General features: G+C 42.3%; 2 protein-coding genes across 6 annotated transcripts; one reads left to right on the top strand and one right to left on the bottom strand.

Annotated features, from left to right (window-relative positions):
• Positions 1 to 68400: 68400 nt before the first annotated feature.
• Positions 68401 to 183207, bottom strand: Tbc1d19 (TBC1 domain family member 19). Of its 5 annotated transcripts, none has more exons than XM_057772206.1 (22): positions 183009 to 183207; positions 161851 to 161923; positions 160850 to 160895; positions 159271 to 159315; positions 157338 to 157413; positions 146917 to 146991; positions 145081 to 145144; positions 143526 to 143572; positions 143252 to 143362; positions 139501 to 139573; positions 137192 to 137230; positions 135951 to 136063; positions 126578 to 126652; positions 121943 to 122005; positions 111047 to 111131; positions 108046 to 108090; positions 95727 to 95759; positions 84857 to 84966; positions 82687 to 82778; positions 75875 to 75990; positions 71339 to 71409; positions 68405 to 68679 (listed from the first exon to the last, which is right to left on the bottom strand). In XM_057772206.1, exons 1-22 carry the CDS (start codon positions 183105 to 183107, stop codon positions 68662 to 68664), a joined length of 1569 nt encoding a protein of 522 aa, XP_057628189.1. In that variant the 5' UTR covers positions 183108 to 183207; the 3' UTR covers positions 68405 to 68661. The 5 variants fall into 5 exon arrangements, with proteins under 5 accessions (XP_057628190.1, XP_057628189.1, XP_057628187.1 ...); XM_057772204.1 differs by having other exon boundaries at positions 68406 to 69555; XM_057772207.1 differs by lacking the exon at positions 126578 to 126652 and having other exon boundaries at positions 68401 to 69555.
• A 74026-nt stretch (positions 183208 to 257233) lies between these two features.
• On the top strand, positions 257234 to 267035 carry Cckar (cholecystokinin A receptor). The gene is made up of 5 exons (XM_057772513.1): positions 257234 to 257384; positions 258065 to 258316; positions 261920 to 262181; positions 264522 to 264649; positions 265519 to 267035. The coding sequence occupies exons 1-5, from the start codon at positions 257273 to 257275 to the stop codon at positions 266049 to 266051; spliced, it is 1287 nt and encodes a 428-aa protein (XP_057628496.1). The 5' UTR covers positions 257234 to 257272; the 3' UTR covers positions 266052 to 267035.
• Positions 267036 to 288358: the final 21323 nt, after the last annotated feature.

Here is a 288358-nt window from a genome sequence, read left to right as displayed (position 1 = left end):
ATTGTTTTAAAGGATTCAGTCACAGAGTTTTATTACTCTTGAGCAGTGGTGGACCCTTAGAAAGTAGAGGCTATTGGGAAATCCTAGATCATTAGGAGTGTACCTTAAAGGGAGAGTGTAGAACCCCAGACATTTTCTCTTTTGCCTCTTAGCTACAAGATAAAAAGATTTGGCCCTACTATCGCTCTTGTGATAGTATCATGCCTGACCACATACACAGAGCAATGAGCTATCCCATGATGGACTTGAATCTTCAAAACTCTGAATTTTTATATATATATATATGTATACCTTTTTTATTTCAAAGCTTGTCTTTATAAGCATGTGCTGTAGAAACAGAGAGCTAATACAGATTCTCAAATTCACATATTTGACAACTGTGTTCCCATTATTCTTCCCAGAGCTGCCTTCTCTCTAGAGTTTGTGTATCAGTCAACAATTAGGTCACCCTTCCTCACATTTCCACAGCTGAGCACTTAACAAGATCTGCAGGCTCTACCTTCAAAACAGAAAAGGAACCTGGCTTTTTCTTGCCAATTTACCGATACAAGCACCCATTGTCTTCTGATAGGTTTATCTAAATTTCCTCTGAATACGTTCTCATGTTTTGCCCATGTTCTCCAGAGTCAACTCTTGACATATCTGCTTTGTCCCCTCCAACTAAGTAGGGTGACATGTTGCTACAATCTCAATGCTAAAGAGGCTGAGACAGAGGATTTACAACTCTGAGGTTCATCTGCCTAGAAAATTTCAGGCCAACTAGGGCAATGCAGTGAGACCCTAGCTAAAACAGGACAACACAAAGCAAAACAAAAACATCTCCACCCCTACAACTGAAATAAAATGTTTCACAGGATCCTCTATGATCCAGCCCTACCTGTCATTCTGATCTCATTTCCTGCCGCTTTCCTGCTCATTCAGTTGCTGGAGTCAGTCAGTCTCCTCAGTGCTTCTGGAACAATCTGGACATCACTTTGCCTCATTTTTAAATGTTGTTCCCATAGGAGTAGAAATGGGAGCTTTGAGCAGGTCAGCATACTGAGAGAGGACATATAAAGGAAAGAATAAAAGATAGAAAGGAACCAATCTTAGGAGCAAGCAGAGAAAAAGTACAGTGAAGAAACCTGAAGATCAGAAAACAAGAATGGAAAAAGGAAGCAGGAGAGAGTTAGCAATCAAAAAGTTAAATGAAAACAAACGAAAAGAAAAAGCACAGGCGGTAGGCATGTGTCCGTGGGTTGTACATCCACAGACTCAACCAAACACAAACCACAAGATATAGAAGCAAACACTGAATATGGTCTGAACGTGTACAGACTTCTTTTTCTTTAATGACTCCCTAAACAATATCGTATAGTAGCTAGTTACACGGTATTCAGTATTTGCAAGTACCCAGAGGTGATGTAAAGCATATGGTGTGCATAAGCAAAGTTCAAATACTACACCATGTTATATTAGCAACTTCAGCATCCTTGAATTTTCAGTATCCAAAGGAGTCCAAGAATCAATTTCCTGTAGATACCGAGAACAACCATACTTTGAAACAGACTGGATTTAGGATATATGATGTGAGATTACCTTTAGAAGGAATGGAATACTGATGCATGCTATATCATGGATGAACTTGACATTATGATAAAGGAGATAACCCCAATACAGAAGGACAAATACTGTATTATTCCACCTGAGCAAGTTATCTACAATAGTCAAATCTGTACAGGAAGAAGGTAGATCACTGACTTTCAGCGTCCAGGAGAGGGAGGAATGGGGTGTTCTTGGTAAGTAGGCGGGACTTCAATGTCAGATGATGAACATGTTCTGTAGTGGTGACGGTTGTACAGCACTGTGAATATACCTATACCAGTGTGCTTAATTAGAGACTTCAACATAGTGAAAATGTCAGTGTTACATGGTATAGGTTTTATTATGTCAGAACAGGAAAAGATCCTGACAACTAATAAGATCTTGAAAGTGACCCAGAAATTCGACTTTTAGAAATTACTCTTGTGAAAAATGAACCAGAATTTAAGCAAAGATTTTTTATCAAAAATATGATAGGTAATTGCTGAATAACTCCTGCAAACAAAATAAATGAACAAAAGATTGTGGAACACTCCCACTAACCTGGCAGCCACAGGACGGCAGGGACCTTGTCCCTTCTTGCTCTGCATTCTATCTCTGCCTCCTCCCTCTGATTGGAACCCAGAAAACGCTCAATAGATATTGTTGAACTAATTAACGCGGTGAAACGACAGGTACGAGGGTTCTGTAAAGGACTAACGACATAGGAAAATGGCTTGATAACAGCGAAAAATGCAGGCTAAAACTTGCATGTCGTTTCACTTCAACTGTGTAAAACAAGGGTTCGCATTAAGCAAATTAATGAATTCTCTTATTGTTCAAGCCAATCTTGAGCTGTGGCTTATTACATCTGAAAGCTCCCTAGCTAATCCTCCCACCCACACAAGAACTTCGCTCATAAAGGGCTCTTCATGCTTTCCCAAAGCTTACTAAAGAGAAAAGCCGAAAGCGTAAAACAAACAAATGAACGAACGAGTGGGGATCGTTAATAAAAATTACTTGACAGCAAAGGAGGGAAGTAAGACAATTATTTAATCGTGGCACAAAACAATGATAACACCAGAAAGTACAGCCGCATGAAGCAGTGTGGTGTAGGATCTGCCAGCTTTACAGAGAGCAACCTTTGAAGCTATTCTTATAATGATAGATATTTGCAGTAATGATTCTGCATCACCAATAGAAAGTTCAACTTGTGCGATGTATTTTGTTTAAGAAGATGGTGCCTTATGTAACATAGTTCACAAGGCTTTTCAGTAAAATGTTAAAATATTTAACATTAAACAAGGCAAGCTTAAGTTCTGGTAACTTCACTCAACTAGAGCTCCTCTTTCTCCACTGCTGCTAAAAGCAAATGAAAAAAAAAAGAGAGACTATTTTGTTGGTTAGTCTAAAAGTCTTGAATTTATGTTGGAAATTGGGTTTTCTACGCTTTGGGATGTATGGTGGATGTCCTGGGATGCATGGTGGATGATGTCCCTGGGATGCATGGTGGATGTCCCTGGGATGCATGGTGGATGATGTCCCTGGGATGCATGGTGGATGATGTCCCTGGGATGCATGGTGGATGATGTCCCTGGGATGCATGGTGGATGTCCCTGGGGATGCATGGTGGATGTCCCTGGGATGCATGGTGGATGATGTCCCTGGGATGCATGGTGGATGTCCTTGGGATGCATGGTGGATGATGTCCCTGGGATGCATGGTGGATGATGTCCCTGGGATACATGGTGGATGATGTCCCTGGGATGCATGGTGGATGATGTCCCTGGGATGCATGGTGGATGTCCCTGGGATGCATGGTGGATGATGTCTCTGGGATGCATGATGGATGATGTCCCTGGGATACATGGTGGATGTCCCTGGGATGCATGGTGGATGTCCCTGGGATGCATGGTGGATGATGTCCCTGGGATGCATGGTGGATGATGTCCCTGGGATGCATGGTGGATGATGTCCCTGGGATGCATGGTGGATGTCCCTGGGGTACATGGTGGTTGCCCTGGGGTGCATGGTGGATGTCCTGAGATGGAGCAGAGTGCTTACTTAAAATGCAGCTCCCTCCTCTCTTCCTTCAAAATTTTGATGGATCTGAGATGGAGCTCACCTACTGTTGTTGTCAACAGATGCCCAAGAGCCTGAAAAGTAGTGGTCTAGATGTTCTTGATGTTCTTAAAGTAGTTGGGGATCCTATCCATTCTGACTCTATCAAGATTTTGTAAGCCTGTATTCAACTTTAAATTCTGTTCTAATATTAATAAAGTCCAAAACAAAGTTGGAATTAACACTTCTACCTCAGGTCTCTATTTAATATTAGTTAAAAATAATAGAGTATATACTGTTAGTGGTAGCGTGTGACAGCATGATACCCCATGAGTGCTGGGAGCTTTGACACCACTTCCCCTTTTCTTTGGCTCTTTGAGAGACTGAATCCCTGCATGTGGTACCTAAATGTAGGGCAGTTTGTTTGTAAGATACTTAGAAGATTATTAAGCAAATATAGAATGCACATTGGGAACATTTTGTTGTCCTGACCAAATACCCAACAAGAAGCAACTTAGGGACAGGGGCTTATTTTATTTTGAGGTTAAAGTCTATCATGGTGGGGACGGCATGGCAAGCAGGAGCAGCTTGTGCTGGCAGAAGGGACATAGGCTACCTGTTCCCATGTCAGCAGAATAAAACACAAGAAGGGAATGCTGGTGCCTATAGCAAGCCCACCCAGTCTACGACCCTAGCCCATATAGCCATAGGTTTCAGTATGCCTCTCCTCCTTCGTAATTCCTCTCTGGAAAAGCCCACACAAACATATCCAAAAATATGGCTGATTAATACTCTAGGTATTCCTTAATCAGTCAGACTGCCTGTTGAAATTAAGCATTACAGAGGGATCTTAACCGTATGTGTGACATGAGAAAGCTTAGGAAGTAGGTCTGAGTGGACCTTTAAGAAACAGCCGTGAAACTTTAGCAAATGCCATGTTAACATAGCCCATTAAAATTTTTAACTAGCCGGGTGGTGGTGGTGCACGCCTTTAATCCCAGCACTCGGGAGGCAGAGGCAGGCGGATCTCCGTGAGTTCGAGGCCAGCCTGGTCTACAAGAGCTAGTTCCAGGACAGGAACCAAAAGCTATGGAGAAACCCTGTCTCGAAAAATCCAAAATAAATAAATAAATTAATTAATTAATTAATAAAATTTTTAACTATAGGAATGATTTCACCACTCATCAATTTCCACTCTACCATGCTTTTATAACTCAAAGTCCCCCTGCCTTGTGACCTGCTTCTGTTTTCTTGTTAAACTTCCTGACATCTGTGCTGAGAACGAACCGTGAGCCCCCTAGAAACTCCTAGAAATATACTACATATGGTGCCTCAAATATCTATTCATTCTTCAAAACCCAGTGCATACACAGCCTCTTCCCAGAAGCCTTTTCACGGTTGCCCAGGCAGAATTAGTCATCCTTTGTTCTGTGATTTACAGCTTGCTATTACCACAGCTATCACGCTCATTTGTTTGTCTACTTCTCCAGGCAGACTGTAAATGAGTCAAAGGCAAGACCCGTATCTGGGTGGCAAGAGACTCATTTTGAACTTGGGACTATGAGAGAGAGCAGAAGTGTTAGGATATGGGACATGATTCCATTTGGATATGGGGCATGATTCCATTCATTCATTCATTCAACAACATAGCAGCCAGTCTATCATAAGAGAATATTTAGAAGATATTTAATTAGAGAAAGAGGAAAAAACAAGGCAAGAAGTCAGTATGGGGATCAGATCAAATGAACAGGCTTTATCAAGATTACCTACAATCCTCCCTCTGGGTAGCCTTGCAAAGCACACCCTCTGACATGGGTCTAGTAGGGAAGACCTGGGTCCAGTCTATAGATAGAGGAGAAACTTCAGCCAACGGAGACCTAGGAAGAGTCACTACACAATGGGCAGGGCCTGGTGAACAATGAAACCGAAGTCCCTTGAAAGCAGGGGCGAGCACCATTCAAGCTGGTAAAGGACTAGAATACTAAGCATTGAGTATCTCCATTCTTCCGTGGTCTGACTTTCAACACATTAAGGTGTTTCTTCAGTCTGCTATTTAATGTTTTAAGTAGGAAGTGTATTATTGGCATTAATTTTATTATTGGCATTAAATGTCATTTTTGTATTGTGCAGTAGCACTGTCAAATATAAATACCAGGACAGTTGATTTCCTGTGTAGAACTACCAGAATCACACAACTCATCCTTCATGGCCTAAGCCAGAGGGTGCCTCAGTCTGATCAAAACTTATTAACACACAGTAGACTGGGAGAAATCAGGAAAGGGTCATCAAGCATGGGCTGACTTGAAGGATCTCAGGATGCTTTCAGGGCTCAAGGACCAATTGGGGACTCAGAAGGTCTATGTGAACTCAGGCTTAATAGATTATGCACACTGTCCCTCCTACAAACCATGTACCACCACCTCTCAACAAGGGGCAAAAACGGCCCCTTCTATGAGTCAGTCTAACTGATGACAGATGGTTAGGTGTCCCTAAAAGGTGTTGGAACATCTGCATCAGAATATTCTGCCATTTAGATTCGGATTGTTGCAATGAGGGTCCTGCCAGATGCCCCCAATAAATTATGTAACTCCACCTAAGGTGGTAATGACCACTGGTGCCATACCTTTCCCCAAAGTATCATTGAGTCCAGGTACAATCCTCTTGTCCCTGAACTTCGATCCCTACCAGGGTGGAGGGAAATAGCACAGTCTGGGTGATGGGCAGAAGCAGGGGGCAGGCAGGAGCCAAGATAGAAAGGGAGGAGGAACAGGTGGCCAGAAGCCTTCCTAGGGAGGAGACGGCTCGCACTCTCAGCCGAAATGCCAGGCTCCGGCACATGCGCTGCTGTCCCATGGAACCTCTCTCGAGGTTGAGACAGTATTATAAGAATTTCAGGACAGCAGCTGCAGAGCATTAAGCCGGGCACAGAGCCTTCTCTGTGTGGGGCCCTGGACAACTGCATTGGTTGGTGGAAAGCCCAGAAAGCTTGCCCTGTTCTTTGCCATGGCCCAAGAGGATTTGAAAATAGAAGAGGGCCAAGGAGAAACGCTGGGGAGCCACAGTCTGGGGGTGAAGGGTGCCATAAAAGACTGAAATGAGTAGGCCAATGGGAGAGAGAACCAGCCCGGAAACCGCAAGAATGCAGGAGCCATCAACATCAGAGGTCTCTCGTCAGAGTCTAGAGATATGTGTATTGTCCCATGAGCACTTTTAAAAATGTCGAGCTCATGTTTAGAAACTGGAAACATTCCCATAAGAAGCAGCTTCTTACAACAACAACAAAAATAAATCAAAAGACATAACAATGTCCACATTGCCCCATGACCAACATGAAACGGCAGCTGCTTCTGTGCAAGGGACAGACACATGCCCACTCCAGCATCGGACTGCTTATGAATCACGAGTGTCTGCCCAGACAGGTTCACTGGATGCAGCTCCATTATGATGGTTACAGTTATCTAGCACGTTCGTTTGGAACTTGGGCCTGTATCCTTGTCCAATGCTACAGAAAGTTCACCTAAGAGGGGACCTAAAAATAGGTCCGGGGATTGGGCATGTTGGGAAACAGCAGCAGTCTTCATGAGAACAGTCTCAATGGGATGTGGGGATGGGAGCCAGATGGTGGTGGGTTGAGAAGTGAATGGGAGGTGATGAAGTTGAAGCAGAAAGGGTACAGACTAATTTTTCAAGGTTTTTTTTTTTTGTCATAAAAGAGAGTGAAGGCAAAGTAGATTGAACCCACCCAGCTCTCCCTGTTCCTCCCTCATGCTCCTTCCCACACACCCTCTCTGACTAAATAAAGAAGGGAAACGACATGAAGTGAAGCAAGATCTCTGTTTGAAATTTGACACTTCAGAAAAATACCAATTCCGGACCAGAAGTGGAAATTAACTAGGATTTTAACTGGTCCCCGTGAAGTGTCAAATCTCTCGAATATTCAGGTCCCTTACATAAAGCTCTGCAGTATTCCCACAGAAGGTACTCTCAGCTTCTCAAGTTCTTTACATTATCTTTAACTTACTCTCACTACCCAATGAAATGCGAATATTATGCAAATTAATTGTTATTCCATATTGCTTCTGGACTGTGAACCAAAGTCTATACGTGTTTTGTTTTTTCCCCAAGCATTTTTGAGCCTCAGTTGAATCTGTGGCTGTAATGATAATAAAGAGACAGAAGGTTGACTGTATTTGTTGCTGCTGTTGTTAGTGGTTAGAAAAATAAAGTTAGGTTGAGACTAATTCAGAGGTTTTCATTTTATCCTTTGACAATGGAATTTTCGTATGGGAAGTTTTAGGACAAGCCTGCTTATACTGCAGAAACAAAACAGAGTTTCACGATCTGGGAGGTACTCTAAAATCTCAGCAAGCAATGTGACAGTTCAAGTTTATTTTCTGAAATAAAACTACTCGAATCCTAAGACGCTGTGTCCAACAGGCAACATCCCCCCATTTCGATTGTTGAATAAACTAATCTTTAAATAAACGCTGGCATCTGTTTCCACCTACTGCATCAATGTTTGCATGTTTTACAGGCTTGTTTGTTCATAAGAATGAAATTGGAATGTCTGATAACTTATTATGAACATGTTTAGATTTGGATTTATCAGTCTCTGTCTTTTATGAGTTTGTCTTGATTAAGCAGATGCTAGACCTGAAGTGGACCTCAGCAGAAGTGTGTGAGCTCTTCGTGCCTCTTTTTGGAAGCTATAGGGAATGCTCTGATTTGTGGCAGGATCCTGAGAGATGATTTAGGTCAGAGTAGACTTGACTCTGCTTCAGCAAGTCTGCCAAAGAGGAAGCCCTGTCCAACAGAAGGCCGCGGTCTGCAGCATTCGCTGTGGTCTTTGAGATACTCAGTGCCCAGTACTTATTGGTGATCTTGTCAGTGTGAGTCTGCAGCTTCATGTGGATGTAAAACACACAGCACAAAGTTTTACCTATGAGGAAAAACAGAGTGGGACTCTAGCACTGTTTTGCTCTGGGGTTTGTTCTGTTAGGAAGTCAGGCAGCCTTCCCTTAGGAAATGCTAGAATTCCTTCTGAACTTTAAGCTAGCATCTAGCACTGAGGACACCAGTCTTTGATCTTAATCCCCATCTCAGCACACCCGATAAACTGAAATTAGTCACATGGGCTCTGTGTCGACTGACGTTCAAGCTTAGAAGTTACAAAGCCAGCTTCATCTAAACAAGACCAGCAACTGGCCTGGACTAGACATAAATCAGGTGGTGTTGTGTAATGTGGAAGGGTAGTGGGCAAGGGAAAGAATCCTACAGGGAGAGGAGAGAGGCCATTCTCATTGCTCTCCTTCCTCCTTGGCTGCTTTTCAGCCCTAAGAAATGTGGACGCTGTCTCCACTAAATCACTGGGATAACTACTGGCAACCCTACTAGTCTTTTTCCTCCAACATCAATCTTCCTAACATCCCGTGGGACACGGCAATGTTGGCCATTGTTTTTCATGATCTCTCCCCTTCCTTAAACAGCACAGTGCTGTGTTGGCCCTTATGCCAATGGTCTTTCTGCTAACCAGCCTTTCTAACGGACCCTTTTCTTGCCTCCAACACTTCTTTTCTCCCCTTGTGCCCCCCCTCCGTGTCATGTATCCTTTTAGGTCTGACTTTTCCATTATCACCCTTGATGATCTCATCTACTTGTACATCTTGGCTCCTCTCTGCATATGGTTATCAGATTGTGGTATGTAGAGTTAACCTCTTTGCCAACTAGTGGAAAGAGCTGAGAAATTGGAATTCAAATCAAATGAGATCACACAAGTGGAGACTCAAAGTGCTGACTACAAATGCCTTGTTCTGCCTTCCACAGCTCCCCAGTCATTTCCACTCGGTCCTGCTGACGTCACTGAATGACCCCACCTTCCGGTTAAATGGGAGAGATTGTGGTGTCCTCTTGGACTTTTCCTCCTACTCATTACAACCGACACAGCGACATAGCATCTGAATACCACTTTTCTGACAGCCTTTTGTATCCCTTTTTTCCCCTTTCCTGGCAGTTAGCCACAATCAGAAATGACGTTGCATGCCCACTTCCAATCTTAATGCTTAATTCAAGACCTGGGTGAATCTCCAGCGTTAGTCAAAACCAGCACCGACTTTACTGCCACGAGTTTGACTCTTTCTACAGCACAGACTTTTTTTTTTTTCTTCTGTAGCTTTTTGTTACACTTCTCTTCAGTTACCATTCTCTGGCCAAACTGGAAGATTTTCCACTCCCCACACCCCTTTCCAAACTCTTATACCTGTGGAGATTTGTTCCTGGTGGTCTAATCCATAGATGCCTTTCCCTCTCTGCCTTTACCCCGCCTCAGCCTCTGATGGGTATATCAGTCTGGATCTAGGCAGGAGCATAGAAACTACTGTAAGAATTTCAAACTAAATAAATTTTAAATAGATAGGCAATTGGGTCCTAGAATGGCTGAATGAAGGAACTGCAAGGGCTGAGGAATAAAAAAAGAAGAGAGAGAGAGGCTGTGCCTAAGCATTCATAGGAGGGAGGCCCTAAATTTACACCTGCTGCTTGTCAGTTCTAGATGTAACAGAGAGATGCTGTCTGGAGTGGCCCTTCCTTGGCGGCCACAGTCCAGAGGCCGCATCCCTGAGCCTCTCCAGCATCCGCCAGCACTCTGCTTCAAAGCCGGAGTTCTTTCTGGACACAGCTGACAAGGAAGTAGAGAAAGCACAGTTTTCAGAAACCCAGCCCTACCTCTACCTAGCAGACGGATAGGTGGGGTGCAAAGCAATCAGAGACTCAATGGAGGAAGGCCAATACAAATACCACAGGCTTCCTAAAGTGTCTCCTGATGCCTCGCCTCTTCCTGCTCTCTCCAACACTGCCAGCTAAAGGAAGTCCCCTCCCTCTCCCTCCTCTCTCCTGAATTCTGAACCTAGGCATCTTTGACAGAATTTTATATTTTTTATATTTGTTGAGAAACTGCTCCACTTCAGGTATTGTCATCTGGGCTGAAAACGTAACTGTGGGGCAAGCTTGCTTGGCTTCCATTCCTCTGAAGTTCCGTGGATATGGAGGTGTGGCTGGAGAAGGCACAGTTTAACGTGTGATCACAAGGTAGTGTTTGCTAAACACTCAAATAGAGGAGGTGAAAGCCTCTGACCACACACTGGGAAGGTCGGGAAGAACTTCCAGAGACGGCCAAAATCAAAGCCAAATAGATAGAGACCGGGGAAAATACTTTTGATAGAAAGAAAGTTATATGCAAAGGTCACATGACAGAAAGAGAGTCCTCCTCTATTCAGGAAGCAGTATGTATACAGTATGGGAAAAAGAGAAATAGGTAGATGGGAACAAGAAGGCTTGAGAAAACAGCAGCTACCATAGTATACAAGGTCTGGCTTGCAAGCCAATAAAGGCATTTGGGGAAAAAATGGAAAGCTCTTATTTGTAAGGAGGAATGTAATATAATCTGATATTTAAGTTTAGGATGTCTGTGTTGACCCTGAGGATGAGAACACACTGAAGGGAGAGAGGAAACCAATTAGGAGGCTTTCAGGGAAAACAAGAATAGTGGCTGAGAAGAGGTTATAGCATTGGGAATAAATGAGTAGCCATCAAGAGGTGTTTAGAAAACAGAGTTGAGATGAGTATGTAGGAGGTAGGGGGTCAAGGACAGGTCCTCCATGAGCCTTGCCTTAAAATTTTTCTTGGACAGAAATAGCACCCCCTAAGATGGAAAAATACAAGATAATGATATTTGGAGAGTGTTTTTCTGCTTTGACAAATAACCACAAACTTTGGAATTCATAATCATACAAATTTACTACTATTATAGGTCTTGATGTCAGAAGTCTGTGTCTCACTCAATTGAACTATAATACCATGAGGGTTGTACTTCATCTGGAGCCTCTAGCACAGAGGCCATTTCTTTGTCTTCTCCAGCTTTTACAGGCTACCTGAATGCTTTTGCTCCTGGTCCCCCTCCTCTACCTTCAAAGCCACCTTTCAATCCTTCTTTCTGCTTCTGCGTTGTCTCTTGTAAGGCCTCCGTGATTGTACTGGGTCCACCCAAATAACCCAGGAGTGTCTTCTCATTTCCAGATCCTTGGCTCACATCTGCAAAGTCCCTTTTGACAGCCACAAGAAAGTAGTCACAGGTCTCTGGGGCCTCTAGTTCTGCCCACCACAGAGAACAAAGGCACACATATGAGTTCAGTTTTGCAGGTGTAGAGTTGATAACTATGGAACATCCAAGAGATGAGAGTCAACTAAAATAAGGGTATGAAGCTTAGTGTCTAGAGGGGCCTGGGAAAGTGCCTGCCTGGCTGCCAACAGACAACAGAATGATTGACAGCATTTAGTATAGAAATAACACACCTACATAACTCCCATTATCTATGGCACTTTAAAATAACTCTGCCAGCTGCACCATCTGCTTTAAGATGCTGTAGAGACACTTGATCTCTAAAAGCTCTTCTTGGAGGTTAGAGTTTTACTTCTTTGGCTACTTTGTATGATTATGGCTATTGAGCATTCATTCTGGAAAAGGAAAAACTAGAAGAATAGCAGTTGCTAGGGCTGTGAGTGGTCAGAGCAGCCAACTGAAAAGGGGCATGAGGGAAATAGGATTTATAACCTTGTTGAAACTTGTATGACTATCCGCTGAAAAGGGTGATTTCTGTCTGTATACTATCTTGATGAACCTGACTCTTGGGAAATAATAAAGGAGGGGGGAAAAGTACCAAATTCCTTTCCTGCTGACTCGTGCCACGATTGCAGCCCAGATCCTTTGACTTTGGCCCCATATAATCGGATCACTCAGGTTCATGTGAATATATCTGGTTCCCGGAAAGATAACGTCTCCTCTTGCCTTGCTTACATTTGTTTGCTTTTCCGGGGGTGACTCTTAGCATTTGCTAATTCTTAGGAGTTCGTGTCAATCCAAAAGATCATTTGATTTTTAATTAACTTTTCTTTGGTTTTGGCTTGTCTGGTACCAGTCCTTTTTCTTTTCCCCATTTCCCCTTGAAAGAAGAGAAGAGAAGAGAAGAGAAGAGAAGAGAAGAGAAGAGAAGAGAAGAGAAGAGAAGAGAAGAGAGGAGAGGAGAGGAGGGGAGGGGAGGGGAGGGGAGGGGAGGGGAGGGGAGGGGAGGGGAGAGGAGGGGAGGGGAGGGAGTAAAGAGAAATACACCCCTCACTTCTGCTTATTGTGTCAATATGAATGATCTCACCAGACAGCATGCAAAGGTAAATATTAAACAATAAGGTAAGATATCTACTTATTTCAGTGTGGAGGGGGTTGATGAAGAACAGAGTCTCCACTGGTTGGCCTTAAGGAGGAAAGAAATGAACTTCATTTCATCATTCTCTCTCTCTCTCTCTCTCTCTCTCTCTCTCTCTCGTTGGACAAGCACCAGCTTGAGCCTGGCAGGCAGCCTTTGCAGTGCCAGAGCCTATGATTCTGAAAATATCAGGTTTCTAGAAAAGGCAGAACCCTATCTGTGTAGGATCAGGGAGGGGTTTCCCACATGGAGCGAGGCCTTAGGGTGAGAAGATTGTCTTACCACGGACACTTGCCAACAGAAAGATAAGTCACAGCTTAAAGAACCCAGGGTTTTATTTGCCTTGTGCCTTGAGAGGATCTAGTCTGTGGAGTTCTTGATTTTTACTGTTAAATGTTAATATTATTCTGACCATGTCCAGGAAGTAGAAATCTTTGTGGAAATTTGCCTCCAACCACCATCAACAATACAGATCGGGCACTTTGTGTTTCTGAAGTTGCTAGAAGTCAGTACGTGTTATAGATGTGGCAGATATGTGAGCCTTATTGTTCTCATTCAGTCGCTCCTTTAAACTTTAAAAGCAGAGTTTAGCAACTAATGCAAGGGCAAAATTGGTTCTTCCACATCTGCTCTTGTAAATAAAGTTTTATTGTAAAGCTTTCAGGTCTACATACTATCTAAAACTGTTGTTTCACTGCAAGGACAGACCTGTTTAGTTTCAAAGTGTACTTTTCACTTTGCAAAGCTGAGACTCTTTATCATCTAACTCTTATCCCAGAAAGGACAATACCTCCTGCTCTAAGTGATCACCACTTCCAGAATCGGTTTCAGATGGTCCACCAGGCCTCCACTCTGATATCCTTATTTTTGAAAATAAGAATGAAAAAATAGCATCTGAGATGTGGTAGTCTCTCATTGGAATTATTTTTGTTCTCAAAAGAATCTTAGGTAAATTTCCCATTGCCATTTTTGTGACATATGGCATTTTTGTCTCTGTGTCTTAGTAACAGGTCATTAAAATAACTACAAAATAAGCTATACTTAAATTATGATGGGTTGTATTCCCTTTGGTACCTGCATAGATAAAATAATCTCTTCTTCAGGACTAAAAATGGGCATTTGAACGTGTCACATTCACAGAGGTGTAGGCTAACCTGTTTGTGCAGGTAAATTACTCTTTTTCTGGAAGAAGAGTCTCCATGGACTAAACTCTGAGTGCAGCTGGAAATGCAGTCTCCATGGACTAAACCCTGAGTGCAGCTGGAAATGCAGCTTAGTTGCAGAACACTTTTCCAGCATGCACAAAGCCCTGAGTTCCATCCCAGCACCGCAAGCGCCATGAACAAGTACAAACAAGTCAGTTTGAGGAGGAAATCATTTAAATTTAAATCAGAGTATCTCCAGCATTCATGCAAAAGTACTTCGTAAGTGATCATTTTGCTTTATAAATCTGACATCTTAAATGGCTTGAAGAATGAAGGGTTGGGCTGGAGAGATGGCTCAGCCATTAAAGGCTAGACTCACAACCAAAAATATAAGAATGAAAGGTCTTGGGGTTCCCATTCTGTGTGATCTTTGGCACAAAAATGAAAATATTTGAGACCTAGTAAACTGAAAAAGCTACAGTGGGTGATTCAGAAATGCCCAGTTGTAGAAGATGAAGGCAGAGGTCACAGTTGATTAACAACCCAGATTTATGCAAACACTGGACAACTTGAGAGTTCTGTGAGGGCCACACATAGCTACACCGTGTGTGGAAGTTAGTTTGAGAGGAATGTCTGGTATGCAGAAGTAGAATGTCACACACATTTAAAGTTGCTAACATCCCCATGTTGGATTGTGTCACCCAGGTGAATATGGGATGGGGGGGCTTGGTCTTTGGCAGCTTGATATGCCATGATGCCCATGGGAGGCCTGCCCCTTTCTGAATGAATGCAGAGGAGGGGTGGACTGGGAGGGCAGAGAAAAGAGGAAAGGGAGTGGGAAGAGAGGAAGGAGGGGAGACTGTGGTTGGGTCATAAAATAAATAAATGAATTAAATTTAAAAAGAAAAAAATAGGGGGCTGGAGAGATGGCTCAGAGGTTAAGAGCTTCGCCTGCTCTACCAAAGGTCCTGAGTTCAATTCCCAGCAACCACATGGTGGCTCACAACCATCTGTAATTGGGTCTGGTGCCCTCTTCTGGCTTGCAGGCATAGACACAGACAGAATATTGTATACATAATAAACAAATAAATATTTTTTTTAAAAAAAGAAAGAAAATATAATGTGAACACACATACTGCACAGATCACCTAATGAAGCTTAAGGGCAGAAGGGACCGAGGTGTGGCAGGTGCAGGACTGTAACCCCAGCACCAAGGAGGTTGAGGTGGGCAGATTTTGAGGTCAGTCCATATCAAACAGCAAGTTCCAGGCCATCCTGAGCGTGTTCTTAAGACCCTGACTAAAATAAACACAATTAAATGACAATAAAGGCTGGGGTGTAGCTTGGTGGTAGGGTGCTGGCCTAGCACGTGCAAAGCCTAGATTCAGTCTCCATACTGTTACACTAAATAAGCCAGTAAACAAAAGTAAGAAGTGCTGCGATCTGGGGATTGCTGGTTAAAGTTTTGCTGAGGTGTGGAGCACACTGTCCCTGAGTCCTGGTCAAACAAGGACATTTGTATTTGTCAATAGGCTTGTTTGTTCAGAGATGAAACAGAGAGGTGATTTGCAAAGATTTATCGAGTAAGCAGTTATGTAACTTCCCCCTCCAAATTCAAGTACAGCAGAGAGTGCTGCTCTCTGGAGGCCTCATTTCATATAGGGATCTACTGGCTGATTGGTTACTGCAGCTCCATACGCTAGAACAGAATGGGAGCCCATCCCTTGAATCATATTCTGGGTGGTGTTTTACCATCTTGCAGGTATGGACAGGGTGTTAAGGAAAAGCCACAGCCCCATCTCTGTGGAGACATGCTGAACTGCCCTTTAATTGGATTGTGTTACTGAAGTCATTCTAGACTGCCCCTCCCCCCCCCCACACACATATACACACTGCCCCCGAGAGCCAACAGTGAACAGGGCTCTATCTACATATGTCACAGAGTGCTGCCAAGACCCAACATAACAGCAAGATTTAGTCCTAATGAAATAAAAGTAAAGGAAAAAAGAAAAAAATAATTTCCGCAGCTGCTAATAACTTCTGCCCTAGATAGCTGATGACGGCTTGCTCAGCCTCAGGCTTGCTGTGATTAATAATTGTATCCTTTGTCTGTGATCAGATTATCCTTTTCTTTTATGTATGTGTGTCAGGAAAAACAGAAAATCCCACATCTGCTTGTGGCAGTTCCCCCCCTCCCCCCGTCCCCATTCCTCCTGTTGCTCACCCCTATCCCATGATCCCAAAGATGAGTTACAGAAAGGGCTGACCGGGACTTTAAAAATTTGAGCTTGGCCAGTATTGATCTCAGTTCCTAAGTGGCCACAGGTGAAGCACTAAACTCCATTGACATTTCTCCCCCAGCTGCAGAAAACAAGCTTCAAGGGGCTGGGGAGATGGCTCAGTCAGTAAGTGCTTGCCTCGCAAGTACAAGGAGCTGAGTTTGATCCTCAGAACCCCTGATTTAAAAGAAAATAAACAACAAAAACCAAAACCAAACCTGGAAGTGGCAGATTATGTTTGTAAGTCGTGGGACAGAAGGATTGCTGGGGCTATTTGACCAACCAACTTCACCTGGACTTGATAGCGTCCCAGGGTAGTGAGAAACTCCTGTCTGAATAAAAAGGTGGACAGTATCTGTGGGACAATACCAGAGGTTGTCCTCTGACCTCTACACATCTATGAACACATACATTCACACACAGACACACACACAAGTGGGAACAAAGGAGAAGGGGAGGAAGCGAGAGAGAAAGAAAGAGAATATATGTATTTAGGATAGGGTCATTGCTAAGTTCCCTTCCTCCTACAGAATGATTCTGTGGCTGTTTTGGAGTACTTTGGGGGCAGTTGCTTTGAGACTCACCGTAAAAGCAGAGAGCAGAGAGTGGCGCAGTACCAATGAGATCAGAAGCAAGATTAGGAGGCGATGCACCCCAAAGCTCATGGCTATCCATCATTGTTCTTGGTCAGGCATACACTTGGGAAGCAACATCACAATGCAGTTTTTAAAAACATCATTTCATCAAGAATTTACCATCCATGCAATAGGCTAGTCCAAAGATGATTTGAAAATGGCTAGCTGATTTGATAATCTTTCAGCACAAAAGCACTTCAGGTCAAGCTAGAGTTTAAAGGTCAGCTGGCCTCCATTTAAGGTATCTGAGGCTAGATTCCAGGAGGCCAAAATTAATGTCCCCAAGTGACGTGCATTGTCTGCCCGGGAGCAGTAATCAGAATGGGCGGCACTTGGATACACAGCCCTTTGGTCCTCTGCCAAGCCTGTTTCGTAAAGGAGGAAACGGAGGTGCAGGGTAGCTGATGCCTCTCCTGGGGACTACATGCCTAAAGGGAACCAGGACCAGGACCAGTGCTGCGGAATTCCAACCTGCCTCTTGGACACTTTCCAATCCCCCTTTATCATCTCTAGAGTCAGAATCTGCAGAAAACAGGTTTGCTGGGCGTCCTCTGCTACTCTCAAAGTTCTACCCAGAAAAACATTTGCATGACTTACAGCAGGTGGATCCCAGCCCAAGTTTTAGCCTCTGGGCTGTTGGAGTTGGTGATTCAGGTGAGATCCTTGAGGTAAAAGGACATTTACAGATGAGTATTTTAATTTAGGGAAAGTAAAAATAAGTTCTCTCTATCTTTGTGAGTAACTTGTCGTTTGAATCTGTGATGGGCACTAAAAGTCAACTATGAAATCAGTTGGCTTCGGAGCACCAGAAAGCATCACGGGAAGGCCAATATATTGTAGTTATAAGTTAAAAATTAGTTACCTTTCCCCATGATACAAATGAATGAGCACATCCATAATTCATAAAAAGAAGTTGTAAAACCTCATCAAGAAAGAAATATATTATGTAACCTATTTAGAGGAGAGCCTGCCACCTCCCTCATCTTAGCGGGGGGTTGGGTTACCTGGCTGGGAGGTTCCTTCCTGTGTTGTAATGATTATTATTTCCCAGGAAAGGTTTCTCTTTTATTGCTAATTATAATTTACTCTCCTCCATTCCCTCAATCTACGTCACTGCCCAACCCAGAGCCACTGTAAACATCCATCTATCCAACATGGGCCACTAACTTTCATGAAGAGAAAGTGATAGCCTTGTCTGCCTATTAACAGGGTTGTAAATGTTGAAACATCATTAGGTCAGACTTCACTGGCTGTACTGTTAGGGCTGCCGACTCTGTAGCTAAATACCATCGAACAAGGGTCACGTCAGTATCACCTGTGATGATGACACAAATGGAGAAATATGAAAAAGGCATTGAAAGAAGATGAGAAGTGTTTACGATTGTAACCACTCTAGTTTCCTCGTACGGAAAGGAGAGTTTCTTTGGAATTCAAAGCAGCGTTGCTAGTAGCACTGTGTGTTTCTTTCTCCTGAATAATAAGCACTTGAAGACAGTACGGGACACTGATAGCCGGAGAAGAAATGGATGCTCCTATTGGCTGCACCACAGTAAATACTCAAAGAGGCTGGGTATTGCTATATACATTCATTCATTACTAATAGCTAATGCCTGTACCACGTCCTGCCATGGGGCTTTATTCCTTGGTATCACACCAACCGTACGAAGTGGGTACTTGTGCTAGTCACTGTCCTCATTTGTTACTGAGACAGAACACCTGATAGAAACAACTGAAGGAAAGAAGGACTTGTTTTGGCTCGGGATTTTAGAAGGTAGGATCCACTGTCCTGGGGAAGATGTGGTAGTGTTCATTACAGCGGATTTGTATGTCTGGGACTCCTCGCATCTCAGCAAACTAGGAAGTGGAGGGAACTCTGGAGGAAGCCGGCCAAGCTACAACTCATAAGGCCAGTCCTCCAGTGACTTCCCCCAGTGAGTCCCCACCTCCCAAAGGTTCCACAACATCCCAAACAGTCCCAGCTGAGGGACCAAGCATTCAAATCATGAACAGGGACCTGTTACATTCAAACCACAACATTTCTGTTATTTCCACCTTATCAATGAGAACAACAAGGCACGAAGATTTGTTTTGAAGGAGTGTATGCACCTGACATACAGCTGTTAAATAGTTGCACCGGGATTTGAGCCCACAAAGTCCGAACCAAGCCTCTTTTATTAGCTATTGTAATGATACAATAACACTTCTCCAGTTGTTCTGTTTAATTTATGACAGGTCAGGTCAGTGTTAGAGAAAATTGGCAGCAAAAAACTCAAAAGAATATTCACCAAATGTTTCTGAGCAATGCCAACAGGAAACAAACAGAAATGAATAGCCATGCCCTGATATGCTTAGTTCCTCCTATACGAAAATTAAAAGATTTTTAGTGATGAAAAGGCAAACCAATAACATGACAATACAAACATGTTCATCTTAACTTGAACAGAAATATCCAGGGATCATAGATGAGTCACCAAGGTAGACATTCAAGTTGCCTACTGCACAGCAATTTTGCAAGGTATCAGAAGCCTCCACAGGCATTGCCTCTACCCCGTGATTCTACTTCTAAAAGTTTATTGCCAAAAAAAAATTATAAATATGCTCACTTAAAGATTTAAAAAAAAAAACAGAGGGCAAAAGAGAACTTTGGTATATATGTGGGCGTGTAAGCCATTGTGAAGAATGACCGTTCCTGTGTCATCACAGATGTTCATGGTGGTAACTAGTGAACAACAGGGATGGGGACGGAGGAAAGAAGAATGGGAGGGAGAGAGAGGAGAAGGAAACAATGACATCAGTTCTTAAAGAGAGGTTATTAGCTAACTAAGCTGTAGTGCAGGCATATACCATGGAGACAATGTAAAACTCACAAATACTGCATGGAAAAAGATGCATACTAAGATATCAGTAGCCATAGATTCAGACTTGTTGGGCTCTAAGTAAATTTTGCTTTCTCTTCTTTGTTTCTCAAATTTTCTGCATTAAACATTCATTAATTTTAGACTATGGAGTCAAGCGTATTATAATAGATACAAATAAATGTTTGTTAATCTGAGAAAATTCTTATATATATTAGTGAAGTTTCTATGGTACAAATGATAGAAAACCCATCTCAAGCTGTCTTAGTAATTGGGAAGCTACTGCTTTGCCTACTTCAGATGTGGCCAGATCCAGGCCTCATACAATGCTGTTGGGACTTTGTCTTTTCTCAATATGCCTGCATCTCGTCTTTCTTTCCTCTACACTGCTGCCTTTCCAGGGACGCTCTTCATGTATCCCTTCAGTAAACCCAGTCAGTTGCTTTTCAATAGGAATTAGCATAAAAGGTCCCAGTCTTATTCATAGACCATCGTGAGGGCATCTGCCTTCACCCAATCTATTCAAACAGTCCCTCAAAGGCATTGCCCTCTTTGTGCCTGGGCCATGTGCCCATCTCTGAAGCAAGGAGTTGGGGTCAACTAACATGTCAAGGAGTCAGGTGCCCAAAGGGCAAGCTTCCTTAGCTTTATGGGTGTGTGTTCTTAAGAAAAAGAGAGAGGGAGAAATGTTAGAATGTGATAGAAAGCAAGAAAGAAAAACATTCTGACCACAAGAGTGCCTTTAGATCAACAGTTCTCAACCCTTTCACAGGGGTGGCCCAAGACTACCGGAAAACACAGATATTTACATTATGATTCATAACAGTAGCCAAATCACAGCTATTAAGTAGCAATGAAAATAATTTTATGGCTGGGGGTCACCACAGCATGAGGAAGTATATTTAAAGGGTCACAGCATTAGGAAGGTTGAGAACCACAGCATGAGATGTTGGCATGGCTAAAAAGAGGATTCACAGCCTTAAATAATTTAGTTACAAGTGATAGAGAGCAGGGAATTTATTTGCTCAAATAACCAAAAGTCTAGTGGTAGAGCTGGCCCGAGTGAGTCCAAGTCACACTGGATTTGGCATCTCTTATCTCCGAAGTGGCAAATGGAAGTCCTGAACTCTCACCATACAAGAGAAAACTGCCCTGGAGACTCCACAGCTCACCAGATTTGGTCACCAAGAACCTGTGATCACTGCCTCTCTTACTAACCCAAAGGGGATGACTGGTTCAAGCCAGACTCATCAATGTGGCTTAAGGAAGATGTACTGACTACCTTGAGCTGGATGAAGTCTACTCCTGAGTGGGGCCAGTCTCATCCAGATGATCAGTGAGAATGGAAGAGGGTGCTCTTCCCAAGGAAAAGGAGAGGGGGACAGAGAAGGGAAGGGGAAAGGCAGACATCGGTCATAACCCCAGAGGAATGTGGCATGTTTAAAATTCTATCAACTGCTCTTTTATCACCAGCAAATATCCACTAAAACCACTGCCAGCAACTAGACGGTTGCTGACGGATGGGAATAAATGGTCCAACACTTCTCAGTTTTCTCTCTCCAGGGCGCCACTGTTATTACGGTGGAGACAGCACACCCTGCAAGGGTCCTCACTGAGCCCACAGATAGCCTCTCTTCGCTAGGTTTTAATAACCTGAAAGCAGGTTGGGGGGGGTGTTTCTTTTATCTGATATTTGTTTGTTCTTTAAAGAAGGTCTTACTTTGTAACTCAGGCTGACCTCAGACTCTCAAGTCTCCTGCTTCTATTGAGTACTGATGAAATTATAGAAGTATGTCACAATGCCAAACCCTTAAAAACAGGTTTTTGTTTTTTTTTTAAATAAATATATCTTCATGAAATTTTGTTTAGGTAAACATATGCGGCTTGGGAATGTGAACACCCTGGGAGGAAGTCAGAAGTGCATAGTTTTGTGCTCCTGTCTCTTTTATTTACAGTGTGGGTTCAAAGTCGTGCTGGGTTAGCAAGAAAAACAAACAAAATGATCCAGTGGCTCTGGGTGACATCTGTCCGCTAGGACATTTACTAGCTTTCGGTTGTGTAAGGGCTTCTGTAGACAGCACTGACTAGGAATGAAACATGTTCCCTCTGAATTCAGAAGGAGGCTTGGCAGGACCCATTCGAAGTGAGCCTTCTTGGTGGTTGATAAACCAGCCTGTGCCAGAATGCAAGAAGAAAACCTCAGCAGCTGACAGCTTACGTGGAGGACAAACCACCAAGGCTAATGTCATTCCAAACGAGGGACAGCTTTGAGGGAGCATGATTAAAACTCGCTCTGCAGTCAACAGCGGGCTCTGGCATATGATGTGACTAACTGATCTGTTTTCCCATGTGGCCTCTGCTACAGAACACTTCCCCCTCTCCCCTCACATGAGTCAACAGAATTCAGAAGTGTCATGAAATGCTAGGAACACATATCTGCTATCAGAGCCCAGGGGATGATGGTGGTAGAAGAGGAGAGAGGAGGTTCGCCAAGGGGATGGTTCACATGGTCACCAATACCCAGGAACTTAGGTTGGCTGTGCAGGAGGAGAGGGGAGGGATTTTGGCTCCTGCATCTCTGTGGTAAGGATGCCTTGACTTTGGGACTTCTCCCCATAGCCACAGAATACCACAGCAATTCTTCTACAAACCCAGGGCCCACATTAGTACTCAGTTAAGTGAGTCTTCATATTTCTGGCTCCCACCAGGGAAGTTGAACCAGTAGATTTAATGGGTTCAAGACCAAGGCCTGATGAAAAGGCAGCAGCCCATATACATGGCCAGATCTCAAAAGAAAGCAAAGGCTGCTTTAAATTACACATGGAACAGTAAAATTTAAGTTCACAGGCGTTTAATTTGATGGACGAATATCATAGAACAAATTAATTGATTGCTCATAAAAATTTAACTACATTTGAGACAATTTTTAGTTTAGATTTTAGTTCACTTACAAAGAATTGATGACTGCTGAGAGTCGGAGCCAATGTAAATGAAATGAGTCAGGCTGCACGCTGCCAAGTGATTTCAAAGCAGAGCTGTGATATTCCTTTGAAAAGGCTTCAGCCAAAATTATGTTTCATGTGGAAGGTAAACATTCAAGTATCTTTGCTAAGACATAGGTGGGCCCTTCAGAAAGAAAGAATGGCCAGGACACAAAACCCATCCCACCTGAGAATGAGGCTTATATATATTTTTTCGAACTAAGTGAAATTATTTCAGCTTTTCATATCTGTACTTCTCATTTTTTTCTCTGTGTGTATGCACACCTGTGGGGGGTGTATATGCACCTGTGTGTGCGTGTGTGTGAGGTGTGTGTGCACTTGTGTGTGCAATGCTCAGAGGCCATAGGAGGAATGTTGTGGGAATTCTTTCAGCCAATAGCTTTTGGGGTCCCAGGCCCTTTGGGTGTGGTCTGAGGTACTATGTATGGACTGATAAGCACAAGAGAAGAAGCTTGCTTGCTCTCTGGGGACGTTGGAGCAGAAGCAGGCTGGTTCACATCTCCCCAGAGCAGAGCAGCAGGATACCACGGTTTCCACCCTGTCCAGTGTTCAGTGAGTGTGTGCTCCCTTTGAATCCCATTGCCCCTGTGTCCCCATAACAAAAGCAGTTTTGTAACTCTCTCAATTCCTCTTGCATTGGAGGAAGTCGGTTATCTTTGTCAGTCTCTCCTTACTCCTTGGAGACAGGTCTCTCCCTGGACCTGGACCTGGGGCTGGCAGCCAGTAAGCCTGGATAACTCTACTGACACACACGCACACTCACTCACACACACACACACACACACACACACGCACCCTAGCACTTGGGGTTACAGAAGCATGAGCCATGTCCACATACTTATTGAGCAAACACTCTTCCCTGCTGGGCTGTATTCCCAGACAAGCTTTAAAACATTTGAATTAGCACTTTATTTCATATTTATATATTTCATATATATTAAAAATATAGAATTTTAAAACTTGCGTGTTTGTGATTATGAATTTCAAAGTTAGCATACAAACGAATGGGTTTTGTTATAATGTTTCATGCATAAATGCCATCACACTTCCTTCTAGCTTTTGTCCTTCTCCCAGTCTGCACCCATGTTCCCTGTGTCTTTCTGGTTGGTTCTGTTCCTCCTCACAGATAATCTCCATTTCTGTATCATGTCACATGTATTCCACCGTCCTCCCTCCCATCCCTTTTAGATCTCTTCCTTCCTTCTCATGATCCCTGTTCTAGTTATTGATACACATCACCTAAACACACACACTCACACACTCATATACACACAATTTTCCTATGTGAGATAAAGCATGGAGTATTTGTCTTTCTCAATACTTTGCTAGTTTCTTCTATTTTCTTATAAATGTCACACTTCCGTTTTTCTTTATAGCCAAATAAAATTCCAATGTGTACATGTATCACATTTTCTTCATTGATTCATCTGTTGATGGACAGGTAGGGTGGTTCCATTCCCTGGATGAAGTCCTTTCTTCATGCACCACATTGAAACCCCATGTATATCTACACAGACGCAGTGCAGAGACAGGACTACCAGAAACTCTAGTAGAATGATGCTAGTTTATGTACAGTAAATAGAGATTTACACGTCTGCTCAGTTCGAGAGTTCCTCTGGACACTGAAAATACAGCTGTAAAAACATATAGATCCCAGAACTGACGGTGCTTACGGTTCAATGGGGCAAACACTATCCCCAATTAAGTTAGACACTCACTATGCCAGGTGGAGTTAGGACGGAGGTGAAAGCAAAGCCAAGAAGGGAAATGTTAAGGGTTGCCATGTTTGATCATAGCAGCCTCATCGTGCGAGGAATTACAGCTGAAGAGGAATGTTATGTGAGAGGGGAAGCATTCGGGTGGAGGAAAGGGAAGACACGGAGTATCTGAGTCATGACAGATTTGATAGTCTTTGGAGCAGCAAGAGAGCGGGGCAGGGGAGTTATAGCAGAGTGATCAAGGCTGAGAGGAGTATCTGATAAACATTAGAGAAGCTGGGGAGCCGAGTAGGCAAAGATGTCACATACAGTGAAGAAAGCAAGCTGCTCACAAACACAAGGAGTAAGTGCAGCTAACTCCCCTGCTGTCTGTCTTAGGATACAGCTAGTTACTGCAGATCCCCATGGCCTGGTTGCCAGTGGCTCTCTGAGGAGGCCATGCCCTGATTCTGTCTGTCCAGAGTCTGTTTGCACTCAGTCACCACAGCTCCCTGTACAGGTGAGCTAAGCCTGGAGCCTCACCACGTGTGTGTCTGATTCCAGGAGGGGGATATTTTCCTGCAGGACTTAGCCTGAAGGTACTTACTAACTCATCTTCTAGCTTGCTTTTCTAAACAATGGGGATGATTTTTCAAAAACCTTAACACGTGTTGAGGCACCATTCCGGCTGTCTACTTGATGTAGCATGATTTATGAGTATTTCAAGATTCTAGGTGCTAAGGGGTCCTTGACATTAAATATACATTTAATTATTTTATTTTATTGTCAAGTGGTTTTATGCACTGTAAAGTTTAAAGGACTTTGCCCTTGACCTCTCGTTAATGCAAAACTGTGTGTATGCATTTACTTGTGCACACACTTTTATGGAAATTAAACATGATACAGGCACAGAGGAATTCAGAGAGCACAGACCCAGTGGAACTTGGCTGTTTTGACTCAACAGTATATCATCAATAACCCTGGCTCAGTCTCTGAAACAGTTCCTTGATATGCTCCTGTAGAGAAGGCCATGCTGTCTCACTGTCCCCAGTGGTGGCCATTTGTGGTGTCTTCCATTCTTTGGAGCTGTTTTGAGGTCTCACTCTGCTCACTCTGCAGCTGTGTACCCTCGGCCAACTGATGTAACTTCCTTGTGACTTCTTTCCCCCCTCTTCTCTTCAAGGAGGTTATTAACAGTCTCTACAAGGTGGTAGGAGTGAAAACCGAGTGTTTTTCTCCCAAGAGAGAGTGACCAACATACAATCAGTGGTTAACTAATAGTCGATTGCCGATCATATTCTGACTGGCTCTTACTTTGAGGTCTAAAAATATGGTACTCTGAACCAACGCTCTCTCATTTGAGCTTGGATGATATAGTGGTGTGGCTGGAAGGGTGGAGGATGTATGGTGTCTGAGCAATGCTTCCCTTTGCAGGGATGAAGTTCAATGTGGCTCTTTTTGTGGCTGCATACTGCCATGATGCAAAAAGCACATTTTTGTCAACTTTGGAGGACATTTCTTGAGATAGTATTGAACTTTTTTCCTTCCTGTTTTTAATTTTAGTGTGTTTTCAAATATGGAAGCTACAGAAATAATATGGATATTTTACTATGTGTCAAGTGTTAACATTTACTAAATTTGTTTTGTACCCATGTGCAGAAACATTTGTGTGACCAAGTCCTCAAAATTCCTGTATCAGGAAGCTTCGCTGTCCCAAGCTAAGATTAGTCACTTTGGTGGTGGTGTGCCTGTGCTGAAAACAAGGACCTATATGGATCATGGTCAAAATCTGGACTTTGACTTTGAGGCAAAATGTTTTTCAAGCTATCTCTATTTTAGATTTTGCCAATTTTCCCATGAGTGTCCTTTACAAATGTAGAATCTATATATCCATTCAGGGAGCACGTTTTGCACCCTGTTCTTTTCACATTCTGGCCCGGACTCCAGTCCTTATTTTCATAGCGCTGGTACTTGCAGAGAGTACAGGTGTCTATGGTGTCTCCAGTCTGTGTTCACTTGGTGGTTTTCATGACTCCATGCAGATTATTTAGCTTTAGCAGGGATGTCGCAGGAGCTCATGGACTGGCATCCGTGTATCTCAGCATCAGGTAAACAGCTTTGACCACTTGCTTGAGAGGGGTTCCGCCCTAGGAAGTACTCCTGTAAATCACTTTCTTCTCTGCATTAGTAAGTATGTGATGGGGGTTAGTAGTGTCTACAGATTATGCAACTATTCCATTTCTCATTTGATTTCTCCCGCTAGTATCACTATTCACTAATGACTCTTGACTAAATCAGTTATTTTTCCGATGATTCAGAGGTTGGACTTCCTTTTTTTGAAAATGATTGACAGAGGAGTCTTTACTAGAAGAACCCCAAGAATTTATGGAGAAGACAAACAGCTTGAAGCTAATTATAGCACAATGCAACGATTGCTCTATTAAAACAAAGAGGCCACGGGCTTCTGGATAGATCTACACAACACCTGCTTTTGTAGATGAAGTTTTACTAGAACACAGTCATGCCCAGGTGCTGACTTCCCTATTGCCCGTGACTGACAGCCTTTGTACGGTGGAGTTCGTCGGGAAGCAACAACTAAAGGACATGGCACATGACACCCGACATGACGGCTCCTTAGCCTTTGCAAATCCGTGAGCTGGGCCTGGGGAAAAGGCCCATGGTCAGAGTCCTGATCACAGGAACTTCAGCTCCATTTAATTCACATGGAGAGGCCTTTGGAAAACAGGACTATACCAGGTCCAGCATGTTGAGCTAGAGTCTAACAATGGATTATTGTATACACTAAAGAGAGTCATATCCTCTCTTACTTAAGGGCTATAAACTCCTTGGAAAGATGAGGCAGAAGGACTGTCTTATATTTGCGGCTGAGAAGTACCACTGTTAGTACCAGACCAGCCCCGAACACACAGGAAGACTTCGTCATGAAAGCAAACAAACAAATAAAACCACATCAAACCAACAAAGAAAGAGATTAATTCTTTTTTATAAAAGATGTAACTACACATTATCAAGAATAAAGAAAATTATACCAAGTTACAATAACTCAAAACAAGACTTATAATTAGCCTGACCAAAATTTGTATTTCAGAATAATGCCAAAGCATTGTAAAACATCACTTTTAGTTCTAACACACATTCAGTATAATAAAACTCCAGGAATGAAAAGGATCTGAACAACTCTCCAAGTTCACGTAGCATAAACACAAAAATTTATCTTGACATCGGGTTTGGTGAATGCAAACAGTAAGGGTTATTGGGAGGCTAAATCATTAATTATTCATTTACGTATGAAAGCCTTTGTATTTCCAGAATGAGTCTGGTTTCTTCAAGCACCCCACCCCCCACCCACTCTTGTAGCATTAGATTACGCTGAATGAGTTGCTCAGAAAGCTGTATTTTGTGATAGGAAGAGGGAGTTCTGGAAAATCAATTAGGAACTCAAAGTAACTTAATCTTGTTGATTGTTCTCTTGTCTGAGACACACCCACATGCTGCTTGGAGCCTCCCTGGGAAAAGATCTGACTTGAGGGCCAGGCTTAGGTGATTCAAGTAGAGGGGAGAGTTAAATGTCTGGTGAACTCTGGCCACTGGATGTTGATCTCAATTTTTTTAAAAATCAAAGTAGCAGTTGCTCCTTGGTAGACACCACCTGTAAGGCATGCTTGCTTAAACATAGCGCTGATAGGAGGAGCGAGTGAAAGATATTTGACCATGGCAGGGTGCTTACTGGAAAGCCCGGCTTCGTAAATTTAGCAAGCCTGTGACATTAAAGCAGACAGTGCAGTCAAAACACAGGATAGGAGTGTGGAGGAGAAGCAAATCCAGATGATAACATGCCATGAGGGATGCAAAAGCTAAAAGCACAAAAGCTTATGTTTCAGACACACCCAAGAGGATGACGATAGAAATTAAACACAGGCCTTGGAGGACCACAGCATCCCAAAGTAGACAAATGCGAATGAAAGAAGCCCGCCTGGGCTTTTCCCGTGACCTTGTTTCCTGCCTGGGTCTCAGCACCCGCTGCTGGTATACTATGCACCAAACAAAGCATATCTCCCTTTGTGCCGAGTCAGAGGATGTTATCCAGAATAGCTGCACCGTCGGTTTTCTTTAAAGCTTTGGCATTCCTTTATAGTTCCCAGGGCATCCTCATACACACTGGTTTCATCGCACAGCTTGCTCTAAGAAAGGCAAGACTGGCCTCTTCTTCCAGTACAAAAACTACGGACTAGAAGACTAACTGACTCAACCAAAGGCAGTCAATCTTCAAAGGTGGGTTTCTTGATCTGAGCCCAGTGCATTTCAAGTGTGTTCCGGGCCTGGATTCATCAGCTCCTGTTGGGAGCAAAGCAATGGAGTATGGATCCAAAAGAACTGGAGAGGGGGCTGGTCAGTCAGAAATGGTAGTGGCTACCACACTCCATATTTCACAAAATCGCAAAGTTTTAAAAATGTTTAAATCTAAAATTAATTTGAACAAACTTTATATAGGCTCACCCCATAATCAGTTATGTGCCCTCTGAGTCCAATGTGTTCCAGAATTCTCATTTTTTTTTTTATTTAAGAACAATACAAACAGTATCTAACAGTGTACTTAAGCTTCCCATTATGTAATGCTTCTCACCAGAGTACAGGGTAGAACTCTGTAATAAAACACATGGTATTGCCGGGCGGTGGTGGCGCACGCCTTTAATCCCAGCACTCGGGAGGCAGAGGCAGGCGGATCTCTGTGAGTTCGAGGCCAGCCTGGTCTACAAGAGCTAGTTCCAGGACAGGAACCAAAAACTACAGAGAAACCCTGTCTCGAAAAATTTAAAAAAAACCAACAACAACAACAAAAAAAAAAACACACGGTATTTCAGTGACCTTAAAAAAATATATAAAAAATTACTTGGAGATAAATACTGACTGTAAATAACTTCCCATTAGTTCAGGTCAGCATATGCTACTACATGCATTTTAATGCTAACATTATCCCCTAAATTTGGACTTCAAAGCTTTTAGGGTTTTGGGATTGTGGCTAAGGAATTATTAAGCAGTATTTTAGCTTTCTAGGACCTTGTGGTCACCATCATGAATGCTGGCTGTTCTAAAAGCTTCTCTTACTTCTAATTTTTACATTTATCCATCTATTTCTGGATTCTATAAAAATGGAAATTTTTATAGAAAACTTTTTCAAAGTTTTCAAAATGTTTCAGTTGAAAGATTAAAGATCAGGGCAATTCACTTTACAAAGGACTCTATCCTGGAAATGAGTCATCAAGGGACCTAGCCAGCATCCTGGTGGTGACAGCTTGGCTTTGTTAACAGAAAAGTGGAGTTGTCCTTTTCCTGAGTAGCTGTGAAAGTATAGAGGACCCTCCCAGTCAGTCTCCAGTCTCTGAAGAGTCGGCCCTCTCTGAAACACCCAAGTGCTGCAGAGCGGGTCAGGGCTTCTTGGAAATCAGTGGGGACCTTTGGTAGCAATTTCGCTGGCAAACATTCTTATTCTCTAAAGCTCTGAAAACTCCAGTTCTCAGAACGACTTAACAGGAAGCCTCACCCAGCAGCAGAGGAAGCTGAGGAAGGAAGGAAAGATGGCAATGCTGGGGGAGGGGAGGCAGATTAAACAATGACTGAAGTCACAGCTTTGGGATTCTATGTGGTCAAGGACACACCCCATGTACATGCCCCGCTGGTCCAGAAGCTCAACTCAGCATCCTCTCTCTTGCTGGCCTGGATTACTCCTTTCCCAGGTTGGCTCAGAAATATCCTTAGGGCCCCTGTCTCTGGAGGCTTCCTCTCCCTTCTCCTCATCACCTCCAGTCTTTCTACTTAGCTTTCACCTCCTCCATGACCTACAAAATCAATGCTCATCTTATCCCAAAGAAGTAACTGCTGCCATTTCCCCACTCTATCAGACCACAAAGTGGTTTACAATTTTCTCAGAACAGCCTCTGTATTTTATTCCATAAGAGGAATCCATATTCCCGTCTGCGAAATGAAATGTTTTACTCAGTTACTAATGTTTTTATCTATTAATCAAGCACTTATTCAGAAACCTACTCTGTGTTGGGAATTTGAGGATAAAAAAGAGAGCTTCTGCCTCCTGGAATTCATAGTCTAGTGAGAGAAAAAAGGCACCATCAAAACAGTGCCCACAGTTCTCGGTTTCTGCTGGTTGAAGGTGCAGGGAAGACAGAAACCTTAAAGACAAGTGAGAGGCAGGTGAATGAATGGATGGGGTGAAGGCTGTTCCCAGCAGAGAGAACAGCATGGCAGAGGACCAGAAAACTTGAGCAGACGGTGTTCCAAGCACAGCCTATAATTGAGTGTGGCTGGTGGCTAGAAAGAAGTCAAGCAAAGGAATCTTCTGGAGAAGGGGAGGAGAAAATGGGCAGGGAGCGGAGGCCTGATCATCAAGGGTTTTATTGACGTTGCTACGGAATTCAGACAGTTCACGGTGCCTATGTGGTCCGTTTCGATGGGCCGTCATTTATGGCCCAGGTGTTTGGGTTTGAGTTCTCAAGATGCAGAATCCAAGACAGAGTTTCACAGGCAGGGGCTTTCAGTAGGAAGTGATCCATGAAGAGCCAAGATACTGTGTGTGTGGTTTGGGTGTGTGTCTTCCATATGCAAAGTTTATGCTGTCCCTGGGAGGTGCTGTGGGCCTTTAAGAAGTAGAGCCTGGTGGGAAGTCCTTAAGCCAATAGAGACAAGGACTGTGAAATCTCATTCTTTTCCTTTCTGTCTGGCTCACTGAGATTATGCTGTCAAGCTCTCCTGATATTGGCTTCTTTTCTTCATAAGTAGGATGTGTTAGGTATTTGCTGTACTAATACAGACATGGCTAATGTATTGGGGAGGTAAGTCAGGAAGTGGAGAGGGCTGGCAACTCAAGATACGCCAATGAATTCCTGTTGCTGTGAGCAGTTCAAGTCAGACCTCTAGAAAACTGCACAAGTGTGTGAGAGTCATCCAACCCAAGGACCCAAAAGGCCCAGGAATCATTCACCAGTTCCCCTCAACCTTCCATTTAGAGCTGTTCATATGGCCTGCTCTGTGTGAGGCACTCAGGAGAAAACCTTTCAGACAGACAGCCGTAGAAGACGCCTTGACTGGTGACAGGGATGTTGGTGGGATGCAAACAGCTACTACATTCGGTTCTACAGACAGAAACGTGAAGGAAAACATGGAGAGTTTTGAACCTTCACTCTTGTAAAGAGACAGGGCAGGAAAGACAGGATGGTGGAAGAGAACGTGATGAGGGACGATTCACCAAGGTACGGGTGGCTGAGGGAGCCACAAGGAACAAAGGCTGCCCTGTAAATTAACACAAGTGTGAGGTCGGTTAGAATTAGCTCTGCTGTTATGCCACAACATTTGAAGAGGTAGGAGCCCCACACTCTCCCTGCTCAGGTTGGGTAACTCTGAGGCTCATTCTGTTTCCCAGAGCTGTGAGCCTGGTGGCTCATTCATGCCCATCTGCGTGCCTGTGTTGCTGCCCTCCTTCGCCGGACCCACTTCCCTAATCCCCTACGTCACGCTTTGCATCCTCACCTCCCAGTTCACCTGCTTGGTAGATGCAGGTAAGGACTGAAGTCAAAAGAAAGAGGTTGCTCAATAGGGGTGTCACAAAGATAGAAGACTGCAGCCCTGCCAAGTTACAGCTTCTGTGGCAGGAAGCTGAAGGCAAAAACACTATGTGCCTTTTCTTGTCCAGTTCCTCAGCCGTGGGTACTAAGAGCCAGAGGACAAGGAAGCCCCAGGACGTGCATGGTCCAAGGGAAGTATCTTCTGGGGCATGGGGCAGGAGGGATGTGGAGAGGACACTTGGCAACACCCTCCTTTCACACTAGAGTGTGTCTTTGTAATCTTCCCTGTCCAGACATGTATCAGAAAACTCACAACTTCATGAAAGCATCGAGTTTCCCAACAGCATCTCATGTGGGTTTTTAACCATCTAGTCTCCATTGGTTTCAACAAACTTGGAACAATCATCTGGGCCGAGAAAGTGATCCTAGCCGTTCTCTACTGAGCCAGGGCCCAAGCCTTATCTCTCTTTGCAATCGAAGTCAACTGTTCACTTCAGTACATCACGTCTTCCCAATAAATAGGAAGTGTTACTGCTTGGCAAGCAATGATTTATTCAGTTCACCCTAATATCTTTATAATAGTTCAGTTGGCCTTTGGAGCCAGAACTCAAATGCCTGATTTCCATAGATAAGGTTTAGCTTTGAATTTCTTAATTTGACAATGACTTGAGTAAATGTGTACCTCTAGACAGGACCGAAGGGGAGACTGCCCTACCTCATTAGCCAGAACTTCATAGGAGTCTCCATAAGTAGAAGAGGCTGATGGAAGTAAAATTGTTTAGTCCCAACTACACCTCTGCTAGCATTTCTGTCATACAGATCAGTGTCCAGAGATGGGGGTAACTTATGAAAGCTTACCCAGCTAGCTGTAGGGTGGATCCAGGAAGGCCATATATATTTCACTGACTCCAATGTCACCATATTCTGTTTCAATATAGGTTTCTGATAGAGCCTTACTTAGGAAAATCACAGTGTTTGTTTCTAGAAACAACAGAAAAAGGGTGAGTGCACTCAGAATCGTCATTTCAGAGTCTTCAGTGATGAGAGTGTGAGGGTGCTTCTTGCAGAGGTAGGACTTCTGCTCAGCTGTCACCAGTGTGCTCTCAGGCCCTGCCACCTGGCATCAACTGCTGGCTTGTGAGCCCTTGTTCACTGCATAACCTGGGAAAACTGATCAATCCTCCATGACTCAGTGTCCCCATCACCAAAGTGGAGTGGATGGCCATTCTTGGGGTATAATAAACACTAAATGAAGTTAATGGTGCCTGAAAGGAGAAGATGCTTATAAAACCTAATGTGATCCTTTCTATTAGTTGGCACTGCCCTAGCCACCTGATAATTCTGTAGAGAAATGCTTCAACCCATAGTTTGCCATAGAGAATACAGGGGTTCACCTGGAAAGGCTAAGAAATATGGGAAAGGAAGAGAAAGAGAGGGGACAGGGAGGATTATTAAAGTGACTGGGTGCTTTTATGCCTTGGTTGATAGAACAAAAAGAACTGGCTGAGTCAGTGGCACATTGAGGGGTGAAGATTTTTTGCCAGAAATATAATTTCCTCTGTGGTTTCTCTGAGCTATTTTTGTCTTTGCCAAATGACCCCCTTGGGAAATAGAGCTCTCCCTGTCCTTTCCTCCCTTCCTCCCTTCCTCCCCCCTCCTATCTATCTATCTATCTATCTATCTATCTATCTATCTATCTATCATCTATCTATATTATATGTATGTATGTACGCATGTGTGCATGTGTTTCTGTGTGTGTATACTCACACCTCTAAGGTTTGAGAGGAGAAGTGATATGTTTTTTTTAGAGAGGCCAGAGCAGGAGCAGAGAAGCCAGGGCACACAGTATGAGCCCAGTACCGGACTCTGGCAGGCACTTGGGATTTTTCCAGACAATGGAAGGCTTTAAGTGACTTAGAATGTGAAAGAAGCCCTTACCCTCCTGGGCAGAGGACAGTGTCATGGCAGGTTGTGGCTCTGACATCTTGGGTCATGTTGAACTGAGCTGGTCTGAGACAAGGTGGTTGCCTCCTCATCTCTACGTTGATGGTGGAGAGCCCTGCAAACCCAGAGGAGGAAGATGCTCACCCTGTCCTGGGCTTCAGAGTGCTGGGAGAGGGGTCTGGTCACTTCTTTGTTCATTCTCTCCACTTGCTCAGGAAGACATTCTTTCACAGTAACCCCTACTGCTGAGAGAACTGGCCGCTCTCTGCAGGCTCCGGGACGACTCCTCCACTGCTCTCCCTGGCTTCTGGCTTCACAGACAATCTCTGTGGCTCCTTGGCTCAGAGTTGCAGAACTTAGTCTCAGCCTCTCCCATCATGGCCTCTTTCCTCTGGGACCGTGTCTGTAGCATGTCTCTTCACAGTCTTCTACACGGTTGTAGTCCTGATCTGGCTCCATGTGCATCTGCAAAGACCATTTCCAAGTAAGGGCTCATGTTGACAACCTATGAGGGCATGCACTTGGTGGGAGGGGTGCGCCTGTGCTCGGTACAGGTGACTTCTTTATGCCGGGAACGCTGCCAGTTGGCCTTCGTACACGGGTGAGTAAGACCCCTACTGTCTCAGAGTTTCCTAAGGAGACAGACACATGACTAAATCGCCATGATTCCACAGGATAAATATGGGCTCACATCATACATTGATTTGGCGCATACCACATGCCTGGCACTATTTAAGGAAATGTACATATAATCCTCTTAGCAGTCCTAGACACGCTTGTGCCCCACTCAGCTCTGGAGAGAGAGCACAAGTAACCCTTTGGGTGATGCGGGTGGGGTCTCAGAGTTCCATCTTTGGCAGCAGATGTTGTATCTGTCTCTCTGGGGAGCTGGCGTCCAGGGAGAGGGTGGCAACTGGGCAAAGGCTGGGGCCATGCAGGGTGAAGACAGGGTTCCAGGCAGAAGCAAAGGCCTATGCCAATGCTGAGTCAGCCAAAAAGCTGCCCACACTTTAAAAGGGCGAAGTCTCTGAGCTCAGGGAGGGATGCCGGGGGCCAGATAAGGTCAGGGAGGGAGGGCCCTTAGGCCCATGCTGAAGAACACGAATCTATTACTTCTAAATGTCTCAGCTTTGTAATCATGGGACTTGGGGTTTGAGGCCTTCCTTCCAGGGTATTTTTGGCTGTGAATGGAGGATGAGGCAAAGTATGTACAGCAGTGGCTTTGGTCAGAGGTGAGGAGGACAGATTGTGCTGGTGGCACTTGTCAACAAACATAAAGAAATAGAAGAAGAAAGGACAACCACTTTGTGACTGAGGGCCAGGTGGAGGGTGAATGTGCCTTGGGATATGTAGAACGTAGCATGGGTAGAATGGTGGCAGGAGAGAGGGATGGGCATCGTGTGTTGGGCACCCCGTGGTTTCATAAGCCATAGTCTGAATCCTGCCAAGACAGCCTAGGGCGAGAGCTCTAGTCAGTGTTGCATGGAAGTACAGAATTCTAGTTCCAGACCTGCTGTTCAGCCAAAGCCCCACACAGCATGCTCACAATCACACAGTCCTGGGCTGTGTCTAGAAAGGCCCATTTTTCATGCGAGATCTCCATTAGCCTATGTTTTAGTAGGGCTTCTATTGAGTAGGAATAGCTCACATATCCAAAGCAATTCCTATGTCAGTACTTTGCCTCGGTTTTTCAAACTCTCTTAAAAATTCTGTGAAGTTAGTATACCCCCAGTGATTGGTAAAGCTACTAAGACCCAGAGGACTTCAGGGGTTTGTTAGTCTGGTAGCCAGTGCTGACCTCTGCAAGAACAGACCGTGGCTTGCAGTCAGAAGCCGCAAGTGGATGCCACTGTGTCCCTGGGCCACGCGACAGCTTCTGCCTCCTTCTAGCCCAGGATTTGTTTCCTCACTGTGGAGGACCAGCTTCAGGAAAGAGACTTGCTGCTTCTCACCTCCATCTAGGTTCCTTGGTTTCAGCATCAGTCCGTCGTCTCTTTGCCTAAGTATTTAGATCAACTTTATATTTTTCCTCTTCAACCTTTCTAAATAAAAATAAACCTTGCCTTCTGGGCTGTGTCTGCAGCTTCCCACACATTTGAGAGCTCTGCGTAAGGTGCCCAGGATGTGTGTGGGCAACGCGGGGCTGACAGATCACTGATGTCTGATGGAGGAAGATGGGAACCCCTCCCCCCCCAAACCTGGATGCCTCTTCCACGCCACTGGGCCACTCGGCCTTGGCTCTGCAGCCTTATCACCCTTGCCACAGCAAGGGCGCCTGCACAGAAACCAGATCCTAGCTGCTTACTGTCTGTGTCCTGTGACTGAGGCCTCCATGAATCTCTCAGGTCAGGGGGGTGTGCCACCCTCCTGATTGACTTCCAGATGCTAGTCTAGTATATCACAGGCAATGGACCTTTAATAACAACCAAAACACACAGCCAGCTACTTACTTCGAAAAAGTTAGTACTGTTCTGCACTTCAGCCTTAGCTGTCAGATCCGTACACCCTCAGAGATAGGTTCAGAGACCAAGGGACTGAAAACGCTGGAACAGCTTGTCCACTTAGTTCCCAGTGAAGTCTGTCTTTCCCATCATATCTCCCCCTCCCCTATTCCCCTTGCTTATAGTTTAAGTAGCTCTTCACACACACCCCGACAGGAGCGTTCAAACGATTGTGAAATCCTACATTCTCCTTACTCTTTTCCTCAGCCATTCTCTCTTCCCCCTCTTCTGCCAGAGCCTGCCAGATTGCCAGAGCCACCCAGGAACAGACTTCCTCTCTAATCTGTTGCATCTGTTCACCCATCCTACTCCACACTAATCCTCGGAGCGCACTGTTTGCCACAAATGGGCAGGAGACACCTGGGGTGAGACCACAGGGCGGGTGCGTGACTTCAGCCACCCACGTGTTCTTTCCTTCTCCTGGGCAGCAGGGGAGCCACCTTCACTCCACCAGCAGAGTGACACTTAAGAGCCCTGTAGTCACAGGGTCAGTTCCAGATTCCCCGTGCACACAGCCAAGCTTTTGTCATTTATTCATTTGAGCACATCAATTTTATGCCCGTGACTTAGTTATATTTATCTGGGAATGGTTCAGAGTCAAGCCATGGGAAAGTCAGGAGGCTTGCACGATATTTATGGTTCAGTAATTGCCGTACTGTGAAGCCCAGACAAGCTCAGGAATCTGTCTTTCTCCATTGTGAAACGGGGGGAATCTTCATGGGTACACGGGATGCTCATCAAATGTGTTAGAATCTCCTAAGCATTGATTTCTTTTTTCTCCCCTGTAGAAGCCCCCTCTACACAGCCTTGATACCCTAGGAACATGTGAGAACTTAGAACTAGTCTACTGTAATCTAAATGTTCAAATACCCACCCAACCCCATCCCAGAAATTGAAGCACTAGGCCCCAAAGAGGTGGTATTCAAACCTGCTCCCTCTGCCAGGTGATTAGCTCAGGAGGCGGCTGGAGCCCTAGTGAGTGGGCTGCCTGTCCTTCTGTGAAGGGAAGAGACCCCAGGTCAGCTGCTCTCGCCATGTGAGGACACTGAGAAAGGCTGACTTCTGCCACCTAGGGAGAAACTTCGAAACCAACCCGGCCATCAACTTCCAACCTAGAGTTCTGTGGGAAATCAGCCACCCTGTTTAGGATAGTGTATCAGCTCAAACTGACTAACTCTGTCCCTTGACGCTGTTTTCCTCTGAATTCATATGATTATCAGCACCAACAGCCATCAATACATAAGATATTTGCGAGAGAGAGAGAGAGAGAGAGAGAGAGAGAGAGAGAGAGAGATTAATATTTAGTACCTAACGGGCTCTTAATTAACTTACTTCACTTCCAAAGTTCTCTCTTCAGCAGCTGAATGTAGCAAGGTCCAGTACCTGCGTGACATAGTTAAGCAGTCCCCCAGGCTGGCATTGTTTATAGCTTTCTGCCTCTGCTATAAAACAACACACATGCTCTGCTTCTTCTAGGAGAGAGTGGGACATTCGGGTCAAACCGTTGTGTACTTTAATCATAACAGATGTAGCCAAATCACTTTCCAGAAGGACCATGTTAGTATAGATTTCCAATCAAAAATGAACTAAAATCTGTTTTATTTTTTCCTTGAGCAACAGGAATTATATGACTCTTTGATGTTTCCCACCAGAGTAAATCTGAGTGAACCGATGTATCGTTGCCACTTTAAGTGGTACCTTCCTGACTGCTTATGAAGTGACTCTCTCCCTGCATGTGTTGGTTGACCCTGTGGCCCACCAACAACCGTCTGTGCACGTGTGTCCTGGCATTTGGTTTTTAGGTCCTTAGCTGGGCTTTCTGCCCAGGTGTTTATTGTTCTGTTATTTGTTTTGCAAAAGTTTCACACGTTAGAGCCCTTTGCTCTTTCTGCTCTTTGGCTTTTGTTCTTATTCTGTTAATTTAGTGTCTTAGTCTGTCCCCGAGGCTGTAACAAAACAAGCTTGACTGGCAGTTTATACGTAACTGAAATTTACTGGAGGCTTAGACGTGCAAGAGCAAATCGAGAACAAATGCAGTGTCCAGTGAGGCCCTGTTCCTCAGCTACTACTTCTGTATGCTTACAAAGTAGAAGGTATGAATTAGCTCCCTTGGGCCCCTTACACAAACCCTAACCCCAGGCATGAGAACCTCACCCTCATGATATGACCATTTCCTAAATGCCCCATCTCTTCATGTCATTTCCCTGGGTAAAGTTAGGTTTCAACATATGCACTTGGTAGCAGAAACAAGTATTCAGACCATAGGACTTAATTCTACATAAAGGATTTTTCCTTTTTATCATTTCACTGTTTACCTGTCATTCCGTAGCTTTCAAATCAGAATGCACTCACTCACTCACCTTCGATTCTGCATGCGTGTCCTAGTATTGCTGCTGTGTGACTGTTTACATGTTTGTCTTCAGCTGCCTACAGTTGACTTTTTACTTATGGGATAAGCTTTTAAACGATGCTCAAATGAATGCACAGAGAATGCATAATACAAGAAAGGCCACGCAGTCTGATGAAGAGGAAACCTGTGAGTTCTCCACCCCATGCAGATCCTGGCCTAGAATACATATGAAGACACCACATATTCTCCATGTATATATGGAAACAGTTACACACATGGGCACGGTATGACGTGTGGGAAGAAGAACAAGAAGGGATGATTATTAGGTGAGGAGGAAGGACTGAATGCAGGCAGTGAACACCTGAGTTATGAAAGAGGTTATAAAGCTCATTGTCCTTCTAGTTTTAACTCTGACACGGATTTTTCATTTTGGGGTGGTGATAAATGCACAGAAATATATTTGATAGTGACAGTATAGACTCCAGTGTGAAGCTCCACAGCTTCAGAATGGCTATTCTACTGTACAGAACTTCATTGAGATGTACATACAGGGTCTGGTTAACTTCATTTGATGTGCGATGTTTTTACTGGCATGTTACTTATAATAAAGTTTGAAAACATTTTAAAAAATAAGAAAGATATTCAATATTACTCCAAATGGGAAATATTACAAAGAAAATGTATGCAGAGAAAGAGTTTGTGCCTCTTGACTTGGCAATAATCCAAAAGCTTGCAATACACAACATCGATGAAATGTCTAGCAAAGGACGTTCTTACTCGTTGCTGGTAAGACCATGATCCCTTGGGATGACCCCCAGGGAGGACAATCTGGCAAAAGTCCAAATGCATATTCCCAGCAGTTGTGTGTTTGGGAAATGATTCTACAAATACCTTTGCCAGGGAAAAATGTATATATTTTGAAGCACAACTTGTATTGACAGAATATTTAAAGCAACCTCAATATTCAGCAATAAGGGACCAAGTCTATGTAACTTGATTAGATAGAGCAGCCACACAGTAGTTGACAAGAGAGATCTTTGTCACTTACAAGTATCTTATAGACTTAAGCAGAAGTATGACTGAGCATGCGAACATTCTACTGTTTTTACAAAACACCACACGAAAAAAAATCAAGATACTTATATAAAAATACTTGATATAAAATACAATATACTTGATATAAAAAAACTTCTGGAAGCACCTATCTGGTAAGACATGAGAGTGAATCGAGCACATGTGAGATACAGATGTGAGAAAAGTTTGCACTATCTGCTTTTCTTAGGTTTTATATTAACCTTTTATCTATTTGAAAACTTTCTCCTACTTCCTCTTGGGTCCTCATCCTTCCATTTAGATAATTTGAGATAATTTAATATAATTTCTGTCATCTCCAGCAGTAATTGTTTATGTTTATTTCTTAATTTTGGTGAGATGGACTTTTATATATTTGTAACCAAGAATGGAGTATTTCCCCTGTTAAGATCTTGGCTTAGATTTTTCATAAGAGGTCAATACATCATGTCCTTCATTTTAAATTCATTTCTAATAAAAATATCATCTTTATTGTAATTAAAATGTTTTTCCCATTCTTTTTTTCTAGATGCTGACTGTCAGAAGAGATATAATTTCAAGTTCCTTATTTAATTTCTGTTGATAAAATTATCTTTTCTTATTTAAATTTTTTGTGTATGAGTGGTTCACCTGCAAGGTGCCCACAAAAGCCATAAGATGGTATCAGATCCTCTGAAACTGGAGTTACAGATGGTTGGGAGCTGCTACACAGGTACTGGGAACTGAACCTGGGTCCTCTTTGGAAGAGCAGTCAATGCTCTTAACCACTGAGCCATCTCTGCAGCTCCAAACCATATTATTTCCAAAGCATACAGCCACATTCTCAACATAAACATGTTATTTCAATATGTATAAGTTATTTCATATTCAATTCTTAATTAATTTGTTAAATTCCAACAACATTAATAATTATAACTTCATTTTCAGGTTCTTGGTTTTAATGAAGGTAGTTCTAATATTTTTTTTATTTAGATTAATGTTAGGCTGAGCAGAGTGTTGTTGTGTAAGTCTGGAAGAACTGAACATTGGTGTTTCATTTGATTCAGTATAAGTGTTTGTTTTTGGCTTCCTCACCTACTTTATGCATTTATTTAAAATTGCTTTGACACTGTATCAAATGTATGGTTCTCTGATTGTGGCAGACTGTTACCTAGAACGACTGTCCTTGCATGCATACCCTGCCTCTGTGCTCTTCTTTCCCACACTGATTTGACACATGCATGTGGCCCCAGCCAACTGGACATGGGCAGGCATGATGCAATCAGAACAGGATAAGCAATTGCACAATAGAATCAGTGCTCTTGGAAGAGGCCCACACTTAGCATCCTGTACTGTCCTGTGTTAAAGAATGGGTTAGTCTATGAATGATAAGACGCTGTTTGGTCCCTTTCAAAGACAGTTATGTAAGTCACACAGTAGCACCACGTGGAACAGAATTACTCACCTGAGTCCAGCCAAACCATAGACTCACAAAGGGTAACATGTTGTTATGAACTTTAATTGAAATCAGCTATTCTCAATTCACAGGGGTCGAATATCAGATATCCTGCATATCAGATATTTACGTTATGATTCATAACAGTAGCAAAATTATAGTTATTAAGTAGAAACCAAAATAATTTGATCATTGGTGGTTACCACAACAAGAGGAACTGTATTAAAGGGTCACAACATTAGGAAGGTTGAGAACCACTGATTTAAATTAGGTAATTTATCTTTTATAATAAAAAAATCACTGGGAGATTGTTGTAATAATGTACCATGGTAACAGAGTTTTCTCCTCTGTGAAACTCTTGAGTTTTGAAGTAACCCCTAATTTGCATAATTGTTATTTACTTTTTAGTTACTATTTTTAATTAAGTGTTGTATTCTTACTGATTGATTTATTTTTTCATTTATTTTTTTATTGATTTTCTCTTCTAATATTGAATCACAGAAAAACTTAGATTTCTTTATATCCTAGAGTTATTCAGGTTATATTTTAACCATCTATGATGAACAGTTAAAACTCAACTGTGAAACTCTTAGGTCATAAAGCAATGTATGGTTAGTGTCACCTTTTCCATATCCTCCAGGGAAATTCATGTTTATATTCACTAGATGTTGATATTTTACACATTGCTTACATATGCATATTTTATATATCCATATTTAGGACTTTTTTATCCTTATGTGACTTTTGATTGCTTCCATGTATATGATTGTGCCTCTTTTTTATTTCTTATATGCTTTACTGTTTTTTTCCAGTACTTTTTTTGGTGTTGGAAGTTGAATCTAGGGGCCTCATACATTCTAGTCAAGTGAGCCACTGGCCTATATCCTTAGCCCTGTGATTTCTTTCATCCTCCATGAAGGTTTTATAATCTATTACTAGGTTTTCCAAATAGTTAAACTTTGGATCAATTTGCTTTTTGTCATATTCTCTTTTAATTTTTTGTCTTTATTCATTTAATCTCCCTAGTTTCTTTTGGTTTATTTTCTTTTTTAAAGTTCAGTTTCAGAATTGACAGCGTGTACCCCCCCAGTGTTTTCACTCCGTCCTCCTCCCTGGGGGTCCTTTAAGAGCAGTAATAATCATTTACTAAACTAAGAACCTTTCCTTTATGAGAAAATGGGCCTCACTAGCGGAGCCACACACCAAATCCCAGTTGCTCCTGCCGCATGCTTCTCCTGTCTCTTTGGCAAGTGAGTACCAATTCCTCTTTAGGGCACCTGCTTCCCTGTGATCTCATCTCCATCTAAGGACAGGCCATGACTCAGGCCTAGCTAATTAGAATTCTCTACCTACTTGGCCAGTGATTGACTGGAGAACTGACACATGACCCAAAACGGGCCAATCGAACCTCCTCCCCGGGCTTAATTAGAGCTGTTAGGAAAGAGGCTGCTTCTGCCCTTGGATTTCAGACGCTATGACATAAGACTACCAAGAGCTGCCAGAGCTTGCTAGCCTTTCTTTCCTCTAGAAAGCCATCTAAGAATGACGACAATGCACAGCAAGAGAGAGAAGAGATGGGTTCTTAGTGACATCAGTTGTACCAGGGATCAGCATTCCTGGTGGTGACTCATTCTGCTCGAGCATTTTTGTCTTGTGAGGAAATCTTCACTTTCGTCTAGTGAATCTGCGTGCCCTGAATCATAGGTTGAATTCTGATAGACATAGAAACCATGGCGTCTTAGTTAGGGTTTCCATTGCTGAGAAGGGATACTCGGACCACAGCCACTCTTACGAAGGGAAACATTTCACTGAGGTGGCGGCTTCCAGTTCAGAGGTTCAGTCCATTTTCATCATGACAGGAAGCATGGTTGCACACAGGCAAACATGATGCTGGAGAGGTAGCTGAGGGTTCTACATCTGAATTGGCAGGTAGCAGGAAGAGGGGGACATTGAGCCTGGCTTGAGCTCTTGAAACCTCAAAGCCCGCCCCCAGTGACACACTTCCTCTAACAAGGCCACCCCTCCCAATAGTGTCACTCCTATGGGTCTACCGGGGCCATTTTCATTCAAACCACCACACATGGTGTCAAGGAAGGCATGTATCTGCCTAAGAGAGTCAGATCGCCCCACACAGTTGAGATTTCCCTACACTGTCCCTCCTGTTTCTATCCCTCACTGTTCTTGGCTCACTTGAATGTGGCACCACTCCAACTTCTACATCTCTTGGTTGCCCAAATCTTTTGATTGTTAGGTGCTGGTGTTAAAGACAACAGAAAAAATTCAATCCAAATGAAACCTGCATCTGAAAACCTGCTTATAGTGATATTTTGCTTATGATCTAAAAAATAAAGATGTCTGAGGATCAGAGCACCGAGCTAGCCACACTAGCCACACAGAGGCCAGGCAGTGGTGGCATACACCTTTAATCCCAGTACTCAGGAGACAGACGTAGGCGGATGTCTGTGAGTTCAAGGGCACCCTGAACTACATGAAACTGATCTAAAAGAGAAAGAGCTCACACAAAGGTGATCCCAGCACTTGGGATCACAGGCCTTTAATTCCAGTACTAGGGAGGTGGAGACAGAAGAGATAGGGCTGGGCAGAGAGAGGAACACAAGGCGGGAGGAGACAGGAGCTCAGGGCAGCCTGAGGATGCAGTCAGTCTGAGGATGGAGTCTGAGGATGCAGTCTGAGGACAGGATCACCGTTTTGGTTAAAGCATTGGTAGATTTCAGAACTCTCTAGTGGCTGGCCTCTGCTTCTCTGATCTTCAGCATCAATCCCTATATCTGACTCTGTGTTTGTATTATTAATACCAATTAGAATTCATGCTAGGCCTGCTGGAGTTTGAACTTCCAAAGGGAGAAATATAAGATTGTTTATTATTGCTGGGATAGAATTGCTTGTTAGTGTGTCTATTTTCCTGGAAAGGTGGGAGGCTAAGAAATCCTGTCAGGCTTGACCTGTGTTGAGGTAGAGGGAAGGAGCAGCAACATAGCGGCTATACTGGGGGGTGGAAGCCAGGAAGGAGGAGGAGACCAGCAGGCTCCATCTAAACTCAGCTTCTCAGACAACAGTGTACATGTTCTGTTCAGTGTTTCAGGGAAATGGGAAAGAATGGCAATTCTTTGTGTAGATTAATTTTACTAAAAGATTTGCAGAAATTAAAACAATCTTCAGAAGAAAAGGGAATATTTACACTTACATAAAACTTCCTATCGTGTCTGGTCACTTGGGTCAAAGTATCTAATCATGATGCAGTTTCTTCTGCCTGAAGGAACCCCCTGTTGGCCTGGTGCTCCCCTGCAGCCATGTCTTGGTTAATGGCTTCTGTTACAGTACCACTCAGTGAACAGGGTGTGACCGAGTTTTCTGTCTCCACTTCTCCCTGTCCTGAACTTTTTTCATCCCACGCCTACAAGTCTTTGGCTCGTATTTTGCTCTTGTTAGGTCTCTAGAAGATTTCATGTTGCTAATTCGAGGGGTCCATTTTCAGGTCTCAGTTTGTTGAATTCTGTGGTAGTTTATCTGCCTCTTCGGGAAGCACTTTCTTCACTTGGCTCCCAGAATCCTGCACTCTGCCAGGTGTTCCTCCCAGTAGGCATCTTTTCTCGAGTTAGTCTCTTTCGTGGTCCCTTCTCAGCTTCCAGACCCCTTACTGGGGGCAGGGTGCTTCTTTGATGTCTACTCTATCCATGTGTTTGACCTATGATCCCAGTCAGCTCCCCAGCTTTAAATTCCATCTATATGCTGACAACTTCCAAATTTATTTCTCTGCCTGGACCTTTCCCCTGAATTCCTCCTGCATGCTTGCCATGCCCACTTGGATGGGGAATATGCATCTCAGACTTAACACGCCGCCCAGAAAGGAAACCCATCCTCCCTCAGTAAGCCTGCCCCTGCCCCATCTCATTACATGGCATGGCTTTCACGTTTTTAGACTTCAAACTATGGAGTCATTTTTGATTCTTCTTTTATGCTGAAACTCCCACCTCCAATCAGCCGGAAAATTGCCTGGCTCTATCCTCAAATAGATGTAGAATTTTTGCTCATACCCTCCTCATGCTGGCCCAAGTTACCGTACTCTATCATCTCTTGCCAAGATTCCTGTCCTGGTCTCCTGGCTTTGTGCTTTGCCTGTGCTTAGCTATCCTCCTTTTAGCAACCGGCATGATCCTTCCAGTACCTATATCAGGTCCTGCCATCATCCGCCTGCAACCCTCCATGACCTCCTCCTGCTCAAAGCCAAAGATCCCCTCCGTATGAATCTCCGGGAGGCCTGACTTCTTCCCACGTGTTCCTCCTACCTTCTCTAGCTTTGGCATAAACACTCTACTTTCCCGTGAGTCTTTAGTTTAAGCGGCATCTTCCAATTGCATTCTGGAATTATCATGTTCCCTTCACTTGTTTGCTGTTTACGTTTATGGTAATTTGTCATGATTTCACACATTTATTCTCCAGCTGACTTCATCCAAATGAAAGCTCCAGAGAGACTTCTTACCTGTTTTATTCACTACCTTACCTCATAGTTCATAGCAAGTACCCCCGCCCCCCAAAAAAGAATGCCATTTTGGGTCCTTCTCTAGGAAAGCCTGTGATTCCCTATGAGAGGCAGGATCTGGAGCCAGGGGAAACTGGTGGCCGAAGGGGTGAGGAGTACATGGTGGTAGGTTGGCTGCATCATCCTGGTGATGAAGAGGAGACTTAAGACGGACTTGACTTGGAGGCTACGCTTTGTTCACAGGGACAGAAAGGCCACACTGTAAGGGGAACCCCAGCACCTGCTGGAGAGCATCCCAGGAAGTCCAGCTCACTTACACACTCACATTTCACATAGGCAAGTATGTCGATGATTATTTAAGAGAAAAATAGAAATTAGTTTTGCATAAACACTATATTTGGTTGAGCACGAATCTTCTGATTGTTGCTGTGTTTAAAAATCTATCTGAAGGAACTTGTTTTTCAGTAAGGAACATAATATACTAATAAATAATAACAACTAATAAATGGCTCAACATACTTTTCTATAATTTCATCTTTTGTCACCAAAATGTAAACTTTACAGCTGTACACACACACACACATGCACATACACACACACAAACAAGACTGTGGTCAACTGCCTTGGCAAACTCTCTCTATTTTGCTTGTTTCATTATCTAGTCTTCCATCACAAAGGAGTTCATGTATGCAGATTTATATGTCCCAGAAATTCTTCTAGAGACTTTTTTGTGTTAATTTATTTAAGTCTTTCAACAACCTTGCGAGGCAAGATACCCTTTATAAAAACTCACCCCAAATTCTAAGTCTTTTAGCTTAATGAATTTTTGTTTTGAATGAATTTTTTTTTTAATTAAGTATTCAGTGAAAATGTGTGGCAATCAGTCTTTCATGTGGTAACTCGGGGCCTAGGCTCCTTCCACACGGTAGCTCCTTGGGTCTGACACACCCTCACCAGCAGGTGGTGAAGAGAGAGAGTGGAGGATCACGTTCCATTGGCAAGAGAATCTAACTACACAGCAACAGCAACCCTAACTGCAAGGAAAGCTGGACTGGGAAGACCAGTCTGGCAGCGGGGCAGGAATGTCTCAACTGTCACATGCCAGTCTCTGCCGATGGCAGATTTCTAGTAGTCTCACAGAGGAAAACCAAAGTGCAGAAGGACAAGAAACTTGCCTAAAAGTTAGTCAGCAATGCGTACCAGAGCCGGGACTTCATCCCACGCTGCCAGTCTCCATGCGGGCTTTTTGTCATTACAGCTAGGGTGAGAATTCAGCCAACTGTTTGAAGATGACAACTGGCCATCCGAAAAAACAAGTGAGAGGAAAAGAACAAGAGGCAACGGCCCACCCCAAACTTTTGTTCCAGTTTATTTTCCAGCTGCTCTGAGTGAGTAGCCACCTGGGCTGGACTTTGCCAACTCGACCTCTTTGACAGTGCTGGATAGTTAAGAGCCAGCTTCAGTAATCGTGCATAGCACCAAAGAGGCGTCACCTTGACCTGAAGCTAGTCTGGGGTGGAGGCCATGAAGAGGGAGGCTAGCTAGGAGGGTGGGGTTCGCGGTATGAAGGCTTTCTAAGTAGTCTTTCACGTGTCTGATTTCTGTCGAGAAGTCATGGCTAGAACGTCACAGAAGGGTGCTTATTTTAGGCTCTCGTGGGGTCAGGGGAGTAGAAAAGGCAGAGAATCTGTGGTGTGGACCAGTCACTGCCATGGGTATACTTGTGGGCAAAATGAGGAGGTGAGACTGTGCCAACTGATACTGATAATCAAGGTTCTTAAAGAAAAATGTGTCTGATTGAAAGGGAAGGTCCTGGATGGGCATAGGGGCATAAGCCTTTTATTCCCAGCACTTGGGAGGCAGAGGCAGATTGATAGCTCTTTGAGTTCGAGGCCAGCCGAGTCTACATACAGAGTGAGTTCCAGGACAGGCTCCAAAGCTGCACAGAGAAACACCACAAAAAAGAAAGAAAGAAAGAAAGAAAGAAAGAAAGAAAGAAAGAAAGAAAGAAAGAAAGAAAAGAAAGAGGGAGGGAGGGAAATAGGGAAGGAGGAAGTGCAGGTTCTCTTTTCATAAAATGAACTCACTAGCCTAAATCTATAGTTCCCCGACCCCTGCAGGGTATCCACGGATGGCCACTCAGACCAGGTGAACACTTTCATTTCTCAGTCTCTCGATTCCCAAAGGCAACCATCACTGCCCTGAACTCGGCTGCCTCCTCCAGAGGGGACCTTCCAGGCATACTGGTGTGCTCTAGGTTCTTGGGCCAGCCTCCCTCCAGTCGGTGTGGCTAGAGATAGATAGTCCCTCCCTAGAATCATTGGCCCTGAGGAGCCTCCAAGCACCTGGAACTCTGCCCCCAGATCGGTAGCCGCAGATTATTCTGGAGCCTTGTTCAAAAGGGTAAGTCAGGACACAACCAGATGCTCTTTTGATTTAAATGAGGTTGAAGGCTTTGCCTCCCTCAGTACCATTTAATCTTCAAAACTCATTGGCACCAGGTGTGGTGGCATAGGCCTATAATCCTAGCATGTGAGGGGCTAAGGCATGAGGGTGGTCAGGAGTTCGAGGTCAGTAGAGACTAGATGGGGAAACCCAGGCTAGTCTGGGTCATGTGAGTAGCCCCTGGCTTTAAAAACAAAAATCAAATCAAAACAAAGCAAAAACCTCCAACTACATTTACTTCCTGCCATCTGAGAGTTTCTGTCTGCCGCAACCTTGGAGTTGCTCCCTGGGGATGGAAGAGAGCTCATGGCCAGGATCCTGCAGCTGTTGCGGACGCAGGAAGTCATGGTTACTTGTAAAGGTAAAGAGAACTATAAATACTCCTCAAAACAGAACTTCCCAGTCCAGAGGAAGTCCGGATGTTGTCAAAGTCAGGCCGTGGAAGAAAGGGGCCCCTGGGAGCCTTCCCAGTTCCCTCTGAACCTTCCAGAAGTCTCTGCTGATATCCAGGGAAGCTCCTCAGCATGGCTAGTCTTCAGGCTCTGATTTGCCTTTCCAGCCCCATGACTCTATAGCAGCCCCAGGCACAGGTTCTTGTACATCTGAAACGGCCTTGCTCTTCCTTCCCATCCATCTCAGTCCCACTCTTTTTGTGAGCCTGGCTCAAACCTCAGGAGTACCTGTAAGATTTTCTAGACACCCATGTGAACAAAAAGGTGTTCTCTTTGCCGAGGGCCTGTCAGCTGCCTGGCGCTCTATAGGCCTCACTGTTGATTCCCGTAACAAACATGCCAGGAAAATAGTGTCACTCTATTTTAAAGGTGGAGAAGTTGGTTTTGGAGCAGTATTTAAATATTCTGATGTCACATTGCTAAGAAATCGTAGAACAGCAAATCTAGTCTAGACTCGAAGTCATTTTGCTATACTCATATACAAGTTACTACCTCTTTACCCATCTGCCCACCCTGCCATCACTCAACCATCTACCCATTTCCGTGTCCTTTCCCCATATTTAGGTGTAGTAAGACAGCATTTTTCATGCTCCAAAGTCCTGTATCACTCAAAGTTTGTGACCCTGGCTTTTCAGCCCAGAGTGGTACTTCTCCTGAAGAAGGTCATTACTCCTAAACTGTCCTAGGAGAGCCAAACACAGGCATCCCTTAGGAAGCCTGGCTGGTCTCACACTTTGAGGGCATTAGATGAACAACTGTCAGACAAATGAATGCCCACTCTTTGGGTATAAATGTTTCTAGGGCACATGAGTAGTTGTGTTCCTAGAATCCAGGAGGTGCCATTGGGCAACCAGGCCCAGGGAAAGCCATTGAAGAATCATCAAGAGATAATAAGCTCCTTGCCAAAGCCCTGAGCCAATGTCCTTCTGGACTCACATGAAGCCCGGTTCAACTTCTAAAACTTTCAACACTGCTGTCAAGAAACCCTGCCACATAAACATGAAAAGTTACCCTTGAGATCGCAATCACAGGAAATGTAGTGTCAGCTTCCTTAGCAGACATAATTCATTTTTTTTCTATCCTGATGGCTGCCTGGTTGTATGACAATGAGGTCTCTGATGCCTGGGATGCAAATTCAGGACACTGCTGGCAGCGTCCTGGTCCTGAGTGTTATCTTTAGAAAGCCCCCGGAGACCCTGGAACTGGGTAGTACAAACAAATGGAAGCAGTAAGACCATGAGCTGTCTGAACCCAAGCCTGTGCTGGCCCCAGAGACAGAAGTGGTACCAAGAGCCATGTGTGCACACATACACAATCTGGTGTGGGAAAACTTTTGTCCCCACTACACCCCTGCCACAGTCTAGGCATCTCCTGACCCTGGTGCCGGCCAAAGGGACATCTGTATCTCTCTCACTGTATTGTGCCACTGTCATGTGATGATGCTATTGTTTCCTTCAGAAGACAGATATGGAGAGACGGAATTAGTCGTTATCCTGGGCTGGTGGTGACACTTTTCACTGGCAAGTGCCACCGATGCTCTGTGGTCTGCTCTATGGCCACAACTGGATTAATCTGTCCATACAATCCTGAAGCAAATGCTCTTCCAATTTCCCAAGAACTGGGTTATGTTTTAAAGACTGTCACATATTTAGTGAGGCACTTATTGCTGTAGACTAGTTTTGAGTGATTTGTCAGAAATATTAGGCCAGCTTGTTTTCTCCTTTTAGCGCAAAAGAACTTGTGTGTCTGGAAAAAAAAAACAAAACCATTCCAGCTGGTCACCAATTCTAGGCCAAAGAATAGCAATAGATGACGAGAAGCGGAGAGGAAGCTGGCCAGGAGTTTTAGATGGCCTCTAATAGGATGTGTGAACACACGTAAACCTTGACACTCTGAGCCTCAGCTTTACTGCCTGCTTAGGGGAGTGGCAATTCTTTTATCTTCCTAGTATTGGGAGCACCACAGAGGATAAGGGTGCAGTACTCAGGAGGGCATGCAGCATGAAGCACTGTTCAGTAAGTCAGAGATATTGTTACAATTATCTTCACAGTCCAAGCTTAATACTAGCAAGTAATGAAGCCTAGAGCTTCATCTGAATTTACATCAAGGCATTTTCAGTTCTCTAAACAGAGTTCCCCAATCTTCTCCAACGCAGAGCCTGCCTCTCCTCTCACAAATAGCCACTGTTGGGTACTAGAACACAAACTTGCTATATAAGATAGATCAAAAGATCCCAAAACATGTTGTGGTCAAAAGTTAAGGTCTTCTATGTTTTGAGAAGATTCACCAGTCTCATGTTCAGGGGTTAGCCACAGAAATTGCTGTTTCGGGTCTGGAGAGAACCCTGTCCCACAGAGCCTGGTTTTAGGCAGCTGGAAACCTTACCCACAGATAGATAGAGGGAAGCAAGTGTGAGTGGAGAGCTCTCGGAGATGTCCCCTGAGGATGGCGAAGAGCCGGTTGTTTGGGGGAAAACACACCATAAATATGCCCCCTTGTGGTTTTGATTGCTTTCTCAGTTACCTTTCCTGTTTCTGCCATCAAATCCCTGGCGGAAGCTACTTAAGGGAGACAGGGTTTGTCAGGGCTCATCATTGTATCAAGGGAATACAACTCATTACGGTCGGGAAAGCATAGCAGCAACATCTTGGAGCAGGTGGTCACATTCTATCTGCAGTCAAGAGGCGCAGATAGGAATGCTGGTGCTCGGGGCTTGTTTTCTGCAGCCATTGTCAATAAAGCCACCTTGAATCAAGGATGGAGTCGGCGATTGGCGACTGACCGGGATTAGCCAAAGAGATGTTGGAGGAGTGAGGAAGTCTGATAGAAAGAGACAGGAAGAGAGAAGGGGGTGGGAAGGTGAGAGAGATTTCCGGCACTTTTGGATCAGGAAAATGTGGAGAACAGTGCCAGCCATTCACCCCTTGGCAGTTGCTTGGATTTATAGGGATTTTTAATCTTAGTTTCTGACTCTTGAATTTTTATTAATACTAGTACAATTTAGGTAAATGTCACAGCTTTCTCCTTTGTATTCAGTCTGGGACCATAGTCCCTAGGATGCTGCTGTCCATGTTTAAAATGGGTCTCCCAACCTCAATTGATGCAGTCTGGAAACTCCTACACAGACACAGGGTCTCCCAGGTTATTTTAGGCCTTGTCAAGTTGGAATTAAATATTAAAAAGCACTGGCTTTTGATAGCTTGCTAGTCATCTGGCTGCTTAGAATTTACCAGTAGTTAAGAGCAGTGAGGTACTGATGTTGCCTATGGCCTGAGACTTGAGCCTGCACTCAGAGGGTCATCAAAGGCTTAGAAAATGATCTTTACTCTACTGTTGCCTTCCCCAGTATTGGATTTATAGAACATAAACATGGTTGCAAAGACAGTCTCCATGAATCTCCAGACAGCCCACTGTGGAAAACCCAAAGGAATCCTCTGGGATTCTTGGTGACCTTGCTCCCATGCTGTTGGTCACCAAAGCTGAGACAGAAGAGAAAGGACAGCCCTTCTTTCTACCTGCTCCTTAGTGCGCAGGCGCCATCTGACTGCTTTCCCTGCCCCGTCCCTCAGTTTAGTGTATACGCACAGTCCGGTTGCTTTCTGAACTCAGTAAGAGGCTAATGAGTTGGAGAGACTGTTTTTAGAGCCAAAGTCATTATGGTTAAAAGTCTCTCAGGCATAGTATAGAGGAACCTGGAGAGAAGGAGTGTGAACTCTGCTCTGACTGGTTCCTGGAAGCCCGAGAGTAGCTCTGTGGCAGTGGCGATGGTGGACGCCAGAGGTGTCCTGCAAGGGCATGTCTGACATGACATGGCCATTCTACCCGAAGTAAGAACAGACCACATCTCTAAAGCTGAGGGAGGAGCCACCTTCTCAGTTTGTGCCCCTGCCCTGTCCTCCTATCTGTAGCTCCCCCGCCCAGAGGTTATTTTGACATTGTATTGCCGATCTTAATATTTCAGTTCACAAAGCATACCCGCTCGGTTTATCAAAGATGACACGCTCTGTACAAAGCAGGGAAATGTGGCTGGCGTGTCTACATACACGGTGCTTCTCTTGATAGCGCTGTTTTAACTCGGTGTAAGACATGCCAAGTTGTTCAGACCCTCCCCTTCTATGTAAAACATTTTTCAGGTCTTCATTTCTGAAACCAAATGTTTTCCCTTGGTCCCATAGAAAGGGTTTCCACCGCCAACCCTGATAGTTGACCGAGAGTGATCTGCATCTAAGAGCAATCACTCCTCAACCCTTAATTAGATCTCCAAACAGAACGCTGCATAGTGAAATTCTCAGCTCAAAATACCAAGAGAAAACATAAGCAGGCTTCATTCCTTCTTGTAGCCATGCCAGTTTTCCATGATCTGACCTGCAGTTGACATCAGTAGACCAAGACCTTTCTTCAAAGGCGTGTATATATTTTTATAACCTAGATGCATGAGATGATGACAGAGGATTATCTTCGGTCATTAAAGATGTTGGAACATTCTTTCATACAGATGGAAAAACTAGCCCTGTGGTTACTTCGGAGCCATGTGTGAAGCTGACTTATCTTTTGCTGTCACATGGCAGGGACTCCAACTGTAGGATCAGAGGCATCTGCGCTTTTCAGGATGGATATTTAAAAGCATAGAGGTTACGCGGCTCACACGTGCTACCGTCAATTCTATTTTGTATTACATTTGAAAGTCATGAGTGATAGTAATATAATATATATGTGTATAAACACATATCTACAAAAAATGATCTGAACTCTCTCTCCACAGGGCAAGCTGGCTTTTAGGATGCACTGTGTTTTATTGTTCTGTGACCTTTCCATTGTTTTGTGGGAAAACCAGAACCAAACCTCAATGATGTGATGTTTTTAATCCATGCCTTCTTTTCTTACCGAATATAAGTATATAAATGTTCCGTTGTAAGAAACACTGCCGGAGTACTACACTGCAGAAAAAAAGTGACGACATTTTGAAATTTGCAGGCAAATGGATGGAGCTAGAAAACATCATTTTGAGTGAGGTAACCCAGACCCAGAAAGACAATTATCACATGTACTCACTCACAAGTGGTTTTTAAACATAAAGCAAAGAAAACCAGCCCACAAATCACAATCCCAGAAAACCTAGACAACAATGAGGACTCTAAGAGAGACATACATGGAGCTAATCTATATGGGAAGTAGAAAAAGACAAGATCTCCTTAGTAAATTGGGAGCATGGGGACCTTGGGAGAGGGTTGAAGGAGAGAGGAGCAGAGAAAAATGTAGAGCTCAATAAAAATAAAAAAATAATAAAAAAAGAAACACTGCCAAAACCACAAGATACCAGTGTCAAAGGAAGTTTAGCTTCACAATAAAGCTTTTGGTTTATGCTTCTCCCCTTGTACAATGAAAAAAAATCAAAGAGACAGATTCAAAAGTGCAGGCGTCCATGACAGGAGGGTGAACCCTAGTTTTGATGTTTTTTGTTCCTTTCTCACAGGTGTGCCTAGTTCACAGGGCAGAAGGCCTGTCTGTGCAGCAGGGTGGCTCCGGCCACAAGCAAAATCCGGACACTATTCACTTTCTCTACAATCTCAAGGCAACTTTATTTTCCTGATTGGTTTCTACTCTAATTTCTGCAGAAAGTCTCAGTCATAGCAAACAGTTAAGTGCCCCCTTCTGCAAGCATGCTAAGTGCGTGTGTGCATGTGTGTGATGTTGTCAGTTTGGGGATCTAAAAACTTGGGGGGGTCATGGCAGCATCGCCACTAATTTTTACAGGTCTCTGTACACATTAACATTTTACATCTCAGCAGGAAAAGGGCACAAAGAAATAACTAAAACAGCTATTTCCTTTGAGTGAAAGGATAGCGTTTATTTTTCTTCACATTTCCTTGTATTTTCAAAAATTCCTGTTAAAGCTGTCTATTTTTATACCAGAAAGCCACACAGTTGTACAATCCAGTGAAAAGGTAAGGTAAATACTCAAATAATTTTGGTTAGTTTTGTTAGGTTGTTAGGTTGTTAGGTTTAATCCTTAATTACAAATTTAAAACAAAAGTATCACATGATCTGTTCTTTCTCTCTTTAAAAAAAAAAAAACAAAATAAAAAAAAGACACCCCTCCCCCCAAAGTGTAAGGGCAGGAAGCTAAGTTTCACTTTTAAAGAGTTTTAATCTAATCTTTGAAACTATTTGGATAAAAGCATTGGAAAACATATTTCTGCTTAAAAAAAAATAAATCCTATCCTCAGGACTCAGCGGCTAAGCTGAATTACTCAGACCCAGAAACATTTTAAAAAGTTAATTAAAAACGCATTAAAGGCAGCATTGTGAGCATGGATGTGGCCATCTGCTATCTTGAGCGTTTGTCCTAGGGATAAGTTAGGTTTTGCAGACTTCCTTTTAGGTAGATTGGGGTAAGGAAGAGGTGTGTGTGTGTGTGTGTGTGTGTGTTTTGTTTTGGGTGGTTCTTTTTGGCAGTACTGGGAATTGACTCCAGTGCCAAGCAAGCTCTCTGCTCTCGTCCACCGAGTTACACCCCCTAGAAGTTCATCTAAATGGACCCATCAAGAAGAGGGCCCCGACGGTCTTTTTGTAGCTGTTGTTTTGAGACAGAACCTCAGTAAGTACCCAGGCCAGGCTTGAGCTCATACCACAGCCCAGGATGGCCTTGACCTTGTGATTCTCCTCAACCCAAGTAGCTGTGTTTTCAGGCCCGTGATACCTGGCTCAGTGAGACGAACTCGGAAATGTCTGATGCTCACGACCTCCCTGAAGAAGAGTTGTGTCTGACCCATCTTAGAGTCAAGGAAACTCATGAACCGGACTGCATATCAGGTCTCAAGGCCATGGTCAAGCCTAATTTGAGACCCACTCTGTGACCTTTACCCCCGACCCCTGGTGGGATCCCCAGTCTCACCCAAAGGGGCTTAAAAGAATTTCATTAAAGCAGTGGCCTCCCAACACGAGCCTCTGCCAGAATCATGTGGACAGCCTGTCGAGCATAGTTTGCGGGATCCTCTCCCAGACATTGGGTCTGAGTCAGCAGCCTGGGTTTCCAGGTGACGCTGCTGCCGCTTCCTGGAGACTAAACTGAGAAACAGTGGGTGAGAGCAAGACGCTTAACTGTGGGACATATAAGGCAGTTGGCTTGAGGCCTGGATCTAGAGGCCTCCCCATACGTTCGCCTAATTAATTGGATGCTTAAAGCTGCAGGGCCGCCGTGGCGTTGCTCCACCCCTAGCGATCAGAGACAGCCTGTCTGCACCCAGTGGGTTTCTCAGTCCTCAGAGACTTCCCTCCAACCTTGCTTGTCCTCCATTGGCTAATTAGCGCCCCCTAAAGTGCGTTTTCATTAGGCTAATTACTCACTTATGGGCCAGGATATTTCTCCTCTTATTTCATCTTCAAAAACCCACAACTAAATAGCAGCCCCAAGGGAGGTGGTTGTAGGCTGCGGGAGGGAGGAGGAGAACACAAACCTGTTTTGGCCAGTCACAGGCAACCAGAGACCACTCCCCAGAGGCTGACCCCCGCATTGTAGGTACCGGATCATTTGCCAGCTACGACAGTGGTCTCTGGGAGGTCGTCGAAACACAATGTGTGGGAAATGAAGCCTTTCCTCAGCTGTCCTTTGGAGAATAGTTAGGATTAACTTCTCTTGGTATTGTTTGTAAAGTCTGGGCTATGTGAAAATTTTCAGGTCTTGGGGCAGCTTTTCCTGAACGATTTAATGCTGGCAACAAGTTCGGGGCTTTAGAATAGCCCGTGTATTGGGGGCAGGAACTTCGGAGTCCTGCTTGGCCTCCTTCCCACTGAACAGTTTCTGCCCTCAGTTCTCCTTTCTTCTAGAAAGAATGGATTAGTTTGTTCTGTGCTAAGGTTACCTTTGACCCTGTGGAATTCTGGAGAAGTATTCTACCATCTCAGGTGCAGTCAGCTCTAGTCAATGGGAATGGGGTTTCTTGGACTTGGCACCCCCAGAAAGGACCTATGCAGTCTTTGCTTCAGGATCAATCATCTCCACCGTATCCCACAGGCCAGGGGAGGTGGGGCGTAGCTCTGGGCTACTGCTGAGCCCAACACAGACCTGCCTCATGTGAGGTAAGTCCCTCACAGCCTGCTGACGGCAGTCGCTCAGGTCTTGCCAGAGAGAAAAGTATGTAAATTATAAGCTGGAGTGAAGAGTGTGCGTGTTAAATCCTGCCACACTGCAGTCGCCAGACCAAATGCTGCCTGTCATGAATGGAGTCAGGCTGGAAAGCTGATCAAGTTCTGTCACGCCATTTCTCCTCGGCATTCGTCACCAAGGCCCCTTTCCTCTCCTGGCTCAATTTCCTTAGTTTTATGGCTAAGATTAAAGTTTTAAATTCAGTTCAAACTAAGGAAGTCTGAACACGGGAAGCCAGGAAAAGCAAGAGAAGCATAGGGCGGGATTTAAACAACGTACATGGATGGTAAGGACACTGCAGGGAGAAAGGAGTTGGGATTGCCCGAGCTGTTGCCCTGGGCGCCAGGGAGTGGCTGGATACTGTGTCTGGCCCACTGAGCCTTTGGAACCACAGCCTGCCCCACAAGCACCAGGCCCAGAACGTGCTAGGTATGAAGTAGCTGATGGCCCCTCAAGAGCCTCGAGCACCTCCCTCTTCTGCCAGAATCTGTGAGAGTTAACACGCTGAGACCACAACGCCTGAGCAGGGTTTGCCTCCATTCGGTTTGTTCTTCCTGACAGCGTTGAAGGAAGCCTTGAGCACTTTCATTTCACTTTAGAAACACCTTAGGTCACTGGGGGTCTTGTTAGCAGGGCCAAATCTTGGGTTCTACGGAACCAGTACTAGGGAGCGAACTGTAAGGGAGCTCACGCTTACACGTGGGCTAGTGAACTTGACTGTACCTGGGAACATTGAACGTCACTCCGAGACACTTGTGACCCAACTGGCAGAGTTTCTGGTCTGGCAACGGGGATTTTACATGCTTCCAGGGGAATATAATATGAAGGGAATTGATAACCACAGCCTAAGCTGCCTTCTCTCTCTCCTGTTACTGCTTCCTCACAGGCAAAGAAGCTTACTGGCATTTTCTAAAACTTAAAGACTCCCATCATGTCGGCCCAGGCAGTCGGCACTAGGTGTACCTATGTGTCCCCAAGTTATGCCAGGGCCAGTGGTCCATGAGGAAGCAGGACACCAAGGCGTGTGAGAGTGGCTGTGTGAAGGAACACGGGCTACAAGCATCGGAGGACTCCGTGCCAGACTTGGACCAAGCAGCAGGGGTGTGGAGCCAAGACCCCAGGGTTCAGGGTTGGTCAGAGCTGTGTTCTAATGTTACCCCAACTGTGGGACCTTGAACAGATTCAATAATCAGTGTTCTCTGTTTAAAAATGGAGACCTGTGGGGCAGGCAGGGTCACATATGACTGTACTCCCAGCACTTGGGAGGGGAAGCGGGAGCATAGCAAGCTCTACACCCGCTTGGGCTACATAGCAAAACTCTGCCCCCTCCAACCCCAGAGAAAAGGATAATAATGACATAAAGTGACCCAACTGTCCCTTCTTGTAGAGGAAAACCAATGTGGCCAAACAGAATACATGGTAAAAATAAACCACAATTCAAGAAGATTTTTCTTAAACTTGGTAGAAAGGGGGTTAAAATTATGTATTAAAAGAGAATACCCAAAACCTTAGAATATGAAAACAATGCCAGGCATTGGTGGCGCATGCCTTTAATCCCAGCACTCGGGAGGCAGAGGCAGGCGGATCTCTGTGAGTTCGAGGCCAGCCTGGTCTACAGAGTGAGTTCCAGGACAGGCTCCAAAACCACAGAGAAACCCTGCCTCGGAAAAAAAAAAAAAAAAAAAGATATGAAAACAAGAACCGAACACCAAGACATTCTTCCCATTACTTACGTTAAAGAAAAGGACACACATCTAGGATAGCTATACAAAAACACTGAGTGGCTTCGAAAGGAAGAAATCAGTCAGAGATCAGACTTTAACAATAGCATTCGCTATAACATTGAAAAATGTGAATCAGGCTTGGGTTGTGGCTCAGCGATAGAGTGCTGGCCTAGCATGTGGAAGGCCCTGCTTTAATTCCTTGTTTGTGAATCTTAGCCGAGCAGGGTCGCACATGTCTGTAGTCCTGTCTAGCAAAGAGGCTGAGGCAGGCAGAACACTCGCACTCTGGAGTTTCAGGCCAGCTTGAGCAAGAAGACTGTGTCTTTGAGGAAACATCCGGCCAAAGTTGTGCACGGCCTGTAGCAGTTCCCTGGGCAACAAACGCAGAGACAGACTGAGCCATTACTGGGTGAGACTTAAAAGGACCGTGTCAGCCAAACTGATCCATGGATTCAGTTTGAAATCCTAAGCAAAATCCCAGAAGCCTTTTCTTTTTTGAGAAGTTGACATGTGATTCTGGAATTCATAACGTCAAGAGCCAAGATAGCCTGGCGTCAGAGTGGCTAGTTGGTGAAGGCAGCAAACCTAGGTGAAAGTAACCATTTACTAGGGCAGGATAAGAAGAGAGTGACCTAGAAAAGAGGGCTGCCTACCCGTGAGTCTGTTCATTTCCTCCCAAGAAACCATTCCGCTGACAGCTAGGTAGATCAGGACAAGTCTGGAAAACTGTCTCAATGCCAAGGCACCCCGTTAGGATACAGTCTGGAGCTGGGAACCTGGAGGAGTGAAAAGGAGAAGGGCTATGGGTGGGAAGTGTTGGACTCTGAGTCAGTGTGGAGGACAGAACTCAGGACTACAGACAAGGCATTGCGCCTGCTGGGACCTCTTCTAGGGAAGGAATGCCAGCTTCTTCCCTGGAAGAAGAATGCCATGTACTTGGGTCATTGAAGGCACACAGAGCCTGGTAGTCTGTTTGCATTATAAAGATGTTAGAGTGTTTCCTAATAGTTGAGTCTAGCTCCGGGCCACAGAACAAACAGACGGAGAGAACCCAGGACAGCCAAAACAGGGTGAGACCAAAGTCAGAAGGCTAACCCTGCCTGCTGCCAAAGGCATAGACATAAAGTTTTTCATGCATATATCATGTTTGTTGTTTCTGATGTCAATATATTTTTTTTACCCTTATCAGCTCATATAGTGGTTTATTAATGATTCTGATCTCATCAAAGAACCATCTTTTTATTTTGATAATTTCTGGGTTTGTCTGTTTCATAAATTTTTGCTGTGATCTTTATTATTTCCTTTGTCCTACTTAGTTTTGGTTTAATTTTCTTGTGTTTATTTTTCATAGCACTTAAAAAATGTAAAAACATTGAATACAAAATCGATTCTGTCAAGAGAAATTTTCAGTGTACAATCTGGCGCTGTTTCCTGTCAGCACACTTTAGTACAGCAGATCCCCGGAACCTGCTTATCCTGAATGGCTAAAATGTCATCCCCTTGTACGATAGCTCATTTCCCACTATCCTGCCTCGAGCAACCAGAACTCCGGCTTCTGTTTTGGCTGTTTAACATACACTTTTTATCCTTTTGCAACTAGCTCATTTTACCTAGCATAATATGTGGCGTGTTTATACCACATTTTGTTTATCTATTTATTCACAAAATGGAATAAGTGTGTTGTTTCTGTGTCTTGGCTATTAAAAATCAATGCTGTAACAAACACAGGAGTTCAAACAAAGCTTTGAGAGTGTAATTTCATTTTTTCTGCAGAAATACTGAGAAGGATTGTTGGGTGTTATCAGACTTCTCTTTTTAGACTTTTTGAGGAAGCCTCATGTTGTTTTTCATTGCAGCGGCATCATTTATATTCGTGGACACTGTGCATAAGAGTTCCCGTCTCTGCTGCACATCCCTGCCTCCCCACCTCCTCCCTAATTGGTTATCTTCTCTCTGTTTCATTCTGGGTTGCTCCTGTTGTGGGGTCCTCAGGATGCACTACAGAATTTTCTTCCTGCCGGTCTAAACTGCTTTTAAAGCATCCCCTTATTCACATGCTAGACGTTGCATTTCCTCTACAGTATTGGAGGTTGAGAAAGTATCATCCATGGGGCTGGAGGACGCCTCCTCAGTTAAGAGCCCTTGCTCTTGCAGAGGCCTGAGTTTGGTTCCCAGCATTCATATGGTGGATCTGACTCCCTGCCATGGCCTCCCAGGTACCTACATGCACAGCATGCATATAAATACAGATATACACTCAGGCACATACACACATGGTTAAATTAACAATGTCTCCCCAAACTCCCTTACGGCAACCGGTTTCTTCTCTGTCTTGTTGCCAAACAGGAAATATTTATAAGTACTTTTGTTGTTGTTGTTGTTGTTATTGTTATTGCTGTTTTGTCCACTCTGTCATCAGTGTCAACTTCAGTTTATTAATTCCGTCCTTATTGAGTCGGACATTCCTACTTCTTGATGTCTGGCAGTGTTTTAAATGAAGTGCTCAGTGTTACACATTTTACCTTACTGGTGCTGGTTACATTTGTATTCTTATAAGAAATCTTAAGTTTTGTTCTAGGATAAGTTACCTAGGAATCATTTAATCCTCTTGAGCCTTTTAAATGTCTGCAGGAAGTGATCAGAACGGCACTTGGTCTAGGATTAACATTCCCCTTTAATGGGTCAACGCCCTCCTGAGCAAACTACCTCATGCTCCAGGTATTAGGAAGTCCTTCATTCTGGCTGGTGAGGACGACCGCTATTCTGGGCCCCACGTGAGCTTGAAGCCCGTTCCTTCTAATCCTTTGGAGCAGCTCTCTCTTGACCTCGGGTAGTTTTCCTTGCGAGGGAAGCTCTCGCTGTAGACTTGAGGGATCTTTAGGATCCTTCATTTTCTCTCTTGGTGCATTTTTCTCCTTTCTGGTTACGCTGTGCTTTCTTCAAACTCCTGTTGCTTTGCCCTTGTACTCACAGCCTTCTCCCCCTCACTCAGGGAAATCCCTGACTTCTCCTGGGAACCCCCGTCTTAGATTGCATATCTGAATCATCCTACAGGCAGCAAGTTGGGGCTCAGAGCTCTTGGTGTTTGGTTTTAACTTGAGAATGGTTGTTTCTTCTGGTAAATATGCTTCTACCGCATCTGTTATCTTAGACTGCTATAATAATGAAATATTATAGATTAGGTGAATTAAACAACTGATATTTATTTTTTTATAGTTCTGGAGGCTAGAACATCCATAGTGCCAGCAAGATAGTATTCATTCTGAGACTTCTTCTGCTGCCTTGTGGGTGGTCACCATCTTACCATGTGTTTAAGTGGCCAGTATGTGAACACTTAAAAGGGAACAACAGTGTCTTCCTTTTATTATAAGGATATTAACTCCACCTTGGGTACTCTAATTTTATGCTCTTTTAAGCACAATTACCTCCCGAAGAACCTGCTTTCTAATCTCACCACATTGGGTGTTGGGGTTCATCATATGATTTTAGAGAGGCACGTTCGGTCCTTAATCCCCATCTTGTTCAGAAGTGAGAATCCTTTCAGACTGTGTTTTGAGGAGGCCTAACCTTCAAGATGTACAATAGCAAGGCTCTGGGGCAGCTAATCAGGTAATACCACTGCAGTAATTCTCAGTCTCCAATGGGCTTGTATGCAGTGTGAATTCCCATGAGGCATATATAGTATGAGACAGCTCCAAATTCATTACTAGAAAACTCTAAAGGGAAAAAGAAGCATTTCTGATGGAGCCTGCTGTTCTGATGCCACTTTTTTTTTGCATGACTATCTACCTGTTAATTGTAAAATCCAGCCAATAAGTGATGTCTCTTCTCCTTCTGATAGTTCAACTTATCAAAAGTGTTAACTGTTTTATATGCTCCTTTCATATCCAGAGGACCAGTGTGGGAACACAGTCCAAGAAGGGGTTGTATAAGACATCGGAGTGCTTGTCAGAAATCTCCAGGACAACAGACAAGAGTCTTGTGACCTCTGTTTCTTAAAAACATGGGATTGTTCTTGGAATGTGTTTTTGTGCCCTTCCTAGGTATAGCAGATAGGAATGGGTTTACTCAGATTGCTCATTACAATTGGTTATTGTTGTTTACATGGAAAAACATGTTTTTCCTGTGTGCCGCTTGTCTGTCACATGAAGCTTGCCCTTTAGTCATGTGACTTCTCTTAACTCTTGAGTATAAATTGTCCAGTCTTTTGAATAAAGTTGGCTATTGCATGAGACCAGTCTGCCTCATTTATTGGCTCCATTCTCCCAGGCCCCATTTCCTCTAGAGCAGTAAACACACCAAGCCCTATTTATTTGACATTCGTTTGCATATTAGAGATGAAGAACAAAAGCTTATGTTAGGCAACATACTCAGCAATGGTGGAGGTAGAATTTAAGTCTATTTTTGACAGACTGCAAACAAAAATGGGGAAATATTTGTGAGGATATGTTTGTAACTGTCATGTCTGTTTTCTTTGTCTCCAGATTGGGGTGACTAATATGCAAATACTATATGTACAGGAAATGTTCCCTTCCCTCTCAGTTACCTCCCTCACTTGGGCGGGGCGTCCTGGTGGTATGGCAGAAGTGAAGGAAGACCTGACGTAATCCTAGGAGGCATCTTCATACAACCAAGTATTTATACTGGTAAGAAGACTCTGGAATGGCATGAGGGTTGCTGGTGCCTTTCTCTACGTGAGCCCACTGGCTCTGTTTTAGGGCTAACATGCTGGGTTGGCTTTCTGTTGAGGAAAGTTGAGTTCCTCGTCGCTGGTAGAGTGCCTTACCACATTTCTGTACTCCAACCAGCCTGGTCATCCAGAGTTGACAGAGCTGGGGACTAGGATGGAGTCTAGTCAGCTGTGCTCCTACACAAAGCATCTGTCTTTACACACACTCGGCTCTTTTCATTGTCTTTCACTTCTTACACAGAAAATGCTCATTCACTTCTCTTCCAGAGGAAGAAGCTCTTCAGCGTGTACAGTAGCTTAGTCCCTTTCCATCTGTCTCCTTTCTTCCCTCCCTCTCTCTGCCCTGTGTTAGTCCATCTTCCACGTCATTGGTATCAAGATTTGTGTATTACGTGTACAGGGCAATGTGCATATTAGAGGTCATTTATGCTTTCTAGTTCAAGGGAGCTTCCTAGTGAGCCCATTGATAAAGGAAGAAGCCTGGTGCAGTCTAAGTATGGCTGGCTGCTTCTCGACATAGCCAGAGCTATGGACGGTTCCTCTGCTCTGGTATGGCATTAGGTGGGTGACTTGGCTATTTCCACTCATCTAGTGAACTTGGTTCCCTTCTTCCTCTTTTGATTTCCTTTTGCTCGTTATTTCTATTTGTTCATGACATGGAGAGAGATTATTTGAAATGTTCGGGAAGAACTTTTCCTGTAACTTTCTGCAGGTTCTAGTCTATGGCTGAAAGAGAGAGAGAGTGAGAAAGAGAGAGAAACCAAGGGCACAAAGATTTGAAAGAAGCAATATTATCTTTATTTGCAGTTTGATATACTATATATGTAGGAAATCCTAGGGAAGCTACAAAAAAGGATAACAGAAGTATTTTTTCAAGGTCTTAGGATACAGGGTCAATATGAAAATTCAGTTGTACTTCTGTATATTAACAACAAACCATCAGAAATTGAAAGTTAAAAATATAATTTACAGTAAAATAAACAAGAAATAACTAGGAATAATTTTTAACCAACTATGTGCAAGAATTGCTCACTCAAAACTACAATATATTATTGAGTGAAAATTAAAAAAAATTACCCTAAGTAAATGAAGATAGACTGTGCTCGTGAATGGGACAACTCAGTATTATTTATCAATTGTTTCCAAAGCTATTTATAGAGCAAATGCTGTCTTTAAAAAAAAATCCTAACAAACTCTTTTGTGGAAAACTGAAATGCTAATTCTAAAAGTTATTTAGAAAAGCAATAATATTAAAACATCTTAAATAATTTTGACATAAGTGAACAGTTACACTGTCAATCCCAAGACTTGCTGTCGATCCACAAAAATTAAGATGTTAGTCGGGCGGTGGCGCACGCCTTTAATCCCAGCACTCGGGAGGCAGAGGCAGGCGGATCTCTGTGAGTTCAAGACCAGCCTGGTCTACAAGAGCTAGTTCCAGGACAGGCTCCAAAACCACAGAGAAACCCTGTCTCGAAAAACCAAAAAAAAAAAAAAAAAAAAAAATTAAGATGTTATGCTGTTACAGAAAGACAGACACAGATCCACAGGAAATAAAATCAAGGCCTGACACCAGCTACCTCCTTCTGCCTCTGTAGAGGTCTGATGTAGAAAGGAAAGGGGTCTGCTAAGCAAATGGCAAGTGTCCGGTGTGAAAACATGAGCCTCAGCCCTAACTTATCACACACTAAAAAAAATCTTAAAAACAATAGACCAAAATGAATGAGCGAAATTATAAAGTTTATAGAGGAATGGATAAAGTATGTGTAACTTTGAGTTAAACAAAGATTTTATAGATAGTATGCAAAAAAATTGCTAAATTTGATTTCAATAAAATTAAAGTTTTTGCTCTTGAAAAAGAGAGTTTAATCAGTACTCTGTGTGGAAAATAAAGAATTGCATGTAAATATGAATGAAAGCAAACTTTTATTTAAAAATTTAAAAGAAAAAAGGAATAATTTAAAAAAATATATGGGATAACCCATAGAATGGGATTTCTAAGCTACATCCACAATAAAGAAGTCCTACAGTGTTATGAAAAGGTAATTAATATCACATGGACAAAAGACTGAGCAGAATAAGTTGTTGTTCTACCTAACTGGGGAACTAACAGGAAGAGAATGGCCTCCTAATAGCTTAGCTAACAGTGACAACCAGGACCTGGAGCCACCACAACTCACGTGTTTTTGGTGCGAATGTAAGATGGTGGAATCACCTCACAAAGGAACTCGGCGACTTCTTAGAAAAGTAAACAAATGCTTACACCAGCAATTGCCTTGGGGGAAGGGAGCCGCCTGTCCATATGAAGATGTGCACTTGACCATAACTGTCTCTCACACTGTCAGCAAGCCCAACACAAGAGGGCTGAGGGGGACGTCCAGAGAACAGACCCTGCTCTTTAGGACTAGCCGCAGTTCTGTGACTGAAGTGAGTGTACAGGCGTGAGTGTGCAGGGGTCTGAATAGGAGGGGACAAAGGGAACTGCTTTGGGTGATGTAAACATTCTGCACACAATTGTCAAAAGTGGTGACATCGGTACGTACATTTGTACAGAACTGTACACTTAAAGCGAGTTCTACCTTACATATGTACAGCTTTATTGTATACATATTCACTTAAATAAAAAAAGAGGCAGTAATTTTTCTTCTCTAAAGATATTATTCCCTTTGAAACTTCCTCAGTAGGAAACTAAAGGTAAAATGGCTACATGTGGCTGGGCAAGTTATCACTCTGAACAACGTTCCTCGTCATAGGTAAAATGAGCACAAATTAGAAGACCTTACACATTCACCTGCAAACACTCATTATACTGCTAGCGGGGCAAGGACTATGCTGGGTGCTAGAGATGAAAAGCTGAAAAAAGACCATCACTGCCCTCAAGGAGTTACCACGGAGCAGAAAAGAAAGACAAGCAAAGACTGGCTAGCACGCCTTGGGCTGATTGAGGGTATGAGGAGCAGTCTTCCTGATGATGCAGCACCTGAGTTAGGTTCTGAGGTACAAGTTAGAGTTAGGTGAGAAGAGAAGAGAAAGCGTTCAGAGCGATGGAGCTATATGACAAAAGGCCAAAGGTCAAAGACGATGGAGCTATATGACAAAAGGCCAAAGGTCAAAGACCCTTGTAAGGTACATCAGGTAGGCACGGAACATAGGCTTTATCCTCATAAGGCCACAGTTTCGCCTTGACTGAAGAAGTTTAGAAGTTCTACGCCAGTTTGAACAGTGTATAGATGGGGTTTCTACACCTACTGGATCTCAACCCTCATAGGAAAGTAATCATAGAAGTCAGGATCCTTTCTATTGCAAATAAAAATCCTTTGGCTTATGTACAGAAGGGTCCATGGAGCCCACTGGGGTGTATTCTGAGGAGCCACAAGGACCAAGAGCAGCTTTTCTTCTTTCCATGTAATCACATTGTTTCTCACAGCCAGTTTCCCTGAAAGTTTACACCAGAGTTCTCTAACCAAGTGTCCCAAGCTCTCACCGGTCATAGACTCTGAGTTGATCTCAAAGCCATTCAAAGGCCAGTGGGACGGCACATGTGACTGCTTGGCCAGCCCAGAGAACTTCGGGGGAGGACTCCATGAGGCCTGAAGCACACAGAGAAGAGGCGAACTGCAAGGAGAAGCCTTTGTGGAAGAAGAGAAACTAGATATTTGTGTTTAACAAAAATGTATTCCAATTTTGGAACAATTCAAGAAATGCAAAAAACATGTAGACAATCTCTTCTCATGACTTGGGCAGCCAGGAAGTTAATGCCAGTTGCCTGAAGAATGCCCACTGTTACAAGCACATAAATGGATGAGCAAAGATACAGAAATAATTCCAATGTGCAGGATGTAGCATATGTTAGCAACAGAGGAGTTTTTCTGAGTGGGGCCTGGAATATGAGAGTTCCTTATGCAGAGGTAAAATGAACAAAACAGCCAGAAGGGGCTGAAGATCACCATGCTTTTTGCTGAAGTTGAGGTGCATGGGAATGACTCATCATGGGTCAAGGAAATGGAAAGTCCAGGCTATCGGGAATTATTCTATGCTTATGAGTGGGGACTTCATCTTTTAAGCAACAAGGAGTCAAACTTTGTAAGCACAGGAACAACTCAAATGGATCAGCACTTAGCTATAGAGAGACTTCTTGACACAAGGAAGAAATGAAGTATGAGGACCGAGCTAAACTTTGGATTAGAGGGCAGAGAAGGTACAAGCTTATTGGTCTCTCTTCTCCCTGTGGAGTGGGAGGAGAGCCCAGGCTGAGCAGGAAGCACTTGGCAGTTAAGTCAAGCTGGGCATTCCTAGCCAGGAAGCTGCAGTAGCAGAGCATCCTGATCCAAAGATGGTCAGACAGGCTCTGCCAGACACGAAACTGTGGTGCACGGTAGTGGACTGAGTTCAAAAGAACCACAAAAACTTGGAACAATATTTTTTATCATCTGTCTGGTCTCCCTCTCAATTGTCTATAACAGAGATCTAATTATTTAGGAACATATAGTACGAGCAAAGGTCCCTAATCTAGTGCCTCAGACAACTGCAATGTCTCTAACTAGTGAGTTCATATTATCTTTAAAAAGTTTAAAGATGGGTATGTCTGTAAACATCTACTAATCATTTAAAGCGCAACTTCTTCCTAATATTTTTGCCACTGAGACAAAGGGAGGGGCACTAGGCCGGGAGTCATGTTTGTCCCTCCGTGGAGGTACATCTGGACATGCACAACAGCAAGGCACATGGCATGAATGCGCCACTTTCAAAAACAATAACATGTGGGTTTGTTATGAATCAATCACAGAACAATTTAGTCTTCAGTAAGGCAGGAAGCACTGATGAATAAGAGAATTTAGATATTTTTAATAAATTCTTCATATCTAATTTAATTTTACTGCACTTGAATTACTATGTTGAATTTAATAAGATATGCTGTGAAAATAACAGATTCCTAAGATACATTTGATGAGATTTAATAAAATTTCAGATAAGGAGAGTATCAATCTATTGGTTTATTTGAGTTTTATTAAAGTGATCAGTATCTTCATTTTTCATCTAAAATTAGAAGACAATATTTTTTCACATCCTGTTATTCCATATACTGAAATGGTATATCTTTAAAGAAATATAAAACAAAACTTTTGCTCATAATTAACACTAAGTAGGACCCAATCCCTTGAATACTGGCTTCAGTTCTAGAATGAACGAACACTTGTGGTGTGTCTGAGGTGTTCTGTTCCAGAAGTCAAGCACTGGAAGGACTGAGCTTCAGCATAGCCAATGTGATTTTCATCCTTCCTTCTTAGATTCTTCCAAGGAAACAGACTCCGGCACCATGCCTCAGCAGTGTTCAGGCTTCTATGTGAAAGACGTAAGGTTAGGGAGTGCAAAGGGAGCCCTCTATACATTTCCGACTTCCAGCGTGGAGAGTAAGATATTATAAGATGGAGGCAGTGGTGTGAAACACCCGCAATCCCAGCACTTGGCAGATGGAGGCAGGAGGATGTGGAATTCGGTCATCCTCTGCTGCACAGTGAGTTTGAGGACAGCCTGAGCTATATAAGACTGTCCCAAAAAGTATGGGATGGAGATATCTGTATACATTTTCAAATGGAGATATTTAATGGAGAAATAAAGTAGAAGGATCTGAAAATCCATCATAAATTAAAAGCTAATTAAAAGTACCAAAGTACAATTGAATTCCCACTCAAATGCATGATTGTTTCCAAGCCTTTTCATGTCCTATCCCATCATTGGCTTTAGTGGGGAGCAATTGATAAATAGAACTATATCTAGGGAGAAGTTTACAAATCAACAAGAAGCTGTGCTACCTCTTGACGTTTATTATCGTGCCTTTAGTTCTTATTGCATATATGGTAAGTGCCCGTTACAAGTAAGGAATCTGTGCATATAGGATGCTTGGTTCAGTAGAAGAGATGTCTATTGCTTCTCTGTTGACAGTCATCAGCATGCAAGCGCAGTATTTGGTGTGTAGGGTTATTGTCTCAAAAAGTGAAAAACTTCTTAGCTTTAACTGAGGAGGGAACATGATCTTTATTGGCTTATATGCAACGTTTAATTTTGGTTGTATGCAGAGTTTGCATAGTTCATGATTAGTTTCTAATGAAAACCTAGATGTGCTGTCAGTGACCTCGATGATCAGGTGACAGTGGCAAACAGAAAAATTTGAAGAAGAGGCATAACTTTTAAAGTAGAAAGGTCAGCCAGAACTGCCTGGAACAAAAAAACCAAAAAGAAGTTATTAACACCAAAGTCTCTCAAATCAAGCACAATAAACCCGTTTGGGGTGGGCCTGGCGGCAAGCCCCTCTCAGTTCTTCAGCTGGCTTCAGTCTCTCACGAGGCTACACTTCCTTCCTGGAATCTCTGAACATGCGCACAATCTAAAATGCACATAAGAAGAGAACTGAGCTCAGCCTTGCACCTTCTTCACTTCACAGGCAATGGAGTTTATAGAAGGTCTAGCGTTTCAGCTTGGGTCTATTAATAAACCTCCATTATGAACCCTAGACCCGTTACTCTAGTGTAGAGAGTGACTGAGTGAAGGGACTCGTGTTGAGATGCGGCTAATATTTACTCAGTTGCACGACACAGAAACATCCCCTTCCCTTTAGACACAACATGTAGGTGCCTATTTGAAGGACAGGACTCATCTCTCTGAGAGATAACACATACATCCATGGCAGGCACTATTTGGCTGAACCATATCTCAGGTATAAACTCTACCACTGAAAGAAATCAGCTTTAAAGTTTATCGGTGGTTATACCACGGAGAAGACTGACACCTGCTCCCCAACAACAGTGGACTGCAAATAGCCCATCCCATGGGCTCCTGCCCCATAGACTGGTGCTAGTCTGAGCCTCCCATCTGACAAGTTTCTTTTTGCAGCAGGCTGCAATTAATGCAGAAACTCATAACTGGTCAAAGTGCTGAGAACAGGCGATTGTCAAGTACTCAGTCCTCCACTAAAGCTTAGGAACATCATGGAAGAAGGGCAGAAAAAATGCAAGAGGCAGAGGACTGGGTGGGAGGCTGAGAGTCTGTGTCTTCTGGACAAGACAGGGCCATTGCCCCTATGAACTCACACAGTTGTGGTTATCACCACAAGGCCTACACAAGTTTAAGCCTGTCACAATTCCACTCTGCATGGGGGAGAGGTTCACCAGGTCCTCACGGTCTGGAGGAGTTCCCGATAGTTGACGGCTGATGGAGAAGGGGCTCATTTTCTCAGTGGTGTAGTGGCTGATAAGTTGACCATGCTTCAGTAAATAATCTTATACCCAAGCTCACGAAAGCAACCCTAATTAAACCCCAAAGATCACACATACACAGTGGGGGAGGGGAGTAAGAAGCATGGGTATTGATTAATGGGAAAGAGGATTTTATCAAGAGACAGAGAGGGATGAGACAAGGTAACAATAGTGACCGAAGTTGACCTAAATTCACTACATACTTATATAAAAGTGATTGTCAAGGGGAGAAAAAAGGCACAAACAGAAAATATGGTGGAGCAAGAATCATGACTGAATTCTGAAATGGACAAAAATACACAGATGACAGGAAAGAAAGGAAGGAGAGAAGAAAACCAGCTTTAAATTGTTAATTCACCACTGAAAAGAACCCAAAGCTTGGATGGTGAGAACTTCCTTCAAACCCATACTATTTAATTGTTTCAATTAGTGTTCTTGTTTGTAACACATGGGTAAAGAAAGTGTACTATAGGTTCCCATTAAAACCACTAGGTCTTTGGTTTCCCATAATGGTTATAATGGTTTCCTGAAAGAATCTTGTTTATGACCCCTCATAAGAAGGTTGTTTTCAAGTGATTAGGGAAATTTGAGCCCTTAATAATACTTAACTCAGAATTTATAGGTTTTACCCGAGTTACAAAATTCAGCTACAAGAAGTGCGTGTCCTGTGCACCAGACACTAGAGCGATGGCCTGGCGGCCTCTCGGGAGCTATTTCCATCCCATGGCAGTGAAACTTATCCTTACTTCAGCTGCAGCCAGTGATGTCACCTCCATCAGGTTCACTGCTCGGAAAGCAAACACGGCAGCTGCCAGCACTGGAAAAGAATGCACACTATTTCAACTGCTGGCCTCCTCAGCAGCCCGGACACACGTGCTCTGCCCACAACCACCACACAAAGCAGAAGGAGCGTGCAGTGCAGCTGTTCCCCTGCCCTCTGCCCTAAGGAGCCGTCGTAAGTGGGACATCTATTCTAGAGAACAGCGCCTGGCCACTTCACGGAGTGAGTCCCATAGTTTGGGGGAAGGAAAATTGGGTGGTCTCAAAAAGTCATTTATAAACAAACGATTTCCTTCACACCAGCAACTAGCACTGTAACTGTTGAAGTGAACGGCGCTCTAAGGGTGGTCTTTCAAGTCAGTTCATTTTGACACAGATATTTCTAGTATATGCAATTGAAAAGCCTCAGAAAGTCACATGAAGTTAAATTTTAAAAACTCATGTGTTTGAGGGAGGTGTCTCAATATAAACATGGGTGTAAAACCGTTTAAAAGTGACTTATAATATCTTGTTATATTTTATCTTTGTGTACTCATTATTGACTTTCATAGATATTTGACTCTCTAAATGGCTAGTTCTACACAGAGGGCTGTTGTAAGGCTGATCTTAGTATTTACTTTGTTAGCTACAAGAAAAATACGTTAAAAATTCAAAAGCATATAGACAATTTGAATTTAGTAACAGACATTAAGTAGAAACATTGGGACCATCTGTTTCTGTTAAACAAGCACACACTCTTTATCAATATAGGAGTGACCATGAAACTCCCAGCCAGTGAGGACCCATTTAGTAGACAGGCAACCCTGGTGAGAAAATAGAATTGCCTGGACAGAGCCCCTGACTCTACCATTTTCCCCGTGGCCTGAGCTGGTAGTGCACTCCCTACCCTTCAAGCACTGAAGCGGGAGGTAAACATGATTTGAAAGACTGGTTCTCGGGTTCATTGCATAGCCAACACAAACCTTTTTATACGATTTTACCATGAGAAAAACCATGGCAGTTAATTTTCATGCCATCCACTGAGAATTAAGTACTATTATCCGGCTCATTTTGCTAGTGTAGGAACTGAGGCATGGTGAGCTGGCTGACCTGTTTCTGGTCACAGGGAGAAACAGAGCTGATACTTAAGCCTGGTTCTAAGTCCTGTGCATGTGACCCTTGCATGATTTCCCTATTGAGTTCAAAGGCAAGGAGTAGGACTCAGCCTTGACATCAGAGACTGTGTTCTCTTAGGGAGGGTCAGCATTGCTGTGCCTCAGAAGACTCCAGACGTGGCCCTTGGTGGTCCAGGGCCCTGACAGGAAGGCTGTGCTTGAGGAGTGGAATCAGGCTCTTGCTGTCCAGGTCTCCAACTCACCCCATGGAAGGAGCAGTGCAACCAGGGGAGCTCAGGCATTCTGTGTGTAGATGAGAGACTTTTGGGATGTCTGGCAAGAGCATTGTAATGAGACAGAAAAGAAAACCCTGTAGAAAACTCGGGGATAATCAGAAGATAAATTAAAGTGAATCAGCTGGAACTATTAAACATGAAAAAGGGGATTAAGAGATCTGGATCAAAGGGCTTTCTTTCTCTTTAACTGAAAAGAGTTAAAAAGGAATGTAAAGTCATGGAACATGATGTTTACAAGAGTATTAAATCCATTTCTGCAGGCTAACATTTGTTTACTGCTTCCCACTATCTGGAATCATATTTTGGACAGTGGAAACACTTTAGAGGCTAAGAAATATGACTCCCACTTTCATTTCTGTATATAGTTGAGCAGCTGTGAAAGTTTGACAGGATGTCCAAATATTTGCTGCAGCAGGAAAGAGTCCTAGATGGTGGCCAGCTGTGCGTCCGAAGGTAGAGAAGTCCACTGACTGAACCTCAGCATCCAAATGGGAGCGCATAGCCTTTATTTATCTTGGTGTCACATCACACAAGTGCCTTTCTGCGTGCTTCATGCTGAGTTTGTCCAGCCCCTCTGTACGGAACAGAGCTTGCCATGGAGAGAGGAGCTATACTTTGGGGCATCCTTAACTGAAGTCATGCTGCATATGAAATGTGGACACGGCTGTGTTCACTCTGGGTTTTCACAATTATTCTCACTACTTTAATCCTAATAAACTCTATCATGACATCAAGATGCCTCCGTCTTCAGCTCTTCTTTAGTGGTCTGCCAGTCATAATTAAGGACAGATATATTTATAAAAAGATTTCTTAAGATTCTATAATAACATATTTGATGTTAAAAGGTGGCTCTTAAATACCTGTATCAAAACTATATGACATAATTGATAGAAATCTGTGTATCTCTTCATGAAGTGATTTATTATTACAGACTTCTCCATGAATTCAAAGGCTAGGAGCTCCAACACTCCAGTTTCATCTGTAGATGTTCTAAAAATCTTGTAAGCTTTGAGAGCATTCAGGCAAGTGCGTGGGTGCAATATATGGATCAGTTTCTATCTCTTTGCCAGTCCGGATTTAATTAATGCATGAACTAACAGAGTACCTGATAGAAAGCAAACCCAGTATTCCACATACTTCTCTCTCCCTTTCTCTAAGCTAAGGCAGTGATGAGGGACAAACCCGGAGACCTGGAATTTGAACAGTCCTTGAAAGTTTTCTAAATCAAAGCTTCTTCCACGGGAAAACATTTCCACTTTCCAGGTGGCAAAGCTCACGCTACTCAATTACTTTCTGAGAAAGCATTTCTCATACCGTGCTCCCCCACTATCTTCTCTGGAATGACCAGAACCTGAGGAGTATGCTCTTCAAAGTTCGGGTATACCCAAAGAGAGTAGCTTGGTGAAGTCTAAAATCCAGACATTTGTGAAATGGTAGCAGAAAACCAGACTGCTTGGTCTGGAAAATAGAAGACTCCAGGGAAAGATGGGGGATTGAAAGCAGAAAAAACATGAAAGCATCTTGGTTTAAAAGGGGCATATTTGGAGCTGTAGAGATGACTCAATGGTTAAGAGCACTTGCTGCTCTTTAATACAACCTGAGACCAATTCCGAACACCCAAGCAGAGTGGCTCACAACTGCCTGCAATTCTAGCTTTGTGAGGTTAGATGCCCTCTTCTGGTATCTGTGGTTACCCCCCCCCCCCCCCGCCGCCCACACACACACAAATAATGTCTTCAAAAAGAAAAAAAGGGACACTTTAAATTTTAAGTTATGTTATTCATTGTGTGTGTGTTCACATATGTATGTGTGTGGGTGTGAATGCACAGTGCACATATGGAAGCCGTGCTCCGTGTGTGGAAGTCTGAAGACAACTAGTCGTTCTCTCCTTCTACCATGTAGGTCTGGGGATTTGACTTGGGTTGTCAGACTTGGCAGTAGGTACCTTTGTCCACTGAGCCATCTCAAAGGCCCTATAAGGGGCACGTGTTAGCCATAACCGTAAACAAATGGGTCCTCTGAAAGGGCAGGATTACCTAGCACTTAAGCATAGAACAGAGGATAAGGGCGCTTGGTCAGAAATGTCTGGAAGGCTATAGGATGCTCTCTGACATTCCTGCATTCCTAGGTGATCTGCTACTGTCCTTCAGCTAAAATGAGGGTAGACTGTTCTTCCCTAACAAGTTTATATGAGCATTAAGAAAAATGACAGAAGGATGCTGGGAGTTGTTAAAGCATCAATCAATGTCAGGCTGACTGCACCTGAGGTGACATTTATCTTCATATACTTTATAGTTATTCTAATTTCACCTTTCCAAATGTCACCCAAATACTACGAGACTCTGTCATTCCAGAAAATGTTAATATGGTGCCCAGAGAATATTCTTGGCACATTATTTTTCTTATTGCTACAATATCCCAGAGAGGTGATTTTAACAGTAAAGGCAGGAAGCAAACAAAACATGGCCAGGCTTTCTGTACACCATATGTTGTTGCAAAATATCCTAGTTGTTACTTGAATTTTCTAGTAATCCCAGTGACAAAGAACTGAGTCAGCTGTGCACTAAGGTGCAGACCACATAAGGAATCTGTACGTGGAACGTCGCAGTCTGATTGGTTTACATCTGTTGTATAAACTGCTTAATCATTAACAATGGATGAATCTATGGCTTCCTTGAGCAAAAGAAGAAGTGCTCCCCCCCTTTAAAAGAGACAATACCTAAGAGAAGAAATTTTGGCACCAGGGTAGAAGCCAGAGACTACTGCAAAAGTGAAAAAGCTGGGATGTAGGATGAACTGCAGCCCAGAAGAGGCATGCCGTGAGGTATGCAGGGGGCTCACGGGACAGAATGTTCTCAAGCTGGGGGTTAGAGAATAAGGCAAGTATGTCTGCTGCACAAACCCCACAGAGACCAGGACTCAACTGGAGTAGGGAAGTTAGGTGGGTGTATCAAAGAGCAGAACTGCAGAACCGTCTTCTAGGCCTGCTCAAGCTATTAAATATTCAGTGATGGATGCAGACCCTTCTCTAGTGACTGTAGGTGAGTGTCAGACAGGAAAGGGGCTTCATGTAGAAACAGCATGGGTTTCACAAACAAGCACTTACTCTTACCAGCAAGAATTTCCAGAGAGTTATATCCTAGGATTCTATCCCACAAAAGTAAGAGTTGATCTGTAGCTAAGTATCCAGAAAAAGCTCGAACCATCCACTTAAATGATATACGAAGTCTGTGGACAAGAAAATTAAGAATTAATTGTGTCGTTAGATCCTCTCCTCAGAAAAGGCAATATTAGAAGAATCAAACCAATTCTGCTTTTATTATAAATATTTTGAGACTCCTTATTTCCTAAAAACTGAAAAAGGTCACTGGCAAGCAGGTGGATCTTCAATCTGATGTCCCTGAACTATTAAGAGGAGGAACTGTGTACGATGGAGTTCATGTTTATAAACATCTTACACTGATCAACAGTTGTATCTTAATTTTTGGCAAGTCATGACATTTTGGATTGTTGTTCTGAATACTTTTAAAAAAACGTTCGGTGCTTTTATATTTTTCAGCTCAGTAAGTTTTACCTGTACATCTCAGCCAAACTGCTACATGGGGTGGATAAAATAAAGAAATAAGTAGAAAATATGGAAGAAAAATGGTTTAAAGTAACAACATACCTTAGGATTCTTACTTCAAACCCTTCATTTTAATGAGGAGGTCATAAAAACAAATTCAATTGAATTTATTTTGCTACAAAAAGTTCAAAGATATATGAGATCCCACTTCTATAAATCATTTATATTACAATAACAGTTTCCCCCACAATCACAAAATGAACCCTTTGGTTTTACTGTCATAAGAGATAAATAAACCTCTCACATTTCTGTATTGTCTACGAGCATCTAAAAGTCACTTGACTGTACCTGAGAGGTCACAGTCAAATTCTTTGTGGAATTATTCTAGATTTTAATATGATTAAGTATTGGTCAGTGGTATTTACAAATTAAGCCTTTTGATTGATTTAAAATCAAACAAAAACTTTGTCCATAAATATTTTAATATTGAGAAATACATCTAAATAATTATATTCAATCATTTTCATTTTACTCAAATTCTCAGTTTCTTGGGGAAGAAATGGTATCTCTCTTCATATAGATAACACAACAATGACTTTAAAAGCACAAACTTGTTGGGGGTAATTTAGCATAGCAGAATCTACTCTTGCAGGTATATAATTCCATGAGTTTTATATGAAGAATGACAAGATGAAAATTGTAGACTTGAATAGTATAATAATTATTTGAAAAAGATGAAACATAATGATACAACCTCTAAATTACTGAGTAAGTCTGATAGACTTAAATGAGCAAGGAAAAACTCGGATGAGCATATATCCATAGAAATATGATCTAAAGAAGTCCCTAGTCTCAACCACAGAAAAAAATCATCGGAAAATCAAGTAACAAAAATTAAAAAAAACACATAAATAAAAAGCACGTATAGAGTTTCAAGCACCTCGGTGGGGTGGGGGAGCAAAATTGGAAGCATGGACATGGTGTCACTGTAACCCAGAAGAGGAGCAGAGTAAGTGTGGCGCACAAACACACTGGGAGATGGCAGCTAACAAAAAAGTCCCACAGTATGACAACAGATATAAATTCATACGATGATCAACAGACTCCAACAGCATAAACTCAGAAAGATCCAAGTCTAGATATATTGCAATCAAGTTGCTGAAGGGTAAAGATTTGAGTTTTGATAGCAACCACAGAAAGGATTAAAATAATCCTTCCTGAAATGTTCAGTAGAATTTCAAGCTATTCAGACACCCAAGCTTAGAATTTTTTTTTAAAGTGGAATATATACATTTACTAATAAAATGCTATGGAACAGGAGGCACCTACCTGTGGAGCTCCAAAAAATGTGAGCCTGTTTCTACCTTGTCTGAAGGTCAGAGAGTTTGAGGATGCTCAAAATTGTTGACAACAACCAGGGCTACACATCCTGACCCAGGACGTGGTTCCTTGGTTCTTTTGACTTTGAGATGGCCATGCGGGGAGATCCACTCCAGCCTGACAGATGGTCAGGGCGCAAGTCTACTTCTACTCCTTCTTTTGAAACGGGAGGTTTGACCTTGGGAGTGGCTGTATTCAGGATATTTGGTCTAGGGTGAGTTCACTGCCTAAACAACAGAATGTTAATGACTTTATATCTCAAGGTATTGAAGCAAGGAACTGTTCAAGTTGTCCTTTGTACTGTGTTAAAGAAGTCTTTTGTTGCCTTCTTCCCCCTTTTGTATTGGGGTGTAAAAGTGTATGGAAAATTAAATGCAGGGATTTCAGTATTCATTGAATCTCCCTCTGGACACCGTCCTACGTCTCTGTTTTATTATTTTCACTTGCATCTTCACTCCCTTTACTATTTTTCTGATTCCCACACCCCTACCCTGGTAAGAAGTATTTTTGCTGAAGCTGGTCACCAACACCTAACAAAGATCATTCATCAACAGGGTAAACAAAAAATGAATGGTGTGGATAAACTGGAATAAAAACAGGTCAGTTTTTTAAAGTAGCCAGAAGTAAATGAAAAGAAAGAGCATAGGAAACAGAAAATTCTAGAAAGATAGATTTCAATAAAATAATATCAATTATGTTAAGTAATAAGTGGCATAAACATACTGGTTAGAAGACAGATTACTATATGGGAAGAATCAACTATACTTTGACAAGAAACGCACTTGAAAATTAAAAGCATTGATAATTGATATATTAAGTTAAAAATAGAAAACACCATGCCATTAAAAGAAAGCTATCATGGTTATATTGGTATCTAGTAAATAGATTTATGGTCAATAATTAAGGACAATAATTGGGCCAAATCTTCTAAAAACATATATTTAAATTATATATAATAATGAAGGAAGAAGACATCTACAATTGTATAGAGACTAATATTGCTCAATAATTAAGAACAAAAGAAAACTGACAAAGAGCTAAATAAAAGTAGAAAAAAACGTTCCAACATGTTAATTTATTGACATTTATAGACTTATGCCAAGTATTTATGGGACACAAATCCTTCGTGTGTGTGTGTGTGTGTGTGTGTGTGATGGTTACAGAACAAGTTTTAGGAGCTGGCAGTTGTCTTTCATTCTGAGGCAGGGTCTCAGGCTGTTTCTCAATGCTGTGCTGTATACTTCAGCTGAGTGGCTTGTCTGAAGATGTCTGGTACAGCCTTCTGTTTCTGCCTCCCATGCTGCCACAGTGCTGGGATTGCAGAGGTAAGCTATCACATTCAGCTTTTTATGTAGGTCCTGGGGCTGGGAGGATGGGTTGTCAGGCTTGTATATCAAATATTTTTACACAGAACCATTTCCTTGCTCTAAGAACATACGTTCTTTTCAGGGGATATGCAACATTTGTCTTGATTGATTATATTTAAGTCAAAAATAAATCTAAAAAAATTCAAAGCTCTGAAGTCATATGAAATGTGCTGACTAACAACAGACTATAAACAGATTGCAATAGTGGAAAAAAACTCCAACATTTCCAATATTTGGAAAGTAATATCACATTTAAAAATTATGGGGTAGGGATTAAGGCAGGGTGTCTCATTGTCCTGGCTGTCCTAGAACTCATTATGTAGACTAGGCTGGCCTCAAACTCACAGAACTCTTTCTACCTCTGCCTCCCAAGAACTGGAATTAAAGGAATATGCCACCATACCCAGCTCAATTTTGAATTATTTAATAAAATGTTTTTCATATCCTTCTCCCTCCCTATCCACATAACTCCTGTTCTTTTGCTGTCTTAAAAACCCCATCAAACCCCAAACCACAATGTTTAGGTGGGGCTTCACCGTGGCCCCGGCATTCATTCTAAAATGTCTGAGTGGAACTTTAGTTGCCACAGTCCACACTCCACCTCTGAAAAAGCCTCTCCAGGGAAGGTCAAGATCACTCCAACAGGCTATTTAAACTGCCCCCAGAGAAAAAACATGTGGTCCTTCCGGTTCTCCCCCACCATGTTTTCCTGGAGGGCCACCAGAGAGGACATCCATTAATATGGTCTGATTTGGATTATTGCATTGGTGGGGCGGTTTGTTGGGCCATAAAAACTTTATACAGACACAGAAAAGACAAAACAACTACATAACTCACAAAACAACAATAAAACCCATAGGGTCTGTTTCAGGTTGGTCAACTACTTCTGGGCATGAAGCCCATCTGAAGCATGGCTGATATACCTAGTGCCATTACACTGAAGAACACTAATTTTTCCTTTCAGCAGGTATCAGCTGTAAATAGCTTCTTGGTTAGAGGTAGGACTTTGGGCCCTCTTCCCCTTCTCTTGTACATGCTGTCAACAGTCACTGTGAGTTCATATGTGTATCTGGAAGACAGTGTTTCCTTGGCTATTATAATCTATCCACCTCCTTTTCACAAAGATCCCCGAACCTTGATGAAGACATCCCAGTAAGGGCTGAGTGCTCCAAAGCCTCTCATTCTCAGAACATTGTTCAATTGTGGGTCTCTGTGTTAATTGTCATTTCCTGTAAGAAGCTTCTCTGATGAGAGATAAGGGATGCACTGATTTATGGGGATATCAATATATCATTAGGAATCATTTAATTGCTACATTCATTTAGTAGAATAGTAGTAGTAAGTTTTCTCTAGGGACTATTATCTATCTAGTTCCCAGACTTGTTAACAGTTAGTTAGTTCTATCTCTGGTTCTTGGAGCTGTTAGCAGTTTCTGGTATGGACTGTATCTCATGGAGTAGGCCTTAAGTCCAATAAGAATGGGTTGGTTACTCCTATAACATTTGTGCTACTATTGTACCAGTGGGTATACCTCTCAGAGTTCATAGCTGGGTGAGACTGATGGTCATTTGTGTATAGTACCTTCTAGCAATATGAAAGCTAGTCAGTAAGGGTCTAATAGGAGCGTGAATGATTTCTCCTTAAACATTACTGTTTTTAATATACTTGATGGTCAAATAGGAAATCACAAAGGAAAATCAAACATTTTTAATTGAATGAGATGATAACATATAAAAGTTTACTGGGATGAGGTAAACTCAGGATTGACTCTGAGAGAAATCTTTAACAATAATGCTTGTATCGAGAAGGAGAGGTACCAAAAATAAGAGTAAAATAAACCCAAAGAAAGTATAAAGGTAAAAAGAATGAAAGAGCAGAAATAAGAGTCACTGAAACTGTAAAACAAGAGAAAACTTAACAGGACATCAGGACATAAAATTCATTCTTTCAAAGATGGCTAAAGTTAATAAATTCCCAGGCAGAATAATCAACAAAAGGAGGTAGGGCAGGGATGCATTGAGCCCTATCCCCAGGACCAACTCCAACAAGAGAACTGACTGATGCAAATTGTCCTCTGATCTCCACGTGTGTGTGTGTGTGTGTGTGTGTGTGTGTATGAGAGAGAGAGAGAGAGAGAGAGAGAGAGAGAGAGAGAGAGAGAGAGAGAGAGAGAGAGAGAGAGAGAGAGAACATTGTTTTCTACCTATCTTATCTGCTGGGCTTTTTATACTTCCTCCTGTTGAAGAATTTTAAGTCACTAAAATCTAAATGTAGAATTCTTGTAGTGATTTAAAATGTGTAAGTAGACTAGAACACAACTACCACCAACACTTTATTTTCTAGCAATGAACTGAACATCTTCAAGCCAGTAAAGAAAAAGCCCAGCTATATCCAACTTTCCATCTCCCAACAGTGACCAGAGGTCAGCGAGTGACCCTTTAAAGAGCTCAATACAAACTATTTTTGCCACATTCCTGTTTTACAGTCTCATTTAAGAATACAATACTTTTCAAAAGAGGCCACAAAAGAGTATCAATTCTGAATTATCAAAGCACAATAAGAAATATTGTTTCTTAAATAACACTTGAAACCTTTTTCAGATCCAATGGGCATCAGAGAAATGCCTTCTATGTCTGTATCTTGTCTATTCTCACAGAACCTGGAAACAATTCCATAAGGTCAGACTTCTCTTCACTTTTAAGATAAAGAAATCGAGATATCTTGATTTAAATAAAAATATGAATTTATAGCTCACATAACTTTACCTGGATGCACAGCTTAACAGAAATAGAATTTGCAGCTGGGTTGTACTAAGGCAGGCACTTGCGACAGATTTACGTATGAAGAAGACAAAAACCACACTTAGTTGTCATTAAGTCCTGAGGCCTTAAAGAGTTAGTGTCCTTTCTTCACACGGACCAACCTTAACAGTGTGTGAGGCTGCTTAGAGAGGACAGGAGCAAAGCTCTAATCTAGATGAAAGTATTTAAAAGGAGACAGAGCCATTTACTGAGTTCAGAGCTAATCCACATATTCACCAACATTCGCCTGCTACTCAAACTGAGATCAGTGAAGCAAATGCGAAGTTCTACTAGAGAAAACACAGGACAACTGCTGGGAGGGGTTTGGTCTCTTCCCTTTAGTGAAGCCAGCAAACTTTAACCTTATACAGGGCACAGTTGATAACTCTAGTCCACACTGACTTGTACCACACTTCCCAGGCTCTATTTGTTTCCATAAATGTTTTCATTGTGAACTGAAGTTAGATGAATTTGGTGGTCCTTCTACCAGACACAGAACTCAATAGGATCCCAGTCATTCTTCTCAGCACATTGTTTTTTCCAGTTGCTGGACCTGGACTCAGAGGCTCATACATGCTGGACAAGTGCTTTCCCACCGAGCTGCGTACCCAGCCCTCTACCAAGAACCTAATTGTTCCTTCTTTCACAATACAGATGCACTTAATGACTGGTACTTTTGGGGGGAGAATTGTCGCCGTGCTTCCTGGAGGATAGACTGTGGCTGTGTGTGCAGGCAAAGAGCAAGAGTGCTGTTTCCAGCTTCACCGTGGAAAGCATTGTGAAGAGGCAGGAAGGCAACAAAAATACTCACGGCTGAGCTCCGATTTCTCTCAGGTGGTAAAAGAGTTGGGGAAGATAGGTTTGAAGAAGAGTTTCAAACAGCAGACAGAGTGACACAATACCCTGCATCCAACAACGAGTCAAAAGAGAAATAGTTTAGTCTTTTAAATACGAACTATGGTAAAACATCATTCAAAAAGACAATGCATATTAATATGCTTTGTGAATCAAAACAAGAAAACACCAATGGATCTCAGACACCATTTTTAACAGTAAATTTTTATGTTGTCATAAATATGCATTGTTGACCTGCTAAGCAGTCTCTTTTTAAACACAACAGCCCCCACCCCGCCATGACTGGACCACTCAAGGCAAACATAAGCATTCTTTACAGAAAACCTGCCACTTTGTGAGCCACACAGCATCACTGAGGTCTAGCAAAAGTGGTTTTCTGTGCATGTGCTCCAGTTCCCGGCATGTCCCGGTGCTTTTGCTCCCCCCATCCCTCTTCCCATGTGTGTCTGTGCCTCCAGCCCCCCTTTTCGGAAAACACTGCCTGCTTTTCTCACTTCTTTGAATCATACCAAATTATCAAACAAAAAATATCTAATCATTATCAAACAAAAATATAATTATTATCAAATAAAAATCTAATCATCATCAAATAAAAATTCAATCATTATAAAATAAAAAATATAATCTTATCAAACAAAAATATCTGATTACTAAGAATAAAAGTTTTGCTTGTTTTGTAAATTTACTTTTTAAAAAGCGGCAATATTTGTAAAATAGAAGTAACCAATTTAAGCAAGTTACTTTGTTTTTTTGTTTAAGTGTTTTTATTCCTTAGCAACTCTAAGTTTTTCTGGGACTCAGCAATCCTCAGGTTGCTCTTTGTAAGGAAGTTTTCACCCTCTTTTTGAGTTTCTAAACTGTCATGGTTTTAAATAGTTGCAGTCTGGCTATAATCCCGAACATGAGATGAGTGTCAGTCAATTCCCCAGAGAAAGAAGGAAAGGGGCAGGGTTAGAAGGTGTGGCTGGGTATTGTCCAGATAGTTTGTTTTTTCAAATCTCTGAGGCATAAAATGTGTATGGGAGTCTATATGTACATGTTTCAGTGTGCTTGTTTGTATGCTTGTGTGTGTACATGTGTATGTATGCACACTGTGAGTGTGAATGTGTGTGTGTGGCTATAAGACTATGATCCTGACAATGATATCAGAGAGGAGAATTATTAATAATCATCTTTCTGTTTATTCTAGGTTAAATAGAAATGGAAGATAACAATTAAACCCAATTCTCTTCAAGAGAGTCTCAAGATGATTTGTTAGCTTATCTGTGACATTCTAGAATTTTCTTAGTTGCCAGCTTTCACTGACAATGCAGGAGGGCAAACTGAAGACAAAGAAAGTGGAGCAGGGGCACACAGTTGGAAACGGAAAGATAAAAACCAGCTGTTCAATTTAGTAGAAAGAACGGTCTTCACTGGGCAGTTTGGCCGGCCTGCCCTGCCTTCCAGTGACAGGTTCTTCCAGAGAGCTAGGTAAGCTACCCTCAGGAAGACCAAGAGCACAAAGGGGAAAGCTGAAAGCAAAGTAAAGGCTGCCTTGGCCAGGGCTCATAGGCAAAGAAAAGATAGGATAAAGAAGTAAAAAAATAGAACAAAAGACTTAACTGCTATTAATATAGGAGCTGAATAAATACAAAGAAAATGTGTAGCAAAATAACTGATCATTGGCCACAAGACAAATAATGCTCAATTTTCATTTGAAAAGACGAAGTGATAGTAACTATAGCAATAACGCAAACAAGAAAGTGGCTATTTATATGCAGAGCACCCATTCAGTTCTCACCCGGTACGCTCTGCCCTGTAAACTCCCCACAGCAGCAGAGGTGGCCTCATCAACCTCCCTTCTCAGACCCGGTGTCAATAAAGGAGGGAGGCATCTTTGTAAAGGATGAGAATCTAGATAGCCCATTTTTTTTAAACACAGAAAGCTAAAAATCTAGTTAATGAGAGATGTTTTCCTCGCTACTCTGCAAAATATTTAAACATCACTTTCTTCTCTCTCATTGATTCTAGAAATACATTATTTGAAACCATAAATTAAAATTTTTTGCTGTGTAATTTGAGCAGGAGACTTTCTCTTTAGGGAAAGAACAGTTTAGAGTCTGAGTTGATCCAACTTATGAACTTACAGAAGGATGAGAGGAGATGGAGTGGAGTCTGAAGAAAAAGCGGACGTACATTTCACGGAATATCTGGTACAATTTGTATGGTTCATGATACAGAAAACACAGCGGTGCGACTAAAAGAGAAAGCAAGTGGTAATACTGCATGACTAAAGGGTTTCGGTAAGTTCATGAAATTCAGAACACAAAACAAGAGAGTATCTTCTCCATACCCGCAGCAGAGTCTGCTGGTCATGCACAAATTGTGTTTTAATGTTGCAAGTTCAAATAACTGTTAAATATCATACATGTACAGATTATAAATGGTTAGAATCCCAACCTATCATCTGGCTGAGACGGAAGTGACAGAGCTATATATGCAGACAAATGAATCAGCAGGGAAGCACCATCCGTTTCTTACCCCTTTGCTGAGCCGGGTGTCATAGCCCGTGCTAGCCTTCACCCCGAGCTCCCTCTGCCCCTCAGCCTCCCGAGTAGAAGTTCCTCATTCTTCTTTTCAGTCACCATAACAACTTATTCATTAGAAGAATTGTTATCTGAGATTTGCAAATGGAGAAACTAAGGCACAAGAGCCGAGATATTTATACAAGACTACAACACAGACTTGCTTCAGTGTTTGTGTTTTCATCTGTCACACCAGCTTTTCGTTCCTGTGTCCTTGGAGATTTTCAGAAATGAAGAGCCCACCCCATAGCACATCTTAAATGTGACACCCTACACTTTTCTCTCTAAATCAGAGCTTCTACAAAATACGTAATTTTCTGCACCTTTGTTGTTAGCACATAGGTAGAAAATTTATCTGTGTATTGACTGTGTTTCTCAACCTTACTAAATTTATTTATTAATCCTCACAGATTATCTGATTATTCCTTTGGATTTTCTATGCCCATAATCACAATATCTGATAAGAAGGAAAGTTTTATTTTCTTTCCAGTATTTGTTTATTTATTCCCTTATTTATCTTGTTTTGCTTCATTGGCTATGACCTTCAAAGGACTATACTAAACAAGCTGTACCAAGGGGATATCTTTATCAGTTTAGAGACAAAGCTTTTAATGTTGCTAAGTATAATATTTGCTATATATTCAGGTATTATTGACCAGAATAAAGGCATTCCCTCCTATTCTTAGATTTAGATAAGAGTTCTTATCACAAATATTTTGCTTATTAGTATAAATTATTCATGATGAGTTTCATCATTACATTTTCACATATGTATATAATGCATTTTTATCAAATTTACTACCAGTTACCCTCGTGACTTCTTTCTGCACTAGACAGTGCTAACTGCAGATGCTCACAGCTACTCAGAGGGATGGAAACGAGTGACACTCGACTGCCCAGCCACGAATGGGATATCTGTTACCCCCTTCAAATTTCTAGAAACATCATGGAAGAATGGGTAGAAAGAATGTAAAAGTGGAGGAGCAGGAAGCCGTGGGAAAGTAAAGATGATCACTGACTTCTTCACATCACAAGGTCACTGTGTTCTTCAGTTTAGAGTGGCTATGCTTGCCTACATAACATCAACATCTGATTCTAGAGTGGGGACCATCTCTCTCATCAGGTCCCGACCCTTCCTGAGGATTTATATTCAGTTAATATAGGGTGGGAGACATTGTCCATTTTCTTCAGTCATGTAGCCAACTGGTAACATGCCCATACTTCTGTAAAGAACTCCTCAACAAAAAGAACAATGTGGAAAGATTAGCATTCCAGACCTCAAGGTGCATTACAGAGCCACTGTAATAAGAGCAATATGCTACTGGCACAAAAACAAACATGTAGCTGGAACAAGGAGATACTTCTCATTCTTCCATTTCATAGTTTAAGAACTCTCTGTTCAGATTCCTAGTCAATTTTGTAAAATATGTCTTTGGTTGTTTTGTTTTTTGACTCTGCTTTTTAGTTCTTCATATAGTCTGGATATTAATCTTCTGTCAGATGTACGTTGGCAAAATTGTCTCCCATTCTGTTGACTTCCTCTTCACTTGATTGTGAAGTGATTGAAGAAAAGCAAATGAACAAAATATAAGACCCAAACACGAGTACACGTAACTACAGCCAGCTGGTATTTGACAAAGATGCCAAACACATACACTGGATTAAAGACAGCATCTTTAACAAATGATGCCAGGAAAACTGGTAGGTTACATATAAAGAGCAGGAGTGAAGAAGCCCCAGTTGGTTATCCAATCCCAAGTGGTCAGTCCTAAAATCATATATGTACAAATAACATTCTATAGACTGAGCAGGCTGCACTTATGTAACAACAATTAAAGAAAATAAGGTCAGGACTGGAGAGATGACTCAGAGGTTAAGAACACTGACTGTTCTTCCAGAGGTCCTGAGTTCAATTCCCAGCAACCACATGGTGGATCACAGCCATTTATAATGAGATCTGGTGACCTCTGTAGGCAGACATGGAAACTAACACTGTATACATAATAAATAAATAAATAAATAAATAAATAAATAATTTAAAAAAAGAAAAGAATGTCACAAATTTAAGAAAGTGCAAGGTGTGTATGGAGGTGGTCATAGGAGGGACTGAATAAAGGAGAAGAGTGAGGAAATGGTGGAATTATATTTTAATTTAAAAATAATAAAAATGTGTATGCATGTTTGTGTGCATACATACAGATGTGTGCAAGTCCAGGCATGTGAAGCCCAGAGGTCAATGTTGTGTGTCTTCTTTTATCACTTCCCATACCACTTGGTGGGTACAAAGTGATGTACATCAGCTATAGAGTGTACAAAGTGGCTAGTCTGACTGGCCAGCAAGTTCCAAGGATCTACCTTTCTTCATCTCCCCCAAGCCCAGTGCTAGGTTAGAGATGAGTGCCATCATACCCAGCTGTTGAGGGCCAGACCCTGACCACCGTCATACTTTGTGGCAGGCACTTTACTGACTGTGCCATCTCGCCAGTCCTCAAGAACTTTAATTTTGGAAGTTAAGTCAGTAAAACATAAGATAATTTCTCAATATTTTTAATAATTCATATTGAAAATACAAATTTTGAATAATGTCTTCCTACTATGGGTTATATTAAATATTTTATGGTATCAGAGTCACTATGAGACAGAAGATGACCTTGACCTCCTCCTCCCTCTACCCTGCGTGCTGAGATTATAGCCATGCTCCACCATGTCTGTTTTGTCACCATTGTTTTTGTGGTGCTGGAGACTCCTGCATGACAGGTAAGCTCTCTACCAAGTTACATCTCTCAGTCCCTGACATATCAAAGTAGCTTCCACTAACTTAAAATGTTCCTCAGGCCAAAGACTCACTTCCATAACAAGTGCTAAATGACATTTTCTTTTGCATTTAGTTACTGTTAGTTAAGCACAGGTAGGGCAGTCATTCAGATATCCACAGTGGGATGTCAGAAAACGCTAATCATGGGGACCAACCTGACCACAGATTCTACAATGCTGACAAACAAGGTCACATTTTCCAGGAATTTGAGACAGTACTATGCAAATATATAAAACTGAATCTCTAAATATTAAGTTTAACAAAAACGTCTTGTTTATTTGTAGTGTTTACATATGGTAGGAATTGGGTCGGGCTCTATACTATTTTGGTAAACCCTGAGGGCAGTGGATATTAAGTAAACAGGGAAACCAGTGGAATAATTTAGCATTCTTCTTTTTGACAAAGTGAACCGAAAAGTTGCACAAATATTTTAATTGCTTGTGCACAAAGCCTCAGGGATGCGGCCTAAAGCACACTTTGCACTGAGACTGATGAATAACTCAGGGAAAGCCAGCATTTCATATAGCAAATTCTACTTTCTCCATAGGGCACGAGAGGAACAAATTTCTTTCAGGGAGTTAATATCTGAATTACTTAGAAATAGAGAAAACTTCATATATAGTACATATTTTATACAGATATACAGTGAAAAGCAGAGAAGTGTGCCCTTCTATTTCGAAACTAAAATTTGAAATTTATCAAATTACATTACTACTTATTAAAATAGCCCAAATCAAAACATCCCATATATTTAAAAATTATAATTCATGCTTTAATTATAATATAAACTTAAGAAAAAGCAATGTGATACAAATGCATGTCATTAATAAAACTTCTAAATGAAGAATTAAAATTTCCAATTTCCAATGATTAAAGAAGAGGCCATGAATTTAAGAGAGAGGAGAGGTATGGGAAGAGTTGGAGGGAGAGGGAGGGCACAAATGATGTACATATTAGTACTCATGTATGAAATTCTTAAAAATTATTTCATTAATAAAAATATATAACCTCCAACTGAAGATTTTATGAATTCTGAGATTAGCAATCATTCTAATGCAGAAACGAAAAATGAACTTAATGTCCACAAACATAAATAATACAAAAACTTCTACAAGGAATCAGTATTCAAGGCACCACAATATTTTGTTGAATTTCCTGATAGAGCAACAAAGCAGCAAAGCATCAATCAATTACAAATAATATGTAAAAAGTAAGCATGATCTAAATTTTGATTTCATGCATATTTCCCTACTTGAGGGTAAAATGCGGGGAGTAGGAGGAGGGTGTTGGAACTGGGACTGGTATGCAAAATGAGAAGAGATTGTTTTAAAATAAATAAATAAAATAAAATAAATTTACTCATTAACTTTTAAAGCTACATAGATGTGTGGCAGAACTTTACTAACAAAATAAAAATATGCTATGCACGTATAAGACTATTAATCTATATAAATGAAGATCAGAAGACATTTTAAACCAGTAAGTTTTGAATTGATTTTAAAAGTGAATAAGATATCGTGATTTGTAAAATGAAGAGACTGAAGTGGCAAAGTGCTAACTACTTCGAGATGGTTAGATGTGCAGGAACACCAGCGCTGCTACCTGGCTGCTGCTGGACCATGGACGCCTCCAGTTCCTAACACAGCACACGTGTTACCAGGCTGCTGCTGGGCCATGGACACCTCCAGTTCCTAAAGCAGCACACGTGAACTCAAAGAGTTCAATTATCTTGCACCATCTATTTCCTTATCAAACATTTCTCCCGCAGGTAGATCAGTCTTAGCCTACTTAAGTGGTCATGAACATGAATGGACAGAGGCTGACGCTCCTAAGATCTGCCAGATGTTTAACCCTTTATGGTATCAAATAGACTTCAATTCATGTGTGTGTACTATACATTTTTGTTTGCTTTTGGAGACAGAGTTTCTTTGTCTAATAGCCCTGGATGTCCTGGAACTTACTCTGTAGACCAGTCTAGTCTTGGACTCACAGAGATCCATCTGCCTCTGCCTCCTGAGTGTGTCACTACTGCCTGCTTAAACATTTTTACTTGGAAAAATTTTGAAAGTTGGAGTTTTTAAAATTGAATAATAAAAGGCAAACATTCCTTATTGTCAAAAGTAAAGTTTATATTCTTAACCTCTTCATGTAACATGCTAGAGGTTCACTACAATATTGCGTGTTTATAAAGTAGAGCTCATTCTCATGCAAGCCTGGGAGAACCCCATCTAGACAGCACAAGATGAAGGTCTTCTTGGTCTCCTGCATACTTACTGTATACAACTTTGAAAAGTACATTCCCATTCAGAATGACTTTGATAATCAATGTGGAAGTATATTTTTAAAGAAAGATAATGGTATATTGCTGACCTGTGTTAAAAGGGCAAAATATTCAAGTATTTCTATGTATCCCAAAGGTAATGGGAGAATAAATTAGATGCAAAAGTTATTTAACTCATGAATACTTACAAATTAAGTGACATCATGAAGTCATACATCAGGAAATATGTTCTTCCTCTTGCCAATCTTTGTTAACCATTTACTATTCTTCATTCAATGATTGTAAGACCCCAAAGGTCTCCGAGCTCTCAAGCCTGTACATGCATTTCCCTAAGGATGAATGAATGTTCCAGCAGAACCAAGAGCAGGCACACCAAGAGCCAGGAGAGTTCATGAGCCACCAACCATATTGTCCCTTCCTTCAGATTTTTTTCTGACATGATAATTTTTAGAAGACTCACATGAGGGTTTGTCCAGAAATTTATGCAACCTGATTTTGAACCTACTAGAGTTAAATATTTTGGTTTTGATTTATTTTTGAGATAGGGTTTCTCTGTGTATCCCTGGCTGTCCTGGAACTTGTTCTGTAGACTAGACTGGCCTTGAACTCAAGAGATCTGTCAGCCTCTGCCTCTCAAGTGTTGGGTTAAAGGCGTGCATCACCACCACCTGGTTAGAGTTAAATATTTTAATGAAAACAATTCATATATTTTGATCATGTTTTTCCCTCCCCAATTCTTTCCAGATTCTCCCAATCTTCCCCACTCAACTTTTATGCTCATTTTCTCACTGAGAAAAAAACAAAACAACAGAAGAAAAATCCCTCACAAGGCCACAAAAACAAATAAGCAAAAGACCAGTAAAACAAAACAAAACAAAAGACAAAAGGAGAAAAGCAAAGCAAAAAGCCCACAAAAATACTACTGAATCTCTTAGGATTGGTCTTAGGTGTTACCTCTAGATATGCGGCCTGCCCTGAAGTATGGCTGGTAGCCAGTGACACTCCACTGGAGGAAAAGTGATTTTCCCTTTGGTAGGTATCAATTGCAGACAGCTTCTTGATTAGGGGTGAAACCCCATATCCACTTCCCCCTCTCAGTGCTGGGACCCCATCTGGTTTGAACTAGTGGAGGCCTTGTGTATGTCGCCACAGTCTCTGTGAGTTTATATGTGTATCAGTTATTGGAGGCATCCATCACCTCTGGCTCCGACAATCACTCTGCCTCGTCTTATGCATGGATCCCTGAGCCCTGAGGTGAGGGGTTTTATGGAGACATCCTATTTAGGACTGAGTGTTCTAAGGTCTCTCACTCTCTGCACACTGTACAGTTGTGGGTCTCTGTGTCGATTCACACACGCAAGAAGAACCTTCTCTGATGAGGGCTGAGCAAGGCACTGATCTATGGGTATAGCAGTGTGTCATTAGGAGTTATTTTATTGCTATGTTCCTTTAACAGAATAAGGTAATAGATTTTCCTCTAGGCCCATGATCTATGTGGTCTCAGGTTCTTGACCACTTAATAGGTGTCAAGTAAGGATCCCATCTCATGGAGTGGGTCTTAAATCCAGTCAAAAAGTGGTTGTTTTGTTCCTACGGAGGAGCTGGAAAGAGTGTAAGAGCCAGGGGATGGAGGACACCAAGAAAACAAGGCCCTCTAAATCAGAGTGAGAAAAGCTCAGAGGAACTCATAGATACTGAAGTAGTATAGTGGCATATTATTTGTATTTTAATAAATGAATCTTGTCTGAAGATCAGAGTCAATGCTAAAGTCACTAGAGGTCAGATAATGGTGAAATTCACCTTTAATCCCAGGATTTGTGAGACAGAGGCAGATGGATCTCTGTGAGTTCAAAGCCACCCTAGGCTACACAAGATCAATGCAGAAATAACCCAGGAGGTGGTGGCTCACACCTTTAATCCCAGCACTAGAGGGAATAAAAAATGAGAGGAGAGAGAGGCTGAGACTGCTTAGTTTACGGTTGCCCAGCCTTGGTAGACATAAGACTTCTCTAGTGGCTTGGCTGCTTTTCTGATTTTCGGGCAGAACCCCAATTTCTGTCTCTGGGTTTTTATTATTTGTGCTACAAAGTAGCATGCACAGAGCATACATGGGACTCTACCAGTCACACTGTGTACATATTATGGCTTCCAGTTTAGTGTTTTATGGATTCAATTCCTGAGTACGAGAACAAGTGCATCTCAGATTCTTGTACCTTCTCCTTGTTTCTTTTCTTTCTGTTGGTTTCCTGCCAACTTTAATGTGATAGCTTTTATTTTATTTTATCATATTTTATTTTGTTATATTTTAATGTTATCTCTTAGAAATCTGTTATTTTCTATTTTATTTTTTTCAAAAAAAGAAAACAAACTTTTTACATTTTACATACCAATCCCAGTTCCCACTCCATCCCCTCCTCCCTCTCCTTCCACCTTCTCCCCTACACCACCCCCACAGAGAAGGTGAGACACATTGCTTTGGGAAAGATCCAAGGCCCTTCCTACTATATCCAGGCTGAGCAAGATATCCATTTAAAGAGAACAGGTTCCCCAAAAGTCAGTACAAGCAGTTGAAATAAATTCTGATGCCATTGTCAGTGGCCCCGCAGTCTGCCCCAGCCATGTAACTGTCATCCATATTCAGAGGGACTAGTTTGGACCTATCTATACTGGTTCCTTTCCTGGAGCTGGTGAGCACCCATTAGCTCATGTAAACTGTTTCAGTGGGTGTCCCCATCATGGTCTTGATCTCTTTACTCATATTCTCTCTTGTCCCACTCTTCAACTGGACTTTGGGAGCTCAGCCCAGTGCTCTGCTGTGGGACTCTGCCTCTATGAAATCTGTTATTTTCTAGTGAGAGACAGAAAGAGAGTGAATCTGGGTGAGAAAAGGGGGTGAGGATGAACTTGGAAAAAAAAGAGGGAGGGGAAACTGTAATCAATAAATTATGTGAGAAAATAATCTATTTTCATAAAAGGAAAAAAAAAAAGAGAGTAGTTGGTTTCTTCCATGACATTTGTGCCATTATTCCACCACTACAGGCAGGTTACTGTTATAGATCACAGGGCTTGTAGCTGGGTGACATTGATGATTATCTTTCTTCTCTGATGGTGTGAAGGGTACCTTCCAATACAATAATGGTAGTCATTATTGAAGTTTGTAGTTAGGCACAGCTCAACATTTCCATGTTTGATGATTTAATTAACTGTCTTCTTCAGCAATAGGGCCTTATCAGACTATAAAGAGCAACCAATGGCCTTAGCAATATCCTAGATGTTTGGGGGTTTCCATGGAGCTCCTTTGGCCAATGAAGCAACAAGATGTAATTCATTCCTGCACTGGAGGGTTTACTTAGTGACACAAAATGTCTAGTTGGTACACTGTCACCTCCATTATTTGGTGATTCCATTTATATTCCTTTTACATATACATGGATGTATATTATAGAATTTAAAGTATGTTAAATTATATATTAAATTTACATTTATATATTTATTATCTATTATAAACTAATTGTAGCCAACATAAATATATTTATACATATAAATATATACGTTTGTACACTTCAGATCTTCTATAGTAGTAAGTATCTATATGGCTTTTCATATGGCCTTTAATGTTGTTCCTTCCCATATTCCTTTCTTTAACCTTCTCTCCCATCCTCCTTTCTATTTAATCTTCCTATTCTAGTTTCCCTTTGACTCTTCATAACAATGTACTGGAGATTCTCTTTACCCTAGTCCTTAACCTCTGTGGTTATTTGGATTGTAACATACATAAAGAAGGCTTAAAATCCAATATCCACATATAAGAGAAAATATACTATATTTGTCTTTTGGTGTCTAGGTTATTTCATGCAGGATGATTCTTCTACCTACAGCCATTTACCTATTAATTCCATAATTTGTTTTCTTAACAGCTGAATAATATCCCATGGTGTAAATATACCACATTTTCATTATCAGTTCATCAAAGGACATCAAGGCTGTTTCCAATTTCTGGCTATTATGAATGCAGTAGCAATAAACCTGGATGAGCAAGTATCTCTCTGCAGCAGGGTAGTCCTTTGGGTATAAACCCAAGAGTGGCAAGACTGAATTCTGGATAGATAGAATTCTACCAGCTTCTTGAGGAATCACCATACTTAAATTTCCATAGTGGTTGTACCAGTTAACACTCCCACCAGCATCTTCACCAGAATGAGCTATCATTTGTTTTATTGATCTTGGCCATTTTGGCTGGGAAGATTAAATCTCAAAGGAGTTTTGATTTGCATTTCTCTGATGCCTAAGGGTGTTGAACATTTCTTTAAGTGTTTCTCAGCCATTTGTGTTTCATCTTTTGATAACTCTCTGCTTAGCTCTGGATCTCATTTTTTTTTTTTTTTTTTTTTTTTTTTTTTTTATTTTTCGAGACAGGGTTTCTCCGTAGCTTTTGGTTCCTGTCCTGGAACTAGCTCTTGTAGACCAGGCTGGCCTCGAACTCACAGAGATTCACCTGCCTCTGCCTCCCGAGTGCTGGGATTAAAGGCGTGCGCCACCACCGCCCGGCTCTGGATCTCATTTTTAACAGGGTTATTTGTATTCTTGATGTTCAGAATTTTTAGTTCTTCATATATTTTAGATGCTATCTCTCTATCAAATATATAATTGGTAAGGATCTTTGCCCACTCTGTATGCTGCTTCTTTGCCATACAGAAGCATTTCAGCTTCGTGATGTGCTATTGGTCTTAGTGCTGAGCTGTCAGTATTCTGGTCAGATGTCCCTTCTGTGCCAGTGAGTTCAAGGCCATTCTCTGCTGTCAGATTCAGGGTATTTGGTCTTGTGCTGAGGTCCTTGATCCATTTGGAGTTGAGTTTCATGTAGGGTTGTGAGTATGGATCTGTTCTTTCTTCTGAAAGCAGCCATCAGTCTCATGGGCACCATTTGTACATTTTTTACTTCATTGTCAAATACCAGGTATCCACGGGATGTGAACTTAATCTGTGTCTTCAGTTTGATTCCATTAATCAGTGTGTCTGTTTTGTTGCAGTCCCATGCTGTTTTTATTACTATAATAGAGCTAACTACTAGTGTGTTCTTATTCCATTAGATTAGATGGCAAAGCTCACAGCAGCCTTCACAGTGTGCTCTCATTCTCATCTACTGAGAAATCATTACCTGAACAGTTACAATCTTTATTTTTAATTTTCTTAATTACACACATAAAACATTGAATTTAATATTTATTATGTACACAGTACTTTAAGTTTTATGAATGGTGAGATACAAAGCATTATCATTATGTTCGAATTTCCAAAACATAACAAAAATGATGGCTATATCAAGTCCAACTTACCGTACATGGAAAATCCATGGAAGGGGATTACACCTGAAAAGTAAAGAGAGTATCAGTCACACACCTCTGCTTCATGCAGGAGTCACAGGATCAAAACTGCAAATAGAGATGTTTCTTTCTTCTTTCCCTTTGTTTGAAAGGTCAGCAAGAGCGACTGTAACCAACAACAGTTGTTTTAACACTCTTAGAAAATTTTAACTCTCTTAAACATTTTCAAACATATCCAAGATGGATTAAGTAAGGAATTAACTATGAGGTGACTGTGGAAAACTACAGCTATGCAAAGAAAGACTCAAAGCCTAACTTTTGTACACTAAACATCTTGCTGTATTCTGTGGAAAATCGGAATTTGCACACCCTTGGTTCTAAATAGAGTACCTATAATTTATATTACTGAATATCATATGGAGCATTAATCAGTTTATCAATGCACTCTAGAAAAAAATCAAATTTATATTTATTTATTTTAAAGTATAGAAATGCTGTGTTCTTCTAACTTGTGAGGAGGCAAAAAAGAGTGCTACAAGGCCATCTAGACTAAGTTCTAGGAAATCCCAGCTGGCTCTCAGTCAAAGCATGCCCAGCAATAGAGGACATGGGCCATTTCCAAGGCATCTTTGTGAGGAACAGTTTCTCATCTGGGTCAAACTCCAGCTACCTGCAACATCTAGTTCTTATTCCTAATTCTGACCATGATCACATGCAACATGTCTAATTTGCCTTCTATTGTACAGGGAAATGTTCAGAAATATTTATTCTCACCCTAGCTAGCCCTGTTACAATTTGGTACCCACAGAGGCTCCATGAGGTTCTTGAATTGTTCCTCAGAAAAAGTGGCCTGGCTCCCTGATTTATTCTCATCTGAAAGTTCAGAACTAAAACTGCGAAGTGTTCTCCTCCCCACACAGCCACACCCAAGATGGCACATTTGGACAGTTGCTTCTGGACCTGGGTAGGGGCTGTGCTCTTCTTCTTGGTTCCATGTCTTCTTTGGTAACCATTCCAGTTGGAGGTAATTCTGGGTTTGCATTGTTATCTAATGTGTCTGCTGTTCTCCCTGATACATACTAGCTGTACCCTCTTCTAGGACAACATAAAATGGTGAAAAAGAGAGGGTGAGGACAGCATTGTCACTAGAAAACACCTTCCATGTAGGCTCCATCTCATTAACCGCTGCCCTTTGTGGTCAGTGAAGAACATAATGAGATACAAGCAGACTTGTGTGGTTAATCTTGTTTTGTCATTTAGGAGTTTTATGTGTCTTTCACTAAGTTTCTTAACTTATGGAAGCTTCAATTCCTTTATCCACAATCAGAGGAACATGCTAGAACCTACTTTACATGAGGAAATGAGCCAAAGACTGTGGCTCAGTCCTCATATAAGAGTTAAAATGCTTGGGTTTGTAATAAATGTATACTGTTGATATAAGCAGTCACAAAATGATGTCATGCTTTTTTGTTTAAAAACAATTTAATAAACATATTAAGATGGGAACACAGTTATTGTTTTGAGCTAGTATGCCAGCGCACCGGAAGTTAGGCAGCATACATAGCTCTTAGGTGTCACGTGCTCTAAATCTCATTTCTGTCTCCAGTGTCTCACTTCACAGCACGTGGCTGATTTATAACTTTTTGTCTACTTTGGCTGTTTCTGTTGCTCACCAGGGTTCTCCTTATCTCTATTTTCTTAGCCACCCTATGTTTTGAAAATATTCTCACTTTTAACACCCAGCAGGCCTTACTTCCCCTGCACTAGAAGGCTGAAGACACTGGCATGACCTCAGACCTGTCTGTTGTTTATACCTCACTTTTTCTCACTGGCATTCTCAGCAGGACGACATTTCCCTTTCCTCTCTCAGGTCACTAAATCCTGTTTCTTTAATGTCTCCAGCTGTTAGGAAGCTAATTTCACTCCACGACTTGTTCATGTTTGATTTGTGAACTGAGAAAGGCTTTTGTATTCTTAAGGATTATTTACAAAAACAAATAATATGGAGCAGAGAGACAGTGGCCAGAGAAACTGAAAATATTGACATCTGGCTGGTTACAGAAAAAGTCTGCCAACCTTGCTTTGGAATCCTGTCCATAAATGATCCCTTTTTCCCTCCGTGCATGTCACTCATCAAACACTTGCTGAACTCTAGTTCATCTGGATGCTATTTTAAGGACTGCAACTGACCTTTTCTTAGGGAAAAATTGTAAGTTTCTATAACAAAGTGAAGAGGGATGAGGAGGTCAGAGATGCAGAGGGGGGAAGCCACAGGGGCTGTACAGGTAAGCACCAGAATGGTGTGGGAGGTCCTATTGCATATGTGCTCCTTTTATTGGTTAATGAATACAGGAGCTGCTTTCAGCCAATGGCTTAAGAGAATATAGCCAGGTTGGAAAAGATATATATAGAGTAGGTGGAGTCAGGCAGAAGCCATGTAGCTTCTGCCAGAGACAGACTTGCTGGAACCATGCTGGTAAGCCAGAGCCACATGGCAATACACAAATTAATAGAAATGAGTAATTTAAGATATAAGAGTTAGCCAGAAATACGCTTAAGCTATTGGCCAAACAGTATCACAAATAATATAGTTTCTGTGTGATATTTTGGGTCTAAGTGGAGGGAATGAACCAACAGCCTCCCCAACACTGGATGAAGGGCCCAAAGGCAGTCAGCTGATGGCTGAGAGAAGGAGAAAAGCTCACTGCACACAGTATGAGGTGGATGGTGGTGGGCCTGCTCTTTACTTCTACTGTGGAGGCACAGAGGCAAGGGTGGGGTTCTAAGTTTTTGTATCTTTAGTTTCTGTGCACACCTTTCAAAGATTTTACACATGTGCGCGCACACGCACACACACACAAACCCATATATCTCCTTACACATCATCATCAAACGTCCATTTTATTCCCCAGACACCCTTACATGATAAGGTCTATTTTCTGCCTATATGGCCCTAACTTCTGATTACCAAATCTCGGGTCTCTCTGCCTGTTGTGACTAAGTTAGATTCCAACAACTGAAGGCACCTTCTCAGCCTTGACCTTACCATGACAATGATGACCGGGAAGATAAGGCAGATAAGGCTGTTTCCCAAAACTTCAGTTTACATGTTTTGTTTCCTGTGATTCTTCTGACCATTCTTAATCTCAGCTTCCTGCCAAGACTCTGCTATATTTACTTTCCTTCTCTCTACCAGAATTCTCATTATTAATCTTTAATTGAAACTGAAATCCCATGATCTTACCTCCTTTTGAATGCTGCTTCTATAGATGCTCAGCATATCCCCTGACAAGCAGGAAAGAAATCTTTAGGCTATCAATGCTTTCTGGTTCTCTTTTGGTTCTGGTACCTGCTATAGTATATTCTTTCTTTCTGGCCAGCTGTGCACTTGGCTACACCAGCAACATCATTCTTTTTGCCTACCCTATAAACATGACTCTTCCTCCCCAGTAGACAGCATCCTCTTTAGCTTTAGGCAATGACATTTTCCTCCAGTCCTGTACCTGAGTAAATTTAAATTTAAATTTTTAAAAAAGATACCAAGTTATTTGAGAACTTATCTACAAAATATTTTGACCACATTCAGCAACAGAATCATCTCCCAACAGTCCTTGACTTCTCACCCCAAACAATTCATCACAGAATACTCCTGTAGCAGCTGACCTGCCCTGACTGACTGAGGCACAAACCTTCTCCATGTACCTAGGCAACACTATGCAGTTCCAGCTCTATCACCGTCTACAGACATGGAGAGAAGTTATTTAACCTATTTGTTCTTCCAGAACTCTCTCAGGCTCTAATCTGACTAGAAACACTACACAAAGTTCATGTGTCTTCTGAGTAACCATCACACACTCTCCGGTCAAATTCCCTGAAGTCAGTTCACAAGGCTTCCATGTTCTTTTTAGTCCTGATGGATATGTACTGCACTCAGGGAAGGTTCCTTGTGAAAGCATGAACAGGATGAGAAGAGCTGTGTATATTGTACTCTGGGGACTGCTGAGCAGTCACAAAATCCAAAACCTGGCCTTCTGGATTGTTATAAACGTATCTGTACCCAGACAAGAAAATACAGAAAAATTAACCAGATTACTGCTTTGATTAACAACTTATAATATTTAGAGTTATGATATATGGGTCCTGTGAGAGTTATAGCTTTCACCTACAGAGTGCTGCCAATGGGATGGTTAAGCAAACAAGATAATGTAACACAACACAATACTTGAGAGAAGTCAGTGGTTAATACAAGCATGTTCCTTCTCTTATCTCACTGCCCTAGAATTCATTTTTAGTTTTTATAAAATATAGGTCCTTTGAGCATAGGAACTGCTTACTACTTATCTATCCACTAAGATAAGCACTGCACCAAACATATAATTGTGCCTATTACATGCTTGCAGAAAGAACCTCTGAAGCCTAAAGCATCTGCTGCTGCTATTTTTAAACCTTTTATTTAGTTACCTACATCCAGGGTCTGTAATTGGACTCTGATGAGCTCTTACCTGTGGTTCTGCAAAAGCCTCCTGATTTCTGCTCCTCTCTCCAAATGCTCAGGTTCCTAACTAACTTTTTTGAAATTGCACAAGCTTTCTTCTGAAATATTGCTCAGACTATGAGGAAGACCTCTATATTCAGATCACTTCAAGTCATGATAAAGACCTTAACATCTGGGGCTTCTTGCTGCCCATCCATCCATCCACCACAGGTCACCTCAGACTATGAGGAAGACCTCTGTATCCATGGCTTTCTGTTGTTCATTCATTTATCAACCACACATCTGCTGAACTCTTACTTGTTTAATTAACTGATACTTAGATAACTACTCTGTAGCTTCTATAGAAGTTAAAATAAATGAAATATGGACCCTTCATTACTGAAATTCAAATTCTGCTTTTGGTTAAATGTCTACAGAGTGGAATCCAAACCTGTGACTTGGCCCCGGCAACCTGAGATACTTCTGCCTCCTCTTTACTATATGACCCTGAGTCCAGAGCCTCTGAGGAATAGCACACTAGATACACCATCACCAGGCTTCATCAGGTCCTTTCACACTTCAGTAGTTTTTAATGATAATTCTGTATACAACAAATTCTATCAAAACTCTGTTAGAGTGAGTGAGCTATGACCTAAAAATATCCCTAACTACTTAAACGTATCATGATAGTCACTGCACTTGAACTCTTATGTATCCCCACTCCCCACAATATTTGCATTTAAAAATAAAATAGAATATTTAAAAAATCTCTACAGTCTTTCCTGTTAAGCCTTTGCTGAAACATTTTGATTGATGGGTTGAAATGGCTCTATTGCTATTTTCATCATCTACTACAAATTCTGAGGATTGCTAAGTGAGCCATAGCTTAATCAGGACAAGGCACTTTTATTAAGGAAGATTACAGTGATGGAGCAGCACAGAGGAGTGTGCACATCAATATCACACATGGCCAGTAAAACTTTCACTACATCCTCCTAAAATCTGATGTCTGCAACTGCTCTATATAAAGTGAGGACCACATTCAACACCATGTATCATCTTCAGAATCCAGCACAGCATCTTCTGTGAGGTGCCAGATAATGCTGTTAATGTTTACAAATACTATAAAGACTTGTAAAAAAATTCAAGTAAAAACTCACTTATAAATGTGTGATTAAGATATAGCACAGGATGCTCTAGACGACACAGTGTAAAGAACAAAAACTCAATGAAGTCATACGAATTTGAATTCTTTGTGACTTTAGTCAAGTTACCACCCTGCTCTGAATCCTTAAGTTATGGATTTTTGCTGGGTTCCTTTTAAATACAAATGAGTTGCTGTACTTAAAACATACCAGTATAATCTTTAGTAAAACATTGATGTCCAATATCTATAGCTATTTATGCTCTTCAAAGAAAGAATCATATTTAAGTATGAGTATAACCCCCAAAAAAGCTTGACTAAGATTAAAGAGCACTTCAAAAAGTCTCCATGGTCTGAAGAAGGACACAGAAAAATCATGGTGGAAAAAAAGAGGCCTGAGGATCAGTGAAAACCACATGAGCAATCCAGGATGCATGCTGGATTTCTTTAACATACGGTTATTTCTTAACCAGTTTCTTCAATCCTTTCCTCTGCCTCTCAACACTTTAGCCTTTCAAGAGTCAAGTTTCATTCACCTGGCCACCATCCAAGCATGTTTTGAATCTGGCTTCCACGTTCTACAAGTATGCCATGAGAGGCTGTTTTAAGATCATGTCTCCCTCATGCATCTGAAGGTCTCAAATGTTAACTGCCCATCCCTTGTGATATGACTGTCGGTACAGAGAGGTGGCTTAATACACCCTTGTCAAAGCTCAGAAAACACTGTCAGCAAAAATAAATCTTGAACTAAATAAGACATAGATAGTAAATATGACTCACAAACCCCACAAATATCAACACGCTTCACACTTAGCAAATCTGCTCCCCCCCCCTTTCCTCACTGTCTTTATAGCTTACATTGCATTCACTTTGGCTCACACCAGTTGAAGGGGGTAGACACTTTCATTTGGGATTGCTTAGTACATTCAGTTGTTGAAATAATAAATTCCTCTGTTTATTCTCTCCTTACATATAAACAACGTGTCAGTAAAGATAGTGATTAAGACAATGGATAAATTGGTCTTTTAAGCTATTTTAATCATCTTTCTGAATTAAAACTTTAAAGTATAACTTTGATACTTTACTTAAGTAATTAAGAATTTCCCAAACCATCACAATATAACAATATCTAAATGTGAATTCAAATTTACATTTATGCTCTAAATAGAAATGAGGCCACAGCTGACAATCACCGTTCTAGAGCCCAAAACTTCCCTACTCAACGTCATTAGTGATTAATGATGAGTACATTATAACCTTAAAGTCACTCACAGTTAAGTCTCAGGCAGATTTTCCTGTTATCATAGAAAATCTCTTCCTCTCTCTTCTTATTCCTTGAATTCTTTTGCATTAGTTTCCTCATTCATTTGAATATCCATCCCATATGTTTATTGAACATAGACTTTATGCTACATATGATTATAAATGCTGGATATACTGGTTATCAAAACTATTAAACTCTGTTCTCTTCAAGTTTACATTTTAAAGACAATCACATTCTACAGAGCAGCCAGGATGATTTTTGAAAGTGTTAATTGGAAAGCGGAAGAAGCCATCATTGGGAAGAATGGAGGCGGCAACTCCCAAACACTGTCCCTCCAATGCTTAACCAAATAAATAAATAAATAAATAAATAAATAAATACCCTTACAACAAGGGGAATGTCTAATGAAGCGAGAATTTTGGGAAGACGGAACTGTGGCATTTGAATTTGCCCACCTACTGCCGTCCCCTACTCTCCAGCTTGGCAGCAGCCGTGAAAATAGCAGCCCACATTCCTGATGTAACTTGCTGGTGTGAGAGAGAACAATACAGATCTTTATATAAAAAATGTTCCTTTGTGTTGTGGCTTGTCTAGTAGCTACCTGAAAGCCATGCTCAGATGTGCTTTGCTACGCCTGCAGTCTCAGGGATTTCATAGGACTGAAGTGGCCTTCCAGGCAGCATTTGTCAGGAGCATTTAAAGGCAAATAAATACACTTACTATGGCCCCAAGGAAGAAGGAATAACAGATGGGGGAAATAATAGACAGACTGAAAAGCATGGAAAGGAAGAGGCTCAGAAAGGAACTATATAAGGAAATAAGGACTTTGAAATCTCCCATGTATAGAATACAGAGGGACTGAGGAAGGACAGAGAACCCAGCTTTCACTTCTTACTTTTAGCCTCTAGAAAAGAAGTGAAGACCCACATAGAGTTATAAATTGCCTAGATAACCTTCGGTGTGACCCACTCCAAGGCAATTTGCAAACACTGAGGGATGTTTTAATTTAAAAAATTAGTTCTAAACATTTAAGGAAATTCTTATCAAATCACTAGCTCACTATTAAGCTAAAAGAACTGAGATTTCAGTAGGCACAAATATAAAAATATAATAATTTTAGAAAGAGTTTACATACACCACTAAACAAATAATTTTAAAGTACAAGCAACAGCAGTGAATTCTGGAGAGGAGGCAGTGAATTCTGGAGAGGAGGCAGTTTGAATCCCAGAATTATCATATTGAATAGAGAAGATAGTCAATTTTCAGCAATGGGGAAAAATATCTACTAAGTATGTAAAAAATGAAGTACAAAGGGCTGGAGAGATGACTCAGAGGTTTTTTTTAACATAAAGCAAAGAAAACCAGCCCACAAATCACAATCCCAGAGAACCTAGACAGCAATGAGGACCCTAAGAGAGACATACATAGATCTAGTCTTTATGGGTAGTAGAAAAAGACAAGATCTCCTGAGTAAATTGGGAGCATGGGAACCTTGGAAGAGGGTTGAAAGGGAAGGAAGAGGCAGGGAGGGGAGCAGAGAAAAATGTAGAGCTCAATAAAAATCAATAAAAAAAATGAAGTACAGCTTATCCACAAAGGGAAGAAATTAAATAAATAAAAAGAAATTAATACAAACTGTCATTGAGTAATCCTAACGGATTTACATCAGTCAGATCCCACCCTGGTCTGGCCCTGGTTTGCCTCTCCTACTTACCCTGTATCAACTCATTAGAAGTCACCCTACCCATTGTGGTGTTCTTCAGACCATCTGTCTTGCTCCTACTCTTGGCCTATGCGATGCTCTCCCTCTGAAATGTGCTTTTCCCACTGCTTTCCATAGCTCACCCTGCTCACTCGGACTCTATTCTTTTCTGCTTCCTAAGGTGTCTTTTCATCTGCCTTATCTACAGCAGCCAGGCTTCCCCGACTCCCTACCCTTTCTGATACCTTTACTGTTCAGTCCATCACTCTCTCAAATGTTTTCTTGCTTTCTTTCTTGCATATCTGCTTTACTAGCGTGAAAGGTCCTTGGCAGCAGGTCCTTTATTTGCACACTGTGGGTCACTCAGCATCGAGACAGAGCAGGAAATGAGCAATCAGCAAACAAACAGAGGCAATCTATACATGTTGAATAATAACAAAAACTATGAAAAACTTTTAAGACACATCTGAGATGTCTCCCTCAGCTCAGAATTCTTGTTTAAGAAGAATTTAATTATTAGAGAGGATCTGTTCACTGACGACTCTTCAGTGAGGTAATGTCTCATGCCACCTTGGCTCTTATGTCTATTCCAGGAAAGGCAGCCACAGATGGGAGGAGGGGGCATGTGGGTGGCGGTGAGGAAAGTTCTGTCCACGGGAGCGACTGCTGGTCAGGGTCAGTACTCCAGAGTGCTGCAAGTGAACGTCTCTCTCTGCCCAGCACAGTCAGGCCAGTTCTGGCTATGGTAGGGCTATAGATATCCCTCGGTTTTCAAAGTGTATTATTCTGGCAGAGGGCAGAGAATGAGAAGCATTGTGTAGTATTGCCTAGCTGCAGAGAAAGGAGTCCGTGCACTAAGTGGACTTGGTCTCTAGAAAGGTGTGCTTGGCTCTGTAAGTCCTAAGACCACCTCAAAAGAAGTGATTCTGTAGAATTAAATTTATGAACAGCTGTGAGTTTATCTCAGCTTGATTTCAACTATGTATTTTTAGTATGTGTAGAAATGTTTTTAGAACTCCTATATGGAACTTTTTACTTTGCCAATATTGTAGTCACTTTCTTTTCTTTCCAAACATATTATAATAACTTCAGTTACATGTTCTGAGGCTTAGGAGCAAGTGATAAAAATACTGTTTATGAAGCCAGATATATTGGGTTCAAAGCCTGGCTTTGTCACTCACCAGCTGGGTAGGTTAGCCTTTTGTGCCTCAGTTTCTTTTTCTGTAAATTGAATGACAGTAATACCTGTATTACAGCGTTATTATTAGGATTTCATGATATAATACATACAATATACTTAACATAATTCTGGCTTGCTTAGTATGGTTCAGAAGATATTAGCTGATGCAGCCACAACTGCTCCTAAATTATAGCTGTGACTGTATGTACATATGTCTCAAAATGATTTTTAAAGATCTTATCGTAGGGCTAGAGATAATGCCAGTGGTAGAACATGTGCCTAGCATACGTGACATGGGGTTAGCACCCAGTACCACACACATACATAAAGGAGCTGAAATTACAATGTGTTACAACCTTGTAAAGATCAGAGAGTTCCTGGCTTTTATATGAATCAGTCCCAGGATGGTTTCCTGGAGTGCTCCTGTATAAAGTTTTATTGTCTGAGGTCTTTACATTTTAGTTCTGACATGTGTCAGGCATGTGTTTAATCTTCTAAACAATGCCTCCTGTTAACTTGAGTCTATGAACACTTTTTTTTTTAGCTACTTAGAGACATTTTAATTTTTTTTTGATTTTCTATTTCTTAAATATAAAAAGTTATTGGAAAATTAAGTCCCTGGGATGAAGGATAAAAAAATTATGTCCACACAGAGATATTAAAATTAAAACACATCTAATTAAGTTCAAGTAAACAAGCTGCAACAATACTACCTGCCAGATACTAGAAGGGCAATGACGAAACAAGAATACGGTCCTGGACCTCACCATTGAGAGGGAGCTTAAGTTGACAGATGCCAAAGTTCTCTGCCCTGGTGCATGAAAGCCAAGAGAAGGGCCCTTAACACTCTCTTGGGCCCTACGAGGGATTTAATGATGCACCCAAACAGGATCATGTCTGAACTGTGCCTCCTCGATGGCCAAGGGAAGAAAGGCTGATGGTCTGTCCTAAGCGGGAAACGGTGCTGGGCATGGGATAGAAAGCAGCACAGAGCTCGTGGCAGAGACTGTGGCTGTGTGTGAGAATAAACAGCTGGATATCGGTATTACGTTTTAAAAAGTAATATGGGAAATGGTAATATATGAAGCTAGGGAGTCAAATGTACAGGGGCCAGACTTCAGGGGTCCCACGATCTGTGTCATACTGAGAAGCCTTGGGTGTTAAACTTTTCAGCAACTTTAAGAAACTTTTAAGAAAAACAGCAATCCTCAGACTTTCATTTTGAAGGTATAATTGAGATAGCAGAGGCAAAACCCAAAAACTAGAAAAGGTGAGGAAGAGACAGCAGTACAGATGGTCATTACAGTTCCAGGAGACAGCAGGGTTAGATGGAGGGCAAGGCTGCGGGGAGAGTGGGGAAGAGATAGCCCTAGGTAAAGTGAAAGGCTCTGGAGACATAGATGGGGCTGGGCAAGACAGGCATCCAGGATGACTTCCAGGTTTCAGGCCTTGAGTAACTGGGTAGATGAAAATGGCAGTTAACTGAGACAGATACAGGTTGGTTGCTTGTTATTTCAATTTTGTTTTTGTCCTGAGGGGCACAGGAAAATAATATACTAAGTTGGGTCGTACCAAGTTTGGGACAGCCACAGAAGAGGGGAGAACTAGAGGGAGAGGTTTTAGTAATTAACAAGCAGATCCACGAAAGCAGGTGGAAAGGCAAAAGACAAAAGACAAAAGAGGAGCAAATAAACAAGGCTTTCAGGAACCACAGAGCTCAACAGTACAAGACGGAACAGGCAGGAGAGCCACGCTTGGCTTTCAGATAGCACTAGACACTGCTAAACACAGCCACAATGGCTTCATCTTCTGCACCCACTAAGTTAGGCCCTGAGCTCCTGTTTTCATAGTACGCCTCAAGTGATCGTTATCCATAGGCCAAGCTGATGAGAGTCACGTCAGGGAAGTCACAGAACTTAACCAAGGTCAGAGGGTGAGTTGGCAGAGCTCAGATCTGAACACAGATCCACTGGGTCACAATGCTCAAAGCTCTTAATTCCTCTAAAGCAAAAGTTCTTCAGGGTGTAGCTTAATACCAGCAGGATAAGGACAGCTCTATGCCACATTTCTATGCTTTTTAAAAGACCTATAGACTGGATGTCTAAATAGTAAATACTGGGTCCTGTGCAATCATGTCTCAGCAAGTTCAATGATTGTCTTCACAAATTTGTATTTGATAAATACCTCACTGGCTGCTGATGCAGACAGGGCGGTCTGTTGTCCTGACTGCAGTCCTGTGGTGGGTAGCACAAAGTGCAAGCCCTGGTTGAGCTAGTTAGTGTCGCTCAAGGAAAACTACACACCTCAGACTTGGGCGTTTGCGCTGACTCCGCTTCTCACACAAATCTCCTGCTGGCTCCAAGAAGAGCTGCAGAGGACATGCCCAGTTTGGCATTAAACTACACAAACATGGACAAAGTCACTAAAATATACCTTTTACAGAAGGAAGGAATATTTTAGACGATACTTTGTGTTCCATTTTAAGGACAGAATGAGAAAGTTACAAGCCCAGAACAAAAGCAGTCATTGCCCCATTTCCTTCCAGGGGAAGCAGCAGCAACACTTACCATTCGGTGGATAAAAGACAGCGTATTCTTCCAATCCTAGCTTTCCTGTAAGAGAAAGCCACAGATTGTAAAACAGAGTTTGCTGGGTTTGTTTTTGTTTTTCTGAGACAGAGTTCTCTGTGTAGACCTGGTATCCTGGAACTTGCATTTTAGACCTTGAATTCAAAGAGAGTTCTGTCTCTGCCTCACAAGTGCTGGGGACTAAAGGCATGCACCGCCACCACCTAGTTAAAAAAAAAAAAAAAACCAACATTCTGTGAATGTCCCAATAACGAATGGATAATGAATGGAATTTTAAGAATAACCACAGTCTGACTTTATTTTCTTTCTTGATATGGAATTAGTTGAAAATCTGTCAGCCATGTGTCTGACACCAACAAAGCCTTTTAGGAATTAAAAGGAATTAAAATCAATAACATTGCTTAAACATTGCTTTCAATTTCCTTAAGCACTTGAAAATAATTTATCAGCATCCAATTGTTTTTCTAAACTTAAAAACACTGCTCAGTAAAGCAAGTCTGAAGTCTTGCCATAGCCCATCAGCTTGTACTTTTAGAGAATGTGCTAAGAGCTCAAAACTAAGTATCTTTTTTTTTTCTTTCAAGACAGAGTTTCTCTTTGTATCTTTGGCTGTCCTGGAACTCGCTTTGTAGACCAGGTTGGCCCCCAAACACAGATCTGCCTGCCTCTGCCTCCCGAGTGCTGGGATTAAAGGTGTGCACTACCACACCTGGCCAAAACTAAATATCTTCAACTGTGTAACAGTCATGTATCCTGACTCCCAACACAGTTTGCGTGATCAGAGAAAAAGGATGGATGGTTGAAAACAGAATTGTTCTGGGAAAGTCCGTTCTCTGTGATGTTCAAGAGCTGCTCACTTTCCCATCGTCCACTGAGTAACTTGAGGTGGGGAGCTGGCTAGTTTCATGTCAACTTGACACAAGCCAAGTGATTCGAAAGGATCAAACTTCAGTCGGGAAAACGCCTCCATAAGACCAGGCTGTGAACAGACAAGCCTGTAGGGCATTTTTTTGTTTTTTTTTTTTAATTAGTGGCTGACTGGAGAAGGCCCAGTCCATTGTGGGTGGAGCCATCCCTGGGCCTGGTGGTCCTGGGTTCTATACAAAAGCAGATAGAGCAAGCCCTGAAAAGCAAGCCAATAAGGAGCACTCCTCAGTGGCCTCTGTGTCACCTCCTGTCTCCAGGTTCCTACCCTGTTTGAATTCTTATCTCACTTCCTTTGATGATGAACTGTAATATGGACGCATAAGCCACTGCCTTTGTCATGGTCTCCTCACAGCAATACTAACCCTAATGAAGACAGGGGGCTTTCAGCTTGACAGTTTTCTGAGCAACTCTGCATTTACTAAAAAGACATTGATTTTTGCATTGGGATTTGAATTAAAATTTACTAAGTGTTTAGTTTGTTTTTTTTTTTTATTGGGTATAAGGCAGGGAGAAGAGTAAAAAGTGTGGCCATCTTAGGTTAAGGTGGGGACACACAAAACTGATCTTTATGAGAAGAAACAATGGAATAGTAAGACCTGGACACACAGGTGATCACAGCAGTAGACATCGAGACAAACATGGAATAGTAAGACCTGGACACACAGGTGATCACAGCAGTAGACATCGAGACAAACATGGCAAATACAGGGTACAGTCCTCACCCCCATGGCCTACAACCCAGGCCAAACCACAAATGACAGAATAGGACTGCTGACTTCTTTTAAATGGACTTGAGGGTTTCAGGGCTCGGGGAGGGAACTGTGATAGGCTGGCAGACACGGGACAGGCTATAATTTGCGGGCCTGGAATGTGAAGTTTCTCAGGCACTGGGGCTCTGGAAGGGTGAGGATGAATACAGACAGTGTGAGATAATCAGGGAGGGAAAGAAGATGAGGTTAAGATGGCAGGTAGAGGGTCTTAAATTATAGCTCATTTTAGTCCACTAGGTAATTCAATTTTATCATCACTCTATGTGCAGGATGGGATGTAGGTGTGTGTGTATGTTTGTATGTAGAGGCCAGAGATCACAGTCAATTATCTTCCAATCACCTTTACCTTATTTTCTGAAGCTTCAGCTAGGCTGGCTGACCAATGAGTGGGATCCACTTGTCTCTGTACCCCAGTGCTAGGGTTTCCGCACACTGCTCTGCCTGGCTTTACTGGGAACCAAAGTCAGAGCCTCGTGTTTGCACCACAGGCAACTTATCAACTGAGCCATTTCCCTACCCCAACGTTCTCTTTAGATAAAAAGAAAAGAAAGTTTTTATGTATTCATGTCAGCCCCAAGTTGGGAAAGCCTGACTCCAACACAAGATGATGGAGCTTATCCTACCTAGGGCCAAAAGTTGGAACAACCAGGCAGCGATAAAATCCTGGGTAAATGGGTTCTTTCTTCATGGAAGCAGCAGAAGGGTCACACATAAACAAACAATGGGGCAGTGAGATTTTAGTGTTAGGTGATGAGGGAAAAAAGAGAGAAGGGCTCAAGTTAGTTCAGTCTCCAGGCGATGGCAGGACCCTGAGACGGCGGCATGGACACGATGAGGTAGCTAGCGTTAGACAGAGCACTAGAATAGAAATTAGAGGGGGAGTAGCACGTACTTTATGCCATAATTTTAAGCCTAGCAGAACTAGACAAATTCGAAGATTAATTCACAAAAAGAAAGTTAAGAAAAATTGAAAAGGCGAGTCCTTGTAATGAGTTCATGGGTAGGGAAGAGAAGAAAATCCGACCGATTGGGCGCAGACGGGACAGAGGAGGCAGGAGATGGCAAGGACTAAAGAGGCAGCTGCGATCTGGAGGGCGATCTGGGATCTGTTGCTGGGTGCTGACATTGAAAGGAAAAGACAGTTATTACTATTGCAGAGAAAACAGAAATAATTTTCAGTTTAAAAACTGGAAATACAAATATAAGTTATAAACCATTCAAACATTCTTGGAACGATTATGCAAGTCTGTAGTAATTTCTCTTTAGTATTATTAAAACATTACCTCTGATGTAGGATTTCGGTGGTGAGGCGCTGTTGTATGCAAAATGACCCAGTACAGACGTATCCCGTGAAAAACAAAGTAATACCTGGATATAACATTAGAAAAATAAACAGTGAGCACTGCTATAAGACAATTGGTAACAATTAAATTAATTATAATTTCATACAGAGGAAGCCCTGGAGTGGGATGGCTTAAGTTTGGGGCTGCTCTTTGTAATGGGAAGAGCGCCCTCTATTGGTACACTTACACTAAATGCTCATGGAGGGACTCCTCACGAAGGCAGCCAATTCTCGTGAGGATTTTCCCCAATTTGTCCCCAGACTTTAAACACGAGAAAACGCAAGTTGCTAACTATGTGATGATTTTCCTGTGTTTTATGTGGAGACTAAAATCACCTTGAGAAACTTAACAGATGAGAACTACACGGGGCACCTGTGGGTGATCACACACAAGCACCAAGCGGGTACAGGGGCTGGGAACCAGACTTAATAGGTGTGCTAGAGTGGGGAGGGCCTCCATCCCCAGAAAGGGTGGCAGCGGCAAAGCAAAGGTTTTCCCAATACAGGTAGAAGCTGGTTGTCCCAGTCATGAGGGGCACACAGCAACTCTATCAAGAAATAAAACAGAGAGGGTGCAATCAGGACCAACCCAATACAACAGCGTCAGCTGGAGTGTAGACACCAGCCTGAAACTTGGGGCAGGAGTCTGGTACTCAGAAAGGTTAAAACATTCAGAAGACCTGGGATTCCGACTCATCACAAAGAGGACTGCATAAGAAAAATGGGCACAAGATAGAGCCAGAGACCCACACTGGAGCACCGGACTGAGCTCCCAAGGTTATAATGAGGAGCAGAAGGAGAGAGAACATGAACAAGGAAGTCAGGACCATGAGGGGTGCACCCAACCACTGAGACAGTGGGGCCGATCTATTGGGAGCTCACCAAGGTCAGCTGGACTGCTACTGAAAAAACATGGGATAAAACCGGACTCTCGGAATGTGGCGGACAATGAGAGCTGACGAGAGGCCAAGGAGAATGGCACAGGAACTTTCAACTGGCGATAGATCGAGAGAGAGACATGACCAAGGAAATCAGGACCACGAGGCGTGCACCCACCCACTGTGACATTGGAACTGATCTATTGGGAGCTCTTCAAGGCCAGCTGGACTGGGACTGAATAAGCATGGGTTGAAACTGGACTCCCTGAACATGGTGGACAATGAAGGCTGATGAGAAGCCAAGGACAATGGCACTAGGTTTCGATCCTAATACATGAACTGGCTTTGTGGGAGCTTAGCCTGTTTTGATGCTCACCTTCCTGGGCCTGGATGGAAGTGGGAGGACCTTGGTCTTCCTGTAGGGCAGGGAATTTGGACTGCTCTTCAGTATCGAGAGGGAGGGGGAATGGACTGGGGGGAGGAGAAGAGGAGTGGGGATGGGGGAGGGGAGTGGGGGGAGGGGGCAATGTGTGGGAGGAGGGGAGGGAAATGGGAAACGGGGAGCAGTTGGAAATTTTAATTAAAAAAGAATAAAAAAAAAACAAAAAAAAAAAAAAAAAGAAAAATGGGCACAGAATGAGGAATGATTTTGGACCTTTTGCGCCAGAGCAGTTATCCATCTAGACTTAATTTTGCTGGACTTTCAACTGTAGCTCTACAGTTTATTAACTGAATGACAAGGGCAAGTGACTGGACTTCTAAGTATTTGTGTCCTTATAAGTATATGTAAAATGCATATAATAACAATGCTAAGGTCTAAGTGTATTGTAGGGATTAATTGGTATGCAGGAAATGTTTAGAATAGTACCTGGGTATGTCACATTATTTAAATGTCATCTACAGTTATTGCTAAACTGTTATTAATCTTCTATGTTAGCTAGTCTCTGTTCTTGAAATATTTAATTTGGGATTTGTTTATATGGCTCAGCTATCATGTTTCTTCAACTTAAAACTCTATCTCCACTTCTGGAAAACACTCAAGCATTATATTTTTGAGTGATCCCCACTTTTCTATATTTATGTTTATAGGACTTCTATAATTCTGACCTACGCCTCTTCAACCTTCTGTCCCTTTCAATTATGTCTATCACTTCAAACTCCACTTTTGAGAATTTGCGCAGATTTCTAAGTCAGCTGACTGTCTTCTTTCGCTCTTACGATCCACCCAGCACAAAGCCAGGATGAAGTAGGGGTACATCAAAAGAAAGCCATGCAAACAAACCTTGCTCTCAGTTACGGTGAAGGGAGGTAACGAGCAGCAGGAGTGGTGCCAAAGTAAATCAGATAGCACACTAGGCGGCAAGTCCCGTAGGAACAAGATAAAGGAGGCCCAGAGAAGGACTTGTCAGACCATAAAAAGGCAGAGGCAGGCGGATCTCTGTGAGTTCGAGGTCAGCCTGGTCTACAAAGGGAGTTCCAGGACAGGCTCCAAAGCTACAAAGAAACCCTGCCTCGAAAAACCCAGAAAAAAAAAAAAAGTGGTTTTTGAGTAGGTGCTCTTTGGTCAAACACTTGAAAAGGGTTGAGAACCTTAGTGTGCGGCTGACTGGGGAAGAGTACCCTGGGAAGGAAAGGGAACAGTTGGAATGCAGTGGAGAGGGGAGCTCTGGGGCTGTGAAGGTGGAGCATCAATGCCAGGTGTTGGGGACAGTTGTCTTTGTGTCAGTGGGCATATGCCTAGCACTCAATAGTAAGTAACACTCAATAGTAATACCACACTAAATAGTAAGTAATACTAAATTCCATTAAGACAGGAATGCTGGTATTATACGCTTACTGTTATGCTAAGAAATAAATACGTTTCCTTTCTAGGATACAAATGGCATAAAATGGATATTAGGTTGTAAATATTAACAATGAAAACACTTAACATCGCATTTAGTCAGACATGTTGATGAGACTTCATGGGCGGAGTCTCTCGGACAGGTTTCCAGGAGACACAATCTCACAGCAAACTCTTTCCTCTGTCTTTTCAATCTTTCTGTCCCCTCTTTCACAATGATCCCTGAGCCTTATTCACAGGAATTATGTTCTAGATGTGTCAGTTAGGACTGGGGTCCATAACTGATCAGTTATAATGGTCTCCACCTGTTTCACAATAACCCTAAGTAAGGAGGCAATACTTGTCTGCATACCCTAGTAGCCTAATTGGACTTAAAGCTGGCTCACCAATAGAGAAATCAAGCCTGGTATTGGGAACCTAACCAGCCACCTGGGGATGGTACTCAGGGAGGAGGCACTCAGGTCAGTTCCAGCAGAGGGCCCTCTGTCTTGTATCTTACGTGCATGGTGTCTTTAGCAATAAAGACTTACCTTCCACTTCTGGGCCAACCAAGGGCAACAGCAATAGCCTATAATACTTTGGGAGTCTCCTGAACAACTCCTGTACCTAAGGCTCAGGGGGCATTTTGAAAAAGTTGCAGAAAGTTTAGTAAAGAGCTGAAAGTTTGCTGTGAGACTGTGTCTTCTAGAAATATCCAAAGCTACATCCATGAAATCTTAGCAACACAGCTGCCTAAACATGACCTGACCAAGGAAGAGACCAAGAGTCATGCAAATGTGGAAGGGGGAAAACCCGTGAGACCTCCACCCTAGACAAAGAACTCCAGACAAACAAGGGATGCTAAGAGCTGGAGAAGCAGTCCTCCCCGGGAAAAGCACACTGACTGGTTATCTCTGCCAAATAGTCACCTCTAAAACACACAAATACAAATAACATTATATGGACTGAGTGAGCTGTATTTATGCATTTCAGAATACGTAAGTATATTTGAAGGTTAAACAACTGCAGAGAAAAAGACCATTAATTTGAAAAAGAGCAAGTTGTGGGGAGGGCATGGAGGGAGGAAAAGAAAGGCAGAAATGATGTAATTATAATCTCGAAATTTATTTTAAAAAATTGATCTTATAGATGTCATTACATTGACAATCTGTCAATGGCAAGATTACCCAGGATTGTATGACTGGACATAACATAATCATACTGATCTTTATAAAGAAGACAGAGGTAGCAGGGTAGTGAGAGGGACTTGACGATGCTGTCTACTGCTGCCTCTGAGAATGGTGGAACCAGCTGTAAGTCAACACATGAACGTCATTCTAGAAGCTGGGAAAGACAAAGAAATGAGCTCTCCTTCAGAACTTCCAGAAATAATGCAACCCTGTGGATACCATGAGTGTGAGCAAATCAAACCATTTAGATTTCTGTCTCACAACCTCAAGTAAGCTAGTACAAATAATAAACTAAGTACAAATAATAAACTAAGATAACTCTAAATAAAGGCAAAAATACCCAAAAATAAACCAAGGAAAATCCTAAGGAAATATTTATATCAAAACCCCTTAGTTTAGCAGCCTGGGGTAGCACAGTAACTTTAGAAGAAGCACTGTGCTTAAATATATCCCATAGAGGCGCTGCTGCCTGTGGCCCCGAGAAGGCAGGATATCTGAGATGCCCGAGGGGAACACTGGGACTGTAAAGTGAGAATGCCAGGGGTAGTGCATAGACAGTACGTACCGGGGGCGCAACCCTGGGATATGAGCAGAGCTGCCAGGTTCATCGTAAACCTGCTGGGCTGCACACTCAGAAGGCAGCGGTCACTTACAAACTAAGAAAACTGAAATGTAGCAGGTGAGCTTACTCACAGCAGGGCTCTCCATTATTTACAAGAATTGTAAGAAACCAGGCACTCATACGACCTGAAGGTTTATACCACAGAGTTAGACCAAAAACGTCTGCAAACGGTTTACCTGGGCTGAAAGCTTTCTTAATATGTCAAAGTATATTTCTTCTCAATGTTTCTAAGAAAAAAGTCATTTGTGTGATGAAAACCACAAAAGAAATGATGGGTACCATCTGGACAACATGGTTAACATATAAGTGCTAAAATCTTCCCATCTGCATTTCTCTAACTAATGAAGAAATGATAAAATTTCAAAAATGGCTTGAAAAACACTCTTCCCTGCCTTAAATTTTTCATAAATTAAAGGGCAGTGTGGCTTACTGGGTTTTGGACATAGAACAGGCTTGGGGTCCTTGTATGTATGAGCTTGGCATTTCATCTGAAAAAGGGAATACGGTTACCCTGGAGAGCCAGGCATCCCTGCAGTACCGAGATTCGGCTGAGGCAGGAGGATCAGTAGTTTCAGGACAGCATGGGCTACACAGCAAGACCCAATTTCAAAACTCAAACTCAAACAATGGAACATTTTATGTGGTTCTAAGAATTAGCTATCAAGAGGACACTATGATGATAATGAAGCAGCAGGAAGCCATGACGCTGTCTTCCTATCCAGACAACTAGCGTGCAGGCAGCGATGTCTCACAGAGCTATCTGGTAAGCATGGAGTCTGTGGACACCTTGGAGTTTTCATGGGGACCTCCAGTGGTAAATTGTGGCTAACATGGTCAATGCCAGCTCATAACACAACAGCATTAACCCTCTCCCCACTCTTGAGAATAATTCGTGTATATGTTCTTAATACTCTTATAAAGCAAATAACTACCAGGCATAACGCCATACAATACAAATGTGATTTTTACTTACTTTGTAAGTAACTAAATTTAAATTTTCTAGTTATGATTGCTACTTCCTTATAGTGTACGTCCCAAAAAATTCCAGCATGCCTGCTGTTCCTTACAGACAGAGAAATAAGACTTGGAATTCCATGTCACAGTGGGAGCTACAGCTCCTTCCTTGCTGCGCTGTAGAACTGCACACTGCTCTGGACACCTACTCCCTGACCAGCGACTACTGCGTCTGCCTGGAGTGGTGCGGAGGGAGAGGGTGGAGGTGGAGAAGGGTCCGCTGTCACACATACCTCCACTGCTCTCTAGCTGAAGTCAAGGTCCTGGATTTAAAGAGCAGACTGCTCCTACCCCTGCTCGATTCTCTTTTCCTCCTGTTAGGAGACAGGAGATTATAACAAATGCCCCTGACTACGGAAAAACTGAGAAGGTAATCTTCCATGCCCAGGTAAAAATGTAGACTCAGAAAAGTTCTGGAGAGACCTAAATGTTGTATCTCATGCTGAGTTTGGAAAGAACTTACAAAAATCAAAGCAACAAAACCTCCAAACGATACCTAAAAAATATGGGCTAAGAGGTAAAGAGAGTATGATTTTCAGAGATACATTATTATACTCAAATATCCAGTTTTCAACAAAAATCATAAAGAACAAATACAAAGAAATGAGAAAGTATGGGCCATTCAAATGAAAAAGTCAAATGAAATTGTCCCTACAAAGACCTGATGGCAAATTTAAATGTTTAGGGGTTAAGATGATGATCTCAAAGAAGATCACATAAAGAAATATGTGGAGAAAATAAACAATGACATTTGAACAAAACGGAAACCCTAATTGAGAGACAATGAGCTCAGAAAAACAACACAAAACAGAAACAAAGACTGAGATGAAAATTCACTGGAAGGATCAAAGGCAGATTGGAACAGGTGGACTATATCCTCCAGAGCTGAAGATAAAGCAATAGAAATAATGGGTTTGTGAAACAGAAAAAAAGAAAGTACTAAAATAAACAGACATTGGAACCTATGACATCACACTAACTACTGTATGTGCTGTACAGAGTCCAAAAGAAGGAAAGAAAGAAAAAAGGAGGAAAGATAGTATGGTTTGGGGATTCCAGAATAAGACACTAGAGAGGAGGAAGCAGTGAAAAATTAGCCAAGCTCGATGACAATGCCAGCAAGCAAAACACAAGGAAGCTCATGACCTCATAGCCTAGAGGCCAAGAAAAAGAAGGAAATTGAAGAGGCATGATCTGCTGTGCACATAACCTCACAGTGGCTGTGACTAATGTGTGCAGGACCTGCATAGGACCAAGCAAGACAAAAATCCATTTTGGGGGGGGGGGACACGAAGTCCCAGCCCAACTGAGGAACTATTGGCACCTGATAACTGACAGAAAGGGGAGGTCAGTTTTCTTCAGGAATGTGACCCCTGACAGGCTATCCATTCTACAGGAGATGGTCCCCCACCAATGCACATACAGGCTGCACAACTGGACTCAATGTTTTGTTGTTGTTGATTTTGTTTTTCTAAGGAAGAGCACATGAGATTGAGAGGGAAAAGTGATGGGGGTTAGAATATCCTTTCTGTGCCAATGAGTTCAAGGTCATTCTCTCCTTTCTCTTCTGACAGATTCAGGGTATCTGTTCTTATGCTGAAGTACTTGATCAATTTGGAGTTGACTTTTGTGCAGGATAGTAAGAGGGGATCTATTTTCTTTCTTCTACATGCAGCCATTCAGTCTGATGTGGCCATTTGTTGAAGATGCTGTATTTTCTCCAGTGTACATTTTTGACTTCTTTATCAAAACTCAGAAGTCCATAGGTGTATGGACTTACGTCCGTGTCTTCAATTCCATTTCACTGGTCAATATGTCTGTTTTTATGCAAGTACAATATTGTTTATATTGTTGTAGCTCTGTAGTATAACTTGAAATATGTAATGGTGATACCTGCATAAGTTCTTTTATTATTTAGGATTCTTTTGCTATCCTGTTTTTTTCTTTTTTTCCGTGTGTGTGTGTGTGTGTGTGCATGTGTGTGAGTTTCCATAGTAAGTTGAAGATTGTTCAGTTTCTTTGAACTGTGTTGGAATTTTGATGGGGATTGTGCTGAATCTGTAGACTGCTTTTGGTAGTATGGCCGTTTTCACAATATTAATCCTATCAATCCATGGGCATGGGAGTTTTTCCATCTTCTGGTGTTTTATTCAATTTCTTTCTTGAGTATCTTAAGGTTTTTACTATACAAGTCTTCCATGTGCTTGACTGGTGTTGCCCCAAGGGTTTTATTGTTGTCATTTTAGGATACTGTGAAAGGTATGGTTCCCTGATTTCCTTTTGTCATTTGTGCATAGAAAAGCTACTGATTTTTGTGTGCTAATTTTGCACCCTGTTACTTTGCTGAAGGTGTTATCAACTGTATAAGTTTCCTGGTGGAGTTTTTAGGGTCTTTTATATATAAAACCATATCATCTGTAAGTATATTAAAATTTTTATAAAGTTTTAAGTAATTGGACTATTTATAAAATAGCTTTAAAATATCATAATGAAAAAAGTATTTTTTGTTTTGAGACAGGGTTTTTCTGTGCAGCCCTGGCTGTACTAAAACTTACTCTGTAGACCAGGCTGACCTCAAACTCACAGAGATCCACTTGCTTCTCCCTCCTGAGTGCTGGGATTAAAAGCATGTGCCACCATCGCCCAGTGAAAAAATTATTTATTAATACCTGACTATGTAAAAAAAAAAACTTAATTGAGTAATTTCTTAAAAGAGAAACCTCTGTGTTGTAAGTGTCCTCTCATTAGCAATGAGAATAAAGATCTATATCAATGCTTATTTAGAAAAACAAATAAATAAAATAGTGTGTTACACAATAGACTAAAAATTAGTCTTTAAAAAGAATGACATCTTTCCACATGAGACAGTATGGATGAACCAGATGGCCCTGCTGATTGAGGCAAGCCTGTCACAGACAGACAAAGATGGCAGTGAGACTTTTAAAGGGCCAAACACACATCAGCTGGGATCAGAGCAGTCACTGCCAGAGTTTGCAGAGCACACAGGGGGGAATCGATAGTCAATGGATTCAGTTATGGAAAAGTTATCATAAATTCGTGAGATAGGCTATGCCACACATATAGCTAATAACAACTCTTATTTAGTATTATTTCTAAAGTACAACAGCAACAGCAGTCATGAGATGTGGTTGGGAAAAATTATGGAAAACCTAAAAAGAATGGAATTTGAACTAAAATGTTGATAAAAATTAGTAGGCACTAAAGGTTATGTTGAGAATACTCCCTGTATCCACTGTGAGAACTTGACACAAGCCCTCGCCAACAATTTCGAACCTCCTCTACATCCATGCCTTGCCTCAGCACCTAGACCGTGGGCCATGAAGGGAACTGTAGTTTAGAGGTGGTGATCGTGAGGATTCCCTAAAGATTGTCCTGGTTTTCTCGGCAAACACACACACTGTTTGAAAATGATACTCCTGTCTGACTTGTTTACTTTCAAGTTTCTTACATATAAGTCACTTATGTGGGGGTGGAATAGATATGCTTTTATGGGTTATTCTGATATTAACTGGAGAAATTGTTACCCTTGCTCACTGACTCTGTCAGCAGGTGAATTTGTCACCCAGCAAACTTCTGTTACCACCACCAAAAGACTTTACAGTTGGAACTTAAAACTGACGGTCTCTCCTCATTCACCAAATGTAATAAGCTTGCCAAATTTATACTCTCTGTAATCACAGATTGAAATACAACAGTCAGAGACTATAAATCACGACATTGTTGGCTCTTGATTGATACATGGTAATGGATATGTCCATAAGTTTGGTGTTATAACACTTTTAATGTAGTATGTGTATATGTATGTATGTGTAGAGATGCATGTGCATGTGTACATTCATGTGTTTGGATGAGTGTGTACGTACACGTGTGTATGAAGACCCAAGATTGACGTCAGAAGTCCTCTTTCATTGCTCTTTACCTGAGTCATTGAGGCAGGGTCTCTCACTCGAACCTACAACACAGGCAAGTCTAGCTAGCCAATTTACTCCCTGTCTGTGCCTTCTGAAGACTGGAATGACTGGCAGACCACATGCCCACCAAGACGTACATGGGTTCTGGGGATAAAAACTCCAGCCCCCAAGCTTGCATCCAGGCACTTTATTCAGAGAGCCACCCCCTTGGTCCTGCTATAAAGTTTTGTATTTGTGATTAAAACAGCATAAAAAATAAACGTTTTAATAAGCAGAGAAATTTAGATGTTTCAGGGTTTTTTTTTTGGCTCAAATTATATCTTTACTTGTATAAAATTAACTACTATATTTTCCTTAGGAATCAGTTCAGAAAGGATTCATTTTATTAGGAACTAAACCATAGGAGAAAGAAATCTAGAATTCTTTGATACTGGGGAAACCTCAGCCAGAGAGTAATATTAAAATCCTAAAAATACTCAACTTTTGGATAAGGAAAGCAAGTTCTGTTCACTTATCTACTGACCTATCTTCCAAATTCACTAATTACTTACTGATTTTTCAAATATACTGTTTAGCCACTCAGAGAACTTTTTGTTTCAGTTATTTTATTTTTCAACTCTAGAATTTATGTTTTATTTTCATCTCTTTATTGACCTTATCTACTTGATTAATAAGTCATCCAACCTTCCTTTACTTACTCAAGAATGGATTCTTTAGTTCTTTGACATGCTTATTTTTAAAAAATATTTATTTATTCTTTGACAATTTTATACATATGTGCAATGTATCTTGAGTCTATACACCCCGAATTTCAATCTCTCATTTAGCCTGTACTCTGAAATATTTTTTTTTTTTTTTTTTTGGTTTTTCGAGACAGGGTTTCTCTGTAGCTTTGGAGCCTGTCCTGGAACTAGCTCTGTAGACCAGGCTGGTCTCGAACTCACAGAAATCCACCTGCCTCTGCCTCCCCAGTGCTGGGATTAAAGGCGTGCGCCACCATCACCCGGCTGAAATATTTCTAATGGATGTTTTGAAGTTTGTGTCTGCCAAAATGATCAGAATAATCATGATTCCCCACACTGGTTTTAGAACCATTTAATTATTTTTAATATATCCAATAAAAAGTATCATGTAAAATACATTCTCTAAACATCTTGGAATTGCTTAAGTATTAAGTTGACATCCAGTTTTATAATTTGTGCCAACAAAAACTATAGAAACTGACCTGATAGCAAATTTTGGCTGCAGCATATTTAATCAAAAGGGGCAGCCCAGAAACTCACTTTGGAATTCGGAAGATTTATTTAACTATAGAATATCTTAAAAGTATTATAACTTGGAGAATCTAAAACAAAGATCTGGATAACTTAAAAACTTACCTGATATAAATAATCTTCAAATACAAAATAGTAATCATCATTGCTTGCTGTCAGCTTCACATCCTGCAATTAAAAGTTACAAAGCATTGAAAATTACTCAAATGAAACTCTCTCTAACTCTAAAGAATAAATGCAACATTTGGAAATAAGATTACAATGAATTATATATTTATGTGATGTTATAGAAATTTTCTGGTAAGATTTTATTCCTATTACGTATTTACTCAGCAAAATATGTACTACATTATTTGATTTCTAATTTCTTAAAGTTTCATTAAAACTCCTTAAGATTTATTTCAGTTAATCTCCTCCTAGATGTCTTAAAGCTAGAAAAGAAAAACCAAGAGGGTCACATGCCCAGCTGCAATTGTAACACTCTCCCCCAGACTAAACTCCACCCTCACCACTCACAGCTAACACACTTAGCCATTCTCTCAAAACATCTCCTATGTGTTTGTACCTGCTCTTGGGAGGGTAACTGTGACTTTCTGCCCCATGAACTCATTCTTCAGGGATAGTTCATGTCATCTACTGGATAGAATGTTGGTCCTTTCTTTACATACTTCTGTGTGCATTTCTTGTTCTGAGACTACTTAAAAGAATTCTACTCTCCCAAAGAGACTTTTGGCTCTCTCATCTCCAGTGCCCTGCTTTATATACACTTAGCTCCATCACAGGGTCTAACACCTAAGCCATCAAAACATGTGCTTGATGGCTCAATGATGAAATTAACAGAAACTTACGGCCCAATTGCAGTTCTCTGTGATATGATGCAATGTATCATTACATAGGTCACCTACCCAGTAGCAAACCAACAATAGCTCAAAGAAAAAGCAAAACATTAGCATCCCCCCACTAGACTGTCTATGGTGATTTGAGATGTTGATTGTGTACTTCAGGGTGAAAAGCACGAACATTCCACCAGATCTAAGTAAGAGTTTAATTCACTTACACTACTTCCAGCTGCATAACTTTGGCTACACTGCTCCAAATCCAGGCCACTGTGCTTTGATAAATGACCCCCAAAAGTCTGTGTTAAAGGCTTAGGCACTTCTGAGAAGTGCTGGAACTTTAAATGCTGTTACCCAGTGAGAGAAGTACAGTTACCGAGAGGTGACTCGAGGAGATATGGACCCTGGTAACTTTCTGTTGCTTTTTTTGGACCTTAGCTGCCATGAGGCAAATAGCTTTGCTCTACCTTGACTCTTGCCCTGAGGTACTGACTTCCCAGACCAAAAAGCACTAGGACTCCATAGTATACAGTAAAGTAAGCCTTTCCTTCTTCAACAATAGTATCTCATATACTGTCACTGTAACAACAGAAAGCTGAGTCTCCATGTCTGTTAATGGGTAAATTACTATGTTATGGGATATTTGTACACTGTGTGAAGATGTGTTCCTGTGACTGGTGTAATAAAAAGTTGACTGGCCAATAGCTAGGCAGGAAAATATAGGTGGTATTTCTGGGCAGAGAGAGAACTCTGGGGAGAAGAAAGGTGGTGTCATCAGCTGGATGCCGAGGAAGCATGATGAGAAGTGTGAAGATGAGAAAACGAGCCTCATGGAAAAATGTAGACTAAAAGATATGGGCTAATTTAAGTTATAAGAACTAGTTAGGAGCAAACTTAGGCTATGGCCAAGCTTTTATAATTAATAATAAGTCTCCAGGTCATTTTTTTGCAAGCTGGCAGTCCAAATAAAGAAATGCTGCATTGCTGCTTATGTCAAAAGGTATGAGAGTGCTAAGAACAGCATCAGATTCTGAGACAGTACTCAGCAAACTCTAAGAGTTGATGAAAGGTCCCTCCAGGTATATACTTAAGTAGATACACTGTACCTTGAAGGTCCTCTATACCCAAAAGATGTAGATACTATTGAACTCACTATATAATCAATTCAACAAGTACTCATTGGTTGATCACTGTTGATAGAGGTTTCTGTCCCACCCAGTCCCACAGCCATTTAGTCCTAAAGAAACACACAGAGACTTACATTAATTATAAACTGGTTGGCCTATTAGCTCAGGCTTCTTATTAGCTCTTAATCTTACATTAACCCATAATTCTTGTCTGCGTTAGCCATGTAGCTTGGTATCTTTTATCATTGAGGCATTCTCTCTTGCTTCCTCTGTGTCTGGATGGTAACTATAGACTGAGCCTTTCCTCTTCCCAGAATTCTCCTGTTCTGGTTACACTGCCTATACTTCCTGCACGGCTACTGGCCAATCAATGTTTTATTAAACCAACACAAGTGACAAATCTTTATAGGGCACAGGACCATTTTCCCACAACACCCCCCTTTGTTTTTTCCAAAACAATCTAATCTTTGTTTAGCTTTTTTTTACTGACCATTATCCATAACAACTTGTAACCAACACTCTAAACAAAGACTTGACAAACATCTATAATACATTTTTTTTGGGGGGGGGGATGTGGGCATAGTTTTCTAGGCTACTTCCTGCTGATTGGGGGTACTGATAATCTTATGGGAGCATAAAGAAAATTTAGGATTATGGTCAAGTCCAGACTGTAATATTCTGTGAGGCTTGATCATCTCAGCCAGAAGTCTTGAGGTTGTTCTAGATGTAAAACTCAGAGGAAATTACAACAGAGGTCCTCTGAAATGTTAGATCATCTGGGCCATCTGTTCCTACTGGAGATTTTTTCAGGGGATCTTCCTTGATCAAACCTGATTTTTCTTCTTAACCCAGTATACATCCATAGCCTCTCATTTCCTTTATCAGTGGGGCATTCTCATCTTGCTTCCTCTGTGTCTAGGTGATGACTTTAAAATGAGCCTTTCCTCTTCCCAGAATTCTCCTGTTCTGGTCACCCCACCCATACTTCTTGCCTGGCTTCTGGCCAATCAGCATTTTATTAAACCAATACAAGTGACAAATCTTTACAGACTACGAGACAGCAGATAAGGATGATCAGAATGAAGGACACCAAAATCAAAACACAAAGAAAATAAAGACAATGTTTATCTTCAAGAAGTCTACTCTATCAGTCAGAGAGATGGTTCAGTGGTTAAGAGCACTGGTAGCTCTTCCAGAGGTCTTAAGTTCAATTCCAAGTACCCACATGGAGGCTTACAACTGTCTATAACTTAGCCCCATGGGGTCTGTTGCCCTCTTCTGGTGTGCAAATGTACATGCAAACAAAACATCCATATACATAAAAAATCTACTATATCAATGAAAAGAATAAATATGTAATAAAAATATGGAAAAAATCACAATGATGGATTAAAATGATCCATGACTATACAGCTGAAACAGTCTAGAGCAATCAGCTAAGCAGTTGAACCAAACAGAAGTCAAGGGATGGATGGAATAAGTCATGAATAACTCTGGAGAAAACCTTAAACTACAGAGCACAGGGAAAGAAATGGATCACTCATCAGAGGTTCCATGGGGAAGGTAAAGCAGTCCCTTCTCAGCAAAGGTGAGACTGACTCTGAGCCAATGGTCTCAGGGGTAACGATGATATCTTACAGAGGCTTGTGGAATGCCAAAGCAAATCCTCACCCAAGAGAATCTTACTGATTGTCACTAATTCTTATTAGAGATTAATTAAGCCTTTTCCTTGGGAATGTGATAAAAAAGAATGAGAAACATTGGTATAACTGGCAGGCTAGAGTAAACAATAGAACTATAGGTTACGGCTACAAGGTAATAGTTGTTGGGGAGGTGAGGAGAAGCCAGTATAGATAAAAGAATCCAAGAGTTCAATTCAGGGAAGAGATTTATTATCCTTTCCCACACATTTCTTGAACCATAATCATTCCAGGGGAAATGTTTATATTTACAGTTTAATTCCTGGCACCAACTACTCAATGTATCCCTACTACATTTTTGAGTAGGTACTTATTAAGTTGAGATATACTTGACCACATATTTATACAAGATTAAACAAGTGTTTATTACATAACTGAAGAGATGGTTCAGTGGTCAAGTACAGAACCACTCTTGCAGAAGATTCAAGTTTTCTCACTTCAGACAGCTCACAACCACCTGTAACTCTGGGGGCATCTGCTTCATGTGCACACTCCCATATGAAGACACATACACATAATTTAAACTAGCTTTATTACAAAGAAAATATACAATAAGTCCTAAATAATTACGAGATAAATAGGATTAAAATACTATAGTCTTGTTTTAATTTTAGTTGTTTTTCCACTTTCTTTGTGTAGAAGACTTGAATTTAAAATGGCCAAATTTTTTTCTCTTCACAAAAACATGGAAGGGCTAGGAAAAGGACATAAGAACAATTCCCTCAGAAAGAAGACAACACTGCCTGCAGACCTCAAGCTTGGGAAACCAGCCTCTACTTCACAGGTACAATGATCACATCTGTTATTTCCTCCCTCCCTTGTCTTCTCTCCTTCCTTTTTTTGTTTCCTTTTTTTTTCTGACAAGGTCTCATGAAGCCCAGGTTAGTTTCAAACTCACTAAAATCCAAGCATGACCCTGAACTCCTGGATTTAGGGTACAGGCATCCTAGACATGTACTATCACACAGTCATTCAAACTGATTTTCAAGTTTAATATGTACTTTTGTCCTGCAGGGAGAAAGCTTTTCACTGTAAATGCCACTGATGAAATGGAAAACCATGAATACTTTGACTTACTTTATAAATTAGACTGTCCACCAAAAGGTCATGCTGTATCACATTGGTCTTAAGTTGCTCATAATACAGGATGTCCTGTATTTAAAAGTAAAATATATAAAAATTTAATGTTTATAATGTCATCCTCAAACCTTAATAAACAATAGTCAATAATAAAATTATGGCATTAAGAGGGAGAGACTCTGTTTTATCCATTATCCATCTATTCATTACTATGTAATAATAGTTAAGTAACAGTAGATGTTTAATAATATGCCTATTTTCATCACAGGTACCTACTGAGTATTCAATTAATATTTGATAAACTTATTAACTATAATAATGACTATAACATTTATGAACTAGGTACATCTTATGATTACTTTAACAAAGTTAAATAGAACACTGAGAACTCTCTCCACCCACATTTGAGGACTTAGGTCCAGAGAGAGCACTAACGCACTGTCCAAAGCCACAGACTGGTCATTGTCAGGGTTCAAGGCTTCACAGCTGGGCATGACTACTGTTTGCTTTTCCCCTTCACAGCTTGTGAAGCATCTAGATGTGAATACTAGGAGAGCTGTGTTGGGGAAGGCTGTTCGTTCCTAGCTGCCCAGACCATGAAATAATCACATAGAAACTATATTATTTGCAATACTGTTTGGCCAATAGCTTATGCGTATTGCTAGCTAGCTTTTACATCTAGTATTAATCCATTTCCATTATTTTGTATTTTACCATGACACTCGTAGCCTACAGCAAAGTTCCAGCTGGCAGCTTGCATCTTTCCCCTCTTGCAGCTACATGGCATCTCGCTGACTCCACCTTCTTCTTACCAGCATTCAGTTTAGTCTCCCCCCACCTCTACCACCGAGTTCTATTCTGCCCTATCACAGGCCAAAACAGCTTCTTTATTGATTAACCAATAAAGCAACACAATACAGAAGGACTTCCCACACCAGAGCTGGTCCTTGGTAGTAGGCTTCTAGGTCAGCCCTGGTTCAATTCCTTTAAGACTTGCACACCACAGCTTTAAAGTCACTTCCCTATCAATGGAGACTCAGGCTGTCTCTAAGTAGCTTGTCCCTGTGCACAAGCTGCAGTAAATCCCCTCCTGCACTATGCTGCTCTGTCTTTGGATAAACAGGCAGAATGGAGCTCTAGGGTGAAAACTATACACACCTTCTGTCAACATACAGACTGCCCGACTACTCAAGAACAATACCAATTCAAAGTCCCCCAGCAAAATGAGGTAACATTTAATCTACACCTCTACCTCTATAAACTCTGCATTAATGAGAAATGATATTGCATTGTTGTGTTCATTTGCACTTTTTTTAATCAACAACCTGAGGATCCTCGCCTTAGATTTCCATAGCAAGGATTCACCCTTCACAGGATTATCTGTCTGTCCATTCGGTGGTCTTTCTCTTTCTCTCTATACTTTGTCAGTCTCTTCATTAAGAAGGAGAATCAACCTTCTGTCATTGTGTTGGAAGCAGTTTTCTTCAAAATAACATGTTGTTTGAATTTTTTGGTAAACACTGACAATTCCTTAGATGTTCTTTATGGTTTTGGGTTTCCTTGCATTAGGAAAGGCTTTCACACCACATGTTCATACAAATCATTTTTGAAAAGCTGCTAATTTTTCACTCAAATATCTGTATATTTCCTGAAACTTATTATTGTGTCTTGTATCAAAAGATCTTCCTGTTTTATGCCAGTGTCATAGCTAATTATCAGCACCAGCATTTTCCACCAAAGAAAATTATAGAGCAAGGGCTACTCACTAATTCGCTACTCCGCTTTCTTTACTAATGATTTCGTTATTCCTAGACACTTAACCTCCATAAAAACTGTAAGGTGACTCATCTGGTTAAAAATAAAAGAGATTTTACCATTTTTTTTTTTTAGAAAAAAGTGCTATTTTATGATGTTAAGGCATCCCATCCAAGGATACAATGGAGATCTTAATCGTGTAAGACAAATCTATAAGCTTTTGTGGGCTCCAGAGAAAGCAAGCAGCACTTTGTTGTGAGGGAAAATGGATACATAGCATAAGCTCAGAATGGGGCCTGGCAGGTTTCCTGGGGGTCAGATTTTCCGCTCTTTGTCTCGTGTGTGCACTGTTCTCCTCGTGTGTGCTCCAAGGCTCTCTACATTGTGTGTGCACTGCTTTCCTCGTGTGCACTCAAAGGCTCTCTACATTAAACTTTTTCATGTTCCTGCTATAATAAACCAGGTGTGTCTCACTTCTGTATTTCAAGTTGATAATATGGATAAAAGCTACTGATTTTTAAATATTTTTATAGAATATCCTACTAAAACATTTTAATTATAGTATTTTTTTTTGTTTTCTAGGTAATTAACCATGGTCTTAATACATGTGACTATCATATACCCCCAGAATATGACTGTGCGTCTTCTTCCTCCAATCATAAACCAGTTCATATCCCTATCTTACAACATTGGTTAGATCCTTAGAAACGGTGCTGTGTAAATAGTGGTACTATTGCAGCCTTGTGCTGATTCCAGCAAGAAGAATGAGAGCCACTGTTCAGCTTGTACTCAGATTGCTTGTAGGAAACAGTCTTAAGTTTCAGTGACTTTCAAGATTTGATTGAAATGGCTGTTGGGTTTAATCTGGCCCATATGGCACCTACTGTGACTTTCCTCTGTTACCATGCAGATTATGTGATGGGAGGCCCAGCAGCTGTGCCACCCGTTACTCAGTGCCCTGCCAGTGTGAATTCAGTTGATCCAAGCTGGACAGGACAGGCTGTCTTTCCCTCCCCTGACCATCTACAGTGGATGTGTAGCCAAAGAAGATGACCATTCTGCAAATTATTAGTGAGATATTGTATTGAGCTACATTTTATCCTAGCACTTTTATATCTCTCATATAAAGCAGAGATAAACACAGTTCTGGTAACATCTGAGAAAATAGTGCTTTAGAAAAGGTTCAGTGAGTTTACACTATTAATTTTTATTTTGTTCTTTAAAACTTTTTGCTCATATGTATGCTGACATATAAACAAATGAAATCAAATCAATTGTAGGAATTATTTCTATGGATAATATACACTGAAAGAATTTACCTGTATTTATAACTTCTGAATTATAAATGCTCACAGAGAATTTTACTTTAATTGCTATGCCCAACAATACTTAGTTGCAAATGTACTTGTAATGCTTTTTATTATTAACTAATTACATGCTTTTCTTGACTATTGCTAGAAAAGTAATAAATATCTTAATAAGAGTAATCATTAAAATACTAATTTTAGCATCAGATATTTTTATAAAGAAATATATCAAATGTGTTTAATAAAATTTTAATCACAAAGCAAAATTTTACTGGGCCCAATTATTCAAAATAGGCAACAATCTCATAAATATAATTACAGAGTAATTCCGTAAACTAATAGAGCTGGCTAAAGTTCAGACAAAGTAATAAAATATTATGCAACAAAGCAACAAATACAAAATGCTGGGTGACCAAGTGAAAGCAAGGTCATGCTGGTTCAGAAACTCATCTGTCCATAAAATTTCAAAATCACAGGCTAGATAGCAAAAATGCTTCAGAAAACAAGTTCACATTCTTTCAATATGTAGTCAAAATATACTGGCTTCTTCTAATAAGCAAATTAAGAAGTATCTGTAGCCTTCATAAAATGAGAGCAGTGGCACCTTCACATTGACTTCAGTACCAACAAGCACACAAAATAAGTCATAGCAATCTATTAATACTGGTATGCACCAAAGCTTCTGTGTACACAAGAAATAATTACACAGATAAATGTTTTTGCACTTTGCTTTTAATTATATTTTACATGTCCTCTTACTCGGCTAAACACATGTTTAATTAACCTTTACTATATTTTATTTAAAGTGGTTTGGACATTTAATATTCTTTCTCTTGGAGACAGAGCTATGGGAAGAATCTAGACAGATAAGTTATCATATGTCACAATACTGTAAGTTAAGAATGGAAGAATGGATGAAGAAAGTATGGAATATATACATATTAGAGTACTACTCAGCAGTAAAAAACAATGACTTCTTGAATTTTGCAGGCAAATGGACGGAAATAGAAAACACTATCCTGAGTGAGGTGAGCCAGACCCAAAAAGAGGAACAGGGGATGTACTCACTCATATTTGGTTTCTAGCCATAAATAAAGGACATTGAGCCTATAATACGTGATCCTAGAGAAGCTAAATAAGAAGGTGAACCCAAAGAAAAACATATAGGCATCCTCCTGAATATTAACCTTCATCAGGCGATGAAAGGAGACAGAGACAGAGACCCACATTGGAGCACCGGACTGAAATCTCAAGGTCCAAATCAGGAGCAGAAAGAGAGAGAGCACGAGCAAGGAACTCAGGACGGCGAGGGGTGCACCCACATACTGAGACAATGGGGATGTTCTATCGGGAACTCACCAAGGCCAGCTGGCCTGGGTCTGAAAAAGCATGGGATAAAACCGGACTCGCTGAACATAGCGGACAATGAGGACTACTGAGAACTCAAGAACAATGGCAATGGATTTTTGATCCTACTGCACGCACTGGCTTTGTTGGAGCCTAGGCAGTTTGGATGCTCACCTTACTAGACCTGGATGGAGGTGGGTGGTCCTTGGACTTCCCACAGGTCAGGGAACCCTGATTGCTCTTAGGGATGACGAGGGAGGGGGACTTGACCGGGGGAGGGGGAGGGAAATGGGAGGCAGTGGCGGGGAGAAGGCAGAAATCTTTAATAAAGAAAGAAAAAAAATCACGCTTATGAGTGTTTTACTTGCACTTAAGCTTGTGTACAACATGTGTATCCACGGAGGCCAGAAAAGGGTATTGGACCACTTGGGACTGGGGTCACAGGTGGTTTTGTGAGCCACTGTGTGGGCTCTGGGAATCAAACTTGGATCCTCTGGGAGAGCAGCCAATGCTTTCGGCTGCTGAGCCATCTCTCCAAACCCAAAACTATTTTGTAAATCATGTGATTTAGGCACAAGTTCAGAGAAATTTCTCGGAAGATGAGGTAAGCTACCTAATTCTAGAATTACCATTGTGCAATGTGTTTTATTTTCATGTAGACCATCATAAACATTATAATCCATCATTTATGCAAAATTAAGTATTCAGTAGTAAATTAAAGGTAGGTGCTATTTTCCACACTATTATAGTTCCTCAAGATTTAAAAACATCTACTGAACCAGTTTTAAGGCTGTCTGCCACCTCAGAGCAGTAAGAGAGGAAGAGCTCTCCCATGGTCTCTGAGAAGCCCTAATCTCCCATGAAAATAGAAAAAATAAATAGAAAATGGTAAATTAAAATGAAGATCTAGATTATTCCAAGGACAAAATAGGCAACTGTATTAAGTAAGTGCCGCAGCAACAAGAATTAAAGTATGTGCCCTGCTCCTCGGTGACCTGGGTAGGGCATTTGCTGCTGTGCAGCGGGGACATAGACTGGACTGCAGCAGACTGAGTAATTGATTAAAGAAAGCAATGCATCCTATTAGTTAATGTAAGTCATTAATAAAATTCAGTGTAGCACAGACTTTTAAGATGCAGCTTTGAAAGGAAAGAGGAACAGGGAAGCAGCTAGAAAAGACACAGAATCTATAACTTATTTTATTTTTAGAACAAAGAGGATGTGAACTGGGAGCTCTGGGCTCAAGCCTGCAGGGCTATGCAGAGGGACGGCTGCTCTGAGACACAACTCCTTTGACAATGGTGTTTGCTTATCTCACTTGGACAACATTCTCTACGAAAGACTTGATGACCAACATGATAGCCATACTAATTCTCCATGAATATGTCTACCCGTAGACGTCTCAAAGATTAAATAAGTTGGGGTTCAGAATGATGGCTCAGCACCTAGGAGCACTGAGTACTCTTCCAGAGGACTCCGGTTCAATCACCAGCTGTAAATTCCGGTGCCAGGGGATCCAGTGCTTTCTTTTGCCGTTGGAGGGCACTACATGCACGTGGTGCACAGACATATGTTCAGGCAAAACACCAATTCACACACAATTTTTTTAAAGTAATAAAAAGTTTTAAACTAAATTAGGATCTAGTAATTTAGCATATATATCCTGGTCATCTTTTATGTGCTAGATAGGACTTTTTCCTTTGGCCACAGCACTCAGAGCAGACCGTCCTAAGGAAATATTTGTTGATCAAATAACTAGTGAGAAAGTTCTAATGTCAGTGCGGGTCCAGGCAGGCTTTCTGGAGAAAGGGACAGAACAGACTTGGAGTACCTCAGTAATAGGGGGAGATCTTGTTTATTTGTTTGTTTGTTTGGGATATGGGACATATGCAAAGATAGAGAGAAACAAGGTGTGTTAAGGAATCTTAAAGAAAAGTTTTAAAATGTTTTAAGAAAAGGGGCAGTGGTGGCACATACCTTTAATCCCAAAACTAGGGAGGCAGAGGCAGGCGAATCTCTGAGTTTGTGTCCAATCTTGTCTACAGACTGAGTTCCAGGGCAGCCAGGGCTACACAGAGAAACCCTGTCTGAAAAAAACCAAAGTGTGTGTGTGGCGGGGGGGGGGGGGAAGGATTGGTGGGCAGATGTTAATATTAGAGAAAGAGTGTTTGAAAACATTTGTAGGGAACAAGGGTGCATGCTGGAAACCAGACTGAATCCAGGCACAAGAAGATAATACTGTAAAATGGAATGGCAGAAATATGTACAGAGAGAAATACATGAATTTCAAATGGAGGAACTGAGTCCAGAGGGAATTAGAGATGAATACGGTGTGAGATTCATGTAGACAGAAAAGAATGGGATGAGCCTTGCATCCGGGGCACTCTGATGGACAGTGGTACAAAATAAACAAAGATTTCATGAGGTGCTCAGAAGATATTCATGTGCATCAGTCCACTGGGCACCCATCTGAATCTCAAGAAAGAGACCTGACAAGACTGTCCCTCTGAAGTAACTGTAACTGGAGCCACAAGAATTAAGGAGGGTTACTAAATATATAAATGAGAAGAGACAGAACACCAAAAACTTAAAACCCACATGGAGGGGAGTTCAGAGACAGAGAACCCTCCCTAGCAAGTATGAAATACTGGGTTTGGTACCCAGCACCCGCAACACATACATCACTAAAGAAAGCCTCATATAAGTGTCTGTTGTTTCATCGGTGAACAAAATATTGAACAGTTTTTGTTTTTAGTTAGCAAACTGATATCAAGCATATTTAAAAATATAAATAACATTTGCTAAATACATTTTTGGCTCACACAGAGATGTGTAGAAAATGAGCATATAAAAGCAATCATTTGAAACATATCACCTATTTTCTTAAAAAGAAAAGTCGAAGTTAAATACTTTCCTATTGAATATACCATATTAACCAGCAGGAATGCAAAGTATTGTGTTCAAGGTTTTTTGCAGTAAAACGAAAAAATTAAATATCTCAATAAAATTTATCTTAGAATAGATTTCATTTCCTGGAAACATTCAAAGACACAACAATGAGCTGAGCAAACTTCTAAAGAATAGGTTTGGAGGAGCAAATCTGAAGGTTCTGTTTATGTGTCCAAACTTTCAACTATGACTGCAACTAGGTATGTAGTTTAAATGATAGACAATTCATTCGGCAAATAGTATTTCCCCTTTCCTTCCCCACCCCACCCTCAAGGCTTTACCTGTAACAGTGATTTCAAAACTTCTGTACTCACTGTTTTTCTGAAAATACTAATTTCTAATTATAAATATTAGATAGATTTTGCATTTAAGTTTACATTTTTAAATGGCTACAATTTCAAAATTTAAATGTAAAAATCATGTTGGAATACTGCCGAAAACAATCACTGTCTGTCATTATTAAGGTGATTATTTTTTGAAAAATTCTAAATTTGGTGTGAAAGGTAGCAATTCCTTTGCACACAGAACAGAATTTGTCTAACTCCATAGCAGTGAGGGCAGTATGTTACTTGGAAACTTAAATCCAAAGAAGAATTATGTTTTCTAGAAGATCAAACAAACAGAAAAAAATATGCTTTGTAAACAATTATCTCCAAATTGTTTCCAAAAGATAGCAATATCTCTCATGCTGAAAAACTGTTCTACTGTAAATCGCAAGCTTCATTCTTTCAAATAGAAGATGACATTAGTGCTTTTTAGAGGGAGACTTAAGACACACACTATACACATACACACAGACACACTGCACATAACTTGCAAAGGTTAGAAATGTAGTTTTTATAATAGACAGTAATGTTTTAGTTTGTTATCTGAATTATAAATCACAACTGATTTGTAACGTAATTACAGATAATACTAATTTTTATGACTACTGCCATTGAGTGGCAAACATTTGTGTCCATTATTATATAATATTCTTATCTATGTTACTTTTTGTATACTTGTCACAATTCTGTGATATAAATATTATTACCTATATTTACGTACAGTTATCTGAGGCTTGAAGAAATTTAAGCAATTTGCTCAGTGATATGTGTTCAGTAAGTTGAGGCAACTCTGAGTTTAAACCGGGTTTATTTAATCATAGAACCTGTTACACCTGTGACAATGATTAAAAATCTCTAAATGGGTGAATTTACAACTATATACAGTCACTGTATGTTGATAACTACATATGCACACACAGTGAGAATATTTCAGGAGAAGCCAATGTCTTACACAGGTTTTCATTACTAAATTTATGACCCAGGCTGGGGATAAAATTCAATTGGTAGAGTGCTTGCTTTGCATGCCTGAAGCTCTAGGCTCCATCCCCAACATTAGAAAACAAAAACACATGGTCTATCTGTTAGAGGTTTGGCCTCTTCCATTAATATTCATTGCATTTCCTGAAAAAAATGATCATCTATTTGGATAATATTCCCACATCATGTCAAATTTTAGAACTACAGGGATAGCACATACTTCAAAGGAAATCATAAACCCAAGTGGGGCTGTGCATGCCTACAATCCCACCACTTTCAGAAGTAGAGACAAGAGCATCAGGAGTTCAGGGCCAGCCTCAGCTACCTAAATGAGTTTTAAAGTAACATGGATACATGAAAGCTTACCTCAAAAAAAAATCAAAATTCACAAAGAATTCACTTACTCATTGGCAGTTGCTCTTCTCCGTTACTTGCTATCATAACATTCCAATCTGTCACATCTTTGCTGATCTGAGTTCTTAAGATTTTACTTCTAGTTCTACCACAAATACACATGATCACACTATTTAAAGGTGTCTGCTGAGCACACTGATTAAACTCAATGTTACATCCTTCCTTACCTTAAGACAAAAGTGAGGGTGGATGAAAAGCGGGGTGAATAGCAAATTAGTCACTGGCTTTGAAAAACTGGTAGTTCTCAAACAAACTCCAACAACTCAAATTTGATCCCTCCTGTTTGCTTCTTACCTCAGGCTGACTGGAGATATTCAAAATGAGCGCCCAGAGCTCAGCTCTCAGTGCCGTGGGACTCCCTTGTCGGATGTACTGCTGGGCAGCGGCGCTATCCTGCTGCACCAGAACTGTCAAATGAATGGGATAACCCTGTTAGGATTCCCGCTGCCAGGAGCATCTCAGGATGGCCATGACCTAGCCTCTGGAAGGGACACAACTGCATCTTTTTCTCCTGTCACTCTCTGTGTCCTGGGGTGGCCCCGCTACAGCTGAAAGGAGTCTAGATCTCCCTAGCTCCTCATCGGCCTGCCCAGAGCCTTCAGTGCTTTCCCACAGCTCCACTCATCTACAAGGACTCCTGAGCCTAGTGTCTGGCTTCTGTGACCAAGCAGAGCCTCATCCTCAGAACCCGTGATTTCCACAAACATATGCTACCAAGTCATGGAGCTTCTGGTATTTGAAAGCGGCACTGTACAAAACATGAGACATTGTATGGATCCAATCTTTATCCAACAGCATCATTTTTTTTTTTTGTTTCCTCTTAACGGGAAGAGGAAATTTTCTACTAAATGAAAAAGACATGATGAAAAGAAACAAAAAGAGCATAATAATTTTTAAAAGAACATTCTTTATCTGAATGTTTAATGAAAGAGGCCAAGCCTACAAAAAAAAAAAGGTCTTTGAAATTAAGATGACTTTGAAAAACTGAAGTACATGACAATAACTGTCACTGCTGGTTTGGTCTGACACACAGCCTTCTTTGCACCTCAAAGACAGTAAAGGATTTAAAGAAACAAGAAAAAGAGTGCCCAAAAGATGAGCAATTGTTCCCCAGGATATGGAGACCCGCTACGCTTATTAAGCCTTATCATTGTGAGCTGTCAGCGGGATTTAAGAGCTCCATCCTCTCCTGATGCAGGAGCATGCCCTCATTAGCACTAATGAGAGGTGTGTGGGTGCATTAAACAGGAAGCTGCCTGCTTGATGGTAAGATGAAATTCTGCTCTTGAGTGCTCACGCTTATGCATTTCCTGTTCAGGAACCAGCTGTGTGCTTAATTCACACTGCCTAAGGCAGCTAACACACTGATTTGCTTCTAAATCAAGATTCCTGGTAGATTACCTGCTCGGGTAAATATTATGACTCTCCCATGCTTCACTTTACAGAGAACAAATTTCAGCCGAGGCTCTGTCACAGGGACAGTCACCTAGAGCTGTCTCATTTTTATACAACTTAATAAACCTGATTGAACTTACCTTTTTGCCCAATACGTACATGCTCATTTTCAAAAAGTTCTAAAAATGTTAAAAGAAATAAAACGATTAGACACACACATGATCAACTACATTTAGAGTAAGAAGTATTTTTCCCCAGTGCTGATACTTTAATTATTTTTAAAGTTAGATAACTATCATAGAAAACATAAGAACTTGTTTGTTTATGGCTGAATCTTGCTGCCCAGGCTGGTCTTAATCTCATTAGGTAGGCTGGGGTGGTCTCCAGCTCACAACCCTGCTGCCTCAGCCTTCTGAGTTAAAGGCACCACAATCCCACACTACCACTCTACTCTGAAAACTGAAATGTGCAATCTAAATGTAGAAAGCCTTCACCTAGGTAGCTAAAAGAGAGTTCACACACTGAACTGGGGAACAAAAATGGACACAATAAGTTTTCTTTTGATAAACAGAATATATTCTTATACAAAGATATTTCTATACATTTAGAAAAATTAAAGAAAGATTGTTTTTAACATCATTCCAGTGGCTGGAGAGATGGCTCAGAGCTGTTGCTGCTCATCGGAGAGGACCTGAGACCTGCTCACAGAACCCGTGTCGGCTGCTCCCAACCACCTGCAGACTCCAGCTCCAAGGGAGTTAGCGCCTGCCTCTGGTTCTGTGGGCACCCTCACACACACAGTCATACAATTATACAGACACATACATACAGAAGCGTGTGCACCCTCACACACACAGTCATACAATTATACAGACACACACATACAGAAGCGTGTGCACCCTCACACACACAGTCATACAATTATACAGACACATACATACAGAAGCGTGTGCACCCTCACACACACAGTCATACAATTATACAGACACACACATACAGAAGCGTGTGCACCCTCACACACAGTCATACAATTATACAGACACATACATACAGAAGCGTGTGCACCCACACACTACATAAATAATGCAAAATAGTTGATAAATTAAAGAAAAATTCTTTGAATTAAAAACTTTAACAACCATGTTAGCATCATGGATCAAGTTCAACTCCACTCCCCCTGCGCATCAAGGTCTAACACAGCCTGTCCTTTGTACGTAGAAGCCCTGCCTCATGAATGCTGGTTAAGAACTTTCACTGGAACAGCTGCTTTTTAAAAAGTGTCAATCATAGTGTAAACAGACTCATTAACTATGACATATTAAACTCTGTTCACAGAAAAATGAAAGAATGCCATCAAGGGAGTTTTGACAAGGTAAGTCTCTAGAGTATTTTGTGTGCGTGGGGGGGGGGCGGAGGGCTTATATCCAGAATTTATAAAGACAGCCTTACGGAGAAAGGCACTTGCTAGACACAAAAGGCCAAGAGTTTGAGAAGCTTCTTTATCAACAATCAATTGACCAGGAAACATAAAAAAGCTGCTTGACCACATTAGTCATCAAAAAAAAAAAAAAAAAAAATAGAACGAATATAAAAGATGGAGCCACTGCAGTGGTGAAAACAAAAAAAGACTGGTTGTTGTTGTTGTTGTTGTTGTTGTTGTTGTTGTTGTTGTTGCTTTTTTTTTTTCAAAGCAGGGTTTCTCTGTAGCTTTGGAACCTGTCCTGGAACTAACTCTTGTAGACCAGGTTGGCCTCGAACTTATAGAGATCCACCTGACTCTGCCTCCCGAGTGCTGGGATTAAGGGCATGCGCCACCACCGCCCGGCTAAGACTAGAAATTTTAAATGAAGAAAAGTATGGACCAAATGAACATCTCATACAAAGTTGATGAGAGTGTAAGCTGGCATGGTAACTTTGGAAAACTAGCAGTGTCTACTGACATGCGTGTGCACATGATTCACTCTCAGGGGTGTGCCCTGAGATGTACAACACATCAAATGGCCTGCAAACAATATTCGCAGCAGAACAATTGATGATAACCAGATGGTGGGAATAATTCAAATGGCCATCAACATCAGACAAGCTAGACAGCAGTATTTACATCTGGTGGACCATAATACAAAAATTGAGAAATAATAATTTTTCTGCATAACACTATGTATCTTATAGATAATAGTAAGCTGAAGAAACCAGATACAAGTGGGTGCAGCAAATAATTCCAAACATGTCACCCTATGGTGCTGCAGGCAGGATCGCTGTTACTATGGGGATGGCAGATTCTGTACCTGTGCCCCCGAGGCAGGGGGGTCCTAAGCTATTGTAACATGCTGTTTCTTGATTGGGTTGCACGGTGTGTCCACTTTGTAAACCACTGACCTGCATACGGACGACTTGTGTACTTGGAAGCTATCACTTGCCACTAATTAAATGTCACATGGGAAATACTAACCAGGAGGCACTTGTGTAGAATCATCTATACCCAGTTGTCCTGTAGTTAAGCCAAGTTCTACAAAGCATTCTTTCTGAAAAATAACATATGAAGAATTAGCACACCTCTCAGACTCTGGTGCGTGAGAAAAGGTAAACAAGTCAAAAAATCACATGTAAAATGAATCTCTGTTTCATTCAAATACTAAACACTAAAAGAACAGTAAAAGACTCTGGGCAGTGGGAACAGAATGAGCTCAGCTGAACACTGCACAGGTGGCACTATATCATTTTCATGGGAAATGAACATGACTAGAAGAGTCATAGCATTTAGGGAAACAGTATACACAATGAAAAAAGAAACTTAAACATACAGTATTTTTCCAGTGCAGGGGCTTTGGTAATATTTTCTATCACTTTTTCCTTTCTAAATATTTTTACTTTGAACATTTAGTAGTATGAATGCTGGCACTGTCTTCTTCAAATTTTTTTCCTTGATTTTTCCTCTTTAGGTAACACACAAACCAGCATAGTAAGCAAGGCATAGTGATGCTCCAGCCTTTCCTAAAGCAAGCAAGCAAGCATATGCACACAGACTCCCCCCATGCACACACGCACACGTGTGCACACAGAGCCACTCACTCACTCACTCATCACACTTAGCAATTCTATTTAACATTGTCCAAAATTACCAACATAAACTTCTGGGTTTTCTATGATTTGGCATCTTATTCTGATGATAAGAAGTCAAACCACAAATATCCACAAGTTCATTTTTGAGCAAAACAACTATTAATTGCTCAGCTAAAATAAGGATGAATTAGAATTATTCATAATAGCTTCCTTCACTTATCTAGCAATGTCCTAGGACAATAATCACATCTGTATTTTGTAAGCATAGAAAACCCCATGTTAATCATATTATTTTATTCTACAAGTAATTAAATATTTCTATTAATAGTTGCTTTAGTGCTTTATAACTATTCTGACTGGTAAGCCATACTTTACTCTCCTTTAAAATTGAGCTAATTTTAATTTTTCCAGATTTTATCTGATAGTAAGTTTCACGATTCTTCCATTTCAACCACTGTCTTCCATGTACTTTATGACTTTTCCTTCACTGAATCATTACTGTTAATGATTATGCATCTCAGTTTAAAAATAGCATTTATCTGGATACTAAAACACAAATCTATGGCCAATAAACACTTCAATACTGGGTTCTGTAGTCAAGATGAAGCGTTTTACTTGGGACATGTGAGATCTGGGTGTCCATTTTCCATGTCATCGCTCTGGACTATTTTTCACTCAACATTAGCAGATAATCAGATTCCCATCAAAACTGACCATAGAGAGTGTGCCTCCTTAGAAACCTTCCTTACTGTTCCAGGCTGGCAAAAGGAATTCTCAATACATTATCTTTTCTCAGCCTTTATCTAGACTAGACTAGAGCTGTCCTTTTCCTGTCTGTCCATCCCTCTACTAGCCTGTAGCACTTTGAGGATGAGAACTGTCTCTTTGTACTGAGCTCCCCAGTATTGATGAGAGCACCTGGCCCAGCAAATACTGAGCACCAGTGTCTAGTCCCATTTGGCTGCTCCAATAAATTAGTCACCAGCTCTCTTTAAAGATAGTAGATCTCCATTTCTAGAAATTTCCTTGTAATGTGGAAGAGTACATAATTCAGGAATTCGGAGTCAGAATCACCCTGACCCAGTCAAAGGATGGCAGGGACTCGTCCTAATGACTACAGGTGAGGAGTAACCATACCCTGAATGCTACCACACGGACCTGGCAGGCACGACGCGCCCCACTGGTTCAATAGAGGTGTGACTGTTATGCTGTAACTAACCACTCTCTGATGGAACTTGAGGGCCTGCTCCACAGAGGGACTGTCATGCCTGATGCTACAATCCTTGTCAGAATCCATGACTGGGAGATCAGAGACCACAGGGTAGAACCTGCAATTGTTATTTTTCCCAACAAATACTATTCTAACCATAGAAAAGGAGAATTTCTAGAAATGTCAATGAAGAGAAAAAAAGAGAAGGGAAAAGACTCTCCCGACACCCAAAACAGACCAACCCAAGACTGGAGCACTAGCATGCTTGCTGTTTTCTGCTTGTGTCACTGTATAAATCTAAACTATACACGGGGCCAAGCCAGGGCCTGTTCTATAACACCCACTAGTGGTCCTTCTGTAAATTCAGTCTCAAGCTCATTCACTCTCATTCTCTGTCCCTGTGCCCCTCTTTCTGGTCTCTGAACTCATTGCCTCATGCTCTCAAACTGCAGCAGTTTAAATATCTGGGAATTTTAATCATCACTCCACTCTGAGAAAAAAGCAAGAAAAACATGATTGGGAGCTATGCAGTAAAGACTTCCCTAGAGTGTGGTGGGCCACTCTGTTAGACAACTCCTTAGCCAGCCAATTGTGCTGTATATAAGGGTTCTCCAAACCTTCACCAGCTTTTCTGGTGCCCTAGAATAGGTGGAGGGTTGGAAAGCATAGCAGCAGGGATAAGAATAGCAGTCTCACTACTCCAGAGACTTCACTTGATCCCTGTGTGAATGACGTCTCTCTTCCTTCTGCACATCAGAGGTTTGACTCTGGAGTGGGCAGGAGTTCTGCGAGACAGTCCTCCACAGAGCCTCCACTCTCAGCCTACAGGTTGCCTTGGCGAGGACCCATGGTATCTCTGACCCTTGAGCCTTCCCAAGGTTCTACAAAGAAAACCATTTGCTTCTTTTGTCAGTCCATATCTACTGAAGAAAGAAAAGACATGCCACAGATGTCAAGAGGAAAAAACAGGAGTGGCAAACACAGAAAGCAACCATGGCTTCTAGGAGCGTGAACTAAACACAAGTAAGAATCAGAAAAGTGTCCTCCAGTGCTCAAGGCCACGATCAAGACCAGGGTGGGAAAAAAACTGCCAAGAAGAGCAGGCCAGAGCTGGGCTGTGAACAACATTATTATACACGGGGACCAACCTTCTCCTGCTGACGCCTTTCAAGTGTCCCTCCAAAATCATCTTTCTAGTGACAAAATAACAGGAGGCCTGCCGGCAAATGGAGAATAGTCCAGATCTAGCCGGATGCAGCAGATCGCAGACTGGAAGACGTGGAGCCCGCAGACGGAGTGGAGCGCACGCACCTCTCACCCACACTTCCCGTCTGGTCTGACTTCTCTGGCTTTACGTTATTTATCACAACCTCTGCTCATCTTTAAAGTTCAGAGTGTCACCACAGACGTGCCGACAGCGCTGCGTCCTTTATTGTTTTGGAATGAGTGACAGAAGGAGTGATGACAACATAGCTCCGCCATCAGGAAATCTCCAAATTAATTTTAAAAACTGATGCCACCCCAAAAAGATGGGTTTCTGAGCAAATGCAGTTTCTCTTAGTGTCTCACCATGTTCTGGGCTCCAGGAAAGTTGATTAAATTAAATAGCATGTGCTTTCTTAAATATCTTTCGATAAACCTTATATTTGTTCCAATTTACAGTTACACATCAGACACCTGAGACCCAGCAAACTCCCTCATAAAAATTTGCTCTTTATTGAAGTAATGGGCAAAGCATTTATAGGTCAATGTAAGCTTGCTTTGGCTTACAGAAAACTTGCTCTTTCTATGTGCATGTTTCAAGCTAAAAGTTGTCAAATTAGGAATTGGCTAATATGTCCATGACTTCTTACAACAGATATATGCTACATCAAAATATTTTTCTAGTGGTTATTAGAACATTAATTTATTCTTCAATGTTAATACTTACCAATTCAGGGATGTCTTTTACTTTCAGAGGAACTTGGATTAAACCCAAATGAGTCCTAAAACTAAGAGAATCACCATTTTCATAATTTGGGTTGCGGAGATTAATTAATACCTTTAAAAGTAAACAACAAGCCTGGTTAGTTTTTTTGTATAGGTTTGCCCTTGCCAAACATGGTAATTCTTGTTGTAAAGCCATATGTTAAAAAGTCATTTTGGGTCATGCACAGCCTTCAACTACACCCATCATATTTGCATATCTATCCCACAGAACATACCTCAAGAAAGTCCTTAGGAGCATAAACAGGCCGAAAAAGGCTTAAATCTGGGATGAGTTAGAGTAAAACAAAATTTCAGTTAATACATGAGATGAACAATAAATATTAATGTCACTTTACTGTATTTCTATAGAAGTGAAGCACATATGTATTAAGTATTGATTATTTGTTGTACAATGTGTGAAACACTGGGAACACAGAAATAAAAACACAGTCCTTGACAACTTAAACAACATATTATAGAAAATCTTAGAAGTTTCATATAAAGATTCTGTATGAGAATTTTCAAAATATTTAGAATACTAATAATGCATTCGCAGTGAAACCATCCGCTTGTGCCTAACTTCCCTGATTTCAGGTACAACACTTCCTATCATAGGAAATGCTTGTCTGGCTTGCAGACTAGCTTGAACAGTGGGGGCCACAAAACATGGGCACTCATGTATACATCTGTCCACGTAATTATAGGCATCTACAACACACAGTTGTTACTCATTATATAGTTCTAAATCTGGCTATATATTAAATTTAAAGTGAGATAAAATACAATTTAAAACCATTTTAATTCTTGACATTTACTTTTCATTGGTCAATCTCCTTAGCATCTCACCAAATTAACCATACAGAATTTCCACTTTCACTAAAGACAAGTCTCAGGAAGCTATTGAATGAATTTTATTTACCTGTTTTTTTATTTCAGCATTTATTAATTGCACAAACTGATGGACTTCGTTATGACATTTCATACATGGGAATAGCATATTCTCATTACTTCAATCCCCTATCATTATCCCTGTCCCCACTGTCCCAATCTCTCTAGCTCCAAGCCCTCCTTCTGCTTTCATGTATGATCTCTATTGTCTTTTCTCTTTAATTATTATTGTTACATGCATATATACATATAAATCTATATACACAACCAAGCAAGTTCATTTAGTGTTGCTGATAAGCATGGTTTTAGGGCAGAATACTCCATATTAGATAACTGCTTGTGGCATCCCTAGGGAAGGCCAGTTTTCCCTGTCTCTTAGCAGATCTTAACCGTCTACAGTCCTTTCTTTAGGAGTGGGGTCTTCATGAGATTTTCCCCCATCCATGTTGGCATAGCAACTAGTGTTGTCCTTGTTCAGGTCTTGTTTAGGCCACCCTGCCGTGTTGTTGTCATTTCATGGGTACAGCTTCCCTGTCCTATATAGAAGATAGAATCTCACAGCAGATCTCTTGGTTGTCTGTCTTTTACAATCTTTCCCCCAGTTGATAAATCTACTAACAAAACTGCTACACCTAAGGGAACATCATAGAAGAGGAGATAAAAAGATTATATATGTTTTTAATAAAAATGTTTTAAAATGATATTTGAAAAAAACAAAAAGTGATTTAATGTTGGCTAAACAATAGAAAACACAGCCTAAAGTTGGGAATTCTTAAGCTGCAAACTAGAAACCAACAAATCAGACAGCGGGGGTTAGTGGAGCTGGAAGGTTGCTACACCTTCAAAGGAAGCAGTACATTATTTCACTCAAAAGACAAATCCTGTAGGCAGTCCTTCGCATACCTGGCTCGTCAGTCCCCATTTCATTCCATTTATTCAGGAGTTCTTTCTGTTCTCCAACTGGTCTCTAAAAATTTTTTAATTAGTTTCAAAATCAGTAACTTATTCAAAAGTTTAAAAAAGGTACCACAGCATATGAGAAACAAATTAAACATGGAAAACTTCTTTGGAATTACACTTAAATTAACTTTTAAAATTATTAAAACATATCTAGTCTCAATGGCTTAGTTAGGACGTGGTGCCAATGAGTCCAAGAAGAAAAGGTAAATGATCAGACTGGCCAGTAAACCTCACAAAGAACTGCCTGCTCCTCTGCCACATCATATCCTATGGTTCTCAGCCCATCAGCAAGCTCAGAGACGCGTGGCAAGAGGACAGGCTGAGGAAATACGACAGAATCAGTAGCATGGTCTTCTGATGTGCAAGACAGTATGGTATCCCACTACATATCCAGACAGATTTTCATCTAAGTTTTTTCTATATACTACCCTGGTGAGTTCTCCTTGGCTCTCATCAAAAGTCTATGCTCCCGATCTCCTCAATAGTGGAGGATAACTGGCAGGCAGAGAAGCAGCTGAAGGGAAACTCATTCCCTCCTACTGGTCAGCATCCACAGCATCTAGAACAGACTCCCTGTGACTTTTCTCTTATTTCCTACCTCTCCCACCATTAAGTAAGGACTAGAACTAAATATAACCCGATGTCTGCAGAGATACAACAAATTATTCTACATTCCTTCTACTAACATTGGACAGTCTTATCCTATTGCCAATGACAGGATTGCAGTCATCAAGGCCTTCGAGGAATAGTGCTCCTGTGTTCACCAACTCAAAATGTACAAAAACTAGATATCATTAAAATCTTGAAGGTACACTCACTCCTTACGGCTGTGGTGGTTTGAATGAGATGGCCCCTAAAGTCTCGGGCATTGGAATACTTGGTCTTCCCACTGGTGGCGCTATTTGTGGAGGTTAAGGGGTATGGCCTTCACCGAGGGTGCACACTTTGTGAGATAAAGGTTTGCACAGTTCCCAATTCGCTCTCTGATTCCTGCTAGCGCTCTCAGCTGCTGCTCCCATCACAACGCCTGCCTGTGGCCTGCCATGCGTCCCACTGTGATGGACTCTACCCTTCTGGGTCAGTAAGCTCCAAATAAACCCTTCTTTCTATAACTTGCCTTGGTCACACTGTTTTAGCACAAAATAGCAAAGTAACTAAGACAAGGGACAAATGTCTAAGTAGGGCTATAGCATAGGTTCATTATAACAATCAATCACTAGAGCTATAGCATAGGTTCATTATAACAATCACTAGAGCTACAGCATAGGTTCACTATAACAATCACTAGAGCTACAGCATAGGTTCACTGTAACAATCACTAGGGCTATAGCATAGGTTCACTATAACAATCAATAGAGCTACAGCATAGGTTATTATAACAATCACTAGAGCTACAGCATAGGTTCACTATAACAATCACTAGAGCTATAGCATAGGTAATTATAACAATCACTAGAGCTACAGCATAGGTTCACTATAACAATCACTAGAGCTACAGCATAGGTTATTATAACAATCACTAGAGCTACAGCATAGGTTCACTATAACAATCACTAGAGCTATAGCATAGGTTATTATAACAATCACTAGAGCTATACAAAGTAAGAGTATGTCTAAGACATAAACATTTGGCACTTACAGATTTTCATTAAAAAAAGAAACCTGATACACCAGTAAATGAAGACTAACAAGGCTAACAAATACACAACTTTGTGACATTTTTCAGTACTTAACTCACAAAAGTATTTCAGCAGAAAATGTTAAAAATGTTCAATTTACCTTTCGTGCCAGTGGGATACTCAGCTCAGTGCACATACTATTTAAACTCTTCAAGATTCTTTTTTCCCAACTTCCCTGAAACAAAAGAAACAATCATTGTTTTTCATTAGCAATATCTACTCTAATAAGAAAAGATATTATTATGAGATTCATAGACATGACAAAGATAGTTGTCCTCATTAGTTCACTCAACAAACACTGATTACTTCTCGCTCTGCATCAGGTACTGTCCCTACTGCTATGACATTAATTCTGCTGTAGTTTGGATAGTCAGTGTTCTTGCACCCATATATTAAAGTTTTGAACCCGAGCCAAACACAGTGGAGAGAAAAGGGAACTTATTGAGAACTAGAGCCTAGTGATAAGTCCTTTAAGGCATTGTGAGGGTGTCCTACTGGGCATTTTGGGGACCGACAGACATTCACATGGTGTATTTTGAGCTTCCATAAGCAGATAAGAGCTCAATGAATGCCACCAGGAAGCATGGGCTCCAGTACATACTGTCTAGGTCAAGGTCCAGTCTACCATGACTGCTCTGGTGAAGTGAGGCAGTGACCACCTCATCAGTTGCCATGAGTACTAGACAAATGGCCACATGTGAAATCCTAAGTTGCTAGCACACAGATCTCTGTGTGCTACAAGCACTAGTTTAAAAGAAAACTGATCCACTTACAAGCACTGCACTTGTACTAGTTGCTTCATATACTGCTTTCTTTGAATACACCAAAGTAGTTCCCAAGGCTTCTTACACAGAAATGGAGTTTCACAATCAAGGAAGTTTAAATAATACTGGATAAAATTTTAAATGTTTAAATTTTACTTAATCCAATGTTGTTCAAACTTATGTGACTCTAGAAGTCAGAAGAGCTGTAATTCTTAGTTCAACATAAACTAAGTTCCTGCTGCATAACAGTCAGGAGAGCAGACGCAATGGGTGCAAAGATGCCTTAAGTGTTCTTTGGGGGGCACACAGCTGGTCGGAAAGGTGTGCAGAGAAAGAGCTGCTTCAACTTATGCTAAGGGCTATAAAGCAGAGAGCTGTGAGGGAAGGGAGGGGCAAATCCTTTCACGGGGGTACTGGACAACAACATCAGAAAAAAGATGCCACCTTAATTGAGCCTCACAAAATAGATGGCATCTTGTTAACACAAAGTAAGCAGAAAGCTCTTGCCAGGACAGAGAAAAACAAAAGGCAAACAGCGTTCATAATGCAGAAGGAAAGTACACAGTGACCTAGATGAGCGCACAGGACAATCACTCAGCAGCAGAGAATAGTAACATGGAAGGAGAAGCCGAGGACAGAGAGGGAAAGTTCTTAAATGGTAAGCTTTAGGTTAGGAGCTCCACTTCCTAGGCAACTGGGGATCACAGAGGTGCACTGAATGGCCTAGTTTATGAGACAATCACAACATTCTCAACAAAGGTAGGGACAGACACTAAAGCTGAGTGAGACACTAGCAGAATTGTAAGTCATCAAAGCATGGTAACGTTTTGGTACAGTCTAAATGGAAGCCAGATACTAAGTAAAAAGTATTAAGTTACTAGCTGGCAGAAAATTAATCTATTAAAGATTAAATAAATGATTTTGGACTAATTATTAAGAGAACTAAGTGACTTTCTGACCCCTAAGTTGTCAACAGTTTGAGAGGAGACAACAGACAGTAGAAGTACCATTACACCAAGGATTTGAACAGCAAACAAAAAAAGTGTAAAGGAGCAAAAGATTAGGAGGCAGAGAAGGAACGTGATAAAATGGTAGTCATGAGATCCAGACTCATGGAAACTGGAGAAAAGTGCTCAACAGGACAAGGAACTGAACTGGCTTTTCTATGGACAGGAAGTAAAAGAAGACTGACATTCATTAGGAGAATAATCTTATGGTTTGAATACAAAATGTTCCTCTACAAGGTATGTATTAACTGGGAGTCAATAGTGGGAAAGTGCTTGGATCTTGAAGGTTCTGCCCTAATGAATTAAACTGATGGATTTATAATAAAATTTCATTATTGGAAGATAGTGAAAGATAGGAGGTAGGTCCTAATGGGAGGAGTTAGGTCACTGGGAATACATCCTATAAAGATGTGTTCTGTCCTCTACCCCTTATCCTTATCTGTTTCTATCTGACGTAAGGTGAGAAAATCTGTTCCTCAACAGCCTTCTGCTATACCATGGCCCAGAGCACAGGAGCTAACTGATCATGCTCTGAAGCTTTTGGAGCTGCGAGCCACAAACTTTCCCCTCCTCTTGAGTTTTTCTCCCAGATATTTGTCACAGTGATGAAAAACCTAATAGAAAATTGGTACCAGGAATAGGGTCATTACTATGAGAAAATCTGACCATGTGGTTTATGGTAAGAACCAGGAGGAAAAAGAAACAGATCAGAATGATTTACAAATATTGACGTTTAGTCAGAAAAATCTATGTAAAATTGGGATTAGGACAGGTTTGTTTTCTGAAGAGATTCACACTATTAAAAAGAAGCCAGATATTTGAAATTGAGACAAGTCAGACATCTTAAAGGCATCTCAGGAACTGGCCAAAGCCCACCTATGACAAACTCAAAATTACAAAAGGTACATTCATTTGAAAGGTTTTTCTCATGAGAATAGAGCGCCCATGAGACAGGGTGCTGTTGGCACAGAGTCCCTGTGCTCAGCTGGCCAGGGAGACAGAGGTTGCTGCAGGTACAGTCCAGAGAGACCTGGTTATCACTCAAGTTGAGGCAACCTTGTTGTCATTCATGGGATACTGGCTTTGCAAGCATGCAAAATGTAAGCAATCCTTTTGTCATGGAGGCATCCAGCCAGATTTCAAATAAGTATATGCCTGTTGGAGGAAGGTGCTTGTTTGTCCCCGGCTGCTTAGCCCCAAAATAATCACACAGAAACTGTATTAATTAAATCACTGATTGGCCCATTAGCTCTAGCTACTTAGTGGCTAACTCTTATATCTTAATTTAACCCATTTCTATTAATCTATATATCGTCACGTGGCAATGGCTTACCGGCAAAGATTCAGCATGTCTGACTCTAGCAATGGCTCCATAACAATTCTCTGACTCTACCCTTCTTTCTCCCAGCATTCAGTTTAGTTTTCCCCTCCAACCTAAATTCTGCCCTATCAACAGGTCAAGGCAGTTTCTTTATTCACCAATGGTATTCACAGCATACAGCAGGGACTCCCACCATCAGATGCCAGGAATGTGGAATGTCTGAGAGAAAAGCCAGCATAGGAGAGAAGCCATGTGGACTGCAGCTGGAAACACTTGCAGTGGTGGGGCTGCCCACGCCATCTGGAGCTCACATCAAACCATCATGTGTCCCAGATGACAGATTAATATTCTGCTGGGCTGCAGTCTTGCTTTGGTTTCATCCTTCCTTTCCATGACCCTATCATATATATTTTGGAATAGAATTGTTCACTCTGTACCATGTGTAAGTATGTAACTATCTTTTGGAATAGAATTGTTCACTCTTTACCATTGTGTAAGCATATAACTTGCTTTTTAAATTTTATAAGGGTTGACAGATAAGACTTTTCCCTAAGTCTTAGAGGACGATTTAGAATGAGATGTTTGGGCAATAATAAAATTGTTAAGACTCTTGAAGATGAACTAAACACCATGTCACCTTATGAGAAGAACAAGAACTTTTAGGAGCTAGGGAGTGAAATGTTACAGTTTAAATATGAGATGACTCCATGAGCTCAAAAGTGAACAGATCATAAGGCCTCTGAGATAACTGATAAATTATTCCTTTAAAGATGCATAATACTATTGTATTATTGGGAAGCGGTGCAAGTAGGAGACAGATGAGCTGGTGGAACTGGGTCACTAGCAACCATTCTCTAAAGATGTATCTCATCCTTGGCCCTCTTCCTTCCCTGGTTTCTGTCACCCCACTGGTGACAGAATTTGAATTCAGGCTGCCACCACCCCACCAGTGTTTATCTTATCAGCCTTCAGTTGTGGCCATTCTTTTTGTGTACAAAACACAGTTATTAATATTATTCTTAATTTGCTTTGCAGTCAGTTACAAACATGTGTAAAACTAGCCTTTGTTAGTTTTACACCATAGGTGGCAGGCTATATTGTTAGTCCTAAATCATAAGTGGCAGGCTGCATTGTTAGTTCTAAACCATAGGTGGGGGAACTGGAGAGATGGCTCAGAGGTTAAGAGCACTGATTGTTCTTCCAGAGGTCCTGGGTTCAATTTCCAGCAACCACATGGTGGCTCACAACCATCCGTAATGAGGTCTGGCGCCCTCTTCTGGCCTGCAGGCATACATGCAGACAGAACACTGTAAACAAAACAAACCTTTAAAAAAATAAATAAATAAATAAATAAATAAATAAATAAATAAACCATAGGTGGCACTGAGCCTGGAGGCTGCTGTGTGACAAATCCTGAGTCTGAAATAATAAAACAGAATCCATCATAGACAGAATAATGTTACCATTCAGAGTTAGCACTGCAGTTTCAGGGATGAAGAAGTGACTATTTGCCTTAGTTAGGTTTGTGGGGTTTGTTTTTTTTTTTTTTTGCTGTGAAGAGATGCTATGTCCACGGCAACTCTTACAAAGGAAAACATTAAACTAGGGTGGCTTACAGTTTCAGAGGTTTAGTCCATTGTCATCATGGTGGGGAGCATGGTGGCATACAGACAGTGCGGGAGAAGTAGCTGAGAGTCCTACATCTTCTAGGCAACAGGAAGTTGACTGAGACACTGGGCAGCATCCTGAGCATAGGAAACCTCAAAGCCCGCCCCCACAGTGACACTTCCTCCAACAAGGCCACACCTCCTAATAGTAGCACTCCCTATGAGCTTATGGGGACCAATTGCAGTCAAACTATCACACCTGTCTACCTCCTCTTCCGGTCATGCTTGAACCTCTGCACTTTGTTTCTCAGGTCTAACATGCTAAAACTGATAATTTTTCTATATTAATTAATTAAAAATTTCTGCCAGGCATGGTGATGCATATGTTTAATCCCAAAACTACAGAGGCAAAAGCAGATGTATCTCTGTGAGTTTGAGATCAGTAAATTTCAAACTAGTCAGGGCTACATAGTAGGACCCTGCCTCAAGAAAAAAATGTTTTGTTTTTTTAAAAAAAAATAAACATATCCAAGCCCAGGCTGCTGCCAAGAAACAGATCTGGGTCTACTCTCCTACCACAGCTGGGGTCTGTGACTATGTCCATTCATAGTCCATGTTATCATCAAAGGCCACACAGGTGCTGGGGTCTGTGGCCATGTTGGTGTCCAAGGGCCATGCTGCCACCAGGGCCATGACAATCTGATTGGCCTGCATGGCAAACTGGGGCCATGAGGACCTCTGGATATGAGGTGCTGTAGAGGGCCATGTTGGACCAGTCCTGCCCCTTACTGGCCCTGGGATAGCTGGCCCTGCCCCTGGCTAAATGCTGCAGCAGGAAAGCTAGCCCTGTCCCTCATGAGAGAGCTGCCTCTTCTCCCTATACTTACTCCTCCCCCTGCCAAACTGGGGAGAGATGGCCCCACCCCTCATCACAGGCATGGGAGAACTGGCCCCATGGCATAGGCCTAGGAAAGCTGGCTCTGCCCCTTGCCTGAGGGGATGGTTCCAGTACCCTGGACTGACAAGCACAGCTACCACCGAGGCCCACATTCTAGGCCTTGAGTTGGCCTACCCTAACATCTATGACCTGATGGAGCTGGTAAGGGACTTGTCCTGCAGAACAATAGCCACAGAATCCCCATGACTCAGAGCAACAGCAGAATATCTGAAAGAAGTTTTGGTGAGGGTCTAGTGATGATAGTGTGCCAGAGGCGTTGAACTAGACCAATGACTCATATTTGAAATGAAAATTTTGTTGGTGAGGCTGATTTAACAAAAGGGTATACTACATGACAAACCACAGCACCCAATGCCACTAAGATGAATTAAGAGGTATTGGAAAGACAGAGGAGGGAGGTGAGGTTTTTGTTTGTTTTGTTCTTAATTAATTCTTAGAGGAGTTTCCTTTGAGGGGATGTGGATATAGAGACACTGGGAGGTAAGAAGGATTGGGGTGTGTGACATGAAATTAGCAAAGAACCTATGGGAGTGCAAGCTGGTCCAGCCCCTTTGGACCTCAGTGTGGTGATTTCTCAGAAAATTAGGAAACAACCTTCCTCAAGACCCAGTAATACCACTTTTGGATATCCAAAGGATGCTCAATTGTGCTACAAGGACATGTGATCAACTATGTTCATAGCAGCGTTGTTTGCCATAGCCAGAACCTGGAAACAACCTAAATGACTCTTGACTGAAGAATAGATAAGGAAAATGTGGTACATTTACACAATAGAGTACTAAACAGCAGAAAAATATAACAACATCTTGAAATTGGCAGGCAAATGGATGGAACTAGAAAATATCATTTTGAGCGAGGTAACCCAGACCCAGAAAGGCAATTATCACATGCACTCACTCATAAGTGGTTTTTAAACTTAAAGCAAAGAAAAGCAGCATACAAAAAAATCACAATCCCAGAGAACCTAGACAACAATGAGGACCTTAAGAGAGACATACATGGATCTAATCTACATGGGAAGTAGAAAAAGACAAGATCTCCTGAGTAAATTGGAAGCATGGGGACCTTGGTAGAGGGTAGAAGGAGAGGGGAAAAGTAGTTGAAGTGGTGCGGGATAATTGTCTGTATTCTGTCAATCATGTTTTAAATAAATGCTGATTGGCCAGGCAGGAAGTATAGGCGGGTCAACCAGATAGGAAGTAGAGGCAGGGCGATGAGAACAGGAGTATTCTGGGAAGAAGGAAGCTTCTTTTGGCAGTCCTTCCCAGACCATGAAAGAAGCAGGATGTGACCTGCCCCGCTGAAAAAGGTACCGAGCCTTGTGGCTAACATAGATAAGAATAATAAGCTAATATAAGTTACCAGAGGTAATAAGAAGCCTGAGCTAATGGGCCAATCAGTTTATATCTAATGCAGACTCACTGTGTTATTTCTTTGGGACTTACCAGCTGTGGGAACTGGGCAGGACAAAAACCCCAACAAGCCTGGCCCTCATGTTACAGGGAGAGGCAGGGATGGGAACAGAGAAAAATGTAGAGCTCAATAAAAATCAATTATATATATATATATATATATATATATATATATATGAAAAAAAGAATTATGCTATTAAAAAATATTTAGACACCCACAAATAAGCAGGAAGAAATCTTAAGAATCTGCTGCTCCAATTCCTTTAACCTGTGGTGCCTAGCCTCCCACCTTTTTATTATAAAAAAAGGGATGAGAATGTAATGATCTGTCTCTTTAAGAGACAAGCCACGCCCACTCCCTCTCCCATCCACTGTGGCAAGCTGATCTTAAGCTTCCAGCCTGAGTTTTCTCCTTTCCATCCTTCTCTTGGAGAAACAGCTCTCTCTCTCTCTCTCTCTCTCTCTCTCTCTCTCTCTCTCTCTCTCTCTCTCTCTAAATCCAACCTCACTCTACATGGTGTGCCTATCTGTCTGTCTCTCACCCACCACCACCACGTGGCTCAGCTGCTGAGGATGCCGCAGGGGATGCCACTGGGGACCAGCCACCTTCTGAGACCTGCGGCGTGGTCTCTTGCACAGTCCCTGCCTAGGACTGGTTGCTCTCAGGATCCCCTGCCCACTGCCTGCCCGCTGGGATCCTGCAGCAAACTACTCGAGGATCCGCAGCAATTTTTAATAATCCATTACACTTACCTTCTAGTTTTTGTTTACTTTAAATCTTTATAACAAAAGCCACACAATTCTTCTATGAATATGTTTAACTATAATACTTTTATACAAATAAATAAATAAATACTATTTTGTGGAGGCTGAGAAGTGTGGACCCACTTCCACTTTGTCTGGTGGTCACAGAGTTTGGATTACTCAAATGATCGACAAGCATAGTTGCCCATCCCAACTCAGGATGTGATTGCTTGGTTCTTTTGACATTAAGATAGCTCCATTCAATCCTGACAGGCGGTCAGGATATGCAAACATACTTCTGCTCCTTCTTTTGTAACTGAGGTCACCTGGGGAAGGGCAACCTTCAGGATCTGTGACCTAGAGCATCTTCACTACCTAGACAACAGAATGCTAATGAATCTCAGAGTGATAAAGCAATCGACTGTGTGTGTTATCCTTTGTATCATGTTAATAAAGACTTGTTACCTTTCCCCCTCATTTATGTTGGGAATAAAAGCTGTGAAAAAATTAATGTGGTGATTTCAGAATTTTAGTCACTGGAATGACCTCCTGATACTTTCTATGGTTTCTATTCTGTCATTTTATATGCATCTTCATATTCTTTACTTATAGTTCTAAAATTCCTACGCCTCTCCCTGGTAAGAAGTAGTCTGGCCAAGGGCCATGAGAGGTACAGCAGGGTAACTAGCAGTCAACAGGCCCGGCTACCAGCAGAGTGGTTCTGGCCTTACCTGGCAAGGCCACTGAGTTACTGACTGTGGAAATCAATTGCTCATCTCTGTAATTTCTCTCATGAGTCACTTCATCTCTTCCCTAAGGAAAGCTTTGTGTGTTTATCGCATGAAGATATTCCATCTACTAGGCACATATATGTGTGGGTAGTCTGGAAGATGGCTTCTCATCTGGCTGGCTAACTGTGATATATAGAATATATACTGGGTGCCTTGAATTCTCCCGCAGCTGACTTGGGAGACAGCAGCTTCAGTTTACCCCTGCTCTCCTACTTACCTTCACCTCAGTTTTATTGATACAAGGTCTTAGTCTAGGAAATTAACTGCTTGTGCCTTTACTTCTAAAGATACAGGGAAAAGCTATGGCTCACTTATCCAGCCCTGGAAAAAGGAATTCCTTCTCATGTGGGTGTCAGTGAGAAAAAGCACCTGCTGCTTAACCCGAGGCTGAATTTTACACTAAGTAGCCATAGCTTTTCCCTTTGATCTAGCCAATTTAGGTGTAATCTCTAGAGCTGAGAGACTCCCTTTAATCAGCTAACATTTGGTGGAAATGCTAATACAGATCAAACAGCACCCATTTTCCTCTAGCAGATTACCCCAGCTGCCCTGGACAGCAGGCTGAGCTCCCAGCCACCACTGAAGAAAGGGCTTAGAAAGTGCACGGTGCTGCCGCGTTTTCTCCCCTTTCCTACATTTATCTGTTTATAAACTTCTAACTAACTAACCACACGAGTGTAGTTTAACAAACAAAATCCCTTTCTACCCCTTAGAAATCATAGTCCCTTCTTCTATTTACCCGTTTTGCCTCTTAAGATATGCCCAAACGTTTCACAAGTCATGCCCCCCTTAGCCAATAAGTAAGATACAGGCACCTGCTTTGTGAGCCCTTATCTGTTTTCATGGCCCTGAGAAATGCATGCCTGGTACCCTTGCTGTTGCCAGAGAATTGCTGATTGTGTCTGCATGTGTATATAAGCTGGAAACTCTGCAGCCGAGAGAACAATAAATGGCAGATAATGAGAAGAAAACAGTGAGCTGGTTTCCTTAGCCCTCAGATCCTAGTTCCTTTGCTTATGGTAATGTCTCCTTTGAACCCTGAGAGGAGGCTTGTAAGACTGGCCCATAAAAGCCTTCAATACTATCTGACCTAAGAGATACCACTGAGAATAAATACTACATATTTCTTCAAAATCTCCATGGTTTCTGTTATACTGTTTCTATCAACATCTGATTTGGAGGAGGTTTTAATGAAAATAAAAGTTAGACTCTTGCTAATATATACTACTGTGAACCTGGCAACTGGACACAGCAGAGCACTTTCTACAACAGCTATGGAGCAGAGGGATGAGGGCACAGGATTTCTGCAGGAATGATTTGAAAGTTTCATAATAAAAATTTTAATCTATTTCTGAGGCCACACTGGAGAGAAGACCCCAGCCTCTGGCTGCAATGGCCCCACAGCCCCATCTAGCCCTCAAAGGAAGGTCCACCGGCATGGCTGTGCCCGAGAGGATAATGGGCTGTGCCCAGTGAAGGACAGCTAGAGAGATGGGAACATGTGACAGGCTCAGTGACTTTACATGTTACTTTCTAGCAGTTTTTGTGCTTAACTTGTTTTAGTTTTTCCTTTTGCTTGTTTTTAATGCATTAGTTCATCCATATCCATTCTTTTAAATGCGCAGGCCATGAGGAATAGATGGCTGTAGAAGGTTTACCCTATTTCAAACTTCAAGCCAGTATGGTTTATGACCCTTTTATTTCCATGTACTGTTTTCCATGATTACTATAGTTAAACAAGTATGAACCGTGATTACTGAAAATAGAAAGGCAGAGTGTACAAGAATTATTAACATTACTTAAGAGATTCTTACCCAGTCTTTATATAATGAACAAATATATATTGTGCTAATAAAAATATACTCTGCATTGCATTGCTTGGCATGGAAGAAGAAAACAGAAATGAACGTGGCCAACCTGTGCTTTCCTCATGTAGACCAAAGGCTCTTTGAGATGCTCGGGAGGTGCAGAAGGATGACTGGGCAATGGATACCTAGGAACAGAAAGAGACGGCTAAGTAGCATTTTGAGCTCAGAATAATGAATTCTCTTAGTAAGAAGTTACTCACCTCTGAAATAGAGTATCTGTTAACAGTTCAGGTGTGTATGCCAGACCTAATAGAAGTTTTAATTATACCATTCTAGTAATGTGTAATGTTTTTGCTTTGTATTTCACACAGGGTAGCACTGGGTATCCCTGGCAGGCTTGGAACTTGCTATACTGACCAGGATGACCTTGAACTGGTCCCACCTCTGCCCCCAAATGCTGAGATTATGGGTGTGCAGCACTAGGCCCAGCTAAAATGTCATCAGTTAAGAACAGAAGCATTCTGGCTTACAATACTAGGCCCTAGGAAGTCAAATATCCAGGTGCCAACATCTAGAGACAGAAGGTAAGAGGCTCACTGGGCAAACAGCTAAAGCCTGGCCTTTTATAGTCTGTAAGGGTGAGTAAGGCTCCTGTGCCCTGATGGCTCCAAAGAGTCTCAGCTGGTAACACTGCTACTGTGGCAAATACATTTCACCCATAAATTTGGAGGGGACATTTAAATCATAGCAGACCACTTAGATAATTGCTGGGTCCTCTCTCAGGGCAACACAAAACAGAGTAAGACACGGTCTAGGCATACCAACCTGTACCCCATGGGCCATAGGTGCCCAAATATAGCTATGAATATGACTCAAGAAAAAATCATAAATCTACTTGTCTTAGTTAGGGCTTCTATTTCTATAAGGAGACATAATGACCACAGCAACTCTTTTAAAGGAAACCATTTAATTGGGGCTGACTTAGAGTTTCAGATGGTGGGAAGCATGGTGTTCAGGCACCTGGCAGGCAGCACACAGTGAATGTCACACTGAGCATGGCTTGAGCATTTGAGACCCCAAAGCTCACTCCCAGTGACCACTCCAACAAGGTCACACCTTCTAATAGTGCCACTCCCCACAAGCCTATGGGGGTCATTTTCTTTCAAACAACCACACTACTTAAAAATTTTGGGATTCCTTGCAATTTCTTTGTAACTTGATTGAGTAGTTGAGTATGAACATTTCAGTCTCAAAACATTGGACATGTCAGATAGATTATGCTTCCATAAAATGCTGATAATATGAATTCTATTTCTAAAAGTAACTATAAAGATTGTGCGCTCTCTCTCTCTCTCTCTCTCTCTCTCTCTCTCTCTCTCTCTCTCTCTCTCTCTCTCTCATTCTTTTAGGGCAAGAGTGCTGGGCATTGAACCTAGGTCCTGATGCATAAATAAGTCAAAGAATATGAAGTGCTTAAGACACCGAAACAAAGTAAGCATTTCAGCAATTTAAATTATCTCCAATATAACCTGGATACTTGTGAATAAAACATGTATTATTTAAATGAATGGAAATTGAAACAAGGTGTGCAGTCTGAAGTGGGAAGTACCAAACTGAGCTGGAGTGGCAGATCTCATGTCAGTAACAGAATGTGGAAGATTTTCTGTTCATACAAACCTAAAATCTTTAAAGCGTTTATTAAAACAAAGAAAATGAGGTAATCTTTATTAGGCATATGTGGGTGTATATGTGTGCGTGTGTGTGCATGCGTGCATGCATGCGTGCGTGTGTATATGTATGTGTGTGTGCGTGCTTGTGTGTGTTTAGATCCGGTTATTTAATATTACCTAAAAAATATTCATTCCTTACATTTTGCTTTTAAAAAGATTTATTTTGCCTTTAATTAAGCATTTGTGGGGGGAGGAGGTCCATGAACAAGTGCAGCCCCCATTTTGTCTGTTTTATTCATCTATCCAATGGTTAATGCTAATGAAAAGTATAATAGAACTCATTATATATACCAGGTTGGCTTAGAAACTCACAGAAATCCACCTGCTTCTGCCTCCTGAGTACAGGGAATAGAGACCCTGTGTCAAAATAGAAAAAGAAAAAGAAAGAAGTGAAGGCAGATACAACAGAACACTCTGTGTCCACCTTCTTCTTTTGGCTTACATCAGTGATGACACATTTTCCCTATTCTCAATATGCCATCCCCTGGGCACAGAGTCTGTCTAATACAACAACCTCAGCTTCTCCCCAGGCTTTACTCAAGTTACAAGTATTCGTTACGAGTATTCTTAACACCTTATCCAACCTTTCAATCTGAGAAGATTCAACCAAGCTTGCTAACCCTGATCTAGCTATGTGACTGGATTTTTAAGACTATCTAATCTTGGAGTTCAGGTCAAAGTCTCCCTGTACTCATTATGAGTTACAGACTTTATCTAGTCTTTTAAAAACTCCAACTCTATGTGTGTTTCCATGCATGTGTGATGTGGGGTTCCCCTCTGTATGCTGTGAATACCATTGGTTATTAAAGGACTGTCTTGGGCCTGCGCAGGGCATAATAGAGGTAGGCAGGGAAAACTAAAACAAAAGTGTGGACACGGGAACTCCATAGGCCTGCGTGTTACACATCCTGGGAGCAGGAGGTGAGCTGAGTGTTCTAATCATCCCACTGGCACACAGTGAACACTCCATGAATACTGCACAAATAATGGGGTGTTGAATGAACCACTAAGCTCACATTCTGAAGTGTATATATATATATATATATATATATATATATATATATATATATATGTTTTTTTGTTTGTCTGTTTGCTTGGTTGGTTGGCTTTTCAAGACAGGATTTCTCTGTGTAGTTTTGGTGCCTGTCCTGGAACTTGCTCTGTAGACCAGGCTAGCCTTGAACTCACAGAGGTCTACATGACTCTGCCTCCTGAATTCTGGGATTAAAGGTGTGCACTACCATCACCAGGTTTTGGAGATATGTTTTTAGAGCAAAAGCTCTATACATTTTAATAAGCCCTGATAGTAAATCAGGGCAAATAAAAGCATTAGGTTCTTAGTAATAATAGTAATCTTGCAAAGAAAAAGATATGTTTAGAATGATCAGTTTGTAATAACAGAAAGAAGTATATGCCGGGCGATGGTGGCGCACACCTTTAATCCCAGCACTCGGGAGGCAGAGGCAGGTGGATCTCTGTGAGTTCGAGATCAGCCTGGTCTACAGAGCTAGTTCCAGGACAGGCTCCAAAGCCACAGAGAAACCCTGTCTCGAAAAACCAAAAAAAAAAAAAAAAAAAAAAGAAAAGAAAGAAGTATGATATTTAAATTTTAACAATAAAAAGAACATAAGGATAATGAGAATGATCCCATTACCTAATTACACTGGATGGATACATTCTCCATAAACAAATTTGGTAATATAGATAGTACCACCTAATCATTATTTATTCAGACCACACTGTAGTGATTTGTGTTAACTTACTAGAAAGCCTGTAAGTATACTAATGAGAAATGAAAATATACATATAGACAGAAACACTAATTTTACTACTTACAAAAGAAATCTACTTAACCGAAACAGCATCTCAAAATACACAGAAAAGAACTCACACATTCAGTTCACTATAAACAGCATTCTGAAGTTTCTTCTCCCAACCTGTTTTTCAGTTAAAAAAAATAAATATTAGTGTCTTAAATATGCAACATAGTAAAATTTTTTAAACTTTCAAAATGTATTTATTTTATGTGTGTGCGCACCTGAATGTATATATGTCCATCAAAATTTATGCATGAACCTGCAAGCATCAGAAATGGGCATCAGAGCCTCTGGATCTAGAATTACAGGTTGTTGTGGGCTGGGAACTAAACCAGAGTCCTCGGCAAGAGCAGTCGGTACTCTTAACTGTTGAGCTATATCTCTAGCCCCAACTTAATAAAATTTAACTCACTAAAATGTTGGCATCATGGTTATTTATGGAAGAATTTTGTTGATCATTAACTGCTATGTAAGCAAATCTATTGACTCATTTTCTTGAGTTAAGAGTAATGCCTTCTTCCACTGTCAACATGCCAAATGAATGCCAACGTCTTTGAACTGATGCTATGATGGATGTGTCACGGAGGATATGAAACCATCTGGTCCATACTAGAGACAGAGCACAAGAACCAGCTTCTGTTGACTAGTAATCAGCAAAGGCAGAATGAATATTACAAGGAGCTGCCATCTAGTAGCTCAGCACCCACATGCAAGTGTTGATGCCAGGTCGACGTTTCTTGTTCAAAAAAATTAATTTTCTTTTCGTTTTGTTTTGTTTTCTTCGAAAAGAATAGAAAAGTAAGGAAATGAAGGAGAAGAGCCATAGCAGGAATTGAAACAACCAGCTACTATGTAAGGATATATTCGCCACACGTGGGACATATTCTGAGGAGGAAGAAAGCAACTGACTACTGCAAAGCAGCCATTTCTACAGTGTCCTTGAGTGCTTGCACAATTTTATTAAAAATTGTGAATTCCACTCCTCTCCAAACAGAAGCCCTCAGACAAGTTATACCAGTTTTGAGGAAGAAGACCAAAGTCTGAAGATGCTTAAAGATGTGGGGACTTTACAAACCTGATATTTTAAAGAATTCCTTGATATCTTCTTTGAGTGACTCAAGTCTGATCTCAGGTCTCTGGAGGCAGGCCTATATTTTTGGAAAAGAAGACAAAGGGAAAAGAGAAGTGGAAAGTTACAAGTCATTTGAGTTCGTGTGTAAAGCCAATGAATGTGTAGAAGGAAACACTGATGTTTTCAAATGCACTTGGAGGTTATCACAGCGCAGACCCACCTGGGCTGCCTCACCATAGAGAAAGTCTCACTACTCTCATGAGAGCACACCAGTCTACACAAAGCACAAGGATGTACATCTTACAAATGCTTAGCATGTTTACCTAAAGTCCCAAGTAGAAAAATGCTCAGGTTTTAGCAATCTATTCTCACATTATACCCTAAATCCATGGTACCCCACCTAGATGCCAAAGTACCAGATCTCTTGATGTATGTGCCTGCAGTCTGGATTGCTGCTCAACAGAAAAGTGCTGTGCCTGTTTATAAAAAATACATACAGCTCCTGCTTTATTTGTGTTTGTCACTAAGGTTTCTTCCATCGTCAGATGGATGCTTTGTATTCCACTGTAGTCGCATTTCAATTATACTTTAATAAATAAGACTGCCTGAACATCTGAGAGTGAAACAGTCCCACTGGCCTTACAGACCAGGTTATGGTTACACACACCTTTAATCCCATAGCCACACTAGTTGCTATAGAAATCAGGTGGTGCATGCCTTTAATCACGGTAGTGCACACTTTTAATCCCAGCCCTAGAGAGAATTATAAAACAGGAGGAAACAGCTCTCAACACACAGTCTCATTCTGAGATTCCGGGAGGCAGGATCACCATTTCAGACTGAGGTGTAGGTAAGGGCCAATGGCTGGATGTTTGCTTTTCAGATCTTCAGGTTGAACCCTAATTTCTGACTCTGAGTTTTTACTAATCATGCTTCATTCCACACTGCAGTTTTGCCATAAATAGTGTATTCTTTTCCTACTTGCAATGGAGTTGATCGCCCTCAAGGTGTAGGGGTTTCATGGCATAGCTCTGTCTGGGAAAGGTTAGAAGCACAGCTCTTAACAGGACATTTCTGTTACTTTCTGGTATTTTATGCTCATACCAAACCCACTAAAACAAAGCTTGCCCTCACTCACGCCCCCTGCTCCTTTCCTCAAACTTTAAATCTTCTTCAGAGAAACTCACCCACCTGATCTTCCAGCTCAAAAGTTTCCAATTTAGTTATTCTCAACTGCACTTTAACTCCTCCATGGCTCAGCCTCTTCTGGAAAGAGGAGGCTGGTGGCCGTCAACAGTTGGTAAGACTTAGTGCATTATTTGTAATGATGTGGCTATACGTCTTTGTGCAGGAGGATGTGTACACAAGTGCAGGTGTCTGTGGAAAGCATAGACGTTGGCTCTCCCTGGAGCTGGAATTACAGGACATTATGAGCTGCCCCACATGGATGCTGGAACCAAACCTGGGTTCTCTCAAGAGCAGTGTACACTCTTAACTGCTGAGTCATCTCTCCTATCTGAAACTTCTATTTTAAATCTTATTATCACATGAAAAACAGACCAATTAATAACAATCCAAATTTCTAGAGGAAACATAGCAAAACTAGGTGATATCTACCATAAACCCAAAATACAACTAGCTGTGACCACTTAGCAACCAGGAGACCTAAATAGTGTTAGCATCTATGTGCAGAAAAGCCCAAGATCAGGGACACCTGACATGTGTGGGAAGAAAGAGAACCTCCAACTAGCTGACAAATACACCCTGAACATTTAATGAGTCAATTGAAGAGCATTTAAACAACATTTAAAGCCTGGAGGGGCTGGTCTGCTCCAGTGTGAGATATGAAGGAACTAGAGCAGTGCAGCCAATCAGGGCTCCCTTTTCTAAGAAGAGCACACTAACGTGAAAACATGGACAGAGCAATTAAACTGTGGATCACAGGAAAGTAACTCATTACCTTGAGAACTGGTAAGAAAGAGAAAACCCACTCATGCTGTCTTTCTAATAAGAACTGTGCAACTGAGAAGCAAAACAGTAAACAAGAAACATTTATACAGTAAGTATTGCAGCTTGTGAGCTGGAGAAATAGTTCTGCAAGTAACAGGCCCTTACAACAGACCTGAGTTCAGTTGCCAGCATCCACATGGTAGCTCACAACTTTCCATAACTCCAGTTGGAGGGTTCCAATGCCCTCTGGTCTCCATGGGCACCAGGCATATATGTGGTATATGAATATATATTTCAGTGAAACGCATACCTAAAAACTAAATCATTACAGCTAATAACTAAAACACACCTGGTTAAAATGTTCCATTTTGCAACCCAAGGAACTGCTGACTCTAGACATTGTACAGACACATCTATTAACTCTGCAGATGAGACACCTAGACAGTATGTGCTACTCAATGAAAGAACACTCTACTACCAATAGCTGTGCCAAAGGGATGACACCGGAGTCTGATGAAGCTTGGGGTCCAGCTGTCAATTGAGAAAATATACAAAGGGCAGAGCATGGTGAGCTGTACTAAGAGTTTATAGTCAGTCAAGTCCAGGCTATGAGAAACGCTGAGACAAATGAAAGGAAGAGGCTGGACAGAAGATGCAGTGAACAGAGTGCTGTTTGCTGTGAGAATGTGAGGACCAGACATGGGAGCCTCAGTATCATAAATGCTAGGTGGATATGGTGGCCTGCTCAGACTTCCAGGACTTGAGAGACAATGACAAGGGATCTCAAAGCAATCTAGCTCACTAGAGTAGTCACATTAGCAACAGCTTGGTTCACGTGAGAGACCCTGCTCCAGTAGATAAAGTGAAGAATGACTGGGAAAACACCAGGCATCAACCTCAGCCATCTACATACACACAAACATGAGCATATGCGCCCAAGCACACACACATGAGCATAAACACATGTGACCACACACACACACACACACACACACACCACACAGATAAGTAAACAAACCTATATTAAAAAGACTAGAAGGCATTCATGTTTTTAAGTTGGCAAGACTAAGCTATACAAGAGATACACATATGCAGGAAGTTGATTACCATAGACATCAGGAGGCCAGGGAGGACCTGGCTGCAGTTCTGAGGCAAATGGAGGGGTCTGGCTGTGACAGTCCTAGCCACTTCCATGGTAGGTGTTACACAGTCATTCACCTTGAAACAGTGCATTACAGACTTGTCATTTGTTTATATGAAAAAGCTTCAAAAATGATGTCTTTCATTTTTGGGAAAATGTCTTTCAAAACACCCCTTCTCTCCATTCTAAAGTCTCACCTTTAGTCTAGGCCTCTTATTCCCCCTTTTAAAATTTACACAAGGAGAAGGTGTCAGATCCTCAGCTCTGGAGTTACAGACAGTGATGGGCACTGAACATGGGTTCTGGGAACCAAATTCAGGTCCTCCGTAAGAATAAGTGCTCTTACCTACTGAGCTGTTATCATGGTTCCAGGCTTCAACTTTTACTTGAATAATTGCAATAGTCTCTGAATTTGACATGTTGTTATCTTAGATGAGACTCCTCACCTGGTATGCACAAGGTCCTGTACTTTTTCTTCTTTGTTAGCATTTACTAGCTCCTAGCATACTGTCAATCAATTCATTTCCTATGTTTATTAGAAAAGTATATGCCTCGTTGTTTAATGGCAAGCACTACTAGAGCAGCTATCTTTGAACCTAAAATACTTACTTTCACAAAGAACATACATAATACATGCTTACTGAATGAATGAATGAATGAATGAATGAATGAATGAACCAACATCTCCTTTTCCAATCTGCTTGCTAATACTTTCTTCCTAAAACATAAGTCTGCCCTTGATTTGGGATTCCCCTCTGTATGCTGTGAATACCACTGGTTAATAAAAAAAAGCTATTTTGAGCCTATTGCAGTGCAGAATAGGGCAAGGCAGGAATTCCAAGCTAGAGGAGAAGAGAGTAGGCAGAGTCAAAGAGAAGCTATGTAGCCACTGCAGGAGACAGGTGCTGGATGGAACCTTACCGGTAGGCCACAACCACAAGGCAATACAGATATTAATAAAAATAGATTAATTTAAGAAATAAGAGCTAGCCAATAAGAAGTGTGAGCTAGTAGACCAAGCAGTGTTATAATAATACAGTTTCTGTGTGATTATTTCGGGTCTGGGCAGTAGGGAACAAACAAGCAGTCTCTGCCTACATGCCCTGGCTGTGGCTCTCCAGACATACAAAGGAGTCTAAAATTTTCAACAGGCATACATATCCCTTTACAATGTAAATCTACTTTATCCCTATGGATCTCATGCTGGTACTGCTTGACCAAACTAAAGATGTCCTCAATTTCTCATCATGGTACTCACTAGTCATGGTAAGTTATGTCCAGTGATCCCACAACTGTAAATACCTTGAGGGCTTCAAGCCTTTGTTCATGTCATTTCCTTAGGAAAAAATGCTCCCTCATCACAATCTATAGTAGCTTCCAAAGCCTCCTTCCCAGGTCCCCTAGCAAAGACAGCACCACATCCTCCGTGGCAGCACAGAGACTATACCAGAGCACTCATTCACTTATCTGACCAATTATCAGCTGAAGGACAAGGGCCAATCTCCACTTTTGTATCCTACAAATTACTCTGACATTAATTACTGCTTGACAAAATTATATTGACCAAACCATGTTCTAACCTTTTTAGCCAATTTTATCCCAAAATAAATAAGGAACATCATAAAATTATTTTTAACTGAGTAGAATGATTTCCAGTCCATTATTCCCAGGAGTATTTTAAAAGCTGTAAACCTCCGGCTCATTACTCACAATGACCAAGGCAAATGGAAATTTAGCTTCTCTTGTTTTTCTTTCCCTTCTCTGTCTTATATTTGGAAATGATTCATAGAGTACCATTTAAAGAATTTAAAGAGAAAAGCTCGCTATTCTTTCTAAACATTTTCACTATTTCAATGTTACTAGACCTCCTCGACAGATTTTATACTAAATGCAAGCTTGTAGAGAGTGACGGAAGCCCACATGAGTGGGACTCCTGAGTGCATGTGACCACTTCCCTACAAGATTAGATAAATATGCCTCCTTGGTTCAGTTATATACCATAAACCCTGCCTCCTAGATTATCTATATGCAATAACCCTATCTCTCTTCAACTCTATAATAATAAGCATACTGATCTTGGGGTCAGGGTGGAGGCAGGGACAGAGCCTGAGGTTTCTCTAGCAGAAAGTCCAGTTTACTAGATCAAAGATTTCTGTCCATTTGTCTGCCTGTCTGTCTTTTCTTCATCTCCTCATTGCCCCAGTGAGATCCATTCCCAGAGCCCCGGTGGACATGGCACAAACCAAATTTGATGTAGAATGTCCTTCTGTATATGTGTTGATTTTATTGGCTAATGAGCAAAGCTTTTTCAGCCAATGGCTTAGAAGAATATAGCCAGTCTAGAAGAGATATATACAGAGAGTAGTCAAGAGTCAGGGAGTTGCCATGTAACTGCCAAAGGAGACAGAACCTAAAATTTACCAGTAGCTCACAGCCTCATGGTGATACACAGATTAATAGAAATGGGCTAATTTAAGATGTAAGAGTTAGTTAATAAAAAGCCTGAGCTAATAGTCCAAGTAGTATTGTAATTAATATAATGTCTGTGTGATTATTTGGGTCTGGGCTGGAGGAAAATGAATGAGCAGTCTCAGCTTACAAATGGTGCCAATGTGGGCCAACCACATTCACATAAAACCTAAGAGAGCTTGGGAAGGAATTCTAGACACAAAAGAACAGAGTTAAGCACAGCCTCTTCGTAGCAGCATTTTCTTGGGTGGGCTCTGTTTGCTAGAAGCAAGCAGAGGAACAATTCCTTTAAGAGAAGGTTTCCTGATTCAGCGTTAGCAGCAAAAACTACACAGCTCATTTAAGAATCAGCTTCCTGGTTCTTGCTGGTCTTGTTATAGAGCACTTAATGGAGTTTGTGAGCAGCATGTTATAAGTTGCTTAATGGCGACATAGACGTGCTGTGTCTCTGGAGCTGAGGCAGTGAACATGGCTTAAAGAGCTGGCAGTAAATGTACCTCCGCCATATTGAAAGGTCAAGAGATAGCAGCTGGGGCTGCTGCAACCACACTGCTTACCATTTTAAAATGCTCCTTGTCAGAAAAGGATTTTCTGACACAATAGGACAGATTCAGACATAAAAGACCTCTAAATGAGACACAGTGTAGTTAAAAATGTATGTACGCTTAGGAGACAGAAGAAAGAGAGTAAAATACAATATAGTCTTTAAAGAGACAGTAAAAGTAATATAAAAGAGTACAGACAGTCATAGAGTAAGAGAGTAAATAAAAATAAGCCACGTAAAGATGGAAAATATACAGAAAGTCTGAATTATGTATATTATTATGTTTTCTTTGAATTTTTTTGACTGCAGAGGGACATTTGATTCTGGGAACTGCTAAGTTAAACCGACATAAAGGTATCTTGACTTGAGAATTCTTTGGGTCTAAGAATATGTTGCCTTGGAAAAGATGTTCTACTTTTGTTTCCACAGAAGATGAGAATCTGTGGATTCCTTCTAGACTAATGTGGTTTGATGGAACAAGACCCCCTCTGAAAGGTCTCCATGAACCCTAAAAATCAACCAACAAACAGCAGGAAGCAGTTTGGAGAAAACAATACCCAAATTCCTACAATGATTGTTTGTAGGTGTTTGTTGTCATTTAAAGGGAGTATGATATATAGATGAATACTTTGCATTGGTATAGGTCTTGGTCTATTGATACAAATTTAAGGTTGATTTATTATACTGTATCTATGTATTTCTGCTCTTGTTAAGTTATTGTATTTGTGTAGTTCATTTAAAAATGTAATGTATAATTAAGAAATACAGATTAATAGATAGTCCTCTATAATAATCAAACATTTAATTATGTTAGTTAGGTTTTTAGATATACAGAGATATATTTCAGTTATATAGGTATCTTCAACACTTCAAAGATCTACGAAATATGGTATTTAAAATGTTATAGAAACTTAGACTTGCCTTGTGGGAAGTCCAAGCCCCCCCCTCACCCGCTCCATCCAGGTCTAGGAAGGTGTGCATCCAAACAGACTAGGTTCCCAAAAAGCCAGTACATGCAGTAGAATCAAAATCCAATGTCATTATCATTGGCTTCTCAGTCTGCCCTTATTGTCAGCCACATTCAGAGAGTTTGGTTTGATCATATCCTCGTTCAGACCCAGTCCAGCTGGCCTTGGTGAACTCCCATTAGATCAGTCTCACTGTCTCCGTGGGTGGACGCACTCCTCGTAGTCCTGACTTGCTTGCTCATGTTCTCCCTGACTTCTCTTAGAACTGGAGAGCGAGGGGGAGGGGGAGTGGGGGGAGTAGGAGGGAAATGGGAGGAGGTGGAAAATTTAAATAAATAAATAAATAAATAAATAAATAAATAAATAAATAGAAAAAAGAAACTTAGACTTTTCTCAACAGTGAGACAAGTCTGCTCCTGGCATTACCAATTGATTACTTCAAGAGAAAGATGGGTATCAAAGAGTCTCCTTGTGGAGTTTGCTAGCCATTTGGGCAAGAAACTGCTCTTATCTGAATTACTTGATGGTATGCTGTAGGAAACGGACATGCAGGACCCACAGAAAAGTGAGTGCTGAACTTTTCAAAATATGGGATGTTTTTATTCAGAGTTCCTGCTTAACAGAAGAAACTGCCAGACATCCTGAAGAACACAGGGGAAAGCAACTGATGAACTTTGCCATCACAAGGCAGAACATATCTTTAAATTTCCTGCTTCATGGAAAAGTCTGCAGGATACTATGGGCCTATAAGCTGAAGTTGGATGCCCCAACATTACAGAAGAACTTTGGGTGACTGTCCAGGCAGCAAGATGTCTCTATCAATTCTAGAACTTTGGAAGTTGCTTACAATGCACTTCCTGTTTACTTAGGTAATATTATATCCTTCTGGTGTCTTTGAAGAGTTGAAGAATAATAAATAGTTATAGTTTTCCTTAGTTATGATAAAAGATAAATTACATATGAAACTTTAAACTCACAAAGAAGTATTGTAACTGTAATTCTTTCTTGATAACTGTTTTGCTATGTTAAAGTTAAAACCTTACTTTTTAATTAGACATAAAAGGGGAGATGATGTGGAATGTCCTTCTGTATATGTGTTGCTTTTATTGGCTAATGAATAAAGATGTTTTGACCAATGGCTTAGCAGAATATAGCCAGACTGGAAGAAATACAGAGAGAGAATAGGCGGAGTAAGGAAGACGCCATATAGCTGCCAAAGGAGAACCCTACCTAACCCTGACCAGCAGGCCACAGCCTCATGGTGACACACACATTAATAGGAATGAGTTGATTTAAGATGTAACAGTTAGTTACTAAGAAGCCTGAGACAACAGGCCAAGCAGTGTAGTAATTAATATAGTTTCTGTGTGATTATTTGGATCTGGTGGCCAGGAAATGAACGCACAGTCTCAGTTTACATAAATTCACTAATCATTCAAGTTAATTATTAAACTCTTTAGAAAATGGAGTATCGGAGCAGGATAGGGTAGCTAAGGATGTAGCTAAGTGGTAGAGGGTTTGCCTAGTAGGCTCAAAGATCTGGGTCTGAGCCCAGGACCACAGCCACAGTCACCACATAAAACAATACACAGAACAGGGCAGTAACTCAGCACCACATGCTACTGCGTCCTGGTTCTGATAAATAATTCAGTAGCATGAGCCTCCCTGATAGTTACTCGAAACACTATTGAAAACCCAGCTGTATAAACCACATTGAAGGCAGATTTACTACACACTGAGAATGAGTCATCTCTCAGTAACATTCAATCAGTATTTAAAAGGCACAACTTCACTCTGATACAGTTCTAGTGTCTTGTTTCTATATTTTATTTTGATCACTCAACATGGAGAAGAATTCTGGTTCACAGAGAAGTATCTGTATTACTAATAAATTTTCCAGCATATCTATCACATTCCCAAACTAAAGTATTACAGGAAATTGACAGATAAGTGGTTATAAATTGTTAGGATAAATCCAAAATCTGTATTACTAATAAATTTTTCAGCAATCTATTACATTCCCAAACTAAAGTATTACAGGAAATTGACAGATAAGTGGTTATAAATTGTTAGGAAAATCCAAAATTCCCTTATTGCTAACATAGAAATCAGACTAAGGCTTCTGACCCAACGGCTCAAGTGTATGTGCATGGTATTCCTTCTGCTTGGTGTGCTGCACCCCGGCAGTAGGCTGCAGTAGCAGCCTGATGAGATGTGCGCTTGTGCTTTCCCTGACCAACACACTGCCTTGCACAATAGCTGCAGCCGCATCCTCACTTTTGTGATGCGCCAGACACAAACACATGAAAATGCAGGCATTTACAGGAGCAATGCAGACTACACACTAAACGTTTTTGGTGCTCAATGCGCTTGAGGAGTTATTTAACACAGCTGTTAAATTGTCTTTTTTGGGCTTGGATATAATAGAGCACAGTTTAAAAAGCACTTAGGAGGCATAAGAATGGATTTGGCACCAGAGAGCTGAAATTATCTCCCAGACTTACTTATTAATTTGATTAAACCATTTAACATCTCTGCATTTGTTTTATTTAACAGAGGGGGAAAAAGCAAAACTAAGTTATTATGACAATCGAGGAAAAAATTATCAAAGTAATTTTTAAGCTATGTAGTTCAATATAAAGTAATGCTATGTTATAAAATAAGGTGTGCCCAGGTGGTCATAAACTGGATATCTCTAACAGATTTTCATGGAAGAAGATATAAATCTTGGAGAAAGATTTTTTTTAAAGATCTACAGCCAGAACTTTAGTTCTCTTGAAACCCAATGCCTCTAGCTCACAAAAAGAACTAGAATATATTCCTCTAGCAAAACAGTGGATGGGAAACTCAGAGCTTGACCTTGGGTACACTCTTCATCCTTTCATGCTGATGGTGACATCACCCTTCTGCTGGTCTGAAAACACCATCTTTCTCTTTCCAGTGCACAGATGTGCAAACACACATGGACACATGCACACAGTTTTCTCCCACTAGAGTAGTCCTAAACTCAAAGTCTTGGCTATGAACAATCTAAAGTTTCTGATCTTGGCGAGTAAAGGAAACTGGAGAAGCAAAGCAGCAGTTGCAGCTGGGAGGGGGGCTGCGGCCACATGCTCCTGGAAGGGAAACCAGCACGCACAGCAGGGTGCACCCAAAGGGCTCCAACACCTCCACTTCTCACTATGCTCACATACCAATGTCAGACTGTGATGTGGAATGTGATATCAATAAACTCTCCAGTCTCTAACATAAAAATGCATTGGTCCACCTTGAACTTGAGTCTGTTCCCTGCATATGATTCTGTAACATCATGTATGGTCAAATACTGGGTAATGAAGTCAAGGGATTGACACGTCATTGAACATCAAAAAGTAATATTCCTTAACGCCACCACTGATATTACCCACAAATAGTATTTTAGATATTAGGAAGTCATTAAACTCACAGTGGCAGGCACACTTTCCCAATGCCACATTTTTATTCAGAGCCTGAATTTCATTACCACACATAATGGCTTTCTTTGAAGGGACATGTTAGTTAATGTTACTCATTTTTTGATAAAGTATCTTCCAAATATTTTTGAATGGTAACATGAATTCTGTGAATAACAGCACACATGAATACACATGGATTATAATACCTTTGACAGTTTCTCAACTGTTCCACTTTTGAAAATTCAATTCCATTTGCTTGTAACTCCTAAGTGCTTTTTTAATTATTTCTTTCTCTGCAGATCATAATTACATCATTACCCCTTTCCCTTTCCTAGAGCCAATCCTTCCCATATACCTCTCCTTGCTGTTTCTCAAATTCATGGTCTTCTTTTTATTAATAGCTGCTATATAAATATATATTCACATATTCTATATACATACAAATATATATATATGTATATATATATTCCTAAATATAACCTGCTCAGTCTGTATAATGTTACTTGTAAGCATGTTTCCAGGGCTGACAACTTGGTACTGGATAATCACTTGGTGTGCTCTTCTCTGAGGAAAACTATCTCACCTGCTCTCAGCATTCTTCAGTTGCCTGTAGTTCTTTATGTAGGGCTGAGGCCTCCAGGGCTCAGTTTGTGCACTGCTTGTGGAATCGCAGACAATCCCGTGGGATGTTAGAAGGAAAATCAAGTAGAGGAAGAGTCTCACCCCATCTCTACTGATTAAAGAGGCATGAGTGTGGTCTGGAAACAATCCTGTGCCTTCTCCTCCAGAGAACACCTCAAGCCCTCATGCTCTGTGTCGTCACCACCAACAATAACAATAACAACAATAATAGTAATAGTAGTAATAACTGATTTCAGAAACTTCCAACTCTCCAAAATGCCAGTCTCACCCAACCTAGACACCTTTACTTATCTAGAAAGCTCCTGCACTTGGAAACTGGGTTTCATCTCCCCACCCTGAGTGCTACACAACTTCCTGACTCTCCTGCCATTTCTTCTCCATTTATGCTCCATTCATTTGTATTGCTCTTGCAATAATTAAGTGAGTCCTTTCTACATGCCAGTTGCTGGGCTTGAAAATAAAAAGAAGTTATCATCCCTTACTTTTGAAGATATCACAGCATAATTAAAGACATAAAAATAAAAGTGAGAGATACAATTTAAAAAGATATTGCATTTCCCACAGTAATTCCCAGACATCCTTGTCATTAGTGTAATTGTTCTGGACTTCATCTATTTCCTCTCAAGAGCCCCTTACTAACACTAATGAGAAGCTCAATGAAAACATGGTGAATTAGATTTTTCCTTTCTTCCTAATACTTCTGTGCCCATCTAAAACTGTAGCACAGATGCATTGCTGTAATCCTACAAGTTGCAATGGTCACCCTGTAGCCAGGAGTAAGTGTTAATTTCAGGTTGGACGGTCTGGCACCCTGAACACTGCTGGTGCCTTACACTCTACATGTGCCGTATAATTCCAGCCTGACTCTGGTTTCAGGATCCTTCCCTGGCCACCTTCAGCTGATATGCCCAAGCTGGCCATTTTTCTGCCTACACGCTCTTCTCTACCTTTATTCTCCCGGTTGCCTCTTACTCCCTTTCCTAAGATCACCCTCAGTTCACTCTCTGTGACAGTTTTCTCCCCTCGCCCTTCCAGCTTGTTCTTATTAATCCAGGAATCCTACAGGACAGTTTCTCCTTTTTTTAGATTATTTTTTATTGATTTTATTGAGCTATACATCTTTCTCTGCTCCCCTCCATTTTTTTCCCTTTCTCCTCTACACTCTCCCAAGGTCCCCATGCTTCCAATTTACTCAGGAGATCTTGTCTTTTTCTACTTCCCATGTAGATTAGATCCATGTATGTCTCTCTTAAGAGTTCTCATTGTTGTCTAGGTTCTCTGTGATTGTGATCTGTGGGCTGGTTTTCTTTGCTTTATATTTAAAACCATAAGTAAGTACATATGATAATTGTCTACATTTTCTAAGCAATTCAGTGATGACATACAACATAAGACACACTTTAACAAACCAAATTCACATTGTAATATATATCTTGTACCTTAAATATAAATTCCATACAGGCAAGAGCTCTTGAAATTCTGTATACCCACTTTATAGAACTAAACATACAACAAAGGACAACATAAAATGGATAAGGATGACATCACTTCCTGATTCAGGACAAATAAGGGACCCTGAGTTGCTAATGTGTATAATATATATCTTCCCCAAATATATTCCAAACATTACCAAAGAATATACCAAGAAAGATACGTTATATATATTGTTATTCCAGAGGACCCAAATTCAGTTCCTAGTGCCAACATCAGGTTGGTTACAACCACCTGTAACTCGAGCTCCAGAGAGAGCTAGATGCCTCTAAACTACACAGGCAGCTGCATTCATAGACACACACACAAAATTTTAAAAAATATTTAAAAATATTTTTAAAAGATAGAATTATTTTGCTCTAATCATGGTCCAGACTCATTTACTGGTATTAAGATATTTGGGGGTTCTAGTCAGGACAATACCTATTACATATTCCTCTCTCCAATGCCTATTTTGTTTCAGGCCCTTTCCTGTTATAATTCTATAATTTATAATTAAAAATTGAACAACAAGACATATTAAATGCTTGCTGGAATAAAAACAACATCCCAGGGCTTTACACAACATTGATTTTAATCACAATAAAATAAAGCAACTAATGCTGGGGCTGGGGAGATGGCTCAGAGGTTAAGAGCATTGCCTGCTCTTCCAAAGGTCCTGAGTTCAATTCCCAGCAACCACATGGTGGCTCACAAACATCTGTAATGAGGTTTGGTGCCCTCTTCTGGCCTGCAGGCATACACACGGACAGAATATTGTATACATAATAAATAAATAAATATTTAAAAAAAAACAATACTGATGCTGTGCTGGACATCATTTGAGATGAGACTGTCACCCTGACATCTAGAGATGGAGGGGAAATTTTCATTCTATGATTTAGACTAACTTCAAGAATATTCAGAAAACAAAAAAAATGTAGCCAGTTTACTAGTTAAGAGCATATATTAAAACACAATTGCTGGCTAATTATATATGTGAAAGACAAAAGATTTCAAGGAGAAAAATCTAAAAATCTATTAAAATTATAAAAATCTATTAAAATTTATATTTTAAACATCTATGCAATTTATTTTTCTATGTAAGGTACTCTACCAATTTCCGTGAACACCTAAACAGAAAACTTGAGGTAATCCAGAAGATGTACCAGCAGGAAAGTATACTAACTAAATGTAAAAGCCACATCGGATTCAGTCAGCTGTTCAAAAGCACTCTAGCAAGGCTAACTGAAGGAATAAACAAGGGTGCAAGGCAAAGTACTATACTGAACACTGAGACAACAAAAGGCGCTGGATGAAAAAGCACTGTTTCATTTGTACCTTTAAAAAACTCAGGATTGCCATTTTTATTCATTGATCCTACCTATTCAAGAGCATGGGCCTTCCTTCCATTTTCTGGTATCTTCATTAATTTCTTTCTTCAAAGAACAGGTCTTTTACTCCCTTGGTTAGTGTTACCCCAAGATATTTTATGTTATTTGTGGCTATTGTGAAGGATGATGCTTCTCTGATTTCTTTCTCAGCTTCTTTATCATTTGTATTTAGGAGGATTACTGATTTTTTTTTAGTTGATCTTGTATCCTGCCATATTACTGAAAGTATTGTTTATCAGCTGTAAGAGTTCCCTAGTAGAGTTTTGGGGTCACTAATGAATACTATCATATCATCTGCAGATAGCAATAGCAAAAGTTTGACTTCTTTTCCAATTGAATCCCCTGATCTCCTTTTGTTGTCTTACTGCTCTGGCCAGAACTTCCAGAACTATGTTGAATAGAAAAGGAGAGGTGGACAGCATTGTCTTGATCCTAATTTTAGAGGAATCACTTTGAGTTTTTTGATTAAGGGAGCTATTATGGGGCTAGCAAGAAACTTAGCACTAGAGAAATTCCCAGGAATCTATAAAGATGACACCAGCTAGGACCCTAAGAGGAAAGGGGGCCCAAACTAGCCCTACCCTGTAATCAGAATGATGAATATCTTAAATGTCACCATAGAACCTTCATCCAGCAACTGATGGAAAACAGGCAAAGACCCACAGTGGAGCACTAGGCTGAGCTCCCAAAGTCCAGTTGAAGAGTGGGAGGAATGAGAATATGAACAAAGAAGTCAAGACCATGATGGGTACACCCACTGAAACAGTTTACCTGAGCTAGTGGGAGGTCACCAACTCCAGCCGGATGGGGAAGGAACCAGTATAGGTACAAACTAGTTCCTCTGAATGGGGGTGACAGTTGTATGGCTGGGGCAGACTATGGGGCCACTGGCAGTCACACCAGGATTTATTCCTACTGCATTTACTGGCTTTTGGGGAACCCATTCTCTTTAGATGGGTTCATTGCTTAGCTTAGATATAGTAGGGAGGGCCTTGGACCTGCCCCCAAAGCAATGTACCTTACCCTCTCTGAGGAGTGGATTGGGGGTGGAATTGGGGGGGAAAGGTGGAGGGAATAGGAGGAGGGGAGGGAGTAGGAACTGGGATTGATATGTAAAATGAAAAAAAGATAGTGTGTTTTCTTAAAAAAAAAACAGGTTTCCTTTTATAAACCACTCACTTATTAAGTGTGAGATACGTTATCTTGTTCAGGCCTCAAAAACGGGATGAAAATGTGCAAAGTGGATGAAGAAACTACGAGCTGGTTAATATGCTCGTCTAGAACAAAGAGCGGAGATTCTCTCTCTCTCTCTCTCTCTCTCTCTCTCTCTCTCTCTCTCTCTCTCTGTGTGTGTGTGTGTGTGTGTGTGTGTGTGAGTGAGAGAGAGAGAGAGAGAGAGAGAGAGAGAGAGAGAGAGAGAAGCATTGGTGAGTAAACAGGAATTAGAGCAACAAGAAAACGCCGAGAGAGTAAGCAGCTCCAAAACAGTCACACTTTCTCTGGGACTGTAAGCCTATTGGGAAGGTCATGAGCTTGAGAATCACAACCAGCTCAGCACAAGGCCATGCAGGGGTGCCGAAAACACACAGAGAAATAAGTAGGACTTTGCGAGTACTAAGTGATAGGCTAGTTTTATCTTCAAGAACTGGGACTCAGTAGTATGGATGGCTGAAAACATAAACACAAAAAGGCACCGAGAAGGTATGTTGGCAGTCTAACAAGTAAAAAATTAAAATTGTAGACCCACAGAATACATCAGATCTTTTGTTGAAAACCTAGGAGAACCAGGAAAGAACCAAGGGAAGGTTGATCTTGAATAATCTCAGCCTTGACTCAACACATTCTCAAATGGTATTAAAATGGGTAACTAGTGCCAAGATTGACTCATGGGGGAAAGTGACAAAGATGCTGTCATTTGGAGGCTGAGAGAGCTGGCGACAAGACACAGTGGTTAAGAGCGCTCGCTGATCTTCCCAAAAGTTTGGTTCCCAAAACCCAGACCCAGTGACTCACAATACCTAATGTAACTCCATCTTCAGGGGACCTCATCTCATATTCTGACCTCTACCTGTACACACAAACACACACACGGCAAACACACACATGCATACACACACACACATTAAAAATAAATCTTTAAAGGAGAATCGCCTGGAAATTTTAGAACTGAAAAATACAATATATGCACAAGAACTCATTAAGTGGATTTATCAGAGATAAGAAACAGCACAAAACAGGATGAATGAATTAGAAGGTCCAAAGGAAATTGTAAAGGGGAGGGGGAGTTACAAAAAAAGTATTAGAGACACACTGAGCCATGAGGCCTACTGTAGAATCAAGGAACAGGGGGTAAAACAGGGGTTTGAAAAGATGCCATCCAGATGATTTTCCAAACTGGTATTGGGCTTAAACAACCTCCAGACCCTGTCTTACTTAGGGTTACTATTGCTGTGATACAACACCATCACCAAAATCAACTTGAGGAGGAAAGAGTTTATTTGGCTTACATTTCCACATTGCTGTTCATCAGTGAAGAAACTCAGGACTCAAACTCAAACAGTATCCTGGAGGCAGGGAACTAATGCAGAGGCTATGGAGGAATGCTGCTTACTGGCTGGCTCTCCATGGCTTGCTCAACCTACTTTCTCACAGAACCCAGGACCACCAGTACAGATGTAACACTAGCCGCAATGGCCGAGGCCCTTCCCCATCAATCACTAATTCATAAAAAAAATGCTTAATGGAGGCATTTTCTTAACCAACGCTCCCTCCTCTCAGATGACTATAGCTTGTGCCAAACTAACATAAGACTACCCAGCACAAATCCAAACAGAGTAAATGATCATCAATAATAATATAAAAACAATAATACATTAACAATGTACATCTTAACAAGTCTGCTGAAATCCCCCAAACAGAAAGAAAACGGTAAACGTCCCCAGATAGGGGCAGGCAACATATATTTGATTTAGTGATGACAAATTCTCAACAGAAGCCAAAAAAAGAAAAAGACAACGGGTAACACCTCAAATACATTGCAAGAAAACCATTTGCGCCGGGCGGTGGTGGCGCACGCCTTTGATCCCAGCACTTGGGAGGCAGAGGCAGGCGGATCTCTGTGAGTTCGAGACCAGCCTGGTCTACAAGAGCTAGTTCCAGGACAGGCTCCAAAGCCACAGAGAAACCCTGTCTCGAAAAAGAAAAAAAAAAAAAACATTTGCATCTTAGAAAGCCACATGCACAAGAAGTATCCTTTAAACTGAAGATAAATAAACACTACCAAATGGATAAAAACCAAGAAATTAGAGACTCAGGGTATAACTCATGGCAGAATGCAAGCAAAGACTCTGGATCAATCCCAGACCCTAGCAGTTCAGCCCCAATGCAAAAGCTAGCAATTTGCTCTAGAAAATCTGTCACACATACACAAAAATGTTATATCATTAGGAACCCAAAAACTAACACAATGAGTCATCACACCACATACCACATAACAGATGACAGACAACAAAGACTGGAGAAAATGTGAGACAATGGGAATTTTCATCCACTGGGAAGACCAGTTGTCACTTTCTTGCAAATTAACCATAATCTTATTGCACAACCCATCAATCACTGTTCATGGTATTGTTAAAATTTAAAAATTGATGTCTATACCTGAAGCATAATCATGGACTATTTATAGAAACTTCATACATAGCAGCCAAAACAAGAGACACTAGGAAGTGATGCATTATTGGTAAGGAAGAGACGCCAGTAAACAGACCACACTGTGTAGGTGTGATGGTATGATGTTCTCAAAGGGAAAGTTTAGAGACAGAAAATGGTAGTGCTAGATGGAGTCTGGGCACTCAGGACAAGGGAGAAATGCACAGTATGGTAAGGCACATGGAATTTTACATGTTACATATTTCTGAAAGCTCTGGAGCTGTACGGCAAGAAGAATGGGTCCCAAAAGAGAAACATAGGATGTACTCACTCATATTTGGTTTCTAGCCATAAATAAAGGACATTGAGCCTATAATACGTGATCCTAGAGAAGCTAAATAAGAAGGTGAACCCAAAGAAAAACATATAGTTATGCTCCTGGATATTAACCTTCATCAGGTGATGAAAGGAGACAGAGACCCGCATTGGAGCACCGGACTGAAATCCCAAGGTCCAAATGAGGAGCAGAAGGAGAGAGAGCACGAGCAAGGAACTCAGGACGGCGAGGGGTGCACCCACACACTGAGACAATGGGGATGTTCTATCGGGAACTCACCAAGGCCAGCTGGCCTGGGTCTGAAAAAGCATGGGATAAAACCGGACTCGCTGAACATAGAGGACAATGAGGACTACTGAGAACTGAAGAACAATGGCAATGGGTTTTTGATCCTACTGCACGTACTGGCTTTGTGGGAGCCTAGGCAGTTTGGATGCTCACCTTACTAGACCTGGATGGAGGTGGATGGTCCTTGGACTTCCCACCCTGTTTGATCTTAGGGCTGACGAGGGAGGGGGACTTGATTGGGGGAGGGGGAGGGAAGTGGGAGGCGGTGGCGGGGAGGAGGCAGAAATCTTTAATAAATAAATAAATAAATTTTAAAAAAAGAAAAAGAAAAAGAAGAATGGGTCCCTGTGTGAACTACAGAATCTAGTAATAGTGAATCAGTCTTAGTTATTGGTGAGAGAGGCGCCACTCACCGGTGAGACGTAATACAATAAAGGGAGCCACTTGGAAGGTAAGAGCAGTAATGGGGAACTCTCTACTTTCCACTCAATTTTTACATAAACCAGAAGCTATTCTAAAACAAACTGTGTTGATTAAAAAGATTAACTTCCCAAATAGAAAACCCTAAACACAGGCTATATATTGCAGAACTCTCCCCCATGATTAAAAAATAAAATAAAAGTTTTTACACTTGCAGAATGTAGCAAGGGAAAAAGGTGGTTACACTCCCTTACTCATTCTATGAGGCCAGAACACCCTTATATAAGACTTGACAAGCACATGAGAAAAACAATGGTCCAGCAATTTTTCTCATGACATAGTTGAACTCCTTAACACTCGTATCTGAGATTGTGCCAGCTCCGTCTTAGAAAGCCACTGAGACACAGCATCACTCACAGACAACAATGAGAAAAATATATATTGTTTATAAAGTCTTAACAATTTTGCCTTTAAAATTTACTTGTGACAAAGAGAGACATATCAATAAATAAATGTAACAAAATAGAGTATACAATAAATTTATATATCAAGTATCAGACTATAAAGAATTTTGTATGGTATAAGAAATGGCAAGAGATTTGTACAAAATTTTACCAAATTTTACAGATGAAATAGGAATTCATTTGACTGAAAATAATAGAGGCAGAAATGGAAAGTAGTTTCCAGACTGAACAAGGGTCGAGGTGGCAAACCCAGCACTATGGGTGTTCTACCATAGCAAAAACCCTAACCGGGATTTTAAAAATTTATTAGAATTTCTTGAAAGTAACAGATTACAACCACAGTTTGACCCCAACACAGGAATAGTGAGTGATTTCATTATCCAATTGTTACCAATAACAGTTCATTTGGAATAAAATCATAACTTTTGAATCCACTCTGACTGCCCCCCCAAGAAAATCTGAAACTGTTAAGAAAACAAAATGAACTGGATTCTAAGCAAGGTCATCCAAGGACAAACAGTCTCAAACTATTTGGCCTTTGGCAGAGCAGGGAGGAAAGGAAGGGTGACCCATGGAGCAAGGGCAATCAGCTACTAAACATACAGACTGATTCCTCCCCACTTTTGTTTTTGTCACATTTTTCTATTTTAATTAAAAAATTTCAGACCATATATTTTGATCATGTTTCCTACCCCCTTGCCCCTCGGACCCTACCTACCTAACTACCCACCCAATGTTATGTTCTTTCTCTCGCACTCAAAAACAAAAAGACCACAAAAATAAAAATAAAGTAGCAAAAAATCAATAAGACAAAAATGTCAAAGTGAAACAGAGAGTCTACCAAAAAAAAATCCATTGAGTTCCTTTTGTACTAGTTAACTACTCCTGGGGACCGCCCTGGAGCTTGGTTGATATACCTAGTGACAATCTACTGTAAAAACTGATTTTCTCCTTGCCAGTGGACATCAGTCCCAGATAGCGCCTTGGTTAGAGGTGGGAAAATGTATCCACTTTCTCCTCTCAGTGATGGGACTCCATCTGACTTGACTGTGTACAGTATTGTACATGTTACCGGTCTCTGCAAGTTCATATGTGCATCAGTCCTGTTGTGCCTGGAAGAATCCTTTTCCTTAGAATCAGCCATCTCTTAAGGATCTTACAATCTTTCTTTTCCACAAAATTTAAATTAGTAATGTAATATAAATGTTCTCCATCCTGGAGTTAAACTAGAAATCAACAAAAGAAAGATATTAGAAAAGTCTCCGAAAATTTAAAAACTAAACAGTGCATTTTCTAGATAACGTATGGATCAAAGATAGTCACACAAGATATATATTGACATTACCCATAACCTCTAAACAACCTAAATATCCACCAGGTAAGTACTAAATAGAGAAATTAATGTCGGAGCTTCCAAATATTATTCAGCAATTAAAAGGAACAGAAGTACTGAAATATCAACTACTTTAGGATGGATGAACCCCTAAAGCCTAACGCTGACAGAAGCACCCACAAAAGTTTAGGTGACATTCTCATATAGTAAAGATTTCCGGGCCATTCAATGTACTCTCAGTGTCTAGTCTGTTTGAATGTTTTGAATAAATGCTAGGTGGGCGCATCGGAAATCACTGCAGGGAGAGTGAAGTGCAACAAAGTGACATTTAAAAAATTGCACATTGGGCCCCAATCCCACGAGACAGTAAAAGAGAAGGAAGGCATGCCACTCCGTGAGTACAACAGCTTAAGAGAATAGGTCCCTTAAATGACATTCCCTGGCCTGAAGAAAGGCGTGACGTGCCCCACCCATCTTTAATAAAATCCAATCGCACCACGCAGGGGTATGAGCAAACCAAGGTGAGGAGCTCAAGGAGGGATTTAAGACATCAAAAGGGGTGGGAAGAGCAGTCAGCTCTGGCTTGGGTGAAGGCAGTGTGGCAGACAGGACGTCCTGCGGCCCGCCGGTCTCCATAGCTTCCCATCAGCCCCGCTTACCCAGGCCTGCCGTTCCAGCTGAGCGTACAAATTGGAGCCCTTGAGTTTCTGGACTATCTGGGCGATGACGAGAGACAGGTCCGACTCCTCCTGCAACATTTCCCCAGCCCTAGCCCGCCCAGCCGCGGGGACAGTCGCTGGCAGGGAAAGAATGCGCTGCAGGGTCCCACTCCCGGCCGCTGACACTTCTCCCGGACCTTTTTTACACTGGGACTCCTCTAGCGGGCGTTGCCAGGCAACTGCTGGGCCTTGTGTCCGTCCCTTTCTGGTCCCCTCAGCATCTGAAAGGCCTATCACTTGCGTTCCGGGACCGGAAAGAGTCCAGGGCCGGGAGGCGGATTTCATTTCATTGTTCCTGCTCAGTCTGATCAAAAACCCAGAACAAAAGCTTGTTCGTCGACAGCCACAAAGTTTCGGGTGCGCACAAAAATACCTGGGAACGCGCTGTGTGTGTGTGTGTATGTGTGTGTGTGTGTGTTGAAATTTCGTTGGACTCTATATAATATAGGTTCATAACTCTTCCACCAGTCTTCAGAATATGCCTGTGAACGCAATTGCTGCTGCTAACACCCAAGAATTGTGGGCTCTGACATTAGCTGCAGCACTTCAACGAGGTGCTTAAATTTCAGAATTCAGTTTACACCAGTTGACAGGATGTTTTGATGGTTGGGTGAGGTAAGAAACAATGCATGAAATTGCACTTTTGTTTCCTTTTCTACTGTTTCTTATTCTCTAGAGTCATATCCTGAGATTAGTCTCATTACAGATAGAGTAATTAAAGATTATTTTCAGTTGTGTGTGTGTGCACATATATTTTAAGCAAGGCAGAAGTAGTATTTCAGGGAAAACAGCCCGAGACTGCTGAAAAGGATGCTCTGGTCTAATTACATCAAACTTCAATGTCCTTAAGAATCATGAGAGATTTTGCTAAATAAATGTGGTTTCTGATTCAATGAGCCCCGAGTGGGATCTGGTAATTTTAATTGCTGACAAGGCCCTGGAGATTGTAACATTTGTGATCCAAAAGCTAAACTCTAAATAGGAAAGACATTGCACGCATGCTGTCTGTTTACATCCTGGCATTTGTCACACCATCACAGAGATACTGTGAAGATAGGCCCAGACTCTCAAAAATACACCTGTTCTACATGGTTTAGGAAAACAACTCTGAAAGAGACAGGCAGGAAAGGGATAGAATACTTTCTTTGTTTCTCTTTTCTTTGTTTCTCTCTCTCTCTCTCTCTCTCTCTCTCTCTCTCTCTCTCTCTCTCTCTTTCTTGTTTTTGGGCTTTTGGTTTTTGGTTTATTCAAGACAGGGTCTCCCTGTGTAGCTTTGGTGACTGTCCTGGAACTTGCTCCGACCTCTAACTCACAGAGATCCACCTGCCTCTGCCTTCTGAGTGCTGGGATTAAAGGCATGCATCACCACCACCAGCTCTTTGTTTCTTTACAAAACATTTTCCCACAACTCAGAGTGTCTCAGACCTGTGGATGACTAGATCTTAATTCTTTGTAGCCCCTCCAAGGTGATACCCTACCTGTTCATGAACTCTCACAGCAACCTGACTTTGAATAACAATAAAAAATCCATAATAAATTCTGCTTTGATGTTAAGAATAAGGGAATGATAAAGAAAGAGGTAACTGTGCTTGCCTGGGTTTGGAAGGGTCTTGGAACAAAAAAGTAAGACTCGCATTCAGAAAACATTCTCGCTCTCTTCCTAGCATGTGCCCTAAGAACGACATGACTTCCTTTCCCATAAGAATGTCAGGTTTCACTTGAAAAAGAAGGAAAATACCACGCTGGTGAATATTCTGAGAGAAAGAGCGCCTATTTTAATGAATAATATATCAAAACTGAAATAATTGGGTAAAATAAAATCCCATAATATTGACAAGTAAATACTGAAAGGAGCTAAACATACAAGAAATGTGCGCGTGCCCAGCAAGCTTTTGTACAGATATCGGCTTTAAGTTGCTTCTGAGAGAACAATTTTCAGGCTTAAAACAACAATCAAGAAGTTTAGATTTGATTTTCTAATCCTACACAGGGAAAATAAACCCTTAATCATAACACTAAAAAATGTTTCTTACTGACACAGAAGCAGGTGTGTTGGAGTGTGATTCAATTCTAGACTGCCCTCTGCTCTCTTTTTCCAATTCAATTTGGCAAGACCTTTCAAAGCACCTGCTTCAGGCTAGGAATGGCAAGAAATACAAAGATAAATAAAACTGTCTCTTCTCTCAAGGAATTCTCAGTCCCTGGGGATGATGTAGTCGGAATGCAAAAAGCTTGAATGAAGATAGACGCTCTGTGCATGCACATTTTATTGTGTTCAGGTCTCTGCTCCACAGTTAAGAGGGAAAGTCTCATCTCCAGTCTTCAGTAGAGGATTTGCACTCAAAATCCTTGTTGTACCCACAATGAGCAGAGACTGAGAAAATGCTCTGCTTTTACATTTGAGACCAGACCCTGACTCAGTCTAAAAGTGAATAACAGAGTCCAACCTCACCTGACTGGCTACAGCTGTCCAAACAGAGTCAGAAATAAAGTAGTCACAGAGACATCTCCTGAAATGCTCTCGGATTCTGAGGAATGGTGCTCCTGAATCAGCAGATTTGGGTCTCTGGGCCCCGCCCATCTCTCTCAGACGTGCTCTGCTTTGTTGTACTTTGCTGAGAAGCCATTGAGGCACACACCCCAGGGGTACTGGGAAGCACCTTTCTTTATTCATGTGAGTATGGTTTCCATACACATACACTCTATTGTCTACACTGGAAATTATTTCCACTTGCTTTAAAAGAAGATGCTGATTTTAGTATGTTGTATTACAGAATAAATTGAACTATAGGCTTCCAGGAATTGACTTAAAAAATAAAAAAAAAAAAATCCAACCACAGGTATTTCACGTTATCACAAATGTCACACACCTCACTGACTTTGGAAACAAATAAGTTTATGATAATTGTTGGGTCTAGGGGTGTTGTACAAACCACCAAAGTCTAATAAACCAGAAGTAAACTTTATTCTAGAAACCAGAATCCAGGAAAAAAATAAAAAATAAAATAAAATAATCTCCATGGAGTACAAAAATCTTATCATCTAGCTGAAACCACAGCCAGAGATGGCAAAGGCCTGTTTCTAAGCCCACCTTTTAACAGTAGGGGTACCAAGCATTAGGTCTGAACAAAGGAATTTTTACAATCTCAAGGTAAAACTCAGATACAGATTGCCTTACTTTACAATCTCTGTTAACAGGGTTTTTCAGTTAAACTAGTGTTTGTACTTAATCCACTGTCTTTCTTGGTCCTTCCAGGCAGTGTTTATTGAAGCCCTGTGCTCTCCCCTTTGATGCCTCCAGTTTCACATAGCAGGGATAATGCATAACCCAGAGGTCATATTTCCTAAAAGCTGATTTAGCTCATATCCATAGACTAATTCTCAGTTTGCAAAGAGATGCTTTCACCTTGTAAACAGAGCTATGGGTTGTAAAGCGGAGTAACCCACTGTTAACAGTTAATCCTTGAGCTGCCGAGAAAGCTGCTGACAGTCTGTCCTCATCCTCCTAGGCTTACAACTTTGTATTTATTTCTACATTCTTATTTATGGAATCTACATTTTTATATTCTTATTCTTGGACCCTTCAATAATATCCATTACTTATCAATGAGTTGATTCTGCTACAGAGGATTGATATGTGGTTCAAATGATATCAGGTAAGGGTGGCTTTGTGTTGGGAATATTCATAAACAAGCATCCCTGGGTGAGTCTTGTACTAATCAGTCCTATACAGACTATACTTAACCCGCTTACATAGCTCACTTAGAATTTACATCAAAAATCTACATTATTTATTTATGTGACATGTTTCTCAGTATCATGTTGATATTTTAAAAGCAAAAAAAAAAAAGGAAGGAAGAAGGGTGGCCTGTTTGGTTGAAAGTGAGACCCCAGCCCCCTGACACCCCTATATCCAAAAAGTCTGGGATGTTTGGGTGGAAGCATCACCCCAGCCCCTTGCATCCATTTCAAGCCTCCTCCCCTGCGAGTTGCCTTAGTCTGGACCCCACCTCCGGGAAAGCCCTCCAAGTGGTGACCCCTCTCCAGGGAGGGTCAGGGCCACTCCCACAGGCTATGTAGGCTGCTGCCCAGAGAATGAACACGTTGTCTCCGGGGTTTGCATGGTCTTCCCTTCTCTCTCTTCCCCTCGCCATGCTTTCCCGGTGCCATCTGGGGGCACTACATTTAATGGGCATCTTTCATTAGGTCTAATTTGGTCTAATTGGAATTATTTGCATTGGCTGAGAGGCTCGTCCTCAGAAATATTCCTAACGTGGCCCTTTGAAAATATGGTCTGGGAATATATGTCAAGAAGAGAATGTTTGCAAATGGTATTTTAAAAATAGATTTCCAACACTGATGACTCGAGAAGGAAGTAGCTTCTTTGTAATTACTTTCGTCTAGTTCCTCCCTATATTTGGAAGCCACTCTTTCAGGATTCTCAGTAATTGTCTCTGGCTGGACAAAGAGGAATGGACTTTGGAAATACAATTTGCACTATTTGGAGCAAGTGACGTTTACTGGTTAATTTTTAAGAAAAGGAAAAGAAAGGGAAGGGAAGGTGACTCCCTAGTTTCTCCAGGAACCTCCTGCTGGTAGGGTAACAGCAGAGCAAGAGTTCCCTAGCTTGCTGCCTCCTCTAGTCTCTAGGCACAACTCTGTTTACTTAGCTCGCTGAACCTCACCTCACACAGTCACGCATTTTCATTCTAGGGGTTTATCTTCCAGGGTGTTTTTTCTTATTTTATATATTCTCTCTCTCTCTCTCTCTCTCTCTCTCTCTCTCTCTCTCTCTCTCTCTCTCTCTCTCTCAACTTTTATTGATTCTTTGTGGATTTCACATTATGCATTCCAATTGTACTTATCGCCCCATCTCCTGACATCTGCCCTCTGCCCTTGCAACCTCCCCTGCAAATCAAAACCAAATTTAAAAGAAAAACCAAAAACCAAACAAAACAAAGAAAGAAAACAAAAGAAGAAGAATTTTGTCATGGAGGCTGTAGTGAGGCTCATTTAGCCACACACTGCACCCTTTGGTTTGTTCATCTTTACTTGCAAGTATTCTTGCCAGGAGTCATTCTTTGATCTGGCTTGAGGCATCTGGCTCTGCTACACCACCTACAATGGGCTCTCCCTGGGTCTCCTCATGGATCTCCTGTTGTTGTCCTGTGTCACGGAGATGCTGCCATTTTGGATATATAGGTTTGTCCCCTTCACATGTTCCAACAGTTCATAGATTCTGTGAGTGCTGGGGTTGGCCTCTCATAGCCCTGGTTCTGGGTCTGGGTGATAGATGGGTTAGTCAGCTTGCCAGCCTGCCTTCACTGTCACTACAGGGACAGGGACGAGCTCTCCAGCACTGCCTCAGCTAGCTCACCAAATGCAGCCTATAGCAAGGAGATGGGCCCGTTCTCCTGCTGTCCGGCCCTCAGATCCAGCTCCCCCTCACCCATATTGCCAGGGCCAGCTCTACTGTTTTGCCCAGGAAAGGTGCCAGTCCCTCTCTCCTGATTGTTATAGTGGGTATAAGAGGGAGTAGGGATTAGCAATCCTGCTCTCATACCCTCAGGGCTTGCTGGTTTACCCAGCAACCCCAACAACAAGGTCAATTCTGGTGTACTGCTCTGAAAGAAAGCAGGGGCTGCTTCCTTAGTGCACTGCAGCCAGTGAGGGTCAGGGCTAGCCCCCCCCCCATCTTGCTCTTGATTAGGACACAGGTGGTGCTTGGTTGAGTACTGCCTGCCCCAGTCACAAGGAATGGTGTGGAGCTGTTGCTTTTCCTCTCTCCAGTGCCCAGACTTAGAGACCTTGGGTGATACTTGGTATGATGCTATGTGATCGCCCAGTGACAGAGGCACAAGGTGGGCTCCTAGTTGGCTGATTGTGGCCCCTACAGACCCAAAAGTCCTGTGGAGGGGGTGTCATCTGTGTCTACTGCTGATTCAGGCCCAGCTAGGGTCAGTGGCTCCTCCTTGATTGTGCCCCCCCCAACCCCAAATGTCTTTATTGTCTCCTTGGAAACTTACACGCCAGCTTGCAGTTTCTTGAATGTGTAACAATGTAATAAATCAAGTACATATATAAAGAATATGGTAATTAAAGTACTAGCCCATGAGGTCAAGTTGAAGTACAGTTGACTGTACTTCAAATCCATCATGGAAGTCCATGAGCTGCTCACATGGTTGCAGATGAGAAATTAGGATCAGCTTTTAGAACTAGAAATGTCAGAGGAACAGTGGTCAGGAGTAAGACCCATGAGTAGACAGAGGATAGGACTCCAGTGAGAAAACATAGACTCACTGAAGATGCCTTAGCAGGAGAGCCCCAGAGAAACATCTATTACCAGGACTTGACCCTGAGACAACTTTGGTACAGGATATGGAGCAAGGCCATAAAGCTTGGGACAATGATTGTGAGCAAAGAGAATCATTTGATCAAGAAATCGAATTTTTTATTATAAAGAGAAAGAGGGGATATAAGGACAAAGACTGCGATAAAACCATGCTTTTTAGTACAAACCTTCTACGAGTTATCTTGTTTTTTGTTAAAGATTCACAAAACTATGTGCCCTAGTGTGTATGTTCATTACTTTGATGTGAAAAGCCTGTGACTAATTAAATATCCTTAAGATCAACGCAATATTGCAACTGTTGGATTTTAGCATGCCTCTTGGCACCCAGCCAATACATGCACCCACTTCACAGTCTCTGAGACATCCTGGTGTCATTTATCTCTGTGGCCCACATCTAGACTCCACTCATTAGCCGACACTTGGTGGCCATCTTCCCTTTTCTTCTCTCCCAACCTTGCTCCTCCCTCGGTGTTACCTGGAGTCATTTCCACTGTTTCCTTCATATGTAAGTTCTTACCTCACTGTTGACTTCTAGAAACCTAATCCTATCAAAAGTCTAATAGGGACCTGCGAGGTAGAATGTACTTAAAGATTTTGGGTTGAAGAGAAAACACACACACACACACAACCATTTCCATTTTCTTTCAGGGTTGGTGGGTTCTTGGAGATTTAACTATGACTTTCCATCTCAAAAGGGTCTTCCAAACCCTGCAATGGAGAAGGAAAAGTGCTAAGAGAGATGAATCGGTCCATATTATAAGAGCCAATAAAAATATGGAGAAAAGGGGGGGGGAATAAAAAGAGGAGAGAAGAAAGCAGAGATGTTGAGAATTTGGTTCACACAGCTGGGAGCGGCATAACTCAAATCTATCCAGCAACCCCTGCAAGCTAGACATGGAACTCAGGAAGAATTTCTGCATGACAGTCCTGACACAGACTCTTTCCTCTTTACTGCTCTGTGGAGACCCTCACATGATGGATGAGGTTCACCTAGAAACAGATGATCACAAGTGCTAATCACATCTGCCAGATAATCCCACAGCAACATCTATCAAGGGGCCTTTGAGTACCAGCCTCAGTATTGGATGTCTATGGCAGGTGAGGATCCGAGGGTAAAAACATTAACTCAAGTACATTACTTCTATATCTTCTTTATTTTTCATGCAAGGGGAAAAATGAAGTGAAGTAGGCATGGAGGAGAGGGAAGATAAGACGAAGAGTAAGGGGAAGAATGAGGAGAAGAAAGGGGAGTAAGGGAAAGAAATAGAAGTAACGAGGAGAAGAAGAGTAAGGGCTAATCTCCACGAGGTTTCTAGTTTTTACAGACGTAGCTGGAAAATTCCACAGGCAAGGACAATGATAATATTCACATCAAAATGACAAAAAGGGGCAGGCAGAACCTGACAAAGCAGCACTCTGGAACAGGTGACCTGACCCAGGAAAGAACCAGCATTCAAAGGGAAGTATCCAATGACACAAACCATTAGATAAAGTTACTAAGCATCCCTTAATCTTGGTTTCACCATTCTCCTCATTTAATCTCTTTGGTGATAACCAGCTTTGAGGATGCCCAGATTTGTTTGTTAGAAAAGGTGGGGCATGCTGCCTTCCTGCTCAGTGCCTGTCTTCTATAGAAATTTCTATGTGGTCTGTTAGCAGATAATGCTGTGTGGTTGATTCTATGTAAATTTGACTGCTAGAACAAAGAATGAATACTCCAAATCCTCTTGGTGTTGGGGGACTGGAGCAAGGTCATTGCACTGCCCTGCAGAGGTTACACTGCTGAGCTGTTCTGGGAATGAATCCCACTTTGAAGGAAATTTGACTTCACAAGGTTTTTACAGATAAGACAGTGGCTTTTCCAAAAGACAAGTGTTTCCGCAGCTTTGCAAAACAGGTTGTTCCATGTGGATGTGTGTGCATACATTTCTCGTGGATCTGCCTACTCTCGTGGATCTCGTGGATCGTGGTCTGTCAGCTGTGCATTCGCTGTATAGTCTTGTGGGCTCCAACAAACATCTGAATTGTTGTTTAAACAACTGGGTGCCCTAGCCACAACACAGAGGTACATAGTAGTAACTATTGCCATAGGTCTTACATTGTCGTGCTCTTGATAGGACACTTTAGTCCTGGTCACAATTCCCTCAACCTCATCTGATAACTCTACACCACTTCCAGTTTGATCCTGTTTGAAGGTGTTCTTTGGGTCCTGGCTCTATTGCTCCATCAGTTGTTTCTCTGCTTAGCAGGACTCCATAGTTCGATCCTAAGCACTTGAGCTGGGTACAGGGTCCATTCAAAATGCAAGTCTGCATCTGGTGGTCCATTGTACCTCAGTCAAGATATAAGACTCTCCAGATTTCCACAAACAAAACAAAATTAATTCATGGAACTAAACACAAAATACACACCAAATGGCACAGTTGTGAAGAGAAATGGAATGTGTCAAAAAATGAAGTGGCGTTCCCTAGGGGAAGGAAGAGGGAGGGAATGATTCACCAGGAGTCATTCAGTCAAAGCATTTTTATTTGTTCGATGACGTTACTTGATGTCCAAGTACATTGGCAACACTTTAAAACAGCATGTTTAGAACACTACATTATATAAATAAATGATTCCATCTCAAAGATTCACTTGCTGGAACCACTTCACAGGGCAATATGAAAAAAACAAGGACAGGAAATGAGACCAGTCAAAAAATACTTTCCATGTCATTCAGGATATGAGTAAAGGTACAATTTGTTGATCAATGTTAAGATTCATTCCTGCATTCCTGAAATGTTAGCTGTCATAGCAAATTTGGCAGGCTAAAATTTTCATTTTCCTTCAACCACAGTGAAATATATTCTTTCCAAGAATGGAATTCAGAATCATACAAGCTACACCATGTGATGTAGGCGCAGTTCCAGGTTCACAACCAAGTTTGCTGAAAATCTGTACAGCAATTTTTCACTACTCTGGAATGTGCATCTTGCAGCATGTAACTGGATGTTGACTTATTTCTTTGCCAGGCTTTTGTGGGGGAGGAATGCAAAGGAAAAGGATCTAATACTGTTTCATTTAACCCTTGGCACCCCTCACAAGTTAAGAGCTATTGCCTCGAATTTTTGATGAATTAAGATGCCAATCTTTGAAATTAGATAACTTTTCTAATGGTAAAATAAAGTTCCAAATGGCAGACCTTGGAGCAATACCCAACTTCTTCACATTTTTCCCATGGACGAATCATTTTTGCTTCAAAAATTTTCTGTTCTGGGAATGGGAGGAGGATGGTTAGTGTGGAGGTGTTGTCCTCAGACTGGAGACTCCAATGCCACACAGCACAGAAGGAGAACAGTTGACAGCAATTAACCAAATACTTCAAAACAGGCTTCTAACAGCTAATAACCAAACATGACAATAAAATATAATAAAATGAAGCAAAAACTATCATAACGAAGTTGGATACAGCAACCCAACAGGAGGCAAAAGGTCCCAAGAGTAGACAAAAGAATCAGAGACCCACCTGTTATCACAGTCAGGAGTCCCATAAAAATACTTAGCTAATAGTTATAAAATATAGACAGAGGACTGATGGAAACCCTGAGGGGGCCCTTCTTGCTGTTTCAGTCTCTGTGAGCACATATGCACCTTGCTTAGTTGATTCGGTGAGGCTTGTTCTCCTGGTGCCCTTCATCTGCTCTGGCTCTTGATCTTTATGCCTCCTCTTCTTCAGAAATCCATGAGCTCTGTGGGGAGGGATTTGAAGGAGACATCCCACTTAAACTCTCTATGTACATAATGCCCTACTTCTTCAGCTCCTGCCCTCACTCTGCCAGTGTCCCGCTGGCTCCATTTTTGTGGGAGCTTTCTAACTACTGTCAGTGCACAGGCAAATGGAAGGAGTTAAGGAGTTTCCTCAAACTGTCCCTGCCACTGCTACTGCTGCCAACAAAATGTTCTGATCCACGAGGCAGCTGTTTTCAGTTCCAGCCTTTTGCTCCCCACTGCGTCTTATGGCATGGTGGCTCAGCCACAGGATGGCTCATGCCTCTAGTTCTCTCTTAGTATTAAGTTTAAAATCCCTGCAGCTCAAAAATCGTGGCTTTTCCATACAACATGTGACCACTGCCATTTTGACTGAGGTCAAGTGACCTTACCACCATCTTAACTGAGGTCAGGTGACTTCACTGCCATCTTAACTGAGTGGTTGTTCCATATAGCATGTGACTGCTACCATTTTGACTGAGGTCAGGTGACCTTACCGCCATCTTGGCTAAGAACCAGGTCAGGTGACCAAGTTCCGCCACCTTTACTGAGGTATTCCCTGCCTGGTTCCCAGTGTTAACTCTGTTACATGGGTGACCTGACCACCATCTTAACTGACAGCCAGGTCAGGTGACCAAGTCCTGCCATCTTTACTGAAGTATACCCTGCCTGTTTCCCCAATTTACTTAAGTTTATGTCTCTAAATTTTTCTTGCTAACTCTGTTGCATGTGTGTTTTGTGTAGTGGCATGCCTTTGGTAGGGCCCACCAAAAGCATCCACTTTACCCAACTCCTATTCACTCTGTGTGTGTTCAGACATGTAACTTAAGTGCACATATGTTTACTGTTAAATGTTATAATTGTCTGTTTATTGCATCTCATTTCAGACTACAAAAACAATAAGTCCCATGTTTTAAACTGGTATGTACTTTTAAGTCTTTTACAAAAATACTTTATATTTAATCCAACCCTCATTTAAAATATATTAAGATGTTCTCTACTATTGTCAGTTCTTCCATTAACCTTCCATTGCAAGATCCCACCCAGTTAAGTTTCCAACTTCTGAAAAAAAAATTGAAGAAAATTTTAGAGCCAGGTGTGGTAGTATATGCCTTCAATCCCAGCACTCAGAAGGTAAAGATTGCCAGATCTTTGGATTTGAGGCCAGTCTGGTCTACAGAGCAAGTTTCAGAATGCCAAGCACAGACAGGTAAAGACAAAAAGCTGGTGAAGATATAATTGAGAGAGGGTGCCATGTTCCATCCCCAGCAAGCAGAAGAACTGGGTGGCTTTGATCATGTGCTTCTGGAGTTAAGGATAGGAGAAAAGGGTTATAGAATTTGCCCTCATGACTAGGGCCAAACATGTATCGGGGTGTCCCTGAATAAAGGATAAAAGAGGCCATTGCAAGAAGTTGCAAAGTTGAAGACTGGATTGTCTTGGATACCCCAAGATGTTGGAGATGCCTGAGTCATGAGGTACCTGCCAAGGAAAGTTGCTAATAGGGAGTGGAGCCAGTGCAAGGGAAAGAAGTACATTGCAGTCAACACAGTTGAAAGGAGTTGGAGATCAGAAGAGTGCTTTGACATCAGAGATGGAGACGCAGAGTCTGGAGTTTATCCAGCTGGTTTTTGGTTTTGCTTTGGTTCGCTATTTCCTCACTATGTTCTCTTCCCTACATTTTGGAATAGTAATGTACATCCTGTGCCATCACATGTTTGTGGTTTTTATTTTATAGGGGATTATAGTTAAGAGAATACATGATTTCAGACAAGAGTTTTAACTTTGAAATTTTAAACATTGATGAGACTGTAACAGACTATGGAGACTTTTGAAGTTGGACTTATTTTTGCATTATGATATGGCTATAAGCCTTTGGGGACCAGTGAGTAGAATATGGTGGTTTGAAAGAAACTGGCCTCCAAAGGGAGTAACACGACTAGTTGTGACTTTGCTGAAGTAGGTGTGACCTTGTTGGAGGAAATGTGTCACTATGGGTGTGGGCTTTGAGGTCTCCTATGTTCAAGCTACTCCCAGTGAGACAGACCACTTCCTATTGCCTGCAAGCCAAAATGTCAGACACTCGGCTACTTCTTCAGCACCAGGTCTACCTATATGCCACTTTGTTGCACCATGATAATAATGGGCTAAACCTCTGAAAATGTAATCTACCCCAATTAAATATTTTTCTTTTATAAGAGTTAACATGGCCATAGTGTCTTTTTCCAGCAATAGAAACCCTAACTAGACATATCCACTATGTAAATGTACTGCATTTTCTTTATCCATTCTTCTACTGGGGGACATCTAGGTTGTTTCCAGGTTCTCACTATTTTGAATAAAGCTGCATGGTTGAGCAAGTGTCCTTGTGGTACGATGCTTTGGGTATATACCCTAGAGTGGATAGCTGGATCATGCAGATCAATTCCCAACTCTCTGAGTAACCACCATACTGATTTGTAAGGTGACTGAACAAGTTTTCACTCCTTCCAGCAGAGGAGGAGTGTTCCCTTGCTCCATATCCTCTCTAGCAGGTATTGTCATGTGCATTATTGATCTTAGCCATACTGACAGGTGTAAGATGGAATCTCAAAGCAAAGCAGTTTTGGTAAAAACAAACAAGTCGGGGGCATTAGGGGAGATGGACTGTGGAGCCCACAGACGATGGGCAGGGGCGAAGGAAGATGGCAGCTTGTGTTCTATTGTAGCCCTGGGGAAGAGACGGTAGGACTGAATTCAGAGCAGAGGGGATGGTGATGATCTTCAGTTAGCTCACCTGCTTCCCTGTTCTGCTCAGGTGCTGTGTTCCCAGGGAATGAATGCTGCTGGTGCTGGAGGCTGGGATACTGGTGTGACTTGGGGAATAGAAGGTTGGAGAAGAAGGTCTTTGTTACGGCGTAAATGAACGGCAGACAGAAATTATAATAAAATATTCAGCTTTAATAAGGAAAGGACTTACAAAACCGACGTTTCCTTGGAGAACAGGAAAGCGGAAGGGAAGACGGGGAGAACACCCGCAATATTTATAAGTAAATAATATCCTCAGGGGACCCCGCCCTACAAGCAAGGTGATTGGCTGGGCTTCCCCTACAGGTCTTTGTGATCCCTTGGAGACGGGGTCAGGGAGAAAAAGGAGACCACAGCAGGTCTCCAGCTGCAGGGCTGGGGGAGAAGCTCCACGTTATTCATTTTTAAATATTAGAAGATAATGGGATTTTATTAAACTTAGAGATTCAATCTTGAAAATGTTAGAAACATGATTACTATGAAAAAAGAATGTTGGATTCTGAGCTACGTGATAGTATTTCTACCTATTCTTGAAAATTCATAATGCTTTCTCCCATAAATGGATAGACCTAGGGGGCACTGTTGGTACTCCCCATTTCAAAGACAATAATAAAACTCGGCATGGCGATTTCATGTGCAAGAGCGATTATTTCCTCAGTCCGTTCCTTGGCTTGAATCCATCTTCATAGGCTGTGGAGTATGGCTGTGTTTGCCCAAGAAGCTATCACTTCCCTGGACAGACAGGAGCTAGGAGTGCATTTCCTTTCTTTAGTAAATTAACAACTCGGCCAGAAAGATTGGGATGTTATTAAGTGAAAAATAGTTAGAGGAATTAAGTTTAAACTTGAATATGATTCCCCCTGGGGGACTACAAAAGGGAAGCCGTCCAAATAGAAGAGTTCATGAGTCATGAGCCTGTGGCTTGTGTTCCTGTAGATAAAGTCAGATAGCAAGATCTCCTGCTCACTAGCTGTGTGATCCTGGGTATTTTTTCTAAGGGCTGTATGCCTCAGTTGTCTCATCTATAAAATGGAGCCATAACACTTCAAACCTTTTTTGGGTTATTAGGAAAATTTTCTGAGACACTGGTCTTAAGCACTTTCTAGTATGGCTCATTCCTCGTAGGCCTCAGCGAAGGTTTGAACCTGAAATTTTCAAATTTGGGTGGGTATTTAATCACTAGGAGGATGTGCTAAAATATTAAAGACAGGGATTTTAGTCTACGTTAGGAGCCCCTAAGTTTTGTGTTCATCATTAACTTTCTATCTGGTAATAGTGAGTGCACATTGATAGAAAAACACCAAGAATAAAGATCTGTTATCCTTTGGCTTGTGTGGAACATTGCGCTCAAAGTGCAGATAAAGATGTATCTGTTACAGTTCATCTGCAAAGAACAGACAGCACCTCAGCTGTCTTCAACAGAAAAGCATCCGGGAAAGGCTGTTTAAACACTTAAAACAAGGGGCTGGAGAGATGGCTCAGAGGTTAAGAGCACTGCCTGCTCTTCTAAAGGTCCTGAGTTCAATTCCCAGCAACCACATGGTGGCTCACAACCATCTGTAATGGGGTCTGGTGCCCTCTTCTGGCCTGTAGCATACACACAGACAGAATATTGTATACATAATAAATAAATATTAAAAAAAAACACTTAAAACAAAACAGCTGGACAAGCTCGGCAAGTTCTAAAGTAGGGGGGATGTGACCACCATCAGGAGTGGCTGAGTCTGAGGATACCCTGCTTAGGTGTCATTTAATGAACTGAAGTTTATCTTGACCACTGGCTCAGAGCCTTTGGGACCTGGCTACGACGGTGTTCCAAAGGCACCCCGACCCCTGCCTCTGCTCATTTCAACAGCGTTGGCAGCATCTGAAAATGGTTCCTTTCCCTCCTGATCCCCGCACATCGCATATGAGGTTACCTTTGCTCACGAGTCCTCTGTTTATGAACTCAACATGCAGCAATAACAGGAGCAGCTATTTTGAAGTCTTAGTAAGAATCAGAACTGGTGTAGGATCCTTACATGTCAATCACCTTGAAGCCCTAGAAGAGAATTATCTTCTCAGATGCATGCTGAAATCTAATCCTTACGGAGGAAAGAGTGTGTGGTGCTAGACCTGGTGGTCTGAGCTGCATCCCCCAAAAACTGCAGGGTAGAAGGAAAGGACCAACCAGCATAGGCTCTCCTCTCCCTGCTCACACTGTGGCATGCATGTACACAAACACACAGAACAAAGAAACAAACAATAAATACATTCTTTTTTCTTTTTTTTTTTTTTTTTTTTTTTTTAGGATTTTCGAGACAGGGTTTCTCCATAGCTTTTTGGTTCCTGTCCTGGTACTAGCTCTTCTAGACCAGGCTGGTCTCGAACTCACAGAGATCCGCCTGCCTCTGCCTCCCGAGTGCTGGGATTAAAGGCGTGCGCCACCACCCGCCAGGCTAAATACATTCTTTTTAAGTTTAAAGTAATTTTTTATAGTATTAAGAGATGATCTCTGGGCCATGAACAAATCACTGGAGTTCTCTGCCAAGAACGGAATTAGTGTCCTTCAGAAAGAGGCCTTAGATACCCCATGTGAAAGTTCAGCTGCAGCACCCCATCTACGGAGCAGAACGGGGCTTGCACCAGACAACGGATCTGCCAGCAGACCCAGAAGTGACAAGTCTCTGTTGTTTATGAACAACCTGGTTTAATGTTTCTGGTGACAGTGGCCTGGACTGAGACATCGACAGAAAAGAGTGAAGCTTGGACTGTGTGCCTCACTGAGGTCACGTGGAAGAAAATGGAAAAACCTGGATTTTAATCTGAGTTAAATGTTTCCAGTGCCTAAGCTGGTTTGTGGGGCCAGAAAGTCCAGGTTCTCTGCCCTCCTCGACTTCTATTGAGCCCACAGTTTACAGCGTTTGAACCTGTGTCTGCCTTTTTCCGCTTCCCTCCAGTTTATTCCTGCCTTTAACACCTGTGTCTGCCTCTTTCGGCTTCCCTCCAGTTTATTCCTGCCTTTAACACCTTTTGTTTTGCTCTTCAGCATTTACCTGTAAAATCATTTGAGCTTTGTTCCTCCTCCTTTCTGCTCTCTGGCTCTGCAGGTTTTGTTCAGTCCTGCATTTTGGTTTTTACTGCTTGTATCCAGTTTCTCTGTTTGTCTCTATGATTTTCTACCTGTGCCTGCCTTGTGTGGACTTCGCACTGAGTTCCATTTCAGAAGAAAAAAAGAGATCTGATCAAGCCTGCGTGCCTTCAAGTCTCAGATATTTCACTGACACATTTATGAGGTGCCTTGCATACGTTGGACCGTCCTAGACAAAGGACTCAGCCATGACCTGGGCAGTCAAGGCACATATCTCACCATGTTTGCACTCTGTGAAGGAATGAACTGCAAACAGACAAACTCTTCAAAACTGGGACGGTTTAAAAGATCGTGGTAGCCGGGCAGTGGTGGCTCACGCCTTTAATCCCAGCACTCGGGAGGCAGAGGCAGGCGGATCTCTGGGAGTTTGAGGCCAGCCTGGTCTACAAGAGCTAGTTCCGGGACGAGCACCAAAGCTACAGAGAAACCCTGTCTCGAAAAACCAAAAAAAAAAAAAAAAAAAAAAAAAAAAAAAAAAAAAAAAAAAAGATCGTGGTAGTTTTGGTGAAAGGAAACATAGAGACAAGGCAGAGGAACCTGGTATGATCACTGGGTGGTCAGGGACAGTAATGAACTTCAATGAGGCTGGCCCAGGCTGCTGTAGTCACTAGCATTGACCTCCTTGCTTTCTGTTACCGTGCTAGATGCCATAACCGACGTTAACTTAGAAGAAAGGGTTGCCTTCAGGCTACATTTCATACAACATGTCCTCACCGAGGTGACATGGTGACAATCTGTTGGTGAGGGAAGTCAGGGCAGGAACTCAAGGCACCAGTTTGAAAGCAGAGTAATGGCGGAACGCTGCTCTTTCCTCCATGGAGATAAGTGGCTCGCTCTCTGCCTCACACCTTGGCCCATGCTTAGCTAGCCTTTGCGTGTAGCCTAAGACAACCTAGGAATGATGCTGCCCACAGTGACCTGGGCCCTCCTACATCGATCAATACTCAAGGCAATTCCTCACAGACATGCCCTCAGACCAACCTAATCTAGGCAACTCCGTAATTAAGGCTTTTCCTCCTCAGACGACTCTAAGCTAATGTCAAGATGACAATTAAGCCTAAGACAAGCATCAAATTATATTCACCACTCAAACAATTACTGAACTCATAGAATTGGTTAATGCTTGCGCAAACACGTAAAAAGCAAAGGAAATGAAGGCCACGTTGCAGATGGGAGAGGTTTCCTGAGAGCAGTGGTGCAAACAGACCAATCGCATGTGGCGTGGCCCCTGCTCCACTAGGTTTCTTGGGCCCTGGAGATTTCTTTGCAGATTCCTACCCAGAAAAAAATATGAATCCTTGCAACTGCAAGTTCTATGAACATATTTCTTCCTTTCAGTAGTCAGTAGAACTCTGGGTTTGTCATTGCTGAGACTCTGGCATCATACTGAAAATTTTAAAATGATGGTCTCGGAGAGCATTTCCATGTAAAACGTACCTCGTTATGCTTTCAGGATGCTGGCTTCTGATTGCAACTCGCATCTGGATTGCCACCTCCTCTCCTTCACATGCTATTTTTCTTTCAACTAATTTTTGCTTTTTTTAGCTGTGCGATCGCACATCCCACTAAACTCAGGTCATTCATTAAGATAGTAATCATCAAAGCTCATAGCTGAAATTTCCAATTAGATTCCTGCGAAAACAAATTGTTCCTTGATGATAATACAAGTTTGAATTTCAGAGTAGATGACTCTAAAGATGGCTGGCTTTAAAAAAAAAAACTGTTGGACTATCATAGGTTATTTACAAACAGTTACAGTTACATTTGTTATGATGTGGCCAAGTTACCCGAACAATCGACTGGGTTTTGTTTTGTATTGCTTTCTTGTTTTATTTTGTTGCATTTTTTTCAGCTTTTCCCAGATGACTAGGGATAGACGAAACCAAGAAATTGTTTGAATTTTAAATGTTCTAGCTTCAGATGTCCATCAGCAAGACAAAGTGCTGCCTATCTTAGAAAGAACATTCTCTCTGAGGTGTAGGAACCTTCTTTCTAAATCTGTTCTTTTTTTTAATTTTAACCTTGGTTGTAACCTTTACCCTTTAAAATGAACGCCTGAGTTTTAAGTAAAAAATGGAAATACTGAAGAAAGCATAAAACAAATAGATAATGAAGATTTCAATGACTTTATCATTTGCTTGGAATTTTCCTTCCTTGTAAGGCCAAGCAAAGGAAAGTGTGGAGCTGAGTGGAAACAAACTCTTAGAGACCAACCCATTACCTGATAGCACATCCGGTGATCTCATGAGACCTGGGGAAAGAGTTGAAAGAATGGCCAGTTCTCTCCTCCTGTGCAATTAGGTTTGTTACAAATAAGTCATGCCATCCAATGGCCCCTGGGTTTGAAGGATAGGGGACAAGTGTTGGTTTGGAACCACCAAGGACTTCTGGACTGTCAAGTGATCCTCTGTGCTATTGCTGACAGAGACCTAGATACCACTCAGAACACATGGCTCGCACTCTTGTCTTGCTGAGAAATTGGTAGTATACATCATTGTGTTTGTGTCCTCAGATGGCACACTATGGCTAGACAGAAAGAATTCAAATTATTTCAAGGATAATCTCAAGAATCTGGCCTGGTGGCACTACCAGTAACCCTGCTTGTTGGGAAGCTCCGGCAGGAAGTTGGTGAGTTCAAAGCTAGCATAAGCTATATAGCAAGTTTGAAGCTCGAACTGCAATGGGGAGGTCTGTATCAAGAAAAGAAAGAAAGAAAGAAAGAAAGAAAGAAAGAAAGAAAGAAAGAAAGAAAGAAAGAAAGAAAGAAAGAAAGAAAGGAAAAGAAAAAAGAAAGAAAGAAAAGAAAGAAATCTATGATGGCAAACTAATACAGGGACCAATAGCTCTAAAATGCTGTGGTGCAAGGAGAGAAATATTTTATAATACAGTAAAAATCTGTAAAAAGTAAAATCTGATGAGTTTTCCAGAATTCACTATATACTAATTTATATTTATACTGGATATAAAAAATTAATGTCAAGAATTAATGATTGATGTGGGAACAAAAGGTAACTATCACATTAAGGCAGACAAACATCTTGGCAGGCACCGGTAGATATGGTACTGTCTACAAGCGCGCCTATAAGATTCAGTTACATTAATGCCGCAAAGCCCCACAGGACCCTTGGTATGTGTCTCAATTATGATACCTTTAAGTAGACTTTCTCAGTCAATTTGATGCTTTGTTGTATTGTCAACTTCTCTGATTCCGAAAACATGTGAGTCTTCTGGCTTTAACTTTAGAATGGTCCAACATTCCTTGTGGCTTAGTTATCTATAAAGGGCTCAACCACACAAATGTATGAGATTCCCCAACTGCTGACATCCTGAGAATCTAAATTTTTGGATAATTTTAAAACACAGACAAATGATCATTTCAGCCAACCCAAGAAATGTCTGCTACAAACCTAGAGAGAGAAAGGAATACCTTGCCAACTAGCAAAATGACTTCCTGTACACAAAAGCGATTTCGAGAACATCACAAAAGGACATTTTTAAGTCCCATGCCCAGACAACCCTCTCCTGCTGCCTGACACAGAAGATTTGTGATTCATCTGTTTAACTTAGGACCTTATTTCTAGAAAAATTACAAATGCCTCTGGAAAGGTCACACATTCAACACTGTCAGTAATTTTTGCCTTTGTTTGAATAATTTCTTTTTCGGTTTGACCCTGTCTTCCATGAAGGATTTGACACTGTTTACTGGGAATGAGTTAAGCAAATGCATGCCTGAGATGAGATCTGATCAAAGCCCCGGGGACTCATAGAAGGAAGATGCCACCAACATGGAAAGCTCTCTGTAAAGAGCAAAAGGCTCTAAGAATATTAGCTATCCTGCTAACAACAAGGGAGTCTGGGTACCCAGACAGAACCCTTGCACACTTGCCAGTGATTCAGAGACCACTATGGCACCAAGTCAAATCTGTCCTCGTTCCCCGTAGGAGGCCTAATGTTCCTTGTCTTACTCTTTGGACATGTTATTACAAAGAAATCCATTTGCAGTTTGCTTTTTCCCTTGCTTGTGTTGCTTTATTTCCTGAGTGGCATGAAATCCTGCTAGCCATAGCACCATCTGGTCCCTCTTCTCAATCTTCTGATCTTCCCTCTTTCCTGGAAGTGCAAAGATTCTTTATCTTTGCATAAATCGGTATCTATTAGGCACAGGAAGGGGGAAATGACTTCACATTGCCAGAGCTGATTGAAAGCCCACAGACTATTCTGGGACAATCAGCTGAGTCACGGTCCATTTCTGAATGACACAAGCGTTAGGCAGAGATGAAAGCGTCAAGATGTGCAGGTTACAGGGCAACTTTCAGGAGTCCATTTTCAACCTAATGGCCACAGTCTTAAAAAGGAAACCAACTGACCCTCTTTCTGCAAGCAGTTCTCAGTTGCCAAGTGCTCCTAAGCAAGAGGTGAGACTTCATCACCACCTCCGCATCCCATGCTGAGATTTTGTCTGGCTTCACCGCTCAGAGGACTTGTGCCTGCTGTCACAATTGCTGCAAGTTCATTTGTGCATCTGCAGTGATGTGTCCCGAAAATGCCGCTTCCTTACGGTCATCTCCCTCCTCTGGCTCTGACAGTCTTCCCGCCCCTTCTTCTGCAACAATCCCAAAGTCTTTGGAGGAGGAAATATTGTGTATGCGTGTATGTGTCTGTGTGTGTGTCTTTTGTGTGTCTGTGTGTTCCATTTAGGGCTAAGTATGCCAGTTTCTTCTGCACATTGACCAGTTGTGGGTCTCTGCTTTAATCAACATTTATTTGGGGGGAGGCTTCTCTGATGAGATTTGAGAATTTGTGTGTGTGTGTGTGTGTGTGTGTGTGTGTAGTGTCTTGGTTATTTTTCTATTGCTGTGATAAGACGCCACAACTGAGATGACCAAGGCAGCTTATAATAGAAAGCATTTGATTTAGGGTTTCAGTTTCAGAGGGTTAGAGTTGATGACCATCATGATAGGGGGCATGGGGAGGGCTGGAGAGATGGCTCAGTGGTTAAGAGCACTAGCTACTCTTCCAGAGGATCTGGGTTCAATTCTCAGCACCTACATGGGAGCTCACAACCATCCATAACTCCATTTCCAGGTAGTCTGACACTTCTTCTGGTCTCCACAGGTTCCAGGCACAAGCCGCACCAGATATGCTTGCAGTTGCTCACATATACACAGGAAATGATAGCATGGCAGCTGGCGACAGGCACAGAAACTAAAGCAGTAACTACGAGCTAAAATCTTGAGACACAACAACTAAGCAGAGAGAACTAACTGGAAACGGTGTGAAGTTTTGAAACCATAAAGTTCAACCCCAGTGACACACCTCCTCCAACCACGCTACACCTTCTAATCCTTCCCAAACAGTTCTACCAGAAGGGAGCCAAGTGTTCAACATATGAGCCTATGGGAGCCATTCTCATTCACACCATCACATATGGGGATACTAAGTCATTTGGAGTTAGCTTACTATCATGCTCATTTAGTAAAATAGTGTTAATTCTCCCCTAACGGCTATGATCTATCTAGGCAAAGGCTTGTGGCTCTGAAGATGGTGCCAGGCATGGGTGCTGTCATGTGGAGCAGGCCTTAAATCCAGTTAAATAGTGGTGGTTACTGCCATTACATTGGTAACACCATTGCACCGGCATGCATATTTTGCCACTTGTCTTTGCTATGCATAGCAAGGTCCATGGCTGATACCACTGGTGGTTACTTTTCTCTTCTGGTATCATGCCTCTTCCAGCACTATAAACGCTAGCCAGTTAAAAAGTTATTGTGCTCTGAGATATATTTATGCTACAGAGATATCATTTCTAAAACTGATATTAGAAATTTTTCACAATTTCATGATGCTTCCCCAAACAATGTATGCTTTTACTTAGAAAAATAGCCATTTACATTTACCATTTACACTGGTAAAACTAGGCAGTTGAACTTTGTAGGGCTTAGAAAATCTTCATTGATCGTGAGATAAGTAGATGTTGTTATGAAAGTTATCACTTAGGAAGAAAAAGTCCCTAGCCAAGAATTTCTGTGGTCCTCACACCTCCGGTTGGATGTAATGGAAAACACTTTTTGGTTTGTTTGTAGGAACAAGGGATTGACACTGGAAAGGTCGAAATTTCCTAGATGAATTCACCCAAGCAAGACTGATGGGTGGGAATGAAAAGCGAGCATCATTACTTGGTGAGCAAAATAAACGGTGCCTTCCCTCCAGCTGGACCTTTGCATCCTAGAGAAGCATTTTCTACAACTGTGACATAAAATCAAATGCCAACTGGGCTGAAGTTAGAGCCTGCCTTCTCATCGCTACAATGTAAACTGTTAAATTGATATCCAAAATACAAAAGCAATTTTAAAGGTTTTCTTTCAAAATATCTATTCCGCACGATCTTGAATTGCGTATAAGAATGATACATGTGAATTATTTACAAATAGCACACTGTGGAGAGTGAATTCTTAAAAATATTTTACTGATAGGAATAAAATGATCATAAAATTTACACGCATTGAAAATATGTGTTTTCTTACATTCCTAAGCTCATGCCCATTACTCCCTCTCCAACACTTTTGGTTCCCCTGGATACCTCCTGAAGCCCATATGCACACACCAGCATTCACGCTTCCTCCTTCAGCCTCTCACTGTGATTCCATTTCCCTCCCCTTTGTCGCCAGGTTTATGAACGACACGGTCACCGCTGGGTGATATGTGGCTTGAAGAACTGCATGTGTGTGGGTTTTATCTCCGACACGATCCCCAGCACACACATGTGTGCTCAGGCCCTGATCCTAAAACCCACACAGTGTGACTTCATGCCTCACAAACCTTAATGACAAATCCCAAAGTCTTCCTTGGTCCTTGCTCTTTTTGTCACCAAGCAAAATGATCCCTCCTTCCGGCTACTTTCTGCATTGTGGCAGGAAAGGCAGCTGCCTGCCAGGTGTGGCTTAAGATTCCTGAGTGACAGATGCTTGTTGGGGACAACTTTCATTTCTGTTACTGTACTTAAAACAAAAACAAAACAAAACAAAGCAAAACCACTCTGATCGAAAGCAACTTGCAGATGAAAGGGCTTATTTTGTCTTATACTTCCAGGTCATAGTTCATCATTGAGGGAAGTCAAGGCAGAAACCTAAAGGCATAAACCAGAAGACAGAAATCTGAAGGCAGTCCTGCTTTAACTCACAGAAAAAGAACCATAGCAGAAACCACAGAAGAACTCTGCTTGATGCCTTCATTGAATACTCATGATCAGCTAGCTAGCTTCCTTATATAACCCAGGACTGCTTACGCAGGGAATGGCATTGCCTACAGTAGACTGGACCTCCTGTACATCAGTTACAGAAATTATTGAGTTATGTGATTTATTAAGAGGTGTTGGTTATAGGGGCTGTGCCCTTCTGGGACTAAGGGATGCTGATCTCTTCTTGTCTTTCACTCTTTGCCCACCAGGATCTCACCAGCTGGCTCCACCATGTGCTTCTTGCCACAAGGCCTGGCCTTGCAGGATCTATAGTGATGGAACCGACTGGCCACAGACTGAAACTTCCAAGGCTGTGAGCAGAAAATAAACCATTTTCATGATTATTTCCATTTTTAATTGTAGTAATGGAAAGCTAATGCATCAACCTTCAATGTTAAGCTTCAGACACTCAGCAAATACTATCAATGTACCACACACACACTTCTGAGGTGACCTCTGTTGTTTTTGACCAGTGGGCACATCTCTAGGTAGAGAAGCAAATAGTTACATTCAATAGAACAGTGCCTCCACTCATCCTTCAGACACAATCATATGGAAGGGCGTGGTTTTCCATTCCCTGAGACACAGAGATAAATCTGAGAAGAATATGATGGTTAATCTCAAAAGTCAGCTTGATGCAGATACACTGTAAGACAGGCCACTGAGCATGCCTGTGGGGGTTATATTAATCAGGTTAATTGAGCTGAAGAGATGCATCTATCATGGGTAGTACCATTCCCTAGGCTCAGATCCTGGATTATATAAGCATTCATCTTTCTTCCTGACTGTGGATCAAATGTGACCAGGTACCTCAAGTTCCCATCAGGACTTTCTTGCCATGGTGGATTGTAACCTTGAACCATAAACTCTCTGGTTTTGTGTCGGAGGTTCAGCTTTAACAAAAATACTACTTACCAGGTATAAAATTGTAAAGAAGATGAAGGCGTGAGTGAAAATAATAAAACAGAAACATAGGATAGTACAGGGAGGGAGTTGCAGTGAATACTGAAATCGCCTGCATTTAATTTTCCATACACTTTTATACCCCAATACAAAAGGGGGAAGGAGGCAAAAGAAAAAAAAAAGACTTCTTTAACATGACACAAAGGACAACTCGAACAGTTAATTGAACTGCCTGGACTGTACCCCTTAAGTTTTACTTTAATTTTACATGACTCTAGGAATTATTTAATTCACTCCCTAATTTGAAAAAAAATGGAATTTTGTAATCAAGTTGAGGTTGTCAAGCAAGCCCAAAGTCCCATAACAAATGTTCTGCTTAGAATGAGGGAGAGGGAGATTTCACAGGCATAAGACAGTGAGATGAAGACAGAGGCAGAGCTTAAAGTGATACTTACAGCCACAAGTCAAGGGAACCAAGAAATGATGGAACTCCCCCCCACCAGGGACCTGGAGGGACAAAAAGAGAATCTTCCCTCAAGTTTCCAGAGGGAACGAAATCCTAGTGGCACATTGACTGATTCAGACATCTGGCTTCCAGGAGAGAGTACCTTTGTTGTTTGTAGATACAAAGTCATCCACTGAATAACATTGGCTACAAAGTTGCAACAATCGAGACATATTTTTATGTTAAATAAACTTGACTACATAGAATGTAATAACAACATTTTTTCCTCTCTCACTGTCTGGCCATCTCTGTTGTGCCTCTAGGTAAAATTCTAAGTTGCTCTCATATTTCTCCTAGATATTTAAGATAATTCAAGGCATTTGAAAGTTTTAATTATAAGATTGCTCTTACTATACTAATCGGAATATCCAGTCCCTAAGATCTGAGTCCAGTGGGCACAGTTCAAATGATCAAATTTGGCTTGAGTAGAGAAAACAGGACCCTCTTCTCTGACCTATGTGAGGAAGATAAGATGCATAGCCCCCACACATCTCTCTAAATAAGAGCCTCACTCTTGATGCTGCAAGATCACCCACTATGAGGTTGCAAAACAAGGCTTTCTAAGCATCCCTTGCAAGTTTTGCATAGAGGGTCACCAGGCACCTCACTATGGTCACTTTATTAACTCAGGTATTTTGTGCTATGCACATGTATTTTTGTATTTATGGTGTGTGTGGGGGGATGTGTGGGGGTGTGTGTGTGCATGCACAAGAAGTCAACCTGGGCTATTAATCTCAGGTGCCATCCACTTTGTTTTTTTTGGTACAGAGTCTCTCACTGGCCTAGAGATTTCAAAGTAGACTATGAACCTGCCTGTCTCTGCCATCTCATCACTACAAATGGGAATCACAAGCTGAGACCCTCAGACTTCATTGGCAAGCATTTTATCAACTGAGCTATCTCTCCAACCCCAGTTTGTATTTTTTTTTCAAATGTACTTCAAAACATTATTTTTTGGGCCCTGGGTCCAAACAAAAAAAATCCTTTTGTCACCTTGGTCTAAGAAACCTTGATTCTCTTTCTGGTGGGTACAAACAAGCTACCGAATAAATCAGAATGAGGACATGACCGCTTCATGGTATGGTTGAGGAGAAAAATTTTTATTATAGATATGAGAGAGAGAAGAGCCAGTAACATCTGAAAGTGTTCAGAGCAGAGGGAAAAAACAGCAGATTAAAAATGGTCAGGAGGGACAGGAGAAGGGAGAGCAAGAGAGAAAGAGAAGAGGGGGGGACCAGAGAGAGAACCAGGAAAGGGAGAAGAACCATGAGAGTGAAGCCAAGAGAATGCATGGGAATAATGATGGCTGGATTATAGAGGAAGGAGAATCTGGAAGGGAAGCTCAGGGACAGGAGGGGTTTAGGGCAGTGGGTGTGCTGTGGGACAGTGGTCTTGTACCCTGTAAAGATTTGTCACTTGCACTTTTTAATAAAGTGTTAAATGGCCAGTAGCCAGGCAGGAAGTATAGGCAGGGCAATCAGAATCTTCTGGGAAGAGAAAAGGCTCAGTCAGCAGTTGTCACCCAGACACAGAGGATGCAAGATGAGAATGCCTCTTTGATAAAAGTTACCAAGCCACATGGCTAACACAGACAAGAATTATGGGTTAATGTAAGATGTAAGAGTTGGTTAATAAGAAGTCTGAGCTAAAAGGCCAACCAGTTTATAATTAATGTAAGCCTTTATGTGTTTCTTTGGGACTGAATGGTTGTAGGACCAGGTGGGACAGAAATCTCTGTCAACAACTGGGGCCAATGTGGCCAACTAAATCCACTTAAAACCTGAGAGAGTTTGGGAAGGAATTCATTCTAGGCACACACACACACACACAGAGTTGGTTTAACACAGCTTCTTACTCTGTTTGCTGGTGTCAAGCAGAGATATGGCTCCCTTAAGAGGTTTTCTGATTCAGTTTTAGTGGCAAGAACTGCATGGCTTCTTTAAGGGAAAGCTTCCTGGTTTGTGCTAGTTGCAAGAACAGCTCTGTCTCTTTTGGGGGGTTGATGCCCACCACCCACCTCAGGTCTGGATGCTTGTGTGCCCACACAGGATTGGGAGGCAAGTAACTGAGACCATGCCCACAGCTCAGCACTCCCCACCTGGGCAGTCAGGGGAATCTGATCTGCTAGATATGCACATGCAGGAGAGCATGGTAGATTCCCACTGCAATACACAGAGGTATTTCCAAACTTCTCAGTGTGTTGCATACTCAGATAAAAAGGGTTTATATGCTGCACAGTGCTGCCACAAGTTTAGGTAGTGAGGATGGCTCCCACCCAGCAGTCTCAGAAGCAGTGAACATGCCTTCACTATGTTGGACTGGGCTGAGCAAGCAGGTAGGGCTGAGTTGATCCTAGCCACATCCACTTAGCATTTAAAAAGTTCTCCTTCTCAAAAATTAATACAGATATGCAATAAAGACAAATTCAGATGGAAAAGACCTCTAAATGGGTCATAATGTTGGATAGATGTACATAGGCTTGAGAGAGAGAGGAAAAGACTGTAGACAGTTATGAAATGAAGTAAATGATTTTAAGAAATAAAATAAAGCCTTTAAAGAGACAGAGTAAGATAGTCATAGATTAAAGGACTAAAGAAAAATAAACCATATAAAGATAGAATATACATCGAAAGTCTGGATTATGTGTTTTGTTTGAACTTTTTGACTGTGAATGAGCTAAGTACAGAGAGACATTTCATTGTATGAACTGCTAAGCTAAACCAACACATACATTTTAAAATTATCTTGACTTTGAAATTTGGGTCTAAGGATATGTTGCTTTGGAAAAGAGGTTTTGCTTTTGTTTCCACAGAAGATGAGAACCTGTGGATTCCTTTCAGACTAATGTGGTTTGATGGACCAAGATCCCCTGAAAAATCTCTGATAGGAGCAGATGACTCAGATGATCCAACATTTCAGAAGACCTCTGTTGGAGTTTTCTCTGAGTTCTACATCTAGAACAGCCTCAAAACTGCTGGTTGAGATGACCAAGCCTCACAGAATATTCTAGTCAGGACTTGACCATAATCCTAAATTTTCTTTAGGTTCCCATAAGATTAGCAGTGCCCCTAGTCGGCAGAAAGTAGCCTAGAAAACTATGCCCACATTCCCAAAAAATGGATTATGGATATTTGTCTTTGTTTAGAGTGTTGGTTACAAGTTGTATGGATAAATGGTCAGGAAAAAAACTAAACAAAGGAGATTAGATTCAGAGTTCATGTTTTGAAAACAAAGGTTGGGGGGAGTGTTATGGCACAGTTGTCTTGTACCCTGTAAAGATTTGTCACTTGTATTGGTTTAATAAAACACTGATTGGCCAGTAGCCATGCAAGAAGTATAGGTGGGGCAGTCAGCATAGAAGAATTCTAGAAAGAGGAAAGGCTCAGCCAGCAGTTGTCACCCAGATGCAGAAGACTCAAGATGAGAATGTCTCACTGACAAAAGGTACCAAGCCTTTTATGGGTTAATGTAAAGTGTAAGAGTTGGTTAATAAGAAGCCTGAGCTAATAGGCCAACCAGTTAATAATTAATCTAGGCTTCTGTGTGTTTCTTTGGGATTAAATGGCTACAGGACCAGGCAGGACAGAAACCTCTGTCAACAGGAATGGGGTGAGAAGTACCTAGAAAAACCCTCTAACAGGTACTCCCTTGGGGAGCCTAGTAGCCAGGCCAGCATTGTATGCTTTGATATGTTAGTAGGCACCTCAGCCATGTGTGTGTGTGTGTGTGTGTGTGTGTGTGTGTGTGTGTGTGTCTATGGAGGGGGCAGTTCTTTGGGACTTTACACACAGGTGATGGCCTCAGCTATTCTTCATCAGTAGAATGGAGTAACAATCAGCAATTCATTGATGAATGTGGAACTTAAAGGGAAGATTTTCTGTCCACGTATCTCACTCCACACTCACAAACGTCCAATGAGAGAGCTGCCTTCATTTCTGTTCTAACACAGGCACCCAGGTTATTTCCACACTGCAAATGAAGAGATAACACAATAGAACAGTTTAAATTAAAATTTAATTTAATTTAAATTTTAAAATGACTTGGAAGAGAAACCCTAGCAAGGGATAAGTTTGCTAAAAACAAAACCCAAACTTTCCCCTCAATGTTCTCTGTGTGAATGTTCTTTTATGTAGGCGGCCTTCTACTTATCTAAGGTAAGAACAGGGCCTTGGGGGGCATGCAGAAATTAGGTTTAGATTGTATTTCACTTCACCACCCCCAACCTAGTCTTGTATAAAAAATACCAAACTGTAAAAATCCACCCACTGCTCCCTGAGACTATCTTTCTGAAAATAACATATCCTGGGTGGACTGATAATGTACTCCAAAACAAAGCAAAGAAAACACATCCAACTTGCAACAGGCAATTGAGTTTCTTGTCGGTGTTTGGATAATGTTTAGCCCTGATGTAAGTTTGCATACACAAGGACAGAGAAATGGGTGGTCCTGATGCACTGAGCCAATGCCTGGCATATGCAGTTAATAGAACAAAATTGTCAGCCAAGCCTGAAGGCTTATTATAACCTACTGGGTGGTTTCTCTCACACTGTTTTTACTAGAAGCATTTCTTTTTTTTTTTTTTTATTTCAGGAGTCAACAGCAAAATTCCAGCTTTTCCATATTCAGGAGTCGTAAGTTCTACCATGTGTAGGGTATGTGCAGGACCCCAGAAGAGTTCTAAACTAATTTAAAAATGCAGCAAAGCAAAGCAGGCAGAATGGACCCAGAGAGATGCACCTTGTTCAGAGTTCCATTCACAGGGCACCCCAGTCAAGATGCGAAGTTCAGTGTTCTTCTTTCCAAGCCCACATGAACTTTGCCCCATACCCATTGCCGCTTAGTGAAGATCGCTGCCCATGGTGGGTGCCGGGTCACTGGTCTTTGCAAGCCCTGTCTCAATACAAGCTTTCACTTTGCCATGTTAGACCATGGGGCAGAGTGATAAGTCCATGGGCCTTAGAGTTGGCCAAGCTTGGGTATGAACCCTGCTTAGCCACTCATTAGCTATGACTTGTGCTATAACTTAGCTTGCTTGAGACTCAGTTTCCCTGTAGGTAAACAGTGATCAGAATAACACCATTCTATGAGGCTGTTACCTGAAGTCAGAGACCTGGCTCACCCTGCTCTCAGGCTGTAGGACTAGAAGTTCCTTCCCCGAGAGGACCTTCTCTCAGGGGTGGCCTGGACCTTATGAATGAGTACAGGAGAAGCAAGGTTGTTCTATTAAGAAGACATAAGTTCATACACACCCAAGTGTTTGTGTGGGTTTTGCAAGAGAGACGGTTGCCCTTGAATGTGTTTTTTTGTGGCTTTTAAAGTTGTACTGCTTAACAGGTGTTATTCACAGTTAAATTCAAAGACTACACGAAATTTAAAAATTAAGCCAGAGATGAGATGGCTTACTTATTTCTCTGAAACACTTCCTTCTGTAAACGAACGTGCAGGAGAGTTTACGAGGTGCAGTGTTCTGGTTGGAGGACAAGAGGCGGGTGCTGAGGTGAAACTCCAACGCTTTGGCCTTACGCAGTTCCAGTTGCTATTTTAACATCTGTCCTGGTCTTTTTTCTGTTGCTGTTCCCCGGGAAAATGGTCCTGGGCTGTGTGAAAAGTTGGCTAGACCTGAGCCAGCAAGAGAACCAGCAAGCTGTGTTCCTACAGGGTTTCTGCTCCAAGCCCCTGCTTGAGTTCCTGCCTTGACAGCTCTCAATGAAGGACTATAAATTGTGAGATTAAATGGGCTTTTTATGTTTCTTGATTGCTTTTGGTTAGAGTTTGGTGTTTTGTTTATTTGTTTTTTGGGTTTTTTTGTTTGTTTGATTGATTGGGTTTTTGTTTTGTTTTTGTTCATTTGTTTTTTGGTTTGTTTTATTTGTTTGTTTGTTTGTTTATTATTTATTTATTGGTGTTTCAGGACAGGCTTTCTCTGTTTAACAAGACTGACTGTCCTGGAACTTGCTCTATAAACCAGGCTGACCTCAAACTCAACAAGATCTGCCTGCCTCTGTCTCCCAAATGCTGGGACTAAAGGCATGCATCACTACTGCCCCAGCTATTTGTTTGGAATTTGTTTCTTACACAGCCCAGAATCATTTGCACAGGGAATAGCACTCCCTATAGTGACTGGACCCTCCACCCTCCTATATCAATTAATAATCAAAACAACCCCTAACAGACATGCCCACAAGTCAATCGGATCACAAAATCATTCAGTTGAGGATTTTCTCTCAGGTGACTCTAGGCTGTACCAAGTTGACAAAGCTAAGATAGCATCTTTATTAGATTTTAATTAAAAATCTTTTCTGTGGTACATGATGTTGGGACCAATTAAATCCTGGCCTTCAGCTGGATGTTGGGATTAACTGAGTCCTGGCTTTCAGCTGCTCTGAGCACGAGACCTTCAGGAGTTCCTGATGGCAGGAGAGTGGTTTCTGGTGGGTTTGGCTGGGGCGTGGCTATCTCTATATAATCTGCCCCTGAACACAATAAAGGGACATTTTTGGTGAATTCAAGGATGACCCGTGTCTCTGTGTGTGTGTGTGTGTGTGTGTGTGTGTGTGTGTGTGTTTGTGTATTTTAACCTCCAGGTCCCTTGCCCGAAGCTCACGAACTGGGTAATAGCGCACTGAGGGGGGGGGCGGTATGCAGCCCCTTTGACATTATGATTTCCTCTCTGGAAAGGGAATATTGTCTTTGTGAGTAATCACCTCTCCCATTCTCTATCCATCCTTCTTTTTCCCTCTTTCTCTCTCCCCCCTTCTTCCCTCTCTCCTTCCCCCCTCCCTCCCTGTCTTCCCCTCTCTGTTTCCCTCCCCAACTTCCTCCCCAAAGCTGTAAGGAAATCTTGACTTTCAGCCTGCAAGAAATGCAAACCAGATCTTCAAGTGGTGGAGTTCTTTGTCTTTCCATATCTACTTAATCCTCCCCATCTTTCTAGCCTGCCTCCTGGTTATTGTAAAACCTTAATCAGCAAGACGCACATGGCATAGTTGTCAGAACGCTCGCTCTGTAGAAAGCACGAGTTATCTTAAGAAAAACCACATGCAGGTCACCCTCATTGTTTGAAGAGCTTGTATTTGTGAAATTACCTACTCATTAAAACTTATTTGGGCCAATTAATACCCATGGTGCCTTTGAAGTCATTTGTGGATAAATGCAGAACATCAAAAAAAAAAAGTTGAGTCAATATATATATACTCAGCTGAGGCTGAAGAAGGCGGTCCTCTGCCTTTGCTTCATCTTTCAGATTGTAAACAAGAATCTTCTCTGTGGTCCATTTGACATCATGATTTCTAACCATGGTGCTGCTGTGCTCCCAAACCAAGAAGACTGTGATGTGCCTCATAATGAAGGTGCAAGTTCAGTTTGGCTCAGACCTGAGTTATAATGCCATGACTTGGCATGAATTCAATGGTAACAATTGACAATACAAGTAAGGTGTCTCTAAGTAGAAACACACAGGGGTGGAGAGATGGCTTCTTAGTCAGTGAAGTACTTGTCATGGAAGCTTGAGGACCAAATTCAAATCCCCAGAACTCATGTGAGAAAAAAAAGCTGGGTACCGTGACACATACCCATAATCTGATGGCTGGGAAGGCAGAGACGGGAGGATACTGGAGGCTTGCTGGCCAACCAGTCTGCTTGACTCAGTGACCTCCAAGTTTATTGTCTCGAAAAAGTAAGGTAGAGAGAGATAGAGGAAGATACCCAGCATGGACCTTTGATATACACACACACACACTCACACACACACAAGCAAGCAAACACAGGAGTAAACACACATGCATATACACACACCACACTTAGTCACACACAAGAAAAACAAGTTTATATATTAATCATCTGCTGAAAATGTGCCAGGACAACTTTGGTCCTTAGGATGTCTCCCCCTCTGAGGAACAGCAGTTTTCTACTTCAGTGCTCACTGCAATTTCCTAAAATACACCTGGAGTGAAGCCTGGGAAGGGAAGACAATAATAGAAATAGACATTGTGATCGTGTGTTAATGGCCACTTCTTAGAATTAATGATAGAATTACCAGAGCTGTTATTACTAAGGCAGGAGCCTAAGGCTGGAGAGCATTGGCTTCTGTCCCCTGGTCCCACCGTATGGAAGTGAAGCCTGTTTCTGGTTAAGGGCTACAGTAGCAGCTGAAGTTGTAAACAGAGATGAGGTCATCCCTGCAGACCATCCAGACTCCTTCTCTAACTTGTGCAGCCCTTCCTGAGACCCAAGTGATCTGACAAGCTTTTATTTCAGTCTCCAAATGTCCTCCGCCAGTGATGACGGTCCGGGAGATGTAATTATTTTCATGGTTGGGGGTGTTGCTAATGGGAAGCATTACCATGATGAAAGAGTTGGGGAAATTGGTTCTTGGAGAAAAGACCAACAAAATTGGTGTCATTTTCCTCAAAGAAAAGAGAAGAAACGTCACGCTGGCCTTACAAAGGGCACAGGAAGCAAGTGGAAGCTGCTGTCTCTCCTAAACTGAACTGTTACTACAGTCAAGATTGCTTCTGCAGCTGAGATTTCCAGAACCGTCTGTAGATTCCGATTTAGAGTTGTGAGCTGCTCTTTGTCTTTAGGGTGGCTCTCTTATTTCTGTTGATAGAAAAACAATATACATTTATGTTTAAAAATTTTTTTTTAATACAAAAGCTGGAGATAGTTCTACAAGTGCTTGCAGCACAAGTTGAGGAATCTGAGCTTGGATCCCAGCACCCACCTTAAAGGGAATCTGGAGACATGGCTCAGAGGTGAAGAGCACTGGCTGCTCTTCCAGAGGATCAAGGTTCAATTCCCAGCACCTACATGGCAGCTCACAACTATCTGTAATTCCAGTTCCAGGGGATCCAATGCCTTCTTCTGACCTGCATAGATGCCAGGAAGACAAGTGGTACACAGACAGAAATGCAAGCTCTGGGGTGGAGTAAGGTTAGGAACCATCAGTGTAGCTCTGGGGTGTAGTGGGGTGGGGTCCATCAGCATAGCTCTGGGGTGTAGTGGGGTAGTTACCATCAGTGTAGCACTGGGGTGTAGTGGGGTAGTTACCATGAGCGTAGCTCTGGGGCGTAGGGGGGTAGGGTCCATCAGTGTAGCTCTGGGGTGTAGTGGGGTAGTTACCATCAATATAGCCTTGGGTTCAGTGAGAAGCCCTGTCTCCAAGGAATAAGACAGAGAATGGTAGGGACTCACAGTGTCCTCTGCTGGTCTCCTTGTGCATGCGCAGACATACATAACTGCACACACACCGTCACATTCACCCCATACTCACACAGATGCATACACCAAAATAAAAGAATGAATGAATGCATAAATAAGAAAAACAAAGTAAACCTGTTCCCCACAAATCCATTACTTTGAGATAATCATAACTTTTTTTTCTGTACTTTTCCCTCTTACAGAAGAATCCCTGGCACCATTGGTGTGGGATTGGAACCCTATTTTGTTGTCATGGAAACAAACGCAAAGGTTTACTAGCTAAAGACACTGGCTGCCTTGCTTTGATGAGGGCAACTCAGAGTTACTAAAAGGCATCTCTAGAGTTCCTAAGCAGCCCTCCTGCTTATTTGCCCTTCTAATCTCTACATGTCTCCTTTAACTAGACGGGAACAGTTTTCTTTTCGTCCTGAGTCAGAAAAGGGAAATTTGAAGTTATTTTCTTTGATCCATCATTGCTGACCTAAGACAGAAGACCCTCACCTTGTTAGGAATGACTTTACCGTAAAGGACTTAAACCCTCCCTCTCATTCCCAACAACACCAGCACCAGGCTCAAGGATGAATGAGGCAAATAATTTCCCACCTTCAGGTGGAGATTGAGACTGAATACTCTTGCAGCACTTGCTGTCAACAAACGGAAGAAAGAATTCAACAAAGGTACCAAGGCATCTGGGTGAGAATAAGCCTGGTGTTTTTGCTTCCAAGCCATGAAACTGAAAAAAAACCCTTTGCAGTTTTAGACCCTAGAGCAGTGGTTCTCAACCCCCCTAATGCAATGATCCTTAAATCAGTTCTTCATGTTGTGGTGAACCCTCCAACCATAAAATCATTTCATTGCTAGCTCAAAATTGCAATATTGTTATTGTTATGAATTGCAATGTAAATATCTGATATGCAACCCCTCCCCAAAGGGGTCATGACCCATAAGTTGAGAACCACTGCCCCAGTTTGTCAGGTGAGTTTAAAGGTACCTGTCTTATAGAGGTCAATGGGAGGTGAGACAATGCCTAGATACTTGTGTCCTGCACGCCACCATCTGGGTCTCTGGCTCCTTTTGCAGCCACCATATTGACTGCTCTTTAATCACGCATGTGCAGAGCTCAAATGGATTTTTTATGTTCCCCAAATTATACTTCCTGCATTCCACACAGGAGTATATGTAAGTAGAGTAGACTGTTATGGTTTAGATATGAAGTGCACCCACAGAGACTCACATTATTCTCTGGTCTTTTGAGCCAAAATCTTATATAATCCAAGTTGACCTGAAGCTTGTTTATATAGCCAAGGATGATGTCACTCCTTTGCCTCCATCCCCCAAGGGTCTAGATAAGCATTTGCTGCCATGCCCAGCTCAAGGCTCGGGTACTGATCAAAGCTCAGTTCCCCAGGGTGGTACTATTTTGGAAAGTAATGTGGCATTTCCCTCTGTATGCTGTGATTACCATTGATAAATAAAGGAATTGCTTTGGGCCTATAGCAGAGCTATAGGAGAACAGAGCTAGGCAGGGAAAACTAAGCTGAATGCTGGGATAAAGGAGGCAAAGTCAGGGAGAAGCCATGGAGCTGCTGCTGGAGACATACTGCTGAAACTTTGCTGGTAGGTCAGGACCTCACGGTGAAGAACAGATTAAAGGAGATGGGTTTAATTAAGGTGTAAGAGTTAGCCAATAAGAAGCTAGAGTTATTGGGCCAAGCAGTGATTTAAATAATATAGTTTCTGTGTGATTATTTCAGGGATGAGCAGTGGGGAACCAACAACAGACCCCTTGCAACAGGAAAGTTCTAGAAATTTTGAAAGGTAAGTGTAGTAGGAGCTGTGGGCCGCTTCCCGCCACCCGGCTCCCAGCCGCCTGACTAGCTTATGCCCCGAAATAACAACACACAAATTGTATTCATTTAAACACTGCCTGGCCCATTATATCTAGCCTCTTCTTGGCTAATTCTCACACCTGGACTAACCCATTTCTAATAATCTGTGTAGCACCACGAGGCAGTAGCTTACCTGGGAGATTCTAGCCTACGTCCATCTTGGGTAGGAGCTTCATCGCGTCTGCCCCTGAGAGGAGCTGCATGGCGTCTGGCTCACTTCCCTTCTTCCCAGCATTCTATTCTGTCTACTCCACCCACCCAAGGGTGGGCCTATCAAATGGACCAAGGCATTTTCTTTATTAACCAATGACCTTCCTCCATCAGGTAAGACTTGCTGAATGAAGTAGGGGGAATGACTTCCAAGGTGTATTGTCCCTAGCCCATTCCTGTCACACTCTCTGTTTCCCATTTGCACACTGCTACAGTGTGAACAGGCCCAGAAACACAGAGACAAGTGATCATGTACTGAACTCTCTGGAACCATGAACCTTTCTTCCGTTAAGTTGTTTTGTTAGGGATTTTGCCACAACAGCATGCAAAGGAAGTAATATACAAACTGTGCTGAAGACTGTGTGCAGATGGTTAAGGAAAAGCTGGGGTACTGGTCCCCAGCAGATGGCTTAATGCTGCTTTTCCCATCTCCCTTTGACTGCTAACCTGCCATAGGAAGAGATGGCAAAGAAGGCTTTAAATTCTCTCTTCCCCCCCTCTTCCACACACACTCAGCTTTTAGGCCCATTGCCCCTCCATATTTTACACCCAAGAAAGTCCCACCAAATTACTTGGACCATATGCCACCTCTGAGCTCTAAGTCAAACACATGAACTTGATACACCACCAGACAGACAAAAGCACTCCAGCTATTCTACCAGGACTCATGTCTCCATTTTAAAACTCCCTAAACATACAAGCTTCACAGATCCACAAAGAATAATTGACTGTGTTCTCTGAGTTGAATGGGCCCAATCTGGTAGTTAGTCTGCAAGGTGTCAGTTGAAGGTGTTTCTCATCATGAGACCGGTATGATCCAGATGGCTTCTTTACTGACTGCTAATTGGTGCTGGCTGTCGGCTGAGAGACGAGCGGGTACCACCTCAGCTAGATTCCACGGTGCCTGTCTACTTGCTTGTGCTTCTCATCCTTTCTCGAATGAACTCGGAAAACATTCCAATCACTTGAACTCAGAAGCCTTCATGAGTGTACACAGAAACTTCGATCATGTGCTATTTATTGGTCAAAGCTAAAGCCAGCTCACGTTGAAAGGCAAGAAGGGCAACATAGGTACACCATCATTAACCCAGCACTCCCATCAGAGTCATACATAGCAAGGTGTTTTCATCAAGCACCTGTTCAAAATACCTGATATGTAAACACCAGAATGAAGCTCTCCGGTGCTTCCCACTCCTCTTAATAAAATGTGGACGCTGTAAGGTTGATGTAAGGGCAATGCCAGGGGTGGGAAGTGCAAGGTAGGAACAGACCTTAAGGTTTACATCTCCAAGTCCCCTCTTGCCAAATCTTAGACTTCTAGCTCTGAAACAAGGCTGTGTTTATCAGACAACCTTATCCAAATCTTAGACTTCTAGCTCTGAAACAAGGCTGTGTTTATCAGACAACCTTCTTTATCCACCCCCCACGGAATATTGTTTGCTTCCTCCCTCAGCCTCCAGCAGGCCAGCATGGGGGACTGACTGACCCTAGGTCTGCTGTGCCCAGAGGTTCAGCATCTCCCACCTCACAGCCCTCTGAACATCTCTGTGCCAAGACTTTGATTTCTCCTGCTTTATTTTTGTTGCATGTTAAGTTTATTACATTCTGAATGCTATATTTTAAATCTGACCGGAAATCAACAGGCAATCTATTTTATGTTGCCTGTAAAAAAAAAAAAAAAAAGTAATTGTCAGACCCTAGCTAGCAATCAAAGCCAAGCCCAAACATTCTCTAGTAGCTATAATGAAAAGGAATAAAGAGGATTCTTTTTAACTGCCTCCACTTCAGCAATAAGACATTCAGAAATAACCTTGTAAACAGAGCCAGGGGAGCTAGGGAGAAAATCTGCTCAGTGACCCAAGTCATCTCCATCTAATTAAAACAATCTCATAAGTCTAGACATTGATTAGTTAAATTCTCCTAAAAGACAGAAAGTAATTTGGACAATAGAAATAATTAAACTTTCCAAATATGTAAGAGCAATTCTTAAGGGAGAAGCCACAGCTTCTCCTCTGGAATATCAACCATTTCCTGGGTAGAGTGGAGCTGGGTTTTCAGCAGTTCTGAGTGCGTGGAAATGGTTTCATTGGGGATGTAAGCTGTGTGGTCTCCAATGGCCATCCAAGTGCTTTATTTGCTTTAGTCTGGCCTTCTGCACGCACAGATTTAATGGGGGCAAACAACACCATGAGCTGATCAATCAACTTGTTTGTGGTTTGCTCAACATAAGACTGGGTTTTTAAATAGTTAGACCTATTGATTGCTCCCTTTGTGGGTTTTTTTTCTATAGCTTTTATGCTCAGAAAGTGTTATTTTTATCCCAAGAATGGTTGAAAAGCTGCTTATATTTTCTACTAGCCCTTTAGGGCTTCCTTTTTGTAAAGAAAGCTTTTTAAAGATTTATTTTTATTTTATGTGTATGTGTGTTTTGCCTGAATATATTTATGTGTCCCATGTATATACCTGGTACTCTCATAGCCAGAAGGTTTCAGATCCCCCTGGAACTGTAGTTTAAAATGGTTGTGAGCCACTATGTGGGTGCTGTGAATCAAGTCTTGGTCCTCTAGAAGAGTAGCTTTCTGTACGGGTAACTCTTTGATTCTTCAATTCCTAGAACTTATTTTAAAGTATTATAGTGAGCATTAATCATGTTTTGTCTCATCAGATTTTTGATACGTTCTGTGTGTGTGTGTGTGTGTGTGTGTACTTGTGTATGCATGTCTGTATGGGTAGGTGCATGTGTGTGTGTGTGTACATGTACTTGTATAAGTATGTGTGTGGGTAGTGTGTGTGTGTGTGTGAGTGTGTGTGTGTGTGTGGAGTGTTCCCTTATCCTTCTCCATTTGTACATCTCTCATGGTATTAGCAAGGAAATGGATGTCCCATCTGCCTTTGCAAATAGAGCATAACCAGATAGCGCCGTGTGAAGTTTCAGTTTTGAAATCTACGACACGGGCACCACATTTCAGAAGAAGTGCTAACGGGGATCTCATGCACCACCTTTGGCTTGCTTAGGACACAGCATTCTCTTCTGGGTACACAGAGATGCTCATTAGGACTCTGCTGTACCATAATCTGGTCTTTGTCCCTGACTGCACAGTCATCAGATCTGATTCTTGTCTTTCTTAGTGAGGTCAGAGCTACCATATCCTTTAGTCACTTAGCAATTTCCTTTTACATCTATATGGACTGAAGAGATCTGCAACCAAGAACACTAATAAAAGTTGGCTGAAGTAAGTAAAAAATGTATGTATTTCCAAATAGCTACTAATTGCTCCTATATGACTTGTTGAATGATAATCTGCTCCCCTCCCCCCAGTTAACTGGAAAGAACATCTTATTTTCTTAAATACACAGAGCCTGGTTTTGTTGCTCTTGATTGTGTTTGACTGATCAACAGCCAGTTCAATCGCTTGGGAAAGGAAGTAACACAGACGCCCGCAAACCTTGTTTGGGGCCATGCCAGTGACGCTCTGCTTCCTAACTCTACCCACAGACCCACAGATGACTGTGTCCTTGTCTTGACTGCTATTCATATCATTGAAGGTAATGTGATTTTTACATTCTGAATCACCTCTCCAATTTTTTTCTTAAACAGTATAAGCTACGAAAGTGTCTAACCTCCTTTTTACCTCAGCCATGCAAATGGCCTGATGGCAATTAGAGGAATCTTGGTGGTTTGGGGGTGTGATATTAAAAATTGCTGTGACAAGCAGAACTTTTCCTTGTTTAGATACATAACGTAGTCTTTGTCTCCCTGTCTTCTCTGTGTGTGTGTGTGTGTGTGTATGTGTATGTGTTTGTGTGTGTATGTGCAAAACAAACAACAGGAAAATTTTCCCATAAAAAATCCTCCTGCAAGTCTCAAACTCAAAAGCTAAACAGTCTTAATTTGGATATTGTAATAAGCAGGTTCAAGTCCCAGTTGGAATATTAAGTGACTTTGTGACTGGGCAGCAGGCTCTGCATGTAGAGTGAAAGCCACACCAGAGTCATGAGGGGGTATTAATTACCACATGTCTGGTGTGGGAGGTCCTTCTGTCTATGTGTTACTTTCATTGGTTAATGAATAAAGAAAATGATTTGGCCTGTTGATAGGGCAGAATTTAGCTAGGCAGGGAAAACTAAACTAGATGCTGGGAGAAAGAAGGCAGAGTCAGAAAGAAGTCATATAGCCCTGCTGGAGACAGATGCCAGAACTTTACCTGGTAAGTTACAGCCTCATGGCAACATACAGAGTAGTGGAGATGGGTTAATTTAAGATATGAGTTAGCCAGAAATACGCTTAAGCCATTAGGCAAACAGTATTGCAAATAATATAGTTTCTGTGTGTTTATTGCAAGACCTGGGAAGACAAAAACCTACTATTACAACACATGTTTATTGCTACAGACTAAGGTTGCCAATGAAAGAGGGGCTGGGAATAATAGAATTATACTCTGTTACACTTGTGGAAGTCACAAATTTAAAATTAAAGTCTTGGTGGGGATGGATTCCTCTGGAATGTCCAAGAAAGACTTTGTCCCATATTTGCCACAAGGTTCTAGTGGTGGCCAGGAATTTGGTGGACCTGCAGACACATCATTGCAATCTCTGCTTCATTGTCATACCATCTTCTTCTCTGTGTCCTTGCCCGTTCTTGTAAAGACAGCAATCATTGGAGAGTCTGCCCAAAGGCCGAGTGGTCTTGTCACATGATCCTTGATTCAGTCATGCCTGCAAAGGTTCTATTTCTAAACAAGGTCACATTCTTAGAGGGCATGGATTTGGGGAGGCAATATTTTAGTTCATTGCAAAGGCAAGGATGGATTCAACTCTGGAGTCTGCTTAGGTCAGCGCCTGATCCCTGTGTTATGGTCTGGAAGCATGGAAGACCAATGAACTCTGAGTCAGAGCCAGGGCTTAAATGAGGGCAACATGAGACTAGGCTCATCAAAGAAGAGGAAGACAAATGGGGAAGTTTGGGGTGTCCATAAAACTAATGAGAAGGGAGAGAAACTTGTACAAATGGAAGCTAATGAAGGCCCAAGGGGGTTGGGCAGAGGAAACAGTTTGACTCTCTAAATACCAACTTTGCTTCCATGAGAATTAATCCTGGCCAACTGGACCAAGTTTCAGCCTCTTGGACCCTACAGGAGCCAAGTTGTTCACTTCAGACAGCACTAAGCTGATGCTGACCAGTCATCCCCCATTCCTACAAGCAGTTGGAATGTTGAACTTGTTTTTCAGCATGTATCTATCATACCTGAAAAACTCTGACTCCCTAGGCCAGCTTCCAGGCTTGCCTAGAAGGCCTCTCTGATATCTTTATTCTCAGGTTCCTTCCACTTTCATCTCTTGTTTTCACCAAGATTCCCCCACTTGGAGCAAATCCCCTACTTATCTACCCCAGGCTTGTGGTTGGTCTACTATTTGGGAACTGCTTTAGACTGGATAGCTTACTTTAGCTCCTGGCCTGTATGTGTCCTTCTCTGGCTCCTTCTCTAATGGATCACTTTTGTCCCCATCCTTGTGCTACAGTGGATTTAACTCACCTCCAGTTCTCAGGTGGTTGTGTGACTTGGAATTGGCCAATTATTTATAGTCTGACACTAGAAATGAGATAGGAATTTCAACAGGCAGAGACAATGACAAATAATTAGGCTTTCTGCTGGTACTTTCTGGAAGGAAGAATATCTGTGAGTCTGAGTGAATACTGATCTGGAGCTCCTGGCAGTCATTTGGCTACCAAGGTGAGACTGAGACTATAGTATGCAGGAGATTAGAAGGTAGAAACGTGCCGGGCAGTGGTGTCACACACCTTTGATCCCAGCACTTGGGAGGCAGAGGCAGGTGGATCTCTCTGAGTTTGAGGTTATTCTGGTCTATACAGTGAGTTTCAGGACAGCCAGGGCTACACAGAGAAACCCTGTCTTGAAAAGCAAGAAGAAGGAGGTTGAGGAGTTGAAAGAGGAGGTAGAAAGGCTGGCTTCCACTGGCATCCTCTGTGTCTCTAAATAAAGGCATTTTGACAGTCAGAATATTGGTAGACATTTCAATTTTGGACCTAATAATCTTCCTTTGTATTCAAGGTAATTTGAAATTATTTCTCGAAACTCAAATCTTCCTTACTACTAGACTGGATCATATTGAGTCCAGAATCAGAATATTTAAAATGTGGGTCTTCAAGGATTGCCGATATCTAGGGGTTCTTGTGGCTTTATTTTTCCCATGGTTTGCATTGTCATTTGGGACTGTCTTGATGTAGTGAGAATTTGTCACTTGTAGCTGTCCATAATCTGATACCTTACCATATCTGTCCAAAGGATCTCTTTCTGATCCTTGGCTGTTACAGAAGGGACAAATGACCCAGATTTTGAGAATCAGTTCTTCCATCCAGAAATTGACACAAAAACATAAGGAAAATGTTTATAGCAGACATGACAGTTTTAATCCAGTGGTCATGGAAGCAGTGGTGGCTTAACTAGAAAGTTCAGTCCCAGGATCATCACTCCAGGACAGTAGAGCTCTGGGGAGAGGCCATCTTCCATGGAAAATTCCTACGTCAGAGCAAGGGCATCAAAAGAGTCAGACCCTTTCATTAGATTCTCTTGATGACAATGATACACCTCTTTATATTAAGATAAATAACTCTAGCTGTTGAAATTCATGTCAATAAGTCAACAGAAGAACATTTCTTTCTAGTTATACCAAGTTCACTATAGGTCAGATGAGACTCCTGGGAAGTCGGTTTCCATGTGACTCAGAGGTTTAAGCTTCTTCAAGTGACTATCATCTTTGGGTCTTCGTTCCAGGGTACCCAGCTAGGGAGGAAAATAGCATGGGATTTGATACTGTGTTTCAGGGTTCCCCAGAGAAATAGAACTAGTGAAATGTGTGTATCAATTGGCAAAGATGTATTATAAGGAATTTACTCCTGTGACTATGAAGACTTGAATCTTATTCCCTTAAAGACTAGGATGTTAAAGCCTTGATATCTAAAGTAACATTATTGTTAGACTTTTGAGGGTGTAATTTTCTGGAAGGTCCTTGGGTCATTGAAGGGATGCACTCCAAAGGGAGTACAGGACCTGACTCTAATCCCCCCTGCCTCTCTCCTCCTTGATTTATGCTATGAGCAGATTTCTCCCACCATGTACTCCCTACCATTGTTGCCCAAAGCACTAAGATCAATAAATGATGAATCCAGAATCCCCCAAAATGTGAGGCAAAGTGAGATTTTTCTACTTGTAAGGTAGATAACTCAGGCATTTCATTGTACTAATGGAGAGCTCGTTGACACCCTGAAGGATGGACCAGAACTCTTAAGACAAGGAGAGGGGCAGCACTGCACTCTGAAACCTGAAGGCATCTCCAGGCAGAGGGTGAGCTGGTGAGACCTACCACCACCAGGAATCTCCTTTTAGGGATTTAGTCCAATTTAACTCACATTAAACGTTGGCTGACAGCCTATGTGAAATATTCTTTTTGGATGATAAAAATCATCAGAATAAAAAAATACTGGTTTAGAGATATTTTTCCCAATTATTAATGCATAGGAAGTGCCTTTGAAGAACAAAATTTGGTTCATTGATACATGTCAGGGTGTCAAGAAAGTATAGAATATAGTGTATTTGAATAATAAAAATATGGTGGTTAGAGCATGTAAGAACTTTGAGGCACAAAATGTCACCATTGCTGAGTCCCAGTTCTTAAAGGAGGGATGTATAATGAAAACAGCACATCTTAGCATGAGGCAAACAGCTTAGATCTACTGCTCTACTGCATCTCCTATCAGACAAGTTACTTAGCGTTTCTAAACCACATTTATTCTGTATGTATGCATGCGTGAATGTGTGTGTGTGTGTGTGTGTATACACTGACACCGGGGGTTATACCCAGGGCATTGCTTACTGTTCCTCCAGATGTCCAACACCCACATCAGACAGCTCACAGTCACTTGTAACTCCAGCTCCATGGGGATCTGATACTGTCTTCTGACCTCTGAAGGCCCATGTTCAAGCACACACACACACACACACACACACACACACACACACACACGAAGAGGAGAAGGGAGAGAGGGAGGGAAAGAAACAAAGGAAGAGAGGGAGAAATAAATATAAAGGTAAATCTTTAAATTGAGGTCTAACAAATGTTCTGACAGCAGAGTGTACAGCATATTGTAGAAGCTTCAATTTGAAGTTTCCTAGAAAAACACCACCGAAAACAAGCCAAGAAGCCTGTGAAATGCTTGTGATCTTGGACGTCATGTGATCACACAAATTGTTACTATTATTGTTTATATTTTCAGGTGAGGAAAACGAGGTCAAGGACAATTTGACAGCCTGTTCAAAGTCACTCAGTAAGTGGCAGGTCCTGGGTTTAAACCCAGGCAGCCTGATTTCAGAGCTAACACCGTCAGCTCCATAGCTCATATAATGTATAATGAAATATTCAACCACAATACTGCTTAAGTGTACACAAGAGGGAACCCAACTTAAACTGATATGTGTAGGTATCTCTGGGGATGCTTACATATGTAGGTGTGGATTGGTCGTGAAACTTGGTGGGGATCATGAGAATGGAGGAAGAGATCTTAAAGGTCCTGTCTACCAGGAGAGCAGAGAGGGACTAGCTGTAGGGAGACACAGAGCAGGGTGGAGTCAGGAGGAGCCCAGTGAAGACCCGTGTGGGAGAAGAAACAATAAGAACACGATGTAATGGCAGATGCATGTGAAGATGCCCTGACAAAGCCTATGAGCCTTTCTAAAAAACCATGAATAGATCCTTTACTTCCTTGGTTAGGGTTACCCCAAGATATTTTATGCTATTTGTGGCTACCGTGAAGGGTGATGCTTCTCTGATTTCCATCTCTGCTTCCTTATCCTTTGTGTATAGGAGGGCAACTGATTTTTTGGAATTGATCTTGTATCCTGCAACGCTACTAAAGGTGTTTATCAGCTGAAGGAGTTCTTTGCTGGAGTTTTTGGGGTCGCTTATGTACACTATCATATCGTCTGCAAATAATGAAAGTTTAACTTCTTCCTTTCCGATTTGAATCCCTTTGATCCCCTTATGTTGTCTTATTGCTATTGCTAGAATTTCAAGCACTATATTAAAGAGGTATGGAGAGAGTGGACAACCTTGTCGTGTTCCTGATTTTAGTGGAATAGCTTTGAGTTTCTCTCCATTTAATTTGATGTTAGCTGACGGCTTGCTATAAATAGCTTTTATTATAGTTAGGAACGACCCTTGTATTCCTAATCTCTCTAAGACCTTTATCATAAAGGGATGTTGAATTTTGTCAAATGCTTTTTCAGCATCTAATGAAATGATCATATGGCCTGTCAGAATGGCTAAAATCAAGAACACCAATGATAGCCTTTGCTGGAGAGGTTGTGGAGAAAGAGGCACACTCATTCATTGCTGGTGGGAATGCAAACTTGTGCAACCACTTTGGAAATCAGTGTGGCAATTTCTCAGGAAATTTGGGATCAACCTACCCCAAGATCCAGTAATACCACTATTGGGAATATACCCAAGAGATGCCACATCAAATGACAAAAGTATCTGTTCAACTATGTTCATAGCAGCATTGTTTGTAATAGCCAAAACCTGGAAACAACCTAGATGCCCTTCAATGGAGGAATGGATGAAGAAAGTTTGGAATATATACATATTAGAGTACTACTCAGCAGTAAAAAACAATGACTTCTCGAATTTTGCGTGCAAATGGATGGAAATAGAAAACACTATCCTGAGTGAGGTATCCCAGACCCAAAAAGAGGAACATGGGATGTACTCACTCATAATCGGTTTCTAGCCATAAATAAAAGACATTAAGCATATAATGTGTGATCCTATAGAAGCTAAATAAGAAAGTGAACCCAAAGAAAATCATATAGTCATCCGCATGGAGAGGGGGAAGTAGACAAGATTCCAGGGCAAAAACTGGGAACTTGCGGGTGAGGTGGCATGGGGCAAAGGGGAAATGGGATGAGAAATATGAGAAGGGGAGGATGGGAGGAGCTCGGAGGATTGGGATGGTTGGGATATAGGAAGGATGGATACGGGAGCAGCGAAGTATATATCCTATCTAAGGGAGCCATCTTAGGGTTGGCAAGAGACTTGACTCTTGAGGGGTTCGCAGGTGTCCAGGAATATGTCCCCAGCTGGTACCTTGGGCAACTAAGGAGAGGGAACCTGAAATGACCCTATCCTATACTGATGAATATCTTGCATATCACCTTAGAACCTTCATCTGGCGATGGATCGAGGTAGAGACAGAGTCTCAATTTGGAGCAACGGTCTGAGCTCTTAAGGTCCAAATGAGGAGCAGAAGGAGGGAGAACATGAGCAAAAAATCAGGACCACGAGGGATGCACCCACCCACTGTGACAGTGGAACTGATTTATTGGGAGCCCACCAAGGCCAGCTGGTCTGGGACTGAATAAGCATGGGTTGATTCCGGACTCTCTGAGCATGGCGGTCAATGAAGACTGATGAGAAGCCAAGGACAATGGCACTAGGTTTCGATCCTAATACATGAACTGGCTTTGTGGGAGCTTAGCCTGTTTGGACGCTCACCTTTCTGGACGTAGATAGAAGGACCTTGGTCTTCCCGCAGGGCAGGGAATTTGGACTGCTCTTCAGTATCGAGAGGGAGGGGGAATGGAGTGGGGGGAGGAGAAGAGGAGTGGGGATAGGGAGAGGGAAGTGGGGGGAGGGCAATATTTGGGAGGAGGGGAGGGAAATGGGAAATGGGGAGCAGGTGGAAATTTTAATTAAAAAAGAATAAAAATAAATAAATAAGTAAAAAAAAAAAACCATGAAAATTCAAATGATTAGTTGAACTAGCCATGAAGATGTGTTGGAGTTACTCACTCCCAATTAAAATTATGCTCCTAAATGTGATACATTTACACAATGGTAAACAGTGGTAAAAAAAAAAAATAATTACACAATTTACACAGTGTTAAAAAAAATGGCATCTTGAAATTTGCAGGCAAATGGATGGATCTAAAAAAAACGATATTGAGTAAAGTACCCCAGACGCAGAAAGACAAATATAATATGTACTCACTCATAGATGGCTTTTAGACATAAAGCAAAGAAAAACCAGCCTACAGGCCACAACCTCAGAGAACCTAGACAACAAAGAGGACCCTAAGAGAGACATACACGGATCTACATAGGAAGGAGAAAAAGACAAGATCTCCTGAGTAAATTGGGAGCATGGGGGCCAATAAAATAAGGTAAAAGGGGAGAGGGGAGGGAGGAAGGGGAGCAGAGAAAAATGTATAGCTCAATAAAATAAAATAAAATTATGCTCCTACTTCACATCACGCAGAGAAAAGCAAACTAAAGTCTCAAGGTGAATTAGAGAAGACAACAACTTTTACTGGAAGAAGCTCTTAACAACCTTGACATGAACCCGCAGAAATCCAGAAGGCAGACAGGAAAGGCTGACAGACACGGCACGTGAAGCGGGGAGAGCTCTCGTGGTTGGTAGATTAGAAAGAAATGAGTTATCACAGGCTGCAGAGTCCCTGGGAAATCAGCAAGCCCAAGCCACTTAGTAAAGATATGGCCACATGGCTTAGCAAGACAGTTCACTGCAGAAAGATCTGTGGTTAATGAATATTAATAGGCTGCAAATCCTCATAGGAGGGAAAGAAGTTGGCTCACACAGTATCTGGATTCTGTTTCCTGCTTTTTTGCCTCATCAAAACACGTAGACCAGTTTGGTCCAATGCTGGTTCCTTCCCCTTCTGGCTGGAGTTGGTGAGTTCCCATTAGCTCAGGTAAACTGTATCAGTGGATGTTCCCATCATGGTCTTGACCCCTTTGTTCATATTCTCACTCCTCCCACTCTTCAGCTGGACTTTGGGAGCTCAGTCCAGTGCTCTGATGCGGGTCTCTGCCTCTGTTTCCATCAGTTGCTGGATGCAGGATCTATAGTGATATTTAAGGTATTCATCAGTCTAACTACAGGGTGAGGCCAGTTCAGGCACCCTCTACTCTATTGCTTAGGGTCTTAATTGGGATCATCCTTGTGGATCCCTGGGAATTTCTTTAGAGCCAGGTTTCTTGCTAGCCCCATAATGGCTCCCTCAATCAAGATAGCTCTTTCCTTGCTCTCATCACTGTTCTTCCTCCATCTCTACTATCCCATTCCCTTAAGTTCTCATCGCCCCCCTTCTTCTCTCCTCTTCCCCTTTCACCCTCCCTTCTCCCCCCACCCCTATGTTCCCAATTTTGTCAGGTAATCTTGTCTATTTCAACTTTCCAGGTGAATGTATATATGTTTTTCTTAGGGTTCACCTTGTTACTTAGCTTTTCTAGGATCATAAAACTATAGGCTCAATATCCTTTGCTTTACAGCTAGTATCCACTTATGAGTGAGTACATACTACATTCATCTTTTTCGGTCTGGGTTACCTCACTCATGATGGTGTTTTTTAGTTCCATGTATTTGTATGCAAATTTCAAGGTGTCATTGTTTTTTTTGTTTGTTTGTTTTTGTTTGTTTGTTTTTTACCACTGAGTAGTACTGTAATGTGTAAATGTGCCACATTTTATTTATCCATTCTTCAGTTGAGGAACATCTAGGTTGTTTCCAGGTTCTGGCTATTACAAATAATGCTGCTATGAACATAGTCGAACAAATGTCTTTTAGTATTATTGGGCATCTTTTGGGTATATGTTTAAGAGTAGTACTGCTGGATCCTGAGGTAGATTGATTCCCAATTTTCTGATAAACCATCATATTGATTTCCAAAGGGATTGTACAAGTTTGCATTCCCACCAGCAATGAATGAGTGTTCCCCATGCTCCACATCCTCTCCAGCATAACCTATCATTGGTGTTTTTGATCTTAGCCCTCTGAATGTGGTTGACAGTTGCATGGTTGGGACACACTGAGGGGCCACTGGCAGTGGCGCCAGGATTATCCCTACTGCTTGTACTGGCTTTTTAGGAACCTATTCTCTTCGGAAGAATACCTTTCTCAGCCTAAATATAGTAGGGAAGTCCTGAGGTCCTTGGACCTTCCCCAAAGCAATGTACCTTACCCTTTCTGGGGAGTGAATAGAGGTGGGATTGGGGGTTACATGGAGGGTATGGAAGGAGGGGAGAGAGTGGGAACTTGGATTGGTATGTATAATGAAAAAAGATAGTTTGTTTTCTTTAAAAAAAAAAATAAAAAGAGATGTGGGCTAGAGAGATGGCTCAGAGGTTAAGAGCACTGACTGTTCTTCCAAAGGTCCTGAGTTCAATTCCCAGCAACCACATGGTGGCTCACAACCATCTCTAATGGGGTCTGGTGCCCTCTTCTGGCCTGCAGACATACATGGAAGGAATGCTGTATACATAATAAATAAATAAATATTAAAAAAGAAAAGAAAAGAAAAAAATTTAAAAACAGGTAGAATGGATTTCTTGCAGTGTGGGTAGGAATTCTAAGGAATGGGCACTGTTTGTATTTTAATGGCAGATACAACCTTTGGGGTGTTATTTAATGACAATATCAACACTTGCAAATATGTAACCTGTGACCCAGAATTAGTGCTGGCAGAAGTTGAACCTTCAGCCATACCAGCACCAATGGGTAAGATGCACACGAAGACAACTGTTGGTCTGTTATCTACAATTATCAAAAGCAGATGTGATTTAAAGTATCATAAGTTAGAGAGTGGTAAAGCAGTGTGCTGTGTAACCAAACTGTGAAGCTCTGTGTAACCCCTGGAACAGGTGAGGTCATGCTCTGTTAGATGACCTGGACAGCTGTCACAGATTCTAAACTGAAAAACAGATTAGTATACAGTAATGAAAAGAATGGTCGCTAAAGGAGTGGAAACAGATCAGACAGAGATCTCTTTTCTTTTCACACACATTTGCTAATGGATATTTTCAAAGAAGGTTTGTATATGAAACACAGTTAAAAAAAAATGTTTCAAATGTTTGAATCCAAGGCATTAATGGCGATTACCTCCGGAGAGCTGTACTGGGAAGGGTGAGTTCCCAGAAGGCAGAACGATGTCTTTTTAAATTGTAGGCTATTATTTGAAAATTTTTCAGAATGTATTAATTTTGTGAGAACAAAAATCATTGAGAGAAAAACAATAGCAAAAGCCAAAGAAAGAGATGGGAAACATCAGCACTGTCTCCAGCTTCTATTGGCTTTTCTTTAATCTGTCTCCACAAGCAGACGGAATAGCAAAGACTGTTTAGAAGCTGAACATGTTCCAATCAACAGGCTTGGTGGCATTTATCTAAAGTACTCAGGGAATGGGGAGATACGACTGCAAAGCCATTAACTGCTATTTTTTCCCCCTTTAGAAGGATAAAAAGGAGCCATTGGAGGATGAGAAAAGGCCATTCTGGTCAAAATGAAAGTAAGGGCAGACCTCGGTATTAGAGCCTGGGTCTTTTCAGCTCCCCTCTGGCCCTGCAAAGGCATTAGAAAAGGGCCTTGGAAGGGTTAAAATGCACCTGCTACGGTCTTGCAAAGCTGCGGGACTGGGTGTCATAATGTCCCCTTCAGGCTTTTCAGACACACTCAGGAACAGTGTCTCTGGTCCTTTGAAGGATGCCCTGTGTTGTATCAAACATGTCCATCTTAGAGGCAGGTGAGCTGGGCCGCCTGTCCGCTGCCACTTTAAACATGGGTGGTTCTATCAGGCTTACGCCTTGCGTCTGAGATCCAGTCTGTCAAGCTGAAGCAGTAAAGACCAGAGGCAGCCTCTCTCAACTGAAAGCTCCACCCAGGGAACAGTCATCCTGACTTTTTATAAGCCATGTGTTCTGCTTGACCCCCACATTTACTTGTCTCCTCTTTCCTACAGCCCCTCTCTCAGGCTTCATGTCCAATAAAAGAGGCCCTTCTCTGGACCACACCCAAGGGGAACTTCTGTTGTCCCTGAAGAGGTCACTCCTGGAGCTAGCAGGTAATTCGACTTGACAAGAACCTCAGACCTTCTGTGGAGACACTGGCTCACATAATGACAAGCATGATATCATCTGAGTCCAAAGTCAATGTCTACTCTAATCCCACTGGGAAAATTACCAAAAACACCCATGTTTTGGTTTTCTCATATGCATGGAGGATGGGTGTAAAGGGCTCATCTCATGTAACTTTTGAAAGAAATAATCTGAATAAAAGCACCTGCAATTCAGAAAGCACAATTCAAATATGGCGCATCAATGATACCATGTGTCTTAAGTAATAGGAAGAAGAAGCCAAATGAGAGAAATATGTGGAGAGAAATAAATTTAGAAAAAAAAGGCATATTATTTACAAGAGAAGTAGATATGGCAAAAGAAAATAAATAAAATGAATCTAGGTCACAAATTGGAAAATGAAAGAGGCATCACAATGGTTCAGCAGGTAAAGGTGCTTGCTGCCAAGCTAGACTGCATGAGTTAGGTCCACAGGACATACACGGTGAGAAGAAAGAAGCGGGTCTGACCTACACGCACACATCATGGCGCATGCTTCCCTGCACCTCACTATACACAAGTCATTCTTTTAAAAGAAGAAATAATGGGCATTTAAAAAAAATAAAGATGCAAAGAGGCCACCCTACACAGACAGGGGAAAGATCAATGGTTGCTAGGGACTGGAGGCAAAGAGGGAGGACAAGCAGAGCAGGGAGGTTTCTAGGGCAGCCAGCGTGTTCCGTGCGATGCCGTAACGACAGACAAATGTCCAAATCCATAGCATCAGAAACAAGAGTGAAAACCAAGTAAAGAAGTGAACTTTAATGTAAATTGGTAGTGAAGGTGTGTTTTGCAGGTCTGTCAGCTCTAAGACATTTAAGCTTTGGGGTGGAGCTAATCATGGAAGAGGTTATGTGGGAAGTCTTTATGTGAGAGAAATCTCTGGACCCCTCTCTCTTTCCTGCTGTGAACCTAAAGCGACTCTCAAGAACAAAGAAAGAAAGAAGGGCTGTCATAACAATCTGTTGAGGAATCTGACATGAGCTTGGGAGGCATCTGCCCAGGACACAGGAGGGGTCAAGACGCAGGAGGGGCGTATCAGGGTTGTGAGGGTGGGGTAAGGGAGCAGCTCTCTGTAGCTCAGCTTGGAAACCACTGAGCAGGCAGCTCCAGGAGCCTGACGGGAGGGCTGGGGAAAGACCTCAGGGCTCCTCTGCTGACAAGAAACGTGCTGGACTCCCTTCAAAGTGTAAACAAGCGCTTGCTCAGGCTGCCTCTGTTCCCTGGCTCCCAGAATGGCCTAGAGTGGGAACTACACACATTGGGAAAGATAAAGACGCTAAGGTTTATTTTATGAAAAGCAAACATTTGTCCAACATTTAACCTACTGAAACCGGTGTGGGCAAAGCCATTAGATGACGCTGATTTCCCTGGAAGGAACCGGATTTTCCACCTCTGTGCTAGAATGGGCTCTCCCTGAGGGAAACGGCTGGAAAGACGACCTTGGCTTGAGCTTCCCTCTTTCTCCTTGCTTCATTTTCCTCAGCCATACAAGTGGGGGTGGGGCAGGGCTCAAATCTTACTTTACATGTGTACCATGAGGATGAAGGGAATTAACACACAAAACTCTAAGGAACAAGCAGCAAAAGTTAGCTAAAACAATTACATTTTACTCTTTTATCAAAATATCTCAAATCCCTGAATCGTAGTGTTGCACTCAGGAGGCAGAGGTAGGTGAATCTTTGTGAGTTCAAGGCCAGCCTGGTCTACAGAGCAAATTCCAGGACAGCCAGAGCTGTTACACAGAGAAACTCTGTCTCAAAAAACAAAACAAAACAACAACAACAAAAACAAATAAAATCATGATATCAGCCTTCTACAAAGATGTAACATCAAATCATGGTATCTTTCATCTACAAAGATGTAAAATCAGAATGCCAATTAGACATATTTTCCTTACTTATAGTATCTCCTACTCAAATACCTCCTCATCTTTAAAAGAAAAATATAAGAATTAGTATATAGTCTTATCTTACTTTGTTCTTTCATTTCTACCCAACCAAAGAGCACTCAGCATATATAGAATGACACAGACAAGAGCAGAGTGGACTTCACCAAGGACACCCAGCTCCTCTTCCCAGGGCTTAAGATCCCACAGTTGGGGCATCTCTCCCACTCACCTCCACAACATCCTCACTTCTTCAGTCACCTAGCATTCTCTCCCCCTCTTCCTCCACTAACATCGGGGATCATTCTCCAAACCCACTTCTTGCCCCAGACAGTCAAATATTTTCCCATTAATTTAGGGGAATCCCTTAGTTTTATTCCAACAATATGTCAGTCTTAAGTTCCTTTATTGTATAGGATTGTTTTGGCTATCCTGGGTTTTTTCTTTTCCATATGAAGTAGAGTATTGTTCTTTCAGGGTCTGTGAAGAATTTTGCTGGGATTTTGATGGGCATTGCATTGAATCTATAGACTGCTTTAGGTAAGATTGCCATTTTTACTATGTTAATTCTACCTGCCCAAGAGCATGAAAGATCTTTCTATTTTCTGGTGTCTTCTTCAATTTCTTTATTTAAAGATTTAAAGTTCTTGTCATACAGATCTTCCACTTGTTTGGTTAGAGTTACTCTGAGATATTTTATGTTATTTGTGGCTATTGTGAAGAGTGATGTTTCTCTGATTTCTTTCTTATCCTATTTATCATCGGTGTAAAGGAGGGATACTGATTTTTTTTTTTTGAGTTAATCTTGTATCCTGCTACATTGCTGAAGGTATTTATGAGTTGTAGAAGTTCCTTGGTTGAATTTTGGGGGTCACTTATGTAAATTATCACATCAGTAAATTACGAGAGTTTGACTTCTTTTCCAATTTGTATCCCCCTGATCTTTTTGTTATCTTATTGTTATAGATAGAAACTCAAGTACTACATTGAATAGATATGGAGAGAGTGGACAATCTTGTCTTGTTACTGATTTCAGTGGAATCACTGTGAGTTTCTCTCCATTTAGTTTGATATTGGCTGTTGGCTTGCTATAAATTGTCTTTATTATGTTTAGGTATGTTCCTTGTATCCCTGCTCTTTCCAAGACCTTTATCAGGAAGGGATGTTGAATTTTGTTGAAGGCCTTTTCAGCATCTAATGAGATGATTGTGTGTGTGTGTGTTTAAGTTTGTTTATATGGTGGATTACATTGACAGATCTTCATATGTTGAACCATCCCTGCAGCTCTGGGATGAAGCCTACTTGGTCATGGTGGCTGATTTTTCTGATGTGTTCTCGGATTTGGTTTGCCAGTATTTTATTGAGTATTTTTACATCAATGTTCATGAGTGAGATTGTTCTATAATTTTTTTGTTTAATAATGATTTTGTGTGATTTGAGTGTCAGGGTAATTGTAGTCTCGTAAAAACGAGTTTGACAATGTTCCTTCTGTTTCTATTTGTGGAACAATTTAAGGAGTATTAGTATTAGTTCTTATTTGAAAATCTTGCAGAATTCTGATTTGAAAGCATCTGGTCCTGGGCATTTTTCGGTTGGGAGACTTTTGATGACTGTTTCTATTTTTTTAGCAGTTATAAGTCTATTTATTCCTCCTCTGGTCTTTATTTGACTTTGGTAAGTGACATTTATCCAGAAAAATTTTCCATTTCCTTTATGTTTTCCAAATTTGTGGGGTTTTGAAGTATGACCTGATGATTCTCTGGATTTCCTCCGTGTCTACTGTTATGCCCCCCTTTTCATTTCTGATTTTGTTAATTTTGATATTCCCTCTCTGCCTTTTGGTTACTTTGGATAAAGGTTTGTCTATATTTTTGATTTTCTGGAAGAACCAACTTTTTGTCTCATTGATTCTCTGTATTTTTTTCTTTGTTTCTATGTTGTTGATTCCATCTCTCAATTTGATTATTTCTTGCCATCTAGTACTCCTGGGTGAGTTTGCTTCTTTTTATTCTAGAGTTTTCAGGTGTTCTGTTAACTCATTAGTGTGGGATTTTTCCAGCTTCTTTATATGCATTTACTGCTATGAACTTTCCTCTTAACATTGCTTTCTTTGTGTTCTATAAATTTGGGTATGTTGTGTGGTCATTTTCATTGATTTTTAGGAAGTCTTTAATTTCTTCCTTTATTTCTTCCTTGACTCATTGGTGAGCATTATTCACGTGAACATTATTTAATTTCCGTGTGTTTTGGGGCTTTCTAGAATTAGTGTTGCAGTTGAATTCTAGTTTTAAGCCATGGTGATCCGATAAGATACATGGGGTTTTCCATTTTTTTTAATCTGTTGAGGTTTGCTTTGTTACCTAGTATGTGATCAATTTTTGAGAAGGTTCCATGAAGTGCTGAGAAGAAGGTATATTCTTTTATGTTTGGATAAAATATTCTATAGATGTCTGTAAGTCCATTTGAGTCATGACATCTACTACTTCCCTTATTTCTCTGTTAAGTTTCTCTCTGGCAGACCTGCCCGGTGGTGAGAGTGGGGTGTTGAAGTCTCCCACTATTAGTGTGTGGGGTTTAATGTGTGATTTAAGCTTTATAAATGTTTCCTTTACATATAAGGGTGACCTCATACTTAGGGTAGAGATATTAAGTATTGAAATTTTCTCTTGATGGATTTTTCCTGTGAGAAATATGAAATGCCCTTCTTTGTCTCTTTTGATTGATTTTAGTTTGAAGTCTATTTTGTTAGGTATTACATCAGCTTGTTTCCTAGTTCCATTTGAATGGAAAAAATTTTTCCAACCCTTTACTCTGAGGTGATGTCTGTCTTTGAGGTTGAGGTGCATTTCTTGTATGCAGCAGAAGGATTAATTCTGGTTTTGTACCCAATCTGTTAGCTTGTGTCTATTTATAGGTGAGTCGAGTCCACTTATATTAAGGGATATTAATGACTAGTGATAGCTAGTTCCTGTTATTTTAGTTTTCGTTGTTGGTGGTGTTATTATGTGTGTTTTTCCCTTCTTTGGGATTTGCTACTGTGAGATCATCTATTGTAGGTGTTTTTGTGGATATAACTGACTTCCTTGGGTTGGAGTTTTCCTTCTAGTACTTTGTGTAGGGCTAAGTTTGTGGCCAGGTATTGTTTTAATCTGGTTCTGTCATGAAATATCTTGTTTTCTCCTTCCAAAGGCTCAGGACCGCCTGTCATGGCTAATCTTTATTGTCACCTTGCCTGGATTTAGAATCACCTGGGAGACACACTTTTGAGCATGTCTTTGAGGGCATTTCCAGAGAGGATTAACTGAGGAGGGGAAACACAGCCTAAACATGGGTGGTGCTGTCTGTGAACTGAGATCCAGGACTGAGTGATAATGGGAAAAAGAAGGCAAGCTGAGCACTAGCGATCTCTGCTTCGTGTCACAAAACGATTAGCTGCCTGCTATTCCTGCCACAGTGCATTCCCAGTGAGAAAGAGGCAAAGCAGCCAGCATGGGCACTGGGTGTCAAGCAGCTGCAGATAGAGTAGCTATTCTTATTGAGGAGATTGGCATCAAATCCCCTGGAGTAGGAGTTACAAGTGACTGTAAGCCTCCCTCCTGCAAACCAAACTTGAGTCCTCTGGAAAAGGATCCTCTGCACTCTGAACCACTAAGGAATCTCTTCAGTTGAAAAGCATTCAGTTAAAAGGTGCTTGTGGGCAGTGGTGGTACATGCCTTTAATTCCCTTGCTCAGGGGACAGAGGCAGGTAGAAGTCTATGAGTTCAAGGCCAGCCTGGTCTACAAGTAAGCTCGAGCAGCCTGGGTTGCTCCGGAAACCCTGTCTTGAAAAACAAACAAACAAAAAAACCAACTAAATAAAGGCACTTGCACCAAAGCTCAAGGTATAAGCTATTAAGGTCAGCAAGGTTGGAATCCATCCATGTAGATAAGCCTGGATGGGTCACTGCATGAATCCATGAAGATAAAATCTAAGTTTCAGTGAACATGCCAGGATGTCAGAGCTACTAGAAACAAGGGGCATTTGTTGAATAAAGCCGCAGGCACCAAGTGGAGTTTTCTGCTTGTTCGTCCCAGCCACCCAGAATTGAAATAATCACATAGAAACACACTTAAATCACTGCTTAACCTATTAGCTCTAGCTTCTTATTGGCTAACTCTTACATATTAAATTAACCCATTTCTATTAATCTGTGTATCACCATGTGGCTCTGGCATCCATCTCTGGCAGGGCTATATGGCTTCTCTCTGACTCTGCCCCCTTTCTCCCAGCATTCAGTTTAGTTTTCCCAGCCTAGCTCTGTTCCTCTATAGCTCTGCTATAGGCCCAAAGCAGTTCCTTTATTAACTAATGAAATTCACAGCATACAGAGGGGAATCCCGCATATGTGCTGCAGGCAATAAGGCCACAGAGGTGGGACTACCCCACCCTATTGGAGCCTGAATAACGTTATAACTGTGTGCCCCAGATTCTATACTACTGAGCTTCAAGGTTTGAGTCTGGTCTTGCTTCAGTTCAATCTTTTCTCTCTTTCCTCTTAGACCTCCCTCTTTGGGCCACAATGTTTGTTCTATGCCCTTATAGATTAGACACATTAACTTTTCTCCCACAGAGGCAAACGATGAAAAGATCATCTTGGTCTTAGAAGAGACTGGTCTCTTGAACAGTGTTGAGAACTCTGGGAGCTTGTGAAGTTACCCTAAATGAACTTTACATCATGAGGTAGCCATTAGCTTATGGAGTTCAGGGGAAGAACCATATCTTTTGGTCTAACATGTCCTATATGAGCTCATGTGTTTGAACACCTAGTCCCTGACTGATGTTGCTATTCTGAGAGCTTGTGGCACCTGACTGGCAGAGGTTGTCTCTGGGGATAGGCTTTGAGGGTTATAGCCTGGACTTTTATTCTCTGCTTCCTGATGGACCAAGATGTGAGCAAACCCCCAATCACCCTGGACAGGGCTACCCAGTTACCCCACAATATCCTCATAAAACCAGGAACCCAAGTAAGTCTTTCCTCCTTTGAGTTCCTACTGTCAGATGTTTGGTCACCCAAAAAGAAAAACTGTTCCTTCCCAGTTCTGCCTTCTGACCCAGCGCCCAGAGATTCATGCCTGAATCCTGAGGAGAAGTGATAAACACAAGCTGCCTTTTGGTACATTAATGAAGGTGAAATTACCTTGTGTTAGCATATTCTGGTTTAATAAAGCAAAGAGGAAAAACATTCAGTGCACTGAGCAGTGTGGAAAATGTTAGTCATAAGCGAAGTCTCTCTCAAGGCAGCCAGAAGCAAGAGCCAGCTGGGACGGTCTGAGTAGTCAGCCCCTGCCTGGGAGGGAAATTGCCAATAAGACATGAGCTGGGGAAGGTGAAGCAGATAACAAGGTAAATACTCCAGGCAGCAGCTGCCCGTTGCTCCTGTGGTGATTTCACAGAGGGGAGGCTCTAGAAAATTCCACGCCTTGTAAAATGCTCTGTAATTTTTAACTCTTTTTGTTTGTGTTTTCTTTTCTCCTTTGAAGAGGAGCTGCTGCTTCCGGGTTTCTGAGAGCCTTGTCTTTTGATTTGACCCCCCAGTCCTGGCCTGCAGACTGTGCTTGATAAATGAATGAGAACTGTCTGTTTGAAACAAAACCAGCATATACACCTTTGGAAATTAAAGAAAAGAGAGGCCATTCCTATGGATTCCATCTTCAGCCGGTTGCAGCTTGTCCACAAGTCTTAATGTCATGACCAGGACCTTCCACACATCCTCCTCTGTTGTTGGGAAGAACTGGCTCCTGGAATACTTGCCGGGGTGGGGGTGGAGGGAGGAGCTGCAAAGGCTTGTCGGTGTTGTTGGCCATGATACCTGTGTGGTTCTTCCATCCTCAAGACCAGCTCTGACCCAGGCCTCCTCTTACTCACTGATTCCTCCACTTCAGTGAACTCCAATGTAGTAGGAACCTGAGACAACTCATTTGGGCTATTTCTATTTACTTCATTCTTAAAACTTCCTACACAATTTATAAATCAGTAAACAGACACCTAAAGGCAGTGGGTGCTGAACATTTTTGACCTAGAAAAGAAAGATGGAAAAAGAAAAGAAAGATGAAAAAGCTTGTTTTATTGTCTCCAAGTTCTCCAGCTCCCTTGATGCTATTCATATTTATTCATTCTTCCAATTACCAAATATTAGTAAGTGCCATCTATGTGATTATTTCAAGTACGGGAAGAAAACAATAAGACTAAAATTTCCCTTGCCCTCATTGACATTCCCAAGAGATATAAACAGGAAAAAAAAATACTTTAAGTCTTAGACTATTACAAAGTGATGGGTACAGAAAAAGATTAGGCAAGTCAAAGAGCTGGGTGATAGGTAGGATTAGTTTAAATTATACAGTCAAGGGTGGGGAATATTCAAGTTTTAAATAACAAAAAGGCAGGCCAAGCAAGTGTGGGATGAGTTGATGTAGCAAAGACATTCCGCAGCATAACCACAAAACCCACGAGAACTTCTCTCCGGTCTGCAAGACTAAATAGAAGCTCGCCAGGGCTGATAGGAGAGGGCCTGGACTCTGTCTCTGGTTTATCTGCTGGCTCAGTCTGCGGGGCACTGTCGCAACAGAGTACCACTGGCTGACTGGCTTGTTTGTAATGAACGGGAATTTATTGCCTTGTGTTCTGGAGGCTGGGAAGCCCGCGATGGAGAGGCTGGCATCTCCGAGGGCCTTTCTGCTGCATTATCCCATGGCAGACGGATACGAGAGATGAGGAAGAGTGAGAGAAATGCACCCGCAAACTTGTCTTTTCATAACAACTTCACCCGCCATGACAACAATCTCACTTTCCTAGTAACCGCGTTAATCCATTTATGAGGGTGGAGCCTGCACGACCTAATTACCTCACATCAGGCCCCACCTCCCAACCCCCCCCCCCCCCCCGCACCCTGGGAATAAGTAACAGTGTTACACTGTGTTGTCACTGTGAGAGAACATGCAAACCAGAGCAGAAGTCAGTAAGCAAAGATAAACTCGCAGGCCAAATGAAGACCACTATCTGTTTTCGCAAATAAAGTTTTATTGGCACACACCCATGCTGTTCATATGGTTTCCTTCATGATGAAAGTAGAGCACCATGTTGTAACAGAAGCTGCTTATGTCCCCAAACCCAAGCTAGTTAAGACCTGCCCCTTAATAAAATAGTCACTGAGCCCTGCTTTGGCTTCCCGGTTTGAAAGATACATTTTACATGTCATCTTCCCCTGCGGAACAATGAGCTTCACTAACGTAGGTCAGACGCTGAGTGAGGGCCGTTTCTGTGGACTTGAGTCCACAGAGGTCATTCGGAATGGCCGAGGGATTAAGAACACAGTGAATTCTCACCCCATTACCCACCCCCACCACAGATTTATGCTCCAGAACTCCCTCAGACTCGCCATCCCCAGAACACTCTCATCCCGCTCTGCAGTCCTTACTGCTCTGTAGTCAACAAGCCCAGGGGACATGAAAGACAAGCTCAGTGGGATGGAAAGGGGCCACCACTGTGCCTGCCCACCGTGTAGTCATTATGTGGGGGACAGCAGAATGACCCTGAGCTGTGTGACACCTAGGGTGATCAGTTCCCGAAGCGAGGAAAATCCAACACACTGCCAAAGAGGTTCTGCAGCAAGAGGAAACGGGAGCGGCAGCATCCCTTAGCGGGCCTGTGTGGTCCCTCCAGCTTTGCACAGAGCCGACGCTGATGTGGCTTTACTAACAGAAGGCACCCCTGCCTCGCTGACCAGAGCCAGTTTGAGAAAGAGGTTCTGTGTCATGTCGAGATTCTTTGAGGGGGACAGACAGACACAGAAAAATCTCATTTCATCCCCCATGTCTGTGACGGTTTGTCAAGAATCAGACAACTTGAGTAACATCACAATGTGAGACCGTGAGGCCTTAAGTCATGCAGCTCATCAGCAGGGCTGTGAGATAAGGAACAGGAGGTTGGGATTATTCCATTTAGCTTCTTTTAAGAGATGACGGTGCCTTTGGCAAACTTTGGGAAAGACTACTTTCAATCTGTGCACCACTTGGATCCCCTGCCTCTCCGAGACCCTGCAACCAAGGTGCTGCTGTAGGTGATTAGACCCAAAGAAGAAATCCAGAAGAGAGGCTTCAGAATCTTCATCTAAACATAGCTCCCTTTTCTATATCGATAACACAGCACAGAAAGTTGAGTAAAAAAAAAATTGTCACACTACCCTCGTTATGGCAGAGCGGGAGGAAAGAAGAGATGCATGGTCCCGGGGCTTGTTCATCTACCCGTGCACGCAGTCACGTCAAGCAAGCATCAAGGATACACAGAAGGTAGAATTTCTGTAGAGAACATTCTACAGAGAATGACCTGTACCGGACTAAGAAGGACTCCAGAGTAGGCAGAGAGTGTTCTGGGAATGGCGAGTCTGATGGTGTTATGGTGCATAAATCCTGTGGTGGGGGTGGGTAATGGGGTGAGAGAATTTACTGTGTTCTTAATCCTGGGTTGACAATTCCGAATGACCTCTGTGAACTCAAGTCCACAGAAATGGCCCTCACTCAGCATCTTACCTACTTCAGGGAAGCTAAATGCTCAGTGAGGGAAAGGTGACACAGGTATAGGGAAAAATAAACAGAAGAGGTGGGGCTCACCTTGACCCTTTACTGAGCATCAGAGTGTCAGGCAGGGCCTCTGGGCATCCCATGCCCCGTCCCTAAGTCTGGGTTTAGAGAACACTGGGCATGGTGTCTTCTAAAGGGATGAAGGAGTTTCTCTCATTAGCTATTAACAGGGGTGCAGGTGGAATCTGACCCTATGAAACAGTGGGCCTTGGGAAGCCAGGAAGGAAAGATTGGCATGGGCTGTACCTTGCAAGGCTCCTGGACCTGAAGGACAAGGAGTGAGCTAATATTTTGTATAGTCCAAGAGCAGCCTGGGAAAGATTCTGTCCCGAGAAAAGGAAAAAAAGGAAAGGAGTTTTTTTTCCCCTCAAAGAATGCTTGATATAACCCCACAGGAAAACAGTTTGACAATTTGTTTCAAAAATTGAACCTGCGTATACCAGACAATCCAACACTCCTACTACTGGGAATTAACCTGAGAGAAATTAAGACTCAGTTTTGCACCAAAGAATAGTACAGGAATAATCAATAATCAATACCCATTTTCACTCTGAGTTTGAAAACAAGGCAAACTGTTTTGGGTGGGTGTTTGGATAGGTGCACCGAGGTCCCACCAATAAAGGAACACTGCTCAGGAGTGGAAGAAAGCAAACTATTGGAGCACATGACTTGAATGGATCTCAAATGCATTGATTAGACTCATCTCAAATACAAAGGTCATTCTTCAAAGATCACATACTCTATGATTCCATTCATAAGAAATTCTCAAAATACAAAAAGATCGTAATAGGGAATAAGTGAGAGGGTCCCAGGAGTAGGGGAGACAAACAAGGAAGAGGTTTGGGGAAACCTGGAAGGGAATGATGCCACTGAAAGTACTGTGCTCTGTGCGCTGGCACCCAGTTCGCGAGCTCCGGGCAAGGGGCTGGAGGTTAAAATACACAAACACACACAGACTGAGAGACAGCGACACGGGTCATCCTTGAATTCCCCAAGAATGCCCCCTTTATTGTGTTCAGGGGCAGATTATATAGAGATAGTCATGCCCCAGCCAAACCCACCAGAAACCACTCTCCTGCCATCAGGAACTCCTGAAGGTCTCGTGCTCAGAGCAGCTGTAGGCACTCAGATCAGGGGATTACAAGAAATTCAGGATCTGGGGTCTCACTGCTCCCAACAGCCGCGGGGGCAAGCATGGCGACTCGGTGCGTGAGGCTTGCAGGGCGCAGTCTCCCGGCGTTGGCGCTGTCTCTCAGGCCTTCTCCTCCCGCATGTTGTGCACACTTACAAAACAGATGAACAGTGGCCAGAACCTGGAAAAGGACTTGGGTCATTGTGAGCCAAAGACAGAGCAGCCATCTGCAGACAAGACCCTCCTGGAAGAGAAGGTGAAGCTAGAAGAGCAGCTGTAGGCACTCAGGTCAGGGGATTACAAGAAGTTCAGGATCTGGGGTCTCACTGCTCCCAACAATGGAGGAGGAGCAGTCGACAGCTTGCTTATAGAGCTGAGGCCATGAATCTGTGCACACATTAAAGTTCATGAAAATATGCTCATAGCTCCAATTACTATTTTACCTGATAGTAATTAAAAACACTATTTTAAAAGTTTCCGTATGCAGAGGGGGTTCTTGGAAAGGCATAGAGAGACTTATAAGCTGCTTCTAAACAGGCATCGTGTTTAATAAATCCATCCATTCATTCATATACTCACGCATGAATTCACATGAAGCAAGCATTAAGGATACACAGAAGGTAGAATATCTACTCAGAGGGACTAGAGGGAATCAAGGAATAGACACACGACTTGATGAACATTGCATGTGGTGGTTGGAGACCGTGGAAGCTCAGATAAGAAAGACTAAGGGTGCGTTTGTTCCTAGGGCCACTGTTTCCTGGGACTCAGAAGCAATAATTATCCGGTACTTGCTCGTATTAGAGGCTTTCAGGAAAGTCAAGCTCATAAAGAAGCCCATGACCTGGAGAGCATCACTGGAATACAGAAAGGCTCACAACCTTTCAGTTTCACAAGAAGTTGCCCAGTTTCTCAGCACCAGGAGCCGATTTTAAGGACAATGATTTTGTAGGTAATTTCACAAAGGGATAAGAGAACAGAATGTCTCTGCATCTCCCCAAGCTGAGGTTATTATGAAAAATGCTTTTGTAAATTTTGTCTTAAAAGTTCTTGAACAAAAACAATTTTGCTTCCATGCAGACTTTGCCCTGCTGTGCTAACCATTTGATTTCGTCGACGTTGGCTGGAAGTGAAAATAAAACAGACCTATTGTAAAAGTTATGAACTAAAATCAGATGTTATTTGTTTCTACCACTCAGCCTAAAAGATGTTTATGATGTTCATTTCTATTTTCTGTAGAAAATAGGTCTATAACCAATAGGTTGAAGTTGGAGGTAAGCATGATTTTGTCTTTATAAAAGCATCTTTTTATGGTTAGCCATGAATAACAACCAATAATTACCTGTGAGTGTTTGGTATACACTAAAAAATAATGTTTGACAAAGTTAAGCAATATTTTTAATCAGAGTACAAAAGTCAGGTTCATTAAACAATGACAAAAAATGATATAAAAAAACAAAGGAAACATAATTCACAGACAAAAAATACAAAATATAAAAATACATTGGATATCTAACTTCAAAAATTAAAACTAAAATAAGAAGAAGAATCCTTTTTATCCATCAGAATGAAGAACTTGTGAATGTTACTAATAAAAGTAATACTTGGGCATGGGCATATTTTACAGTATTAGTGGGAATATAAACAGCTTTTCAGGGGAAAATGAACACACCCACCTTTTACAACTATATGTGCAGGAGGCTATGTGCACATAAGTGTAGGTCTCCACGGAGGTGTGGAATCCCCCAGAGCTGGACTACCTGGCAGTTGTGAGCTCCTGGTGTGAATAAATGCTGGGAAAAATGTTCTGGTCCTCTGCAAGAGAAGTGTGCATTCTTAACCACTGAGCAATCTCCCAGCCATGACCCATGTGTGTTCTCTGTGTGTTTGTTTGTGTACCACGTGTGTATCTGGTGCTCTCGGAGACCAGAAGAGGGTATCAGAACCCCTGGAGCTGGAGTTCCAAATAGTTGTAAGCTATTGGTACTTTTAACCACTGAGTCTTTTCCCCAGACCCAAATTCATATATTTTTTAACTTGTACATTCTGTCACCCAGTAGTTCTAGGGTTTGGGTGTTGTTACTAGCAAATATCTGCCTCTGGGTTTGAAATGATGCACGAAGGTATTTACTGCGGCTCCATTTGAAATAAAAACTCTAGGAGCCACCCAGTCCTATACAGAGGCATGAGTCCTGTCTTACCGGGAATGCTATACCGGAGTTTAAATGGGAAACATTTGCAAAAATAAAAAAGAAACATAAAAATGTACTTTGTATAATCTTTCAAATAACATTCAATCATGCCATGTAGTTTTCAGACCTGCAGATATTTAGTGTATTCTCATAATTATATAAATTAATTGTTCACTATGGTTACTCCAAGAAAGGGACCTGCAATCAATTGAAGAAAAGGACTTTGGACACCATCTCTAATGTTAAAGTTTTACAACCCTGTATTAACTCACAGTAGCACTTAAAAAATAATTGTAAAATATAGAAGGCAACTAGATGTGTCTGACTCAGGGCGTGGAATACTGTCATGATGTTCACCAACCTCGGTGGGTGACTGACTGGGTTTTAAGGTTTATGGTGTGGGAGGTCCTTCTGAATATGTGTTGCTTTCATTGGTTAATGAATAAAGAAACTGCCTTGAACTTTCTGCCTCGTCTGAGAACTACATACTTCCTAATTTTTTTGTAATATTGGGTTTCCAAAGAGAATCTGTGTGAGCCTACTCTGATGGCCATTAAACTCTACCTGTAAACAAAGAAAGCATTTATTGTTCAGTCCCTGAATCTGGGAACACCAGGTTCAAGGCAGAGCCAGCATTGGTGAGGCAGGACTGCTTCCTAGTTCATGGAAAGACAATTTTCTGTGTTCTCATGTGGCAAAGGGGGGAGGAAGACGCAATCATGGCTTTTGAGGCCTTGTCATCTCCCAAAAGCTCTGCGTCCACCACTTCCACACTGGGGTTTAGGAATTAACAGTAGGGGTAGAGGACACAGACATTTGAGTCCTGGCAGCATTCAGGATGCCAAAAATCTCAAGAAACATTTTAGTGGGAAACATTGTGTGCTTTGCTGTGGCCCCGAAGAAGTGACTCAGCCTCTCCAGAACACAAGGATCATAGAGACACCTACCTGAAAAGCACTTCATTTAAGAGACTTGAATTCTCAAAGTAATTCTCAAATTACATCACATGCAAAGTGCATCATTTTACCCAGTCTGAAAATCCTACTGTTTCAGACTCAAATCTTCCCCTACCTGTAGGAATGATAAAATGACACCGAGTGATCTCAGTCCTTCCATCTGTTTATTCTCCTGCCCAAGCAACATTTAGTAAATGTGAACAGTGCACCAGAAACTGTAGAAATAACTGAGGTGTCATACATCATTGATAATGACTACCAGAACCTCGGGGTTCACTGTGGGAAGAGATGGGGATCACAATGGCACAGAGCACTGCACAGGAAGCTGTGAGGTTGTGTCCTTGGGAGATGAAGTTACTCTGCCACCAGTGAAGAGTTTTCTGGCAGAACTGAATTTCAAACTGAAACGTATCTTATTAGCGTATGTATGCGTTATATTTTTAATCCTCCAATCTGACACTTCTCCTTCAGTTTTCAGGACATGGAGGGCCCTGGGATCAAGAGTTCCATTCTGGCTCCACTCTCCTAGGCATTAGGCCAGATAAGCATTATGTGTCTAAACATTTTGAGGCACTTGGGTCTTCAATTGCTCTCACTGTTAGTTCAGCTAATGGACTCAGTAGCTGTTAAAAAATCCCAGAATAGAAAGTGAACACAAGTGGTCAGACCACTTTCCCATACGAAGCACACTGGGTTGCTCCCCACACCTCTGAGGCACATCAACAGCAGGGCTTTAGTGACCCAAGAGTGCTCAGTGGCCTTGTCCTGGCATGAGTGGAACTGGTTACTGGGATGATGATGTTGGCAGTAAGGTGTGGGGCACTTTGCTGGCTCAGTGGGGACAAAGACCTCCCACCTCACTGGCATTGTCACGGCTGTCTCTTATACCTAGCCCTCTGCTGGGGAGTGTGTCCTCTTCATTTGCACAAAGGGAAAGAATCTGGATTGGGGTGCAGAGCAGGAGAGCAGGGGGGTGGAGAGTGAGTGGGATTTGGGGTTTAGAGCCAGAGTCGATGTCACTTTCACAGGGGTTGTCTGAGGTTAATGGCCTATAGAGGCTATTCGAGTACCCAGTTCTCATTTCTGCTTATTGGTCAGGGACCAGGCACTGTGGGAATGTGTGGGGAAGCCTCCTGGTCATAAACTTGATGCTTTTCTGGTGAGATTCCAGTTATTTCAAGGGTGGCACACCCCTTTAATCCCAACACTCGGGAGGCAGAAGCAGGCAGATCTCTGAGTTTGAGGCCAGTCTGGTCTACAAGAGCTAGTTTCAGGACAGGCTGCAAAGCTACAGAGAAACCCTGTCTCAAAAAGTCTAAATAAATAAATAAATAAATAAAAACAGTGACATTGACCACAGCTGAGCTCCTGGATGGAAGGTAAGTACTAGATGTTACAAGATAAGGAAGACGAGAGAAGGACTTGAAGGCACGTGGGAGCCACTTTGAAGATACTCGTTCATAACAGCAGGATGCTCTGTCATGGAGAACTCTGATATAGGACATGGCACACCAGAGTACAAACCTAGAGGAACATTTTGGCTCATGAAGTGCAGGTGCTTATATCAACCCTGCATGGTTTCTTCCATGTACAACCTTCACACATATATCCCATGGACTCCCTGGAATGCCGTGGGGTTTTACGCTGTGGTCTGTACTTTATGGATAAGGATGTGGAATGATGAAACTGAGTGATGGAGACCATCCCCATACAACATGCCAAAAGTGTATGCATACACATGTACAACACACACAAACGAGGAAGAAAATGTGAAGGGCCTGTGCTGTGCATACAAAAGACTATTCCATTTTTACACATCACAGGTGGAAAATGGATTTTAAATATTCTGGGTGATGGAATCGGGATTTTTTTTCCTTCTTTAATTAAATTTTTTAAAAAAAAATAATTACATTTCCCCCCGAACACTACGAAAGTAATTTTTCTCATTTTGAGGTAGACACTTATCTTAGAATGACAAGCTTGGAAACGGAGCATCAGCTAGATACTGCATACAGAGTATCTCTCCAACGTTGGTTTTGAAAACCGCAGGGCTGGAAGGGTGCCCTCCTAACCATTAGCAAAGATCATCTTGAGGCAGCGAACTAGGGCTTTGATTTTCAACATAAACCACGAAAACTCATTCTTGTTGGTCTTCTGCTGGGCCTTGCAGCATCCAAGCACCCTGCTGTGTTTTTCCACACACACCGCAGTGGAGAACATCCTGGCAGCTCTTCGGTAAATGTCACCACTGTGAACCCATTTTACAAGTAAAGAAACAAGAAACAATGCTACGTCCCAAAAGCTCTGCTGTGGTACCCACACATAGAGGCCAGTGGTCACTGGGTCTCTTCCTGGGTCACGCTCCACCTTATTCTTTGAGGCAAGGTCTCTTGTGGAACACGCAGCTCACAGATTTGGCCAGGCTAGAAATCAGCAAACACTGGAGACCCTCCTATCTCTGTTCGCCAGCCAGGAATCACAGAGGGACGCTGCTCATCCTGGGGGCTGAGGACTCAAACTCAATTCCTTGGGTTTGAGAAGCACATTACCCATGAAGCTGCCCCTCCCACTCAGATTGCTAAACACTAATCTCTTCAAAAAGGCTTGCCTCTCCCTAGAGTAAAGGCACAGGAGTATTCTTTAGTGGGGATCCGTGGTGACTTCTCCCACATGGCAGCCCAACTGGCTGCCCTCTGCGGGGAGGGAGGATACAGGGCCTCAGCCATCTGGGCTCCCTTCCCTGGATGTACCCATCTTACCCAGCACACAATGGGAAAGCAGGGAAACCCCCGGTCTGCCCCTTACAGACAGCTAAGACATTAGATGAAAGGCACCGAAGAATAAGGAATTTCGACAGTTACATTCTGAGCAGAGGCGGAGGGCGGCTGCCCAGATGGGGAGCTTTAAGCAATGTCACACTGCCCTATCTGTGAATTGGGTTTTCACACTGGCAATCAATGTTAACAACTCCTGGCTGTTAGAGGGTGTTTCTTTCAAATGGCTTCACACTGAGAAGCAACCCTGCCCGTTTCTGGAACTTCCGTTGTTTTTATAACTACCTCTTTCCCATTAATTTTTATGACCATCTTTAACATTATAGTGAGGAAAATTGCACATATAAATATTGTTGGTTTGGTGTTTTAGAAGAATTGTTCCTTAAGACAGAAATGAGTTTGAGAAGTTAATCATCTCGGGGAACCCCACTAAAATTGCTCGTCTTTTCTGGTTCAGTGTTTGGCGAAAAAGGCTCGGGTTTCTAAAGTGATTTTCAAATTGCCTGGCGCTCTCAGGCTCAGCCCTGACTGCTATTGTGTATCTCGAAGACTGGGGAGACACTTAGGCCATTCTTACTCAATTTGAACAATTTTTTGTCAATTCACGTGGAATTGCTGCCAATCAGAGCACATGGCATTTCTAGCGTGCCCGCTGCCTTTCCGGGTGATCTCCACAGTTACCTGAGCGCAGGCGAGGACAGGAATCCCAGCCACTGAGCTCCCATTAGCATTGAGCCAGAGCTACGCCAGGAGAAGGTTTGATAGAAACATGTTGAGGAAGGAGGACAAGGGCTCCGTGGAGAAAGCATGCCATGAAAGAGTAAGGACTTCGATTTGGATGCGCAGAGCCCATGGAAAGCTGGCTGTGGTGGCATATGTCTTTAACCCCAGCACTTGGGTGTGGTGCAATGGGAACTAGATAGGAGAACGTCCCTCAGTTCACAGGACAGCTGGCCCAGCATACAGGGCAGTGAACAGCTGCTAAAATCCTGTCTCAAGCAAGGAGGAGAGTAAGGATCAATTTCTGAGACTGCCCTCTGACCACCATGCACTCAATGTGGCACACATGTGCCTGTGCTCACACAAATGCACGTGCATACACCCCACATGTTTGTTGAGGACTGGAACAAGAGCTAAGCATGCTGGGATTGCAACAGATACCCCACCCCCCTTCCCATCTCCCAGTTGACTCTCTTTTTTAGTTTAACAGTTATTATCATTGACTCACCACAAACTCAGGAATAAAAATCCAGAGTTGGCCAGGAGAGCAGCCATATGACCAAGGTATATAAGGGCTTGATAAGCCACAAAATATTGGCTCCCCTAACTGCCCTGTATTTATGCATTCCCACTTACTGACACCATTCTGTATTTCACATGCTGTGTGGGAAAACTGGAGAGACAAACCCTTAATCTGGACATGACAATAGGGATAAAGGCAGCACTCCTAGCATTGATCTTAGGCATTAATAATGACAATTAGGACCCAGACCATGTTTTATGCATTTTCCCATATGTTTTGGTTCATAGGTGGTGTCATTTATTCTGTTTTACAGCTGAGTAAACTCGGGCTTCATGACCTGCGGTGTGAGTGCCAGGCTTCAATCCCTGTGTCTGAGCTGCTCCTCATTCTCTCACTGGCTTCCGGGAAACTCCCCACAGGCAACTCAGAGCCTGCTGGCCTCTGACTCACTTGGGGCTGCTGGATAGAGACACGGAATCCTAGGCCAGGGCAGAAGAATCAGGATCCTTGGAAAGGAGCCCGTAAGTCCCCATCATTCAACCACTAAGCCTGGCTGTCAGAAGAGCACTAAAATTTGAGAAATGCCACACTCAGGAGTGTGATGCCGCTGTGGTCATCTGCAGAGTCCCTAGCACTCTCTCCCTAAGAGAAGGGGGAGCAAAGAAGGAAGGACAGAACTTAGCCAAACTGGGCTTCATTTTGGCTCAGAGTATGTCCAATCCAAGCCCTCAGTTCCTCTGGCTTCAGGGCGTACAGTAGCATATGCCCCTCAGAGTTGATAGCCCTATGAACTCCAACAAAAGGCCCTTCCGTGGTCCATCATGCTTGGGTCAGCCATCAACCCAGGGGAGAGGTGACAGTTGTGCCCAGACTTTAAAGCAATACTCTTCCCAACCAGCAGGGACATTGTGCCTCAATTATGGCACCCAAGACTGAAGCATTCCCAGAGAGCCCCTGGCCCTGAGTACATGTCAGGAGCCTGGAAACTGGTTCTAATATCAGGCCTGGAATAAGCTGCAGGAGCAACAACAGGATAATTTGACTCAGTGGTGATGGGGAGACCTGTCCCCGAGCCTTAATTGGGTTGCTACTAGAAGGGGCAGCCAACGTTGGAGGTAGACACCCCCTCATATCAATTAAGGCAAGCTGGACAATTCCTCAGTTAGGGCTACCTTCTCGGGCGATTCTAAGTTGTGGCCTTTGGTGTTAAAAACCATCACGCCCTTGCTATGCTATCAGCGAAAGACTTGTAGCTCTGCCGTGTGTGCTTACTGCAGTCTTCACAGATCAGCCTATGTCTGTTAAAAGCTCTATGATGTCATTTTTATCTCGCCTAGCACTTTCCAGCAAAGTCAGGATTTCATCCTCAACCTGTGTGATATCCAAGTTTGTCTTCCTGATAACTACCCACAGATCCCCAAATCTCCCTTCCATCTGGTTTCTATGACTCCTTGTCCCCTAAACAGAGACATTTATGATTTTATACCTGCCTTCTCAGCCCCTCATCATAAGCCTCTGGGAAAAACTGCCAGTTAGTTTTTGGGTCAGGGAGGGGCTGGGCAAAGACTCAGCATTCGGTTCTGTCAATGGGAGACTGCAGTTGACATTTTCTTTGGGCTGCCAACCAGCTCCCAAATAAAGACATGGAGACTTACTATTAATTATGAATGCTTGACCTCAGCTTCTTAGACTTATCCAACTATCTCTTTTAACTTAATTCAACCTGTTTCTATTCACATACATTTTGCCTTGGGGCTTTTTACCTTTCTTTCATTCTGTGTGTTCAACTTTCCTGCTTCCTCCATGTCTGTCTGTCTGGCCCCTGGCGGTTCCCTTTCTTCCCTGAACCTTAATTCCTCCTCCTTACTTACTCTTCCTGCCCAGAAATCCCTCCTATACCTCCTTCCTCGCTATTTGTCTTTCAGCTTTTTATTAGACCAATCAGGTGCCTTCGGCAGGCCAGGTAACACAGCAACACATCTTTACGTAGTTAAACAAATGCAACACATCTTTGCATAGTTAAACAAATGCTCTACAACAGGAGATTTGTATACAAAGGGCACCAGGGATTACCTAGCAAAGAGATCAAGTCATTGTGCACTGGGCCAAACCAATCAGAAACACAGATCCTGTAGACTCGAAAGTAGACTGAAAAGTAATCTCCCCTTCCTCACCCCAACCTGCTCACTCATGTTCTCATTCCCACCTACCCTCATGAAATCTCTTCTATTTCCTTTTCCCAGGGAGATCTGGGTGTCCCTCCATGAACCTTTCTTATTACCTAGTCTCTCTGGATCTGTGATTGTAGCATGGTTATCCTTTATTTTACGACTAATATTCACTTATGAGTGAGTACATACCATGTTTTTCTTTCTGTGTCTGGGTTATCTCACTCAGGATGATTTTTTTCTAGTTCCATCCATTTGCCTTCAAATGTCCTGGTGTCCTTGTTTTTAACAGATGGGTAATAGTCTATTATGTAAATATACCACATTTTCTTTATCCATTCCTCCACTGGGGGATATCTAGGTTGTTTCCAGGATCTGGCTGTTACAAATAAAACTGCTATGAGTGACTGGAAGGGAGAGTCATTTCGGGTCAAGTAAAAACCTGGCACAAGGGAATCTACAAGAATGACCCCAGTTAAGACTCTTAGCAACAGCAGATCCATAGCCTGAACCACATCTCTGTGACCATCCGGATTGGTGCCTAGTCCAGTTGTCATCAGAGGCATCATCTAGTAACTGATGGAAACAGACACAGACCCACAGCCAAACAGTAGGCAGAATAGGGAAAGGAAGGTTTATAGAAGCCAGAGGAGTCAAAGACACCATAAGAAAACGCAGAATCAACTAACCTGCGCTCATTGGAGCTCACAGACACAACAGAAACCAGAGAGCCTATGTGAGACTGACCTAGGCCTTGTGCATATATGTTACAGTTGTGTAGCTTGATCCTCTTGTGGAGCTCCTACCATTGAGAACAGGGGCTGTCTGCTCTTGTACAGGTTTTTGAGACCCTATTCCTCATAGTGAGTCACCTGGCCCAGCCCTAATACGTGGGAGGTACCTAGTGTTACTGCAACTTGATAGGCCACATTTTGTTGATACTTATGGGAGACTTGTCCTTTCCTAAACAGAAATGGAAGAGGAGTGGATTGGGGGTGGGAACAGAGTGGGGAAGGAAAACTGTAGCCAGGATGTATAAATAAATAAATTTATATAAAAGAAAGAAACATAAATCCTAGTGTGTTACCTGTTCTCAGATGTTCAAACTGAGATCAGTCGTGTAGCAAACAGTGAGGGACTTTTAAATACTGTACAACTAGTGAAAAAGCCAGGCCCCTGAACAGGTAGGTCTCTCACCATTCCCGACATTCCCTTCTCTGTTCCTCGAGGCCCAGCTCATTCCTGCCTCAGGCCCTTTGCACTGGCTGTGACCTCTGCAAGAGAAACACTATTTCCTGTTTGGAAGTTTTCTCATCTCAGGCCGCACCACTAGTACTCCCCACCCCACCAGGGAGGCCTAATTCTTTCCCACTCATCCCTGCTCCACGCTTAACAGCCTCTGGGGTGGATTTGTTTCCTGACATGCTTGAAAAATACACAGCAAACAGTTGGCTCTCAGTTAACAGGTCTGGGGTGGGTGGACAAAGCAAAACAGTAAAATAATAATAATAATAAGTGACTGAGAAATCTTGCTGATTTCTACAGTACTAAGGACCTAGGAATCTGTATTCCAAAGAATCCCCATTTCCTGGTTAACAAGGGCAGAGACCACAAGACATTGCCCTGTGCTTGGTAACACCTTAACAACCACCCAGAAGCCTCTCCATACACATTGCTGGGCAAGACTCCAAAGCTAAAAGGCACTAATTGCTCTTTATATATAAGGAGATAGAGGCGCAGTCCCCCTGTGTCCCTTAGTCCTGCCGGTCTGCATTATCGGATCTGTTACCATGTTAATTGATGCTGTCTCACTCAGACAGTTCAGGCTTCACTCTGAATATGTCTGGGACAATGACAGGCAGAGAGGAGAGGTGGTAATTGGGAAGTCTCTCCCTCTCTCTCTTTTTTTCTCCACCCCCGTGTGTGTGTGTGTGTGTGTGTGTGTGTGTGTGTGTAGATGTGGCCTCACTCTGGGAAGGGTTAATATGCAGCCAGGCTGCCTATGCTCAGGGCCTCAGACTGGCCCAGGAATGGGAGGGGTGGACCTGGAAGGTGGAGCAGGCTTGCCATGCACAGGCTGCCTTCTCCCCACAGGAGTGGGCATGCTTTCCCAGCCGGTCTGAGAATGGTGAACTCGAGTTGCCTTTAGGAATGACTGCAAAGCCCACACCTGGAAATCCCCCCTCCCTGCCCCTCCACGGCAGGTTGCCTCTGGGAGACTCTCCAGTCATTAGAGGAATGAACCAGGAGTGAGCCATTCACCAGCTCGCCAGCACTTGGGAGAGAGCAGCAGGATGGACGTGGTCGAAAGCCTTCTTATGAATGGGAGCAACATTACTCCCCCCTGTGAACTCGGCCTGGAAAATGAGACTCTTTTCTGCCTGGATCAACCTCAACCTTCAAAAGGTAGGTGTTGGAAGCTGGGACTAGAGTTCAGAAAATTACCGAGTCAAGGAGATAATAGCAACAGCAAGGCTGACTAAAATGTACGTGTGTGTGTGTGTGTGTGTGTGTGTGTGTGCGTGCAAAATCCCTGGGAGACAAAGCTAAATGAAGTTGTATGTTCAGAAGTTTGGATAAAAGAGTGAGAGAAATCTACAGTCGAATATTCTTATTATTCCCACGAGAGAGTTGGGGACTCATGCAGAATTGGGGTGGGGGGTGACAAAAGCATAGAAGAGCTGTGGGAAGAAAAGGGTGCCAAGTGTGGAAGCTGGGACTTCCAGGCATTACAGAAAAGGCATTGTCAGGGGTAGAGGTTGCCTTTTCTTAGGGGAAACCCAGCATGAAGAGGCGATTAAAGCAAAATAATGCTTAGCCTCAGGGAAAGAAAGCCACCATGGTTCAGGAGCATTGTCCTTAGGAAAAACTGCTCTCCTGGGTGATCTGTTGACACGCCAACCTTTGAAAAAACAATTGGATTGTCCTGTGCTTCCCTGGGTTTGTGTCTGCAATGCAGCCCGTACAGGAATACTCAGGCTCAGTGAAGCACACCAGTGGGGGACACCGTCAGAAATGACCACTCCCTGGGGGGGGTCCACACTCCTAACCTCCCATGCCTCCATCTCTTCCCTATTCCTCTGCAGAGTGGCAGCCTGCTGTGCAGATTCTACTGTACTCCTTGATATTCCTCCTCAGTGTGCTGGGGAACACGCTGGTCATCACAGTGCTGATTCGGAACAAGAGGATGCGGACGGTCACCAACATCTTCCTGCTGTCCCTGGCTGTCAGTGACCTCATGCTCTGTCTCTTCTGCATGCCCTTCAACCTCATCCCCAACCTGCTCAAGGATTTCATCTTTGGAAGTGCTATGTGCAAGACCACCACCTACTTCATGGGTGAGTCGCTGCCTGTTCCTGTTGACAGGGCTCTTCCTCCGTCCTGCTTAGACAGCCACAGCAGAGAGGCCCTGCTGGGTTCCTAAACACCAAGCATCTGTCTGTCTGGGCCCATGGACACGGATACAAGTGTTCTCTTTACAGTCCTCCTACTTGCCAGGAAGTGTGTGTCCGAAGTTGATATAAAAGCACAGGGAAATGGAGAGGGCTTGCCTCTTTGTGGAAGGACAAGAATTCTTAGGTGACATCAAGTCACTCTATACCTTTCTGGTGGCAGGTGGTTGTATTCCGATTAACTCCCAGCTTGGATCAGGGTTTCTTGGAATGGAGCAGGTGTGTAGAATCAGGGCTCTTGGCTGTTGTGTTTCTTGTTCTGTGATAAATAGAGGCTATTTTAAACCATTTCAGCTCAGTCTAACTTCTTCTGTCAGGATTCACTCCCCAGATTATTCTCTCAAAGCATGAGGGCATATTAGGCCGTGTGTGTGTGTGTGTGTGTGTGTGTGTGTCCCTAATAAGAAGTTGAATATGTTCCTAAGGACCATGGATTATGAAGTAGTCCCTGATTGGTTTGCCCGCTTATACCAAACATAATGACGATTATAACAAACCCACAAAGCTACTTTTTAGTACTTTTTATGTGCCAGATATTTTGCTGAGCACTTTAGTTCCATGATCTTGTTTCTCAACCACCTGGTAAAGAACTTGCATCAACTCTTCCCTGTCTCACAAAGTCAGGGGAAGTATGGCGGTTGGGGTTTGGAATGAGATTAGTGGTGAGCTCAGAGCTCAGCTTGCCAGCTGTTGAAGCTCACCTAACCCTAGACAGATACATGTCCCTTGCTCCTCTCTGTCTGTCACACTGCCTTGTCCCTTGCCCATTCTGAGAACCAACGAGGAAGAAGAGGGTGAGGTGTGTGTGTGTGTGTAGGGGATGTAAGGTGTGTGTGTGTATGCATGTGTGTAGGGAATATAAGGGGTGTGTGTGTAGGGGATGTAAGGTATGTGTGTATGTGTGTGTGTAGGGGATGTAAGGTATGTGTGTGTGTGTAGGGGATGTAAGGTGTGTGTGTGTGTGTGTAGGGGATGTAAGGTGTGTGTGTGTAGGGGATGTAAGGTGTGTGTGTGTATGTGTGTGTGTAGGGGATGTAAGGTGTGTGTGTATATGTGTGTGTAGGGGATGTAAGGTGTGTGTGTGTGTATGTGTGTAGGGGATATAAGGGGTGTGTGTGTAGGGGATGTAAGGTGTGTGTGTGTATGTGTGTGTAGGGGATGTAAGGTATGTGTGTGTGTGTGTGTGTGTGTGTAGGGGATGTAAGGTGTGTGTGTGTAGGGGATGTAAGGTGTGTGTGTGTGTGTGTAGGAGATGTAAGGTGTGTGTGTGTATGTGTGTGTGTAGGGGATGTAAGGTGTGTGTGTATATGTGTGTGTAGGGGATGTAAGGTGTGTGTGTGTGTATGTGTGTGTGTAGGGGATGTAAGGTGTGTGTGTGTGTAGGGGATGTAAGGTGTGTGTGTGTATAGGGGATGTAAGGTGTATGTGTGTGTGTGTGTGTGTAGGGGATGTAAGGTGTGTGTGTGTAGGGGATGTAAGGTGTGTGTGTGTGTGTGTGTAGGGGATGTAAGGTGTGTGTGTGTGTGTAGGGGATGTAAGGTGTGTGTGTATGTGTGTGTGTAGGGGATGTAAGGTGTGTGTGTGTAGAAGATATTTGATTCTGAACCAAATTGTGTAAAACAGATAGTACTGAGTAGGACTAGGGCAATCTTCTGAGACAAGAAAACTTTAAAGCTTTTAAAAAAAAAACAAAAAAAAAACACCTTTATTTTTCCCAGCTGAGTGTTCAGGATCCACAGGAAGACACAATGATAATGAATCTCTGACCCTCATGGCCCCATATTAGTGACCAAAAATGTTTCATCTGTGTTCAAGACCCCTGACCATATTCTAATGCCTTTAAAATGACAAGGATTATGGTTAGGTCATGAAGTATTGCTCTGAGCTCATTAACTTCTGGGGTCCATCCATGAGCATATGACAGACACAGTGCTTGAGTCTTAGCCAGGGAGGAGAGTTAACAGAAATGCTCACAGAGTCACGCGGCTCTGACGGCCATGAACTGTTGTTTGCTTTGAGGCGGTCCATTCTGTGCCATGTGAATTTCACCTCAGAACATTTTTAATAGCCAAAATTACACAGCAAAATAATTCTGGGATTATTTGGAATGTCACGATAGCTTACTTTGTTAAATTTACTTTTTCTTGTTGTTTGGTATTGGTTTGCGGTTTTGAGGTGAAGTGGGAGGCCTGAATGGAGTTCAGTATGTTGTCTTGACTGACCTGGAATCTTACTGTGTAGCTAGGTGGCTTTGAACTTGAGGTGATTCTCTTGCATCTGCCTTCCAAGTGGTAGAATTACAGGCATGCCCCACCAGGCCTGTAATTTCTAATTCTGGTGATTTAGATCCTACCCCCTATTTTGTAATATCTTCGACAATACTGCTCACAAAACCCATCACACACCTTACTTGTGTGTGGCCAGGGCGGGGAGGATGTGATTGACAGTGACTTTAGAGTGACTGTGGACCCATTGTATGGAACACACTTACTGGGACTTAGAGCTATGCTTTCAATTCTACATGTCATAGGCTCTTTAGAGGGAAGTCCAGTAAGACACAGTGAGTGAATCCCACCCCCCTGCAAAAAAGGCTTTACTTAAAGGTATTAGAAAAAAATATATACATGGTTACTATCTATCCTGGTAAGTAGTGATGTTTTAGGATGTCAAGTTTTGACTGTTCCCAAGTCTGTTGGTAACAGTTAATTGGTGACAGTTCTCAGAGCTGAAGGCTCTAAAGCGAGCTTAAAGGATAAGATTTTACTGTAAGCACACACTCCCAGCACCATCGGGAGAAGTGGGGACTCCTTTGGACTGCGTGTCTGTGAATGCGTTAGAGCAGACGCAATTCATCTCTCTCCCACTCTAAGCGCTAAACATGCCCGCTTTATAAAACACAAAGGCTGGACGGCTGGAAAGACCTGCTTCTGCCACCCACAGAACCCGTTAGTTCGTCCCAGAACCTCTTTTCTGTTACCTTTTATTACTATGCAGTTTTTCAACAGATAGTTTAAATTTGAAAATGTTTCTCTATTTTAAATTGTGTATTAGAAATTTCAGCACCCCAGTGACCTTTTGACATCATGGAGTCCTTGGCGATTTTTGCCTTCTAAGGTCTACTTAACTACACGGTCGTGATCAAAATTAGAACTCTTCTCTAGGTTTCCAAAAAGCCCTTCTGTGGGATGGCAATTTATTTTTAATCCCCGTGTTTATTAATTAATGAGTACCTTCAGCCTAAGCTGGAGTTAGATTGCAATCAAAGCCAATAAACTTATCTGAAACTGGGCAGTGAGATGTGTTGGCAAGTACATATGCTTAACTGCCTTACGTCCTTTTCGATCCAAAGCTGGCCCTAAATCATCTTTCAAACGTATACACAGCATTTCTTTACCCCTTGAGCATTTCCACACGGTACTAAACTGCAGCTCTGATACACTTAAGCTAAATCGGAGTCACTTCCGTGTTCCCGCCCATGCTTCTTCCCAGGCACTTCCGTGACTGTCTCCACCTTCAACCTGGTAGCCATCTCTCTGGAGAGATACGGCGCCATCTGCAGACCCTTACAGTCCCGAGTCTGGCAAACGAAGTCCCACGCTTTGAAGGTCATCGCTGCCACCTGGTGCCTCTCCTTCACCATCATGACTCCGTACCCCATTTACAGCAACTTGGTGCCTTTTACGAAAAATAACAACCAGACGGCAAATATGTGCCGCTTCCTGTTGCCAAGCGATGCTATGCAGCAGTCTTGGTAAGGCGGTGCCCTGGAGGGACGGGAACACCCTGCCAGATGGCTACGGGACAGGTGGCCTGGAGGCTTGCTAAGGAGAGTCCTTTTCTATTACTATTCTTTGACAGTTTCGTGCATTTATATAATGTTTAGTTGTCTGTCCCCTTTCCCATTTCCTCTCCCATCTGCCTCCATCTCTGGCTGAACCCCCTTTTCCCCCCAACAAGTTCCCCTCCTGCTTTCATGCCTCCTTTTTCCATGTGACCCACAGAGTCAAATTAGATCTCCTTACAGAGCTGAATAAGAAGTTATTTACTGAATTATGGACGTCCTATGAGTGGCTACACCACTGAGAGAAAAGCTCACAGTCCAGAAAGTTAGAGGCCCATAGTCCCCCAAGTGTGGGGCCTCAGAGATCCCCTGAGAAGGGTCATTCTAGCTTGACAGGAAGAGAACACAGTGGCAAACCGAGATCCTCAACACCTGTTCTAAATGAGGTGATGTTGACCTGTCCATTTCACAGATAAGGAAACTGACTTAGAGGTTCCAGAGTGACTAAATCCACAAAGCTAGGAGGGGCCGACGCCTCTCTCTGTGTTTAACCACTATACCTAGGCTTCTCCATGATCCCCAAGGAGTTCAGACTGGCTGGCTTACAGAGTTATGACTTTCTAAGGAATGGATGAGAAACCAATATCCAAAATCTTATGTAGCTTTTTCTAGTGTTTTTAAAAATATTAATCTCTTTGTATGTGTATGTGTGGGGGTACACATGTGCCATCATGCATGTGTGGAGGCCAGAGGACAGCTTGAAGGATTACTTCTATCACGTGGGTTCCAGGGATTAAACACAGGTTATCAAGCTTGGTGGCAAGCAAAGCTATCTTGACACCCGATTCCTAGTGTTTATAAGCACTGTGTTTGCCCAGAATAGCTTACCAGAAGAGAAGATTTTCCAATGCTAGTTCATTTGCTCACTAGCAAAATAGCCTTGGGGAAATTTGCTTAGCCCCTTGAAGTACCAGTTCTTTATCTCTAAAGGAGTTAATAATACGGACTTTTTTTCTAAATCTGCATTATTTATATAGGTTATATATACAGCTATAAGATTCAAATAAGAAGTCATAAAAATAGTTTTAATGAAAAGATGGCACAAATGTGGGTTACGTTTCCTAATTATAGGGTTGTTTTAGTAACAGGATGTAGACATTCCGGAGTGGCTAAAAACCCAGAGCATGCTTCCTTACCCTCTTCCGTTCATTTCAAACAAGCAACATGCACACAAAACAGCATTACACTGCAAAAGAGAAGGCTATCCAAGACTTATCAAAACATGTCCAATTGCAATGAGAAATGGCCGAGCCACTGTTTGCCTCTGACAACTGTATGGTCTAATTTGTAGCTTACACATGCCAGACGGCAAAAGTGATTTAGGGACCAGACTCACAGAGCAGGAGGCTGTGAATCCTCAACCCCAACTTTGTTTAGAGAAAGCATAGCTCGATCCTTCCAGGACTAAGACTTTGTGGGCCACCAAACCAGCTTCGCAGCGGGATGGAGAGGGGTTACTTGGGAGGATTTATAGGTGGCAAGTGTTACATTTGCTAAAACTGAAAGATTTTCCATGGTTTCTGACCTAAGCATCTAATGACTCCTAGAGTCAACAACTTGTGCAGCCTGTTATATATGTCATAGAGTTCAAATCTCACCTCTGCTATTAGTTGTGTGACTTCGGGCACATTTAATCTCTTTAAGGCTCAATTTTTTCATGTCTCCAATAGGTACTCAGATAATAGTAATAACATTAAAGGCTTTTATGTGAGTTAAGATGAGACACACATGTAAAGAGCTTAGCCTTGGCTGTAGAACCCAGCACTAGTCCTCACTGGGTGGGAAGTATTTTCAAATTTATTATTTCAACACCTTGGACATCCGCTCCATATGCTCCCATTATTTTTTAAAGGCTTCATTATTTATTTATTGTGCATGTTACTCATTTTTATAAAGGGTCTCACTGTGTCACCCAGGCTAACCTCAAACTCCTGGACTTGAGCAAGCCTCCTGCCTTAGCCTCCTGAGTATCTGGAGCTGTAAGGACTCACCACTTTGCTAACGGTTTTGCCGTTAGCCTTGAATGTGTTTGTCATGTTTTCCCAACTTAAGTAGCCTTCACATCCACTTTAAAAAGAGTGAGAAGTAAACAAGTTCTAATGACCTGACCTCCAGACACGGAATTTTCAAGGACGTTAAGCTCTAGAAATATATGAGTCTGCACAGACCAGCTGCCCCCACCTCATTCTTGCCCATCAGAACTTGAAGGTCCGGAGTCGCTGGTGATTAGATTTCTTTTAATTGTATTAGGCAAACATTCCTGCTACTCATCCTGTTTCTCATCCCCGGGATTGTGATGGTGGTGGCCTATGGGCTGATCTCTCTGGAACTCTACCAAGGAATAAAATTTGACGCTAGCCAGAAGAAATCTTCTAAAGGTAACTATCTTTAGACTGGTTGTTTATTCCAAAAGAACTCAAAAGCTAGATGGACTAAATAAATAAAAGTTAGCTAGAAGGACTCAGAATACATAGAGCATGCGTTCGAACCTTGGTGTCATAGGAAGCCAGGAGACCCGGTTTCCCTAGTTCCATGTGTGTAAAATGAGGAGACATTTCTTGGTGGGGTCCTAGGTGAAATCAAAGGAAAACATGCTCGCATGACAGCTGCATGCACAGTGTCCTGTCCCCCAGGCTTACTGTAATGTAAACACTGAGCAGATACCCTCTGGTGATTCTGTCCTGCGCATGGCATTGAGACATTAGGTCCACACCCTACAAGCCCATCTTTTTGCTACTCCTTTCTTGCCCTCAATGCTGCCTCCCTTCTAGAGCCCACTGAAACTGTCCCCAACACCTGTGTTGACATAACTTTTTCCTGCTCTCCCTGCCTCCTCCCTTGGTTCCTTACTATGTAGATAACGCAGTCTCGCTGCCTCCTGTTGACTTTCTGTGTTACTTGGAGTCCTCGCAATAAAAGTAATCTAAACACTTAGCAAGCAAACAGGAAAGAAAGAACGGAGAAGAGTGTTAATATTTATTTTGTAATAAGTTTCAGCCTTACAATCTTTGTGTGTAGGATTTTATTACTACTATAATTACTATATGTATGCATGATTTATATTTCATTGTAAGGACAGACCTAGCACAGACAGATACTGATATAAACCAGTACAGGCCTAGCTGCCTGTCCATTTCTCCAGTTCAAGTTCAGCTTGGCCTCCTGGACGGAAGGCTTCAGGGTCTTCACATCTTCTCTCTGGCATGACATGCCCTGAGCAATAAAATGATGTCACTTGCCCATGCAGAGAAGAAGCTGAGCAGTGGCAGCAGCCGATATGAGGACGGTGATGGGTGTTACCTGCAGAAATCCCGGCACCCACGGAAGCTGGAGCTTCAGCAGCTGTCTACCAGCAGCAGCGGCAGCAGAGTCAACCGCATCAGGAGCAGCAGTTCCGCTGCCAACCTGATAGCCAAGAAGCGCGTGATCCGCATGCTCATCATCATTGTGGTCCTCTTCTTCCTGTGCTGGATGCCCATCTTCAGTGCCAACGCCTGGAGGGCGTATGACACGGCTTCTGCTGAGAGACACCTCTCGGGGACTCCCATCTCCTTCATCCTCCTCATCTCCTACACCTCCTCCTGTGTGAACCCCATCATCTACTGCTTCATGAACAAACGGTTTCGCTCGGGCTTCATGGCCACCTTCCCTTGCTGCCCCAATCCTGGTCCCCCAGGGGTGAGAGGAGAGGTGGGAGAGGAGGAGGATGGGAGGACCCTCGGGGCATCACTGACCAGGTATTCCTACAGCCACATGAGCACCTCTGCTCCACCGCCCTGAGCTATGATAGCTGGCCCTTCGCTGCAGCAGGAAGGGAGAGACCAGGGAGCAAGGAAGAAACGGGAAAGGAGGAAGAGGAAACTGTAGTGAAGGAGAAGGGAGACCCACTTGTCGTGGGGACTTTTCAATGCTTTTCATCCTTCATGGAGTTCCACAAGGAACTTAAGGTGGGGTCAGAAAATGACAAGACATTTTCCATAGTGTTCACCATGGAAGAAACCTCAGACCAGGGACAGGAGCCCCAAAAGGCTCATGCCACAAATGTCACTGCCAAGTCCATGGTGAAAATGGAGGTATAGATCCTGATGAGCTTTAGAATTTCCTGGAACACCCCAGGTGAGGTCTCTCCATAGTGACATGCTGCTGTGCTGTTTCTTCTGCTCATGCAGAATTACAGTCACCACTTTCCTTCCCGGGGAACCCACGGCTACTTCCCATACATATTACAACTCCACACCTTCTCACTGCCAGCAAGGGCGGGTGAAGCACACCTCCTCTGGCCACTCCTGACTGTGGGACTGGTCTGACTCTTTTAATCTAGAGGTTGATCGAGAACACGCAGACGTGTAAGTCCCCATCATCATCAGAAAAGCAAAAAGAGTGTGTCTAAAAGACAGGTTTTCGGATTTTTATTTCCTCAAAGGGAAAAGCGTGCAAGGCCAATAGCCTGAAGGCATGTTTTCTGTCAGCGAAGGCAAGGTGCAGAAGGGAAGTCACACTGTACCCGTGTGACTTCTCCTTTGCACCCTAACCCCACAACTTGTTTTAAACCTCAATGTAATTTCTTCTGTTCACCTATACTTCCTCTTCTCCAGAAAGACCTCCAGGTAGGAAGGGGAGTTGTATTTACCTGGACAAGTTGTATTACTGTGGAAAAATGTACAGTCAGGCCCCAAAGGAAACTGACAGCTGGGACTCAGTTCACAGGTAACTTGGAATGCCAAAAGTGTGTATGTTTTTATTACCATCTTGTAGTTCTTGATAATTGGCTCACTGTGTGTGCGCGCGCTTGCTCATGTGCGTGCGTGCGTGTGTGTGTGTGTGTGTGTGTAAACTGAACATATGGTCACCTTCTCTGTGTGTTAAAAACTTAGCAGTGGATATTGAAATTCAGCAAGTGTTACCGTTCTTCCATAAGAGTTGGAGTTTTGTGTGAGCTTTGTTTCTTTGCAAAATTAGAGCTGAAAAACATTTAACTCTGAGAACTCTCTGTTTAAAAATAGAAAAAAGTTATACATTGAGACACCGGGAAGAACATTTCTAGAGAGCATGTGCCAATGCAGTCTACCAATACACACACTCTCTCTCCCTCTCCGTCCCTCGCTTCCTTCCTCCCTGTCTCTCCTTTTCTCTCATTTCCATCCTTTTTTTTCTTGTACAAGGCAGTCACGTCTTCTTAATAGGTTTAATATGGACCTTCCCAATAGAAACAGTTTGTAGGCACATGCAGAAAGTAAAAAAAATACACAAAGAAAAGGAAATATGAATCAAGGAAAGTTCGTTGCTGCGAGCTGCCAATTATCCAAGGAATGGACGTTCTTCTTCTCCCTTCCATAAGGCCAGAACAGCCCAGTGACCCAGGCTGCCATGCAGAAGAGGGAAAAGAAGAGTCGCAGGGGCTGCTAGGGCCCCTGATGTTCTAGAATTAGACACGCTGTGCATCTCACAGTGGTGGGTGTGCCTAATGGACTGCTCTAAAGGGAAACAGCTGAGCACAGAACTGCCCACCACACCCGACTTGTCAAAGCAGGCTATTCCCTCTTCAGACTCCAGTCTTACATGAGGAACTATCGCCACCTTCTCAGTCAACGATTTCAAAGTCAGAGTCAAAACTGCAATGATAAAAGATGTAAGAAATAAAAATGTCTGTGACACCTGAGTCGGTCTTACAGTCTACATACGTTTCCTGCCTAAATAAAGACTTAGACTCTCTGACAGTATTAGGAAATAAATGAAGAAAAATTGGAACCTCCCCCCCGCGCCCATTATTAGGAACCTCTGGGGTTTCTGACTTAAAAATAAGGTTCTAGGATTTAGTTAATAAAAATACAGCTATGCAGCTAAAGTATAAGCCAGCTGTTTTCAACCTTCCTAATGCCCTGACCCTTTAATACAGTTCGTCATAGTGCAGTGACCCCCAACCATAAAATTATTTTCATTTCTACTTCATAACTATAATTTTTCTACTGTTATAAATCATAATGTAAATCTGTTTTCCGATGGTCTTAGGAGACCTCTGTGAAAGGGTTGGTCAACCCCAACAGGGTTGCAACCCACGTATTGCGAAACACCCTTCTAGACAGTAATTTTCAGTTTTAAGTGCATCTCGTACACTGAAAGACATCCTATATTTTATCTGCCAACCCTATATTTGAAATATTTTAAGGCAGGCAAAAACATAAACAAGATTTCACACACACACACACACACACACACACACACGGTGATAAAATGCCGCTGCTGATTAAATTTCTTGGAAAGTCTTGTCACCTAGTAGAAGCTTGAGAGATGGACGCAGGGGGCTCTTAACTTCCAGAATCTGTGATGAGATTTGCAAAGGTCTGATTTTACTGATGAATTTTTTCCCCACATAATGCTGTTCTTGCATTTTGTTAAGTCAACTTCCTTTGCCTCATGTTAAACAAGATTACTGATCTGAACATGAATTCAAGTTAAGGAAACAAATACAAGGCTTTCCTGGTATTTTCGTGTCTCCTAGTAACATTGCTTCAGCGGCAGCGCAAAACACTGCAGCACTGGCATTGAGAGCTGTGTCTCAGCGCCTGGCGCCCCAAGCGCCACCATAAGGTCTCCTAATGCTCTTGGAGTGGCAGATGGGCCGTGCCTGTATAGCTAGGGTCTGGCTGCACGTGTCCCTGTGTGCTTACCAGGTGTCTCTCCGCTTAAGCAAAATGTCATCGTCGTGAGTTAAGTGAGGATAGCTGCTGGATTTCCGCTGCATCTTCCTCCTGTGTTTTGCCTACTAACCCATGTACCGCGAATGTTTAATAAATGTTATGACTGACTTCCGTCGTGCCTCTTAGCTTTCAGCGGTCGCTCCATCCATCCCCTGCTGTGCTCCTCAACAAGGGGAAACACTCTCGGGGGAGAAGAGCAGAGCTTGGACAAGACTTTTTCCTCTTTGTATGAATCCACCCCAGGTTCTCATGGGTGACCGTTTGCCATATTCTCCCTCCGCTTTTCCTTATCCCCATAGTGCAAGTGGGTAGAGAGAGTGCATATAGCCCACAATGTTTCTGATGGGTGTGTCTTGCCTAGTAACAGTGCTGAGATATAAGTAAACAAAGGCTGGGAACCACTGGATCCTAACATCCCTCTGCTTAGTTCCCCTGGCCCTCATTTCATTTGAGAACAGTGAAAACCTTGCCCACTTTCCAACTCTTGCTGAAGAATCCATCAAAGCTCCCATGGACCCCTTGCTATGCCCCCCACCCATTTGCTTTCCTGTAGAACCCCAGTGGCAACCCACATGGAGGCATCCTGGCCCATGCTGCTTTTGCCAACCCCCTGGCTCTCTACTCTAAATGCATTACTTCCCTCTCTCTTGGATTGGATGTCTTTGACCTCTCTGGTGTCCTGGCGCCTCTCTCAGATAAACACAGCTTCCTGGTTTCCAACAGTGTTCTCACAGACCAGGGCCAGACCCGCCACTGCACACCCCTCCCACCCCAGCCCTTTAAGGAAAAGCCTGGGTGGATCACATGTCCTTCTTGCACAGGAAGAGAGGTCAGATGGGGGCACATATGCCATGCCCTTCCTTCTGGCACACAATACTTATTACCATCCCAAGTGGCTACCACACACACAGCAAGGGTGACTCCCTACAGAAGACAGAAGATGGAGAAAAGTTAGCACAACCACATGATGTCATTCACGGCATATTACAGGGTCCAGTAACTCTTCCAGGGTGTGAGTGGAGGAATGAATGGGTGGATGGGTTTGAACAAAGTCTTTCCTCAGTGTCAGTCCTTCACTGACTGCTTTGGGGGGCTCCCCCTTCACACTTAGTTTCCTGCAGTATAGATGTGTGCTTACATTTGATCCAAGACAGAACCAACTGCCTGCGAAGTCAAGGTCTGTTTTCAGTTGTACACAGTGTTCAGGAAATCTGGCTTCCCAGCTCACTGACCATAAAAAGCTTCTTCTGGAGTAATGAAGATAAAGTACAGAGATCTGTATCCAAGTTTAGTGGCTGTCCCTAGCTTGCTGTGTGGCCCATTCCCAGGAGATCAGTTCCTCTTAAGGGGTGGTGGAACCGTGTGTGATAATGTATGACCCAATAGGTGAGGGTCTGCTATCTTTCCCTCCCTAATTTCACTGGCTTCACACTCCCTTTACAACAGGGAAGCTTCTTGGTACCCAAGCATAAAATTGTCTCTGCAGAAGCCTTTTGGGGAAAGGAATAAAGGACTCTAGGGAGATGAATGAACACTTGTTACATATGGCTTCTCATTTCAATCTCCAAACACCATGTGATGTGTCTTTCCCCACATTTCAAAGTGAAGAAATGGAAGCATAGAAGAGCAGGTAACATGTCAGACAGCTGACAAATGTCAGAGGCAAGGGGTCATCCTTATTTTAATTCCGTCATGGGCTGGCAAGATGGTTCAGTGTGTAAAGGCGCTTGCTGCTAAGCCCGATGACCTGAGATCTCTTCCCAGGACACACACTGTGGAAAGGGAAGACCGAGTCCCACAAGTTGTCCCCTGCCCTCCACAAGTGCACACAAAAGATAAACAAATAAGAACACGTGAATCCCACCAGGAGGCTGTTGGCGTTAGATAGCACACACCTTCCAGCTACTCCGTAGGCAATGATTCTGTTGCTGCCAGGTTTGTAAACATTATGCTATAATCACCACAAGAGAAGCAAGTCCCTGTTTCCTCAGGCCTCGCTCTGAGATCCCTGCATGAGGAAGATTTGAAAGCTGGTTCTCCACACTTCTGTCCTGGACACACCAAGCCCTGACTTCAATTTTAGGAGTAAAACACATTCTACCACCTCACAAAAAAAGCCAAGAGATGGTATTATTAAATGAGTTTTAGCCTCTTTGGCAAATTCCAGCACCATACTAAAACAGATCTGTTTTCTTGGATTCTCTAAAGCAAAGATAACCCAAGACCAGGTTTTCCATCAGCTATCAGAGTAAAGCTTCCTAGTTTCCCCCTCACTTGTTACCTTTTTGCCAAGTCCCCCTCTCCCAGTGACATGTGGAGTCAGGAGAATTCGAGGATCCACCACACCCTCAAACCAACGGGATTTACAGTGGAGATCTTTGCCACATCCCAAACCTCTTCTTTTCCTGATTTTCCCTAATTGTCAATGGCGTTCTAAACCCTGGGTTCTCAAGCTCAAGATCTGGAACATTTTTGAAAATCAGTTATCAAGAAGAACTCAGACTCGAGATAGATTGAATTCCTGCCTAGGTCTAACTAACTATGGGAGATTTACACAGCCTCCAAGTCTTTGCAGGTTTTGCCAGACTTAAATGATGTTAAGGAGCCACCTCCAAAACTCCCAGGAAGCCATGCATTTTGAGGGTCCATTACCAACTCTCCAGAAACATAAACAACTGTCACTTGCAAGGCATCCTAAGATCATGGGAGCCCTAAACTGGTTCCAGTCAATGCAGTGTGGGGGGCAGTTCCTGGGGCTTCTGAGCTTATTGGTCAGTATCTGCTGCATTATGCTTCAATAACAAATACCTTCAAGTCTAGCACTGTGTCATAAAGTAGAGAGTTCCAAACATGTTTGAAGAACAAATCTTTCATATACAAAGTATGGAACTAGGTTGATGATCTTCACAACTTTATGCAAGGGAGCCAGCCCTCTTTCCCCAAAGCAGTTATGTGGAGATCCAGAATGAGAAAAAGGTAGCAAGGCAGTTGCCTAGAAGAAGTAATGGGCCCTTACCTTTCCTTGACGTTCTAGGAGAGGTAGGGGGAACCCTGGGTTCTATAGGACGTATTTTGAAAGCCATGAATGCAGAGACACTTGGGGCCCATAAATCTGTGACTCTGGGGCCTGCAATACCAGCCTTTGTCAGGAGAAACCAATGGCTTCAATTAAGCTTTGTCACATAAGATCAGGACTTTAATTTCCAGACACGCCCTACCCTGGATCCTGCTGAAGGAGAAGGCCACCTTCCATTGAAGTCTACTGTTTAGACTCTCAACACTCCTGGCTCTTCGTAACAAGACTTTCCCTGCATGGTTTCCTAAAAGCGAGATGTTGGTCCAGTGCTAGCTGCCTAGGAGCTTGATCGACGTTCAATGCAGTTGCCAGAATGGCGCCCTGACATCAGGAAGACGTCAGAGAGCTCTGCAAGCTAGCTGTAGTGGCTGGAGTTTCCTAGTTTCCCCGAGTAAAACTAATAGACAAATAAAATCAAGGTTCTAACCTGGGCTCTGCCCAGCACTGAGGACTGTGATTTCTTAGCTGCCAAGCTAGCTACCTCTGGGAGGATTAACTGCCTCTAGCCTGAGGTCCCTCTCAGCTTCCTGTCATTATGACTCCTCGGCCCTGGTGGAGGCTTACAGAAGGCCTCTGTGAACTCCTCCCCATGGGTCCCAGTCCTGGGCTCTGAGAGGTGCTGGGATAGTTTGTTCAGCCAGCTCCCTGATGCAGGCTGAAATGGTCCCGTGGTGTTCATATGCTGAAGTCCTAACTACTGATACCTCACTATGTGGCTATTTGGAAATAGAACTTTGCACAGCACCAAGGTATAATGAGGATGTGCTGTTGACGCTAACACAGTGTCAAGAGAGAGCCATGTGGACAGAAAGCGAGACATTGGTCATCAACCATCCAGGAAGAGAACCCTTACCAGAGACCAGATGGCGGCACACACTGATCTTGAACTCACGGCCTCTGGAGTAGGAGGAAACAAATTTCTGCTGCTTAAGTGCTTCAGTCTTTGGTACTTGTTTATAGTATAGTGGTCCCAGAGAGCCATGATTCCTCCCCCCCACTTGAAGAATATGGAGTGCTTCTTACCAGCCCCAGACGGCCAGAGAAGATGGCAGCTCAATGATAATTCTGGCAGTAGGACATCTGAGCTGCGAGGCCGAACCTCACCCCTGTTCCAAGCTCCGTCCTCCCTAAGTAGCCTCTGTGTTTCCCACCTGCTCTCTGAGCTCAGCAATGCCCCTCGGGGACAGAACAGCCAACTGACAAGTTGCTAAGTGAGGACTCCAAATGAAGTTCAGCTGAGCTGATAGTGGTCTCCAGGGATGGCGCCAACAGATCGGATCGCAGACCCTTAAAGCAGCAGGTGGTTCCCTGGTGCAGGGGTAGAGGTGCCAGATGAAACACAAATGTCTCTCATGTGAATCTGAGACAAGCGATCACTATATTAAAGCGTGCCCCCAAGCAATGTGCTTTTATTTGCCCAATCTATGGGCCCTGTCTAGGGATTCTCAGTGAGCTATCAAGGGCGGTGGAGAAAGAGAGCTGAGATACAGCAACCGTCAACGGGCACTGTCCTGATGGCTGCACACAACAAGGGGACAACAGGCACCACCACCCACCATACTTGAGCCAATTGTTAAAGGGAGAAAAAGACTGCCCCGGGGGCCACACATCTCTGCTGCCATCCAGGCCTACTGCCCTCTTTCTGGAGTCCAGTTAAAGAACCTCGGCTTTTCTGCCCCCTATGGCTGCCACAAAGATCTATCACGACAGTGACTCTAAACAACACGGACTCCTTATCTCGTACTCTTGAAAGTCAGACTGATAACTCGGAGTCAGAAGGAAATTCCAGGGAAGAGTTTGTTCTTACCTTCTCTGGCTTCTTGAGGATGTGTGCATGCCTTGCTCTTGGCCTCTCCTCCTCCATCTTCAAGGCCCACTCTGCAGCATCTTCAGAACTCTTCTTGTTCTCTCACTGCCTCGTTTTCTCCGTTTCTCTCACCATTGCATCCTCTCTCTGTGTTTCTGTCTTGCTCACTCGAGGGGTCTCTCTACCCCCTTCTCTGACTTTCCTGACTTTTCCTTCTCTGGCTTTCCTGATCTTTGCTCATAAGAATCCTCGTTACTACATCAGCTCACATGAAGAATGACCCTGATCATGATCTGGCGGCTAGGGCACAACAGCACCTGTGGGGGTCATTAGTGTGCCTACCTCAGCGTTTCTCCCATGACAACTGTGAACTTGATCATGGCTACTGTGAGGGGAAAACACGGGGTTTGACTAGAGTTCTGGTTCTTGCAGGCAAAGCAAGGTTCTGAGTCTTAGATACTGAGGTTTTAAGAGGGTAAGGGGTGTTGTATTAAAAGAAGAAATAAGAATTTGGAGCTAAAGTACATAGATAGGTAGCACTTAGCCGACACACTTCCTTGAAGTCAGTACTATGGCTTCTGGGGGACATTTCTGGTGCCCTAAGACTAACTCCAGTCTGCTTGCAAGATTTCACCTAGCTTTGGCAGCTAGTGCAAGACTCCTTCTTTCAAGATAGTCACCCCAGAGTGGCCATGAGATTGGCATTGTCTCAGTCACAGTCCTATCTACAGAAGGTTGTGGGATACTGTGGAAGGTTGGGGAATGCTGACCATTCACGAATCCTTCTGACTGTTTAGGAATGCTGTGGCTGCCATCACTAAGGGCTTCGGGCTGCGTAGTTCTCCAGGAAGAGATCTTGTCTTGCATTTCTGAAGCTGAAAGTCCAAGATTTACAGAATGAGCTGTCTGGTTTCTCAAGGGCTCAGAGGGAGAATCTGTTCCAGGCCTAGAGGTTGTTGGCCAACCTGAGTGTTCTTTGACTTGGAGAAGCACCATCCCACTGCTGCGTCCAGATGCCTGGGGTCTTCTTCCAAGTGCATATCTCTGTATAAGGACATGAGCCACCTTAGATTAGAACCATCCTAGTGAGTCAATGACAATTGCAAAATGCCATCCCTAAATATGGCCATAGTCTGAGGTGTTGAAGGCTGGAGGACTTCAGAATGGGTTTGGAAAAGGCAAAGTGCACCCATAATCACCTCTTTGGAACTTAATTGTTTCCAAACTGCCCAGTTTTCTGTGAACTAGGCACAAACCACCATAACCAAGGGTATTTGTGTTCTCATTCACTGGGTGAATGAGAAGGATGCCTTCAAGTGCAGGCAACCCCTTGGCTGCTCAGTCTAGATCAGATGTGCATCGCTCTGAAGATGTTCACGGCTTTTGGAAGTGAGCACAGACCTCAGTTTATGGCAGAGCCCTTAAGAAATGAGCTCTAGATACAAAGCCATGCTACCGGTGAGGGCAGAGCAGGAAGGTGCATCCTTAGGGCACAGGGCACTAGCCTCCTAATAAGGACCAATGGGCAAGACGTGGGTCTATCATCACCAAAGGATGTCCCCTGGTCAGGGGTGAGTCCTCCACAAGGCACTGATTGGGTGGCTGGGTCTTCACTGAGATTTCTGTCCCACCAGGGGACAGCTGATGTGGAAAGGCTAAGCCAGCTCCAGGACAGCACAGCCCACACCTGTGCCTGGAGAAGGGAAAGCCGCTCTCAGGTCACACATGTAGACACAGTGTTTGACCTTAAGCATTCTAAACTTCCAGATGTCAAACCACTAGGTTTTGTGCATGTCTGGACACCCAAGCCGCATTTTGGAGGATTCCCCGGGAAAGCGGGAGGGGAGGGAGGATATGGCCTTCTCAAGCAGTAGCATACAGCAGAACAAAGGAGGGGACTTCAGACTCTGGGGCTTTGGCCTGAGGGTCTCATGTGAGACTCAGAGAGATGTGTTGTTACCAAAACCCTGGGGTGATGTTTGTGCAGCTGGACCAACAACTGGACTTTCAGAATCTCTAATCTAGAACTTATTTGTTAGCCTGTTTGATTTCCCTTTTCCTAAGGTAAGGATGGCAAAATGACAGACCTCATCGATGCCCCTTACTTGTGAGCCACTGGAGAGATGATTGAGTCACAGGCTGGGACTGACCGAGGACTAAAAAGACGTCAAGGGCAGGGAAGAAAAATCAACCTTTCTGTTCTGAAGGCCTCGTGAAACAGGAGGCACATATTACATGGACTGGGAAGGATGTGGGGTCAATGTCACGAGACCCTCCTAGCACCTGCCTCAAATCCTCCCTCTGAAGCTGGACTGGGGACGTCCATTGACAAACCATCAAGAACTGCCTGCTTCTCTGACTGGGTCAATCCCTGCCATGTGGTCCTGCTGCTCACAAGACTGAAGGTTGCCTGTTCACACCAGCTGTAATTGTGAATGAGCTTTACCAAAGGAAGAGAAAAGCTTCCATGAGTCGCTGGCCTTGCCTATTATTGGTTTCCACTCCAGGACTTTATCTCTTCATGCAGACTGCAGGTTCACCCATAAGGCCCCAGTTACCGGCAAATCGCAAGACGGTCTCCAAAGGCGAGAGGTTCTGCGCATGTGCACAGAGGGCTAACCAAATAGAACAGGCTTACCTTCCTTTCTGCCCATTTTGGCCTGGCAAAGTCTCATTTTTAGCTTGCAAAAGCAAAATATGTTTATTAGTTATGAAAATAACCCTTATTATTGAGTATCCTGTGGGAAATATAATCTTATTAAAGTGATTCTGAAATTCTGGCCTTTTGTGTGTACAAGTAGAGTTTTGGAAATTCAGGGACACCGGAGGACAGCTGGGTCTTTTATGGTGAGAAAAACGTTAGCCTCACGAGGCAAGCCAAGAACAAAAAGCTCCTGACAAAAAAGGGGGGCAATCTGATGGACTTTAGCACAGTGGGGTGAGCACTCTAGAGTTTGGGGTGGTAGAAAGTGGAGGAGCATTTAAGACAGGTGAGTATTTGCCTGACAGGAGAGAGACACTGGCAGAAACATGGTTTTTTCAGGGTGAGGTCCATCCATTGTACTCTAAGTGTGTTAACCCCTGAGGTTGCCCCAAATTTAGGAAACCCCAATTGCATAATTGGGGTAGTGGAGGCTACATTGCACCATCTCTTGGCTATTGCGATGTTTGTGGCTCAGTGGGAGATCCATGCCCAAGCATTCACAAGAAACTGAACTCTCCAGCACCACCCGTGGGGGTGGACAAGGGGGACCCTTAGAGGAAGAAAATTATGTTACATGAGCAGGGACTTGGGGATAAATGATGATATGACTTAAAGGCTCTGAACGCTGAGAGTCATTGTCCTAACTCCAGGAGGAGCCAAGAAAGTGTGAAGCAGAATCGAAGACATTGCCGAGGTTGCTGAAGATGGTCCGTGATCTCCATAACTATTGCAACTGACTGTGTGACTTGCTCTGACCCAAAGGATGGGGTGCAAGTAACACTGAGAAAGTCTGGAGCTGACAAGTGGGGGGGCCTTGAGTACCCCCATTATTCATCGTCATTAGCAGCTGTTCCTAAGATGAAAACCAGGGCAACTCTGGGCCTCACCTGCCACTCGAAGCTAAATCCAGAGAGCATTAAACAGGCCTGCTGAACCGTTGGTTGACAGAAATGTGAGGAGAAAGCCAAGCTGAACATAAACCTCTAAACTCGGTCTGCTTTGTTACACAGCATCAGTACATCAGTAGCTACTGGCACACTGTCCTTCCTTTGTTTCCTACTATTTGTATGTGTGTCCCATGCTTTCCACCGGAACCTTTCTGTCTAAACATCTTGGGCCAAATCTTTAACTCTTGGAGTAAATTTAAGCTGCAGACTTTCTCCTCCCCCTGTGTATATTCTTCAAATCACTTGTCTCTACAGAAAGACTTTACTGTTAGACTGTTAGGCATATTCAAACAGATGAGAACGGACATACACAGGTGTTTCTCCTGGGTCTCTTGATGTCACACTCACAGGGTAATGCAAACTCTAGTATACAACTGATTTTTATTTTACAGGAAGACTCAAAATCCTACAAGGGAAGCTCAGCAAATGCCATGCATCTTTCTCAGCCTCTTGTTACTGGGAGAAGGTGGGAGCATGGTGGCACCCCCAGCCAGTAGATAGCAACATCCCTCCCTGTCCCTGCTCCATCTCTGGCCAGCTTCCCAGTCCAAATGGCAGAATGCATTCAGGGAGGTGATTAATGTTCACAGAAGACTACAGAGACCTCTTGGGGCCCTTCTGTTTATTAAATCAAGAAAACCATGTTTAAATATAATGTCAAGGGTATGACACAGACCGACGGATCCAAAGCAGACTGCCAGCCTTAACCTTGAGAAACTAGGTGTTTTTCAAGCTTTGACTCGAAGGCTTAAAGTCTCTGACAATTGCTTCTTTTTTTTTCGGTTGGTTTTTTTTTTGGGGGGGGGGGTTGTTTTTTCAGGAAGGCCCAGAATTCTGGAGAAGAGGTCAGAACTGGCCATTTCTGTCCATCAATAATACTATAAATGATAAAGACGGAGGTCATGGTTTTCATGCCAGGGTGAGCACTGTGTACCAGGCAAGGCCCCCATCTGGGCTAGAGAGGCTCAGTGTGTCCACCCATCACCCCTAGAATTCTCACATGTCTCTATTCAATCCGTTGTAAGTAGCAAGATGTCACACATGGAGTACCTGAAAATGTCCTGTGTCTTCTGGTTTAGAAAGCACATTGCTATGCTGTAGGCAGTCTGTGGACAGGCTGGAAAGCAAAATAGAACAGGGTGATGTGGTTCCTTGTGATAAAAGAGTGCACCCAATTAGGTGAGGGTGACAAGGAGCAGTAAGGAGATGTTGCATGGGGCTAACTGTCTGACAGACACAATACATGCCGCCTTAGGACTTCTTACCTTCCCTTATACAGCTGAAGATACTGATACACAGAAAGGCTAGGTAACTCCATCTGTATCACACAGCTAATGACACATGAGGAGCTGGAAGGCAGGTCCAGGTACTGTAGCCACCAGCCACACTTTTATCTACCAGGCTACACACCACCTCGTGGAGCCAGAGAGAATGGAGTGGAAGCAAGCAGCAGGAAGGGGCAACTATGTAAAGAAAGGTCCAGGACAGAGTGTTCTAGACACGAGGACAAGGTCATTTCAATCCTAAATGCAAGAGATGAGGGGTCATGGGCCAGAAAGGAAGTGACAGGTTCAGGAATGGTTTTCATTGTGTCTTTTCCTGCTTAACTAATAACACCACAGGACTCGTGTTCCTTAGCACTACAGTATGGTGTTCAATTCATGAATTTGTTTGTCTTCTATGATGTCTTAATTCTTTTGTCTTTGGCAATTTCGTACATGTATTTATATATGTATATGATGCATTGTAGACATATTCACCTCTCCTTAACCCTTTCTTATTCCCTCCCACCCTGGTGACTCCGTGTGTGTGTGTGTGTGTGTGTGTGTGTGTGATGTGGGAAGTCCTTCTGTGTATGTGTTGCTTTTATTGGTTAATGAATAAAGAAGCTGTTTTGGCCTGTGATAGGGCAGAGTAGAGCTAGGCAGGAAAACTAAACTGAATGCTGGGAGAAAGAAGGTGGAGTCAGTGAGAAGCCATGTAGCTGCGAGGAGACAGATGCTGGAACTTTGCCCAGTAAAACACAGCTACATGGCAATACACAAATTAATAAAAATAGGTTTATTTAAGATATAAGAGCTAGCTAGCAATACACTTAAGTGATTGGCTGAGTGGTGTTTTAATTAACACGGTTTCTGTGGGGGTTTTTTTTGGTGGGGGGATCTGGGTGGCTGGGAAATGAACATGCAGTCTCTGCCAACAAATTGGCACCAATGTGGTCAACTAAATCCACTACATGAGGTAGCTTGAAAAGGAATTCTAGACACACAAAAAAGCAGACTTTAATACAGCTTCTTGCTCTGTTTGCTGCTGAAAGCAGAGATGTGGCTCCTTTAATAGGTTTCCTGACTCAGCTTTAGTGGCAAAAACTGCGAGGTTTCTTTAAGGGAAGGCTTCCAGGTCTGTGCTAGTTACAGGAATAGCTCTGGCTCTTTTTTGATGCCCACCACCCACTTCAGGTCTGGATGCTTCTGTGCCCACTTGCGGGTTGGAAGGAAAGTAGCTGAGACTATTCCTCCAGCTCAGCACTCCCCGCCTGGACAGGCAGCAGGATCAGGTCTGCAGGGAGTTCACAGGCAGGAGAGCATGGCAGTGGGAATCCAGAGGTATTTCCAGGCCACGCAGTGTGCGGATTTAGCTTTTACCCAGATATAAAGGGTTTATATGCTGCACTGTGCTATCCAGAGTTGAGGCGATGAGGATGGCTCCCACCCAGCAATCCCAGAGTCAGTGAACAGACCTCTATCATGTTGTATTGGAAGGAGCAAAAGGGCAAAGCAGTCTTAGTCCTAGCCACGCCACTTAGCATTTTAAGAAGCAGTCTTGGTCAGAAAAGGATTTCAGATATGCAATAGGACAGATTCCAGGAAAAAAAAGCAAGCAGCCTCCGCCAGCATGTGTGTATAGATCTCATACAGGTAGCCATAACTGCTAGGTGTTCATTTCTGCACCAACCATGTCCTGTCCAGACCACAACATCTCACAATACTCCTCCCCACCTTCCAGCTCTTACACCCTTTCTCGGACCTCAGATGGGGTGAAACAAGTGTCTTGTTTAGGGATAGGAAGACACAACAATCTCAGAATTTTGATCAGCTATGAGTCTCTGCATTAACCTCAGCCCACTGCAAGAAGAAGTTATTCTGAGCAAGGCTGAAAGCAGCTCTAGTCTATGGATATAAACATAAATATTTAGAAGACAATTTGATATCACATCTATTTATCAAAGCATTGGTAGTAGAATTCCCCCCATTGACAGGGAAAGCTGTGAGCTCTCCAGCCACAGGTTCTTGATCAGGTGTACAGAAACAGGCTTACATTATTTTCCTGACCAGGTTTACAGTAGCAGGCCTCAAATCTATTCAAAGAGTAGTTGGTTAACCCCCAAACAGTCATGCCACTATCACACCAGTGTGCATGTCTTGCTGGGCAGATCCATAATATAGTGTTCAAGTCTACAGCTGGAGATGACTATTGACTTTTCTCCTACAGCAGCTTCTATAGTACCTTCTGGCATTATGAAAGTCAGCCAGCAGGAAGGAAGCTACCAGCTTAGCATCAGCTTGATGTGTTCTGTATCCAAAGAGTATCGTCTCTTTAGTAATCAGCCTTATCATCTAGTTCTGGTATACATTCGATAGCCTGCATTGTCTGGGAAGCCTCTAGAGACTCTCTGGGCAACAACTCATAATGAAGCATCCCATGCCCGGCACTGAGGTTTTTCATTTAAAAACTCATGGCTTCTGGGATCAGTATTCAATTCTCTTTAGAATGATTAGTTAGATAACTAATTATTGAGCATTATTGTGTCAGTATGATCTTGGCTTGAATCCTAAACCCTGGAGAGGTCACTAAGCTTCTCTGATTCTTTATATACAAAGGGGATGCCAGGCCGTCCCACACGATCAACTGTGGAGAGGTTTAAGTGGGACAACTTGTGTTGAGTCAAGGGGGAGGCTGTCAAATGGCAGGTCCTGCGGAAATCTCAAATTTCTTCCACCACAGGCAAAGCCTGAGTCACTGCAATGACAAGAGCCTCGTGTAGAACTGAAAGGTGACAAGGACGGTTTCTATGTCTGGCAGCTCAAAATGCTGCTGAGTGGCCAGTTCTACTGGATCTTGGAGGAGAGGGGACTATAATTGGACCCAGATCTACCCACAGACACACTGAAGCAGAATTTGTAAGGGAAAGTCCTTGGTTTGTATGTTGAGGGAACATATCTTCTACCTCCATGTCATTCTTACCATCAAAAAGGAGGTTGAAAGTTGGGCATGGTGACATACAGGGTGACATTCCAGCATTCAGGAGGCTGAAGCAGTGGGATTGTGAGTTAAAGGCTAGCCTGGGCTATTATAGTCAGGTCATCTCAAACAAAACAAAACAGAAAGGGGAAAGCTTGGCAGGGCTGAGCCTGTGCTAGCTCAGGACTCCTTCTTCTTTGGACTGTTCTAAGCACTTGAACCCCAGCCTTCCAAGCTTCGTACATCATTGCCCATCCAACTGCCGCCTGCCTCAGACATCTGGCTCTTGCAGTTGGACTCCTGGTAACTTGAGAGCTGATGTGGGATTCCCCTCTGTATGCTGTGAATCTGTTTTATTACCATTGGTTAATAAAGAAGCTGCCGTGGGCCTTTGACAGGGCAGAACAAAGCAAGGTGGGAATTCCAAGCAGAGATAGAGGAGAAAAAACAGGCAGAGCAGATACCATGTAGCCGCCGAAGGAGATAGACGCCAGATGGAACCTTACCAATAGGCCACAGCCATGTGCCAATACGCAGATTAATAGAAATGGGTTAAGATGTTAAGAGTTACTTAACAAGAAACCTAAGCTATTGGCCAAGCAGTGCTGTAATTAATATAGTTTTTGTGTGATTGTTTCGTGTCTGGGCTGCTGGGAAATGAACAAGCAGTCTCTGCCAACACAGCCTCTCACCAACTGTCCCTACAGATCAATCATCTGAGTCAAGGAGAGTCCAACAGCATCATGCTGCATAAGAACAGCAAATGCCTTGCCCCTCACTGATTCCTCTGCTTCCTGGAAGCATGCCTTCTCCTGTTGGTCATCCTCCTGCCCCACTTGCTATGCTTGAGAAACCTACAAAGCAGGGACCTGACTGTGGCCAGAGGCTCCTTACTGTGCCACTCTCCTAGTTTCATTTTTGTTGGTCAAAACTACTTGATTAGCACCTTCAACCCCAGCACTCAAGAGGCAGGGGCAGGCAGATCCCTGTGAGTTTAAGGCCAGCATAGTCTACATAGTGAGCTTCAGAACACCCAGACAGCCAGGGCTATGTAGAGATCCTATCTCTAAAAACAAACAATCCCAACAACAAACAACAACAACAACAAAAATCTCACCTTTACCAAAAGTAACATGGGGAGAAAAGGTCCATTGACTTACACTTCCATCACTGGTTATTGGCTTACATTTCCGTCATTGGCTATTGGCTCACACTTATGTCATTGGTTATTGACTTACACCTCTGTCATTGGTTATTGACTTACACTTCTGTCATTGGCTATTGGCTTACACTTCTGTCATTGGTTATTGGCTTACACTTCTGTCATTGGCTATTGGCTTACACTTATGTCATTGCAGAGAAGTCACAGCAGCAGGAACCCAAGCAGCTAGCTCCATCACAGCCAGAGTCAAGAGCAAAGACATAACAATCCCATCCTGCTTGCTCACAAGCTGTCACCCGCCTGTATAGTTCATGAAGCTTTGCCTTGGGGATGACGTGATCTACAATCAGCTAGGCTTTCCTATATCAATTAACAGTCAAGCAACCCCTCAAGGACATGTCTAGAAGCCAGCCTGACCTAGACAGATTCCTCCATTGAGTCTCTCTTCACAGGTGGCTTTAGGTTGTGCCAAGCTGACAGTTAAAACCAACCAGCACAGTCACCAAACCCACAACCTGAGGGTACAGGCAGAAACAAGGACAGATCCTTCCTAGCCCATCAAGCATTTCTCAGACCTCGCTACAGCTGTTCACCTGCTCTGAGCAGAATAGGTAACAGCGATTTGTTTCTTCATTTCTATGATATAACCTACCAGAAAAATTTTTCTTCTCTTAATTGGCACAAAAAGAACTCCTGAGCCGGGTGGTGGTGGTGCACACCTTTAATCCCAGCACTCAGAGGCAGAGGCAGGCGGATCTCTGTGAGGCCAGCCTGGTCTAAAAGAGCTAATTCCAGGGCAAGCTCCAAAACTACAGAGAAACTCTGTCTCGAAAAAAACCAAAAAAAAAAAGAACTCCTGAGAGGCATGGGACCGGCTTTCAGGTTCCCATTTGGGCTGGTGAGGAGAGCTAAGAACATCTCACACATCTCTCTATGACACCTTTGCTTTGCAGCTCAGTGTACCCGTTGTCAAGGCTACGTGGTTGCATTAAAACGTAACTTCCAAATGAGCCTTGGTACTCTGCAATAACCATCCTACTTGGACAAAGTGGATACACCCGTCAGCTCTCTGTCACGATATGAACTACTGAGGTAACTAATCTACACAGCACAGGAAAGGGAGTGTTTGGATCACAGTGTCAGAGGTTTCAAATGCGTGGATTTTAGAGAGAAACCTATTACGCCAAGGTGGGAGGTGTGGTGGTCTGAATAGGTACGGCTCCCAAAGCCTCATTGTTTGAATGCTTGGCCCATAGGCAGTGACACTATTGGGAGGTGTGGCCTTGTTGGAGTAGGTGTGGCCTTGGTGTTTGGAAGTGTGTCTCTGTGGTCATGGTGTCTCTTCACGGCAATAGGAACCCTGAGTGTGACAGGAATCCACTGCTATTCTTGTTCTAGCCCAAACTGTTCGCTTTGGTGTGGTGCTGGGGGTTCGCCGCGCACTTCACTGGTCCTGCGGAAGCCGCTTCCCCCTGAGTCACATCTTCAGCCCTCCTTTTACCTTTGTATTTGGAGACAGGATCTCACTAAATTTGTCGGGCTGGTCTCAAACTCACTCTTTAGCCCATGGAGGACTTGAACTTATCATTCCCCTGTCTCAGCATCCCAAATAGCGAATACAGCTCTGCACCCACAGGCCTGGCTCATCTTTCCATCCTTACTGGGCTGGGCCTGACGTGGATGCTCCAAATATAAGAAAAAAAAAAAAAAATCTACTTTCCAGGTCAAGTTCGAGTTTGCTGCCCTCTGCTGGCCAACATTGTGCTAGTTTTACCTATCTCCGCTTTAAACCTTGGTGACCTGTAAAAGCTCTTGCAGCAAAAGATGGCGCTGTAGGCTCCCCGCTGACTTACCGCAGCATTCTACTTTCAAAAGGATGGACACAATGTGCAATGCTTGGTAAATAATGTTCTTCTAAGCTTACATTATAAATTAGCGCTCAAAAGAGTCTCCAGTCAGTAATGCTGGTTGACTGGCGGGGTCCGGTGCTAGCCCGGACTCTAAATTATTTCTCTGGATCAGATCCCAACATATACTATCTCTCTCTGGATCGGCGAGGAGGCGCAGGAATAAAGACACAACTCACATGGCTTCATCGGGAGGGAGATTCTCCATGATCCCTCATGAAATCCTGAGTTCACATCCTGAAGAACCCCTCACGTTTATTCTTCAAACATAAACTGAAGGGGAAATACATTAGCATTCTGTCTCCTAGGTAACCAGGTGAATGGCTTTTAGTCACGGTCTACCTCTTTGACCACACCTTTCTATGCTCATTTTGTCACGTCCACAACTCGGTCACTAGCTTGGAACTGACACCTCTTCTCAGGTGATCTACATATTTGCAAAGCAAGGAGCAGCATATCCTGAGCTTTTGTTAGGGTAGTCACAGCAGTCTGGAAGAGTAGGTGACCACCTCAGGTGGGGAACTATGGCTTCATACCTCAGCCTGGCTGCCATACCATATAGAAATATGGGCCTGCAGTTGACACTTCTCTATCCTTGGACCTGGCACTAGAGCTGTTAAGTCTAGGAAGACACAGACTGCATGACAGAGGAAGTGGCCAGAGATGTGGCTCAGTTGGTAGAATTCTCCTCTAGCATTTATGAGACTTTGGTTTTCGTCCCCAGTGCTACACAAAGTCAAGCACTCTGGCTGGCGCACACCTACAGTCCTGGAGAGGTAGAGGTGGAGCTCAGAAGTTCAAGGTCATCCTGCACCACAGAGTTTGAGACCAGCCTGAATGCAGCCCTTGTCTCAAAAAGAAAAATTAAAAGCACAGAGGCCACATGGTAGTGGCACATGCCTATAAGCCGAGCACTTGGGAGACAGAGGCAGGTAGAGCTCTGATTTTGAGGCCAGCCTGGTTTACAAAGTGAGTTCCAGGACAACTGGGGCGACACAGACAAACCCAGTCTTGAAAAACAAACAAAACAAAACACAGAGGCAGCCTCCTGATGATGCTCAAATCTGAGCCCAAGAATTCAGAAGAGCAGGACTTGCCAGGAGAGCCCAATGGTGGGCCCAGTCCCCACCAAAAAGACAGTTCCTGTGAGTGTGCGCTTGTGCATACGTGTGTGCACATGTGCATGTGCAACTGTCATGGATACGTGTCGCAGCAAAACAACTCCCTTCATACAGCACCCTCCCATTCAGGGGCCAGAGCAAGGTCTAGTCTAGTAAGTTTAACTACTCCAGAAACAAAACAGACAGAGACAGATGGAACGAGAGAGGGGGGCAGAGACAGAGGGAGAGAGGGGGGCAGACACAGAGGGAGAGAGAGACACAGGGAGAGACAGAGACAGAAAGAGAGGGAACGAGAGAGAGGGGCAGAGACAGAGAGACAGAGACAGACGAAGAGAGGGGCAGAGACAGAGTTAGAGGGAGAGAGAACTTTCATGTCAGAGAGTCTCTGGAGACTTGGTGTAACTTAGAAATGGTCATTCAGAATGAACAGCTCTGGCCTGGACACTGATTGTCCATGCAAATGGACCCCATGCCGTCAAGTGATTCCTGCTGTTGCTGTTTCACAGACCCACAGAACCTGCTCTCTGGTCGGGGTCAGGCGGGAAGGCTGTGTTGTGGTCCAGGGATGTCCTCTCACCTAAAACTAGATGTAAAGTCTCTGGGAATGAGCACGTGAGAGACAGTGAGGGGGACAGTTGCTTTATGGTCTTTATTTGACCACTGGAGCTACCCCAGTGAGCTTGCATGAAGTCTGGACAGACACTCTTCTGGACTCCGGGACGGGACTATGGTAGGACAGAGAGACGATGCCCGCTGTCTAGCGGGTCTTGTCTTCCAGTGAACGAGAAAGGCAGTAAATGCACATTGTAGGAGGAAGCCCTTGCAGACACAGCAGGGAACGAGTTCAGAGCAAATCTGCTGCTACAGGCTGCAGGACAGAGCCTTCCTTGCTTTCATTATAGAGCATTGGTCACCAGAGTGAGACACCATGGGAGACGGCGAAACTTCCCAAGAGTGAGACTCTGTATAAGGAAGCTATAAGTCAGACCACGTGGTGGTGGTGCACACCTTTAATCACAGCACTCAGGAGGCAGAGGCAGGCGGATCTCTGTGAGTTCGAGACCGGTCTGGTCTACAAAGTGAGTTCCAGAACAGCCAGGGCAACACAGAGAAACCTTGTCTCATAAAAACAAAAGGTTTTATAAGTCATTGGGAGTTGTGCCTTTGAAGGAGCTAGTGGGGCTCTGACTCCCTTTTCTACTTCTCTGCACTAATGAGTGGTCAGGCTTCTTATGCCTCATGCTCCCTCATGATGTTCCACCTTATCATGGGTCCAGGGCGCCTTAGCAACCGGGTCTAAAGCCTTCACAAGCAGAAGTCAAATTAAGCCTTTCCTCTTGTTAGGCTGATTATCTCGGGTATTTTTTTACATTGATGGGATTCTTTTTAAGTGGCTTGATTGTGGGAAAACACTGTGAATTGCTTCTTTGTCCTCTGCGGAAAGGCTCACACATGCTTACCTTTAGAGGAAAGAAAACAAGGGTGATAACGGGAAGGAATAGCCACTCCTGAGCCAGGTGTGGTAGCACAAGCCTGTGATGCTGGTAGTGGGGAGACTGAGGCAGGAAGATCTCGAGCTCCACACCAGCTTGGTTGCAAAGCTAGATCCTGTCTCGAGCAGAAAAATAAAACTAAGCCAACAAACAACAAATAAACCAGGCTCTTCCCTACCTGAGAGCAGATTCTTCTTTGTCCTTAGTCCTTTACCCCAGTCAGCAATATTCTAACAGTTCCATTTCTGAGTGATTTCCGTCGTGTTTCCTGCCTTCTCTTGTCTGACAAAACTGCCTTCGGTGTGTATTGAGCCACACTGGGGGTTTCTTCTAGGGTCCCTTGCTGTAAGTCTAAGCAGACCCTGACCAGAAGAGTGAGGGCCAAGGGTCCCCATAGCTCCAGAGACAGGGAGGTTCTGCGGCTCCCTGGAATGAGTCCTCCCTGTTCTCGGGTGTCTCCAGGCAACAGCTGGGTGTTGGCCAGGCTTGGAGCAAGCAGCTCTGCTGGGTGAGGCTTTCCCACTGAATCCTGGAGCTGTGCCAGGGTGAGACCCACACAGTGTGTTTCATTCACGAATTCACCCCTCCCTGCCCCACTCACCTCTCCACTAGTGCTTATTTAAGTAATTACCAAATACTACTGCTTGGTCCCTCGTACAGGCCCTGTAGGTTTAGAAATAGACGGCCTAAGACCTTCCATGACCATCCTCTCTCCCTACAAGATGCTTACCCATTCTCAAATGCAGTTGAGACTCGGAAGCATCATAAATGAAGCGAACAGCATGCATCTACCTGAGGAGAGGCATGTGAGGAAAGAGAGGAAAGTTGCCGTGACACTGGCCATCAGAGAGGCAGCCAGGAGTTTGCAGAGAATGTGACATTTGGGTCAGGCTCAGTAGATCATGCTAGATTAAAGATGACAGGGATGAG

This window comes from Chionomys nivalis, chromosome 6, assembly GCF_950005125.1.
Source record: "Chionomys nivalis chromosome 6, mChiNiv1.1, whole genome shotgun sequence".
NCBI lineage: Eukaryota > Metazoa > Chordata > Mammalia > Rodentia > Cricetidae > Chionomys > Chionomys nivalis.
This window is presented reverse-complemented; position numbering and strand designations above follow the sequence as displayed.

Excerpts from the sequence above, each read along its gene's own strand:
- Tbc1d19 (XM_057772204.1), bottom strand. The coding sequence starts at position 183,107 with ATGTTGCAGGAGGAGTCGGACCTGTCTCTCGTCATCGCCCAGATAGTC. Across the intron at positions 146,992-157,337 it reads TCTACATGAGGAAAGCACAG|GGAAGTTGGGAAAAAAGAAT; the intron begins GTTGGCCACGTT and ends CTTTTGTTTCAG. Across the intron at positions 143,363-143,525 it reads CTCCTAAGGACTTTCTTGAG|GTATTAATTAATCTCCGCAA; the intron begins GTATGTTCTGTG and ends TTACTTTTAAAG.
- Cckar (XM_057772513.1), top strand. The coding sequence starts at position 257,273 with ATGGACGTGGTCGAAAGCCTTCTTATGAATGGGAGCAACATTACTCCC. Across the intron at positions 257,385-258,064 it reads TCAACCTCAACCTTCAAAAG|AGTGGCAGCCTGCTGTGCAG; the intron begins GTAGGTGTTGGA and ends ATTCCTCTGCAG. Across the intron at positions 264,650-265,518 it reads CCAGAAGAAATCTTCTAAAG|AGAAGAAGCTGAGCAGTGGC; the intron begins GTAACTATCTTT and ends TTGCCCATGCAG.